Source organism: Sciurus carolinensis, chromosome 5, assembly GCF_902686445.1.
Source record: "Sciurus carolinensis chromosome 5, mSciCar1.2, whole genome shotgun sequence".
Lineage (NCBI taxonomy): Eukaryota > Metazoa > Chordata > Mammalia > Rodentia > Sciuridae > Sciurus > Sciurus carolinensis.
The window spans coordinates 33,764,792-34,053,149 of record NC_062217.1 but is presented as its reverse complement, the minus strand read 5'-3'; the positions used below and the strand labels follow the sequence as shown (position 1 = coordinate 34,053,149).

The following is a 288,358-nucleotide window of genomic DNA, read 5'->3' as shown; positions in this document are numbered from 1 at the left end:
GCCTGAATTTCTGTTTTCCGTGTAATCTTATCTGTTGGTGATACAGCCAGTTGAATTTTTTATTTGATTCATTGTGTCTTTTCTTTACAGAAATTCTGATTACTTTCTTCTCAGAGTATCTATCTTCTTATTGAAATGGCCTTTCACCTCCTTTGCTTGCTCTCAGAAGTCATTTCTTAGGTCTTCTTTAAGCTTATTAAACATTTTAATAATTAATTTTTACAGTCTTTCTCTGGAATTTCATCCCTGCCATATCTGAGAGTTCCATTGTTGGGGGAATGTAAATATTGGGGAAGACTTGTTTGCTTTTTTCTCATGTTTTCTGAGGTCTTGAGGTCTTACACTGGAGTATCTGTTGAGATGTATTCCTCTCCCTCTTTTAAGAGTGTGTGCTTTGGTGTATAGTTCTCACTCATGATAAGTCCAGGGTTCCTGGTACCTTTTAACTTCAGCCAACAGGCTCAGTGTTATTTGAACCATCAACGCCTCTCAGTTTGCCACTGCACAACAGCAGATATAATTCACCCTGTGCACAGCCACTTTAAGATGACTCCCTGCCTCAGGTCTTTGATTACCAGTTCAGAAACCTGAAGCATGCACACCAGCTTGCTGAGCTGCTTCTGTTTCAGTTAAGATCGGACTGCCTCTCTGTTCCATAAGTTCTCCTGGGCCAAACTGTTTCCACAGTGTTTTTCTCTTTCTCTGCTGGTATCACCCCTCCCATCTGTGTGAGCCAATACTGCCAGCACTGCTAGCATGGCTCCAATGGATTATTTCTTGTCTTATGTTCAAATTTCCTAAAGTTGTTTGTCTCTATAATTTTCTTACTGTTGGATATTGAACTTCAGTGAATTTTCGTGCTACTAACCTTGCCAAGAAGCAATGCTCCAGCTGCTTGTGTGCCAAGCCACTGAGCAACTGGAAAATTCACCCTTCCCCTAATCTGCCACCTATTCCTCCACAATTTTTAAAAAATAACCATTTAATTGTTCTGGATCTGGTATAAGGACAGATAGCAAATAAACAAACTTCTAAGAAAGAAAAATCTATTTGAAAGTATGTAAGAAAGGGAAGAGTCAATCCATTTTAACTACAATCATTTCCTCCCATAAACCTCCTATAACAATGAGGCTGAGATTCCATGTGAAGATGCTGTAACCAAACACAGCAATCTCCATCCTTCACACTCAGTCAGGATTTCCAAGTAGGAACAGGACTGTCATATTTTTCATTTTGCTCAAGTTACCTCTTGTCCCAAATAGTGTGTTGAGAGTTAAGGGCTCTCTTCCTGAATCCATCTCCCATGTGTGAAATTGTGGTGCATCATAAAGAGAAAACCGGGACTGGGATTCCCATTGTCTCAATTTGGGATGTCCTGGTTCTGTATCATAAGAGGCAGCCAAGAGGACCTCTAGCGGCTGCTTGTCTTCACATTGAGTATGTGACTCCTGGAGTAGGGCTGTCACTCAGAGAAGCCTGGAATTGTCCACACAATCAGGCCCAGAGTCATGCTAGAAATGTTGCCTTGGAAAACTAGGTCATAAAACAGATAAATTACAATCTTTTCCCAAGGTAAATAACTTCATTTGCAATAGATCATGGAGTTTCCACCTAGGAGCACTATGAAAACAGTGGAGGTAGCAGTAAAAGAGGAGATCGGTGGATTTAAAGAAAATACGTCTTAGGCTACGGATGGGATAATTTGCCGGAGAGAATAGTAAACACAAGAGCAGCCTCACTGCTTCCATCTCCAGAGGATGAATGCTGGTGTCTTCCCAGAGCAGAAAGGATGAAAAGGAGAAAATCCAACTCCCTCAAGCCTTTTTAAGGACCATAATCCCATCCAGGAGGGCTCTACTTCCAAGAAGTAATCCCCTCTAAAAGACTTCTCCTCTTAATACGATCACATTGGTCTTAAGACTCAACAATTTTAGGGGACTCACAGACCATACCACAGAGAATTTTTAAATAAAATATTTTTATTTTATTTTATTACCTAAATTTTTCCATTCTAAAAATATAATTTGACCATCCTGAAATGCAGAAAGTTAGATTGACAAAAGGTCTCTGGCAACGTTTATTTTTATTTAAGTGCAAATTTATTTCTCATCTTTTAATAAAACATAGAAAATATTTAATAAAAACCAGCAGAAACAATCAATGGATAATTTGAAAAAACTATGTAAAATGCAAATGCTTTTTGATGAAACTGCAAGGTTAATATAAAAATTTGTAGTAGAATGGTAAATTAAAATGAATTTTTTTCATTTTTAAAATATTTTAAAAGTGCATTATAATAGAGGGGTGAACCATATAGGTATGTAATATAATTTGTTCCATTTCAGTCCCTGATACTTGCCCTTTCCGTCCACTATTATTCCTCTCCTGGTCTTCTTTCTACATATTTTTTGTTTTTTATTAATTGGTGCTATATACAGATATACATAAAGGAGGAATTCACTGTGCTTGGTTTATAAATGTGTATCATAATATGGTCAAATTCATTCTGTGCTTCCTCCCTTTTCCCATACCCATTCCCTCCTCCTCATTTCCTTTCCTCTATTCCACCAATATTCCTTCTGTTTTCAAGGGATTTCCCCCCTCCCCATTTTTTTCTTATATTGCTGTAGCTTCCTTCTGCATATGAGAAAGAACATTCAACCCTTGTCTGAATCTGGCTAATGTGACTTAGCATGATGCTTCCCAGTTTCATCCTGTTATGGTTTGGTTGTATCCCCCAAAAGTTCACATGTGACACAATGCAGGAAGGTTCAGAGGAGAAATGATTGCATTGTAAGAGTCTTAATCCAATCAGTGAACTGATCCCTGATGGGATTAATTGAAGTGGTAGGGTGTGACTGCAGGAGATAGGAATTGGGGCATGGCTATGGGGTGTATATTTTGTATCTGGAGAATGGAGTCTGTCTCTCTCTCTCTCTCTCTCTCTCTCTCTCTCTCTCTCTCCTTCCTGATGATGTGAGCTGCTTCCCTCTGACACACTCTTCTGACATGATGTTCTGCCTCACCTGGAGCCCAGAGAAATGGAGCCAGCCTTCCATAGAAGACTATGATCTCTGAAACAGTGAGTCCTCAAATAAACCTTTCCTCCTCTAAATTGTGCTGGTCAGATCATTTAGTCACAGCAGTAAAAAAGCTGACATCCATTTACCAGCAAAGGACATAATTTCACTCTTCTTTATTACCCAGTAAAACTCCATTATGTATACATATCACATTTTCTTTATCCAGCACCTGGGCTGGTTCCATCAGTTGGCTATTTTAAATTGCACTGCTACAAACATTGATGTGCCCGTATCACTATAGTATACTGATTTTAGATCTTTTTGATAAATACCAAAGAATGAGATAACTGGGTCATATGGTGGCCTTTATAGGGATCTCCATACTGCTTTCTAAAGTTGTCATGCTAATCTGCAGCCCCACCAATAATGCATGAGCATCTTTTCCTCACAACTTCATGACTTCTTTATTACTATTTATACTATTGATGATTACTAACTGGAACAAGATGAAATCTTAATGTAATTTTGTTTTGCATTTCCCTGATTGCTAGGCATGTTGAACATTTTTTTCATATATTTGTTGGCCATTTTTGTTTCTTATTTTCAGAAAAGTCTATTTAATTGTTGTGCCCATTTATTGACTAGATTGCTTTTTTATTTTCTTTATTTTGAGAGGTTAAGTTTGTTAAAATTCTTTTTATATTTTGGATATTAATCTCCCATCAAAGGAGTAATTGACAAAGATCTTCTCCCATTCTGGAGGTTTCCTCTTCACACTCTTAATTATTTGCAAGCAAAAACTTAATTCTTGCTAAGCAGAAACTTTTTAATTTGACGCTATCCCACTTATTGATTCTTGGTTTTGTTGTATGTGCCTTAGGGGTTCTCATTAAGGAAAAATGTGCCTGAGTCAATGTGTAGGAGTGTTGAGCCTATGTTTTATTCTAACAGTTGCAAAGACTCTGGTCTCATTTCTAGGTCTTTCCTCCACTTCAGTTGCCTTTTATGCAGGATGAAATACTGGAATCTAGTTTCATTCTTCTACATAAGGATATCCAGTTTTCCTATCACCATTTGTTAACAAGGCTATCTTTTCTCCAACATATGTCAAGTTCTCTTAAACAATTGGTAACAATTGTTTGAATTTTTCCATTTATGAACTATTATAGGTATTAACCCAATCAAATTAATTCGATTTAATCAGATATGTGAAACACTAAGGTATGAATCTTGAATTTGAAAAAGAACCATAATACCTAGAGCAAAAATGCCCATTAGTCAGTTTTCTATCACTATAATGAAATATCTGTGATAATTCATTTATAAAGAGAGAAGGTTCACAGTTTTTGGAGGTTCCCGTCTAAAAGTGGGTGGACCGATTGTTTTGGACATCTTGTAGGCATGCCATATGCCAATAGCAGGGAGTACATGACAGGTCAAACTGCTTACCTCATGGCTAGGAAAAGAAAAAAAGTCAGGTCCCACAATAATCTTCAAGAACATGTCTCTAATGGTTGAAGGACCTCCCATAGGGAGGGATCCTCCTCCAAAAAGTTCAGAGCACTTTTTGGTGTCACTGTCCTAAGGGACCAGTGTTTAAATACCTGCACCTTTAGGGAACATAACTGCCATGGAAAAACTATTTTTCTGCAGCAGGGGGTTTACATGTGCATGATCATAAAGGATGCAATTAAATGATCTGTATACTCTATCATTCACATAATAAATAAAGGTCTGTTTATTTGACTCATCTTCATTATCAGAGCCTGTTTGTTCCTTTAATATAATTTTTTTGGCAATGATTTTAACTGTAAGCATGAAAGTTGAGGCAGCAGAGTATCTGCCTGGCTCAGCTATGAGCCTCACTCCAGAGTCTGATGGAAAGAATTTGTCCAGTGCTGGGTTGATCACACTGGTGATCTCTTCAAATTATGCACATGTAAAGCTCCTGCTGCAGAAGAGACCTAAACCAGATGAGGAGTAATATTCATCCAGCATATGGGAACCAACATGTGATGGCCTTGATCGGATTCTCAAGCCTTGTGACCTGCCTGAAATGCATGTGGGTGATTGATACTTTTTGGAAACTTGGGCGCATACACTGTTGCCCCTGCTTCTACTTTCAATGGTTTCCGGACGCCAATTCTCTATTATGGGACCTCAGGACCAACATGGCAATGTATGCAGCAAATCCAGAACCACGGCTTCCCACCCCAAGTGGAGGAGCAAGACGTCGGCACTCTGCCTGTGCCTTGTGCTCAGGAAGGCAGCATGAAACGTCCCTCAGCGGTATGTGACTCCACTAGTATCAATGTGTAGATGCCACTCTGTAGCTGTTCACTGCAGGTTTAGCTTAAGTTAAGGAATCTGGGGGGACCATTTAACTTAATTACGGCTAGTTTTGAAATGTCTTTATAACAGTAGGGTTGGCACAGATGCAGAAATATGGAAGACTAGAAGATGGGGTCACACTTATCTGTGTTCCTATGGAAACTGTTTAAATATTTGTTTTATATGGATTTTTATTCACTTTTCAAACAAGCTACTAAAGAGTGCCCTCTTAGCTGCCCAGCAAGCATTTGTAGCTTGCACAATGGCAAAATGGGCCAGAAGCTTAATGTTGTGACCTGTTTTGAAAATAAAATATCTTGAAATAATTTTTTTTAAAAAACTATTTTCCAAAGTAATTGAAACACTTTATACTTTTTTATTATTAAATTCTCATCTGAATGATAGACTCTGACAGCATAGGTTAGAAATAATTACTCAAGAAACCTGACGACATCTTGTTTGTTTGTTTTATAGGTGCGACAAATAAGAACACAAAGGAAAAATTATCATTTGAGTGAAATCATTTCCACTGATTTTTTTTCTTATATGATTAAAGAAGTGGAGGAGAAAAATACATGACACAGAACATTGTGGAAATGTTTTCATAGGGGTGTAAATTTAAGGAAATCCCTCTCAGGAAATTGTAAGGTTATTGTTATTGTTATTAAATTATAAAAATCAGTGATGAGGTCACTTTTATAGAATCTGAGAAGAAATCACTAAAGCACTTTCCAGAAGGAGTGGTGTTGGTCAAGAAACATATGAAACAGTTCTTATGACTACTGATTTTTCATAAAGGCATAGGAATATATTAAAACTTATGGAAATGCAATAAACTAAAATTTAGGAGAATATGAGAATAATTAAGAAAGATTATATTATTTAGCCTAGACACCTTAATAATTAAAGAAGCAATGATCATGAGAATCATGCATTGTTGTCATGAGAGATCTTCCAGGAAAGACATTGTGAAGCTGTGAAGTTAGAATTAGCCTACGTGAGAAATCAGCAATTAACACCTTACAAGCCATGCTCAGGGCAGGGCATGGGACATGGGGTTAGGATTCTATGATTATAACAAGAAAGAAGAATGAATTAACAGTAGCAATATATTTAAACAGATAAATAGCTGCTAAAATTATAAAAATAGAATAAATTATAAAAAGTAACAGGCAAACAAAAACACAGTATCATAATAATAAGGAAACGGAAAGAACATTTTTACCAATAGGAATCCAGAATGCAAAAAAGACTCCTTGAGATCACTGTTATTTTTAATCTTTACATAGAAATAAGTCACAAATCCAATCTATATATGATCACTAATTAATGAAACTTACTGTCTTTTTTTCTATTCCCCAAGGCAATCTAAGTTCATTGTAGAACTTTTAAAAATTCATAGACATGCAAAAAGAATGAAGGTCAAATGGCTTTAAGTTTATAACATTAAGTTATAGTAACTGTATTTATTTCCTACTACTATTATTAAAAAGATAACAGTGGCTTTAGAGAATGCAGATTTATTCTTCTGTCATTCTGGAGGTTAAGCATCTTAAATCAGCTTTACTGGGTCAAACTCAAGGTGCCAGTAGGGCTGGGTCCTTGTGCAAGCTCTGGTGAGAGAATCCACTTCCTTACTTTCTTCAGTAGCTGGAGGATACCTATATTCCTTGGCTATTGTCTGTTCCCCATCTTCAAAGCACATCAATCCAATCTCTGTTTCTGCCAATACACAGCCTTCTTCTTTGACGCCAACCGTTTGTGTATTCTTCTTACAAGGATTCTTGTGATTATATGGACCCATTTGGATAATCTAGGATAATGTGCCATCTCAAAATTCTTCATTTGATTACAGATGTGAAGTCTCTTTTCCTGAGTAAGGTAAGATTCATAGGTTCCAAGGATCAGAACATGGTCATACTGAGGCGCCATTTTTCTGCAAAACACTGTGATAATAATACTCTTTATTTCCCCCTATACTGATGTATCAGGAATGATGAATGCCAGAAAGCATTATCTGATTTAACAAAGCACCACTAAGAATTTTTACTATCCAAGAAAATGACTCATGTTTACATGGTCAATACCGATTTATATTTCTGAAATATGTGGGGAGATAATGGTTAACAGCCAAGGGGTTTGGAAAGTCATTTCAGTCTAGAAAGTTTGCTTCATCTGTCATTTTTAAATTTCTTACCACCACCACCCCAGTGGAAATTACTCCAAGATTCTTTTAATGAATTCACTGTAATTAATTGGAGGGTGAATACATTTTTTCTATCTTTGTGAGTATTTTACAGAGAAAGTGGGAATGTTTACATTTGGGATCATTTGTCAAATGGTAATTTATTCAAAATGTCTCAATTTCCAAATAGATTTGTTCTGACATTTACAATTTAAAAATCATTTCCTTTAAGAACAATGTTAGAACAAAAAAAGCAACAACAGGATCTGTACTGCATCAACAGATCTGCAACAATAGATCTGTGCATCTTCTTTGTTCTCATATGATTAAATTAGCTTGCTTAAGTAGTGGATAAATCTCAATCTAGTCTGTATATGTCTTCCCTCCCCCAGTACAAATAGAAACAATGTTCAGGGATTGTATATCCTCATAAGCCTAAACACCTAGTACTATGTTTCAAGTACAGAACACAAACTACATCTGTGATCTGATCAGTCAAATAAATTGAATTCTTGATTTAGTTTTCTTTCATTTCTGCTAGAGTTTGGATCCTGAATGTCCCACAAAGGCCCCTGTGTCGGAGGTTTGGTCCCCATTCCTTGGCGCCACTGGGAGGTGATGGAAACCGTAGGAGATGGGGCCTAAGGGAAGAAGTTAGATCATTCCGTTGTGCCCTTAGAAGGAATTTTGAGACTCTGGCTCCCTCTTCTATCTCTGCTTCCTGGCTGCTGTGAAGGGTACAGGATTCCTCTGCCACATGCTCCCACACCATGAGTACCAAGCAGCCATAAGTCCAAAGCCACAGGGCCAAGTGACTGTGAAGAGAAACCTCTGAAACCATGAGCCAAAATCAACCATGTCCTTCATTATGTTGATTTTTTTTTTTTTCAGTTGTTGTTTCACAACAACAGAAAGTTGACTAACAGAGGACACAAGTGTAATGAAGGCATGGCTCTTATCTAGTTTGTTCACCATTATGAGGCTAGTGCTCGAAGAGTGCCTGGTACAAGTTTACCTACTCAATAAATATTTATAGAAGAAATTTGTAGTCATCAACAGATATACTTCTGAGGGTCTTCTGTGAATAATTGCTAATAATGTTCATTTTCTTTCTTGCGGTATCATAATTGTACAAATGGTTTTCCTAATTCCCACAAAAAACACTGTATTTAAATGGTGTATTGCCTATGTGTTTCTTTCATTTTGGCTTACAGAGCACAGTTACTTCCCAGAAATAAACACATTTCTTTCGGCTGTGCATTCCATATTTAGTCTGACCACAGTATTTCAAGACTTCACTGTTTAATTTCTTTTCATGAAGCAATAAGCTATTTTCTTGATTCATTACCAATAATGTGACTGATTTTTTTGTTTGAGATCACTAGGTGATCAACAGTTACTTAAAATGTTAAAACTGGAACTTAAAACATTGATTTGCTTGAATCTTTCGGGGCAGTGTGCTACGAGACCAATGCCTGCAGATGTAACTTTTAGTGTCTCCTACTTGAGGAGATGGGATTCCATCCAAGTTTGTGGAAAATATATGCCCTACCATGAAATGTTAATTGATAGTTTGGTTTTAGCCACATTAGTAATTTGTTCTTGAAGAGCCTGAGAATGGAGAAGCATGAAGATTTCCTAGACTCAGAGACAAAGACCCAATCTTGTGACTTGGAATAGAATGGAATTATTAAAAGAAAGGAAACAATGCTTCTGAAATTGCGTTACTTAAAAAAGTCTTACTTTTCAAGACTTCCAAAAATTAAAATCCACTAATGTATTCACTTGTTTTGATCTTTTTTACTCACATTTAAATTAATGAAATTGAGACTCCAAAAATTTCTTTTACATCTGCATTAATTTCTACACAGATGCCCCTATGCTACATTAATATTCTGATTTGTCCTACAACAAAGTTTATTTACATGTTTCTCTCATAGAACATCTATACATTGCAGATCAAGAAGCTGGAAGTAGTAGGTACCCTACATTAATGGCAGATAGTGACTTATTTTATTATTTCCATTAAGAAAGTGAAGGGCATTTTTGACAAAGGCATTTACTCATTCTTTTTTTTTTTTTTTTTTTTTTTTGCATTGCTGGGAATTGAATTCAGGGACTCAAACATATTAGGCAAGCGCTTTACCACTAAGCCACATCCCCAGTCCTTGTCAGACATGTAATATCTCAATCTAAAGTTTTGATCTTCATGACCACACAAGTCATCAGGAAGGTGCTTTGGAGAGACCTTCTCTCCACTCCTCAAGTCACACACTAGTGGAATTATCGGCATCTTACTAAATTCCCCGAAGAAAATTGGGAACTCTCAGTACTTCATTGCATATCTTTCCAATACTGGCGTAGCATCCAGCACCCTCTCCTGTGTTTCCACTATACACTGTGCCAGTTGCAGTTCATCAATAACAAAATATATATTCACACCACACTGTTTCAGGCATTCTTGTCCCTGTTCTTGCTTTTCCTTTTGTCAGTTGACTGCTCATACGTCACTGTCCAAGCCCCTTTCTTTTGGGTTTTAGGTCCTTCCAGCTTCCTCTTCCTTGTATCCCATGGCAAACTGCACAGAGGTTCACCATAGCAACTGTCCTGTTGATGACCATTATGTGCTTGTATGTCCATCCACATGGCAAAACCGATACAGCTACCTCAGGGTGACATCTTTACCTCACCCTCCTTGACAGCCTTCAGAATCGGGCTTATGTACTCCATTGTTATTTATAGGTTTTCTTTGACTTTATTCTGTTTGGGATTTTCTTGGTTCCTTGAAGCTGTAGGTTTATTTTTGTCAAATTATTTTGGGAAATATTTGACATTTTTTTTTCTGTAATTGAACCTGAAGCCCCACCTTTTCTTCTTCCAATACTCTCATGACACAATGTGACATATTTTGGTATAGTGTCACACATCTCTTGAGATGCTCTGTCTTTCAGATTGGATAATTTTTATTTCTCTGTCTGCAAGTTTACTGATTCTTGTCTCTGCCCCTTGTGTTCTGAGTTATCCATTGACCTTTTTAAATTTCACTTATTATATCTGTCAGTCCTAAAATTTCATATTCTATTTTTTCATCTTCTATTTCTTTGCTGACAGTTTCTATTTTTTCTCATTTATTTCTTTAAAAAATATTATTATTGTGATTATTAACACATTAATTGCACCAATAAAAATTTAGCAATATCAAAAATATATTCACATTGCATATCAAGAAGCTAGAAGTAGCCAGGCATGGTGGCACATGCCTGTAATCCCAGCAGTTCAGGAGGCTGAGGCAGGAGAATCAAGAGTTCAAAGCCAGCCTCAGCATGAGGAGAGCTAAGCAACTCAGTGAGACCCTGTCTCTAAATAAAATACAAAATAGGGCTGGGATGTGGCTCAGTAGTTGAGTGCCCTGAGTACTGGGGGAAAAAGAAAAAGAAGAAGAAGAAGAAGAAGAAGAAGAAGAAGAAGAAGAAGAAGAAGAAGAAGCTGCTAGAATTAGTACCCTAAGATTAATGACAGATAGTGAATTTTGTTATTGTTTCCATCTGGGTGGGCTAAAAGTTGAGCCAGGTAAAGGGTAGGGAATGAGGCAGTTCCCATTACAACCTCAGGAGGGTGGTATTTCCACACATAAATATATCATGCATTGATCATATTCATCCACTTGTTTTTCTACCTTTTCCACACACCTTACCTTCCCCTCACACCCTTCCCTGTCCCTAGCAACCACTCTTTTACTTTAAGGTTCTCTCTCTCTCTCTCTCTCTCTCTCTAAAATTTCCATATATGAGAAAGAACATGTAATACCTAGCTGCCTGTATTTTACTTAACATGATATCCTCCAGTTCCATTTTCTTGCCAATGACAGCCTTTCACTCTTTGTGACTGCATAATACTCTATTGTGTTCAAATATCATAATTTCTCACTTGTTTCAAGTGTCTTCCTAATTGCCCATTGAAGCACTTTATGAAGGCTGGCTTATGATCATTGTCAGATAATTCCAAAATCTTTGTCACTTCAGTGTTGAAGTCTGTTGTCTTTTGTTCATTCAAGTTGAGATTTTCCTGGTTCTTAGTATAACAAATAACGTCTGATTTGAGCCTGCAATTTTGAAGATCATATTGTGAGACCAGAATCTATTTAAGCCTTTGTTTAGCTGATTTTGTTAGTTAGTTAGTTTGTTTGTTTTGACAGTGCTCTGGCAGGAGAAGTTGGAAGGTAGGATTGACAGGTGGAGTAGAAAAGCAGATTCTCGCAAATCAAAACCACCCTAAGATTCCATCTCACCCCAATTAGAATGGCGATTATCAAGAATACAAGCAACAACAGGTGTTGGCAAGGATGTGGGGAGAAAGGTACACTCATACATTGCTGGTGGGGCTGCAAATTAGTGCAGCCACTCTGGAAAGCAGTATGGAGACTCCTTAGAAAACTTGGAATGGAACCACCATTTGACCCAGCTATCCCACTCCTTGGCCTATACCCAAAGGATTTAAAATCAGCATATTACAGAGATACAGCCACATCAATGTTCATAGCTGCTCAGTTCACAATAGCCAGATTGTGGAATCAACCTAGATGTCCTTCAATTGATGAATGGATAAAGAAACTGTGGTATATATATACAATGGAATATTACTCTGCCATAAAGAATGATAAAATTATGGCATTTGCAGGCAAATGGATGAAACTGGAGAATATCATGCTAAGTGAGATAAGCCAGTCTCAAAAAACCAAAGCACGAATGATATCGCTAATAAGTGGATGATGACACATAATGGGGGGTGGGAGGGGTTAGTGTTAGGGTTATAGTTAGGGTTAGGGAGGGGGGCAAGAATGGAAGAAGGAAGGACTGTATAGAGGGAAAAGAGGGGTGGGAGGGGTGGGGGGGAAGGGAAAAAATAACAATGAATCAAACAACATTACCCTATGTAAATTTATGATTACACAAATGGTATGCCTTTACGCCATGTACAAACAGAGAAACAACATGTATCCCATTTGTTTACAATAAAAAAAAAAAAAAGAAAGAAAAGCAGATTCTCCCTCGCAACCTTATAGACATCATGAGAGAGGGGCTTCTGGCTTCCTTGTTTTTCCACCAGGCCTTCTTTACTGGCTGAAAGACACAGAAGTGTCTTATTACTGCTCTCCAGGAGGTCTCCACCAACACTGGCCTCAAGCCTCATACCTATGGGCACTGTTGAAAGTCCTCACTGACTCTTCACCTCTACCACCATCCCTGTGGGGAATGCAAGGGGCTCCTGGTAACCTCAGGTCAGGTGTGAAAGTCCAGGCTCCCTAGGTGGTGTCTGCTGACCCTGCACAGTGGCTGGTGGGAGGACTCACTTCCACACAGCAAGGCTCTAGCCTCAGACTTCTTTAGTCCCACCATGCTGGGAAGAGATGGGCCTTGTTACAGCCTCGGAGGTTAGAAGTTGAGTCTCCCTGCTCAGGCTGGGCTGATATTGTGGCTGCAGTGTTTTATTCAAGGGTAAATATTTGAAATAGAGAGTTATTGCCTAAAAACATTATATGTTGCTAGATTGCTCTTTTCATGGCCCTTTATTTGGAGATAACAGACATTTATGGGTCCTTTTTTGACAGTACCCATTGGTCTTTCTGGGTTGCTGGCTTCTTCGGCACCAAATCTGTGTAGTATAGGACAGAAAAAGTAAACCCAAGGAGCCTACTGCTGGGTTATCCCACAGGTCCTGGTGTCTCTGGCCAATTTTCCTCTCCAAATTTTGTTTTCATTTGTTGATTTAAATATAACTTCTATGGTTTTTAGTTGTTTTCATGGAAAAAATAAAATATGTCTTCTTCAAGTTTCTAGAAATAGGTCTTCCTGATAAGAGTTTACAGGTAAAACACAATATTTTCAATGCTACTAAAATTTTGAATGGATATATATTAAAAATATTTGTATTGTTATATTTTCATTTCTTTATGCATTTGTAATGGACAGTAACACAGTTTTTAAAAATTATGGGACATTTACAAGACTTCCCCTTAAATAAGAGTATTTTGCAGAGTGTTGGTATACAAGGTCATTTCTATGATCCCATATACTCATGCAAAGTGAAGACTGTCTTTTTTACTTCAATATAATTTACCTGAAATCAAATTCATGAATCCATGTTAACTTTTACAGAATTCTCATTTGAACAATTTGAAACAATTGGAATTTTTTTCACAGAAAACTACTGATACTTGGCTTAACCAATTCATAAGTCAATGTATGACTCTGGTAGGATTTTTTAAATAACTCCTTCTAATGTTGAAGATTTACTTCTCAAGTGTCCCATGTTTTATTTTGAATAGTTTTACAAAATCTTTCACATAGAAACAGTTACTTAGATGACAAAAGCTCATGATTGTCTGGTACAAATCAATTCAGATGACTTTCATCACATGTCATTTCATGACATGTTTTAGACCAAGTAGAAATCCTAAACATTAATTGTTGAAGATAATCTTTAGACTGACTATTTTCTGATGAAGGTATTTTATCAGTTTATAACAAAACTAAAATGTCAATTAAAATGATTTTAAGGCCATACTTTCCTTCTTTTCTTGTCTACGTTATGCAAACTAGTTTTATTGTCAATGTGTGACTTAAAGGCCCAGGTTGAAGGTCTCATCACAGGCGAATTTATGATACTAATGAGTTCCTCTCATAAATTCAAGTTATAATGTTTTCAAGTTTCTTTAGTATATATTAAATAATTATTTTAAAATGTCAAAAATGTTAGGGCTTAGAAGTTAGATGGGTAGCTTGACAGTGATTTTATTTTTAGATACAAGAATAGGTAGAAAAAATATTGAGTATGACAACTTTATCTTCCCACAAAAAGTAATGGGAGGTACATTGGAAGAACAGACTTAAGTACAGAGGAGTGAGTGCCCTGTTCAGGAGAAGAGTGGGTTATAACACGAAAAGTGAAAGTAAAAAGGATGGAATGGAATCAGTGAGTAAAATAAAATTAAGTTTCTCATTGACTAATGAATAATAGCATTTATGAGTTGAGTCTTTGATTAATCAAATTGGTTCAAGTTTTAATATGTGAAGTGAATGAAGAAAGAGAAGACAGGGTAGGAAGACGGATGATGGACAGATGTAAGAAAGAGAAGAATCAAGGATGGAAGCAATAAAGGAGACAGGGAAGGGAAGGGAAGTAGTTCACCCTCTTTATTTTAGATAAATGATTAGCTGGGATGCTTTTTCAATCTTTCACCTGTGTCAGAAACACTGGAAGGTTTGTTAAGCAAAGACAATGAATTTCACTTAAAGAATTTCTGATTCAGTAGGCCTGAGGTGGGTTCCAGAATTTTCCTTTCTAGTAAATCCCCAGATGATGCTGTTGCTGTTGGTCCTGAGACTCTTGGTACCACTGGCTTAGAATTGCAGTAAATCGATGGCAGAAATGCACTAGAAATCCACTGTGCTGGCTATTAATGTTCTACTTATTTTTTTTATGTCAGTATCTCTAAGCACACTAAAGTCCACACTCAACCAAAAATCATTCTGAGGTTTGATCCTTGTTTGTATGAACTATGTTTGAGGTATTTATTAAATATTATTGAAAATCTATTTTTCTTATTTTAGGAATTTTAATGGTTTCTTCCTGTATCCCAATGGACTGTCTTGCCATGTGAACCCCATTTGGGCACAAAGCTCTATGTTAAGGCACACCCTTTTTATTTTATTCATCTTGGTCATTGCTACACAGCAATCAACATCGATTTTAAAGCAGAAAATATTCACAACCAGATGATCACTTTAAGAGATAAAATATGTAAGAATAATTATTAATATTTATTGAGGACATTTTGTGCACTGGAGACTATTTCAAGCATTCATTCATTCACTCATTCATTCATTTTTTAAAAATTTTTGTAGTTATAGATGGACTGTATGCCTTTATTTTATTTGTTTATTTTCATGTGGTGCTAAAGATGAAACCCAAGGCCTCACAAGTGCTAGGCAAGCGCTCTGCCACTGAACTACAGCCCCAGCACTTCATTGGTTGTTAATCCATTAAGTTCTCTTGGGAATGCAATGAGGTTACTACAGATGCACTTTTTAGATGGGGAAACCAAGTCCCACAAAGGTAAGTAAATTTCCAAAAATCATCATTTAATAAGAAGAATCCCAATTCAAATGCAAGCACACCTTGTTTAGCATCCTAGTACTCAACAGCCTCTTTAATTTTCTGTTAAATGATACGTAATATTTTCTTTGGATTATCATGTTTTAGAATCATTAGATGATAATGTGATTGAGACTGAAATTATTTCTTTTTTTTTTTTTTTTTTTTTTTACGGTGCTGGGGATTGAACCCAGGGCCTTGTGCTTGCAAGGCAAGCACTCTACCAACTGAGCTATATCCCCAACCCAAGACTCAAATTATTTCTTAACAATAAAAAGACACATTTAATACTCGTGACAATCTTCTGAAAATGATCCCATTTTAATCCCTTTTGTAGATGAGGAAAGAGGCATAGGGAAGTTCAAGGAATTGCTCCAGGTCACAGCCCTCACAGGGGACAGAGCAGGGATTTAAACCCAGGCTCTGGGGTCCAGGCTCCCAACTGCTACATTGTTACTAACAATAAAAATAGCATAACTCCAGCTTATTTAATGTTATACCATAAACATTAGGAATAATTTGAACATAGTAATTTTACAAGATATCCAACATTCCTAATCTTCAAAATTGTGTACTATGAACTCTTGGGATATTATATTCCTCCACTTTTGATATTTACAATATATCTACATTTCATGGATTAACTGTACAAAACTGGTAACAGTTTTCAGTTAATTGGAGAAAATACATGGAACAATTCATTTTCATTCGAATTCTGTGTTAACATGGAATTTTGGCATTTCATGCTAATTTCATCTGAAAGCACATTTTTAAAGGAATGCATAGGAATTTTAGACCTAATACAGAACAAGCTTTGTCATGTTTTAGTCACATGATTTGATGAGAAACTTATGGATGTGGAAATGACAATATTATCTGCCTTTTTAAGGAAAGATGACTTTCAGATCTAAGTGGCCAATGGTTACTTTCTCTTAAGCTTGCATAGCTCGATTACAACCCATCTACTAAGAACCCCTAAAGATTTCCTAACAGTAGAATGAAACAGACAGTATTATCCTATATATATGTATGATTACCTGAATGGCATGAATATACATTGTGTACAACCATAGAAATGAAAAGTTGTAACCCATTTGTGTACAATGAATCAAAATGTGTCTGTAAAAATAAAAATCATTTTAATAAAAATAACAAAAAAAGATTTCCTAACACCCACTTCATTCCCTGGGTACTAGGAGGATTATCTGGTGAGCTCAATCTTCAGCTTGGTCTTGGATTGGTTGTTCCCTAGTTCCCAGAAATCTTTTTACTGTATCTGTGCAAACTTTGGTCAAAATCATAATTCTTATCATTTAGTCCATTTGTCTCAAGTCAGATTATGAAATGGCCAGTGTTAAAGAAGTTAGCATACTCAAGAATATCTTCCAATATATGACAAGAAAGTTATAGAGACATAAGACTTTTTCCTGTTGAACTTCCTTGAAAGGCTTTATAAAAATCATTTCTCTAAAGCAAGAGCTTGAAGTTAATCTTCAGATGATTTAATTGCTCTTTTTGCTTTATCTCATAATAAACAAATTAACATTTGCTTCACAGCAATAAGATTTATTTATAAACCCACATGCTTGCAACATTTACTATGAATGATTTATCTATTGTCTAATTGCAAAATATTTACATCACACAAAATATTCATTATATGCATATAAAAGAGTAATATTGATTGACACTGAAATGTAGGCATTTGCTAGACATGTATTTTGTGAATTTGGCTCTGGTAAGATAAAATGGATGCTGAAGATTTGGTTAAAAATACCATCTTGTCTGTTTGGGTACTATTAAAAAAATACCATATCCTAGATGGCTTATAAACAACAGAAATTCACTCCTTACAGGTCTGGACCATGAGAAGCCCAAGATCATTATGCCAGCAGGTTAGGTATCTAGGAAGGATCTGCTTCTCAGCTCATACTAAGGCATCCTTCTATTCTAGTCTCTCATGATAGAAGCAGAAGAGAGAACTGTCTGTGATCTCTTTTGTAAGGATGCTAATACTATTGGGAGGGCTCCATGCTCATTTCCAAAGTCCCCATCTTCTAATATTATCAAATTGGGGTGAGAGTTTCAACATACACATTATGGAGGACAAAAACATTCACTCTATGGCATTCCTTCTGAATTTAAATTTAGAATTGTATTTCACTCATGTATTCAAAGATGAAAATAGTATTAAAAGATAAGACGCAAAACTCTCCTTCCCATCCATGACTCATGGGTCTGGTTTCTCTGTTACCCCAGTTAGTATACACAAAATGACTTCTCTTAATTCTTATGTTATTGCAAAGTTTATCACTGTGGTCTTTCAGAGTTTCTTTATGCACTTTTTTTTTTTTTTTTTTTTTTTACTTTTATGAGGCATCAAGGACTTGTGTATGCTAGGAAAACACTTTCACACTGAACCATATCCCCAGCTCCTCTTTATGCAAACTTTCAAAATATACTTACTTTCTCATTTTTTGCTCTTTACTAATAATTCTTCCTATGCATTTTGTTCATTTCTTTTCTTGTTTAAAAAATACTTTTTATTTGCTCTAATTAATTATACATGGCATTAGAATGCACTTTGATACATCATATATAAATAGAGTGTAATTTCTCATTCTGGTTGTACATGATGTAGAATCCCACGGGTCGTATAGTTATGTACATAGGGTAATAATGTCTGATTCATTCTAGTGTCCTTCCTATTCTCATAGCCCTTTCCCTCCCATCAATCCTCTCTACCTAAAGTAACTCTATTTTTCCTTAGCACACCAATCCCCTTACTGTGAATTAGCATCCATGTATCAGAGAAAACATTCAGCCTTTGGTTTTTTGGAATAGGTTTTATTTCTCTTTGCATGATATTCTCCAGTTTACCAGCAAATGCCATAATTTCATTCTTCTTTAAGGCTAATATTCCGCCATATATACATACCACATTACTTTATCCATTCATTTGTTGCAGAACACCTAGGTTTGTTCCATAGTTTAGCTATTGTGAGTTGAGCTGCTAAATACATTGATGTGGCTGCAACACTGTAGTATGCTGATTTTAAATCCTTTGGGTATAAACCAAGAAGTGGGATAGCTGGGTCAAACGGTGGGTCCATTCCAAGTTTTCTGAGGAATCTCCATGCCGCTTTCCATAATGGTTGCACCAATTTGCATTGCTACCAGCAATGTATGCGTGTTCCTTTATCTCCACATCCCTGCGAACATTGTTTGTATTTTTGATAATTGCCATTCTGACTTGGGTGAGATGAAATCTTTAGTTTTGATTTTCATTACTCTGATTGCTAAAGATGTTGAACATTTTTTCATATATTTGTTGATCAATTGTACTTCTACTTCTGTGAAGTGTCTGTTAATTTCCTTAGCCCATTTATTGATTGTGTTATTTGTTTTTTGGTGTTGAAATTTTCAAGTTCTTTATATATCCTGGAAATTAATGCTCTATTTGAGGTGCATGTGATAAAGATTTTCTCTCCTCTGTAGATTCTCTCTTCATTTTGTTGATTGTTTCCTTGCTAAGAAGCAGCTTTTTAGTTTGGACACATCCCATTCATTGATTCTTGATTTTACTTCTTGTGCTTTAGAAGTCTTCTTAAGGAAGTCTGATCCTAAGCTGACATGGTGAAGATTTGGGTCTACTTTTTCTTCTATATGCGCAGGGTCTCTGGTCTACTGCCTAAGTCTTTGATCCACTTTGAGTTGAGTTTTGTGCAGGGTGAGAGATGGGAATTTAATTTCATTTTTTTACATGTGGATATCCAATTCTCCCAGCACCATTTATTGATTAGGTTATCTTTTCTACAGTCAATGTTTTTGACACTTTTGACTAGTATGAGGTAACTGTATTTATGTGGGTTTGTCTCAGTGTCTTCTATGCTATACCATTGGTCTACATGTCTGTTTTGGTGCCAATACCATGCTATTTTTGTTACTATGGCTCTGTAGTACAGTTTTAGGTCTGGTATTGTGATACCTCCTGCTTTACTCTTCTTGCTAAGGATTTCTTTGGCTATTTTGGGTCTCTTATTTTTCCAAATTTCATGATTTCTTTTTCTAGTTCTCTGAAGAATACCATTGGGATTTTAATTGGAATTGCATTAAATCTGTATAGCACTTTTGGTAGTATGGCTATTTTGACAATATTAATTCTGCCTATCCAGGAGCATGGGAGGTCTTTCCATCTTCTAAGGTCTTCTTCAATTTCTTAATGTCCTGTAGTTTTAATTGTAGAGGTCTTTCATCTCTTTTGTTAGATTGATTTCCAAGTATTTTTTTAGATTATTGTGAATGGGATAGTTTTCCTAATTTCTCTTTTTTAATAGATTCATCACTGATATATAGGAACATGTTTGATTTATGGACCTTGATTTTATAACCTACCACTTTGCTGAATTCATGTATGAGTTCTAGAAATTTTCTGAAGGAATTTTTTGGATCTTCTAAATATAGAATCATGTCATTATCAAATAGTGATTGTTTGAGTTCTTCTTTTCTTATTCGTATCCCTTTAATTTCATTCTCCTCTCTAATTGCTCTGGCTAGAGTATCAAGGAAGATGTTGAATAGAAGCTGAATCTTGTTCCAGATTTTAGAGGGAATGCTTCCAATTTTTCTCCATTAAGAATGATGTTGGCCTTGGGCTTTGCATATATACCTTTTACAATGTTGAGGTATGTTCCTACTATCCCTAGTTTTTCTAGTGTTTTGAAAATGAAGGGGTGCTGTATTTTGTCAAATGCTTTTTCCGCATCTATTGAGATGATCATATGATTCTTGTTTTTAAGTCTATTGCTTGATGAATTACATTTATTGATTTCCTTATGTTGAACCAACCTTGCATCCCTGGGATGAACCCTAGTTGATTGTGGTGCACTATCTTTTTAATATTTTTTGCATGTGATATGCCAGATTTTTTTTTCTAGTGGAACTTGATTTTATTGTTTTTTAATATGGATTTTTAAGTTTAGTTTGCTAGTATACTCTTTATAAAAAAGTAACTTTTATTGGTTTTTCAAGGGTTCTATCCTTCTTGGAAAGTTTGGACAGTGACAATATGCTTTTGCCAGATTATGGAGAATTTTTGTGTCTCTGCTCATCAGGGATATTGGTCTGAAGTTTTCTTTCTTTAATATATTTTCCCTTGTGTTAATATTTCAAGTGGGATATTTTCTTCCATTATATATTCTATTCAGATTCCATTTTGTATATGAATGCCATTCATTTCCGCAGGCCAATGTCATACCTTACTAATAAATGAAATTGTTTTTTAAGCTACTCCCTTGAATGTTTCTTATACAATAATTGCATTCTGTTCAGGCTAACGTGTCTTGTCTTTTCACTACTTTCTCTTCTGGTTTGGATCTGAAGTAGTCCCCAAAGGCCATACACTAAAGCCTTGGTTGCCACAGTTGGAAGAGGTAAGTCACTGGAGACCTGCCTTTGAAGAACTTATTTTGTTTCTTTCCCCTTCCTTCCCCACCCTTCCCATGTCTCTTTCTGTATCTGTCTCTCTGCTTTCTGAACACCATGAGGTAAGCAGCCATACCCTCCACACCATGCTGTTCTGTCTCACTGCAGGCACAACGATGGAGCCAAGAGACCATGGACTGAATCTCTGGAATTGTAAGGCAACATAAACCTTTTCCTCCTTTAGGTGGCTTTTCTCAGGTATTTTGTAACAGTATGGGGAATATGACTAACACACATTTTATATTTAATTTTTTATCCTGTCAACTTGCATTGCTATTAGTAGCAGACAAGAATTAATGGGGATTCTGATCTTTTTGCTTATTTGAATTGTAGATTCTTCTAGTGTTTATCTAGAAATCATAACTCTGGATTTGGGGGTAAATTTGGTGCATTTTATCATGTTTGAGCATTATTTTATTTCTCCTTTTTATCAAGAATGGATATTGAAATTTTTCAAGTACTTTTTACTCTATAGATCTATTAGTATGGTAAATTAGGTTTCTTAATATTAATATTTAACCATCCATACATTACTAGAAAAAAATTTCATGTTGTGGATTAAATTTTGTCCCCTTAAAAGACCTTTGTTGATGTCCTAACCTTCAGAACCTCTAAAGGTGATGACCTTGTTTGATTATTGCACATGTAATTTGTCAAGTTGATATGAAGTACTGTAGTAGAAAGGTGGGTCCTTAATCCAGGGCCCTTTAATAAGAACTGGTTGTCCTTATTAAAGGATGAAATTTGAGCACAGATATTCACAAATGGAGAAAGTCCTGTGACCATGATGAAATAAGGCTTTTTTAAATTAAGACTGTCACAAATTGCCTCAGAAGCTAGGAAAGAGGTATATAACAAGTTACCCCTGAAACCCTCAGCAGGAACTCTTCATACTCTTTTATTTCAAACTTATAATCTCTAGAAATGCAAGACAATAACTTTATATTGTTTAACCACCTAGTCAATGATACTTTGTTACAGCAGCACAAGGAAACTAATACACAATATTTGATGGTTATATGAATAAAATTCTACTTGGATTATATTATCTGATACTTATCCAGAAGATTTCCTCAATACATTTTTTGTTAGCAAACTTTCTGTCACTGTGACAAAATACCTGACATAAACAGTATAAAGGAAGAAAGATATATTTTGACTCAAAGTTTCAGAGGTTTTGGGTTATGGTTACTTGGCCCCATTGCTTTGGGCCTTTGGTGAGGCATTGCAACAGGAAACATGGTGGAGCAAAACTTTTTACCTCACGGCAACAAAGAAGCAAAGGGAGAGAGAAAAAGAGAGAGAGAAAAAGAGAGGGAGATCCAAGATGGCGGACTAGAGGGAGGCTGCATTCCTTGTCGCTCCATAACTCCAGTTTCAGGCAGAGGATATCTGTTTCTTGGTGAGATAGTTTTTGCTCCTTATCGATCCCCTGCTGTTTACCCCATTCGTCTGCTGTGACCCACCTGCAGTCTGCCAGCGTATCGATGCATTTTTTGCGTGCAGATTGCTTTGTCAGGCACCTATCATCCGTCATTTGCCCGCCTCTTGCCTGTCCATCACCTGCCTTACACCTATCCATCACCCAACACACAAGGTTCACCTCCCGATCATCCGACAACAGTGCAAACTGATCGCCGACCGCCAGTGGAGCACCAGCTGCCTGCTGTTGCCTGGAAGTTCACTGTTACAGTACCCGCAGGTTTGATTACACATGGCTGACACCATTTTGAGACAACAACCAGATCCTGTAGGACCCCTGGCCGGACTAACTGAGCCCCGTCTCCAGGATCCCTCAGCCCGACTGATCACTCCCTGACTCCAGGGCCCTCACATTGACTGACTGCTCCCTGCCGCCAGGACCCCCTCACCAACTGACTGCATCCTATCACTGGGACCCCAGACTGACTGATTGCACCTGGCCTCCAGGAACCCACAACCACACCAAACACACCGGATCTCCAGGACCCCTGCCTGCCAAACGCACCTGCCTCCAGGACCTCCAGCCAACCACATCCACACCTCAAGCTGCAGCTCTCCATTTGCCAACATATTTGGAAGCCAGAGTGGCCATCTTGGGTAATCCTGGAAGCCAGAGCTCTGATCTTTAGGTGGGGCAATCCCATCCTAAGACACCTGCTGGAGACTTGAAGCTCATTGTCAGTTACCTCTCATGCATCAGGCTACTGAACACTGGGAGGTTTCATTACTATATGACTGTTATACTGCAGATTTTCTTTTTTCTCCTTATTCAAAAATTTTAAGTTTTTATTTCTTTACTTTTCTTCCTCTCTTTTCCTTTTGTTTACCTGTTCCCTCAGAGTCTCTTTCTCCCTTTTTTGCATACTAACATCCAATTTCTTTTGATTACACTCTCACCCTTTCTATTATCTAGAACTTCTGTATAATCTTTTCTTATCCCATTAACAGCTACATCCTACAGCCCTGTGAATCCTCTTTGTCCTCCATTAGAAACTGCAGACCTTATTGCAAATCTGTTTGTTTTACTGAAGTTAATATTTTAACTCATTCTGGTTATTATGACAATTTTGTTATTGTCCTCATAGGGGCTATTTGGTCTAGGATTGCATAGTATCTGAATTGGGCACTGCTAATATTGATCTCCCCTTAAAGAAAGGGTTTTGGAAACCTATAGGGCCACTATAAGCCTTTAGGGGGAAATCTGCGATACCCCAGATCTGCACTCCTCGAGGGGAAGATACATAAACAACATGAAAAAACAAGGGAAGAAAATGATCCAAACACATCTAGATTCTATATTAATAGAAGAATAAAATGACAGTATGGTAGAAGAAATGTCAGAAAAGGACTTCAGATTATACATGATTAAGATGACTCGCAAAGCAAAGAATGAGATAAGAGAGCAAATGCAGGCAATTAATGATAATACCAATAAGCTGAAAGAGCAACTGCAGGAAGCAAAAGATCATTTCAACAAAGAGATAGAGATTCTCAAAAAAACCAAATGGAAATCCTTGAAATGAAGGAAACAATAAACCAAATAAAAAACTCAATGGAAAGCATCACCAAAAGACTAGACCACTTAGAAGACAGAACCTCAGAAAATGAAGACAAAATATTTAATCTTGAAAATAAAGTTGCCCAAACAGAGAAGATGGTAAGAAATCATGAACAGAATCTCCAAGAACTATGGGACATCATGAAAAGACTAAATTTAAGAATTATTAGGATTGAGGAAGGCACAGAGATACAAACCAAAGGAATGAACAACCTATTCAATGAAATAATATCAGAAAATTTCCCAAACCTGAAGAATGAAATGGAAACTCAAATACAAGAGGCTTACAGAACATCAAATGCACAAAATCACAACAGATCCACAGCAAGGCACATTATAATGAAAATGCCTAACATTCAAAATAAAGATAGGATTTTGAAGGCCGCGAGAGAAAGCATCAGATTTCATATAGGGGGAGACCAACACGGATAGCAGCCAACTTCTCAGTTCAGACTCTAAAAGCTAGAAGGGCCTGGAACAATGTATTTCAAGCTCTGAAAGAACATGGTTGCCAACCAAGAATCCTATACCCAGCAAAACTAACCTTCAAATTTGAAGATGAAATAAAATCCTTCCATGATAAACAAAAGTTAAAAGAATTTACAAATAGAAAGCCTGTGCAACAGAATGTTCTCAACAAAATATTCCAGGAGGAGAAAATGAAAAACAACAATGAAGGTCAGTAAAGGGAGGAGCTACCTTAGAGAAAAACCACTCAAAGGAGAAACCAAGCCAAATTAAAAAACAAAAATAAGCCCAAATGACTGGGAATACAAATCATATCTCAATAATAACCCTGAATGTTAATGGCCTAAACTCATCAATCAAAAGACATAGACTGGCAGAATGGATTAAAAAGAAAGACCCAACAATATGCTGCCTGCAAGAGACTCCTCTCATAGAAAAAGACATCCACAGACTAAAGGTGAAAGGATGAGAAAAAACCTACCACGCACATGGGCTCAGTAAAAAAGCGGGGGTTTCCATCCTTATATCAGATAAAGGGGACTTCAAGCCAAAGTTAGTCAGAAGGGATAAAGAAGGACATTTCATACTGCTTAAGGGAGCCATAAATCAGGAAGACATAATGATAGTAAATATTTATGCCCCAAACAATGGTGCATCCCTCTACATCAAATAAATCCTTCTCAATTTCAGGATTTACATAGACCACAACACAATAATTCTGGGTGACTTTAACACATCGCTGTCACCACTAGATAGATCTTCCAAACAAAAACCAACCAAAGAAACCATAGAACTCAATAACACAATCAATAACCTAGACTTAATAGACATATATAGAATATTCCATCCCTCAATGAACGGATTCGTTTTCTTCTCAGCAGCACATGGAACCTTCTCAAAAAGAGACTATATGTTATGCCACAAAGCAGCCCTTAGGAAATGCAAAAAAATAGAGATACTGCCTTGTGTTCTATCAGATCATAAGAAACTGAGAGTAGAAATCAATGACAAAATAAAAAACAGAAATTACTCCAACACCTGGAGACTAAATAATATGCTATTGAATGAAACATGGAAAACAGAAAACATCAGGGAGGAGATAAAAAATTCTTAGAGGTCAATGAGAACAATGATACAACATATCAAAATCTCTGGGACACTATGAAAGTGGTACTAAGAGGAAAATTCATTGCATGGAGTGCATTCCAGAAAAGAATGAAAAGTCAGCAACTAAATGTCCTAACATTACAGCTCAAAGCCCTAGAAAAAGAAGAACAGAATAACTGCAAAAGTCATAGAAGACAGGAAATAATTAAAATCAGAGCCGAAATCAATGAAATTGAAACAAAAGAAACAATTAAAAAAATTGACAAAACAAAAAGTTGATTCTTTGAAAAAGTAAACAAAATAGACAAACCCTTAGCCACACTAACAAAGAGAAGGAGAGAGAGAACTCAAATTACTAAAATTCGTGATGAAAAAGGAAATAATCACAATAGACACCACTGAGATACAGAACATAATGAGAAGTTACTTTGAAAATCTGTATTCCAACAAAATAGAAACTACCAAAGACATTGACAAATTTCTAGAGACATATGCTCCTCCCAAACTGATCCAGGAGGACATACACAATTTAAACATATCAATATCTAGCAATGAAATAGAAGAAGCCATTAAAAACCTACCATCCAAGAAAAGCCCAGGACCAGACAGATTCTTAGCCGAGTTCTATAAGACCTTCAAAGAAGAACCCATTCCAATACTTCTCAAAGTATTCCAGGAAATAGAAAAGGAGGGTACCCATCCAAACCCATTCTATGAAGCTAATATCACCCTCATACCCAAACCAGGAAAAGACACATCAAGGAAAGAAAATTTTAGACCAATATCCTTGATGAATATAGATGCAAAGATCCTTAACAAAATATTGGCAAATCGTATCCAAAAACATATTAAGAGAATCGTGCACCACGATCAAGTGGAGTTCATTCCTGGAATGCAAGGATGGTTTAACATCCGTAAATCAATAAACGTAATCCATCATGTGAATAGACTTAAGGATAAGAATCATATGGTTATTTCAATTGACGCAGAAAAAGCATTTGACAAAATACAACACCCCTTCATGCTCAAAACACTAGAAAAAATAGGGATAGTAGGAACATACCTGAACATTTAAAAGCTATCTATGCTAAGCCCATGGCCAGCATCATTCTTAATGGAGAAAAACTGAAACCATTCTCTTTAAAAATGGGAACAAGTCAGGGATGTCCTCTTTCACCACTTCTATTCAACATTGTCCTCGAAACTCTAGCCAGAGCAATTAGGCGGACTAAATAAATTAAAGGGATACGAATAGGAAAAGAGGAACTTAAGCTGTCACTATTTGCTGATGACATGATTCTATATTTAGAGGATCCAAAAAACTCCTCCAGAAAACTTCTAGACCTCATCAATGATTTCAGCAAAATAGCAGGCTATAAAATCAACACGCATAAATCTAAAGCATTTTTATACGCAAGCAATGAAACATTGAAAGGGAAATGAGGAAAATAACTCCATTTGCAATAGCCTCAAAAAAAAAAAATACTTGGGAATCAATCTCACAAAAGAGGTGAAAGACCTCTACAATGAGAACTACAAAACATTGAAGAAAGAAATTGAGGAAGACCCTAGAAGATGGAAAGATTTTCCATGTTCTTGGATAGGCAGAATTAATATTGTCAAAATGGCCTTACTACCAAAAGTGCTATACAGATTCAATGCAATTCCAATTAAAATCCCAATGATGTACCTTACAGAAATAGAGCAAGCAATTATGAAATTCATCTGGAAGAATAAGAAACCCAGAATAGCTAAAGCAGTTCTTAGCAGGGAGAATGAAACAGGGGGTATCGCAATACCAGCACTTCAAGTATACTACAAAGCAATAGTAACAAAAATGGCATGGTTTGGGCACCAAAATAGACAGGTAGATCAATGGTACAGAATAGAGGACATGGACACAAACCCAAATAAATACAATTTTCTCATACTACACAAAGGTGCCAAAAATATGCAAAGAAGAAAAGATAGCCTCTTCAACAAATGGTGCTGGGAAAACTGGAAATCCATTTGCAACAGAATGAAACTAAACCCCTTTCTCTCACCCTGCACAAAAACCAACTCACAATGAATCACGGACCTTAAAAGCAGACCAGAGACCCTGCATCTTATAGAAGAAAAAGTAGGTCCAAATCTTCAACTTGTTGACTTCGGATCAGACTTCCTTAACAGGGCTCTCATAGCACAAGAAATAAAAGCAAGAATCAATAACTGGAATAGATTCAAACTAAAAAGTTTTCTCTCAGCAAAGGAAACTATCAGCAATGTGAGGAGAGAGCCTACAGAGTGGGAGAATATCTTTGCCACTCATACTTCAGATAGAGCACTAATTTCCAGAATATATAAAGAACTCAAAAAAACTCTACACCAAGAATAAAAATAACCCAATCAACAAATGGGCTAAGGATATGAACAGACACTTCACAGAAGATCTACAAGCAATCAACAAACATATGAAAAAATGTTCACCATCTTTAGTAATAAGAGAAATGCAAATCAAAACTACCCTAAGATTTCATCTCACCCCAATTAGAATGGCGATTATCAAGAATACAAGCAACAATAGGTGTTGGAGAGTATGTGGGGGAAAAGGTACACTCATACATTGCTGGTGGGGCTGCAAATTAGTGCAGCCACTCTGCAAAGCAGTGTGGAGATTCCTCAGAAACTTGGAATCGACCCACCATTTGACCCAGCTATCCCACTCCTTGGCCTATACCCAAAGGACTTAAAATCAGCATACTACAGAGATACAGCATACTACATCAATGTTCATAGCTGCTCAGTTCACAATAGCCAGATTGTGGAACCAACCTAGATGTCCTTCAATTGATGAATGGATAAAGAAACTGTGGTATATAGATACAATGGAATATTACTGAGCTATAAAGAATGATAAAATTATGGCATTTTCAGGCAAATGGATGAAATTGGAGAATATCATGCTAAGTGAGATAAGCCAGTCTCAAAAACCAAAGGATGAATGATCTCACTGGTAAGCAGATGATGACACATAATGGGGGGTGGGAGGGGGGCAAGAATGGAGGAAGGAGGTACTGTATAAAGGGAAAAGAGGGGTGGGAGGGGTGGGGTACTGTATAAAGGGAAAAGAGGGGTGGGAGGGGTGGGGGGGGAGGAAAAAATAACAGAATGACTCAGACATCATTACCCCATGTAAATTTATGACTATGCAAATGGTATGCTGTTACTCCATGTACAAACAGAAACAACATGTATCCCATTTGTTTACAATAAAAATAAATAAAAAAAAAAGTGAGAGGGAGGAATGGGCCAGGGACAAGGTATACCCTTCCAGGACACACCCCCAGCGACTTACTTCCTTCAACTAGGCCCCACTTCCTACTTTACACCTTCTCCCAGTAGTGCCACCAACCGGGGACCAAGCCTTCAATACATGAGACTTCAGGGGACCTTCCAGATCTAAAGTATAACATCTTGCACATACTTAAGGTATAACTAGTTCTATTTGTTTTTTATTTTATAATACTCATTATACCCTGGGATGTAGAGTCATATGCTATCTTTTCAGTTCTTCCACCACCGGACCAACAGTGTTTTCTCCAGAACAGTTTCTGGGTGTCTTCTGTGAGTTATTGTATATTACATAATATATTCATCTCCTAGATTTGCTAAAAATTGAGCATTTTTTTATAGTTACTTTTTAAAAATAATACCTGACAAAAAGAAAATTGCTATTTTATTCAGTCATTTTTATATAGGTAATAGTGGCCCAAACTTTTAAGCTTTTGAAAGAATTATTTCTCTTATAAAAAAGAAAGAAACTCTTTCAAATCTCCAAATAAGCCATGTAATTACACTAGTGGACCATGCAGCATGAAAGTTAAAAATGTAGACTCTACTGCCAAATTGCATTGGCTCACGTCATATCTCTACCATTTGTGACCTCTGAGACTTTGAACAAGTAACTAAAACTTTCTAAACACCAGTTTCACTCTCTGACAAATGGGTATGATCATAATACTTCTTTCATCTGGCGATAATGAGGAAAAAAATTAAATAAGGTGGGTGAGGGCTTAGAATATTGATTTTAATAATCATCATCATTATTTCTGTTCTATATTACTATTTCTTGAGCTGACATGCTGCTGAAACTCATCATGCTTCTCCGGTTACAAGAGAAGATTGGTGTCTGACGTGTCCTGGGCACATCACTGAAATTTTTAAGGCTCCTTCTTGATCTGGACAATGGAGTCAGATGACTGATGGGAGGGCTCAATCAGAAAATGTACGTAAGAAAGTGACTTTGGTAGCTTGCCAATAGTAAGGGCTCCATAATTTTTTTTTTATAGTGATGATGCAATGAAGTTTTTCATGTTGACTACCTATGGAAAACTTACATAACTGCCAAATTTTACTCATTTTTCAAAATTCAACTTAAATAGCTCCGGCCATGTTAAGCCTACTCCTACAGAGGTACAAGTTGTCTCCATATTTCAGCTGTATCTATGTTACAGCATACGGAGTCGTCCTTGGGTTTCCTGAGGCTGTCTTTTCCACCAAAAAGTTGAGTTGCTTGTGGAATAGGACTAAGCTTCCTGAGTTAATTTCTGGAGCAATCTGGAAGGATAGAAGCCAGGCAAGTATAACATAGAAAGGCTTTATATTCAATGTTATTTGTAAACTTGTTTTTCAACTTAAGGATATGCAAACTGAAAAGAAAATGTGTTTGCTCTCAAGCCCAGAGAATCTGTTTAAAGGTTCAAATAGATAAAATTAAATAGTCTCTAGGATTTATGCTACATCTTTTATGATCATGGCAAAGTATACCATAATGCAGTGGGTTAATCTATTTCCTTGAAAGGTGTAGACAGATAGTAAATGTAACAGATCAAGGATTCCTCATACAACATTTTTAGTGACTTTCCAGGTTTAGATAGCAAATTGATGGCCACGTTTCCACAACACAGTCTGGGCTACTTATCTTGAGTAAAACAGTCAAACGGGGGAAAATTTTATCTGAAGCAGTGTTGCTCAAATTTAGCTCCACGAAATCATCATACAAAGAACAGGTGGTCTTTGAAGATTAACAGCACACATTTTTGCATTAATGGTCATACAAAGACTTGCCATAATACAACTGTTTTAACTTTGTTTAATTTAGTATTTTCCAGATTTATATCACGTGAAACATGTTTTCCTTGCATAATTCATAACATTCCGTAGGTCTAGGATTCTAGGGAAATGACTTGGGAAAACATTCTAAAATGGAGTTAATTGACCTATGAGCATTGCAACTTTCACCACAATTGCAAGCAGGGTCTAACCCCTTCAACTATTTTTCTATTTTAAAAAAGAATTCAGAGATTCAATAAACAACTCTTCAATCTGCAATATAAAATAAACTATGAAATAAGTACATAATTAGCGGATGAACTTATATACATACTTGCATATAAAAGCTACACCCATGTGTACAAATATATGCACACACACACACATAGCTTCAGAAAGCACACATTATAACACTATTTCTTATTTTTCTTCATCACTTCATCCTGTTAGAGGAATGTCTAACAGGACATTTTGAGATTACATCTTGTCCTTTTGAGATTATTCTTTTTGTAGATAGCAGTGTAGTAAAAACTTCCTACAGCCAGAAATTGCAACTCTAAAACTTACTAGTTCTATGATCTCTGACTCGTTGCTTAATATTGAGGTGCCTGAGGAAGCTAATCTAATATAATAGCGCTTATCACAATGATGATGAGAGAATTGAAAAATATTGCAAATACAAGTTTACATGGGATGTAACAAGTACAGGAGTTTACTATGCTAGGCACAGTGATGTACACCTGACATCCAAGCAATTCAAGAGTTTGAGTCAGGAGGATCACAAGTTCAAGACCAGCCTCCACAATTTAATGAGACCCTTAGCAGCTGATCAAGACCCTGTCCCAAAATAAAAAATTAAAAGGACTAGGGATGTGGCTTAGTAGTAAAGTACCCCTTGGTTCAATCACCAGTACCAAAAGGGGGAGTGGGTGCTGTCATTATATTCTCTGTTTGTCACAGGCTTCTATATTGTTTGTAGTCATCATCTTGTATACCATCCATGCCAAGAGAAGCCCTTCATTCTTACTAGAATTTTTACTTGTAGAAAAGTTTCAAACTTTCCTTAGAATCACTTATGTAATTTCTGTTATGTACCAGTCATCAATCGGGATGCATGCTATGGTGAGTAAGAATGCCCTCAATAGAATGTCCAGCAGAGGATATAGGAGAGTGGACAGATTATTAAAATCTTCATCAAATATGTATACAGCTTTTGCTAGCCACATTCTTAATTAGGTACTGGAAAAAAGCAATGTCTTTCTAGGGGTTTCAGTCTCTTTCATTTGCAAATTATTGTTTGTCACCACAACTTATTACCTAGGAATATCCTTCTATTTCTATGAAGTTGAAGTACATTTACAGATTACCCTTAACTTTGGAGAAAAAGTAAAATTTTCAGGTCAAGTCATGTCTTATCCCTTCTGCAGGAATTGTCACTTTGCTTGCTGTAACTTGAGGTAGCAGAACGGGGTCTTATTATTTACCCATCTTAGGCCCAACCACGTAGCAAGGGACATTATTGGCACAAGGGGTTTTCAGTAGTATAGTTTACATTTCGTCCTCATGAACTCCTTTCTGTGTCTGAGTAACAGCAAACCAGGCTATTTATACAGCCTTAAGATCAACTCATCTTATAAATCTCCTTTATTTCCTTTCCCTAGTAGCAGGTTGCATTATTCTGCTTTCCATTTCAATTTTTTACCCCAAATAGGATAGGGCTAAACCTAGAATTCTTTTCATTAACTCACTCAAAACATTAATGTAAAAACAGATTGAAAATTACCTTTAGATCTACTGGAATGAGGCAGACTTTCTTTAAGGGAAAAAAAAAAAAAAATGCCCAAGAGTAAGCAGAAATAGTGCAAAGGAAGTATGCTGACCATGATTTCCACAATTCCAGAGCAAACTTCCAAATGTAATCTATGTCTTATTTCTTCTTTGGTGCTTCATGGGAAATTAAATTTTAAAACTGAGGCAGAGAAACACATTTCTGCTGCTGTTGTTATAGGAGATATTAATTTTTCTACCAGAAAAACAAGACAGCAACTATAGTAGAGTTGGTATTACCACACTCAGGGAAGTGAAAACTGCCATTACAGAGGAGTAACACGAATGTTCCCCCATGGGCCGAGGGCATGTTTCTAGGGAAAAACATAAGGCTGGGAGTGGCTAAAAATTTTAGGCTGCAAAGTTATAAGGTATGGGCAAGATCATGAGTAAGTATGAAGCAGAGGTACTACAGGAGGGATCTAGACATCATGCCAAATATTGAACAGGAGCACTAAAGAACTGTCTGTTTATCTCTAACTCTTATGATGGATTCATTTGTAGGTTCATTAGCAAGGGAATAGGTTCATTAGCAAGGGAAAACCCACAAAAAGTCCTTTTTTTGTGGTGCTGCTGGGAATTGAACCCCAGACCTTGTGCATGCTAGGCAGGCACTCTACCAACTGAGCTATATCCTCAGTCCTCAGTGAAAGTCTTAATAGTGAATATGAAATTGTGCATCAGGGCAGAAACTGTGGCAAGAAAAAAAAAAGAGTCAAAACGCAGGTTTGGGAACCATCTGCTTGATGATGATAAATGAAGCATGTTATTTTCCCAAGAGGAAAAATATTTGAGGGCTAAACATTTAGAAACTACACAAGGCATCAAGAAAGAAAGGACAAATAAACAAATATAATTCTGAAGGACCGGAATTATATTCTTAAAATCATCTTTAAGTCTCTGTTATTAATTTAAAAGGTACACAAATGACTTATATTCTTTTCCTCTTTTTTAATGTGTATATTTTTTGCCTGTCATATAATTCTTCCCCAATATATGCCCATCAGTTAGAGTCTTGTCTAGTACAACAGAATGGAATAAAATAATTTCCTAGAAAAAGCTCGTTATTTTATTGTTTAATAAACCTGGGTGGAAAAATCTCATGAAATGTGCAGAACAAAATAAAATTTACTTAGTATTACTTTATGTAGAATTATGCTTTCACTTTAGAGTTAATTAGCTTTTATGATTGGAAAGAGACTTGAATTAAATATGTCTTTCAGAGTTTTTCACAAAGCTATACACTCTGGAAGGCCTCTGTGATCTATTATTCTGCATAGTATACAGGAAAAGCTCATTTGCTTCTATGCTAATTTAGCAGTGTAAAGTATAAGCTGGAGGATTAAAAAAGGCTCAAGTGAGTGCATACCCCAGGGCTTCCGTTAAGTGTGCATTAGTGCACAATAAATCTCTGCCATTTAAATGTTCTGATGTTTTTATTCAAAGTAAATACTTCTCTGTATATCTTAAGTTATAAAGCTTACTTATGGTGATGTAGATGATCTCAAGACAATTATGTTGATCATACTACTGCTGTGCATGTTGCTTTTGAATAGCCATTTAGAGACTAGAGATCAGACAAGGCCCATTGCTTTATGTGACAAGAACTAGACCATTATCCTACAATTTTTTTTCTCCTTTCCTATTTACTTTGTCTAGAATTATTACTCATACCAAACCATCCCTCTCTCTTTTGAATGCAAATGTGATTTTGTTGCTATTAAAATATATAAAGAAGCATTCATAGGCATATTTATCTTGGCTAACAATCCAGATCTATAAAATATAGTGGCAGATACTTCTGAAAATTTGCAGAGTAGATGATATAATCTACTGAATAGAGCAGTTAAATGAGGATGAGTCTATTACTTGCTCAGAAAGCTGCTTTATAACAGAATATTTATTTAAGCTCTAGGTTCCTCTTTTTTTGGAAAATGAGGCTTTTCTTTTTATTCATCTCAGAATTTCAGCAAATACATTAAGTGAAAAAATAATCATTATTCTTAAAATAGGGAAGGAGAAATGATCTTGAGTGTATTCATTTCACAAATCTTGTGTATATTCTTTGCACAGCACTCCCTAATACGCCCAGTGGAGAAACAAAGTTGAGTAAATGAGTCCTGTTATTAGACTTATAATCTAAACTGGAAATCAGTTTGGGGTAACAGAGAGAGAAATAGCATAGTTTCAGATAAATTTGGATTATACTTGTTTTTCTTGTATTTTACTTTTTAATTTATTTTATTTTATTATTCTTTTTAGATATACATGACAGTAGAATGTATTTTGTTATATATTATACATACATGGAATATAATTTATTCTAATAAGGATCCTATTCTTGTGGTTGTACCTGATGCAGAGTAACCCTGGTCATGTATTCAAGTATAAGGCTAGAAAAGTTTGTTCAATTAATTCTACTGTCCCTCCTGTTCCCCTCCCCACTCCCTTCCTTTCACTTCCCTTTGTCTAATCCAATGAATTTCTGTTCTTTCCCTCCCTACCCTCCCTTGTTGTGGGTTAGCATCCACATATCAGAGACCATTCTGCCTTTGGTTTTTTTTAGGACTGGCTTATTTCACTTAGCATGATAGTCTCTAGTCCATCCATTTACCACCAAATGTCATAATTTCATTCTTCTGTATGTCTGAGTAATATTCCATTACATATGTACCAAATTTTCCTTATCCATTTATTTGTTGAAGAACAGCTAGGTTGGTTTCATAGCTTGACTAATGTGTATTGAGTTGCTGTAAACAGCTGTGTAACTGTAGTATGCTAATTTTAAGTCCTTTACAGACAGCCTACAGAATGGGAGACAATCTTTACCACCTGCACCTTAGGTAGAGCATTAATCTCCAAGATGTACAAAGAATTCAAAAAACTTAACACCAAAAAAAAAAAAAAACAATTAACAAAATAAATAAATGGGCTCAGGAACTGAACAGACACTTCAGAGAAGAAGAAATACAAATGTTCAACAAATACATGAAAAAATGTTCAACATCTCTAGCAATTAGAGAAATGAGAATTAAAACTACACTGAGATTCCACCTCAACCTAGTCAGAATGTCAATTATAAAGAATAAAAGTAACAGTAAATGTTGGTGAGGATGTGAGGGAAAAGCTTCACTCATACATTGCTGATGAGACTGCAAATTGGTGCCTCCATTCTGTAAAGCAGTATGGAGAGTCCTCAGACAACTTGGAATGGAACCACCATTTGACCCAGTTTTGCTATGTTTTAAAGACCCCCTCCCATTGCAACACTAGTTTGTCCTGATTTCGGATGATAAACCTAATGGCCACCTTAATATTTCTATGGCAATGAGAAATTGCTCTTATAGCTCTTTCATCTCACCAGTAAATTTTTCTCCTGATTATCATCTGGAGAAAAGTCCCCAACCCTGGATGTACCTTGAGCATTTTTTTTCCAGTGGTGGAGATTTAACCCAGAGGTGCTATATCATTGACCTACAACCCCAGCCCCATTTTGTTTTTGTTTTCTGTTTTGAGATAAGGTCTTGTTAAGTGGATGAGGCTGATTGTCTGGAACTTGTGATCTTCCTGTCTCAGTCTCTGGGGTTGCTGGGATTATAGGTGTGTACCACCGAGCCTCCCTAGCTGTATTCAGCTTTTGTGATAGGTTCCAGCGACTGAAATTCCAGGTTGTAGGTGAAGTCTTGTCAGGAGTGATTTTTTCTTCTTTTCTTCCTCCTTTTTCTTCTTGTTCAAACTGTAAGTGATTCTAAAGTGCAATCCTGACTGAGATCCATTCTTCTGTATAGGCAGCCAAGAGGAATGGATAAGCAGAGAAGGTTTGACATTAGAAAATCTGCATCGAGCACTGAGAGGTTCCACTAGGCTGCTCTGAGGCCTCAGGCTGTGTCCTGAAGTCTTGGAGCCTGAGTCGTCTGAATTGTCTGTGAAATGGCAATGGGGTATCTTTTCCTTCAGGGCTATTCTTAGCTTTGAAGTAGATAATACATCTGTGGTATGTGCATCATGTGCAAAATAGTGAACATCAGTGAATCCCACTGAGTCATTCCAGTTAGAAATGTGGTCTTCCTTGGGGAAGAAGTAAGACTGCTGAAGTGAGAGAGAGTAATTCACAGGTCCCTAAATCTGTAATAAATGTCTTTTAGTAACATGACTTTCCTTGATATTCTAGAACTGGAAAGTAAGTTTGCATAAATCTGACTGCCTGAATTATTTAGGAAGACAGAAGAGAGGGAGGTTTATTTATTTTTTTCCCATAAACAAAGACCCATGAGATCATCATTACTTCTCAACAAATTATTAAGCATGTTTATGCAATTAGATATTAACCCAGATTTTATAACTAAAAATTAGTGTATCTTTGAGACATTTAACACTCCTCTGTTTCTTGGTTTCCTCATCAAAGTTACCGAGAGTCATTTTTTTCTTCTTAGAGCTATATTTAAATTTTTCTATGTACTCGTAGCTATTAACCTCAGGGAGAAAATTAGAACACATGATGCTCGCAGACAAGAAACAAAACTAAGATAACTTAAATAGTTCTATTAACAGGTCAAATAATAACAACAGTAATAATAGAAATACACCATGGAAGGAATAACAACAAAGATGATCATAAAACAAACAATAAACAAATCCACATTTACTTGCTTTGGATGGATTTCCTGTTTCAACTACTAGATTTAAGCTACCATCACTCATTTCAACATTTTGTGGTGTCTTTTGGGAAGTGCTTTATGGCCTATACTAACCTTGCCTCTAGAGTATTAAACGAATCACTCACATTACCATATAGAAACTGTATTTGCTGTTACCCAATGTAGACATTTCTTATTCACCAAAATTCAACCTGCCTAGCTTTTATGTGTTTCCTGCTTTCCTGATTAACTTCTCCTTATTTAAGGTATTCACAAACAAGGAACATTTGAGGAAGTGAAACAATGTGAGATCATTCATTTGATCACTCATCCAGAATGATTCATTTTAGGATATTAACAGACTTCCTTATTTAATTTTATCTTGTTTTACCTTGTACCTACTGATATTGTGCCCGGAGATATTATAGAGGGTGCTGAAAGGGAAATACGGAAAACGAGAGAAACCATTAAATGTAAAATAGGAGATCAGATGGAAAGCAAAACAATGACTCTTCTAAAAAGGCTTAGAGCATCTAAACAGGAAGGCCAGCCGCGCTCAGACAAAAGGCCACTCAGAGAAAACGAGAAAATGATGTGATACTCTGCATTCTGCTTTATTGCAGTTACTAAGCTGTTAAGGACGGCGTCAATATGACAGGTGAAATGCCATTCCTAAGTATCACAGCTGCCATTTGCTCTTGGCTCATAAAATAGACTAATATTTGGTTTGTACATGATAAACATCCATCCCCTTTCCTTGTGTCGGATATTGAGTCTCATAGAAACCATTAGTAACAGTATTAACAAAAAATTGGAAACCTTATTGAAATGAACACTAAAGTTTTTAGAGCCTACATTAAATGTAACCAAATGGTATGGATCAAAATACAAAAGAAATTGAATGAGAAGGCCAGGCTTTCTTAAGAATCCTAAAAGTGGATCTCAGGGCTTATTTTCTTAGAGGAGATAGAGAGCTGCAAAGCATGCAGACAAGAATAAAAGTTACTGAGAAGAAGATATTTTATTTTTATGGATTTTCAAAAGGAGGACAGGACGAAGGAAAAGAGTGGGGATTGTTTGAGAAGAAGTTGGAGATCATGGACAGGATTGTTGTAGACAAGAGGGCTTCCATTGCAAAGAGTAACTATTCCTCAAAGACTAATTAAATCAAACTATGATGCTGTCTCACCAAGGTGACCAGGAGCATGATGGCAATCAATCCAGTCATTATTCCCCAACCATACCTCTTCCGTTTTGAGCTCAACTCCCTGCCATCACTGATCAAGGTAGATTTTCTAGTTCACTTTGAAGCAATTAATACCCACATCCTCTTTTATAGTACTTTTTATTTCCCCAGTTTAACATCCCCATTTAACTAATAACTAGACTGTCTTTGAGACAACGTAAGCTAATCATGCATCCCACAGCCAAAAAGTAGTAGAAGTGATGTTATGACTCATTTTTGAATTAACTTCTTTTTTGGTGAAAATTTTATTGTGAATTTATTCATGTTATAACAACACTTTGTACCGCCATGAATTTATGCAATTTTAAGGTCCTAATTTACAATAGGGCTGATATCTTAATGGAATTTAGTGTTCTCATACTCCTATTGTGATACCTTTGTCCTTTGACCTATCAGGATTCATTATGTTTTTAAGTGATGAGACCCCAACTCAAACTGGTTTAACAGAACACAAGTCAGTCAACTAAAGGGAAATGGGCTGAATCACCTAAAGAAGAAGAGCAAATGGGGAGCTATTCTCAGGCTCAACTAGTTTCTGAAACTCAATTTCTGTCTCTACACGTCTCTATCCCTCTCCAACTCTTCTCTTTATGCTGTCCTGGTTTCTGTTGTGAATATGGAGACCATTTAGTCTACTGACGAGTTCATTATTTTTTCCACAAAGTAAGAAAGGTTCCTATCTATAGCTCTAAGCTACTGAAGACGGGGAGAGTTTTACTTTTTGTCACATATTAATTTCAAGGAATAATTTGCCCACTCTGGGTAGGGCCCATTCCTTGATCCAATCACTAAACTCCGGAGTCACATACTTTGCTCTGTTTTGACAGTGTTGGGTTTAAGGGAAGTTTCTAGAACTTGGGAAAGGAAAGAATGACTTTCATTGTAAAAACAACGACGACAAAAACAATATACTGAGAAGGCTGAGATGCAGAATTGTTGACCTCAGCCCTTAAATTTTCACTGAATTACTAGATCTGAAAAAAGAATTTGCTTTAAAAAAGTACTATTGGATATGACTTTGGAAGTCCAGCAATGCTCTTGTTTTTCCCTGGCATGATGCAAGATACAGCAATAATCTATGAAATACAGTAAAAGAAACTTTGAATATCATTCTGCTCTGGGGGGGGAAAAACTATTTTGCTAAAACTCTGCTAAGTGAGAAATCTTTGGCATCACTAGAAAACATTTAGTTAATTGTAATTAGCACAAGAATGGGAATTAATGGAGAAAGGTATGCCTTTCCACAAGAAGTAGTTTGATTAATGATTGTATTAACCATTTTTCCTTCTCCTCACCCTATTCACTCTATAATTCTCAATGTACTTTTTATCCTTTTTTCTCCATCTGGATACTTTTTCTTTCTGTTTATCAAGTCTTTATCTCTCGTCTTCTTCCTCCTAAGACATGTAAATTAGTTTAAGATCTCAAGTGCTTTTTCCTGGCTAAGAAATGGCAATTCCTGCCATTAAAGCTGACATAACCTGGCACGGTGGCGCACTCCTGTAATTCCAGCGGCTCAGGAAGCTGAGGCAGGAGGACAGTGAGCTCAAAACCAGCCTCAGCAATTTAGCGAGTCCCTCAGCAACCCAATAAGACCCTGTCTCTAAACAAAACACCAGTGGGCTGGGGATGTAGCTCAGTGGTTAAGCACCCCAGATTAAGTTCCAGGTACCAAGGCAGAGTGGAGGGGGGGGGGGGAAGCTAACAAAATGAACTTTCATTGAAATGTAACTTTAGTTTCTAAGATAAATCTTTATAATTACTTGACTTTTTAAAGGGGAAAATGTATGTTGTAGGACTTAGAAGAATTGTGACTTGTTCTATTTTTATTGTTTTAATGTTTCTCAGGTTGAAAAGGTCTAATTTAAAAGAAGAAGGAGCAAAATTATTTTGGAAAACAGTAACAGTCTAACCCTAGGGAGAGAAAGCTAGTGTTTTCTTAAATTGAATTGAACAGAAATTACCAGATGTCTTCTTTAGGGTAGCCTCAGGCACTTATCAAGAATCAGCAAACTGATAGAAAAATCAGATCACCTTTGGTCTAAATAGGAAGCAAATGATGTACTAAGAAAAAAGTAATTTTGTAAATAAGCACATTAGCATTACCAAATTGTTTGCTAGTTCATGTTTGCATGTTCATCTCGTAAAGCAACATGTTTCTCTTAAATCATTTCTAAAAGTCATTTAATGTTGGGGGACAGGGAGGGAAGGAGTGATGTGCAATTATCCCAATGAGCCTGCCACACTGCTTTCCTCTTCTTGTTCTTATTTAAATAACCCCTTGCTAGCAACATGGTCATGCAAATCCACCTAGGCTGGAGAATGGCTCTCCCTAGACTTTCTTTTTTATTAATTACATGTTTTCATTTAGGATTTCACACCAGCAACTTATCTCTTAGCATGTTTGTCATTACTTTTGTTCATTTGTGCCCTTGCATTCAAACTTCACCAGTTTCTTTTTTTTTCTCCCCATTTCAGAGCATTGCCATCTATGCCTATAAGTTTTATGATACCGCCCCGGACCAATTATTTCTCTTCAATCCCTCCCTCGTTAAGCCTAGAGGTGAAGTTAAGTATCTTAATGCTTTTTCTAGCTGATAAACTATTTTAATTTAATAATTTTTATCATCATGTGTGTGTGTGTTTGTGTGTGTATGTGTGTGTGTTGGAATGGAAGGAAATGCTATGTGTGGACATAAAGGTAAAAACATAAATTTTCCCCACAGCACCATCTATAGGCCCTGTAGGTCTATCCTCATGTCAGGCTATTCCACTGCTTTATTTCAGTATTACTTATCCGTAAGAATATTTTTGTTTCATCTGCAAAAATTAATAAGTAATTGACTTTAGTATTAATGACATGAATTGAAAATCTCTAATTAGAAAACAGAGACCTGTTACTCAATAACTACTTGACAACAGAGCCAGATATACAAAAATGTGTATATATCAGATTTTGTCCCTTTATAAATAATGTCAAAGAATTTTAAATTATATTATTTAGTTATAGAATCAGAGTATCTTTAATTCTTAAAGCTGAGTTCATTTGCTCTTGACTATTTTTCGTTTTTCTGCGTTTCAGGGAGTAATTTACACCACACAATAACATAGTGACCTCTCCTTTCCTGGTGTTACCTTCCATTTACAGCACAGTTCTTCACTAGTTTCCACTTGTAAGAACGTATTAACATTTATTGTGAAATCTTAAAGATTTTCATATCGGTATTACACAATATGACTCAGTAACTTTCCACTAGAAATTATTTTGCCAAACTAATGTATGCATATGTATATCATTGCCAAAGAACTTCTCAAGCATTGCAATCCAAATGGGGAAAAGACAATTAAAAGTACTATATAGGGTATTTTAATGCATCTTTGTGGTATTTATTTTCATATTTTAGTTTTATCTATGAACAGCTCAGAGCTGAGAAAGGAAGTTTGAGGTTAAACTGGGAAGAGGCACTGAAAGTCATTAAAACAGATGAAAGTGATTCTGGAATTTGGTACGGAGCACAAGTCACATGCCCTGTGCAAAGTCATTAATAACAGAGCAATTGCACCACACAGCTGGTACACGAGATACTAATGTCACATTTACATACGATTGTTCTAATTGGAGATGCCGAAGTACATTGCCCTGAGTCCTCCTGGTTAACAATTTAACCTCATCTTTTCTACCTGCTATCTATAAACTAATGAAGTAAATGTGCTTTCCAGAAGAGACATAGGTTCTGTGAAATGGATGCCCACTAACTTTCCTTTATTTCAAGCTTTATATACTTGAGCTCTATATAAACCACTGTTATATTTAATCATCCACTCTCTTTCTTTATGTAATTTATTAAAGAGATGCTTCCAAAATTGTAGTTCCTTGAATAAAAACCTTATATTTCCTTTTTTTTCATGGAAGTTACCCCATCAAACAACTAAGCTTGTTCTTATATGTAGATATTTTATTTTAAAAACTTTTGAAGGAATTCTACTATGCACAACAAATAATTCTGAAATAAAATTTGGTTTAGCAAAAAATTCAAGGGCTTAAGTAAGATGAAAATTATTTCAATGTGAGATAGGATATATTTGATAAGAATGACTCACTTTCATTATCAAAATTTTGTGAATTATCATGCATAATGCTCTTGCTTTTAAGATACAGATGAGAAATTTGAGGTTTTATAAATTTAGTAAACATGCTTAGATCACAAAAGTTTATAAGACCACACATGGCACAAACTCGATTTTATCCATGCTATATGACATTTTAAAACAAGGCTTTGGTATCCTTACAAATATATATTTGCAGATATTGGCATAACAGATATCGGCATTCATTAAAAATATCAATTATTTTCTTGAAATTTCACAGGTGTGGTATCTCACTTTTGTAATAGCGAGTTAGGAGGCTGAGGTAGGAGGAATGCAAGTTGGAGGATAGCCTCATCAACTTAGCAAGGCCCTAACCTAACCAACATGACAAGCCCCTATCTCAAAAAAAAAAAAAAAAAAGAAAATTTAAAAGGGCTGTGAATGTAGCTCAGTTGTTAAGCATCCCTGAGTTCAGGACCAATAAAGAAAAAAAATCAACCATTTTATTGAAATTCATAACATTTTCACTAGAAAAGTAATCATAAGCTCCCACTGTGAATTTGTGGAAAACATTAAATCCTCCTAGAGGAGGACTCAACCTCTCTTTTTAGAGAAGACCTACTCTTGGTTATTGACACACATGTTCCACCCCCTTTCAAACTGAATCAGCAAAATGCTGTCTTTTAATAAACACAACCAAATTTATATTTTCTTGTAAAAGAAAAGATGCTATAAAAGAAGCAAACAAAAACCCAATATAACATTTCTCTTTCTTGAGAAACCGAAGTGTTATATTATATTCCACTGCATCAGAAATTTGCGTTCTGGCAACAAGTGCTTTGCTGCTGGCAACAGGCTGTGACAAGTGGCAGAGGCCATTTTTACAACAGCCAACTTGAGTTTAACTCAAGAGACATCACATCAGAAAGCAAAACCACGGACCTGGAACCACCATTACAAGGTAAAAGAATAATAAAAATGCATCGACTCAGTAAAAGATAAGAGTACATTTTTGTCTATTATATTTTTTAAAAGGTTTTGGGAATTAGACTTATTAGCAGCAGTAAAGTAGTCTAAAAAATAAAAAGAATAGTTTTTTCTGCTCCCTTCTTTGCCTTTCCCTTTCTGTCCTTCTCCTTCCTTCTCTTTGTTTTTTTCTCTTACCCTATTTTTCATAAACGGCAACTAATAGCTACTATATTTTCTTCAAAATTACTCTTAAGACTGAGTACTATCAGAATAACTTAAACTCTCACCGAAAAGTAGCTATATTGGCATTTAATATTTCTTTTAGGACACTTATATGTAAAATATGACACAATTAAATCTTTTTCTTGTTTCAATTTCTATCCTTAAACCCCTCTCCCATTCAGAGGATCTAAGTAGCTTTTTCTATTAGTGTGGTGTGGTCTCAATGCACGGCCTAAAATTCATGCACTGGAAATTAAATCCTCAATGAAATAATGTTTGTAAGTGGGGTCTTTTGAGCAGTGTTTAGGTCAGGAGGTCTCTTCCCAGGAATGGATCTATGCTAACATAAAAGGGCTTGTGAGCACAGGTTCTCTCTCTTCTGCTCTTTTGCCATATGAGGACGTGACAGTGCTTCCCGTTAGAGGACACAGAATTCAAGGCACCATCTTAGAAAGCAGAGAGGCCAGTACCTAATCTGTAGGCACCTTGATATTCAAATTCCTATTCTCCAGAAATCAACTTCTACTCTTTATAGAATAGATTAACCGGTCTCAAGTATTTTGTTATAGCACCACAAAACTGAGAACTAAGACAGTTGGGAATGGAAGTTTTCTTAATAGCCTTATTTAGATTTTCTTAAATGAAAGTAAAACACAAACATATTACCAAGCTGAATACCAGGATTGTCTTGAAGGTGGATCTTTGATCCCTTTGAGCCACTGTGAACTTTTTGAGAAATATTTGTGTCCTTTTTATAAGTAAAGATGATTAAACTTCCAATGTTTTTCTCCATTTAGAGATCATTGGTGCTCACCTAAAAACTGTAGCATTTAGACTTAAAAATTATGTTCTGTATGTTTCTTTCAAAAGTTTTTCAAGCATGTTTCTTTCATTGAAAAAGAAGGAATAAATTTATTATATGTATTAAACCCTTATTGTGTGCTTTTAAAATATCTTCACATTTAATACTCATAAAGACAATAGGAAGCAAATACCATTATTATGTCCATTTGCCAAATGAAGAATCTAAGTCACAAAATAGTTAAGTTACTCTTGCCCAAGTCCACTTTTTTTTATAAAGGAAAATAAAAGATTTGAACCATGTTATTCTGACTCTAGAGGTCATACGCACAGACACCATACAACATCAAGGACTTGAAAAAAAAATGGAAAAAAAAAAGTCCTTCAAATGGCAAAGAACTTACCAAAGATAAGACACTGAGTTTCTTATTTCTTAGGACAAATGCATATCTATGTGCTGAAATCTCAAAGTTATCTTTTAAGACTTAATGAAGAATTCAAAGCTGACCCTACTACATAACTTTCTCTGGTTCAACATTGTTGCATCCACCTTGGGAACAGAATTTTCCACAGTAGCCTGGTGGAATACACGATCCAGGACCAAATTATTTTTGCAGCCATGAGTCTTTGAATTTGCTCTTCTTTCTGCTTAAATTCACTGATAAATTACAAACCTCTACTTTGTTGTGCACTGATACATTGCAAGGATTCAACTGAAAACCAACTTTAACTTTCTTGAATAGACTACATTTTTTTTTTTTTTTTTTTTTGTGGTGCTGGATATTTGAACCCAGGGCCTTGTGCTGGAGAGGCAAGCACTCTACCAACTGAGCTATATCCCCAGCCCCTAGACTACATTTTTATTAACATTTTAGGAAACACCTTCACCTTGTGTGAAAAATCAGAATACAAATATATTTCAGATCACATATATTCAGTTTAAATACATTTCAATTTAATTGAAAAAATAAAACAACCTGGAAGGGACCATAATCAATTTGCAGTGATTATTTTATATTTATTTACAAAGATTCCTCTACCAATCCTAGCAAAGATATACTTTATATTCCCCATTTTAAAAATGAATGAAGTAAGGTAGAAAGATTAAGAATTATGTCCAAAGTCCTTCTACCAACAAGTTGCATACCTTGAATTCGAAATGGGTCTCTAAAGAATCAATGCCCTTACTGTACTGTATTGTGAGTATGGTACTGTACTCTACTGTCCATTTCACCTACTTTAAAAGATATTTTATCAGGTGATGCATTTTTAATCAATGAACTGGAAAGACTGATCACTCAGTATTTACTGGCATCTGAGTGGTAGATCTTTTACAACTTCTCTTGAATTTCCACAAAATTCATGACAGAAAAAAGAGAGAGAGAGATTTCATGAAAATGTTAATATCATGAAGGTGTAACTGTTGCTGTCTCACCTTAGTGTGAAAGGATTGTGACTGAGGTCAAACACGACGCAAGATGAATTGTAAAGTAAAGCTAATGTTACTCCAGTGCGTTGCTTTAGGAATTGGGCAAACCTACTCTCCTGTGATCTGTCCAAAGCTCTTTTGACCATCTCTGTTGTCTTCTCCCTTAAAAAAAAAAAAAATACATTGTCCCCATTCATATACATCTAATACCCAGTAAAAAAAGTGTCTCTTGCATATTCATTATTTTTGTTTTAGGGGATAGACAAATACCTTCCCCTGGTGCTTTAATGGTACCTGCTCTCATTCTAGGTCTGTTTTAGCATGATCAGTACTTATTGAATAAGCCTCTGCTGGCCCTAAGGTGTTTTGAGGTAGTCGAATACCTCCCTCTGCTCCTTAGATGGTACTTACTTTCATTCCAGATCTAGGAAGACACAGAAGACTCTAGGATGTAAAAAAGCAGGAGTTCATGGAATGTAATTGTTAATAAAAGTGAATTAATTGTATGTTGTGAAATGTCTCCAAGTTGGAATGGAGAAGTACTGAGATAAGAAGTCTGTACTGGAATAGAAGTCTTTCATATACCATAAAGGATGGATTGCCAGACTGGAGTGGAATGGTAAATAATTATTCCAACAAGGAACATTTATTAAGCATGAGCATGTACTCATCGTGGTTGCAAATGGATCAGTTCATTTCAATCTCACCATAATGACTGTACCCATCTAGACATCTGAAACTGATGGGTTGCCCAACCCCAGCCTTTCGACTGTAGTGATTAGTAATTAATACACGCCTAAAAAAAGAGAGAATGAAACAAATGGTACTTTGGGGTTAATTCAGAAGAGTGGAGGTGTCAGTGGAACACAAGGCAATTCACATCGAAGCATTAGCAAGAGAATTTGGTTTATAATAAAGGTGCAACATCACCAATCAGTGGGGAAAGAAGAATTAATTCTTTATTTTCCATTTACAATAAATGGTGCTGGATACCTATTCGATGAAAGAGAGATTTTCACCAAATAAGACTTGTTTAAGCAATAAGTTTATTGACATTGGAACGACTGACTTGTTTCCGTAGCTTCCTACCTGGTCTCCTTGCATCTGCCATTGCTTTCTCAGTCCATCCTCAGTGTAACAGCTAGAATGATCATTTAAAACATAAGTCACCTAAGGTTACTCCTACACCTGAACACTGCTCTCGGATATAATCCCCATGGCCAGCTCCCTCATCTTCACCTTTGCTCATATATATCCAGATTGAAGAAAGCTAACTTGAAACTTGTTAAAATTGTAACCCAGTGTCATCGTATTTCTCACCAGAACTTCTAATCCTCATGCTGTTTCTTTCATCACCATAGAATAGTGTGCAAAATTTCTTTATTTGATATATGTGTTGTCATTTGTCTTCCCCAAAGTATAAATCCTGCAAGGGTGATATCTTACCTCTCTGGTTCACATATGTTTACTAGGGGCCTAGCACAATGCTTTTGCACCTACAATAGACCCCATAAATATGTGTTGAATGAATATTGAAGCTTGGATTTCAAACACAGGTGACTTGATTCCAGGGCCCATGAAATTAATGACCAAGCAATTCCTTGCAAAAATGAAACCATTTTTAGGAAACTTGGAGAAAAAACAAAAATGGGAGGGAAAAAGACTTTAAGAACATTAAAGTACTAAATCAATCATTCAGCAAAAATGTGATAGTTCAATATGTGTAAGAATCAAAATTTTTAAAAATAAGTAATATCACCTCCAAATTTAATGATCCATAAAATTGAAAAATAACTTCCATAAATATAGAAAAGCATTAAAAGTCACCCTTTATGGTAATATGAACCGTGGTATTGAAATGGAAAGTTTTTTTTTTTTTCAAATAGCAAATCAGCAAAAATAAAAAGAGAAGAGGGAAAAGAAGATTAAATATACTTCATGTGTTGATGAGAGTTCCATAGAACAAGCCCTTTTATATGTCCTGAACTTTAAAATATCCCCTCATCTTAATGCATGGCTCTAATTGTAGGAATATATTCTGAAAATATAATTGGATGTACAGACAAAAATGTGTGTTCAATGGTTTTTGAGAACATCTTCTAATAGGGATCAAAGTATAAAAGTGGTCTTCCTTTTCAAAACTTGGGAAATAGTGCAAAATATTTCACAAAATTTTATAGTGATCAATTAAAATGTAGCATTTTTGGTGAAAATATTGGTGACTTAGAAAATAAGATTTTTTGAAAACAAGTATGTAGAAAGCTGTGTTTATAACATAGTTGAGCAAACAGATTGGTTCAAAGCCTTGTTACAACTGATGGTGTAGCAAGGGACGCCAAGCTCTGGAGGAGAAACCACTGTCTGGAAGGTGAGCCAACACTATGGTGCCTTAGTGAGGGCCCTTGAGTGAGACCCTGTTCAGAATGAGAAATAATCTTGAGTCTGATGTAGAAGACAGGTACAAAATCTTCAGAGAAAATGTTGACATGTATTTCAGTTTTGCCCAAGATTGACAAAGACCACATAAAAAGTTGATACTGGTACATATCCAGAATTAATCTTCCCAAATCTATTTCTCTGTGAATTTGCCTCTTTCCCCCGCTTTTTAGAAGAAAAAAACTTCACGTTACATATCAGCTCATCAATGGAATCATAATTTTTAGGAGTAAATTGAAAGTTGAGTTCCTAAAATAATGTGATCTATTTCCCTACAAAATTTTAGCTATGAAAAAGGCATTCCAGAGAATTGTTTTATTTCTATCATTCTTTAGTACAATATTTGTTTCTTGATAATTTCAAAATGAGAGTATATCCTACTTTTTTTAAAATTAAGGTTAAAAAAACCTGAATTCCAGATAAGCATATAACACTTTATAGTCAATTTCTTTGATTTCAATGAATTGCAATTTAAGTGGTGCGCAGGTTTGTGAAATGATGACAACTCTATCCTTAAATTGCTATAACTAAACAAACTTCTCTTTGGATTGCTAACGACTGTAGAAGATATAGTTCACTGGATATTTTTGATGGACTTCAAATAATTTTTCTTGTAATTGCTGATTGTTTTGTGTGTGACATGAGATTGGCAATCAATAATCACATGAAGCTGTTGAAAAGGAGGTCAGTGGTCAATTGAAATTCTTTTTCCCCTGAGAATACAGCATGCTCAGTGGCTAATATGTATAATGCTGTCTCAATGTTCTTTTCTATTTTGTATTTATTATAGACTCACAGGCACTGTTTTTATGGGAAAAAATAACAAATTAGAGGAAATTGATAAAATAGCTCTTACTGACATCCTGATAGACATGGTATTTACTCTAAAGAACAAATCCCAAGTGAGACAGAAGAAACGTTTGGTACAGATGCTAAGGCTATAGAGTCAAGTTCGTCACCTCTGTGAACAGTGTGTAAGTGTTGTGAATGATCCACTTTTCTTTGAATGTATTTTTAAGTGTATTATAAAGATCTACACTCATCACAGTATGTAGGATTCTATCTACTGAGGATTATTTTTAATGATGCACACTTAAACACAATATGTAGAATTTAGTTTTCAGATGAAACATTATATCAATCAATGTTAGCTTCACTTTTTGTTTTTTAGACACTAATCATCCAGAAAACAGGTTGTCTCACAAGGAAATACAAAATACAGTTACATTGCATAAAATAAATTTCCATATATATTGTTTCCCTTCCCTTGTTAGAAAGTGGACTTGAATTTATTATAAAGTTCATTACCATGTCTATGGATAGATATGTTTTGCACAGTTTATAAAACCACCTTTTAAAGCCAAGAAAAGACAAGGACTGTTTAAAGATGTTAATGTATTTCTTTCTTTTTTTTTTTTTTTTTGTGGTAAAGATTAAAGAGAGATGCAGAGAAGGAAAGCAATCCTTTTGTTATTCTCTCTGGAGAGGCATTATAGAAACAACAGGTTTGCCTCACTGTATGCAGTGCAAAACTTATCTCCTAAAATTCAGCGTGGATGCTACCATTTTACGAATTGACTTAAATCTTTTTCTGGACCTTGGGGTTGTGACCAAGGAAGCCTCCATGGTGAGTGACAAACAGCACTGCAGTTACAAGTAAGTTATTCCCAACTTTCCCAGTGCATGTATTTTTCCTTTTCGCACTTTGACCTTATTCTCCTATGTGAACACCAAAGAGATTGACCAAGAGGTAACCTTTATTTCAATATCAGCACGGTGATTTGAGTATCACACACACACACACACACACACACACACACACACTCGCGCACGTCACCTGCAGACACCCAACCCCGCGCTCCCAGGCTGGCCCACGTCTTGCATTTTAATATTTGGAAACTTGCTGATTTCCTATGCCTGTTAGGAAGACCGAGCTGATCGGGGGTGGGTGGAACACTGTGGCTCATCATTTATTCATTGCGACTGTCTCGATTGTTGACACTAGTGGCAAGCCGCATCCCTGCTCTTGCAGGGGAAGTCTGACACCTTCAGGACGAGAGAGGGGGTGCCAGGAGCCCACAGCAGCGCGAGTGGGAGAAGCTTTGAGAGTTGAGGGGGCTTACTTTTTCCTTGTCGGGCAACCGGTCGCACGGGTGTTTGTTTACTAGGGTGGGAGAAGGAATTTCAAGAGCTAGGTTCTGGCGCAAACCAAAGTCTTAAACATCCCTGCAGAGCTCGCCCCGAAGCCTGGAGGTGTGTCTGGCTTGCATCCCGGACCACGGGGTAGGTTATCGCCACCGACTTGGCAGGAAGACCGCTGGCTTGGGTTGAGCTTCCCTGCCCACTGGCTGACCTCAAGCGGCTGGCCCAGAGAAGGGGACGCCATTCAGGGGCAGCGGAGCCGGGGGTCGAGCGTCGGCCACTGTCCGCGTGCTGGTCCCTACACCTCCACGCCAGCCGTGCGTGGGACGCTCATCTTCCCGGGCTGTCCCTTCCGAGTACGGTCGGTGCGGACCGACCCGTAGACCTGCAGCCGCTGGGAGCCGAGGGCGGGGTCCTGACTGTGAGCTCACCCGCTGTCAGCCGTGGGAACTCCAACTTTATCTGGAGGAATCGGTGGGGCAGGGGTGAGCGAGGTCCTCCTCCCTTGGCGCACATCTCCCGCTCCTGGCCCGCCCCTCCCCCGCCTCCCCTGGTTTTGCTCTCTGAGCATCCTCACTCCGCCCAGTTCGGTGCCAGCTGCGTGGGCTCCAGCTTCGTGCGTTTTCCTTGGAATGCTCCAAAACTCGGCAGCGACTAAGGAAATCCCGTCGCAATTTACCGGGCGTGCTCTCACCGGCCACAGCACCCGTGCCGCCCGTCACCGGATCGGATCACTTCGGCCCCCAGATTGCAACTTTGCAGGTAAAGAGGGTGTCGCCTCTGCGCTCCATTTGACTGGAGCTGCACCTCACCTTCTTTTTGGGATCTCGTTTAAGTTTCTCAGCTGCCTGGGAAGCGGGCTCCCTCCGGGGAGGCGGACATCCTGGGGGGTTACGAGTTCAAAAGACTCAGCCTGCTCGGTTTCTTTTCAAGGCTCGGGAAAAGATTTGTGACGCTTTCTGTGGTTGATCCGGGCTCAGTGGGAGTTTGGGGGTGCTTCTCGGTCTCTCACCGCAACGGCTTTAAAGTAGGGGAGAGGGCAAGGAGTGAACCCCTGGTGTGACTTATATGGTAAACAAAGGAGCTGCAGCCACGCCGCGGTGCTGGGGAATGTGGTTGTTTTTAGCCTTTTATGCATTTGGGGAAAATGGAGATCGTGATGGCCCCTAGGCACATATAAAGTGAGCCCTTGGCTCTCTGGCACCAAACTGGGGGAAGGAAGGAAGGAAAGTGATCAATCTCCTGTCGATCGATTATACTCTGCGTCATTTTCATTCTCTGTCAAGAAACAGAAGCACTTTTATCCGTGTTGCTGGACCCAGTCTTAGTGATTCCTAGTTCGCCTGGCAACCGAGGCTCCAATTAAACCAATGACCCTGTTTGCTACTTGAGTAGATGCTTGGATTGGGGCACAACTTGTTGTTCCAGCTGTGAACTCAGCTGCCTTTTGTGACTAGAGACAAGAGGATACTGGAAAGGCTTGGAGGGTGTGGGAGACCTAGGAAGAGGCGGCTCTGATCTCGTCTGCCTGTATTCACTATGGTGTATCCACTGTGGTGTATCCCTGTTCACATGGTTTCCTAGGGAGGCCCTTCCCAGTTAAATTCCACTGCTATAAAATGCAGCAAGTTACTTAAAGAGTAAGCACCAAGCTGAAGGAGTGGGAGGAGATAGAATCAAGCTTTAGTTGTTTTATTAAAAAGAAATTTAGAATAGACTTGTAAAACTAAATAAAGAAGAAAGAAGAAGAAGAAGAAGAAAACCCTCCCAGGGCTCATATAATTATATAATTTCTGGCTTTCCTATCACAGTAACTACAATACAAAGCATTTCACAAATTTTATAAGTTAAAAAAAAACAAAAAAGGGTTACTGGGAGATTTTTAGAAAGTAAAACTGAGTTAGACCATGAGAGCCAGAGTGGGTGGATATGTTAAACCATTCAAATCTTCATTACTGTTATGGTTTGCTACTTAAAGTTATATTTGTAATGCTTACTTCTATTCACCCAGACAGTAGACCAGGAAACATCACCCCCCTTATATAAGAGAAAAAAGTAATAAGACATAAGGATAACTATGTCATTCAGAATTAGAATCAGAATTCGGTATAACATTGTTAATGAAACATTTTAAAAACCATATGAAATAATACAGCCATTCATACAGATCAGTCTATCAGTGCAAGTTTTATTAAAGTGTTTTTGTGAATTTCTTGGATTAATAAAGGCTAGTACAGGTGAAAAGAAAGAAATCACTTGCATTGTTTATGAATAAATGTTCAGCTGCCTTTCCATAGAGCTTTGATCTGAGCTCAAGTACTCAGCTATGCGAGGTTGTAGAGTGAAGAGCAGATTTATATCAAGAAAGGCACAAGAAGAAACACTAACAGATTGATGAGGTTGATACTTAAGAGCTGCTTACTATTCACAGAGTGAAAAAATATATTGTTGGATAAATCATTACTAAAGATTTGCAACTGCAAATTTAGATAAGTTCTTTCTCTTCAGGAAGAACTTAAACTGAACATTCACCAAAGCATAAAGTACCTAAGCTGAACAGACACAAGAAATGTCTCTGGTAAAATCTGTCAAACATTGACAATGTTTCTGAAAATCTCTGATCTTAAAAAATGAGAAAAATTTCAAGTTCCTTGCTTATAGTCATTCTCAAATATGTGAGATTAAATAGATTTCTACAACTTACAAGGTTTAAATTTTTCTAATTTTTTGTTGTTGTTGTTGTACTTATTTCCAGAAGGTCAAGATCAAAACACACAGAATACTATGTAAGACAAAATTAAAGTTCTATATGAATTTTTTATGGTCATTTGAGTTATTAAAATAGTAAGAGACCAAATAACTTTCCACAGAAGATAACCTTAATCAATTCATACTTCACATAAATAGGAAATAATAGAATTAGAGGAAAATTGAAGGTCTTGTTTAATATGTATATATCAAACATGTTCATGCCCATGGAGAGTTACAGCCATCTAAAGGACTAAAAAGTTCTCTGGTCCAACATCCTCATTCAGGAAACTGAAGCTAAGTAAATTTTTAAAATGACAACTTATGTTTGATAAACTATTACATCATTTCAACCTAAAATGAATCTGGAAATTAGGTAACCTGTCTTTCAATATTTGAATGATTATGTCTATCAAGATTTTCATGAACTGGATTATATTAGAGACTTCACTATTTGGCATTATTAGCCTTAAAAACAATTGCTGTCCCTGAACTGCAGATGAAAGAAATAATGCAAGTTCATTATTTTTCTTCTTATTTTATCATAAAAATATCTGATCTTCTAGCTAAATACTATCAATATACCCTAATAAAAAGTATAATTCAGTGTCTGCTGAAGAATAATAATTCACTTTAAGACAGACTGATTTTAACCCCACTGTATTACAAAAACACTTAGAAAACCCAGTTTTGGAAGTATTCTATTATATTTTTATACCTGCATGTTTAATTGCCAAAAAAAAAATGTATGTCAGTTTAGTTAATGAGCATATTTGGCAAATAAAAACTGAACTAATCTTATTTTTCTAATTAATGTTTTATTGGGGCAAAAATAAAGATACATACACATCTGTTCAATAGTAAATACTAGAAATAATAGTGCTTAAAGAAATAAGAAATTTTGTAAATAAAGGTAGATATATGAGAAATACTAAATAGTAGTTAGGACCATAACCTATGGGCTGAACATTTTCTTATGAAAATGTGACCATTTCAGTTTTGAAACAAGCCAGATGAAAGGAAAGCTTAATAAATTATTACATTTCCTTTTTCCAAAATTATCACTGCCAAATATTATATGAACTCAAATTCTAATATATGTCTTGACTTCCTAAATTGTATTGGCTGAGCTAAATTGAACCTGGTAGTATTGGCTTCTTTAATACTCATGAAAAAACCAAAACCTTGCCTACTCACCTAGTTTGTGCCCTACCCTCAGTAACTTTAACTGGGCATTTGTTTCCATTTAATTATAATAAAGAATTATTTTACAATTAGGTTTGTGTGAGTATGTTTTCTATTTCTAATCCATCCAAACACACTGAGAGCTCAATATTTTAAGAGATTTGAGGATATTTTGACCAGTGATGTCTGTTTTTTCAGAGCGCACAAATATAGACCTGATCTCTGAGAACATTAGTACAACCAGAAAAATAAGTTCATGATATAAAGATATATTTAGGAAAAGAAGCCATTCATTTGGAACACTAAAAGTTAGAGACACATTTATTGAAAACATATTAATTTAAACTTTCTTGTTCCATGAACTATTCAGCAAAGGACAGTAATCTATTTAAACTTTTAAAAAATCTCAATGATGCTTGTGAAAGTTTAGTTTAAGTAGGTCAAGAAATAAAGATAATGGTTGGAATAGTTGATCTACCATAATAATTAAACTTTAAATGACACCCCATTAATATTAGTTATGTTTTGTCTCCCATTTTTGAAATACTGCATGTCACAGACTAATGGCTTCTTGAGAAACAACAGATGACGCATGGGCACAGTTTTACACTAAAATTAGAAATGTTAATTCAAACATTAATTTAAAAATATGCCCTGAATAGCTTTATCTAGCATGCCGCATTCTTTTTTGAGAAATGGCAAGTGCAAAGAAATGAATGATACATGCTAATTAAATTCTACCTGCGGTTTGTTGCTACAGTTTTGAAATATGTTGAAAAGTATCTTCTTTAAACCAATAACACGAAGTGTTGGAATTTACTTAAGATAGGAAACAGGAACAAGTATGTAAAAAAAAGGAAAGGAAAAAGAAGGGAGGGAGCCAATATTTTTGGGTATAAAATGTATGCCAGACATTATGTTAGACACTTGTTATCCTCACATCTACTTTGAATCTGAAGTATTATTATAACAACCCAAGAAAGATGAAATTTGCAAAATTCACAAAGCTGCTTTGTGATAAATCTGGGACTCGAATCTATGTCTACTTGATTCTAAAACCAACACTTTTTTTTACTCAATCCTTATGGTTTCTAAATTGAAATTAATGATCTTCTTACAAAATTCATAAACTAATTATATTCTTTCAACTATTTATTGCTTTTATTTTTCAAACTGTAACATTGGGACATAACCATTCCCTTCATGGGGATAGAATATGAAACAAGAGTCTGTTAACTAAAGTTTCATCACCTTGAAGTAGAGCAGAAGGTAAGCTAATTACTTCAAGCAGATTGTTCTCAAAATCATTTCTTTCTTTTTAAAAAGCACCCCTGCTTGGTGCTGGAGATTAAATCCAATGTTTTGTGCATTGCAAGCACATGGTCTACTATTACTACTGAGCTCCATCCCCAGGTCCTTATTTTCCTTTCTTATTCTTGAATATAAATGTAACACTAGAAGAAAAGGCAAAAAAAAAGATTTATTTTCATGAATAAAATTGAAGGTTATAAATTTTTCTTTAAATAATCATAAGATTATAGTTACTGAATAAAAATTTCCCTTCAAACTTTTAGAGCATCTGCAGACTATAAATAAAATGGTGTATTTAAAAAGTCATGTTAATACATGTCAGGTTTATATCACATCTTATCAATGTTGTATAAAATTTCAAGACATGTGTTTTGTCTTAATTTTATTTAAAGTTTGATTGTCCAACCGATTTAATGTCCCTTGGTATTTAATGAGAGGAGTTCTTATTCATATACCCCAGGAGATATCTATCAGAAAGTGACAAATTCTAATAAATGTGTTATGGTATATTTTAAACATGCATTTGAGACTGGTGTGATTATGTCCAAAATCAGTTGGAATTGAATTGAAGGCATAGTGAATGTCTTTGAATGTATGTAATACCGGCACAAAATGGTATCCGTTCAGCAGACAATTACTGAATATTAGTGAATGAATGATTGAATGACTAGATGAATGACACATGGGTAACCTCTTCATTTTTGCTGCTTTGCCTGGCACAACCCTCTTTCTAGAATAACTTGTGCCCTTTGGCTTCCTGTCACAAAATTCTCCATGTACTAAGGCCTAGTTAGAGCCAAAAGCCAATATTACTTCTCTTTGAAAGTTTCCTCCAGATGTCTCAAGTATAAATACAAGCAAAGCCCTTGTTATATTCTGCCTTGCAGGTGGGTAAAGGTCTGTCTTCAGAGCTAGACAGTAAACATCTTTAAGAAGCCAAGAGGATGTTCAAAAATGTGTGAGTTTGTAACCAAATTAGATCGCCATGAATATCATGCTTCTGAAATTAAGCATAACTAAATTATTTCATAATTTCATAATAGCACACTTGGCTGATTTTTAGCATATTTATTTATGTAATGAAGCTGGTTATAATAATGATATTGCACTTACGTGGTATAGTGAATACTGCATTATTTCTTATGCTATAAACTAATTTTCCCACAATTATTCAATAAGCACAACTTCCAGTTTGCTAGTTGTCCAGTCAGCTACAAAGATCATTGCCATAGGATTTATATAACCAATAATTAATGTGCTTTCATTTAAGTGGTGCTATGCCAGAATTCTTAAGGGAGACTTTCTGTTGCATTATACTGTAAAATGAGAGGTTAGAATTGAAAGAGGACAGATACAAGTATTCCGGAAGACTGTGTGCTGAACTAAAGAAAGCCATAGACTTCTTTGGAGTGATTATATTTAGCAAATTAACTTTGAGTTCATGTCACAGACTTGAAAGAACATGATGTCCCATTGTAGGTGGCATGGTTTTATTTATTTATTTATTTATTGTCTTTTTATTCCATATCATGCAGTGTGAGGTTTATGAAATATGTTCCGATGCTCTGCTGCATTTATGATGGTGGTGGAAATAACATGTGAGCTAGAGTCTTGTTCCTACCAGAATGATAATTCATGGCACATTGCATTGTACTTTTCATTTTCACAGAATTAGAATAACTACCGCCCAATATATGCTCATTGAATGAATGAGTAGAATAAATGAATGGAAGGATGATTGAATGGGTCTGTTCTCAGCTGCTGTGCTGAATCCTTTTTTTTTTTTCTTTTTTAACACGTTTGTCTTTTAAGTAACTGGTCACACACCAATATTAAACCCTGAAAACAAAACGGAGGGATGAAAGGATAGGCACAGTGTATATTAACTGAAGAACAGAGAACACAGCATTCTTTACATACAGTCATCTTCATGAGCAACATTTCATATAAAGATAGCTTTTAATGTTAAGGTAGCTTTCATACTATGGTAAAGTGAAGCTGCACGCCCTGAAGATAACTTTGAAAGACACACTTTAAATGAATTTTCTTTTCTAGTAGCTGTAGTTTGTATGTTTGAATCATTTTAAATTTTAACTACTGCCATAAACACACATACAAACATACACACACACGTATATATATGTATGTATATGCATACACATAGATATACACATATATGTGTGTGTATATGTTTAGAAGTGTATATTATAATAATAGTAAATAGAAGGTAAAAAAAAAAAAAAGAGCGAAAGACTATTCCTGAGTGTGATATACAATAGACATATTTGCCAGTCTATCAGTGTTCCTACAGAATGATTGGATGTGTAATGAATGACTTGGAAGTTCATCGATTCAAAAGTATATTTCTAATCAGGTCTCACATATCTTGCTACATGACTTTCTAGATAGATTGCATGTGTGTGTGCACATATACACACACACTTTTCTTAGGACTTTAATATGTGAAAATTACTCTGCTAGATGCTAAGGATACAGAGAGGAATCAATTTTCCATTTTTTAAATATTTCAAGCAAAGAATGATCATTTTAGAAGAACAGATTTTCCATTTTTTAATGTATTTCAAGAAAAAGATGATTATTACCATCTTTTCATATTCCAGTATCCCATATTATCTTACAAATATTTCACTATTTTATTTTCTCCTTGTATTTTCTTATGAAAATGAAGAATGTATTAAATAACACCAATTATATTAAATTAGTAGTCTATACCTGAGATTTAAAACAACCAACAAACATAAAACAGATTAGGTTGAAAAAAATCCAGATGCATCCTCTTTGCCACAAATCACTGTTTTTTGGTTTTTTTTAAGAATAGGACTTAAGTTTTCTAACTGTAAATCCATGTTAAATTTAAATAGCATTATTGACACTATTAAAATTATGCTTCCCCTTTATACATCGTTATTACTAAACTACTATTCAGTGGCTATGTATTTTAGAAGGTAAGTTGTTCAAAGTCCTGAAGAATTTACAGTGCTATACTCACATTACCGCAAACCCTTTGGAAACAATGAAACAAGTCTAAGAGAGGAGCTGGTTGTAGAGTTAGGAATGTAATAACCTGGCTCTCCACCATGCTGCCCCTTTGCTGGAGAAGGAAGGACTGGCTCTAGAGATTCTTGGAAGGCTGAGATCCATTTCAGACTCAGATAGTTCTCAAGTCCTCTGTAAGTGTTTTCCTGTGGACTGCTGTGTCTACTGCTGAAAGTATACCATAAACCTGTGTGTATGCCATCTTTTTCATAATTTTAGATCTTGGAAACAAGAAAAGGACCAGCCTAGCTACATTAATCTTGTTTTTAAATGTTACTTGGGACCTATACTCCTAAGACTACCCACTCTTTGCAAGAACTTTTTACTTTCCCAGAGTCCTCATGGGAAATAACCATAGTACCAAGCTCTAAACCTCTGACAGCTTCTAAAATTAAGGAGAAAGAACATTTAATGATGTGTCCCCCTGTCTGTGCTGTGTAAAATGAAAATGTTGGCAGAGGGGAAAGACTTATTTGCTTATCTGGTTTATTTTAACCTCACAGCTTAACATTTTGATTTGTAGTGTGTTAGCTAGTTTGGAGCACTGAACTGCACATTTTCATTTAGCACTCCAGCACGTTCTTGGAACAAAGTGCAGCAGCAAATGATTCTGCCCTTTCATGAATAAAAGAAACTTTAATGAAAAAACATTTCATTATAAAGGTACTTACGATAAATATTTTCCCATCATGTAAAAACATCAACAGTTTCAACTTGAAGAATAAGAATTGCTTTGCATTCTGTCATACTTTGCAATGAAGCACTAAAACCAGAACCTAAAGCATAACTTAATAAAATACTTAAGTACTTTCTTACTAGTTTTCACATTGCTGAAACTGAAATATTGCATACAATTACATTTTTAAAAGTGTCTCTCTGTAGCTTAATCAATTGCAATAATTACTGGTAACACAAAATACAGAAGACCTATTTTATACTTACGCCTCTGATTTTAAAAAATGTGGATATTTACAAATATACAACCCAAAGGAGAAAATGTAAACAAACTGAGTGTTTGAAATGAACCATTTGTGAATAACCTAGATGTATTTGAAACAGGCACATGATTTATTTCATTTTATTTAAAGTGTTTTGAAAGACAAGCTACTTTCTTATAATGCTGCTAGTCTTGAGAGTCAAAATAAGATCTTCCCATCTTTAATATATAAAAGGATTATGTGTCAAATGTTGGAAGTGTTTAATGAAATTTTCTAACTACTCATAAAATGCATTGGAATTCAGTTTATTTTAGAAATGTTCCAGGGTGTAACAGAATTTATTTTGATAATTTTAATTATAATTAAACAGACATCTAAGTAAATCAGAAACAGTGGTTGCTCACAGAATTTTATATGCTCTTTGGTTCATTTGCATTCAATAATATCTAGTGCTTACATTCCATCACTCCTTTACCTACAGATGGGAGTTTTCAATTCTCTAATTAGTCCTGGGACCAAGCTGCTCCCTCATTGACTGGAGGCTTATGACAATGGAGTGACCCTATATAAATCCACATTCCCTTCTGCCTTAACCATAGCAGAATAATTCCATATATGAGAGGTAGGATGAACATTCATCTTTAGGAACCTTTATAAAATTGTGGTAAGATCATGTTTTCATGGTGAAATGTAATTACAAATTCTATTGAATCATGACTTCTGATGAGATTCCTTTATTAGTTTCTTTTGTTTCCTTTTGATTGGGCATAGAAATTTCTTCCTCATCTGTTTAAGAAAACTTCCTTTGAAGAGGAGCTTAAACAGAGAATTTTAAGGAAGGAAATTTCAGATTGTTGCATTGTACCTTGGTGTATAGAGAAGGGCACTTGATCTGTTGTGGTTAAGAAAAATGATCCATTGTTCCTCCTGCTCTATTATGAAGGGCAAATCATTACATGGTTGATGCTGGGGTTTGGGGGCTATTTTGTGTTTTATACTAAAATGAGTGTTTCCTATAATCCTAAGGAAAAATACTAAAAATATTCACCATATTGATATTCACATTCATATTCAAATATTCATATTAATCATATGAATATTTTTCATATATCTTGCCTAAAATAACAAATTATATGACATATTATATAGTTAATAGTCTATTGTAAAAACAGTTTTAAAAACAGCATAAGATTTTAACTTTAATTCATACAATCAATACTTTATTTTCCTAAAACTTAACATTTTGAATGTTTATGAATTATTTAAAATATAAACATAAGATCTATCAATACATATTTATCTGTATTTTTAATGAGCTATTTTTTATTTCCTATCCTAGAGTAATTTAAAATAAATTGAATGGATTTTGTATTTATCTTTTATAAAAATAAAATTTCTATATCATGGCACACACATTTGGGAGAGGAACTGAAGCCTGATGGACTTAATTTTAAAAAACTATTAGTATTTTTTATTTTCTACCTTAGTTTTTTCTTAATTTTTATAATTATATATACCACATATGCTTTTTTGAGATGCTTTCTATTCTTTCTAGGCCTTTCTGAGGGGTTAAAATTTCTCTTTACCATACCTTTCAATGTATGTTGGTAATCAATTTTCTGAGTTTTTGCTGATACATATTTTTAAATCACTTTTAAAATCACATAAATTGGTTAGAATATTGTAGGTCAGAAGTTCATTTTCTTTCCATACTTTCAGTATGCCATTCAATTGACTTTTGACTTCCATTGTTTCTGTTGAGAAGTCTGTAGAGATCTAATTGTTGCTCTTTGAAGATAATGTGTTCTTTAGTTATAGTTTTTATGTTTTCTATTAGTCTTTTACATTCAGCAGTTGTACAGTAATGTACCTAGATTGTATCCTTCATATTTTTCCTCTTTAACATTCGGAGAATTTTAAAATATTGCTTGATAGTATCCATCAGTTTTAGAATATTCTGCAATATCATGTCTTTAGATATAGTTTTGTACATTCCTTTCTTATCCCATAAAATCTCCAATTATCCGTACTTAGATCTTTAGACTCATGTCATATTATTGGTATCCTTTAATTCTTCTTTTAATGTATTTTCTATCCATTATTGCTCTCTGTACTGTAATCTAGATATTTTATAGCCCTATCTTCCCATTTATGAACTCTTTTTTTTCCTCTGTCCAATCTTCTGTTAAACTAATTTTTTGAGTCACTAATTTCAGTTTGGTATTTTTCACTTACAGTTTTTCTACTTGATTTCTTTTCTTATAGTTTATATCCTTTGTAAATTTTTCCATTTTCTCCTCTGTTTTAATATTCTTGAATTATCACATTTAGTTTAAAGACAGTTTAACAGGATTATGTGTTGGTTTGTTTTTCTTATTTTCTTACATTGCTTCTTTCTTTTTCAGTTAAATATTTTTTTAAAAAAAAAACATGTATAAAAATTAATAGCCACTTTGTCATCCTCCCTAAAGAGAATATGCCTTATCCTCTGGGAGGCAGATAGAGTAACAGTAAATCATCTTAATCCAGTCACAAATGGAGATGATAAGAGCCTGAGTTTTAGACTTTTCAAGGCTCTATGTACTCCTGACTGTACCCTGTTTCTATATTCTAGGACTCAAGAAGTCTGAAGCTTTTTCTACTTAATAAAGCCTTTTGTTCCCTGCAAGTTTGTGTTAGTAGCCATTTGCAAAGCAATTACCTCAAATAGTATATATAAAGAGAAAGCTTTATTTTGGCTTATGTTTTTCAACAGTTTCAAACCATGATCAGTTGGGCCTGGTGTTTTGGGCAAGTCAGCAATGACCTGGGAACACATGGCAGAGTAAAACTGCATATCTCATGGCTGGGAAGTGGAAGAGAAAGGAAAAGAGCAAGTTCCTATAATCCCCTCCAGTGGCAAACACCCAGTAATTGAAGACCTCCGGTAGACCCCACCTCTTAAGGTTCCATCACCTCCCAGTAGCACCACAGGCTGTGTGGACCACACCTCTAACAAAAGGGACTTCAGATCTAAACTATCACAAGATTCTAGAATAATGAATTTCATCTCTTTTGTTTTATTGTGAGACTGCTGAATACTCTGATCTAATTTTTGGCAGTTTTCTGATAAGTGACTTACTTCTTTCCTTGCAAAGCTTATGATTTTAAACCTAAGTGAAGACCTGCTCAGGTTGCACTCTCTTCCCTCTCTCTTGTTCCTCACACTGACATGGGAACTTTGTGTTTGCCTTGGCAAAAACCTTGAGGGAAATTACAGCTTTTCCAAAGTTATTTCATCTCTGTAGTTACTTCATATATAGGATATTGACTCCTCAAGTTCAAGTTAATTCTGCAACTCTTCTCTAGACAGAAGTGTGTTTCTTTTTGTGTTTGTTTCTATTTACCCAGCTTTTCTAATTGTTTTCAGAAGGAATGTCATTCTATCGTAGTCAAAAGTATTAACCCTTCTTTTGTATTTTTTACTTTAATGTAGAAATGGTTAATCAACATGTTTAAAAGAAATAACTTATATTCAAATGGTTTGATATAAATACATTCTTGTATCCATAGAGATGAATATAGCACCAAGAGTTTGGAAATTATTTACCTGTATTTTTATTATTGCCACAGAAGTGACATTGTTCTTGAAAAGGTATCAATCCTCAGTCATCAGAAACTAAACAATCATTTTGAAGCAGTTTTATATAAAATAAAATTCTAAATGTGACTGTTGATATGGCACAAATCACTTATAAGTCCCAATTAATAGCTCTTTCTTATAATGGTGAGTAACAAATACACTCACCATTAACAGAACAAAAAGTAGAAGCAAAAGTAGGGCAGTAGCAATTTGACCTCTTTGTCATTGAAGTGATATTTTTATAGACTTATGGTTTTCTGAGTAATCTCCATTTCTCCCATATGAAGTGCATTACATAAAGATGGGGAAGTTCTATAGTTCACTACTCTTTGTGGTTCAGTTATAACTGGTATTAATGATATTGCTTCAGGCTCCATAGAATGTATTGCATTAAGGAGTCTCTGCAGTAGGGTACAATACTGCATTAGACCGGATCACATTGTAATTCAGGTTACATCCAAACCTGCAATGACACATATGCTCTGATTTTACCAATAGTATTATGGCAGCGTAATAATTAATTATGTTTCTCAGATTTCTGTTTTTGTGGTAAGATAGTCAAGGAAAACATCTTAAAAGAGGGAAGATATATTTTGGCTCATGGTTTTAGAGGTTTTAGTCCACAGTCACTGGGCTCCCTTGTTTCTGGGCATGGTGGAGAGTGCATGGCAGAGCAAAGCTGCTCACTTCATGGTGACTGGAAGCAAAGAGAGAGAGAGGAAGAGCTGGGACAAAATAAACCTTTCAAAGCTACATCCCCAGAGACCTACTGTCCCCACCTCCTAAAGTTTCCTCACCTCCCAGTACACCACCACCCAGAGAACAACCCTTTAGCACATTGCATTTGGTGGAAATTCTAGATCCAAAATATATTCCAACCTGGGTCCAAATGCTCATGTGCATTTCACAGTGAAAAAAAAAAATGCGTTCAGTCCATCTCTAAGAGTTCCCATGACTTTAACAGTTTTCAGAATTGATCAGAATTCCATGCCTGAAGTCTCCTTTGATAGACTTAAGTGAAGGCAAACTCTTAACTATAAGTCCCTGTGAAACTTAAAAATCAAGCTGCATACTCCCAAAATACAAAGGCATAGGGTAAATATTCCTATTGCAAAGATGAGGAATACAAGAAAACAGGGAAGGATCCAAGGAATGTAAGACCAAAACCAGCAAGACAAATATTAATACTATAGCTCGTGACTGGCATCCAGGTCATGTGGTGGTAGAACGAACCTAAATGCTTGAACATCCCTGTCCTTATGACCTTGCCTGTCCAAACTATTTGGCCGCTCTCTTTAAATGGCTCTGCTTACTGCCTACAGTTTTCCTCAGTGGATATTCCATGTTCCTGCCATTCATAACTTCCTGGGATCTCCATTGCAGCTTAAGTTTCACTACACAGCCTCACGCATCACTTTCAGGGACAGCCAGTGATTCCAGCCCTGCAACATTTTGCCTGGCCTTCCAGGCTTTCCTTTGAAATCTGGGTGGAAGCCTTCATGATTGTACGACTGTTGCATTCTGCATACCTGGACAACCAGTATTGTGTGGATGAAGCCAAGGTGCAATTGGGCCCCCTTGGACCATGCCTGCAGCAACTTCTGAGTGCCTGAATGACTGAACACAGAGAAATAAATCTCTGGTGTTAGCTTCCTAGCTTCCCTATGTGAGCAGAGGGCCTGGTACTCTCTTCTCAAAACAAAGTTTTTCAAGTGAATGTACGCTTTTACTCCCTCGGGCCTGTAATGATGGATAAGTTCTGACCAATGTCTGAGGTGCCCTCAAGTCATCTTTTCTATTGTCAGAATGCAAAGCACTTGGTTTATTTTTAGTAGAGTCAGTCCCTTCAGTAACCACACTTTCTTTGGACCCAACTTTACATCAGGGACTTCTTTTCTGGTCAAAGTACAAGTTTGTTTGTTTATTTTAATATGGAAAGCAATTTGTTTTACATAATTGCAACAATAAAAGCTGCCAACATAATCTCAAACTAAAGGACTTTGAAGCCTCTTTTACTCAATTAAGCAAAAATCAATCAACCAAAAAACAAAGCAAAAACAAACACAACTGAAACAATTCTCCAGAAACTCTAAGAACCAAGGTCTTGCATCTCTACAGGATTCACTCATGGTAATGCTACACTTCTCCTACTGTCATACCCCTGTTATTTGCGTATTATGAGGTATTTTGCATTTGGGAAGAATAACTATGTCATGTGATATTTGTAAAGTGGCATTTTAAACAAAGCAAAACTTAACCATAAAAGTACAATTTTTTTTTTACTTTTTTTTTTTTTTTTTTTTTTGCGGTGCTGGGGATTGAACCCAGGGCCTTATGCATATTAGGCAAGCACTCTACCATCTGAGCTATATCCCCAGCCCAAAGTGTGAGTTTTTAAAAATACTTCCACTCTGTTTTTCGCTCCTGATTCTTACTGTATAAATCTGACTGAAAGCAGCCAGCCATTTCCATATCACTGCCTGATTGTTGTAGTGCCTTGAAATTTCCCCCACCAGATTAATTAGCCCAACAAATTTAAATTTAAATCCTTACACAAACTCTCACAACTTGGACACAATGTTGATAAGCTCTTTGCTACAATGTTACAGGAATGACCTCTACTTTAAATTTTAATAGGGTTCTCATTTTTACCTGAAAACTTACAAGCACAGTCTGTATTCCTATCTGCATTCTGATCTGCTAAATATACACTGAAATCATTCATTAAACTCTGCTTATGACATTCTAGGGCTTATCTAATACAAAATCTTCAAGTCTTTCTAATCTTTCCCTATAAATCATTTTCCAAGGCTTCTTGAACCACACGGTCAAGTATAGTCATAATTTCTTTCCTTCTGTTGCCAATTTATTTTCTGTTAGTCAGTTTTTCATTGCTGTGATAAAATACCTGATAAAAACATCTTAAAGTAGTAAAGATCTATTTTTGTTTATGATTTCGGTCAGTGGTCACTTGGCTCCATTGTTTCTCTGGGGTGGGTGTGGGTGAGCACAGCTACTCACTTTATGGTAGCCAAGAAACAGAGAGAGGAAGGGGCCAGGGACAAAATAAACCCATCAAAGCTTGTTCCGAGTGACCTTGTTCCTTCAACGAGGCCCTACCTCCTACAGTTTCCACCACATCCCAGAGTATCTTCAACTGGTGAACTGAGCTTCAACACATGAGCCTTTGGGGAATATTCCAGGCACAAACCATAACAATAATGCATGTGCTATGTGTTTTCATCTGATCCAAATCAGTCATTGTTTACCCTGAGATATGTGGATTGTCTTCAGTTTATTTTCAATCTATACTGTCATTTTAATCCCTGGAAAAGGGATACAGGAGTGGGTGAGTGGAATATTGTCTGCTAATATAGACTTCACCATGATTGTATCTCAATACTTCATGGATTCAGCTCCACCCTGACAAAGTTAAAGTTAAGTTGTCAGTGCTAAATAAGCTGGGACTGTCTACACTTTCCCCACAATCCCTTCTAGTTTAAGATCAGCTTTAGGTGTGATAAGGCCCTGGTAGATGACCTAAGTGAAGGATCATTTACATTTGTTCAGGAAACTGAAGAGTCAGATCTAATTCTAATCTCAGTGTTGGCTGATCATATTCCAGAGAGAGATTCATATATATATTTTTTTTACCTGTCCTCAGTTCAAAATCTTGGGTCATGATTGTGACTGTGGTCCTTAACATTATATCTACCACCATGAGGAGAAGTCTGTTGCATAGTCAACAACAAATATACCAGCTCTGAAATTGAGGATAACACAAGCAAAAATCAGGTATCCTTTCCAGCAGAATATCTTGGCTTCCAGCCCTGGGATTCATGCAAATTGTTGTGTTTACCAAGAACTTGTTCCCAATTTTGAGTATTCAATGTTGTGAATGAACCAGATGTTCCAGAGTTTCACGTCTATTGGAGCAATATGGACTACCTGGAATCCATAGTGATCCAGGATCTTACTTCACCCTGGTCCAATCAAGGATATGGGCCTCTAAGACTGCATATGCACCCTTCTTTCCAAGGATGGTCATAGATTTCATCTGACTCTGGGAAATCAGTTCAGCAATGGACTCTGGTGGGACCTCAGTCAGTCTCCTGGCACATCTGAAGGGAGATAGCCAAAAGTGTTGGAGATCAATCTAGAGAGGGGATACCATCTGCACCCATGATAGGCCTGGAGGGTCTCTCAACATGTTGAGGGTCTCTCAACTCCAGCCCCAAAGGATCATCTCATTTTTACACTACAAATGTTTTAAAAAGGGAAGTTATTTTAGTTCTTAATTCTTCTTGACTTGATTCCACATCTTCTATTTTCCTCCCATACCTTATAGATTTTCTAGAAATCATGATGTCACCTTTCTATTGTCCATATTAATGTGCAAGATACCTTCTGGTCTGCTGGCAGGGTTTATTGTTTATTGGTTAATGACTTCAGAAACTTGTTAATAAACTTCTAACTAGATCTGTCTTTCCCCAGGTGGTAGGAAGGTGTGTGTGTGTGTGTGTGTGTGTGTGTGTGTGTGTAGTGTTGAAGGGGCTACCAAGCTCAAACTCTGGTCTTCTCAGTGTAGACCTCAAGCCTGTTCATCTCCATCTGCCTTGTTTTTTCCTCCACTAAGATTGTGAGCTGTTTCAGGTATCAAGAATGGTTATTGACAAAGGAATAAGTCAAGAAACTGAATGCTTTTCCTCTTCATGTATTCATATCTAAAGTGTATAGCATAAACACTTTTTTTTTTGGTGGTGATAATGGGAATTGAACCCAGGGTCTCAGACATACTAGGCAACTCCTATACTGTTTTGTTTAAACAAATGTCAATTCAAGGCATAATTCTATGACTACATAATTGCAAACCCTAAGGACTTAAATCCTCTTTAAACTGTTAAGTAATGGAGACTTTAGCCCTACTTTATTCAACTTTCATGGCTACTTTGTGAAGAGATACGTACCTAATATAACATCTTCTTTGCAAACCTTCTACTCTTTTATTTTGTGATACTATGTTGGAGCTTAACATTAGATTGCAATTCCCCAAATACATGATTATCATGCTAAGTAGCTAGCTGGTTTTAAATGATTCTGGGACTACAACTGCTAAGAGTATGGGATATTTAAAGAGTTCTGATAGTGGCCTTAACTAGGTTTTCTAATTTTGTTCTAAAAATATTGGCAAAATAACCAGAGTTAATATTTAAAGAGTGATTAGTCTCTAATAATCCCTATGTTGAATGGTGTCTTACATTACATTATTAGATTCATGACACCTACCATCATCCTTAATTTGCAGGTGAGGAAACTCAAGGTCTAGAATGATTATTCCTCAGATCACATAACTGATATGTGATACAGGTATGCTTTAAACCCAAACCCAGCAAATTCCAAAGCAAGATTTTAACCATTATACTGTAAGATTGAAATCTGAGGCAGGTTCAATGTGAAGGACTGAGCAGCCTCTTCATTAGTCTTTGAAGGTATGACACAACATTTCCAAATATTTTAAGACCTTATAACACTTACTGAAGTATTAACTTCTGGGAGAGACTGGATTTAAAACCAGTTTTTCAATATCTAGGAAAATAGTGTCTTTATTCCTTCCTTTTATTTTCTTATTCTTACTTATCAATGTCTATTTTCAAGAACTGCTATCATCTGAATATATTTCTTGAGCTCCTGCCAAAATATTGAAGTTTTAACACCCAAAGTGATGGTATTAGGAAGTGGAGTCTTTGTGAAGTCATTATGTTATGAAGGAGGAGATTTATGAATGAGATTAATTCCTTATAAAAGAGGCTCTAGATAGTAGCCTTGCTCCTTCATCCATACGTGAGGGAAGAGAAAGATGGTACCATCTAAGAAATTCAAAACTGACCTTCAGAAGGCACAGAATTTGCTGGCCTTGATCTAAGCCTGAAGAACCTCTCAGTCCCCAGAACTATGACTAAGAAATTTCTGTTGTGTGTAAGACTTCTAGTTTCTGGTATTTCATCATAGCATCCCAAATGGACTAAGATAGGAAGAATCACCAAATAATTCTTTTCCTCTTTTCAGATACATTTCAAACATGATTATTCCAAGGTCTACTTCTCTACTTCTCAATTTATATTTTGGTTAACCACCATCCTTAGCCGCTTAAAACCATTAATCTGTTTTCCATCTGTACATATACATATTTTTCATTTTAAGAATGTCAAATAATGAAACCACATAATATGTAACCTTTCAAAGTTGGTTTCTCTCACTAAGCATAGTATCCTTGAGATTCATTGAAGTACACATTATGTTATGTGTATCAGTAGTTCATTTCTTTATATTGATGAGTATCATGAACTACACTTTGTTTAACCATTCACCCACTGAAGAACATCTGGTTTGTTTCCAGGTTTTTTCTCTTATCAATAAAGTTGTTATGACCATTTGTGTACAGACTTCTGTGGGAAAGTAAGACTGCCTGTCTGGAGTATAAATTCCAAATCATATGGAGTTTTGTAATAATCTGGAAAATTATTTTCCAGAGCAGCACTACCATTTCACATTCTCACTAGCAATGTTCAGTTTTTCCATCTCCTTATGAGTGTTTAATGTCACTATTGTTTTTTTTCTTTCAGCCATTCTTCTAGTAGTGATATTTCATTGTGGTATTAATTTGCATTTTTCAGTGGCAAATGATGTTAAATAACTCTTCATATGCTTGTTTGCCATCTTACACCTTCTTTAGTTAAATATATTTCTTTCATTCACACATTCTTTTCTTTCTTCCTTTCTTTCTTTCTTTCTGCTGATTTTTGAGGATTCTATGTCATTTGCATGCTAGTTATTCACCAGACATGTGATTGACAAATATTTTCTGCCAAGTGTGTGGCTTCCCGTTTCATCTTCTTATCAAGGTCATTTAGGGAGAAGTTTTAATGGTTATAAAATCCAACTTATCAATTATTTTCTCTTATGCTGCCTTTATTTTAAAAAATAAGAAAGAAATAAGGTGCAGAGAAAACAAGGGATTTTCCAAATTTCAGTAAAGAAAACCAGTTTTTGCCTTGATCATTTGCTTCTGGTTACAGCATTCTACAGATGAGTATCAGCTTTTCACGAGCTGCTCTTCCTGGGCTATTCTTAGTTCTAATGACATACAAGTTTAGCATAAAAAATGTTTTCTGTCATATTTTTGATTCAATGCATAGTTGCTTACTGTGATTTTCTGCAAATCATCTGCTATTATACACAATTAAGCACGGTTTTAACTGTGTTTTACTTTATTCTGCATCATCTCAAAAATGTAATGTATCACCTCAAACCACTGGTATAAAATTTTTGCATTTTTTTTTTGTAATTTAAATTAAGGAGACTGTCTTGAATCCAATATTCAAAATGGATTAGTTACTTGAAACAGCAAAGTAATTCCACAACAATGTCACTGCATTTGTGCAGAAGGAAATAGATTTCCAGATCACCATTGGCTCTGCATCCAACAATATTTATGTGGTGATTTGAGTGCAGTGAATTTCAGTGATCTTCAATCACAGAATTAAACTTTAGACAAAAGAAAGGAAGGCCAATTTTTGGAAACTAAAAATACTGGATATGTTGCAAACTTGAAAATAGAAAAGTAAATTTATAGTTCACTACAGTTGGGAAGTGGAAGTTAAGATAAGAATAGAACATCAGTTAAAATTTATGAATATTATTTAACTAGTAATATTCTAAGATAATAATTTGGATGACATGAAAGTGCCTATGCTTGGTTTCTTTTGCCCACAAAACTTTTAACTTTATGTGATTCAACCTAATAATAAAGTCATTATCAACATTAGCAGGGAGAGTTATAGAAGGAGGGACTAGGTTGTACAAGTGAACTAGGTCTTTAGGATTGCGGCACAACTTCAAAAGAAAAGTGTCTAAGGAATCATACTAAAGCAAGTTTCTTTCCAGTATTATCATTAGGATTATTAGTTTTCATATATCAATTGGATTTCTATTCATAGCTATTCAAATATTTTAAAATGAACAGTTCTGAACTCTTTTGTAAACATTGGCACTAAAGATTTCCTGTTTTTAATTACCATCCTCATTTCCGGTATTGCCCAAGACCCATCGACTGAAACAGCTAGAAATGTTTTTTTTCCTGTAGGACAAGATACCTGACAACAGTAACGATGAAGAAGCAAGATTAAATAATTGATGTGGTTTCTCCTGGAATCAACCTTTATTTTATTCAATTTGATTTATCCTCCTAGAGTTTGCACTGATGTAACCTGTCAACAAAGTTGCTGAGGAAACCATAAACAGAAAGAAAGAAAGAAAAAAAAGAAAGAAAGAAAGAAAGAGTAAAGAAAAGGCATATTATTTTCTGCTTACAGAATTTCTGCTTAAAGTTTTTGTGTGAAAATTAATTGTTGGTGATCTTCATAATAAAAATATATTTCAGAATCAAATGGAATTGTATTTTATAGTTAATTACACTGAAAGGATGATATATTCTGGTTGATGCAATATTGTGGTTAGTAGCATTTGAGAAACATAATGTTATGATTCTATGCTTTTGTAATGATGGTCAATTGAAGCGTGCTAAATCACCCCATTTTGTGGGGAGGAAGTGACGAGAAGATATGACATTACAAAGACTCCAGTTTTAAACTTTACATTCATTAGCTGGCGAGCCTTGTATAAATTACATAATTTCTCTAATTCTCAGAATTTTCCTCCATAAAATGAGAATAAAAATATGTAACAGTGCATTTGATAAGATTTATCAAGTAATGGTGTATAATAATGTCTCACTACATGACAGAATCATATCTAATGATTTATTGATTGAAACTTAGGAAAATTAGCTTAGAGGCCACAGGCTGTTTCTGAGTTGAGTTACTACAGCTTCTTCCTTGAAATCATGTTCACTGTACTATTCTGAGATACAGGTTAACCATGGATATTCCTGTATTAGAGAATAAGTGGAGTTGGGAGTACAGCAGAGTGGTACAGCATACGTTTTGCATGCATAAGAACCTGCATTTGATCCCCAGCACACACACACAATAGTAATGCCTGTCACCCTGACCATAATATATGAGATTCAAAGAAAGACAGATGCAGTCAGAATTCTATTTTGCAAGCCAAAAATTCCTGTTCTTTCTATAGTCCTTCCTCCATGTTTTGCAGCAGAGCAGGCACTCCTTGAACGGGGGAGAACACAGGAAAAGCAGATGCATGAGACGCTAGAAGGGGATGTGTATAGTTATAGCATGTTGAAGCATCTCATTCATGGAAATTTCTGGGGATTCATGCTTCTTAGTGCTCATTTATAGTAAAAATAATACCAGAACTAGTAGTGGTTAATATATATTGGACACATTCTACATACTATATGCTATTAATCATTTGTGCATATTAACTTATTTAATTCTCAGACTATCCTTATGAGATAGATTCTGTTCTCAGTACATGGTGATGAAGAGCACAGCTACCAGGGTTTCCATCTCAGCTTTGTCTCCTGCTAACTGTGTCACTTTAGACAGATTATTCAATTCCTTGAAGACTCTGTTCTTCCGTAAATGGAACGTATTCTTAATAATTATCATCATAGGCAAGGGCACTGAGACTTAAGGAAGCCTTAAGGCCTCACAGAAAAGCAAGTATATTCAAATCTAAACTATGAATCTGGGTATCCCAGGTTCCCAGGTATGTATGCTCTTTACTTTCCCTTAATGTTTTTTTTTTTTTTTTTGTCTATAAGAATAAGGATGTGTTTAAAATTTAGTATATAGAGAAATGAATAGCATGTATATACTGGTTTATATATAGGATATGTTATGGTTCAGAAAGTGCCGATCTTTGTTACCAATGCTCCGGATAGAATTCAGGTCCTTATCTATGCTGTACAGGTATTCTACATCCTCATCCCTTTGGTTTGGCTCTTAAATTGTCCCCACAGGCTCATTTGTTAAAGTCTTGGGCCCTAACTGATGACCCTATTGAGAAATGGTGGAATCTTTAGGAGATCAGGCCTCCTGGAAAGAAATTAGATTAGTGGGGTGTGCCCTTGCAGAGAATATTGGGATCCTAGTTCCTTCCTCTCTCTCTTTACTTCTAGGCTGCTATGAGGAGAACTGGTTTTACTACACCATGTGCTCCTGTTATGATGTTTGGTCTTGCCACATGTCCAAAGCAATGGAGCCAAGCAACCATGGACTGAAACTTCTAAAATCATTAGCCAGAACAAATCTTTTCTTCTTTTAATATGTTTTTATCTGGTATTTTGTTGCAGTAATGGAAAGGTAAACAGAAGGTTGGGATCGGAAGTGAGGTCATTGTTGTGACTACCAGCTGATGTGGTTCAGAACACTTGGGAACTAGTTTGTGGAAAGAGTTTAGAAATTTGAAATATGGTCTAAAATGCCTAGAATCTTATATGCAGAGCTGAATGGAGAATTCTTGTGAGAGCACAGAAAACCAGAAATCTGATAGAAATGCAGACAGTAAAGGCTGTGCTCATGAGGTTTCAGATGGAATGAGGACTCTCTTAGGAATTAGCATAGAAACCATTCCTGTTACATTCTGGCAAATCACACCCTGAGACTCTGTGTGAGGCTGAATTTAAAGGTAATGGGATAATTTATCTGGTGGAGGAAATTTCAAGGCAGCATAAAATTCAGGTGGTGGCATGGGTATTGTTGACTCCTTGTATTCAGATTTAAAGGAAGAATCAGGAGCAAAAAGAAAAAAAATGCACTTTTGCCAGAAAAGAAGTGTATCTAAAGTTGCAGACAAGGAGAATGTGGGGGATAAAAAGATAATCATTAAAAAGAGCCCAAGGACTTTTCACCAGGACAATAGGAAAGATACCTTGAGGGCATCTCAGCAATTGGCCAGACCCCACCCCCACCCCCATCCCTAGTTCAATGGTGTAAGCCTGTAAACTCATTTGACAGAATTTGCTTTGAGAAGAGAGCCCCAGGGAATCCTGCTCACAACAAGGATTTATTTTCCCATGTTTATCCATCCAAGTATTTAGAGGCCACAGTGCAGCTGTGGTCCAAGTGGGACCAGTTAATGCTTGAGCCAGTAGCAGATCTTGGCTCATCCCCATGATATTGTACTTATAGGCATGCAGAATTAAAAGATGTGGAGGGTTCCTGTGTGATTTCAAAGGAATCCTGGGAGACAGAGCAGTGTACAGCAATATCAGAGTCACTGCAAGAAGCAGCCCCTAACAGTGCAATGTATGAAGTTGTGAAAACGAAGCTGAAGATGCAAGGCAGAAGTCAGGAAATTAGAGATACTAGAAACATGAAAGACCTGCTGGGGGGATCTGCAGGCAGAGAAGAGCTAGCCCAAGACAGTGGCAATGGGTACTTCAGACAGCAAAATCAGAGGGCTAGAGCTGCCCAAGTCTTTTGGAGCTCACATCATGTGCCTCAGATGCTATATGTGCAGCTACAGGTTTTAGTGAATGTCTTGCTGGATTTTGGTCTTGCTTTGGTCCTATCCCTCCTTTTTGTCCCTGCTTTTGGAATGGGAGTGTTTACCCCATACCAGTCCCATAATTGTATGTTGGAAGTATTTGACATGTTTTTTTTTTTTTTTTTTTTAATTTTTTATTTTACAGTGACTCACAGCTAAGAGTTTATCTCAGTATCAGAGGAGATTTTGGACTTGGGAGTTTTGAACAATGTTGAAACTTAAAATTTTATGGAGACTTTTAGAATTGGACTAATGCATTTTGCATTGTGAAATGGACATGAGCCTTTGGCAGCCCAGAGTGGGATGTTATGATTTCCACCTTAAATGTCCCCAAAAGGCTCATGTGTTGAAGATGTGGTCTCCAGCTGATGCCACTCTTGGAAGATGGTGGAAACTTAGGAAGTGGAGCCGTTCCTTCTGTTAAGAAGGAAGATAGTTCGTTGGGGGTGTGCCCTTGTAGGGGTTAAAGGGAACCCTGTCCCTCTGTTCTCTCTTCTTCCCAGTTACTATGAGGTAAACAAATTTTATTCCACTGTCCACTCCCCACCATATGTTTCACCTCACCCCAGGCTCAAAGTAATGAGGCCAACTGACCACTGATTAAAACTTTTGAAAGTATAAGCCAAAATAAAGTTTTTGATTTTTAAAGTTATTTTGCCACAATAACAGAAGGGAGGAATAAAGAATAAACCACTGAAGTTACTTTAATCTACTGAATATATTTCAGTACTTACTAGTTCCAGTCAATATTTATCTGGACTGTGTAACCCAAGATCACTTAGGAAAAACATATCCAAGGTGCAACTTTAACTCAGCTTCTATAATTTTGAATTTTAGCATTTTTTTAAAGATCTAGAACCAAGATCTGTGGTCTTAAACTTTATAGTGCTGTAGGTTTGGGGTTATGCCCTACAGTTTTGGTTCAGTGGGTCTGGGGGAAAACATTGCAAATTTGCATTCCTAATGAGTTCCCAGGTGATGTTGATGCTGCTATTGCTGAGTCATTGGTTCAAATCAATGGCTCTTCATCTCAACATGTAGCATTCCTATCTGGTCATATAGAAATTGAACTATGTGGTCAGAGAGGATTGGTGCACATAATACATTCATAAACATAATGTAAAAATTTGGACAAAATTAAGCATCAGAAGATATTTGTACTTACCCTCATAATACCACTGCTCATATACAAATTGGTTTCCTGGGAGTTGTGCATAGGATTATGTTAGACATCTGAGTGTCATCTGTCTTGCCTGTTGATTCTAAAAATAAGCTTGAGAGTAGTGGGGCTGCAGAACATTTGAATTAGTTTCCACTTTTTTTGTATATCCATTTATACCTTTTTTCTTGGCACTATGAGGCCATAGCATTCAGTGAATTCTGCTGCAGTCACAGTCTATATACATCTATGTTTACTTCCATTTCTACCAGTTTCTTAGGTGTCATCAATTGCTAGCAAGAGTTTGAGGAAAATATGAGATAGTGTATAATAGAATAAGATACCCAGGGTATTTGCACAGCATTACAAAGATGCATGAACAAGAAAATGCATGTAACAAGGTACTGGACAAGAGCAGAGGTGAAGTACTTTTCCCATAACAGAGAAAAACATACCTAAACCTCCAATACTAGGGAGAGGGAAGGTGTAGATGAGAACAGAGGACAGTGATAGGTCATTTTACAGTGAACGAGAAGGCAACGTTGATTCCCTAGAAGGAGAAAGGATAATTCTTTTAGAAGGCATAAAATGAAAATTTTAAGTTTATAAGAGCCACTGTAGAAAATGGAAAGGTCAGCCAACTGAAGCAAGCAAAAGCGACTGTGAACATTAAGAAGATAACTGTCACTAGAAAACAGATTTCCCAGTGGCAAACGTTTCATGCATTATTTTTTGTTTCATTTCGCTTTGTTTTCTTCCATTGGTGATACTCAGGATTAAAAAGAAAGAAAAGATATAGTAGGATTTATCCAGGTCAGATCCAGGTATAGTGGAGAAGCAAGAGTGTACCTCTAGTTCCTGTGATTACCCAAAGATACGGTATCAAAGGGAGGACTCAGAAACAGAAAAGGTAATACAAGAAATATGGCAAAAACTCCATTCTTGTGGGTCTAGAGAATTTAATTTGAAACCGATGGGGAAAGTTTTTTATTTCCAGGCTATAAGTATTTATAGTTTAGAATTTTTAAGAAAATAATTACTTTGAAATGGCTTGATCATTTTGTGATAATTTGTTTATATGTAAACACAAAGATAATGAGTTGACTTTTGAATTTTAATGTATTAAGTGGCATTTTTCCTTAAATAAAAACATAAAATAGTCTGAATCAACTGAAAGTATATCTGACTTACAGTATTCATAAAAAGTCCACATATTTTAGTATAGAAAACAATAACAATTTGGTAGAATAGGTAAGAATAACAAGTTAAATATTTTATCAATATCATGATTAGAATCTTGAAAATCAGGTAGTATGTAAAATATATGTATATATTAACATATATATATTTATAATTTTATTTTTAAGTCAACTATTTGCCAGTACTTATGCAATACCTAGGGCAACTGGAAGGTTGGTGTGGACTCATATTGTAGCATCAGTGATAATACTGTTTCTATAAAATCTATGTGAAACTGGATTTCTGAAAAGTAGCCCCTCAACTAGAAGCATGAAATAGATTAGCTTTTTCATTAACTATGTCTCAGCTTCCCAATGCCCATCTCTTTTACTGCTGGGAAGTGGCAATGTAACTTTAAAGTCACATTCACTTATTCATGTAGTGTAGTTCTGAGTGCCAAGACGTGGTCATGTTCATTTTCCAATGACAATTTCATATTCTATTTTGTGAAAGTTCTCCATTTGTTCAAAAGAGCATTTCTGGGAGTTTTGACTATTAGGTAAATATGATTTTTAAAAATGTTTCCTTGATACTTTATGTTATGTATAAATGGATGCAAATATTGTTTAAGTCCAAATTAAAAGTTCAGCAGTGAAACTTTCTCTTTTTGTTAAGTAGTTTGAATTTTAAAAAAGTTGAAGAACATGATTAATATTTAAAATTAGTGGCATATATTTTACCTAAATGTACTAAGTTTATGAGCACAATGCAAATAGAGCATGAAGATAAATTGCATTGCCGTAAATAAATATATGAAATATCATGATTTATGAGCTCAGTTACAGAAAGTAAGTTTAATCTATAGGGAATGGTACTTTAAAGATAAAGACATAAAGTCACAGGACTCTCTTCCTAGCTAAAATACAAAGAAAATAAAAACAAATTTAAAATTATAACCTCAATCTCTATTCAAATTGGAAAAGAGCTAAGACCCCAGAAATCTAAATGAGGAATTCGTGGGAAGCCATGGAGATGGAATAGGATGACATTGAGAAAAGTCACAACCTCCACAGACCTAAGAAAGACCCATAGCGAGGCCCAAAGTCCTGGGATTTCAAAGTCTCTCTTAAATCCTTCCGTGAACCAGGTTTGCAGGTACACCTGCAGGTGGCAGCTGATGTCTAGACCCAGAGGCAAGACTAAATAAAGAACCACTCACAGGAAGCACTGTCTCTTCAGCAGAGAAGGAAGAGAGAATCTTTTCCACTTGAAAATCCCTCAGTTGCCCATCATCTTTGATTGGAAAGTGCATTAACAGAAAAAAACCCTCTCTCCTAACAGTATGTCCAGATGATTGAGAAGACAGTTCTGGTATTTTTTTCTGTCAGGTGAATAACGTGTAAGTAACTTGTATAAGCAAAATGCAACTCCTCAATGATGAGTTTTTAAAAAAAAGAACTAGTATAGGAGGTCTATGAATATATAACAAGAAAATAATGCAGAGCAAAGCAAGAAAATAAGAGATGAAGAATGCATACCAGAAATGTGAAGTCAAGAGCAGAATAAATTGACATCTCATCACGAATGAAGAATTCCCTCTCTCCCTCTCCCCATCTCCACTCTTTCTCTCTCAGCAAAAGTACAAACCAGTATTGAAAAGGCTGCAGACAGCGGTGAGGCCAGTGGGCAGGGGCAGCGGGGCGTGGTGGGGGGAGGGGATGATTCGCTGGCAGAGGTCAGGGAAGAAAGAAGGAAGCCAATGGAAAGCAGGGAAGGAAGAAATCAAAGAAAATAGGAACAGACATAGCTGAAAACACAGTAGTGGATATAGTAGGGGGGAAAATCTAAAATGGAAATGATTCCAAATCAATTTTTAAAAGGCTTAAATGTAAAACAACAAATATAGATACATACTCTAGCTTTGTATCCACCAGAATTCACGTGATGTCTCCTTTTCATCCTCTTACTTTAAACTGGTGTATTTACAGTTTAAAGTGCATATTTTTGTAAGCAGCATATGGTTTGGCCTCATTTTTTTCTCCAATCTGAAAAGCTCTCTTTCTTCATTGGGGTACTGACACATTTTTAAGTTTCTGCAAGTTTTATTATAATGTGTGTTATTGCTTAGGTGCAAATGGTCATTTTGCTATTTGATTCCTGTTTGCATCACAGGTTCTTTGTCCCCTTTCTCCTTTTTCTCTTGTCTTCTTTTAGATGAATGGATCTTTTTTAGTAATCCTGTTTTCTCTGATTTGTTGACCAAAGCACAATAACAGTTTTGTATTGTAAAGTTTTATTTTAATTGACAAATGATAACCACTTACGTCTATGGTGTGCAGTGTGATATTATACTGCATGTGTATCTTGTGGAATGACCAAATTATCAACTCACGTACTGGTCATTTCTTTGTTGTGAGAATGTTTACAGTCTATACTTTGAGCAATCTTGAAATACATAATATATTATTAACTATAACTATAGTCACCTTGCTGTGCAATAGATCAGCAACACTTTTTTCCTCCTTCCTGGAAATCTGTCCCCTTTGACTACTATCTCCCTTTCCCTGATCCATACTACTCTCCCCATCCCTGCCCCAGCCTCTGGTAACTACCAGACTATTCTCTACATCTATGAACTCAGTTTCACAGAGTCCACATATAAATGAGATCATTTTGTATTTGTCCTTCCCTGCCTTGTTTAATCTGCTTAGACATTACATTAATCCATGATGTCACAAGTGACAAAATGTATTCCTTTTTAATGCTGTGTAGTATTCCACTGTGCATAGATACTACTCCACCACACTTGCTTTATCCCATTTCCTTCCGTGGACATTTAGGTTGTTTCTGTATTTTGACTTGTGAATAGTGTTGTGATGAATATGGAAGTGCACAGATATGTTTTTGGCATGCTGATTTCAAGTCTTTCTGCATGTATATCCAGATATGGATTGCTGGATCACATTGAACCCTATTTTAATTCTTTGAAGAAGCTTCATGCTGTACTAATGGAATACTAATTTATATTACCACCAACAGTGTACAAGCTTTCCATTTTCTCCACATTCTCATGAGTATTTGTTATCTTTCACTCTTTGGTAATAGCCATTCTAACAGTTAATACCCATTCTTTAACATTCTAATAGGTGTGAGGTGATACTTTATGGTTTTAATATGTATTTCCCTGGTTTAAGGTTGTTGGGCATTTTTTAATATGCTTGTCAGCCATTTCTATGTCTGCTTTTGAGGAATGTCTATTCAGGTCCTTTGCCCTTTTTTTTAATAGAGTTATTTGTTTTCTTGCTGTTAAACATTGGTCTGGGCAATGATTTCTTGGATATGACCCCAAAAGCACAGCAACAAAAGCAAAAGTATACGAATCTTGAATTTCATCCAACTAAAAATACTTCTGCACAGCAAAGAAAATAATGTGAAAATCCACAGATTCAGAGGAAATAGTTACAAATCTTACATCGAATAAAAGGCAAATATTCAAAATATATTAAAAAACTCAAACTATCATTTCTTTGTTGTTTTTAACAATTAAATTGTTTCTTTTAAATGATCTTATACTTTAAATGCTACAGTGTATAGCATATATCTTTAAGTTATTGCAGTCTACCTTCAAATGATACTGCACTATTTTATATTTTAAAAATATTTTGTATGGTTATGTTTTATAACTATTTTGCTTCCTTTTCCCCTCCTAGCCTTACAATATTTTACACACAAATGTACATATTTTTATACAAATATACATATTTGTATATCTGTATACATATTTGTGTACAAATATGTATTTTGTGTGTAAAATATGTTATTTTCCTATGCATATGACAATATACTTTTTATTATTTTACATGAGCAAACAATTATCTTTAAAATAATGATAGGAAAACTGCACGTATTTGTTCGTGTACTTAACCATTCCTGGTTTTTTTTTTTTTTTTGATAATTCCTTCCCATAAACCAACATTTCCATTTGTTGTCATTTCCTTCTGTCTGAAAGACTTCCTTTAATATGTCTTGAGTTGTGACATCCTGGAGATATATTTTTTCCAGTTTTTGTATATCTGAAATATGTTTATTTTATTGCTTTAAAAATTAAATATGATTTGCCAACCTTAAAGTTCACAGTTTTCAGGTATATAATTTAGTAGTTTTTAGTATATTCATCTTCTTATGACTGAATAATAGTCTGCCCTATATGTATTCTTTATAGATATATATTTATCATATATATCCATTATATGTATGATTAAGGAGATATATATGTGTGTATGAAATACAAAATTTGCTTTTCCATTCATTTGTTGATGAACTTCAGTTACTTCCAGCTTTTGGAAGCTGGAAGCTTTCATTTTCCCAAGTGGTTGAGACATTTTACATTCCTATCAGTAACACAAAAATGTTCCTCTGTTTCCATTTTTTCCATCTTTTATTTTATTTATATATGACAGTAAAAATCTTTTGACATAACTATACAAGCATGGAATGTATCTTACTCTAATTAAAACCCCATTCTTCTCAATGTGCATTTTGATGGAATTCACTTTGGTGTATTCTATATGTACAGAGATGTCAGATTCATTCCACTTCTCTCCTTTTCCTATCCTCCCTCCCTTCTCTTCATTCCCCTTTGTCTAATTTGCTGAACTTCTATTCTGATGTCCCCTCCCTCTTATTGTGGATTAGCTTCCATGTGTCAGTAAACACACCATTCCTTTGGTTTCTTGAGATTGGCTTATTTCACTTAGCACAATAGTCTCCAGATCCATCCATTTACTGGCAAATGTCATGAAGTCATTCTTCTTAATGGCTGTATAATGCTCCATTGTGTATATATATCCACATTTTCTTTATCCATTCATCAGCTGAAGGGCACCTGGATTGGATCCACAGTTTAGCTATTGTGAATTGAGCTACTGTAAACATTGATGTGGCTGCAAAAAGTCATTGTGGTCTCCATCTTTACCAACACTTGCTGTTTTTTTGTGGGGTTTATTTTTGTTTTTGTTTTAATTTTAGCTATCTCAGTGGGAGAAAAGTGATATCTCATTGTAGTTTTAACCCACATTTCCCTAATGATTAATAATATGGAACATTTTTCAGGTGTTCATTGACCGTGTATCTTCTTTAAACAAATATCTATTTATATCATTTTTACTTTAAAAAAAATCTGATTATGGACCTCTTATTTTTATGTCTGACAATTATCTATATATTCTGAATATAACATATCACTAAATATATGATTTATGCATTTTCACTTTTGCGTTCTGTTTTTATGATATCCAATTTATCTATTTTTTGTTTGGTTACTTGTGATTTAGTGTCATGTATGAGAAGTCACTACATAATCCAAAGTATTGAGACTTCATATTTTAAAAAAGCATTTAAAAACATTCAACAAACTGGAAAGCAAAAGGACTTTCTCATTCTTGCAAAGGACAGCTAAGAAAACCCACAGCTAACATACTTACCTGAAAAATATCGAACAGTTTCTTTCTAAGATGAGAACCAGACTCCTTTTTTGCCCCTTCTACTTAACAATGCATTTGAGGTTTTGTTCGGGTAAATTAAGTAAGAAATAGAAATGAACAGCATCCATGTGGGAAAGGAAGAAGTAAAACTATCTCTATTGGTATAATCTTATGAACAGAAAACATGAAGGACTGTGTAAAAATTATAATGAATGAATCAATGAATGAGGAGTCCTTTTGCTTTCCAGTTTGTTGAATGTTTTTAACAGGAAACAGTGTTCAATTTTGTGAAATGCCTTTTTTTAAATTCATTGAGACCATGTGGTTTTTTTCCATTAGCTTTTTTTTTTCCCAATGAAAAATCTCTTATCTTTGCTTCTCTATGCATATGTGTCTTTTTGAAGAGGAGTTTCACTTGCCCCTTTGTCTATGGTTTTAAACAATTTGACTCTCACCTGCCTTCATCTAATTTTCTTGATGTTTCCTGTGCTTAGGATTTATTAAACTTTTTGATTTTATCAAAGTTGGAAATGAAACCTTCCCCCTTTTTTTTTTTAAATATCTTTAACCTTCTCCAATACAAAGCCTCTAATTAAACATGTATTAGGTGATTGGATGTGTCCATAACTCATAGCTCATTAATATTTTTTTGGTTGTTGTTGTCCAAATTAGTTATACATGACAGCAGAATGCATTTCGACTCATTGCACACAAATGGAGCAAGACTTTTAATTTCTCTGGTTATACACAATGCAGAATCACACCCTTCATGTAATCTTACATGTACATAGGGTAATAATGTCCATTTCATTCCACCATCTTTCCGTCCCCATAGCCCTCCCCTCCTCTCACTCCCCTCTGTCAAATCTTAAGTTCCTCCATTCTTTCCTTGCCCCCAACTATTATGGATCAGCATCCACATAGCAGAAAAAATATCCAGCTATTGGCTTGTGGGGATTGGCTTATTTCATCTGAGCATGATATTCTGCACCTCTATCCATTTACCTGCAAATGCCATAATTTCCTTTTTCTTTAAGGCTGAGTAATATTCCATTGTGTAAATATACCAGTTTATCCATTCATTTATTGAAGGGCATCTAGGTTGGTTCCAAAGTTTAGCAATTGTGAATTGAGCTGCTGTAAACGTTGATGTGACTGCATTACTGTGATATGTTGATTTTCAAGTCCTTTGGGTATATACCAAGTGAAATAGCTTGGTCAAATGATGGGTCCATTCCAAGTTTTCTAAGGAATCTCCATACCGCTTTCCAAAGTGTTTGCACCAGTTTGCAGTCCCATCAGCAAAGTACGAGTGTTTCTTTTCCCCGACATCCTCACCAACACTTATTGTTGCTACTATTGTTGATAATTGCCATTCTGACTGGGATGAGATGAAATCTTAGAATAGTTTTGATTTGCAGTTCTCCAATTGCTAGAGATGTTGAACATTTTTTCATATATTTGTTGAACATTTATGTTTCTTCTTCTGTGAAGTGTCTATTCATTTCCTCAGCCCATTTATTGATTGGGTTATTTGGTTGTTTTTTTTGTTTTTGTTTTTTTGGTGTTAAAAGTTTTTTGAGATCTCTATATATCCTGGAGATTAGTGCTGTAATGTGCATGTGTAAAGATTTTCTCCCATTCTGTAGACTCATCACGTTACTGATTGTTTCCTTTACTGAGAAGAAGCTTTTTAGTTTGAATTCATCCCACTTATTGATTCTTGATTTTATTTCTTATACTTTAGGAGTTTTGTCATTAAGGTTTTTTTATTTTATTTTTCAAAAATCTGAGTTTTCTCTTTGGGTAGTTTCTATTACTGTCTTTGGGTGCACTCATTTTTTAACATTAACCAATCTGCTATTGATCCCATCCAATTGTATTTTGTTCTCACACACTGTAATTATTTTCCCCCAAATTTTGTCCTCATCCTTTTAAAATTCTTCCAGGTTTCTGTTTAATGCATTTTTCTATTCTGGATATATAGTTATAATTAAAATTGCAATTTTGTGTGGTTTTTTTTCCTAATTCTAATATCTTTGTGAATTCTTGGCCAAGTGTAGACGCATTACATTTTTTCCCTCATCATGAGTTGTATTTTCCCTGGTATTTATGTCCTGATCATCTTCTATTCGATGGTAGACATTATAAATGTTACTCTTTTGGGTCCTAGACATATTTTTGTTGCTATCAATAATCTTGAATTTCATTCTATGACACACATAATTTACTTAGAAATATCTGGATCCCTGGGTCTTGACTTTAATATTTGTTTGGCAGAATAAAGCAGCACTTAGTCAAGGGATAATTATTTCCTAATACCAAAGCAAGACTTTCTGTATAGTCTTCCTTAATCCCCACGAGTTATTAGCATTTTCCATTCTGGAGGGTGGGAACAGACTCTGACTCTGGGGCTGGGAGTGAGGAACTCTGCTCCTCTAATCCTCTCAGATCATCCTGTCTCAAGCATCAGCAAACTCCTTATACATATGTGCTGATGACTGTCCTACTGAATAATCGTGATGCATCCTCTGCAACTCTCTGGATTTTTTCCCTTTTGCACCTGTGTGGGGGATTCCTTCCATATCCAGTGTGGGTGAGGGAAAGGGTTTCTGTTGGAGGCAGTTGCCAGTTGTAGATTGATCACTAAGAAATTTATTTAACTAAATTAACACAGGAACCAATTATGTTTTTAAATCTAAAGGGTAGTGACAGATTGAGCCACACCAAGATCTGACCTCTAACAACATGGAGAAGCCCACCTTCCCTTTATTTATAGTCATATAGGTAAAAGGGACTGGGAGGAGCTTCTTCTGTGAGGATCATAAAGAGGTGGAGTTAGGGAAGCTACTTGCTTTAGCAAGTCATCCCAGTAGAATTAGCATCTCCTCGGGCAGTGAGCCACTCTGCACAGGTCAGATACCCAAGGCTCTCTGAAACCGTCTCTCATGACCGCCAGTTCCTGGGAGTCAGACTTCTGTGTCCCATGGCTCAACCAAGTCTGGTTCTGAGAGTCATGGGTGCCTTCCCACACAGCTGTCTCCCCCTTGGTACCCTATCCTGTGGACTCTAGCTTCCTGGTTCTCCCCAGAAGCTCAGTTCTGACTCCTTGTCTGAGAGATGCTGCCAGACTCTACCTGGGATTCCCCATTTATTAAGGGCTGATCCTTACCTTTCGTTCCACTAGATGTCCAAAGGGATCCTAGTTGAGCTATGAATTGGGTCAGCACATAATCGCATCTGGAACATATAACCCATCTTGAACATTCTGTGTCTTTACCCTCTTTCGATGTTATTTCCCCCTTGAATCTTGTTTCTGCATTTTGGAGTATATGGAAAATTATTTTGATTTTTTTTTTTTTTAGCACATAAATCCTTGATTCAATTTTGTTTAAATAAAACTCAGGGCCTCAGGGACTTTATTATGAAGGAATAAGCATTTTGGTAATGCTTTCCATTACAATAAGATGTTTAAAAGATCCATTGCCAAAAGGAAAAAAGAAAAAATACAGAATAAGGATATAAAATTTAGAAAGGTAACAAGTGAGGTAAAGAGCTTTCTTTCTGTTAACTAAGTTAAAGAATCTAAGCTCTTTATCACGTGTTTCAATTACTGTAATTTGAATATTTTCTTAGGTCACAAAAGACTTACTCCCAATCTTCCCAGGACTGAGAAACTGTTAGTCTTCTTCCCTGCTCTGTATACCGCCAGCACGATTCCATCAGTCTGAATTAGAGAAAAGGTAGGACTAAAATATTAATATCTTTACCAAGACTTCTTGTTATTTATCTGTACTTAAACTTGGGTCAATGTGTTACCTGGTAACAGAAACAAATTATATATTTTATAAAACATAAGTCAACTCTCTTTTCAAAAGAAAAATTCACATGTTACTGTCTGGGGAGCCTTACTTCTATGATACGTGAACTTCCCCTCCTGGACGGCTGTTGCAGACAGTTCTTTGTTATACAGGAGAGACAGTAACTAACGAGGGCCTTCAGAGTCTCCTTTACTGTGCCAGAGGAAGGTAGCAGGGTTGGTAAGAAAAAGAAACTGAACTGCAAGGCTCAAGTGAAACTGTGGCTGGTCCCACAATGTGCCTCTGGCAAATCTGATCCTTCAGATTTCTGATTTGGAACACAGTGATTGGACTTCATTCTCTTATATCCACCAGTCTTTGGGTGTGCCCCAACTCAACAGGTCTGGGCCTTGGGTAAAGTAGTTCCATGCCACTGAGACAAACCCTAAAGGAAGCTGGAAGGTATTTCCTGTCCACGTTCCCAACAGTTGAAGCATCAAAGCCCTCACTGGAAAGGTTCTGGGAGGTATATCACAGTCCACCTAGACCCCCAGTTACAATTAAAATATGTGCCAAGGAGTTAATTGTTAATGCTACTCTTCTTTTTTCTCCATTAGCCTTCCTACTAGGTATCATTTCTCCCACTCCCAAAGATTCAAAAATCATATACCAATGTGCTTTAATCTGCTCATGTTTTCATTTTCTTTTCAATTTCATGACCCTTTAAAGGGTTATGGCCTTTTGTCATTTCAGTGAACCATTGAACTTTAAGACTATAATTTGAAAGTCTAGCTTTGAATGCGTAGAACATTATTTCTTTCATAGTTACGTTCCTTATTTCTTTGAGTTATATAGAAAGAGCTGAATCTTAGTGAAGTTCTTCTAAATAAGTCATAAGAGAACAAAGGAGACGTACGTGAGAAGAACAAGGCCATTTAGCACCTGTCAGATGGAAAGAGATCTGCGACCAAAACAGTGTCAAAAAATCTTTTGAAAATAAGTCTAAAACGTATTTTAAATCAATGATTCACAAACCTAAATTTATATAATTTAATTGAAGATCTCATAGTAAGACTTTAGTGGGTTTTATCAGCCTTTGATGAATCACCTTAGGCTAGGCAACTTTCTCCCCCATGTATAAAAAGTTTGCCACTTATTGCAAGAACTAAATTAACACAAATGAAAGCAAGAGAAAAAAAAAAATGTGGTCATGGCTCATCTGGAAGGATGGAGAGATTTCTAAATGTCTGTTGGTTTCTCCTTGCATGAAGCAATGCAATAGGCCTCTATTGGGCTACCCCAGGTGAACCGTGTCCCTGTTTGCACTACAGTGGGTCCAGGGTATAGCCTTTCCACAATAGGCCTGGTGGTGGGTGATAAGGAAGAGAAACTCACCTGTCTTGCCCTCAGAGAAGGTTTAATGCTTTACATCAGTGATAATTTCTCTTTTAAAAAATACCGAAAGGTGTAATTACCATCTGGTATAATAAGTCAGGGTTCTCAATTTTCAATTAATTTAAAAGACACTGTTAACATTTTTATAATTATAATTGTGATGATGATGATTTTGTTAGCAGAGTATGAACAAGAAGTATGGCACTTTTAAAGATCCATGTTTTAGGGTACTGTTAACTTTGTATTATTTAGCTTCTAATCTAAATGCCCAAATGAAATATTTGAATAAAAATCTAAAGCTTTTCCTTGTAAATAAGTTATGAGCACCGATGCAGTCAGGAAAGCCTTTGAGGCTTAGGAAGAATTATTCTGGCTCTGTGTGAGTGTGTGACTGTGGAGGGTGGGGGAGGGAGAGAAGAAGATGTGTGTGTCTTGCTTATGCAGTTCACATCAGTGTGGCAAACAGGAAAGAACAGAAATCGACATATAGGATTTCCCTTATTTTCAGGAAGCATATGAGTTTATAAGATGTCCCAGAAATCATTTTTCTCTCCAGTGGCTTAAGCAATTTTCAACAGGTTTCTTTATGGACATTATTGTAGTTATTTCATGAGAAAGTTATCTGGGGACAGAGATTTAAAATCCCAGGCCTCTTGAGGAATAGAGTCATTAGCTGTCATATGGGGATACTTCAGGGTCACAGAAGCTAACAGATGGAGCAGTATGAGGCGAGGAGACCTGAACAGGAGTCTATATTTAGACATGGCACTGATAGAATGTACCCTCTCCTCCCTTTCCTGGATTGCTCAGGGAAAACTGGAAAGAACAACTATAATTATTATTCTGATTTGAGCCTAAATTAATCCTCTTTTCACTCCTAAATACTTTAGGTATATTAACTTGAAGGTTTGGTAGAGACAGGGGAAGAATTTTTTCTGATGCCGTTAAATTTGAACGGCTCCCACAAACCCATATGCTGAAGGTTTGGTCCCCAGCCTGTAACATGGGAGGTGGTAGAACATTTAGGATATGGGTCCCATTGGGGAAGTTAACTCACTGGGGTCACAGCCTTGAAGGGAATATTGGACCCCAGCTCCTCTCTCTTTGCCTCCCATGAGGGAAGCAATTTTCTCCACCACGTGTTTCTGCCATGATGTTACTGTTTCACCACAGGCCCAACAGTGGGGTCAACCACTTATGGCTTGAAAGTTCTGAGGCTGTGAACCAAAATACACTTTTTCTCTTTAGGAGTTGTTTATCTCAGGTATTTTGTCATAGTGACAGAAACCTGACTAACACAATACACTACTGTTACTGCAGTTGCTGAGAAAGTTGCTTACTGTTTGAATTCTCAATGTCCAGCATACATGGCTGAAATTGTATGTTAGAGCTTTTCTACTATGGATAAGTTTTTAATGAAACAGGAAGGCCTCCTGGGAAATAATAATGACAAAATAGATTTTACCTGTTTCTTTTATCTTTAACTAAACAAAGTAATTGTCATGTACCATATAAGAAGTTGTCTTTTGATTTGTAACAAAACTAACATTAACAATGGAGACTGTACTGTGTAAAACATTCCTATTGTCAACAGCTCAGTGTATCCAACTTAATGTCATGGTAAAAAGCGTGCTGTTTAACTCTATGTTGAGATATTCTTAATTGTTTGGTATTCAGATATACAAACAATTTTCTGTGGTTGATTCCTCTGATAACTTCTCCAGAATCTTTCTATATTTTGTACTTAGGAGATATCTGTTAGACTTATAGTGAACTCACAAAGTTTAATAAAGGCATCATTTTACAACAAACTTCCATTTCCCAAGTTTATGCTATGAAATTCTTCTTTCTGTAGCTTTGTTTTATTCTTATTCTATCCATGTCTTAGTGTCATCTCTGATTCTTCCCAATTTGTTTTATCACCTTGATCTCAAGAAAAATGTGTACCCTCTTCCCCTGGAAATATGACGGTGCTTGTTTTAGTTAGTTATTTCACTGCTGTGACTGAGTGATCTGACTAGCACAACTGTAGAGGAGAAAGAGTTTATTTGAGAACTCATAGTTTCAGAGGTCTTAGTCCATAGAAGGCTCCATTCCTTTGGGGCCCAAGATGAGGCAGAACATCATGGTGGAAGAGTGTAGCAGAGGGAAGCAGGTCCCATCATCAGGAAGCAGAGAGAGAGAGACTCCACTCTTCAGATACAAAATACATACCCCAAAGCCACACCCCAATTCCAATCTCCTACAGTCACACCCTACCACTTCAGTTAGTCCCCTCAGGGATTAATTTACTGAATGGAGTAAGACTCTTACACCCCAATCATTTCTCCTCTGAACCTTCCTGCATAGTCTCACATGTGAGCCTTTGGGGGACACCTCACATCCAAACCATAACAGTGCTTAAACAGTGGAGTTTCTCACAAGTGAGGACATGAAGAAGACCTCTACCCATAAGGACCAACTGAATGATTTCATTTGTTTCCTATAAGCAGAAAAAATCATGGGTATATATTTAAAAAGACAGAGATTACTAATTAAAGATTCTCCAGTGATGGATTTATGGACTGGAGAGAAAGTGTTTATATTATGTGGTAACAACAGAGATACATTTTCTTATTTTTTAAGTAGACTTATAATTTTTCCTTTGTGAAATAAGATTTTTTTTATGACTTGGTTGCATTACCAAATTCATTACCCTTAAGTTATATGCAACCCATCAGTAATACTTAATACCATAGAACAGAAAGTAATAATCAGTAGCATTCATTGCCTCATATAGTAAAATCATATAAAACATTTTCAGTAGAACTGTTAGAAACCTGAATTCTTTAATATGAAGAATAATCTGAGGAGGTTTGATAAGAAGATCAGTATGTTACTTTCCAGATCTAAAATTCTGTTATTTATTTATTTTTATCTATGACATATAAAAAATCAACCATTATTAAGAATTGCATGTAATTAATTTCTCATTTATAACTTGCTTATATAGTTCTTAGTTGTTAAGATACTTTTGAAGAAATATCTGAAACATCTTCTGTGTATCTTCATATGTGAAATCACTTGAACACTTGGATATGTTACTCTCAAACCTGTTTCCTCATCTCTAAAACGGGTATACTTCCTCTTTTAATTAATGAAAAGATTCATGTAGGTGAAAAGACTGAAATAATAAAGCATGATTTAGAAATTTGAATTATGTATGCATCTTCTATTCAGAGTATTCAAAGCACCATTACAAACACATAAAATGAAATACAAAGATATGTAAAAATGCATTCTTTTTTAAAAATGTTTTTAGACATTGATGGACACAATACTCAATTTTCTTTATTTTTATGTGGTGCTGAGGATGGAACCCTGGGCCTCACATATGCTAGGCAAGTGCTCTACCACTGAACCCCAGCCCATAAAAATGCTTTCTAACCTGAGAAATACAATATAAGCTTTTGCAGTTAAAACTGGCTCTATGAAAGTAATGCCCCTTGATAAATCAGTCAAGAGTTCTCTTCCCCCCCCCTTTTCTTTTCCTGCCCACTTTCCTAGTTCATTTCAACTTGGATTGAAAAGCAAAACGGTGCAGGAGGAAGATATGTGGAGTCTGGAGCCAGACTGCCTTCATTCAGCTCCCAGGTCCAACACTCTCAAGGTGCATGACTTTAGGGAAGTAACTCAATCTCTCTGTGCTTCTGTTTCCTCATCTGTACAGTGCTTGAAATGCTGTTACCTCTTTTGTGAGAATAAAATGAGATAATATGTAAAGCACATGCCAGAGTGTCTAGAACAAACTAAGAGTCCATTACTGTGGACCTTCTCTGCCTGAGTTATCCTCCTTTTGATCTCCTCAGGACTCTCCCTTTTAAGATCCTGATGAACCTTTCTCCCCCTTGCACATGGACCTTCATAGTTGTCTTTCAAGTTCCTTGTCTCTATTTCTTATCAACAGATATAAATTTCATAAAATCAATGACCATATCTGACTTATTCACTTTTACTGTAGTCATCTTAATATTTTACTGTCTGATACCTATTAACTACCCAATAGTACTTATTGAATGGATAAATCAAGAATCATTTACTTCCAATAATATGGCAGAGAATTTTTCCTATATACAGAATCTCTGTACTTCTTTCCCTATTGACAGAAATCTACTCATACGTAGGAAAAAAATAGTCTCTCTCTCTCTCTCTTATATGCTTCTATAATGTAAATCTACCTGAGTCCCAAAGACCTTTATAAAATGTGGTTATAGAGGACTACTCACTTGCTTGGCTCATTCTGGGCTCCAGAACTGATGACAATTTTCTGGTGGAATCCAACTTATGTGATTCTCAAGGGGGTTCTCTAGGTTTTTTTTTTTTATTTATAGAAACAAATTGAGAATTGCTATGTTCATATTATAGAAAATGAATTTCATTCATTTGTTATGTTGTTAACAAGCACATTTGCATAAAATCAAAATTGTAATATGCACTTTTAAAAATTTTAATTTCTTTTAGCAAGAAATTTGAGGGAAGCCTCTGATAAATGTAAGAGAAGACAATATTTCTAATGAAGTCTTGACTTTGCTATTAGCAATCTATTTAATCATTTATTTATCCACTTGTATAGTCCATGTAATTCCACTTTGGAATGATTTCAATACTTAAATCTCCATCTGCTTTTGTAAATATCTCCAGTGCACATCTTGATGCAAGCATTTATTTGACAAAACAGGGCAGGTAGCAGGAATATAGGGACCCACAAAGCAGTCCCTCCTATCCCTGAAGAATATGTTGAGGTACAATGGAACAGGAATATAGAAAATCAGTGAGTACAGCAGAAATTTTAAATGATCAGGAAAACCATGAGAAGTATGCTCAGAGAAATGTAAGGACTATGAGAATTTGAGGCAGATTCCAGAGCCCACAACTGCCATAACCAGAGCGTAGAGAGGCACGTAATTCTCCTAAGACTCAGTGATGCTTAAGTTGAAACTTGAGTTTCATCAGAGATAACCAAGTGGACCAAGTTGAGTTGGAGGTAATCAAATTGGGGAAAGATATTCCTAATAGAAGATATAACAATTATATTCTTAGAGCCCATGATACTGAACAAAAGTGTACAATGCTGCAGTTGCTGGTTCTCTTTCTATAAATTGCTGATTTTCTTTTTTCCCAGATTCTCTTTCCTTCTTCTGTGTCTACTTCATACACTGTGTGCATACTGTATTGACTTCATGAACACTGTGAGCACTTTCTTCCTCTAAACTTTGTCACAATGTTGAGATTTTAATCTTTTATCTTTGTTAAGGAAAGAACAATTTTCAGAGTCCAACATGAAGACCAGAACAACCCCATTGCACAAAAGTTGTCAGTTCTTGAAGATCTCGTCCGACTGTGAGAGTTCACAATTCAGAAGCACATGTGACACTAGACGAGATCTCACAGCCTGTGCCTTGTGTGCATGTTCCTGGAATTGTACTCACCACTATATAAATACTTACTTAGGAAGGAAAATGTTCTATCTTTAACTTTATTCACAAATTGTCTAATGTATATTAAATCTCAATCATACTATTTGAATAAATACTACTTTATCAAATGCCAATTTAATGGCAAATATTAATTGATTTCAGAATGCCAGGATACCCCATAATTTTGATGTTTTATGATTTGGGGTAGGGAAGTTTTTTTCATCATTATCAATATCATTGAGGATCCTTCACTTCCCTTTAAAGAATCTAACACCAACTTTACATCTTTTGTCTCATATCTTGATGAATAGAGAATCTCCCTTGGTCCATGAACCTTAAAAAATAATGGAAGTTGTGGGGAAGGAAAGAGATGATTTAAATAATCTTGGAGGAAACCATTTTGTCTAGATATTATAAAGTAAAGAACTATACACAAACACTGTGATCTGATTGTAAATTATTTGACACAGGTATGTGGTCTAGTAATTCTGGAACTCTTTACATGTTTGTACATGTACAATAAGTTAATATGGTGTAGATAATGAGAAATGAATTGCTTGTTTGTTTGGCACCAGGGATTGAATTCAGCACTGTTTAACCACTGAGTCACATTCCCAACTCTTTTTCCTTTTTTTTTTTTTTTTTAAATTTTGAGACAAGATCTCACTAAATTGCTAGAGCCTCTCTAACTTGCTGAGGTGGGCCTTGAACTTGTGATCCTCCTGCCTCAGTCTCCTGAGGATTGCACGTGTCCATCACTATGCCTGACAGAAATAATTTTATTATCCATAAAAAGTGTTCCAAATAAGCAAAGGAGAATGCTAGAAATAACCTGTGGTGCTGAATTGGTGATTGAAGTATCAGAATGATTTCCTCTGTGTGTGTATGAGTGTGCACACATAGATGCAAAAATTAATGTGTTTGTGAATATCAGTTGGTGCCCGTGTACATATTTCTTAGTCTGTCCACTGAGAGGGCCTCAAGTGACTCCCAGTGGCATAAAGGACATCTAGCATGCCAATATTAATTTCTAATTTCAGTACTTCAATAAAAAAAACTGGGTCTCCTTTGAAAATGTTTTGCTTCTAGGGTTGAGCAGAGAAAATATAAGAGGATCCTGTAGCATCTTGAAGTGCAAGAAACTAAGGAAGTACTAAGATATACTCAAGTAAAAAGAATGAGAACACGTGAAAAGAACACAGCTGTCAACCTGAAAAAGCCAAAGATGGCCAAAGAAGAAGCAGTTTCAACAGCCCAAAAAAGAGCAATAGTATTACACTTGTAACTTCAAAAACAAAATAAATCTCCATCAACTCATAATGAAATAAATAGATGACATGTCGATAAATGGAGGTAGAAGGAGACAAATTTTTCTTAAGGTAGAATTCCAAGTAATGAATGTAGAAGAAATGGGGAAAATAGAAAATTACGAACAGAGTGCCACAGCAATAATTGCTACAGAAAAGACCCTATGATAGATACTGAAATCAGTGGGTAAAACATGAAGAAGAGAAAGGGTGTTTGAATTGCCTCAAAGTTTCTCCCCAAAATATTAATTCTCACAATGGTCTGACAGATATCAACAAACTTTAATAATCCCCCCCTTCAAGCAGGTGAAGCTTAGTTCCCCTCATTATGAGAATGAACTGGATTTATTGACTTGCTTCCAGAAAATAAAAGATTATAGGGAAACCTGATAGGTGTGGCCTTAACTAAGGTTCAAAATCAATATCACCGGTAACACTCCATACTGCTAATGTGCAGTGATACAGTGGACTGGCCACAGCATCCTTTCCCCAAAGCCATAGTTTCAATTGTGAAAAAAATCACACAAACTAAATTGAAGGACCATCCATAAAATAACTGAGTAGTGATCTGCAAAAATATTGAAGTCAGCCAGGCAAGGAAAGATAGAGAAAATATCTGAGATTGACAGGACAACTAAATGCAATGACTAAATGCAATGTGGTATCCTGGGATGGACACTGGAAGAGAATAAGAACTTAGATTAAATACGTACATACATACATGCATATACACAATACATACATATAAGGTGAGAGACTAGTCAGATTTGAGTTCAGGTAACAGATTAGTCAGGTGTTTTTAATAGGTTTAATTAAAGTACTTACAATAATTTTAATGTGCTATAGAATTATCTTTACTGATTTGTATGTGATTCCTAAACTTCCCTCTACCCAAATTATTTTTTTTAATATATATGCCATTTTCAAGATCCTATCCCTTTGTTGTTTTTATATTTCAAAATGATCTTATATTTCCCCCCACCAATATGTTTTCCATCCTTCAAAATGCAGCTCAGGCATTACGTAAGTAAAGCTTCTCCAATATCCATAAATCTTTTGCATTTTAGCATTTATTAGCCTACATTTTGATATTTTATTTACCTCACCATATAAAAAGTATGAACTTCCTAAAAGGAAAAGCTGTATCTTTATATTTTTAATACATGAATGGCCTAAAATATGAGTTCAATATATTGCAAATGGATGAATAAGGAATAAATGAATAATCATTCCATTTTAATTAGCAGCCTTGGTTATTACATTCAATTATGTGCTATTTGAACTAAAAGATTCATGTCTTGCTTCTTTCTTCTGTTGTTTTTCATTTTCTCCCTCCCTTTGTTTTTCTTTTTTTTTTTTTTTTGTTTCTTACTAGTACTCATAACAGATTTTCATTTTATGTATGTAAGTGATCACAAACCCAGCTTAAATAGGTAATTTAACACTGCATAGTTATGGTTCTCAACTATAGATCAAGTACATGGGAGAAGAAGAATGAAGGATGATATAGCAGAGCAATCATGATATTTTCACTTACTTTTGCTATTTTGTTAGCATTTTTACATTATCTTTTAGTGTTGCTTACAGAGATCCTCTGCCAGAATACAGAGATGCACAATTCTTAAAATATTTGGTACTATGATATTATGTTCCCCATATAGGAAAAATAATTTTAGAAAAGTTTTATGAATTACATTTCACAGTAACAATCAAATATTTTGCATTTAGGCCATATTGCTTTATGTAGGGTAAAAATAAGAAGACTGAAGTCATGCTTAGGTACATGTTCTTCCAAATATTTCCCATAAAAAGAAAGATGACAAAATGTTTGATCACTTGAGGTATTGTGAAATTAGTAGTTTATTCCTATATGTATGATTTACTATTACATATTCTCTATTCTTAAGTATTGAAAATATTGATTTTCTTCAAAATGTTTCACTGATATTTTGCTTAGAAAAGTCATCATTAAATGGAAGGGAAATGTTTTTATGAGACTGAAAATGTTTTTTATGAGTATGAACAGAAATTTATACTGTGATAAAATTCATGTTAATTTACATTTCAAAGTCTATAATATTAATATTGTATCTTATTTTTATAGTTTACAGTGGCTCATATGATAGTCATTATTTTTATTTAGTGTTCCATTCTATTCATTATATTCATATATTAGGTGATTGTGTACATTTCTATATACATGAAAGATTTTATCCTAGTAGCTTCTATAGCTATTTACATATATATACTGCATTTTTGAAAATATCTTTAGAATTAGTAATTCATTTATATCTCTCTTAGTTTAATGCAGTGTCATACTTTCTCAATATTACAAAGTCAAAGCTGAAAGAGCAAAATACTAAATTCATTATTTGGTACTGATTATTGAAAATTGATCCTCTTGTAAACTATAAGCCTAAGAAATAATCTCTCTTAAATAACCTAGAAATTAATTTTATGAAATTAATGCCTACATTGAAAACAAAACTCTTAGATATATATCATGGAATATGTATATCAATTTATGTTTCTCTTAATTTAAAGGAATGGAAGCTAAATTTAAACAATTAAAATGTTTGCAAATTAATTCATGAGCTTGCATCTGGAAATGCAGCAAAATGTGATCAAAATGAGTGGAGTTACTATCGATCAAGTAACCTTTGTATACCAATCCACTTGGTGTACTGCATATCACATTTGAATAGCAACAAGCCTGCATGTGGACATCATTATCTACCTGGACAGATGGAGAGATGAAGCCTCCAAGAAAATGGATAACCTGACTTGAATTGGCAGAATACTTCAAAAACCTAATGTTTTTGGTTCCAAAACCAACATATCTTATAGAACCAATTTAGAAGCAGGGAGTGGTAAAACTCTAGCCTATTATCCTTACAAATAGTGTAAAATCACCTGAGGATCCTCAAGTCAAAACATTATGGGTTCAATTTCATTATTGGATTCAATGTGATTATAGCAAATTTAAGGGTTATTCACCTCCTGAATGTCCCAAACTACAAAAGAAAAATGATAAGGAATAACACTAAATAAACTTTTATTTTGTGGCTTTTGGGTGTCAGGTACCATGGTCCATTTAATGCATATTATCTTGATTCTTTAACATACATTTTTTGAGATAGTATTATTCTATTTTGCACATAAGAACATGTAAGTATTCTTAAGTACCTCTCCCAGACCCCGAGGATGGAAGGTGTCAAATTTGGGGTTGAAATCAGGTCTTCTTGACTACACATCTCATGTTCTTAAAAAAAATGCAAAATTAATTTGATGAAAGAAGAGGCAGCAGAAGGCACCGAAAAGAGAAAGGAATTATCAACCAGAAAAATAAGAATATCCATGAGGAATTCAACCAAGGGCAAGTTAAGCTGCGCAGACATTGCTACATGCCAAGGGTACAACACTGATTAGGGATTTATAGTAAAGTATGTTTCCATTTACCAAGATTAACAGTGGAGAAAATGATCTAAAATAATCTACACTATATTTCTAATATAATAGTTTATTTCTAATACAATTATATATAATATATAGAAAATATGGAAATTTCATAATAATGACTATTTTTACTTCTGAACACTTAGATTATTGGTTATAGAGGTTTACAATTAGAATATATTGAACTTTTTTCAAGTAAGTAAATCAATTTTTTTTTTAAATTAGAACTTTATAGTTATACATAGTAATTGGGTTCATCCCAACAAACATAGATGCATGGAAATCCATTTTGGTTCATGACTCCTTTCTTCCCTCCCCCCTTTTTTTGCCCATTCCACTCTCCCATTCTCCTTCCTCTACTAGACTTCCTTTCACTCATCTATTTATTTATATTCGATTGGTTCTTGCAACCCATGTGTAAAGGTGAAGTTCCAGGTGGTATATGTGCACATAACAAGACTTAAAGAATTCATTCTCCTTTGCCTCCTCTTACCCATCCCTCCATTCTGCATCTCAATCACCTCCTTCTACATTATTGATTATCCCTTTATCTCTATGTCCCTTTTCTCCCCCTTTCCTTTGTTTTACTCTAGCTTCCACATATGAGAGAAAATATTCAACCTTTAAGTTTCTGAGTGTGGCTTAATTTGTTTATCATAATATTCTCCATTTCTACCCATTAACTGGCAAATTCCCTAATTTCATTCTTTTTTTATGGCTGAGTACAACTTCATTGTGTGTATATGCACACACACATACACACACATATATATCACTTTCATCTGTTGATGGGCACTTTGGTTGATTCCATAATTTGGCTATTGTGAATTGTGCTGCTATAACCATTGAGATGACTGTATTGTTGTAGTATGCTGACTTAAGGTCTTTGGGGAAAATATCAAGAAGTGGGACAGCTGGGTCATATGGTGTTTTCATCCCTAGTAAGAGTATCAAATATTTAAAGTTTGTTCTGATGTCAGAGATTGTGTAGGCAAAATATCCAATTAATAGATTTTTAAAAACTTTTTATCTAAATGTTCACTAAATGCATGCTGAAAGTCTATAAAACTTAGTATTATAATACTTTGGGATTCTAATTTTGAAAGAAAAATGGATAATTTCACAATTAAAGTATCAATCATTAGTTTTTCCAGAGAAATAAGTAATTTTTTTAACAATTTTAATAAATTAGGAACTGTTTTACAAAATTAATTACATGAGGTAACGTAGAATCATATTGAATGTAACCCCTTGTCCCAGGAGAAGCAGCAACAGAGCAGTAACCAGGCAAGATGCAGTATAAGGGTGGTGAGCCTGGGCTGCAGCCTTGAAGAGTCCGTCATGCCTATGCCAGCCTGAGGCACAGGAGCCAAGGTGCAGGAACTTGTCACCCTGTGCAGCATGACCTGGGCTAACAAGAGGTGAGAAGATGGAAGCAGGGCAGACCCAGACGGAGATTGCAGGACAAACTAACAGTGCTGATACTTTCCAACACCTGATTAGAATAACTTTGGACCGATCTGATTAGTATTTTCCCAAAAACTGATTAGCATCAATTTTGACCAAAAGTGTTGACCCAATAGCTATATTAACCCTAGACTAGCACATTCAAAGAGCATCCTGCTATGAGGTCCTCTCTCACCATGTGAATTCTCTCTCTTCTTTTTTTGAGGGTTGGGGACCAGGGATTGAACTCAGGAGCACTCAACCACTAAGTTACATGCCCAGCCCTATTCTGTGTTTTATTTAGAGACATTAGAAACAGGGTCTCACCGAATTGCTTAGTGCCTCGCTTTTGCCGAGAATGGCTTTGAACTCGCGATCCTCCTGCTTCAGCCCCCTGAGCTGCTGGCATCACAGGGGTGCACCACCACGCCTGGCTATTTCTATTCTTCAGACTTAAATATACCCTACTCTTTTCATGCTTTCCTTCTGTTATCCATGAAATTTACTTTTTGGATTTGCAAGACAAAACCCCAAAAAGAAATTGGCAATGAGCTTCTGGGTCTACTGCAAGGGCATAGGCTGCCATTAAGAGCTGCAACATGCCACTCAGTAATAGTGACAAAGAATATATTTGCCTGCTGCGACTCTTGGAGCAGATGTCCCCTACCTTGATGAATTGCAACCACTAAAATGGATTTTCTTAACTTCAAAGACATGCAACTTACCCAGAACCCACCTGCCAGCAGAAGCAGAGAAATTCTGGTTTCAATTTCTATTAGAATTAGAGTACATTTGGGTGGTTTAATTCTTCTATTTTCATTAAGGCAAATGAGTTTTAAGAAGCAGAGAAAAATGACTGAAGTCTAAGAGCTGTTTGTAATGGAGCCAGAGTTGGAAAGAATGATCCTACTATTTAGACCATAGCACATTCTCATTCCTTAAATCAATACTTTAAATTAGTTTATGTCAGCTTCTGAAATAACAGAACTTTGACTTACACAGAAAATTAGTTTCATTTAGTTAGTGTAAATGAATATTTGTTGGAAAACAAATTATGCTACTTATGTGAATAATCCTATCATATCTGCTTAACACCCAAAGACACAAAACTCTTGAATTAAAAAGAATATACTATTGTGCTTGCTGATACAAACTATTTTACATGTTGTGTTAACTATCTCAGTGCCTATTTACTAAAGAGACAGACATTTGGGTTGAATATTTAAGAATCATAATACAACTTTATGTCACTTAAAATGATGCCACTGTCATAAGACTGATGATTGTAGAGAATAACACAATTTCTCTGGATATTAAATCCATCATGAATTTTTAGAATAATCAAATAACCTGTGACAGACACTGCTTTGCCAAGCAAAATTCATCTCTAATTTTTTTTTAATTGTTAGAGTACTTACATGTGTTGGGGGTATTTAGGTAATAACTGAATGTGCATAATGAAACTTTGTAAAGAGTATTCTTTCTGAGCATTCTGATTTTTAAAAAATTGCTTTTGATTTGCATAATTTGTGTTTGACTTCAGAAAATTCAGGGAATATAAAAAAATGAGTAAAAGATTAAAAGTTCATGACAAAAAGAAGGAGGGATTACTTTTATATTTATATTTTCTTCTGTGTTAACCATATAGTGTTTTTAGGATGTTAAATTTTCAGTCTGAACTGCCATTCAGTAAAGAGAGTACAAGTGTCATACAGCACAGTTCCATTGAGTTTTAACCTCTTGGGTTTAATTTAACATCAGGAGTGAAATCCACACTTCATTTTATTTATCATTGTTGTATCTCACATGAGCAAAGGGTTAAACCCTGCTATCTGTTCTTAGTTGCATTCAATAGTGAGTTGAACAAGATTACTTGAGGGACTGTGACTAGGTGTTGCAGTGGGGACAAATTAGGAACCAATACACAGCTGATTCAGTCACTGGAAAATTGGAGAACATAATAATGAGAAACTGAACAGCCATTTGACTGCAAAGTAAATGGCTAAATGTGTAATGCAGGGTAAGAAAGAAAAAATTGACATCAGATAGGGAACACATTTACAAAGACAATGTGACCTTTGTCAAGTTAGTTCAACTCTGTATCCATGCCATGAGACACTGATAATAGTAATTACTCCAGGGAATTCTCCTGAGGATTAGTTGAGTTCATATGTGTAAAACTCAGAATAGCGACTGCCACAGAGTAAGTATTCAGTACTCTTCCAAGTGATGAAATCTTGCCTGCTCCCACTCACTCTGTCCCACCTGGGACTTAAAGCATCTCTTTGTTCATTGTCTCAACACACTATATGCTACCTAGCCATAGGTCATTTAGTAGCTGTCTTGGTTATTCGATCAACTACCATGGTATTCTTGTAAGGCTTATATTCAGGTAGTCCTTTTTTAACTTAATAATGTCCCCAAATTGCAGGAGTACTGATGCTGGAAATTCTAAAATTTCAAGGAAGTCTTGAAGTGCTTCATTTAAATAAAAAGGTATGGAAAGTTCATCATAAGGAAAGGAAAATAAATCATATGCTGAGGTTTCTAAGATCCAGAGCAAGACTGAAACATGAAACAATATAGGTAAGGTTCAGCTCTCTTTGTGGTTTCAGGCATAAACTGGGGGGGTGCCTCATATGGGGGACTACAGTAATTGCTTTCTCCTCTGAGTCACTAGGAAGCATCACACAAATCTATCCTGGAGAACTTGCCATCTGGTACTGACCATTAGCTGTCAACTATGCTCCTTTCCAGCTTGGCAATATCCTCCCGAGGTCAGAAATTCATGCTGATTATTATTTTAACAGCTTTATTTGAGGTGTAATTGACATTAAAATTCATCCATTGGGATTGTGTTTTATGTGTCTGTATGTCCTCAGTCCACAAAAATATCTGAATACAACACAGATAAGCATCACTAAACTGTTTTTGAGTAATTTATAATAAATAAGATTATTTGTGTGAATTTGTATAATTATACCTCAATAAGAACATTCTTTCTAAATTCAGCTTATTTCTAACATATATATATATATATGTTATCTAAACTAAGATGTATATTTAGTTTTAAATTTAAATTGAAAGTTACTTTTAACTGACACATTAAAACATAAATATTGTACATGTTTGTGGAGAACCATGCAATGTTTTGGTACATGTATTCATTGTACAGTGACAAAATTAGGTTAAATGTGTCTACTTCTTCAAAGATTTTATTTCCATATGGTGAATATGTGCAAAATTTTTCTTTTAGCTTTTTGAGATACATAGTATATGGTTGTTATTGATAGTCACCCTCCCGTGGAGTAGTACACCAGAACTTCTTACTCCTGTGTGACTATAACTTAGTACCCATTGGTCACTCCTCCCTCCGCTGCTCTCCCCAGTCTCTGGTAACCCCCATTCTGCTCTTAACTTACAAGAGATCAGCATTTTATATCCCAGAGATAAGTGACAGTATCAGTAATGTCTTTTCTGCACTTGGCTTATTTCACTTAGCACAATAATCTCCTGTTCTAGCTATGTCGTAAATGACAGTATTATTTTGCTTTTAATAGTAAATGAAATACTTTTTTTAGAAGTGAAAATAATTAATCTCATAATACGATAAATGATTAGATTGAGGACCCAAACAAGAGAAAATTCTATGATGTTCAAAATTTAATTTCTATCTCATTATTATAAAATGCATTAGAAACTCTTCCTCATAGTTGTACCTACCTGAAAAATTGCTGTACTTTGGAAACAGTTTCACTGAAAACCTCAGTAATATTTAACAATGAGAAATCAGTCCATGATCAAGAGATCCTAATTAGAATAAGACATAACTCATGCTTGTTTAAATATGTCAAAATATACTCTACTATCATGTATTACTAAAAAGAACAAACAACATTTTTAAAAAGAGCAGTTTAGAAAGCTAGCATGTTTATAAATTCAGTAAAAAAAATATAGACCTTGGTAGAAACAAGGAAATCATTTAGTATAGTTTTAAGGGAAGGAGAAGAGAGGTAAAGTTAGTGATGTGTTCATGGTCACAACACTTTTTTCTTTCCTTCTTTATTTTTATTTTATTTTTTTTGGCAAAGACAACAAAAAAGCAGAAACTATTAGAAACTGAGAAAGTCACACCTATCATTAAAAAATATTCGATTTGGTCACCCTCTGATTCTTGAATTCTCTCTACTGCATTCCCTTTAAGTTGTCTCTTCTTTGCTTGAAAACTGGGAACAACAGAAAATTTATGCCTCTGAGATAGACTGTTTAATCTTTGGACAAGATTTACTATTAAAACATCACCATTTTGTTGAGATGAGAGCTTTGTCTTTATAACTTCTACCTATTCATCTTGTTTCTAGCTTTTGGGCTCACTGAAAACAGTCTAACATGAGACTCCCTCTAAATATTAAAGATAACTGTCTTGTAACAAAACAAACTTTCATTTTGTGATTCAAGAGCATTTACATTTTTAGGAAAATGAATTGTGTTCTGATTATCCAAATTAAATATGGAAAACAAAAATAAATCAGAGCTTACCCCTAGGTAACCTTTCTTAATTGTTAGTGTAGTCACCTCCTTCTTAATGTGGGCTTTTCCATTGTTGCAGACACATTTTTATTGTGTTTAACATTTTGCCTGTGATTACCACTTATCATGCCATGATTAATTTTCCATGACAGTAAAATGCAATATGTATTATTTTAATACTTGAACATTTTTTATTAAATAAACACTTAGCACTTCGTTGAACTGACAATTATTGGCTTTTAAGTTTCTATTTTTTCCCAACAGTAAATAACAGAGTTTTATTTATCTTAGTGCATACATTGCCTGCCTTGTAAAATATAACTTTAGAGTAGCTTCCTGGAAAAGGTATTTCTAGGGTAAATGACTTGAACCTTTCAAAATACTGATGCACATATTTCGAATTCCTTTTTAGTTTCAACTACCACCAACAATTTACAAGAGGTGTATTTTCACTGCACTATCTGACATTGGGTATTCTTTTGTCTGTAACCTAAATACATTCAGCATGGAATATCTTTTATTTTATTGGTATATTTCTCAGATTTTAGAGATCAGTGAAATTGAATGCTTTTTCTTTTTTTAATTTTTTAATTTGTTCTAATTAGTTATATATGACAGAATGCATTTATGCATTTTGATAAATCATACATAAATGAAGTATGATTTCTTATTTTTCTGATTATACATCTTGAAGGATCACATCAGTCATGCAGTTATATATGTATGTGAGGTAATAATGTCTGTTTCACTCTACTGTCCTTCTTACCCCCATAGTCTTTCCCTTCCCTTCATTCCCCTCTACCTAATCTATAAAGTAACTCTCTTCTTCCCTAGTGCATCCACCCCTTATTGTGAATTAGCATCTGCATATCAGAGAAAACATTCACCTTTGGTTTTTTGGGTTTGGCTTATTTCCCTTAGCATGATATTCTCCAACTCCATCCATTTTTCAAATAATATTTTCTACTCATACATTTTTTTTTAATCTGAGGAAACTGTTCATTTTACTGTGTCCTAGTGGTTTGTCTTTTCTACCTAGTAAACTTCCCTGTCATATTTATCTTGAAGAATTCCCTAGTTATTTTGCATTTTGATTTTGTGAATTGTTTAATGCAGTTCTAAAATTTTTAAATGGTATGGTATGCATATCATGAATATTCCTACGATCTTTCCCCATTGATTTTACTTAGAAAACTCATCTTTCTTAAAAGGATAGATGAATATTTGTATTTTCCTATCATTTTATTTGTTTCAATATTTAAATTTGAAATCCATATAAAATCCATTCTCATGGTGCTATCAATTAATCTTTTCCAAAGCTTAAAAACCAATTGACTCAACATTATCTTTTATTTTTTTATTTTCGAACTCTGACTTGTCCTCTTCCTTCTCAATGTGCTCCTCTGCAATGTGAGCTCAAGTTCTTCTGGTTCTGTCTCTGCCACTGCCTGTATCTCACACAGACGCATGCCACCATCCTTACTACCCCGCCACCAGCAACAACAGCAAAATAGCAGCAGCACTTAAGCCATAGTGTACCTTTTCATATTTCTGCAATAATGTCATTGGGTACTATTTTTTTTCCATAGAAGGATCACATATTTATAAAAAAAATTATATGTGTATCCTAATTTAAGCATTTTGTACCATTAAAAGTTTAGTTTAGTTTTGTTTTTCTGTTTTGGACAAAAGACCATTGAAACTATGACCATTTACACAATCTCTCTCTCTCTCTCTCTCTCTCTCTCTCTCTCTCTCTCTCTCTCTCTCTCTCTCTCTCTTCCTCTGTGCGCACACATGCATGCACACACACGAACACACACACACACACACACACACACACACACACGCAGAAACTTGAGGTCAGGTATGGACCACAGAATCTGATTGTGGCAGTTCATGTGAAATACATTTTGTGGTTGAATGAATCATTATTTTATCTTCAATCTTGTAAAGTACTTTCTTTCCAAATGTGTACCACCAACGTTTCTTCTTAAAGTTGTTTTCTTTATAACAAATTATACTTTCATTGTCAAGCAGACAAGTAGTGACATGTTCAACCAAATGAAATGACTTCTGGTGTACTAATAGTAATCCATATACATACATTCTGGGTTTTAAGTGTTACATATGCTTTCTGAAAAACTTCAAATTCTACAAAATTGTAGAAAATAACAGAGAATGCGGAAAAGAAGGATTAAGTTATGATGACATAAAACACATTCACACTCTGAGCACAAATAAAAACTTTAAATGATAAACTCATAAGATATATGTGTGAATATTGTACTAACATGAACTTTGTAAGTTTTGCATTTCAAATTTTAGGAGAGCATGTTTCTACATTCCTGTGGACTCTTGGTGGTACTTGGTTTATTGGCAGATGGTCTCTGAGCTTCAGTTTTTCATAATTTCTAATCAATCAGCAATGTGAATCATCTTTAAAATTAGAAATCAGATTATGTCCTACTTCCATTAAAAGCATTTTTGTAACTTATTATCTTTGAAATTCCAAAATCCTTGCCCTGAATCCTCTGGCTACTGTGAAGTTCTGCAGACTCATCTACTCCTCTCTTTCTCCTTCTTGCTCTATACAACCCAACAAGGCTGAGTTATATAATGCATAATGTTCCTCCTGCCTCATGGTTTTCTCACTTTCTGGCACCTTTAACATAATGGTTCTCTGCAGTTTTTACATAGATAGCAGTTTGTCATCTCTCATGCCTCAAAGATGCTACCCAATCAACCCCACTTAATGTAGCTCTCCATCTCTTCCCTTTCTCTTGTGTTTCTCCCTGCTTCACCAGTTGCTTCAATTAAAGCCCTTAACAACATGTATAATTATTTTCTTTGCTATATTTTGTGGTCCCTTCCAATGGGTCATGAATTCTGTGAATGCAAGAAGTTTTGCTCTCATTCAGTGTGATATTGCCAATGCTTACTGTGCAAATCTTGACCTGTAGATGTTCAATAAACATTTCATTCATTCAACAAATATTTATTCAGCTTTTGTTATGCATGCTTATCTAAGCATCATGCCTATGCTGGTGAGAAAAATAGACAAAAATCTCTTGACTGTTTAAATGAAAGAAAACTCTCCTGTCATATCTTTATCTATCCTTTCCATATAATGTTCTTTTAATTTCAAATACAATCTTTGAGTGAAAAATTGTCTGAGACCATATGCATAAGACTAATTCTTTCCTCCAGTTAAATAGTTTTAATAAGATGTAAAATTTTAGCTTCAAGGTTCTAAGGTTTTTTTTTTTTTTTTTTCAATTTTCAAAGCAATACCCAAATATATCTCCGCCTCTGGTTTGCTAAGAAGGAGGATGCAGGGGGGGCGGGGAGAAAAAAAATAACAGAATGAATCAAAAACTATTACCCTAGGTAAATGTATGATTACTCAAATAGTATGCCTCTACTTCATGTACAAACAGAGAAACAAGATGTATCCCATTTGTTTACAATAAAAATGAATTAAAAAAAAAAGAAATGCTGCATAAGCAATAACTTAGCTTTCCAAAATAAATATGCTGGGCATAAAAAAAAAAAAGGAGGATGCTGTTAATCTAACTTTCATACTTTCTTTGTTTTGGATTCCATAAAATATCACCATTCAATTTTCTAATACAGCAAAGCTAAATTCATTAAAACTCACCAGGGTATAGGTGAACACCACCCAACTGAGTTTTATAAGACCCATGAAGGAGTAGTCAGTTTAAGGTATTTATAAAGATTTCTGGTCTGGACTTGGGTGGTTTGAGGTGGATCTTTCAGGGTGAGAAAATGATTGGCATTAGGAAATATTTGTGAGGTAATAGTTTAGGATTGGTGCATTTAATAAGAAGAGTCTTGTAAGTAAATTTGTTCAGTAAGAGAGCTATTTGCCCAGGTAAGAAAAATGTTGTCTCAGATAAACCTATGCAGGAATTTATTGATGTGAACAGTGAAGCAGTGAAATTATTTATTGGTTTACAATCTTACTTTTCCATAGGCAGAATTTTATATAAAAACAAATGTTGACAGAGTTGTTTCTAAGAAGACAAGTGGTTGCAGTTTTCTTTTTATTTTTTCATTTTAGTTATACATGACAGTAGAATGTATTTTGGCAGTATATAGATACACAAAATATAACATTCTATTTAGTTTTCCACTCTTACGTTCCTACATGCTGTGGAGTTATCCTGGTCGTGTATATAGATACAAAGCTAAGAAAGTTCTGACCAATTCCTTCTACTGTCTTTCCTATTTCCCTCCCCACTCCTTTCCCTTCATTTCCCTTTGTCTAATCCAGTGGACCTCTATTCTTCCCCTCTCTACCTTTCCTTGCTGTGTGTTAGCATCCACATATCAAAGAGAACTTTTGGGCTTTGGTTTTTTTGTGATTGGCTTATATCACTTAGCACGATATTCTCCAGTTCCATCTATTTACTGGCAAATGCCATAATTTCATTCTTCTTTATGGTTGAGTAATATTCCGTTGTGTATGTATACACAGAATACTCCAGTCAGAATGGCAGTTATAAAGAATACAAGTATCAATAAATGTTGGCAAGGGTGTGGGAAAAAGGTACTTTGACACATTGTTTGTGGGACTACAAATGTGTGCAACCACTCTGGAAAGCAGTTTTCCTTAGAAAACTTGGAATGGAACCACCATTTGACCCAGTTATCCCACTCCTTGGTCTATACCCAAAGGACTTAAAAACAGCATCCTACAGAGATGCAGCTCAACTCACAATAGCTAAGCTATAGAACGAACCTAGCTGTCCTTCAATAGATGATTGGATAAAGAAAATGTGGTTGCAGTTTTTACAGTTACCGAGCAGGTGGAATACAGCCCTGGAGGCGGGGGCAGGGAGAGGTTAGGCTACAAGGCTGACTGCTCCAGAAATATTCAGAATCAAATTGGTAAGAAAACAGGTTTTTTTTTTTTAATTGTAAACAAATGGGGTACAACTTTTTTCTCTGTACATGAAGTAGAGGCATACCATTTGTGTAATCATACATTTACATAGAGTAATGTGTTTGATTCATTCTGTTATTTTTTCCTTCCCCCCACGCCCCCACCCCTCTTTTCCCTCTATACAGTCCCTCCTTCTTCCATTCTCATCTCCCTCCCACCCCCCATTATGTATCATCATCCACTTATCAGCAAGATCATTCGTCCTTCGGTTTTTTGAGATTGGCTTATCTCACTTAGCATGATATTCTCCAATTTCATCCATTTGTCTGCAAATGCCATAATTTTATTATTCTTTATGGCTAAGTAATATTCCATTATATATATGTATATATATATATACCACAGTTTCTTTATCCATTCATCAATTGAGGGGGAAAACAGCTTTTATTCAAAGCCAGCTTTGAAGGAAAATGGAAGAAACACTGTTGGAAAAGTTTCATCTTTGAAATCTCTGAAGGCAAGCAAGGCTTTTAAAGGAAAAGAGGCAGGGAAGAAGACGCAGTCAAGTGATACCGAAGGCAGAAAATTGCATATGCACAGTTCATCAGCCTGAGCTTCCCAGGCCTGAGGAGGGGCTAACTGCTCTCAACTGCCCTGGCCCTGCCAGGGTGGGGTGATGCAGTCCTTCTCAGCATGAGGAGTTTGTCCCTAATTCAGATGGGGGACCCCAAATTCGGTTTATTTCCTTAGGGGATACCTCCCATCCCCTTTTATAATTTTTCTTTCTAAAAGGGATTTGCTCTTATATAACCTACATGGCAGGATATATAAGCAATCCAAGGTCTTCCATTTTTTTTTATAATTGTGAAGGTTACTGGTCATTACTACTAAAAATACTTCCTATACTCCACTATCTCATTTTCATTTTCTATGATTGCTGTTTTGCACATGCTGGCTCCAGTGTTTCTAATCTCTCTTTCGGTTAACTTTTATCTTTCACAGATGGGGAGGGTTTCAAGACCAGATCACTGATTTATTCTACTGTTGCTCTATCAGTATCTCAGATTTTTGCTGAATTTTTGTTCCTGAGTTTTCCCTCTATTCTCTTATGTAAATTCTGTAGAGATTAATACATACATGCACATTAGTCTCTTGTTATTTGGTACATTAATTCTACTTCTTCTATTATAAAATGTTCAAACTGTTTCCCCAGGGTGCCTTGTTTTTCCCTTTGTGTTCACCCTCACCTAGAAGGATCAGCAAATGACTAAAATCTATACCTTGCTGAAGCATTTAGGCAGTGGAGCTGAGAAGCAAGTTCCAGAATCATGAGCTATACTTGTGTTAATTTATGCATCAGAATTGCAATTCCTCACTTAGCAGACAAAAGGTTGTTGGTAAAGATGTACAGAGAAGAAAACAGGTTAAAAAAAAAAAAGAAAGCATTTTTCATGGGCTATTTCCTAGTTTCATAGCTACTGAACTGCTAAACCAATTTTAGATAAGTGGTTAAAAAAACTTGACATTTTAATTTAATTTCTTTATTCAAATGGCAGTGGAATACGTCTCAAAGTATAGTCATTAATTTAATGATTCATCAATAAACTTTGGACACTGATGCAAAACTTTATAAGTCAGTGTCCTCCATGCAGACCAGTAAGGAATGTTCCTAATCCAAGAAATCCACAGAGTTTATGAAAAGATTCATTAAAAAGAGCCATGTAACCTGCCTTGAAGGAAGAGAAGAAAAATTCTCAGAGCCTGTGATACTTCTTCAATAAGGTTTTACTTTTTTTTTTTTTTTTTTTTTTTTTTTTTTGGGAATTGCTAGGGGCTCAAGGAAAGGAAAAGCATCCCATTTGGAAAGAATGGTGTGGGAAAAGGCATGAATGTATAGCAGTCAAGTCGTCTGGTATTCTTGTCAATCTAAACTAAGATTTGCCAGGGGTAATCTTGGAAACTAGACGTAAGGGACTGGTATTCCTTAAGAAATTAGTTTTCTGGTGAACGTTTATCAGTCTCTTAGGGACTATAGTAAGAAAGTGATTCAACCAGATTTACATTTTAGAGTGATTAGGAATGTGATATTGTGGAGTAAAAATAGAAAGGATGCAAGACTAACATCAGTGAGATTCTTTGAATGGATATTATTTCAGCCAATATAAAAGATGAATGGGAGATAAAGTAATTGACATTGTAGAGAGGAAATGCTGTTGAATAGTTGAAATATGGCCAGGGAGACATAAGAAATTGCAGAGACATGTTTAAGCAGCTTTAAGATGGCGGCTGGCGCTGAGCCAAGAGGTGGCGCATAATTAGCATTAATACAGCGGATCTCTTATGACCTTTTGCCTAATTAGTTAATGTCTCCTTTGTGCTGGTGGTCAACAGATGTTCCTCATTCTTTCTTGATTGGTACAGTGGGACATGCTTCAATTGTGCTAATCCTAAGCTGACTGGCTACCTTAGGTATATAAGACATTCTCTTCACCTGGGCAGGGGTCGCAGATCACAGATCACAGAATGCCTAAGAACGCGCCTCTAGCACACACCTCCAAGAAGCGACCCACCTTTAAGAAGCAGTAGACCTCTGAAAGTGTAGCCTCTCTGAAAGCGTAGCACCTCTAAAATTAAGCAAAGCCTCTCTTCCTCTATAAACTAGTGAACAAGCAAGCAAGCAAGGAAGTAGCCCAGATAAAGATAATAAAAGTAGTTCATTCCCAGTCCACCTCTGATAAATTCCTGTGGGATTGTTGCTGCGGGTGGCAACAAGAAATGATTCTTAATATGACTGATTTGAGTTTACATTTAAATGGCCACATATGAGTGATGGGACAGCACTGATGCAGAACTTGAGAGACAGGTGTGGTCTGACAACATAGATTTTATAGCATATTTTAAAGAATATGTGTGGGTTTCATGTAGCATTTAAAAAAAAAAAAACATTATGAATAGGAATAAGGGGAGTGATAGATGGAGTAAAGAGCCACACACAGAATCCTGGTAAGACCAAGGTTCAGCGATAGCTGGAAGAAAGGGAATCCATGTGAACTACTAAGGGAAGGTCCTATAGAGGCAGCAGGTGAGACATTTAGGCAGTTTGACCTGGAACCCAGAACAAGGCAAGTTCCAACCAGAGAACATAATTACTAGAGGTTCCTGAAAACTCGGGTATTACAGGGCCCAAAAAGTACAAAATGTATCTGGCAATTTGCAGGATGCAATTAAGGAAAAATATCATTTGTGATTAGGATAAATACCATATTAGAGAGAGTAAATGAGTTCATTGGAAATCAGCCTAAGATTCATAAAGAAAATCAGAGATAATAATGAGGGAAATGCTAAAGATAATTAAAATTAAAATATATGTGAGGATTAAGGGCATTTTGACTGGTGGGGAAGGAGTCATGCTGCTGAATTTTCAAGTATGAAAACAGAAGAATAATGCAAAGGTTTAGGAAGGCAGGAATGAAGGAAGATTTGGAACTGCAGGACTAGCAAAGAATGAACAATTTTCTTTGAAACTGCAGGGAAAAGAGAGAGATTGATACATGCATCCTAACTGTCAGGGGGGACATCCGAACTTGGAATGCCACATATATTTTCTAAAATGTGTTTTCTAAATCCCAGAAGATTAAAAAAAACAACCTTTTTGTTTTTCCTATGACATCCTCCTCAATATGTGTATTAAAAATTGGCGATGATTAGTGTTTAAAGATTTGTCTCTGTTGAACTTGAAGGGGCTTCCATTTTTACAGTAAGTTTGATCTCCATTTTTTCTCTGTGAAATTCTAGGATGTCATAATATTTTAGTCAGCCAAGTGTTTTTGTTGTTATTTCTACTTCAAATCAGACTCCAGAAAAAGTATAAATGAAATTTAATCTGTGAGTAATAGTACCCTAAAAACAAAGTCTTTATTTGTCGCCCTATTATGAGTTCACACCTGTGAATGTTTCTTTTGATGAACTATGGAAGAAAGGAAAGAAAAAATGATGAGAAAGTTCATTTTACTATTAACAATGTATAACAAAAAGAGGACATTTCTATATATTTTCCTGGAGTTCTTCAGAACTCAAATTCACTGTTCTTCCCACTGCACAAGTAAGCTGGTTCTTTAGAGAATGTGCCTTCAGATCTCCAAACATATCTGGGCTTTTTATTTCCTTGTATAACTTTCTGTTAGATAATTGTGGTTTTTCTGCATAGTGACAATTCTTAGAATTTATCTTGGGATCAGTGTCAAATTGTAGCTCTCACCACATTTTTTCAAATAAATCCCTTAACTATGTAGGGAAAATAAATGTCAGAATATAGAAAAAGTCTCATCTCAGGATCTGAGTTTCCCCTATCCCCATCATTTCCTGTCTGTTTTCTGTGTCTTTGCAACAACCTGATGAATTGTTTCATTCCTGGTTTTATAAAAGGTCAATGAAATGAAAAGATTATTTAAATTCTATAATCTTAGGGGGAAATCTTTTTTCACTCCAGAAAATTCTTTCTGAACATGTGGGACAAGGAGCAGGCTTTTATTCCAACGTTTTAGGTCAAGGTGTTCTTCACACTCAGTACCAGGTTCTTTTTAGACTTCCCATCCTCGAGCAACCCTCTAGCTGCTGATAAGTGTGTCAGCTCAGGAACTCCAGCACTTATCAGCACCTTCCACTTGCTAGTGCATTCAGAGAGCAATTTTAAAATGCTTAAAATGTCGAACTTTTTTTTGTCCTTCTATTAGTATCCCGACATCTCAAGTAATCAAGAAGGACAAGTCTATGTAATGAAAAATTGTACAATTTCCTTATTCTTGTAGGTTTTAGCCATAAGTATCTCCCCTCTCTCTCTCCTCTCTCCTTTCACTCCTCTCTCTGTTTTAATATTCTGTTGTAAATATTTGAATGTTATTTATTTAATATATGTGGATTTGAAATATATTTCAGATCCATCCAGTCTAAGTTCTTACTTTCTTTCCAAATCAAAGAGTTGTCAGAGGTCACTTGAGTTAATAAAAGACCTCTCTCAGCACTCACTTTTGATTCTCACCCCTATTCTATTCTATCCACTTTATGGATGGAGGGACAGGTTATTCAATATGATGTCTCACGCCCACCTCTTAAATACCATGTCGACAGGAATGTCTTTCAGTGTGATACCACTCTTTTAAAAATGTACTTGGTAGCTCACATTTATGAGAATTATCTGGATTAAATGAAATGGATTTTAAAGAAGTCTAATTTATCCCTCTCTCTCCCCAAGTACCTGCTGTTCTATCCCACAGTTCTTTATTATCATTGACATCTTGTATTTTGAAACTGAGAGGTAAAATGTTGTTACCCTAATTCATTGTTCAGTAGCATCATTAACAAAAATTAAGTAAACAAAATAAAATGTGTTTTTTCCATTCCCTAGACTGCCCCCTGATCTTGATAAAATTGACATGATGTATGTGTCTGTATGGTGGGGGGTGGGAATGTGCATACATGTTCATTTTAACCTGTATGTTAGGGTAAATACATTCAAACACTTTGTCAATCGAGTAAGAAATCTTGAATTCAGCCTTAAAAGAAAATTCCATGTATTTTTCCAAGAGTCATGGGTAAGGGCAGTGAGATAGTAGAGAATGTACCCACTGCTGAAATACAACATAAATGTCAGTTATCATTATCATGAACCATTCGACTGTAGTCCTGGCAAAACTACAGTGTGAAGGTCTTGGCGTCGATCCTACTTGCTCTACTGATGCAACATGGGGTTGGGAAAGAGGTTCTGGGAAATGAATCACCATTGATGTTCTAAGGCAGATATTTTAATGGCATCGCTGATGCATAAGTGGGGCAGTCAGGGTTAGATCATTAAAATGACGTAGTGTCATGACAACATTGATTCATTAATTTTAGCTACACTGAAAGATGGTTAAATTCTCATTCTTATATAATATATACATTACTACTGTTACACCAGAATGAGTAAAAGCATCCTTAAATACTGAAATCATAACCAGGCTTCACCTGGTAATTTGTGCATTTAAAATTAGTATATTTTGAACATCTGCTTTTGGCTTAGTTTCTGAAGGGACCTTAAAAATTGCTAAATCTAACCTGCCAGAGAGGAACAAATTATGAAACAATGATCTTGTATATTGGTTCCTCTTTCTAGATATTTGAGAAATCATGATGAATGATCTAGATGTCAAAAAGTGAAAATTAACTAATTATCAAAATCACTAACAAATTAAGATAAAATAAAACAATTCATAATTTTCTAAACTGAAAATATTACTGCAAATATAATCATAGTTGTTAATACAATGTATATTTAATCTATAGTTAAAGACTATTCAAATCAGGTAAACTTATGAAATGATTAGTTCTATAAAGCATTAATATGAATATGCTTATTTAGGTAATTAAACTAACTCACTCATTTTATTTTTACATGGTAACTATGTATAAATAGATAGGTATGTTAAATTTAAATAACACAAAACTACAAAAGAGTTCAAATAACAAGTGTGAAAGGAAGAACTAACTTTAATAAACTATAACTTTATATACAGTTTTATGTAAGTTCTTATTTGTTAAATGCACATAAGTTTTTTATTGCAGTTAATATATATTTTTTGTAAATTTATACCACTAGGATGACACTAAATATAGCTTCCACTATTATTTTGTCTTAAGATAAATTTTAATTTATTTAAAATAATTTCCTTATATTGAAATATATCTTTGCTATAATTTCCAAATAATAATAAATTTTATAATAAATACATTCCAGCTTTGGGGTTTATTGTTCATCATATAAAGGTGAGAGAATTTTTTAAAGCAGCATTTTCATAATATATTCTTTCTCTATTTAATCCTTTTCTTTGGTAATGGAATTGCATTAACTCATCAAGGATTATTAATATCATCAGTACACATTCTTTTTCCCTCAATAAATTAACTTACAAACAGCAAATATAAAATTTTGTTCATTAGACTCAATATAAAATTTTATTGCTATTAATATTGTTGATTTGCATTAATTTTGATGTTAATACTTACTAACATTTAGAACATATGGCAAATGAAAATATTTTGCCAACAAACTGATATTCCATAATTATAGTAGAATCTTCATGATTAGCAAAATTGACAGTGAATGATATACTTGAATATCCCTGATCTGATTTGAGGAACTCATGATTTCTGATTTTCAAAGTGTTTTGTTAAAAACTGTTTATATTCATGATGAAGTTGGTAAATAGTTTTCAAAGCTGTCCAGTGGCAGTATTTGCTGAATGTCACTTGTAGAATAATTTTTAAAATGACTTGCCCAATACCACCTCTTTTTATTTCTCTTAGATCAGGACTTTGTAACTTGTATTTCAGTTAGCTGAATAACTATTAAGTCTATGTCCATTGTTTAAAGGAAATAAAACCTTCCCTCATTAGTTCATAATAGTATTGTCATTGATATCCTGGGGTTGAGAAAGAAATCGGATGCATGACCACTTAAAAAGCATACTAACACTAACCCTTGTGTTTTTTGTATGTGCTTTCAGAGATAAAGAAATAGCATGGCATGAAACATGGCTCAGTTCTATTACAAAAGAAATGTTAATGCCCCCTACAGAGATCGCATCCCTCTGAGGATAGTCCGAGCAGAATCTGAACTCTCGCCATCAGAGAAAGCCTACTTGAATGCCGTGGAAAAGGGAGACTATGCCAGTGTCAAGAAGTCCCTAGAGGAAGCTGAAATATATTTTAAAATCAATATTAATTGCATCGATCCTCTCGGAAGGACTGCTCTTCTCATTGCAATTGAGAACGAGAACCTGGAGCTTATCGAGCTACTCTTAAGCTTCAATGTCTACGTTGGAGATGCTCTGTTACATGCTATCCGGAAAGAGGTCGTTGGAGCTGTTGAGCTGCTACTGAACCACAAAAAGCCAAGTGGAGAAAAGCAGGTACGTGTGCACATGCGGTTGTTAATTTATTTTGCCAGTGGCAAATTTCTTTAGATGTTCAAATTCCCTGCAAATCATAAAAACAAATAAGCATCAAAATCAAAACTATTATAACAGAAAAATACTGTTAAGTATACCCTGTGTTTCTGACACCTCTCACCTCCCCTTGCGCTTCCTGCCCTGACAAATCAGATGTAATGGTGAAAACCAAAGAAAAAGCAACCTGTGTAGGCTTCTCATAAATTGCAAACAACTCAATGGAACGTACAGCATGTTATGTTACTGGTGACGGGATGTGTAGGTGTGGGTGTTTTTTCCTCTGGTTTCTAACATTCTACACCATCAAACAAAATTGTTTATCTTCCTACTTAACATCCTTGCTTATTCTAAGCTTCTGCATCTTAATGCAAATGTGAATTACACCATCTAATTTGGATATTGTCCTTTAACACACTCTAGTGGAGTCTTTTAAAAAGTGGAAATTTAAAGAAACAAAAATGATTACTCGATAGCAAATGAACTCCGTAGGCTTATAGCAAATTACTAGTGGCAAAACTGTAGCTATAGCTTATTACTGTTAAGAAAATGAATTGAAGTAGCATACCGTTATACATGTCATTTTTTAAATTTCTATCTCCCTGTTTTTTACCACTTGAGAAGTAGAGAAATCATAGATAGGAATGAATTAGGAGTCTGTTGTTGTCTATCTAGATCCTTCCCTTTCTCATGTCCTGTCTCTGAAAGGTCTGTTTTATTGTGTTTCCCTTCACACTGACACTTCACTTTCCTTCATTAAGGCTAATGGACTAATTGCAAAGACTTGCAGATACCGTGGTGACTTAAAATCTGTCTTATAAAGAAAAATCTTATAAAACGTGCTATTCCAAACCTAGCAATTTCTGCCCTGTTGGATAATACACAAATCTCTTGTCTCTACAAATGATATATTAGGAAGTGTGACATTCTTTTAAAGCAAGCTCTGCTATGGCTACCCTCTTATCTGTGCTTTCCTGGAGGACTTTTATCAGAGTCTTTGCCATTATTAGGGTGAAAACCTGTGACTGAGTGTCTCTCTTTCTTCTCAGAAGCCTGTGTTCCATGGTCCATAATTCTGTCTCTTCCCCTTCTACCCTTTCCCCTTACCTAAAGCAAAGGCTTTTTAAACTACACTGCACAGTTACAGCCCCTCTCTGCTTGTTCCTTTGTCCACATTTTATTGTTTGTTTCATCGGTAGCTTCTTGTGTTATCTTCTTATCATATTTGTAAAATTTATTTATAGGAAAGTCTATTTTTCTGATCCACTCTCAAATGTGAACCAACCTATATTGGAATAGACACGTAATAGTAATATCTAAAGACATATTTCATGTTACATCCCAGAGTTTCACCACTAAGGAGGTCCTGGACCCTAGATGGAAATAAGCAGGAGTTTATTTTTATCTGTGTAAACTAGAGTGCCCCATCTTAGACACCTTGTGATTTTGAAATTTCTTCCACAATCATGTACCTAAAGCATTTGCATCTTTTTCCTTTGGTGCTGGGTATTGAATCCAGGACCTTGTGTATGCTAAGAAAGAGTTCTACCACTGAGCTATATCCTAACTTAAGCATTGCATTTTCTAATAGCAACATATTATTTGTACACCCTCTTGTTTATGCTCATGTTGGCACCTGTAAGACAGATGTTGAGGCTGTGGTAGAGATCTTTTTAGATTGAAGGAAGTCTGTAGAACAAAATTGCCATTGAATTTGTCATTTCATGTGTTACTAAAGAACCTTCTTAGTTCTATTTTCTAAAGAACTTTGGCTCTTTAGACATTGACATTTGTGCTGACCAGAGTAATTTGGTGTCTGGAGAAGATATCTGCTATTATGAGAGTGTTTGTTGGAAGATGTTCAATTTCTAAGCTAAACCCTAGTCTCACAAGTAGGTCCTGGCTCCTTTGAGACACTTGATCTGGACCCTGATTATTAATAAAAGACAGTAAAGGTTTGCAATCTGCCAGGAGTCTGAAGTATCCCAGACCATGTGTTTCTGGAAGATCTCTCCTGTATCAGTTTGCTGGCCAAGAATTCCTTTGCTATTTGTACATTCTAGAATTCCTCTTTACCGAAGGCACTGAGAATAAACAGTAATTGTATCTTTTTTTGTTAACTTCATAATTTTGAAAGAGCAATTCCAATCTACCTCATAGTATCTGGTATACTGTGCCGTACAATAAATATGAGGTTTTATCAATATGAAATATACTTAGACTATCACACAAAAGACGTCCATAGGGCTGGGATAGTTTGCTAGAGCTTGATGATGTATCTGTGATTTTCATAGGTAATACCTGTTATAACAAGGCCACCATCTTCTGGAATGACAGTTTCTATAAATCAAGGTGTTATAGATAGCAGTATGGTCCTGATAGAACTCTTTTCTCTCATAAACTGTATTTTTTAGATAATTTTTGTGATTGTTGAAAGCATTTTGTATATGGTTATAATTCACCTACCTTCCGGATATGTAGGTATCTGTCCTCATAGACTCTGAAATACATTGTAATTTTATTGTCCTCATTAAAGTCAGGCCTTAAAGCATGAAAATAATAGTAGCAGACTAAATAAAGTAAATGTAATGTTATAAAATGAGGTCAAGTGAGAGACTCTAGTAGAAACATCATACAAATCTGATTATTACAATGCTTACTAAGACCCTGAAACACAAGTGTGTACTAGAAATACTTTCCCTTCTTACAAACCTGCCACGTTTCTTTCTCTGGAAGAAGATGTGGTGTTCAAAGGCATGCTCAAAGTGTTCCTATCCACCAAGGAACCACTTTCGGATGCTTTTTCTGCCAGGCCTTGTGTTGGGTGCTAAGGTCATGCCATTCCTGTTCTACAGAGTCTTAATTCTACTTAGGAAGAAACACAGGAAAACAAAACTTGGCACTGTGAATAGAGGTGGTCACAATGGAAAAGAGGAAAAAATAATTCTCTAATAATTATGAGGTGAAATTGATTGGAGTGGGTCAATATACCATGCTGCTGGGTGGAGGGCATGAGAGAACAGGAGAGGGACTCACAGGAAAAGGGAAAGAATGTTCATGGATCTATACCTTGGAAAATTTAACACTATCAACTGAGATGAAGAACATGAGAAAAGGGTTGTGGGACCAGACTGGAAATATTTAGTTTTTGACTTATTGTCAATGATGTCCTGGAGTTAGTTAGGAATGAAAGAAGTAAGAATGTGGGTCCTGGATTGGCAGTGAACTCAGTGGAGTAAATAAAACCACCTCTCTTCCTGTTGTCCTGACACTGATTTTCTCTTCTTTCCCTTAAACATGTGATTTTTAGTATATCAAATGACTTTCTCAATGCAGCATTTAATGAAAAGAGTTAAGTGTTACTAGATAGAGGGACATAGATCTTTAAGTATTTCCTTCTACTTTTGATATTGGTATTTTCCTTCTACTTTTAATATAGACTTTCATAAAGAAGGGTATTGAGTTCCTAAGGATTTTTAAAAATTTATTGTAAAAAATGAGAAGGGCAATACTTTGTTCATTTCTTTCATACAATGTACAACACGAAGAAATTAGTTCTTTGCATTAAGCAGAAAGACGGAACATTATGTATCCTTACTGAGACAAATTCTCTGTTAAATTATTACACTGGTATGCTCTAAACCTTTTTTTAACCTTCTCTTACCTTCTTTCTATAGAGAGAATAATGGAAAGTGACTTCCTGGCCTCTTTTTCAGTTAATTGATTGGTTACTTGACTTTTAATTATTTGTAGCAGACCTTTCTCTTCAATGTCTTCTAAGGCCAGATTCAATTTTAGTTTCAGGTGCTTCAGTAAATGTTTCTCAGAGGCAGAAGTTGTTTTTCCATTCTTTATTGACACCAGTGGCTCTAAATCATTAGCATACTCACTGGGCAGGCCTGCTCATGGACAGATTGCTGCACCCCACCTGCATTCTCTGACACAGCAAGTTTGGAATGAGGTCCCAGGATTTGTATTTCTGACAAGTTCCCAGGTGATGTGAATGCTGCAGATGACATTTTGAGAAATAGTGACTTAGAGGATGTTGAAAGTTACAGAATACCTACAACTATCTATCTGATGTTAGGTGTGTTCAATTCTACTATACTAACCTGGTTTAATTCGTCTAAATACTAACTATTAAGTTTGGTTTAATATGTGAGTGTTTCTTGTTTTCAGTAGTAACTTTATTATTCTCCCTCCTTTGGGTAAAAGACCTTACACAATATTATTTATTAGTTCAAAGTTAAGATCCTGGAGCATTTGCACCAAAAAACATTTTATTTTAAAGCTCTGCTATGAAGACTATAGGATTTATACACAGAAGGCATCTTGGAGATCACTCATTCAATCCAATCACTTTATTGCACAAAACTGAGTAAGAACAGGGGACTCACTAGTGCTTGGGATTTGATTTGACTAAAAGGACTATGAATCCTGAGCTAGCACCCAATCTTAGGAAAGTCAAAATGATCAGGATGATGGTGATGATGACAGCTACAATAATGTCAGATAATGTTCAGTACATTTGCCACTTTTCCAGTGGCTATGGTAAGAATTTGACCTTTATTACTTTTTCATTTGATCTCACCTCCATTCATATATGGGAAAATGAAGTACAGAAAGGCTTGAGTAACAATTTCCAGATCACAAAGCCAGGAAGCATCACCACCGGAACTCCGGAATCCCTGGAGACAGCCACCATGCTGGCCTGGCTCTAGCCACTGCACCCCTTTGAATGGGAGTCATTGAAATCATTAGTTAATTATCCTAATTCAGGATATGGATATGACAAATTTAAAAGGATTTTAGTTCTGCATATTTTGTGTCTCTATCCTGAATATTTTAATGCCATTTATAATTTGGTTGCTTAATAAATACTAATTATGGCCCTACAAACTCCTCGCCTTAGCAATGCACTAAGGAAAAACAGATGTCAGAAGATGTGACGTGCTGGAAAAGAGCAAAGAGAGGATTGATAGAAATGATTGCTTCTAGCCCTCATCACCACTTACAAATTGCAGAGAAGTCTCTGAATCTTTCTGAGCCCTGGTTTTCTTGGCTGTTTAAATAAAGAACATAGCCAATCTTATCTGCTTCTCAAAAGCTTAATGATGTTCACATTTTTTTAATTTTTAATTTTTTTGATTCATTGTAGACAAATGGGGTACCACTTTTCATTTCTCTGGTTGTACACGAAGTAGAGTCACACTGTGTAATCATACATGTACATAGGGTAAAGATGTTTGTCTCATTCCATTATCTTTCCATTCCCCCGCCCCCTCCCCATCCCTCACATCCCTCTACACAATCCATCCTTCCTCCATTCTTCTCTTCCTCCGTCCCCCACTCCTGTTATGTATCATCATCCACTTATCAGAGAAAACATTAGCCTTTGGTTTTGGGGGATTGGTTTATCTCACTTAGCATGATATTCTCCAACTCCATCCATTTACCTGCAAATGCCATAATTTTATTCTTTATGACTGAGTAATATTCCATTGTGTATATGTACCACAGTTTCTTTATCCATTCATCTATTAAAAGGCATCTAGATTGGTCCCACAGTCTAGCTATTGTAAATTGAGCTTCTATAAACATTGATGTAATGTGATAAACATTACTGTAGGATGCTGATTTTAAATCCTTTGGGTATAGGCCAAGGAGTGGGATAGCTGAGTTCAATTGTGGTTCCATTCCAAGTTTTCTAAGGATTCTCCATACTGCTTTCCAGAGTGGTGGCACCAATTTACAAACCTACCAGCAATGTATGAGTGTACCTTTTCCCCCCATCCTGGACAACACCTATTGTTGTTTGTATTCTTGATAATCGCCATTCTCATTAGGGTAATCTAATTAGGGTAATCTAATCTTAGGGTAGTTTTGATTTGCATTTCTCTTCACATTTTTAAAAAGTGTTTTTATAAGATAACAAGTAAATACCAACATAATAGTATTAGCATTCTTACTGTATTATGCCTTTATCTCTGTCTCCCTATTGACAAACTTATATACTAATAACACCAAACTTGCGGAAAAGATGAACTTAAACATGACAATGTACCCTTTAGAATACAGGACTCATTTGTTCATTTGAAAAATATAATCATTGTAAACAAAGACCCAGTGCAGGGAAAGCAATGAAGATTTATGCTAGTTCATTATTTTCCTTTCATTTTAGTTTATACGGGGAACCTTCTCTTTTTTTTTTATAGTTTTGGCAGATTTTCAAATACAATGTTGTAACTTTTGAAACATGATATATTAGGAAATCAGAAAATCAGCATATGAAATAGAAGATTGACATTACTGTGTTAATGGAAATATACATTCAACCAAAAATAGATACTGCTAAATAGAAATAGACACTTTCAGTTAATATGGATCTAATAAATATATCCCTGGTTATTAGGTATAGAAATATATTTTACACAAATCTAATTGTGTTCAAATTGACTCCATTTACTTTGAGTTTCAAAAATCAAATATTCTGAAACAGTTTACTCTTAAATCTTTCATCATTGGGTTTTGTTCATTAGGCTTTGGCAAAAGTAATTTGCCTTCTATAGTTCCATTAAATTTATATAATGATTACTAAATCACATGTATACTGTGTTGTCCTTTTAAGTGCTGGTCCTTACAACCCTGTGTCCTCTACAGCATGAAAGCATTTTTACTTTCCTTTAAGATTAACCTGGTTGAGGTTTCTCCCTTCCATTTGTTTTCATTACATTCCTGTCTTAGGTAAAAGCTTGAATATTAACAGTAAATAGGCCTAAATATCAGTAACTGTAAGTCAGGTACAGTGAAAATTCAGATAGGGTAAAAGAGTGAGAGAAAGAGAGAAAAAAGAATCATAGTAAAGCAGTAAAGGGATTCATCTTTACCCCCAAAATGCTTATCCCATTTTGAGAAACAGTCAGATACATTTTTGAGACACCACATTCTTTATATTTTGATGCCATTTATCAATAAAAAAGTTGTTTACAACATTTTCTTAATCTACCATTAACAATGAAACGGCTAAAAATTGTCTCCAAATTTGATCTCTAGAATTTAAAATAGTCAATATAAACAGATACTGCGAAAGACTAAAAAATAAATTGCGTCTTATTATTCCACAGCAGGGAATTTAAAAGCTGCTACCACACAGAGCATAGATTGTGTGTAGTCAGCTGGCAAATGACAATCATGAGAGATCTGAATAATTCTATCCCTAATGAAAGAATTTTTAGAAGATGTACTGTGCTACGCTATTAATATGATAAAGTGGTTTAAGCTAACTGATTATTCTGACTCATAAAATAATACACCATTTAGCCTTCTTAGTCACGTTGAACACCAGCAAATTATAGATAATCCCTCTGAAACATGTTCTTTCACTCTTTCCTCTCAGCATAACACTTACTACTAAAGTTAAAAGCAAATGTGCACAACCCACAAGAGTGAAGGGCTCTGAGCCCCTTCTGAAAACTCAAGTGAACTATAAAACAAAACAGGAGCACCTTCCAGCAAATGCAACAAATCTCTAAGTCTTTAGGTATTTCTGAATTATGCAGGTCCCTTGGGATAGAGGAAGTGAGAAATAGTGAAGAGGATTTAGAGAGAGGAAGATTTAGAACTAAGTCCTGTCTTATAATCTCAGGCCAATCATTGAGTCATTTGAACCTTGACTTTCTCCTAAATAAGAAGGGAACTACAGTTCCTGCCCATCATGTGGTTATGAAGATTCAATAGTTAACATATATTTTACTAACATTGAAATAGCCCAGAAAATGTAACCCCCCCAACTGGATGCCATTTGAAAACTATTATATTCTTACACCAAAGCACTTCTTTATATATTATATTTAATTTGACTAAAAATGCATATGCCCATTGAAGAGGCTAAATATTCTTCAAAGCAAATGTGCTGTGAAGTGTGAATGTTGGTATGCAAAGCAAGTTCATATTAAAACAGGAAAGAATAAAACTAATCTTTCAAATGAGGGCTTTGGTGAAAAGCTTTTGGGGGTTCACTTTTACTAGGTCTCTCCAAGCCATTAAAAATATTTTGATTACACCTACAAACAATAACATATGTTTCAGTGAGCAATACATTAATTGAATTTCTTCATTAATTATGATACTCTGAAAAAAAATTGGTCATTTAGGAATATTAGTGAGTCATTTAATAATTGTAATTAAATGACTACATGTGGTGTTAATATAATTGGGAACTGTAAAAATACGTGTTATGAATGGAATGTCTTGTAACTGCTGTAAGCCCGTCTTTTCCTTTCAATCTGCTTTGTTCATGTATTCTCTGATTAAAGAAAAAAATGCCATTTTATTGCCTTTAATATCAGAAACACGGGCAAAGAGGGATTTAGTGAGTGTAGAATTTTAAATATTCTTTTCAAGAACCAGGTTTTAAAAAGAATGTTCTTATTTTCATCATCATAATTTATGCTTTGTAAGTGTGTTTTCTGGATCAATTAATTTCTAGATATGTCAGCTTTCCAAATCACAGTCATTTGAATTGTTTAATAGAAACGCTCAACAATAATCCCAAACCATGAGCTTTGAACATGTGAGAGCTGAGTTACAGAGTATGGCACACTGAGAGCACTCTGAAACCCTCCCAGAAAGGGTGGTTTTTGGAGAGTCAGATAAATTGATCGTTGCAGATTGGTCAACTGGATGCATAGTCTCTTTAAATAAGGTGGCCCTTCTCATGTGCAACCAAGTGCAACATGCCTTCTTGATCTCTGGAATCTATAAAGGGAGGTATACAGTTTGGTTTGGGGATTTAAGCTTAATCATTAAACAACACTAGTATCACTGTATACAAGTTTGAATTCATAACATCATGATGAGTAAGGTGTAAATTAGAAATAACTCTGTATTTATTGATATGAATATGAATATTCTACATATTTCTTACTCTCTAAAATATCAGTGAATGTTCATTTGGTATTATATGGACTAATTTTCTCAAAACACAATACACCATTTCAAAAATTAAACAAACATAGGTGAATTGTAAATATTTATTACATTTTATCATATCATCATAGCTTGAGGGATGATAAAATTATTAATAGTAATCGTGTAATCACAGCATCTTAGACACTCTTCTGAGACCACTGAACATTGTTATCTCATTTAAATCTCATAACCACCTTTGTTATAAGTTCTTTCATTATTGCCATTTTAGAAAAAGAAACTAACTTGCCTGAAGTCACCTTCAGTAACTAAGTAGAGTTGTTCATCCCTCAGTGTCTGCAAGGGATGGGTTCCAGGATCCTTTTAGATACTAAAATCTGTGGAAGCTTAAGTAAGTCCCTTATAGACAATGGGGAAATATTTGCATATAACCTATGCACATCCTCCTATATACATTGAGTCATCTCTAGACTACTTATAATACATACTGTGGTTTGCAACCGAAATGTCTCCCAAAGGCCAAGTATATGTTAAAGGCTTGGTGTTTAGCCTGTAGCACTATTGGAGGTAGTAGAAACTTCAGGAGGTGGAACCAAGTGAGAGGTCTTCCAGCTGTGGGAGGTGTGTCCCTCCTTTGCCTCTCTTTCTATTTCCTGCTGTGTGATGGACAACTCGCTCCAACATGTGTGATCATCATGATGTGCTGCCTCACCACAGGCCCAAAGTAACTAGGTCAAAGGATTACAGTGTGAAAGCTCCAAAACTGAACCAAAATAAACCTTTTCTCTTTATAAATTGATTTTCTTAGATATCTGTTACAGTGATAGAAAGCTGAGTGACCCAACACCTAATGCCACGTAAATGTTAAGTAAACAGTGGGCATATTATCTTGTTGGGGAAATAACAAGGAAAAAATCTGTACACATTCAGTACAGAGGCACTGTATTTTCAAATGTTTTCAGTCTATGGTGTTTGCATCACTGGATCCAGAGAGCCCCCAAAATTTCATTCTGCTCTCCAGCTCTAGTGTAGACACTACTGAGTTGCAGAGATCATTCTTTCTCACTCTCCTTGCAGTCTTAGAGTCTTTATTCAAGTTGTCTGAGCAGTCATTACTAGCTAACGGGGCTTAAACAAACCAGGAAAAACTGTGTATTCAGGAGTAGAGAGCACAAGAAACTTTTTTGTTTTTACTTTTTTGAAAAACTGGTATGCATTTTCACATTTATTTAATTGATTTCTTCCTCTTATATTGAACTGTTATAAATAAGAAATTTTAGGTTTCAATTGATGAGATCACTTGCCTAAAAAAGATTTGAGAGTTTCACTGTTTTCTTTTACTCTTCCCTTGCCAGAGTGCCTGGTTACTTGGTCCAGCAATCTTAGTCCTTCAGAACCTGCCATGACCTAAGAATAAAGTTTGGTTCTGGAGCAACATAGTCCTGTCCAGGCCTTTGACTGCAAGAAGCGTTCTGAAATTCCTTCAGCCAGAAGCTCCTGACAAACCTTAAGTGCACTAAAATTATTGATTTAATAAAACTGGTTATCCATTTTCCTCCCTTCTTCCTAGATTGTTGTAGGAAGAGATTGGCAGTAATAAGGGAGACACTGCTGGCACAATGAGAAATTGCTGGGAAGAGGGAGGTGAGAACAGCACATTAACAAGAGTGTGGGAGATTAATGTCAAGCAATGCACACGTCACTGTGATCCAGTGGTGGGCCTGACACGGCACCGCGAGGGACTCTGGCAGGAGCTCATTTCTGAACTGAAACCTCTTGGCTGAGACTGCAGAGACAGACCCTGCCTGCCATGCTGGAGGAAGTTATTTTGCAGACAACACAAAACTTTTTCTACATTTACCTATGAGATAGATTATGAAACACTAATTGAGTTCAACGGCCCTCTTCTTTGCTATCATCTTTGCTATCATCATATTCTATACAACTTTTCATACCTCATTTATCACTTTCTATCACTCTCTCCTACTTTGTGAAGATCATAATTACCAACACACACACACACACACACACACACACACACACACCTGTGTATGTGTCTTACTGCAGTATGAATCTATACTGGCATAGACTTGATTTATAGTAAAACTTTAATAACTCCTTTCCTCTTTCTAATCTCCCTCAAAATAGAACTTCAATAATGCATTTTCTTCCCCCAATATCCACTTAAAATTTATTTGTTGGAATGGTCCTTCCAAGCCTACCTACTTTTTGGTAATAGACATAGTTATCTCAGTTTGAAGTTTCCTCTTTTCTCTTGATATATCAACTCTGTGTGTGAGTGTGTGGGTGAGTGTGTGTGAGTGTGTGTGTATGTGTGTGTGTGTGTGTACAGACTGGAGAGAAGGGACTGAGGAGATGGGTACAGGGGCCTGGTGAGTGTGGGGCATGGAGCTCCATCTGCTGTTGGAGCCTGCAGAAGGCAGGGGTCTGTTAAAGCCCCAGTGGCTGATGTGAAGTGACTGGGCGGGCAGTGATCTCTCACCTCCCAGAGGAGCAGAGGTCACTCAGTCCAACTTCACTTGTCAACCAAGAAATCCTCCTCACACCATACACCCCTCTTTCCACTGAGAGACAGTCCTGGAGTGGACGAGAGACCTCTAAAGGAGAAGTCCAAGAGTTGTGAACTCAGGACTCTCTCCTCTGCTATGCTAGGTACCTGTAAAAATGTCAACTTTAACATCCTATTACCTGTATATCAAGAAGCACTTTCTCTTCCATAAATGTTGATTTGCTTTCCTTCCACTTATACTGGATGGAATTCTGATATGTAGCATGGATTTAATAAATATTAACTAAATTTAATAAACCAGACTAATATGACTATAGTAGTACTTGCTGATGTCTAGCATTGCAATTTTTACATCCTAGGTAAAAGGAATTTGGCCAATCAACATTTACTTTTTCCTTATATTTGCCTTCTTTCTGTGTGTGTGTGTGTCTGTGTGCACATATCATATATCTTCATATCATATCACACATATCATATTCATAATTAAAATAGAAAAATGAAGCTGCTTTTCTTAAAATCATAATTTGTGATTTTGGAAGATATCTGAAAGTTAATCTACTGGAATCACACATGCAGTATTTATTATTTCTATTAAGTATTTTTTTTTATTATTGTACACAAATGGGATACATGTTGTTTCTCTATTTGTACATGGCGTAAAGGCATACAATTTGTGTAATCATAAATTTACATAGGGTAATGTTTGATTCATTCTGTTATTTTTTTCCCTTCCCCCCACCCCTCCCACCCCTCTTTTCCCTCTATACAGTCCTTCCTTCCTCCATTCTTGCCCCCCTCCCTAAACCTAACTCTAACCCTAACACTAACTCTTCCCACCCCCCATTATGTGTCATCATCCACTTATTAGCGATATCATTCTTCCTTTGGATTTTTGAGATTGGCTTATCTCACTTAGCATGATATTCTCCAGTTTCATCCATTTGCCTGCAAATGCCATAATTTTATCGTTCTTTATGGCTGAGTAATATTCCATTGTATATATATACCACATTTTCTTTATCCATTCATCAATTGAAGGACATCTAGGTTGGTTCCACAATCTGGCTATTGTGAACTGACCAGCTATGAACATTGATGTGGCTGTATCTCTGTAATATGCTGATTTTAAATCCTTTGGGTATAGGCCAAGGAGTGGGATAGCTGGGTCAAATGGTGGTTCCATTCCAAGTTTTCTAAGGAGTCTCCATACTGCTTTCCAGAGTGGCTGCACTAATTTGCAGCCCCACCAGCAATGTATGAGTGTACCTTTCTCCCCACATCCTCGCTAACACCTGTTGTTGCTTGTATTCTTGATAATCGCCATTCTAATTGGGGTGAGATGGAATCTTAGGGTGGTTTTGATTTGCATTTCTCTTATTACTAGAGATGTTGAACATTTTTCCATATGTTTGTTGATTGCTTGTAGATCTTCTTCTGTGAAGTGTCTGTTCATTTCCTTAGCCCATTTGTCGATTGGATTACTTGCATTCTTGGTGTAGAGTTTTTTGAGTTCTTTATAGATTCTGGAGATTAGTGCTCTATCTGAAGTATGATTGGCAAAGATTTTCTCCCACTCTGTAGGCTCTTTCTTCGCATTGCTGATAGTTTCCTTTGCTGAGAGAAAGCTTTTTAGTTTGAATCTATCCCAGTTATTAATTCTTGCTTTTATTTCTTGTGCTATGGGAGTCCTGTTGAGGAAGTCTGGTCCTAAGCCGACATATTGAAGCTCTGGACCTACTTTTTCTTCTATAAGATGCAAGGTCTCTGGTCTGATTCCGAGATCCTTAATCCATTTTGAGTTTAGTTTCGTGCATGGTGAGAGATATGGGTTTAGTTTCATTCTGTTGCATATGGATTTCCAATTCTCCCAGCACCATTTGTTGAAGAGGCTATCTTTTCTCCATTGCATATTTTTGGCCCCTTTGTCTAGTATGAGAAAATTGTATTTATTTGGGTTTGTGTCCGTGTCCTCTATTCTGTACCATTGATCCACCTTTCTATTTTGGTACCAATACCATGCCGTTTTTGTTACTATTGCTTTGTAGTAGAGTTGAAGATCTGGTATTGCGATACCCCCTGCTTCACTCTTTCTGCCAAGGATTGCTTTAGCTATTCTGGGTTTTTTATTCTTCCAGATGAATTTCATAATTTCTTGCTATTTCTGTAAGGTACATCATTGGGATTTTAATTGGAATTGCATTGAATCTGTATAGCACTTTTGGTAGTATGGCCATTTTGACAATATTAATTCTTCCTATCCAAGAACATGGGAGATCTTTCCATCTTCTGAGATTTTCTTTAATTTCTTTCTTTAGTGTTCTGTAGTTCTCATTGTAGAGGTCTTTCACCTCTTTTGTGAGATTGATTCCCAAGTATTTTAGTTTTTGGGGGGCTATTGTGAATGGGGTAGTTTTCCTAATTTCTCTTTCTGAAGATTCATCGCTTATGTATAGAAATGCCTTAGATTTATGTGCATTGATTTTATATCCCGCTACTTTACTGAATTCACTTATGAGATCTAACAGTTTTCTGGTGGAATTTCCTGGTTCCTCTAAGTATACAATCATATCATCAGCAAATAGGGATAGTTTGAGTTCTTCTTTTCCTATTCGTATCCCTTTAATTTCTTTGGTCTGTCTAATTGCTCTGGCTAGAGTTTCAAGGACGATATTGAATAGAAGTGGTGAAGAGGGCATCCCTGCCTATTTCCAGTTTTTAGAGGGAATGCTTTCAGTTCTTCACCATTTAGAATAATATTAGCCATGGGCTTAGCGTAGATGGCCTTTACAATGTTAAGGAATGTTCCCACTATCCCTATTTTTTCTAGTGTTTTGAGCATGAAGGGATGCTGTATTTTATCAAATGCTTTTTCTGCATCTATCGAAATAATCATGTGATTCTTGACTTTAAGTCTATTGATATGGTGAATGACATTTATTGATTTCCTGATGTTGAACCAACCTTGCATCCCTGGAATGAAACCCACTTGATTATGGTGCACTATCTTTTTAATATGTTTTTGTATGCGATTTGCTAAAATTTTGTTGAGAATTTTTGCGGTGATGTTCATTAAGGATATTGGTCTGAAATTTTCTTTCCTCGATGTGTCTCTGTCTGGTTTAGGTATCGGGGTAATATTGGCTTCATAGAATGAGTTTGGGAGGGTTCCCTCCTCTTCTATTTTATGGAATACTTTGAGAAGTATTGGAATGAGCTCTTCTTTAAAAGTTTTGCAGAACTCGGCTGAGAACCCATCTGGTCCTGGACTTTTCTTTGTTGGTATGCTTTCTTCTATTTCATTACTTGAAATTGGTCTATTTAAATTGTGTATGTCCTCCTCGTTCAGTTTAGGCAATTCATATGTCTCTAGAAACCTGTTGATGTCTTCGAAATTTTCTATTTTGTTGGAGTATAGATTTTCAAAATAGCTTCTAATTATGTTTTGTATTTCAGTCGTGTCTGTTGTGATATTTCCTTGTTCATTCCGAATTTTAGTGATTTGGGTTTTCTCTCGTCTTCTCTTTGTTAGTGTGGCTAAAGGTTTATCAATTTTGTTTATTTTTTCGAAGAACCAACTATTTATTTTGTCAATTTTTTGTATTGTTTCAATTTCATTGATTTCAGCTCTAAGTTTAACTATTTCCTGTCTTCTACTACTTTTGGTGTTGGTCTGTTCTTCTTTTTATAGGGCTTTGAGCTGTAGTGTTAGGGCATTTACTTTTTGAGTTTTACTTCTTTTATTAAATGTGCTCCATGAAATAAATCTTCCTCTAAGTACTGCTTTCATAGTGTCCCAGAGATTTTGATATGATGTTTCTTTGTTCTCGTTTACCTCTAAGAATTTTTTAATTTCCTTCCTAATATCTTCTGTTATCCATTCATCATATAATAGCATATTGTTTAATCTCCAGGTGTTGGAGTAGTTTCTGTTTTTTACTCTTTCATTTATTTCTACCTTCAATCCATTATGATCTGATAGAATACAAGGTAGTGTTTCTATCTTCTTGTATTTGCTGACATTAGCTTTGTGGCATAATATATGGTCTATTTTAGAGAAGGATCTATGTGCTGCTGAGAAGAAAGTGTATTCGCTCTTGGTTGGATGGTATATTCTATAAATGTCTGTTAAGTCTAAAATATTGATTGTGTTATTGAGATCTATGGTTTCTTTGTTCAATTTTTATTTGGAAGATCTGTCCAGTGGTGAGAGAGGTGTGTTAAAATCACCTAGTATTATTGTGTTATGGTCTATTTAGTTTCTAAAATTGAGAAGGATTTGTTTAATATACATGGATGAGCCACTGTTTGGGGCATAGATGTTTATGATTGTTATATCTTGCTGATTTATGCTTCCCTTAAGCAGTATGAAATGTCCTTCTTTATCCCTTCTGACTAACATTGGCTTGAAGTCCACATTATCTGAAATGAGGATGGATACTCCAGCTTTTTTGCTGAGTCCATGTGCATGGTATGTTTTTCCCCATCCTTTCACCTTTAGTCTATGGGTATCTCTTTCTATGAGGTGAGTCTCTTGCAGGCAACATATTGTTGGATCTTTCTTTTTAATCCAATCCGCCAGTCTATGTCTTTTGATTGATGAATTCAGGCCATTAACATTCAGGGTTATTATTGAGATATGATTTGTATTCCCGGTCATTTGGTTCATATTTAAAATTTTATTTATTTATTTATTTATTTTTTGACACATCTTGGTTCCTCCTTTATTTGACAGTTCCTTTAGGATAATTCCTCCCTTTGCTGATTTGCTTCTTTGTTTTTTATTTCTTCCTCATGAAATATTTTGCCGAGAATGTTCTGTAATGCTGGCTTTCTTTTTGTAAATTCTTTTAGCTTTTGTTTATCATGGAAAGATTTTATTTCATCGTCAAATTTGAAGGTAAGTTTTGCTGGGTATAAGATTCTTGGTTGGCATCCATTTTCTTTCAGAGCTTGAAAAATGTTGTTCCAGGCCCTTCTAGCTTTTAGGGTCTGGATTGAGAAATCTGCTGATATCCGTATTGGTTTCCCCCTGAATGTAATTTGGTTCTTTTCTCTCACAGCCTTTAAAATTCTGTCTTTATTTTGTATGTTAGGTATTTTCATTATAATGTGCCTTGGTGTGGGTCTGTTGTAGTTTTGTGTATTTGGAGTCCTATAAGCCTCTTGAACTTGATTTTCCATTTCATTCTTCAGATTTGGGAAATTTTCTGATATTATTTCATTGAATAGATTGTTCATTCCTTTGGTTTGTTTCTCTAAGCCTTCCTCAATCCCAATAATTCTCAAATTTGGCTTTTTCATGATATCCCATAGTTCTTGCAGATTCTGTTCATGATTTTTACCATCTTCTCTGTTTGTTCAACTTTGTTTTCGAGGTTAAATATTTTGTCTTCAATATCTGAAGTTCTGTCTTCCAGGTGTTCTATCCTATTGGTTATGCTTTCTATGGAGTTCTTAATTTGGTTTATTGTTTCCTTCATTTCAAGGATTTCTGTTTGGTTTTTTTTCAATATCTCTAACTCTTTATTGAAATGATCTTTTGCTTCCTGAATTTGCTCTGTTAACTGTCGATTGGTGTGATCATTCAATGCCTGCATTTGCTCTTTTATCTCATCATTCAATGCCTGCATTTGCTCTTTCATCTCATCGTTTGCTTCCCTAATCATTTTAATTATGTACATTCTGAACTCCCTTTCTGTCATTTCTTCTGCCATGCTGTCGTTGGATTTCATTGATGTAACATCTAGATTTGTTTGGGGCATTTTCTTCCCTTGTTTTCTCATATTGTTCAGGAATCAGTGGGTCATTAAGATATTGCAGATTTCCTCTATCGACTTATAATGTCCCTGAAGATTGCTAGTATATCCCCTCTTATCCTTCAGTAGCCTGAAATCTTGGAGGAAGTTGATAATGCGGAGCTCCACGAAGAAGCTGCCTCTCTAGGGTGGTGATCCTCAGGTGTCGTATGTTCCCTGCTAGTGGTCAGAGGTGTCTACACTTGTTGACCAATGGTCATCCAAAGGGGAACTAGGCTGCGGGCTGAGGCAAGGCCTATTTGTGCCTGTGTTTCTGGTTTAACCGTTCCTGTGAGAAAACCTCTCCCGGCAGGGAAGACTCACTTGGTGGGAACGTCTCGCTGGTCAGTTCCCCTCCTAGAGGTTCCCCTCAATCTACAACTACCCCCTGGGCTGGGCTGTCTTCCTCTGCAACATTCCCAGGGGCCTGGACCTACCTCCTGGGCCTGGGAGCCTCACCCTCCGCAGGCGAGTCTCCTTAGGCTGCCTCTCCCAGATAACCTGCCGCAGTCCTGGAAACTTCGCTCCGCCCCTAGGCGTGTCTCTGTGTGACTCTTCCAGCAAGAAGCCACCTAGCTCCTGGGACCCTACTCTGCACCTAATCGCCTGGCTATGCGGCCCCTCCTCTGAGCCGCCACCTGGATCCCCGTACAATATCTCCGATACCCAGAGACCCGCCACACACCTCCTCCACCGGACAGCCGCCCGGTTTCGGACGCAGTCACTAGGAGTCCAAGCAACTCACTTCACATCTCCTCCTCCCGCCAACCTCCTGTAGCCGTAGGCAGTCACTCCAAGCCCAAGTGACCCGCCCTGTTCCTCCTCCTCCTCCTCGGGGTAGCCCCCCGGGTGTTCAGGGGCGGTGGCTCCGAGATCAAGTGACCCACCGCACTCCTCCTCCAGGCAGGCCACTGGTGTTCAGGAGCGTTCGCTTTGAGTGCAATCAACTCACCACTCGCCTCCTCCTCTGGCAACCGCCTGTGGCTCTGATGCAGTCACTCCTAGACCAAGCGACCCGCCGTGCTTCTCCTCTTCCTCCGGGCAACCCCCTGGTCTTCAGAAGCGATTACTCTGAGTCTAAACAGTTCACCACGCAGCTCCTCCTCAGGCAGCCGCCCGGAGCCCCAGTGGTTGCTCTGAGTCCAAGCGCTGTGCTGAGCCGCCTCCTCTACGATGATCCTAGTTGTCCGTGTTTACCGCTCCAGCGGGGGGAGGGGCGTCTCGCCGAGCAACTCCACTTCACAAATTCCCTGCGTTCCGGGCTACCGCCCCATCCAGGACGCCTCCCCAACGGGAGAGACTCACCTGTCGGCTTTGAGTTGGTCCCAAGTCTCTCACTATCTCCTTTTTTGAATCCTGCGTCCTGGAGCAATGTGAAATGCAGCCGCCCTCTAGGCCGCCATCTTGAAACTCTCTATTAAGTATTTTTGATGTAAAATCACTATCTTTCCCTCTTTACCTTCACCAAACCTAAGTAGCAAGGAGAACTTAATATGGGGTAAGAAATAGGAAAGTGAGAAAAATGGTTTGGGTGAGTGTTATGGTTTGGATCCTGTGTGTTCTCTGAAGGCTGATAGGTTAAAAGTTGGGTCCCCAGATGATGGCACTACTGGGACTGGTAGCTTCTTTAAGAGGCCTGATTGAAGGGAGTTAGTTAATAAAGGTGTACTCTTGAAGGCATCTGAGGACCTTGGTTTGCCCCCCGCCCACCCCCCTTTCCTCCTTTGCCTCCTGGCTGCCATGAGATTGAGCAGTTTTGCTCCCCCTTGTGCCCCTACCCAGATGTACTATCTCAGCACAGGAGCAAAGTGATAAGGCTAAAACTGAAAGCTTTAAACTATGAGCCAAAGTAAAACTTTCCTCTTTTTAAGTTGATCTTTTCAAGTATTTTGTCACAGTTACAGAAAGCTGACAAAAACAGTGAGTAAAGTTTCAATAAAGGAGTCATGTATTTCTTTGTTTATTTCTCTTTATTCTTTTATCTTTAAAACTATTTTGGCTACCCACCATGACTGTATTAGCCAATTTTCAATCACTGACAAAATATCCATGATAAAAATATATAAGGTGGAAAAGTTTATACTGTCTCACAGTTTTAGAAGTTTTGGGCCATGTTCAGTTGACTCCAATGCTTCAGGGCCTATGACTAGATAGCACATCTTGGTAAAACCTTGTGGCAGAGGAAACTGCACCACAAGCTGGCAACCAAGCCTTTAACACATGGGTCCTTTGGGGACACTTATCTAAAACATAGCTATGACCAAAATATTGCTAAAATATGATTACAAAGAAATTCTTATTTCAATAAATCTAATCCAGCTATCAATTACAGTTTCAAGATAAATTGTATTTAAAGTGCATCCTCATTCTGTTTTCTATACAATATTGATTTTCTAATTCTATTTGTGAGAGTAGGGGATAGTATCTAATGCCTAAGAAATAGCCATAGTAAATTATGCATGACACAGATACTAAAGAATTCAATATCCATAGAACAATAGAGATAAGTACCATTGTATTTCTGTGAAGGTGGTAAAAACGTATTTAAGAAACCATTCAGTGGTTTGGGGGCCAGAGTAATATATTGGCATATTCTCTGAATTTCCAGCATAGAATGACATAATATACACTACTCCCTAAATGGAAACACTGAAATACTTTGGCTATGCACACATACAACTATTAGTTCTCTCTATCCATGAAACACTTAAATGTTAAACATTTGTATTTGATGAATTAAATATATTTTTAATGTTACTAATTTATATTTTTATTACATTACTCTAGAGTATCAGGGTCCATTAATCCTTTACCATCTAGGGTGCTTTTGATTCTTCTGTTCTGGCTTTAAATGATCAAACTTAAGGACATGTGCATCAAATATATTCCATTTGATGACTTTTACACTAAATTTAATTCCTGACTTGGAGGTTATGCATTAAATCATGCGTTCTGGAAGCACCTGTTTGGTTGCCTTTTTCCTTTTAATGCACAAGTTCTTCTAAATCCCATGCCAGACTACCTGATTCTCTCAACCAATAAGCAAAGAGTCAGTGTCTGGTTTTGAAATTTGGGAGAGCTTAAGGGCTTTTGATCTCACCCTCATGCTCCTACAGACTTCCAGAGCCACCAGTCTTCACAGGCAGAAAAGGAAGCTAAGAGAATTTGAGGAAATTCACCAAAGATGACCAAGCATGTTTGTTCTTGAGCAAAGTTTAAAATTTAGTTTTTGTCTACAAATAGAAATATTTATCACATTTATCCTTTAATGTCAACCTAAAATCTTTTGAGGAATAAGAAAAAAGTGTCAATATAAATACCATTTTAAGGTTTGGCTTCCCATTCCATGCGTCATGGTGGAAAAGGAAAGTGAAGGAACACTAATATAAAGAAAAATGATGAGAAACGACCTCATAGAAAAAAAACAGGTCCCTTAGGGATATTTTATAGGGTACATTTTCAGAAGAGACACAGCATCGAAATTCAGCATTGTCAGGATAAGTGCACCAACTCTGTGCACCTAAGTCACTCTTACTAGTGGAGGTAAAAAAGATCAAGTTTGTTTTGACTATACTTAGGGAAAAGACTGCCATCTGGTGAATATTGGAGGCCTTTAAAAATACATGTATAAATTTTGAACCTCAGTCAGGAACTTAAAAGTAATAGTCATGTACTTTAAATTTTTTCTTTTGTTTTTTTGGTAGATTACAGTGTTTTTTACTGTGCAACAGTAGAAGAATTTTGTTAAAAGCACCAAAATATCACAAGTGTTTATGAAATTTGTCCTTTTGTACCTGTTTTATTACCTGGTACAAATGCATGATTTATAAGTCACCTACTCATATTAAACTTTACCCATCAAAAGCAACAAAAGTTTATAAATCATCATGATTTCCCTATTTTAAATCTAATCATCTAGTAACATCACTAACAATTATATTTTAGGGTTAACATGATGCTGATAGAGTCCGCTCACAAAGGAACAAATCTAATTGAAAAAGCAAAAATCAGTGTTTTGTATGGGTACATTTTTTCCCCCATTAAGATAGATGTTAAGATGTGTCTTCACTTGTTGCTCCAAGGACCTGGAAATTGCAAGAGTTCTTCATTCTTGAATCTAGTGATTTGAGTTCACTTCTAAACATACTCAAAGGAGGAGGGAAAATAACTCTTCTTTCCACATCGATGTGCATTTTTCAAAATCAAATGAAAAATCCCTGTATTTTCTTTGAGAAGGAAGTAAAGCCATCTTCCCATCTGGAGGAAAAATGGTGCTATTTCATCACTTATCCCTTGCTGAGAAGTCCCTGCAGCATGATGCTGGGGTCACCATGGGTCTTACTATGGGTCTTTTCTCATTAGCTTCACATTGGAAGTTCCTAGAATTTTCCCAAGCATGAGTTCAGCTATTTCTGTGTAATCTCAGAGAAGAGCTGTTGAAAAACAACTTATTTGGGTACCACTCTTTAATTTCACATCTACCTTTTTATTTTCATAGCACTCTTAATTTTGCATCTATACATTTAACTTTGAAGACTGAATTTTTGTAGTCTCACTTTTCCTGGTATGCGTATTAATCAATACATCATGTGATGTTGATAGATCATATCGCTATCCTCACTTACTTTGTTAATTTTTCTTAAAGGATGATTTTTCCCATTTGTTTCCTCTTGTAATTAGTAATACATAAACATAGAAGAACATCAGTTTTAGCTGATGATGTTGCATTTGGCCATTTTTTAGTCCATTGTGCTCTGATGATGTTTGTAGGCTCAGTTTCTTCACAGACTTGTGAATACCTGCACCAATTTGTTCATTAGGCGTCAGTTTCACTCTTAGTTCTTTTTTTCTGTTTTATTCCACCAGTCACATAATTCTATGTACATTCTAAATACTAAGTAGCAGTTTCTGAGATGGGCAGGCAGATGGATGAATATTGCAGATTAAAAAAACTCATCATCTTTCATGAAAATAAAGTCAGGCAAAGAACAATCTGACAAGATAAAGTCAAACATCAAAGATCTTATGAGTTTTAGTCAAGGCACAATTCTGATTTAGATCATTTTCAGAATGAAAAGATTAATACTTTTGTTAAGATATTATCTAGGAATACATTGTCTTTACAATGTGGCCTCTACTTCATCACAACAGATAGGATTCCAGGTGGAGTAGAGCATCCTGAGGCTCCTTCCTCACTCAACAAAGTCAAAGCCCCCTTATGGAGCATGCGGCCTTCTTCCCAGAGACCCCCCACACACACACACTCACACACACAAAACACACTCACACACACAAAACACACTCACAATTTTCAATTTAAAATATAGATACATATATGCTGAAAGAATATCTTCAGACATAGATTTTAGAGTATATTCTTTTCTTTTAAAAAAGAAAAGAAATTTAAAAATTTCTTTTTAAAAAAGAAATTTTTGATATTTTAAAAGTCTTTTGGCAACATGATATATGACTTTTATTGTAGGAAAAGTCAAGGCTGTCCCAAGGAACCACAACAAAACTCAATGGATGAGAAGGAGATCAGAAAATATACAGGCAGTTTAAGCATAAATATAAAGTAAGAGTTGTTTCATTGAAATTCTTTAATTATATTATTAGAGCAGTCAATGAGAGGGACATGGAATTTAGAAATTTTATATCCACACACTAGTCCAGTTCTTTTATTTTTTTTGGTAGGGGAGTTACTAGGAATTGAACTCAGAGGCACTTGACCACTGAGTCACATCCCCAGCCCTATTTGTATTTTATTTAGAGAGAGGGTCTCACTGAGTTGCTTAGCACCTTGCTTTTGCTGAGGTTGGCTTTGAACTCCAGATCCTCCTGCCTCAGCCTCCTGAGCAGCTGGGAAGACAAGCGTGAACCACTGTACCCAGGACCAGTCCAGTTCTTTTAGCACTCATAAAGTCAACCTGAAATTTTACTTAATATTCTTACATTTAATTTTCCACTAATTTTTATTAGTGCATTATAGTTATACATAATATTGGGGTTCATTTTGACACAAGAGTACAAACATAAAATCTAATTTGCTCCACTTCAGTCCCTAATTACTTTCCCTTGCTCTCCCTCCACTCCATTCCCCTTCCTCTACTCTACTGATCTTCCTTCTATTTATTTCTAGTTTGTTTTAAATTAGTGCTTTATAGATACATAGAAAGGTGAAGGTCACTGTGGTGTATTCATGTATGTGCATAGCACAGTTTGGTCAGTTTCATTACACTGTTCCTCTCTTCTCTTGTCCCTCCTTCCTTTCCCTTGATTTGGTCCCTCTGCTCCACCGGACTCCCTTTCAATTTCATGGGATCCTCTTTTTACTTTTACCTTTATTTTGGTCTACTTTCACAAATGAAAAAAAATAGTTAACTCTTAACTTGCTGAGTCTGGCTTTTTTCACTTAGAATGATGTCCTCCATTCTTAATAGAAAAAAAAAAACACAATTGCAATAATTTCTATATCTTCATTTTTAATATTGTGAATGTGAAACTTTACTCCTCATTACGTTTGTAGATCACTGTAACACATCCAAGCATTTCCATCCTGTCCAGGTCTCAGGATCCTGTGAATAGATGGGTGGTGTTTCTATCTTTAAAAGTTAGTGAATGAAGTTCTTAAGACCAGGCAGCTAGCTAGTGGATGCCCAAGATCACCTGACTCCTCAGCTTTGTCTCCCCAATGCCTTTTAAAGTGACCAATCCAACCATACATCCATCGTTAACCAATTCGTGCTGGCCAGACATTCAGACTTCCTACTCTGCATGTGTATTTCTGCCAATTTTGCTCCTTCCCACTCAGGGACCATTTGTTTCCATCCTAGCATTCTGGACCTGCACATTTTAGGGCAAAATATCAGTGTAATGTTGCTGCATCTCTCACTGCCCAAAGGGTCCACATGAAGATTTTCATTGTCTTCTCTGATTAATAGATGCTATGTTGGACAAAGTTCTGAAAGAGACTTTTCCACAAACAGCACAGACTTCTGAGAAATTTAAGAAATAGAAAAATCATGCAACAGCACATTGCCACATTAGAGTGGTGAGGCCTCATTTTCTAGATATACTTCCACATTTTGACTGTTCTTCAATCAAGGTGGGTTATGAGGGTTGATGTCATTATTCCCTACTTCCAATCACCCATGCACCATCCAAATTAAGGTGCAATCCAGTGCTCTGTTTTCCACAGTCTTAAATCTTTGGCCATTTAAAAATTACAGGGAAGCTGATAACATTCATTTAAATTTAACATGCAGGAATGAGTTCAGAGCCAGCCTCAGCAAAAGCGAGGCACTAAGCAATTCAGTGAGACCCTCTTCTCTAAACAAAATACAAAATAGGACTGGAGATGTGGCTCAGTAGTGGTTGAGTGCCTGCCCGTGAGGTCAATTCCCAGTACCCAAAAAAAGAAAAAATAAAAGGTATATTTTAACTCCATGGAGCTTTAATTGAATCCTCAAATCACAGGACTTGACATAGTTATAACAAATGTAATTTATTAATGTAAATCTATATTAATTTCATATACAGTACACTTTAAGCAAACATAGTGAAGAAAAATATAGAATGGAAAATAGCAAAGATTTATTTGGGTGTGATTTTCTGACCTCTGATCTATCTCTGTAACAATTCAAAGTATCTATTCCTTCATATATTTAAAATAAAATCATAAAATGAAAAATATCCAGAATAAAAGGATTTACCATCCATATTACAAAATTAATCAAGATAAGTCTATTTAGCACTAAATAATAAATCAGCACAATTCAATAAGAAAAGTATACAATCGTCTATATTTAATACTCCATCAATATAGAGAAAACATCAATATAGAGAAAAGAGTACCTTTACTTACATTTAAACTAAATCCTTATTTACAGTCACTCTTTCATATAAAATGAAGAAGATACTTTATACTCTGAAACTATAGGTGGTGATTAAGTAAATTACCATATAATTAGAATATTGTGCAACCCTCACAGTGATGTTTAAAATCCTTAAATCTATTAGGGGATAAAAGCATATATTCCATATGGATTAAAGAGATAATATTGTAATCAATTTAAAACATAACGCGAACACTAAATCTCTTTCAAGAGCTAGGGATTTGCACAGGGACAGGATTTTGTAAAGTAAGCAGTTCTCTAGCCTATATGAAACCCTCTGGCCAAGCTTTTAAGGCTGGGTTGTTCTCACAGGCCAATGCCCTATTTTAATGAATCAGTGCCTGGGTTGCCCTTAGCAAACATGAGACAAAAAAGAAAAAAGCCTATAGATTTGATTTTCAAGATGAAAGTGAAACACTTATTTATAATAAAAATACAGAAATCAAAACATGGAAAATATTTAATTGATTATAATCAATAAAATGATTAAGTATAAGATAAAATGATTATGTTTAAGATGTATTTAAAAAATAAACTTTAATATTTAAGGCGCATCCTATTCTAATCTTTCATTAATATTTTATGAACTAATATAACTTGGCCATATGAAACAGAAAGGGAGACAATATAAGAAAGGAAAAATATGCTCATCTCACTCAAAAATGTAAATTCAAAAATCATAAACAAAATAGTAGTAAAAACTATTGCAGTTCATTACCTTAATAACTAAAGGAGAGAGAAACACATGATTATCACTAGAGGCAAAAAGTGAAAAAAATATTGGTAGAATTTATATCCACCCATGATAGACAAAACAAGATCATCAAATCTTAGCAAAACAAGAATGGAACAAAAGATTTTTTTAACTTGATTAAGAGAATCTCACAAAGAACCCCATAGCTTATGTCATTCTGAATAGTGGAATCTTACAAACATTCATGTTAATATCAGAAACAAAGTAAAGTTACTCTTCTATGCAATGCTTCACTTTGACTTGAACATCAAAAAAGTAAAAATAAAAGACCAGCAGTCAGAAAGATACAAAAAGCCTATTAAGATAGATTGTCTAAACCAGGAGCAATGACGCATGCTTGTTATCCCAGTGGCTGTGGAAGCTGAGGCAGGAGGATTGCAAGTTCATAGCCAGCCTCAGCAATTAAGTAAGGCACTAAGCAACTTAGCAAGAACCCATCTCTAAATTTAAAAAAAAAAAAAAAAAAACAGTATATATGGGGGTGTGAGTGTGGCTCAGTGCTTAGGTGTCCCTGCGTTTGATCCCTACTACTGAAGAAAAAAAAAAAAACAGATAATTTGTGTACATGAACACAAACTATAGTCTACTGGTAAACTATTAAAATTAGTAAGAAAGTGTATGAATATCATGGAATAGAATGTCAACATAGAAAACAAAAATGCATTTCAGACACTAGTCAAATTTGGTCTACATAAAACACTAACGTCCTCAAATTTTAATATAAAATTATATGTGAATATATTATTTCACAAATATATATAATATATACTGTGAAAAGGAGAGCATTTTTTACATTGATGGTGACAAAAATACAAATTGTCTAAGACATATGTAACACAGTATTATGAAAGAGTTTCAAAAGGAAAACTAAAATTTTATAGAACATTCCTTCAGTTCTAAGTGAAACCTGAATCTCCCTTAGGCATCTGTCATAGCACTGGCCACGTTCCTGATTGGTTCTTCCAACTCATTATTTTTTCTTTCTTTTTAATCTCCAGCCTAATTATAATATTCTCATTGCTTCAAAATTTAGCCTCAGATTGAAAGTCCTACTCCTCATCAATGGTCTTATCCAGATTTCCTGGTTCTTTACATGGATAATCCTAGAATAATTCTGACGTCTCTTAATTTACTTTCCTACATGCAAATACCACCTCTAATTCCAACGTACCTTAGCCACTTCCATGTCCACATTCCAGACTGACATTATTAACTATAGTATCTCCAAGGTCATGAATTTTTTCCTGTTCCCTATATCTATCACCTGTATTCCAAACTTTTCTTGGGCCCTCACCTCTTGTGATGCCACTTCCTTTATTTAAATCTTTTCAGATTTCTTTTCTTTCCATCATTGTGGCCTTTTATCTGAACACATTTCCCCTTACTCCTTACTATAGTTTGGATCAGGAATGCCCTCCAAAGCCCTATGTGTTGAAGGCTTGTTCACTAGTCCATGGGGCTCCTGGGAGGTGTGGGACATTTAAGAGGTAGGATCTCGTGGGAGATCCTAAGTCATTGGTGGGACCCTGGTTTCTTCTTTCTTTCACTTCCTGGCCGTGAGGGGAACAGGTCTCCACCACTTCCTAGCCATGAGGGGAACAGGTCTCCACCATGATATGGTACCATAGACCCAAGCAAGGAAGTCAATTGATCATGGACTAAAGTCTCCAAAACTATGATCCCAAATAAACCTTTCCTCTTTTTAAGTTGATTGTCTCTGGTATTTGTTACAGTAATGGGCAGCTCGCACACTCCTTCTGTAATATTACCTGGTAAAATTCCATTTCTGGTTTAATCCAGTCTCTTTCTACTCTGTCCTATTTTGGCTGCCCAGGTAGCCAAAGAGAGCAGAAGAAAAGCATATAGTCACTTGAACTAATTTCACTCTAAAAAGCATGATTATTATCTTCAAGTAGGCAAAGCATAGTACCCATAAATCCTACTGCATTTCCTAGGTATATAACACTACCACTTACCTGTAGGATTAGCTCATTTTTCTCTCTTTCCTCAAATACCCAACAGGTCCACAACTTTTCTCCCCTCCTCTTTTTTAGGTGATGTCCCTTATCTTCTATTCTACTAAGAAAACAGAATCAATCATGACAGAACATCCTCATACTTCCACCACCGTAGCTGCAGCCTACCTAGTATGTGTCTCAGTAGTCCAAGATTTCTCCCTCTCCAGGCTTTTCTCCACTCCAGTGTCTATTTTCTCAATACCCTTTACAGGTCCTTCCTCGTCTTCTCAAACTCTAAATTTTGAAATGTCAGGGAGTTCAAATTTCTAACTACTATTTTCTATCTATACTCACTTCTCACTTGCTAAATGACATTCAGGCTTATGGCTTTAAATACTATTTGTATGCTGATGACTGTCAAATATAGAGCTCCAGATTTCTAAATCTATGTCAAATTTAACATACAAAAACTAAATCCCCATTTTTATTGGGTCACAAAATCTCTTTTCTGAGCGTGTTCTCGGGAAGTTGCAGCTCCATCTGTCCAGTCCAGGATGTTCCATAATTCTTGACCTCTCTTTGTGGTGTTACATTTCACATACCATATTCAATCCATTAGCAAATTCTTTTAACTTTCCCTTCATAATATATCCAGTATTGTACCACTTATCCTATTCTCCACTGCAGTTTCTCTCAATCACCTGAAACTCTTGCATTGAATATTGCAATACTCCTGCTACCTACACCTGTTCCCTTCAGTTTATTCTTGACATAATAGTGTTACCCATCTGCTTACAATGTTCCCATGCCTTTACATCTCACAAGGAGTAAGAACTGCAATTCTTATAATGGATGGAATTGCATCTGCTGCCCCTCACCTGCTACATTTTTATTTTTACTTTCAACTTCTACCATTCACACATTGGATTTTGATCAAATTGGCCAAAACCATAAGCATGCTTATCCCTCAGGATCATTGCACCTGCTATACCTACTTCAAGAATTCTCAGCCCTTAGAAATTAGCTTAGCTGAACTCCTCCCATTCTTCAACTTTCTATTTAAATTTCCCTATATTAGTAAGACTTGCTGTCAAATTGAGGATTGCAAGTCCTCCTGTCAAGCAATCTTTCCTAATCTCTGCTACTCTGCTTATTCTGACTTCACTGTAATTTCCTTTATGACCTTGATTGTTTGACATTCACTCATTAATTCATTCACTTTTTCAACTCATGTCATTTTTTTTATCCTTCCTCTCCTTCTGGAATTTAAGTGGAAGGAAGGCAAGTCTTTTGTTCATTGTGTGCATTGTTGTATTCCCAAAATTTTAAAGAATGACTGGCATATAATAGGTGCTGCAGGATTATCAGATGATAGCAAGAATAAAAATTATCACATACAGACTATAATGAGCACAAAGAGAACACCTAGTGTAATGCAGAGAACACATACTTGAAGAATGAGCACTCTGGGCTAAAGTTTGATCCCTGGAAAGGAATGGTGTTAAAGGATTAATAGGAGAAGGGACACCATTGAGACGGAGACAAAGCTACCAGGAAGAATGATAATGAGGATCATGGTGATGGTTATAATAATCCTAATAGATTGATCTTACCAAATATTATATACCAAAAGTTTTCTTTCCAAATTCACTTTTAGTACTTAGAAGAATCCTAAGAAATAAAGATTATAGTCATCTCCATTTTTCAGAAATTTGAAGTTTGGTGTGTCAGGAGAGAGGACTTAGATAGCATTCCCAAAGCTACAAGTAACTAATGGGACAAATAGTGTCTGTGCCTATACACTATTGTCCAGACAAAATACCAGTTAGTTTAAAAAAAAAGACAGTGATAAACATGTCAAATGAAATGAAAAGTAGATCACTGGCCAGAAAATTGGAAAATTCATAATTTGTTTGAAATTGCCTTTTAACTTGACCCATTAGCCATATTGTAAACAAACATTTCACTTAGGTATCATTCTCCTTCCATGTATTTATATGTTACATATATATGTGTATATATATATATATTCATACATATATGAGTATATATATTTTTTAAATTAATGAAGTTTGTGAACCAGACAATCTGAATGTTGGAGGTAACAATTCTCATATTACTATAGTCAACCTAGTTCAAGTCAGCAGGGATTTAAAGACGCTGCATTTGGTGTCTCCTTGGGAGTTGAAATTTATTTTTCCAGTTCTTTAATCCAAGATGCAACTAAAATTCAATAATTATTATTCAGGATGTATCTATAGCTATTCATAATAAAGAAGCACATGGCATTTCAGAAGACACACAGCTTGCATTTTCAGTAAAAAAAGCACACATTCCAAATCTTGACATCTACACTTACAAAACTGGCCTGTCAGGAAATTATTGTTCTACCTTTCAGATGAATCAAACACTATAATTGGGACCGTGTTTATGTGAGGAGAAACAAATGAATCTGGCAAAACTGAACAAGACAGTTTTCTGCTCTTTCTCCAAACAATCCCAGGATTGTCACATAACACCAGCAACTCCCTGTTATTTAGTGATTTATAGAGTACAACATGCTTTCACATTTAATCTTTACCACAACCCTGTGGGAATTAACTTGGAGAAGTCTTTGATGTGGCTTTTCCAATTCTTGTTCCACAATGAAAAGTATCTGAAAAAAAAATATGTCTACATTTGAAAACAGGAAAATAGAAATGTGGAGACATTAACTGGCTTTGTCATTTTCACAGAGCTGACTGTGGTGGAGGCAGACTGTGATGCAGAGCCTCTTTTTTTTTTTTTTTTAATTTGTTGAAGCAGAGTCTCTTACTCCTGGTACCTGAGCTGTTCTCAGATTGTCCTGGCTGCCTTGGCTGGAAGACAGTCTATTGAAGAATGTAGACTCTGGAGTTAGGATTTCTGGGTCCCATGGACGAATATTTAACTTTTCTAAGGTCCGTCATTCTCACTTATATGAAGAATATGATGCATACCTCCAAAATCCATTTTGAGGATTGACTAAACTGAGGCACCAGCTCCTAGAATAGTGCATAGCACATGATGTTTTTACATCTCAGCTGTTGACTCCATTGTCAACATCAGACTCGCAGCCTGTTTGCAGGTATAAAATCAATGAAGTTGAAATAGTTTCTTCCTTGTCCTTTTTCATTTGATTCAAGGATGTATCTTATTTCTAAACTAAGTCTGTCTTCTATGTTGTTGTGGAGTTATATTTATTATGTGCTTCATATACTTTTTCAAATCAGTAATTATTTCTATACCAAATTTTTAATTCAAAGTAGACTTTAAATAGGGTTACAATAAAAAGATAAAGCCAATGCAATTTAAAATGGATGTGGACTTCACAAAAACTAAAATTGGACATTATCATTGTCATTAGTATTCAAATTAGAAGCATCCCCACCCAATGTTTGGGTAAAATTAAAAGTATTTCATAATATAATGAAAGCCCTTAATGGAGAGAAAGGAATCAGGAATTGTGCAGTGTGCTCTCACTTTCCTTACTATTCTCACAAACTTTTTTTTTTCTGAAAATAGATGTTCTCTCTCTTCTGTGGATACATAGTAAGAATTTTCCTTCCCACCACCTCCATTAATGGCAAAACAGGCAGCTTAACAGCTCAACTCTGCCAAAAGGCACCGTAGGAACTACAATATCTGAATGGGGCTCCAGATGTTGGGCATCATTGAATAAGTGGGAGGGAAAAAGGACAAAGCAACAAGAGAATTGTGAGGAGTGAGATCGATGCTGAAGTGAATGGGACTTAGGATGTACACTGAGATGTGGTGCCAAGTACATTTGGATATACGGTGTCAACCTGCTTACAGAGGTATTCGTTCACCAAAAAAAGTAGTGAAGTTTTGATCAAAGAATACCAAGGAAAGCATCTGAGGTAAAATAGGTTATCAATCAATGTTTAATGAACCTAAAATAAGAAGCCTTTATATAAATAATTATGCTACAACTCTGCAGCATGACAAAATGAGACCTCAGAGTATCCTTCCTTAATGATACAGACAGTATTCTTTCTACTTCAGATACTTCATGGAAACATAATATTTCATACAGGTTTTGTTCAAATCTTCCTCTTTTTAAAAGCATGTAGGTGATGTCCAATTTCTATCATGACAAACAATGATGGTATTTATGGTTCTCTTTTAGTATCCATGAGGAATCAGTTCCAAGACCCATGTGGATACAAAATCCATGCATGCTCAAGTCCCTTTTATAAAGGCATAGTGTTTGCAGATTAACTACACACATCCTTCCGTATAATTTAAATAATCTCTAGATTACTTGTAATTCCTTATATGACATAAATGTTACGTAAATAATCACACTGAATTGTTTGGGGAATAATTTCAAGAAAAAAACAACCTGAACATATTCAACGCTGAGACTTTTTTTTTTTCCAAATGGTTTCCATATGTGTTTGATTGTATCTGTGGATGTAGAACCTGGGTATAAGGGCCATCTGTGTAAGGAACTATTCTCCCTGTGTCTGCTTTTATTTAGAAAGGGTTCCCAGAAGTGAGACCGTGGATCTCAGGATTCATATAAGTACTCATATACTCATATACTCTCCAAGAAGACTATAACATCAAATTTTCTCTAACGTTTAGTGAGTGAAAGCACCTATTTCCATAACTCTTCAAATCTGGCAATATAATGGCAAACAACTGAATTTCTTTAGTTTTCCTTTCCTTCACTGTGAATGAAAAAGATCATTGGTTTTGTACTTCTGACCCTTGGATTTTCTTCTGTGAAATACCTGTTTATAATTGTCCAGTTATCCATTAGGTTGCTTATAGTTTTCTTTTAGATTGATAGGTTCTCTTTGTGCAATATAATCATTATGTTTCATATGTTGCAAATATTTTTACTGTTGTTTGTTAGATTATTTTTGGAGTTGCACATGTTATCTTTGGCCATTTTCCTCAAGAATGGTGTTATGATATGTACTTTTCCATTCTATTTCAAATCTATCTTTAAGAGTTCCCCCAAACCTGGGGCTACACTATTCTTTTCTAAAATTGTGTTACTGTTTGTTTTTAACATTTAATTACTCCATCTCAAATGTACTATCATGAAGTGAAAGAGAGAGAGACCTAATTTTGTTTGGGTGGAAAATTGTCTCAGTACCATTTAATAAATGAACTGCTTTTCCAATTGAATAGCTATTCCACTTTTTCATAGATAATCAGAAGAAGAAGTATTATTCTGATTAAAATTTTATTCAGGTGATTCATATTTCTTGCTATGTTTTGGATCATACTCTTTTCATAATTTTAAACATTTTTGGATATAGGCTTCCATATTAATATAGTAACTCCATTAAGTTCTTGATAAAAATGAACAAAAATATTCTAACTAAATGGTATTAAGTTAACATATATTTAAAGAAAACTGACATAACTATGATATTAAGTCTTCCTTTCTAGGAACATAACATTTTCCTCATTTCTGGATTTTATTTTATGATCAGGATAGGGCTTTAGTTTTTCTTCTAATAGGTTTTATTTTTTTGTTAATCTATTCATAACTTATAAACTGTCACTGTTAATAATGTGCACTTTTTAAAATTATATATGCTATCAGTTTCAGTTATAACTTCTATTGTTAATGGAGAGAAAGGTATGGATTTTGTGTATACATGTGGTATTAAAACTTACTAATAATTCTAAATTAGACTCTCCTTAGTTTTTCAAAGTGTTTGACTTATTTCTTTCAAACAGAATCAGGTTTTTCTTAATTATTTTTTAATATTTTTATTAATGCATTTTAGCTATACATAATACTGTGGTTCACTTTGACATAATCATGCATGCATGGGTTATAATTTGCTCTGCTTTAGTCTCCTGTACTTCCCATTTCCCTCGCATTCTCCCTCGCTGGTTCCTCCTCCTCTATTCTTCTGGTCTTCCGTTTATTTATAGTTTTCTTTTAATTGGTTCTCTATAGATAAAGGTGAAATTCACAATGACATTTTCATATATGGAATAGCATAATTTGGTCAATTTCATTCCACAGTTCCTAGTTTTTCCCATCCCTACTCCCTCCTCCTTAATCCATTTTTAATCTACCTTCTATTTCCATGGTCTCACCCATTCCCTCTCTTCCCCTTTTTTTGCTCTGGCTTCTACATATGAGACTTTCTGAGTCTGATTTATCTCATTTTGTATTATGTTCCCCAGTTCCATACATTTACCAGCAAATGACACAATTTCATTCTTCTTTGTGTTTGAGTAATACTCCATTGTATATACATCCCATATTTTCCTTATCCATTCATCTGTTGATGGCCACCAGACCTGGTACCATAACTTGGTTCTGTGAATTGCACTGCTTTATAAACACTGGTGTGCCTATATCACTATGGTATGCTGATTTTAGTTCTCTAGGATAAATACCAAGGAGTGAGTTAGCTGGTTCATACAGTGGTTCCATTCCTAGTCTCTTGAGAAATCTCATACTGCTTTCCAAAGTAGTTGTGCCAAAAATGTATGTAGGTTTTTCTCCACATACTTGCCAGCATTTATTACTTGTATTCTCGATGATTGACATTCTAACTGGAATGAGATGAAATCTCAGTGTAATTTTGATTTGCGTTTCCCTGATTGGTAAGGATGTTTAACATTTTTTCATATATTGATTGACAATTTGTATCTCTCCTTTTGAGAAGTGTTTGCTTAACTCTTTTGCCTATCTATTGATTGGGGGGTTGTTTTTATGGCATTAAACTTTTTGAGTTATTTATGTATTCTGTACATTAATCCCCTGTCAGAGGAGTAGCTAGCAAAGATCTTCCATTCTGTAGACTCTCTTCCTGGGCTTGTTTCCTTTGCTATACAGAATCTTTTAATGTGGTACTATCCCACTTTATTGATTCTGTTTTATTTCTTGTTTTCTTTTTTTTGTTGTTGTTTTTTTAAGGAAGTCTCTGCCTGCTTCAATATATCAGAGTATTGAGCCTCTTTTCTTCTAGCAGTTGCAAAGTTTCTGGTCTAATTTTTTATAATTTATTTTGTTTTGACACATAATAATTATGCACATATAGAGAGTGAAGTGTGATTTTTTTTCTGTTCATGTATGCACTGTTTATAATCAAATAAGCATAGTTAGCCTATCCATCACCTCAAACATTTATCATTTCTTTCCATTGAAAACATTCAAAAGCCTCTTTTCTACTTACTGTGCAATATACAGTAAAATGTTACTAGCTGTATTCACACTACTGTGCAACAGAACACCAAAACGTACTCATCCTAATCGACTTCACATCAGGTGATCAGTCTCACCCATCTCCCATCTCTCCCTCCCCTCCACTTTACTCAGCCTCTGATAACCACTATTCTACTTGGTACTTCTATGACATCAGGTTTTTAGAGTCCACAAATGTGTGAGATCATATGGCATTTGTCTTAATGTGTCTGGATTATTTTACTTAACATCATGTCTTCCAGGTTAATCCATGTTGCTGCGAAGAACAGGATTTCATCCCTTTTTTCAGGCTGATTTTTTAAATATTTCTAATATTAATGTGAAATGTTTTCACTCTTTATTATGAGTTTTGCTATTGGTTTTTAGTAAATAATCCTTATCATATTTAGGGAAAAAAAGTGGTGGATTTCATTAAATACCTTTTCATGTACAATATTATCACATTTAAAAATATATGTTGTAATGAATTATAGTTAAGTATATCATAATAATTAAAAGAAAGCACATTTCTCAATAAATGCTGACAGAGGGATCACTTTTAACACTGTGGTTTATTCTTTTCAGACAATACTGATTTCAGTATGTTAGTGATTAGTGATCTTCATTTTAGAGAATTTTAAATGTCATTTTTTTATCCTGTTTACTTAGAAGAGAATTTTTTTATTAGTATCCAGATTTTAGTTACTTACTGGTTCATTAAAAATAGAAAAGTAAAGGAGAACACTCATAGAATTATAAACTAATAAATAAATCATTAACCTGTGATGTTTATTATTACACTAATGTAAATAGGCCAGGTGTCTCAAATTGAAAGACAAAAGCCCATATACCCACTAAATTACTAAAAATTTATGTTGTACATAAGATATTAAGTAAAATTGAAAGATATTTTGTTTCCTTATCCTCCAACCTTGAACCATACCCACAAATTCCTAGGTTTAACTGAAATCATTAAAACTGAATTCCAAAGTATTTTTAGATATTCTTTTTCATCATGCTCTTCTGCTCTCAGTAGCCTCACTTATCATCTATATTCATGGAACCCCAGCAAAACATATATGAACATTCTAGTCATTGACATTGCAAGATTTATTGCTTGACATTTTTTTCTCCCTATTTCTCCTCCTATCTAGAAGTGATTCACATAATATTTGTTTATAATACCTTCTGGAATATTTGCTCCTATAGAATATGTGGGGGATGTATCTTCTGAATTCTAGCAGAATTAGGAGAATGATAGGTTGGCTGGATGTAGAATTCCTGAACCCTATTTTTTTACTGACATCTATCTATAGATGCAATTACACAGTCTTGCAGATTTTTTATTTGTGCTTTTTAGATATACATGACAGTAGAGTGTATTTTGACATATTGTACATACATAGAACATAACTTATCCTAATTAGAATCCCATTCTTGCTGTTGTATACAATGTGGAGTTGCACTGGTCATGTATTCACGTATGAACATAGGAAAGTTATAGGGGCAGATACGATGTTTGATATCAGTTCCATTTCTGTTGTTACTTAGTCTATATCTCTGGTGATTTAAGCATATTCTTATTCCTTTCTTACCTTGAAAATTTGGGGTTTCAGCAGGATATGTTTAATTGCATGTTATTGTTATCATTATTTTAATCAAAAACATGGTGAGATCTCTACAGACAGATATATTGCTTTATAATAGAAACTTGCTTTTCATGCCTAAATTTTTTCCTTTTGTCCTTCTGCTTTCCATTTCTCCTTAAAATGATTTTATTTACACAATAAGTCTTCTGGATCTTTGCCTGAATGAAGTAAACCTGTTGGGGGGCGGAGGCACTTGATAATCTAGAATATTTGTAATCATGGAATGTTCTCTTTCAACAAAGAGAAATATATTATTCTTAAAAATTCAAATATGAAGCTTCCTTTTCTTTCTAGAAGGTCTTTGTAATTTTCCACTTGCTGCTCGTAAAAATCAACTATCTGGGTTAATGCTTTCTAGTTAAAAATCTCATCTGCATCTTCTAGTTGCAATTTAATAAGATTTAAAGAGCTTATTAACTTGGAGATATGATATGTAAATACCAAACATGAGAAATAGTACATATTTATTTTTACTAACTTCTAAATAGAATATAATTCCTTTCCAAAAACTCCAAAAACTCCACTGTGATGGCAGTGCATATATTTTACCTTAGTCAGTAGAGGAAATAATAAGTATTTTCCTATCAACTGATATTTTATTATATGTTGGTCATACTTCAAAATTAGTCAAATTTCCTTCCAGTATATGTTTTTATTGAACACATTAATAGATAAGTATATATGTGACTACATCATGTGTGCTTTTAAATGCACCTAAATATGTTTAAATATATGTCCTTGATAATGTTTTGCTTAGAAATAGTATTCTTTCTGAATTAGGGTCCAAGAGCTGCTTCAGATTTCCAAAGGAGTGCACAACACACAAATATTTAAGAACCCCGGAATTAGAACCCTATGTATGTAATGGTGACCAATTCCTTTTAAGCTGCTTTTTATAATTATTTTCTGGATCAAGTTTTCACCAGATGTCAGATCAAACTATTAGTGAATTTAAGGTTGCACCTACTAAGAAATAGCAGACAACACAAAAATCTTTGCTGTTATAGACCAATTGAGAGCCTACTGGTAAATCTTTAACCCTATGCTGATATCAGGGATATTCTTTTCTGCATAAGTAAAAATTTGCAGGTTGTTTTGTATTTTGAGACAGGTATTTAGTCCTAAAATAGTACAGTTGTTTCTTAAAATAAGAGTGTAACCTAACTTATTCCTCTATCCATTCATTCATTCATCCATTCACTTACTGATTTATTCATTCATATAATAGACACTAGTTTTTTGTGCAAGCAGTTCATGTTTCAATGTCTGTTGATTTTTTAATATTTGTGCAAGTATGGATTTTTTAAGATTCTAAATTACTGCTGTTAAATGAATTTTAAAACACAACTTCAGTTGAAAATGTCTCATGTTGGATTGAATTAGGCAAACATCTGCATCTATGAGAGATAAATCTGATTATTTATAATTGAGGTCTTAAAAATGTGCTCTTGATACATCAGATTAAAAAAATTAAAGCTAAAAGCAAAGTAAAACTGCAAAATTTAACAGTTTTTTTTACTGAAGTAATTGAAAACTTTTGTGTTTAACATAGTTTCTATTATTGTGCTATCAGCTGGGTTATAAAAAATATTTGACTTATAAAAAGTTCATGTTACAAGGAATATTATTTTGCATATAACAAAGATTTTAAGAGTCTTTCATATAAAATATAGCTAATGAAGAAAATAGCCAGGCTAGAATATGAAATATTTTTCTTAATACCTTGAATATACCAAATAGTTCCAAATTATGGGAATAAACTTACTTTTATCATTATGATATATTTTGATAAATACTGAATTTATTAAAATAAATACCTTCAAATTGGATAAATGTCATTCCAGAATGAATTTTGCTTCTAAAATTTCATTTTTTCAGTTTTAATAGTTTAAACATGTATATTATAACAAAAACTGCTATATTTTAATAAAATAGCATACCCTAGATTTTAAAATTGGTAACTCAGATTGGTGCTAAATTACTTCTAGGTGAAGCATTTATGTGACTTTTGAGAGTAGCAATCAGTTCATGAGTTAATGGACTCCTCATGTATGTCGATTTTTAATGATATGTGACATTACATTGATTCATGTAGCAATGTAAGTAATGTTATGGCAAAGTTGAAAAATGTTGAGTAAATATTAATTCATGAAGTACAGACAGAATCAAAGGCATAACAACCTTGCAGTTATTCAATATAAAAAACAGAGGCATGTATTGGATTTTAGGGTTCCTTTTAAATTTTTCTTATTTTAGCTGTAGATAGCTAGATGGAATGTGTAATTCAACAGCTTGAATTTTTAAAAAATTGTTGGGGTGTGTTATTTATTAATAATGTATGTATTTTCATACATGTGTGTTTGCCTAGGTATAATTATTCTACATCCATAGATTCTATTTCAGCTAAAGTCAGTCAAGCATAGTGTGATTTTCACCTACAAAGTTATGCTCCTGCTAATTGCATCTGTCCTTAATTATGACAAATGGAAAATTTGAAAATTAAATTTTACTACTCTCAGTTTCAAACTAAATTTGAAATTTTTTTAAAAATGTGTTTTTATTAAAACCATTTTTAGGTAATAGTTACTGAGTACCAACCATGACTTCAGTATTTGACATGTTATAAAAATCCTCTTCATGTGTAGCAACAGAGAAACAAAAGGAAAGAGAAAGAGTTTCATATTGAAGATGCTGAATGAAGTGAAGGACAGGGAGTGAGACAGAGTCGACCGGTTTGAAAATAAAGCATGAGAAAAGGGCAAAAGGCAATTCCCCAGATTTCCCAAATGATTTTGAGATTAAATATCTTGTACTTTAAGACCTCTACATTTCTGAGTTTTTAATGCATAGTAAAGTTGATAACCCTCTTGTAAATGTCTCCATTGCAGTTGCTAAGTGAATGGTTCTCTCTGAGTCACTGTTTCGCTGTCTGCTCCCTGCCTTCAATATCACACGTTCTCCATGGCTGAAGGTTGTTGGAGAGGGCAGTAAAACCTTTCCTGGGTAATGTCAATAAAATCTTCTCTAGGATGTCAGTAAAAAGTGCCACTTTCAGTAAACTGTATCCCATAAATTTCTACAATTATTACCTGTTAATGAGGGTTTTTTTTTTTAAAGATGTATGAAAATGGGCAGGACATAGCAATGCATTCCTGTAAATCCCAGAGACTTGGAAACCTGAGGCAGGAGGATCACAAGTTTGAGGTCAGCCTCAGCAATTCAGCAAGACTCTGAACAATTCAAATGAGCAATTGTCTCAAAATCAAAAATAGAAAGGGCTGGAGATGTGATTCAGTGGTTCAACACCCCTGGGTTCAATCCCTGGTATCAAAAGAAAAAAAAAAAAAGATTAAGGAGATGGAAATGCAACTACCCTTTATACATTGTATGAATGTACTGAATTATCACACTGTGCAACCCCCTTTTTTATAGCGCTGAAGATTGAACTCAGAACCCTATGTCTACTAGGCAAGTACTCTATACTGAGTTACGTCCACACCCCACAATAACCTGAAATTTATATAATTAAAATAAAAATAATTAAAACTTTTTTTAAAAAAGTTTTATCAATCATTACTCATAGCAGCTAAAAGAATGGAGAAGGGTGAGCCATGGGCCCTAACTAGATTTATAACCCTGTGAAAGTCTCTCTTCAGTGGTACAACTTCAAATGTGTCGTTATCAGCTCCTGCAGTGGAACATCTTTGAACTTTTGAGTTTCATTTGTGTTTACCTTTCTCTCCCAGAAAAAACAAACAAACAAATGTGCATTAGGGAAGTTGAAATCTGAACTCAAAGAAATTCCTGGGCATTTGGACAAGACCTTCTTTTTCCTCAAACATCTTTACTATGATTCACTGTGCCTTATCCTTCTACCTGTTGTCTCTGTCTCTCTGTCACCCTCTCTGTATCTGTCTCTGTCTCTCTCTATGATCTGTTTATTACATGGCAATCACAGCTTTTCCTTTACCATTGCTTCAATTCTTGTTCAAAATATAATAGTTAACAGAATCTTTTCCTGTTTACAACCAATATTTAATTTATCCTTCAAAATATGCTAGAGTAACATTAAAATTATATTATTATATGTTAATAGTAATGCATTTTGCTGCATGTTATACTTTAATAACAAGTATAAAATTAATAATTAAGGCAATGAATCACAATATATTTTCTAAAATAAAGGATGAATCCAAATTCAATGATAAAAAGGAAAAGGGCACATTTTTATATGCAGAAAAATGAAATGTAATTGCCTTAGTGCATTTTGTGTTGCTGTAACAAAACACCTGAGGATGGGTATGTGTAAAAAAAGGTTCATTTGGCTCACAATTCTAGGGACAGAGAAATTTAAAATCATGACTCTAGAATCTACTCTGGGGTGCATCAGGCTGCATCAACTCATGGTAGACAAGTGGAAGTGAAGACAGGCCCAGGCAGAAAGGGCACATGTGAGTGAGGCAAAGGGGCTGTTTTCTAACAACTCCATTTCATGGTACCTGTCTAGCCCTGCAAGGCATGATTCACTCCCATGAGACCTAGTCCAGTCTCAAGAAAACTAACCTAGAGGAACATTAATTCACTCATGGATATTGTGTGCTTGTGACCTAATCACCTCCCACTAGGCCCTAACTCTTAAAGGTCCCATCCCCTCTCAAGACAGCCTGGACCAAGGCTCCAGCACATGACCTTTCAGGGGACAAACCGTAGGCAAAACATAGCAGTGAGGATTGCAGAAGTGATGGCCTGGTAAGGACACCCTGACTTCCCAGACACCATTAGTGACTGATGCAGGCCTGTGGTCAGCACGCAATAACAGACCATTTCTAAGTGACTTTATACTCTCATTATTGTTTTAAAGGAATGGAGAGAAGCCAAGTCAATCTTCTGTGACCTGGATAAACACTAATGTTTGCCTACTCAACTCCACCAGAGTCCCAGCAAAACCTCCTGTGGAGTAGAGATAAAGCTAACTGTTCCCGATACACAGTCACCCATGTCCAGCTGGGTTCTGGTCAGTTACTGGTAAAGACAACATATAATGTTGAATTTAGACCATATTTCTAAAATAATTAAAATGTATAATATTGGAAATAGTTATCTATTGACCACTACATTATATTTATGTTATGGACCTATAAAATAATTCCATTCAAAAATTATTTTCAAAATGGAAGTTCCATATAAAAGATAAAATTAAAGGTAGTCATGTCTTAAAATATTAAACTCACCATGATTTATAAAGTACTAAAACTCACAAACAAAATACTTATTCTTGGCATATCCCTCTTTTTAAACCATTATGTAGCTGTGTCTCTAATACTACAACAATGACACTTTTCTGAAAAATGTGTTTTTCAAGATGGTCATATTATGCTTCTTTTCTTCATAAAATTTCCTGCAATATACTGCAAAGCTATATTTCATGCTTAATAAATTTAAAATTGTTGACAGTAAAAGAAAAATACAAACCTAGAATGAAATTATACTGAATCTTGAATACTCTTTCAAATTATATCGGTCTGTCATTTAAATATGTCTATCATTGAAACTTACTTTAAATTGTTTTGTCTTCCCTAAATGTCTACTACAAAAAAAAAAAAAAAAAAACACTTAATCCTTGTTTAATTAAAGATCTCCTGCAGTTCAGTTTTGGTTAATGGGATTTTTCTCCTTGTAACGAATGTATAATGAAATTTCAATTCATATTATCTTTAAAATGAAAGATAAATACTTAATAAGGAGTAAGTGTGTGTTGATCCCATGCATAAATGTAATGTATCCCAACAGGCATTCTCATTCTTCTAGTATTAATAAACATTTTTAAAATAGTGATTTTTAGTATTGTCCTTGTCGACAGATTGCATATATCTTAAAATAACTTTTAAAAGATTATTCCATCCCTTCAATCTTTACATAATGTTTCTTATAAAACAAATGGGTATTTTAAATGGATCGGTAAATTAAAAACATTTTTAATTACTCACATGTAAAAATTCCACCTCTACTTGAAAGTGGTGTAATGGAAACTTCTTTATAATTGTTCTTTTTCTTGGCATGGTTGTTATTCTGCTCATATTTCTGTGCTCCCCTTCATATTTCATATGTTTTAATGTGACACATCTTCATTTTTTCTGCTTTGCTGAACTTGTCTTTATGTAGCATTTATTGTCATAGATGACTCTGTGACTGTGCCAACCAGGATAAATATTAAATCCAAAATAGTACAGCAAGAGTACCGTGCAATATACGGTTTTGCATGTCAGACAGGTGGACCTAGGTTCAAATCACATGTCTTCACTTACTTCCCAAGGAACACTATTTACAAAACATGAATAATAAAAGGTGAGGGTTAAAGTACCTAAAAGATCCTTAGTAAAGAGTGGATGTTATTATTTTTATCAGCCCATTCCTAGAATATAGCCAAAAGGCAATCATACATAAACCCATTAGTGATTCAGTGAGAGTTCACATTGGTGACCAAATTCCTTGTTTGTTTATTTCCAATAAAAAATGTTAGCAATGGAGATTTCTCATCTGGAAATCACTCCCCAAAGAGAGAGATGCAAAGACAAAGCCCAGGGCTAGTCCATTTATTTACGCCCAGCCACCCTTAATTGCCAGACTGGTGTTCAAAGAGCAGAGGTGAAGAGAGTAAGGACAATCAAAGGATGGAAGCAAACGTCACTGAGAAATTACAAGAGGAGGATCTTGTTTTAAACTATTTTTTTTCCAGGGTATTTCTTGATTATTTAGGAAATCAACATCTCTGGGAAAGAAAATAAGTTGGGAGCAAGAGTCTTTTCTCAAGTTAAAAGTTTCCATAGCGGCCAACATTAAGGTTTCATAAAGGGTTAGAATTCAGATTATATAAAGAATGATGTGCTGGTATATTGGAAAGTTATTTTTTTTTTCCCTCTACTTCTTTCTTGTCTTTTGAAAAAAAAAAAAAAAACGGGGGGGCGGAATAAAAGAAAAATCTAGGCAGAAGATTTATGAACCTTGTTCAACATCGTTCTGGTAGCTGTTTGAAATTCACAGGCTTGAACAAATGAATAAATATTCATCATCCCTGCTTCCTTCTTTTTCCAGGTGCCTCCCATACTTCTTGATAAGCAGTTCTCTGAATTCACTCCGGACATCACACCAATCATTTTGGCAGCCCATACGAATAATTATGAGATAATAAAACTTTTGGTCCAGAAGGGCGTTTCGGTGCCCCGACCCCATGAGGTCCGCTGTAACTGTGTGGAATGCGTCTCCAGTTCGGACGTGGACAGCCTCCGTCACTCACGTTCCAGACTCAACATCTACAAGGCCTTGGCCAGCCCCTCGCTCATTGCACTGTCAAGCGAGGATCCTTTTCTCACAGCCTTTCAGTTAAGCTGGGAGCTTCAGGAACTGAGCAAGGTGGAAAATGAATTCAAGTCCGAGTACGAGGAGCTGTCAAGACAGTGCAAACAATTTGCTAAGGACCTCCTGGATCAGACAAGAAGTTCCAGAGAACTGGAAATCATTCTTAATTACCGAGATGACAATAGTCTGATTGAAGAACAAAGCGGAAATGATCTTGCAAGACTAAAATTGGCTATTAAGTACCGTCAGAAAGAGGTGAGTGTTGCCAGACTCTGTCCATCAAAATGCCAGAGTCTATTCACAGTGAAGCAAAGTGCTCCTCCCCATTTAGTTTTGGGTATTAAACTATCTTTTGTTCACTTGTGAAGGGATGACATTTATTGTTTGCCAGACTAACAATTATCTTCACATTGAAGTGTGTTAATAAGAGGTTTAATAAACGGTAATGGTTTGGGGCATCTGTGTTAAAATATACACTTGTAATAAAATGGGAAACTAATGAATTTCAGAATCTCCAGATTGTGAGTTCTTCCTTGGCCATTTATAACTTTATAGGGACACATATAACACTCTTTGAGTTTTATTATTTACTTAATAGACTTCATCTTTGTAATATTTTATATATGGATATACTTCAAATTTTTTCCTCTCAGGTCCATAGGAACTGTAAGATATGTAGATTATATTAAGACTCTTAGAAATTTATGAGGTATTGATAAAACACAGTATTAGAAATAATTAAGAAAGGAAAAACCTTTAATCCAACAGCAGATGAAACTACTGAAACTTCTCTCATGTCTTAGTTTCTTGATTTGTCAGGAATAAGAAGTCAAAGAGAGCTTGTGTTGTAGCTCAGCGGTAGAGCGCTTGCCTCAAACGTGTGAGGCACTGGGTTCGATCCTCAGCACCACATAAAAATAAATAAAAAAAAAAGTATTGTGTCCATCTACAACTAAAAGTGTTTTTTTAAAAGTTAAAGAACTGTATCGGTATCTTAATTTTCCCATGAAATTTACATAAACTTGAAATATTCAACAAAATCCTCAGACATATTACATTTTCCATGAAGCATTATTGTTCTGTTTCCACCACAATTTGTGTGTGAATTCTCAGACAATTTATTTGTCTTCCAAAAATATTGGTTTTCTACTCATTTTTGAATGACAGTAATATCTATTTCATAACAATAGCCAGGAAAGCTATATAAGATGAAAAGAGAGAGAGAAAGGAAGAGACTTCTGTTTAAAAACGTACTCAATTTCTTTTGAACTTGGACTTGACTATTTCATGTATTCCTGTCTGCTTTGTCTATTACTCTTTACTGAATACTTGAGGATCAGGAAAACTTAATTTGCTTCCTTGAGTTATTCTTAGTTTTTTCACTGGTTGAGCTAATCCAACTGAAAAGAGTTGAAATAAATATTCCCTGAATAATGAAGGCCACAGATTCCTCATGTGTACATTGCTTCTGACTCTCAAATCAGAAATGTTAATTTGAGTCCATGCCAATAATCTTTTCTGAGGTTCTTGTGTTTAGTACTCAAGGACTTAATATTCTAAAGGAGTTAAAAGAACTTTAGAATGCAACTGTAAGACAACCCGGCTCAGTGGAGCACACCTGTAATCCCAGGGTCTCAGGAGGCTGAGGCAGGAGGATTGTTAGTTCAAAGCCAGCCTCAGCAAAATTGAAGCACCAAGCAACTCAGTGAGACCCTATCTCTAAATAAAATACAAAATAGGGCTGAGGGGTGTGGCTCAGTGGTTGAGTGCCCCTGAGTTCAATCCATGGAACCCTCCCCACCACAAAAAAAAAAAAAAAAAAAAAAAATGCAACCGAAAGACAGATTGATGAAAACTTCACATGATTAAAGATTTTGAAAGTATTAAATGTGAAAGTGAAAAATCATTGCATGCATTAGCAGTTGATAGCTAAAGGTAAGAAGTTGATGAGGTCTCCAAATTTATCTGGATCTTCTTAGAGACCTATTATTAACTCAGAATTAGGATTTTCTTTCTTTCTTTTTCATTGGAGAAGGAGACTTCGGGATTAATATTATTATTAAAAAGATCCCTTATTATATATATGTTCAGTGTTGACATTATCCTGTCCATAATAAGCAGAGTAAAATTCTCAGTATGTTCAGTCCACAAAGTAAAGAACCTGGCAGTGGTCAGCTTTGCTTACATATCGCACCTCTGTCCTCTCCACAGCGATTGAGTTCAGCTTTATTTCTTGCACATACTCATGTTGGTCTTCCCATCATAACTGACTCAACCTTGTCTTTGGCAACTGTGACTTTTGTGAAGTCCCAGGAACAAAATTGTCCTAAGCTCCAGTGCCATTGATGGCATGTAATCATTTTAAGTTGCCAAATTCTTATTTAAAATGATGTCCAAGACTGAAGTTTTAATATGAATGTCTTGAGTGTTCATTTCTATTTACATACCTGCAAACCATTTTCATGTACTCTAGTCATTTATTAATTTCTTTACTAACTCTTTTCAATGTATATTTCACAGAACACATTCTAGGCAGTGAAAGAGGCATCTGGTACTGCACATAACATGTTCCTGCTCTTGTAGCATTTATAGACAATTTGGAGAGACAGTAAAAGTTTGAATACATATTATTCTCTGTTTTGTTTCTGATCCATTAGAAATGCTCAGCCCATTTTTTCATTTGCCAAAGTTCTTCTGTAACTCGACTTCAAAGACTATTGAACAAAAAATCACAAATTGAGTCCCTAGTCAAGAGCAAAGAAAACTAATATATTTGATCATTTCTAACACTTTCTTTAAGATGCTTGTGCCTTTTTACTAATATGGAGCTATGATTTTGGAGAGTGATAGAACCTAGTAATACAACAAGATGAAAGACAGCTAAAAACATATAAAATGTAACAAGAAAATAAGAATTAGTACTATCTTTTAAAAGACTCAATTTTAAATAACATCACATTTATATTTTCTTCTTTCATCTTTTGAGGTTTCAATGAAGAATTTTTTTTAAAAACTATTCTTATTGTTGTTTGGGTATATTCTACATTCAGTATCAAAGAGCATATTTCCCTTGGGCTGACAGTTTTCCCAAAGCAAAGTAACATTGTATGATTGATAGCATTATAAAAATATCAGGAATCCGATTCTACTTTCATATATATTCTTTGACATCATAAGTTCTATTTCATAAAATATTTTTCTAAATTGTTCAAAAAGTATTGATTTCAAACTATTTGATGGAAGGTTTTTCTAGTAAGATAATGTGTCTTAAATAAAACTGTACTTTAGCATAGATGTCTTATACTTTTTACTGCAAGTTTTCCTTGGTGTGGGCTAAACAAGTTTGAGGTCTGCCTTTGGTCTGTCTTTCATGCTGTGGAATGCCTCCTCATGAACCTCCACATTGACTAAGTCCTGCTCATTCTTTAAGCTCCTCTCACATCCCACCTCACCCAAGGAACATTCTGTGAAACAAACCCTACCACACACTCCCTGGGATGAGCTCCTTCTTGCACACACTACACATATTCTTTTTTTATGTGTCCTTATAGCTATACATGACAGTAGAGTATAATTTGACATATTTATAAAAATATGGAGTACATCTTATTCTAATCAGAATCCCAGGCTTGTGGTTATACATGATAAAGAGATTCATATATGTATATAGGAAAATTGCATCAGAATCAATCCACTGTCTCCTATTTCCTATTCTCCCTCCTTTCCCTCCATTCCCCTTTGTCTAATCAATCAAACCTCTATCCCCTTCCCCTCGTGTGTTAGCATCCACATATCAGATAGAATATTTAATCTTTGGATTTTGGGGACTGGCTTATTTCACTTAGTCTGATAGTGTACAGATCCATCCATTTTCTGGCAAATGTCATATAATCATTCTTTTTACGGCTGAGTAATATTCCATTGTGTATATATACCACATTTTCTTTATCCATTCATCTGTTGAAGTGCACCTAGGTTTGTTCCATAGCTTAGCTATTGTGAAATGAGATGCTATAGACATTGATGTGGCTATGTCACTGTTCTATGCTGATTTTAAGTCCTTTGGGTATATACCCAGGAATGGGATATAATTGGGTCAACTGGTGTTTCCATTCCAAGTTTTCTGAGGACTCTCCATTCTGTTTTCCAGAGTGTTTGCACCAATTTGCAGTCCTACCAACAATGTACGAGTGTACACTTTCCCAAATCCTTGCCAACATATATTGTTATTTTTATTCTTGATTGTTGCCATTCTGACTGGAGTGAGATGAAATCTCAGTGTAGTTTTAATTTGCCTTTCTCTGATTGCCAGAGATGTTGAACACTTTTTCATATATTTGTTGACCTTCTTCAGTGAAGTGTCTGTTCAGTTTCTTTGCCCATTTATTAACTAGGTCATTTGTTTCACATTAACTACGTTATTTGTTTCACATCTCCTTTTCTAGGCTGTATCAGGAACACTCCTCTGTCTTGTTCACCAGTCATACTGAAGCACCTGCCAGGTAGAAGGTGCTGAGTCATGAATATGCCTGGGTGAAGTTGCAAAATCTCTCAATTCTGGAAAGTTCCCTAAATGTTTTCTTTTTAATCCGATTAAGTTGTAGTATTTAGATTAACCTCCTAGTAGTCTTCCCATGAATTGAAATATTAAAACAAGTCATGTTGTCAGGATTTGATTGCAAACTTGTTCTAGTTCTTTTCTAATATAATTCAGAAATGAAAGTTGGCATTATTTGCACATCATAGATATTTTTGCATTTTCATTTTGTGTAATTTTTGTAAGCAGCAGGCATAGAATGAAGAATTTGATTGTTTCTATTAGTTCTAGAATAAAGATGTCAGAGTTACATTAATCTTATTTTGATAAAACAAACATTCTTATAGTAATTCAAATCAATATTTGTTGGGGACTCAGTTAACTTCTAATATGGTTTGTTATACCCAAACTACCAAATGAACATATGCTATGTGAACTATATGTTTTTGTTTTGTTTTGTTTTGTTTTTGTTGTGAGGAATCTGAGTTACAGAGTATAAAATACTATTCAGTGTTACTCTGTTAAATATTGGGACCAGGATTCAAATATACTTCTTAAATATAAACATTTTCACTTATTTAAAATTTGTGTGTGTGTATGTGTGTGGGGGGGTGTGTGTGTGTGTGAAGCAATAATCCTTTTAATCCCATTCTGAAATGGGACAGGAAAAATCTGACCAGAACTGGTCAGTGCCTTTAATAGAAGTGAATAGTGTCGAAGGAAGCTGGGGAAACCCAGAATTAGGCACTTACGAACTTAGAACTGCTTCTCCTGTTTAGGTAAAGGTGAGAGACATAGCTGAAGACATGACTTAGACAAAAAACTCACCTATGCTCTCTGGCATGATTTTTGTAAACGCAGAATTTGTGGCAGTTCACATTATTTCCACTCTGTCATTCCTCTTGCCTAATGCTTCTGAGATCACTGAAATGATGCATTCCTTATATTACTTTTACAGCAAAGATCTTACCTAGTTTCAGTTATATATGGTTGATGAGATTGTGAAATAACTAACCCACAGGCAATGTAGCCTAGCTTTTGAATAATAGCCGAAAGCAGTGAAATACATTCATTTTGTGTGAAAGCATTTCAATTCACTGTCTTTATAGCTTCCCGAATTCAGGTACAATCACTTCTATGTAGTAAATAGCATGCATACAGATTTTCAGTTTACTTTTCCCTTTCATAAATATTTGTCAGCAGCTTTGCAGCATTAACTTTAAACTTTGGTACTAATATGGATTTTGTCTTATAAATTAATAGATCATTGGAGAAGAAAGGGAGAACTCAACATTTCCCCTTCTCGAACCTTTCTTATGTGTTTATTCAGTCTTGATAAACTAAAAGAGAAAATGAATGAGTAAATGGGAAGAGACCGTGTCCATCAGATTCCTTCCAAAGCATGGTGAACTGAATTGATTCCAACATTCCATAATTACAGTTCTCTAAAACTCCTTTACAGAGTTCAAGATTTAAGGTTTTTCATTTCCCAAGTTATTCAAAAATCTATAACATTAAATGAAGAAATAAGACTGTTGTCAAAGGAAACACAAGGGTCTAAGGAATCAGAAGCACTAACACTCCTGGGGGTTGTGATATCAGCACAGCCTTAGGTGTTGATGGAGCAGCTGAATGATTATTATGGAGCAGAAACAAAGGAAATTGTGTTTTTCTAGAACTGCCTCAAGCTGGACTCTTCTGTATTTTCTAGCTTTCCTTCTGTTATTTAATAAACTTGGTTCTGGTAAGTATATCATGCCAAAACTGTTTTAAATTCAAAAACGTATTTTAAAAACCATAATGGCATTTAATAAACTGCTACTTATAATCCAAACTTGATATAGTAGGAACTTCGTACTGAAAACAAACCCAAAAATGAAAAGTGCCACTCACTCATTATCTACCCAAAACCAACATCGCTAAGATCTCTTGTTCTTTGGATAGTAGTCCAGGGAAAATAACAACTCTATGTACACATTTTTTTATTTTAAAACTACCTCAAGGATATACCACGACCCATCCCCACCCCTCCAAATTATATTAACAGAGAAATCAATGACAAGGTCGCTCCCTGGCTGTTGCCACATTACCTGGTGTGTGTTGCTGAACGATGACTCTCTGCTCCTAACTTTGCATTGGCTACAAATTAGAATAACTGGTAGACATTAGTGTTCTTAGAAAAACTTAGTTTTTATTTTTCTTCTTTTTAACTCTTGCTCAAGTCTAAATTTCACATCAGAGTGTGAATAATTTGGGAGAAAATTATCCCATGCTATGAACATTCTATCTTATAGACATCACATAATTTGTATAGAATGGTAGTGAATAGAGCAATTATTGGAAGAAAAATGAAAAAGTAGTTAATATAGTGTTCTCCATATCTGAGATCTTACTTCTGAAATACCTTTGAGTCATTTATGGAAGTCAGTACTGACTTTCCTTTGATTTGGTTTTACTTATTTAACATACACTTAGCCATTTGCATGAGATTTGATATTATTTACCAAGTTCTTCTTCTTTTTTTTTTTTTTTTTGCCTCCTCCATGTTTTAAGCTATTTTGATGTCTCTCAAAAACATCAGGTTTCCACATGTCTCTGCTCACTCATTGCCTCACCTGAGATTTTCCATATTGCCCTATGACTGCCCAGATCCAGATTCCCTCCTGTCTACCTGAGGCACATCCTGCTCCCATCTCAGGATTACAAGAGTTTTCATTACTTTATTCCCTCTGTCTGCAAAACAAGGCCCCTGAGTCTGGTAGAAATTATTTAAAAGTGTGGAGTAGATCCTGGAAATGGAATGATAACCCAGCAGGAAGTGACTGAGGGTTCCTTTCAGTTACATGGGAGAGAAAGACTCATGCATTAATATTTCTCTTGTCAGGTGATAGGAGCCCAAGAACATGGAGAAAGAGAAGATTTATCCCTAGTACAAATACTATAGCCATATCTTCTTCCAAATAAATTTCTGATCAACTGAGAGTATAAGAACTCTTAGAATAATTTTGTTTTAATGTTATCAAGTAACCCCTTTTTTACATAGTTGAAATGAAATATTGCTTTAAAAGTGTATGGTCTGTGGGTTGGATATAGTTCTTTTTTCCTCTCCTAAACAAAAATGTACTGTGGGACAAATTTTGTGTTTCTGTTTTCTCACCTCTAAAATGGGTTGTCTTGCAAAGATCATAATGAAAGTTCAAAGCTTTACCATACTTCCTGGCATATTTGCCAAGAAAGAGTAGCTGTTTATTATTATTCATTATTATAATTTTAATTATCACTGTTTTTTTCTATCACTTTACAGACCCCCAATGTAAAAGACTAAGCACATGCAGTATATGTAAGTCATCACATAAACTAATCAGTGAGAAAGTTTGGCTTCATCATTTAGTATATTAATATTTGTGATGAATATTAATCTGTCCTTGTGCATTGCATTACCACTTTGAATATCAAAAAGTTTATCCCTTTATAGTCTATTAGTATAATCAGCATCCTGAACTGTGAGGGTCTCTCAGTCACGTCCTTCGTAGATGAGAAAAGGGTTAACTGCTGGACAATGTTGGCTACAAATCAATCAATTACCCATAAACTTATCTAATCAATAAACACACAAGAGCCAATACTCCTTTTACACGAGAGGGGGCATGATGGGTCTGGCCATACCATCTCTGCCCTCTAACAACCTGGAGTAACCTAATTCTCTTTTATTTATAACACACAGATAAAGGGGCCCAAGACCAGGAGGGGCTTCTTCTGTAATGAACAGGCTAAGTTGTGGTGAGGGGAGCCATTTTGTTAGGGGGGGTCTATCACAGAAACAGATAGGGAACCACTAACACAGCACCACATAACTCCCACTCCCTACCCCCCTCACCTCCACTTCCACCCCAGCAATCTGGGACAGACCTCCGTATCTGCCAGTTCCGGGAAGTCAGACCTCTGTGTCATGAGGCTCAACCTAGTCTGACTCTGCTAGGTAAGAATGGCTTCCCACACTGAACCACTATATAAAGATATATATATTGTCCCCAAAAAACTTAATGCATAAGTTTTTTCCCAGGTTCTAAGGTTACCCACTCCCTATCTCCTTCCACTTACAGGTTTTGAAAGCAACTTGCATTGTGAGCTACACACTTGATTTTAACTTGCCCTTTTGATTTGCATTTTTGAATATATTTTAGGCATTGATTACTTATGCCCTTTGAACCTGACTGATCCAACTCAGAGTCAGGAGTCATTATCATATGCAACACTTACAGAAATGAGAATTTATTTTAATGCATGAATAATACATTGAATAATACGAATAATCCTAAAGCCTATGAAAGGGATAACAAATAACATTCTCCTAGTTTAAGGTTCTCTTCTGCTTTTCTTCAAAATTGGTCTCCTGATCAATTGTTGAGACTTTCTTTTCCCCGTGTGTGTGCACACACCTGCTCTTGCTAGGCAAAGTTAACATGGATCAGATTCCCTAATGCTTCCCCTCAACCCCTTCCTAAGGACCAAACATTTCAGTGTCTGCCACCTTATAATGGAGAAAGCAATGCCTGTTCAGAATTTGTCATCCTACTGACAAAACTATGACAGGTCATTAGGCATTTAATTTAACACTAGGTTTTTAGAGCTTGGAATTCAATTCCCGTGGGTTTCTTTACAGCTAATTAAATGTCATGTAACCACTTCCTCCTAATTCTTATCTGAATATGATTGCTTTTTTTTTTCTTCTACAGCTAAATTTTGAATTGTATATATCCAAACCATTGTAAAAATTTTACCCTTTTTAACAACACTGATTAGGAAGTGACAACTTTTGTCTTATACAACATAAAATAGCAAATCTTAGGTTTAAATTAGCATAGCTTATATTTCATATTGCTTTAAATAATTGCAAAAAGAATTACAATTTAATTCCAAAGAGGTATGTACATTCTTCTATTCACCAGACACAAATTTGTAGGAGCAACTCTTTTCAACTAGTTTTATTTGTCACAGACATAAAACAAAAACATTAGTCTAATATCTTTGAAAAACTTCATTGTATTCTGCATACCTTCTCATGGTCCTTAAATGAATTGCTTTTCTGCATAAACTGGTACTTCAGACCCCACGATGATTGATAAGCAAGGGCTAGCAGCAAGATCAACTGGTTTCCATTATTCAGATAGGATCATTTAGTTTGTCAGTGATGAAGAACAATTTCTTTTGTTTCTTTTGCACAAACATTCACATTTACATTTCAGTGTTATTTTCTCTGTGGTCATTATTTAGTGACCCATTTTTTCCTTGTCATTCATCACTACACAAAATTAAAAGCTGCCAGTTTTTGCAGTAATGGACTTAATAGATTATCCCATCCCACTCCACATTCCCTGAGAAAGTAAAAAAATCCAATAGGTCGTCCTTTAGAAATTTGTGAAATGGAAACATAGTTCTCAGGAAACTTTTGGTAATTTTTGAAGTAGAAACGCCCACTTGGTTTTCCTCATAAGTTATACATAGGGAAGAGAACTTTTTAACTTATCACTCATCCTCATTTTCCTTTGACCATGTTACGTCAAATTTTCTAAATAGAGATCACTTGACTTACGTTTGAATTCTTAGAAACAGAAACCTATAGAACTCTCTACGGTTGATAATACCTGTGCTATAATTGGAAGATTCACAATTCTAAAGCTGGATTTTGAAGCTGTGTTTAGAGATGGTTTGTAGATAGTGTAGAACCAGAGCAATAATCACACAGGATTATGTTTTTATTCTTTGTTTACACTCTTTTCCCTTGTTTCTTCAGTATTATGGAGCTTCTGTGGCATATCCTCAACAGCAACAGAAAGAGTCAAGTACGGCCTTCCTCTGACTGTGCCTTGGCCTGCTCATTGGCAGCTCCCTGCATGCTTGTAAAAGCCTGCTTTTCCTTGTATACTGCACCAATTCTGTGTTAAAGGATGCACAGGCTACCGCTGTTGCTCTCCACAGCATTGTCTAAGCTGTGATTTTTCCAGGCACCTCCAGGACGTGTAGCCTCAGAGCTTCTTTCATTCCCTTTTCCAGATTCTCCTCTTCAACTCCTGGGGTGAAGTTGGATACCTTGTTGGCAGCTGCTAAGACAACAACCACAGGAGGAAGCTGGGAGAGGATCAGGGGCTCTGACCAGGAGCTGCCTTGCAGCCACAGAGTTGCTCCCTCTCTTTAAGTGCAATTCCACAAATGCTTACAAAATGTCTTTTTTTTTGGGGGGGGGGGGGGCGGGGGTCAAAGTCTAAGGACAGCAAAAAGAAAGGACAGGAAGCCCTAGGCTAAGTCTGGATTTCTTCCAGAAGTTTCTCAGAACCAGGGATTGTATTCTTGTGTAGAATTTACATAAAGTGTCCTAGAGCTACCCTCTTGAAACCCAGAAAAATCATTCCTAATTTGTCTGAGACTTTTATGGGAGGTTTCCTGGAAAAGAAAGTGTCTGTACTGAGTTTCAGTGGAAAATTAGGAGTCATCGAGGGAAAGATGTCAGAGAAGGGATTGTGGGAAAGAAACGCTACATGCTGAGTCATGTAGGGCAAAGGAGTGAAACCTGGAGGCCACCTTCACGATCCTCTGTTCTGTCTTCATCCCCACTCTGTGGCCTCTCTGTCAGCTTCTCCCTCTGCCAGGTACGTGCAGATGGATCCTTTATTGGGTCTCAATTCAATTATGGTCTTCTCATTGGAGGATTGCAGAACACCCACTCTGGTATCCTCTTCCCATGTCCTTCGTACCCAAGAGTTCCCTGTTACATCACGATTTTATTATCTTCACAGCCGTTATCACAATCCAAAATGATTCTTTTGTGTTTAATTATCTGTTTTCCTCTACACATACCTAAGAGTCTTCTCACCTGTTTATTAGTGCAATTCCAAAGCCTGCAATAGTGCTTCCTAGGACATGGTAGGTACTTGTAAATTAGAGTGGAGCAGAAGCTGAGATGAGAGAAAAAGACAAAGAAAAGATTGTAAAGATGCACAATCCTGAAAAACTGGGTTGTGTTAATCACTGTGATATTTAATCACATTTGAATATATAAATTCATATTTTCTTCATAATTTTCTCAAACTCTGATTGTCCCAAGAGAAATTCATTATCTTTGTCTTTAGAAAGAGAAATCCAAGAGTCATCTATGATCATTTTATATCTGTCACCTTGTTGGGGTAGATGAGATATCTGCAAATTGAAAAATGCCATCTAATTATTGTCTTAAATCAGATTGCCTTGGCTACTATTCTAACCAATAGCATATAGCAGAAGTGACTATCTAAGAAATGTCCATACTGCTTTCCAGAGTGTCTGCACCAATTTGCAACCTGACCAGCAATGTATGAGTGTATTTTTCCCCCCACATCCTCACCAACACCTATTGTTGCTTGTATTCTCACTGGGGTGAGATGGAATCTTAGGGTAGTTTTGATTTTCATTTCTCTTATTACTAGAGATGTTGAACATTTTTTCATAAATCTGTTAATTGCTTATAGATCTTCTTCTGTGAGGTGTCTGCTCATTTCCTTAGCCCATTTGTTGATTGGGTTATTTGTATTCTTGGCATAAAGTTTTTTGAGTTCTTTATATATAAATTCTGGAGATTAGTGCTCTATCTGAAGTGTGTGTCTCTGGGTCATGTCAGAAGCAGCTTCACAGCTTCTACCTCGGCTTTCTGGGAGTCCTGAGCTGCCATGTAAGAGGTCTAGTTGTGCTGAAGCCACCATGCTGGGGAAGCAGTGATCTTACCAGTAATATGACTAAACCCAGTTCTGTAGCCTGTTCGTCCCCTGGCAAGACTTGTAAAGAAGCTGTCTTGTATACTTTCCAACACACCCCATGTCACTCACTGTGATATTCACTGACTGGATGATGCTCGGGGGACCTCTCATGATGCCATCTAGAATAGGAAAACCAACCAATTATGCCCTGCTCAAATTTCTGGCCAAAAAAAAAAATTGTGAAACATCACAATTTATTGTTTCAAGTCACTAAATTGTGGAATGTAAATAATTGGGCCCTTGTCAATCATCAAGCCTATCTCATTGTCAGTTGTATTTCCTAAATACTTCCCAAATCATTTCCCTCTTGTTCAGCCTTCTTTTTCCTGCACTCTTTGAAGGAGTCTTGGACTAGTTTGCATCACCGAGTCTCCTTGGTTCCAGGGCTCCAATCTCATTCCACCTGACTTCACACTCCACTCCATAATATCTAATACATAAATATCTACTAACTTAAAATCCTTCTATGAAACTGTAATAAACATTATTATGTTATATTTTGTGGGAAAAGATACATAATATTAAATGGAACACCTTTACCATTTTTTTATTTTTTACAGACTGCATTTTGATTTGGGGTACATCATTTCATTTCTATGGTTGTGCACGATGTAGGTTCATACCATTCATGTAATCATACATGTACATAGGGTAATGATGTCTGTCTCATTCCACCACTTTTCATACCCCCTTCCTCTCATTTCCCTCTAGGTGATTTAAAGTTCCTCCATTCTTCTCTCACCCCCCACCTCCCACCCCCATTATATATCATCATCCACTTATCAGGGAAAACATTCAGCCTTTGGTTTTGGGGGATTGGCTTATTTCACTTAGCATAATAGTCTCCAATTCCATCCATTTATCTGCAAATGCCATAATATTATTATTCTTCATGGCTGAATAATATTTCATCATGTATATATACCACAGTTTCTTTATTGATTCATCTGTTGAGCACTTATCTACAAAATTTGTAAAGAACTTACAAAACTTTACACCAAAAATACAAAGAACCCAATCAATAAATGGGCCAAGGAACTGGACAGACACTTTACAGAAGAAGACATACGGGTGATTATTAAACATATGAAAAAGTGTTCAACATCTCTAGTAATTAGAGAAATGCAAATTAAAACAACTCTAAGATTTCATCTTACTCCAATTAGAATGGCTATTATCAAGAACACAAACAATAATAGATATTGACATGGATGTGGGGAAAGGCATACTTTTACATTGCTGGTGGAGTTGCAAATTGGTGCAGTCACTCTGGAAAGCAGTGTGGAGAATCCTCAGAAAACTTGGAATGGACCCACCTTTTGACCCAGTTATCCCACTCCTTGGTTTATACCCAAAAGACTTAAAATTAGCATACTACAGTAACACAGCCACATCAATGTTTATAGCAACTCAATTCACAATAGCTAGATTGTGGAACAAACCTTTACCATTTATAAGTGGACAATTTGATGGCATGTAAGAGGCAATTAAGTACATTCACATGTTGTGATACTACCAACACCATCTGACTCTAGAACGTGTTCATCCCCGCTAACAAAAACTACTGATTTCTCTACCCTTCCCCTCAGATGCTGTTAGCCATCATTCTGCTTTCTATCTCTGAATTTAACTACTCTAGGACCATCATGGAAGTGCAATATTATAGTATTTGTCTTTTCATCACTGGCTTGTCTTACTTGGTGCAATGTCTTCAAAGTTAATTCATGTAGCATGTGTCAAAATTTCATTCCTTTTTAAGACTGAAAAAATTACATACATATGATTAATGTAATAAAATTATATATATATATATACATATATATACGCACACACACACACACACACATATATATGATTGATTTATCAATGATTCCATTAGTGAACATTTGGGTGATCTCCATCTCTTGGTTATTATGAATAACCTTTATGATTTTTTAATTCCTGACTTTGTTCTCTACCCCTTACTTAAAGTGTTCTATAAATTTGTAACCCTAGATAATTAACAAGATATATCATATGTGCTCCTTGACTGTCTATCCTCATCTCTTCCACCTGACTTATATTTTATGGTCGGCAATTCTAGAATGTTCTAATTCCTCTTCCATGCTGAGCTTTGCCTTTTCTCTGTGCATATTCTCATTGTTTTACTATCTTGAAATGCAGCCTTTACCTCTGGCTAGATCCTCCTGTTTCTTTAATATATTAAGACACGGTCTTCAAAAGATCTCACCTTTCTGTTCTCAGGCTAGTTTGGCTCTCCCTCTCTTATTTCTGGATAAAGAACATTTATCATATTTTATTATAATTAATTGTTTTTGGTCACTCCTCTTCATGAGACTGCGAGCTTCTTGAAGCCAAGAACTGATTTTTATACTGCTATATTTAGCCACTACAGTGCCACTGACACATGGTATGAGCTCAACAAATATTTGTGGAATTAATGTTACTTTTTTTTCCTCCAGTCACACAATCTATTTTTATAACGCCTCCATGGCAGGCCTTCTAAGGGATTCTATGTGTTCAGAATGACTTGCCCATTGCTGAGGAGGAAATAACAAAGCTTTGTGGATGATTTTTATAGAGTGATCCTTGTATATATAAGACTAGTAATATATAGGGGAAGACACAAGAAACAGTGGATAGTCCATTGAGGGTGGGGATATTTAGGCAGACAAAAAAAAAAGTACAATCATTTCGTATAAGTTTTCTTTACTGAAAGAATTAGGTAATTATTAGATATAAATTTAAAGAAAATGCTTTTCATAATATTGATTGATTTCTAGTTTTATTCCTTACACAGTTAGGCTTTTTTTTTCTGTTCAGACAAATGTTTCTGAATTTATTACTAATGTGGCATTGGTAATGTGATTACACTTTAGGCGCCAGGAAACTGTTTTACCTACTAAAATGTAATGGGTATTGTTGTAGTGAACCATTTTAACTTTGCTGTTCCTACATACTTCCTCATGGTTTTTCCTTTTTTGGGTTTATCAATGTTTTCTCATTTCTTCATGGCCTACTGATTGCAGATTGTCTGGCTGGCCCTTCTACTCTAGAGGCAGAGGTTTGATTTTTGTGGTTTCTTCTGTTAGGGAAAATATAATCAATATCCCAAGGCACAAAAGCAACACTGGCCTTTGAGATAAGGCCAGTCATGCAGCTTCTGTGTGCTGACCATTTGGATTGAGTGTTTTAGAATATTGGCTAACTACCATGTGGGGTGTAACAATGAGTGAATATTCAAGAAAATCTTTCTCCAGGGACATTGGGGAGTGAAAGGTCTAAAATGGGTGCTAAAACTATTCCAAATACCTGAGTTTTAAATGTCAACTTTTTCTTGCTTATCCTGTAATGAGTCTGGAGGAAAATCATCTGGTTGAAAATGTAACACCCAGAATGGACTCGAGTTAGCCTCTGTGGTCTAGTTGTAAATTTAGTCTTTTGATATCTATCGATATCTATTTTTGCCTACCTGAAGTTATGGCAGAAATCTATTCGTTTCATTATTTTGAAGTCTCTCACTACAGGCTCTCAACTGTATTTGCTTGTGTCAATACAGCTGGTTCTTTTGTTTAATATTTATGTACTTATTCTGATAAATTTTGTATTAGCCCAATAACTGCTCCAGGTCAAATATGGGAAAATTAAAAATTATCTAGACCCTAAAGAATCATTTATGAAAATAATGAATGAAGCTTAATGCCTGATACTGTGGCATTTATTTCACATGTTGGAGTCTTTATTCTTCTTATTCATTTGGGTCCCAGAAAAATCAAGTTCGCCTAACACGTGACTCCTGAATGTGAGTGCTTAAAAGTGAATCTGTGTTTGCATACAGATAGGTACAATGCCATGTAACGGAAGTGTCAAGTCTTTCGAAAATTAAAATGTGATTCATCTAAATAATGTCCAATTAGTTCTGTAGTATTACAGAAAGTCTACAGCATTTTTTGTTCATTAAACCAAGCACTTAATTTCATTAAAAATTATCAACATGGGAATAAATAGGAGACATGCTGCTAACACCTAGAAAATAATATAATTACAAACAAAATATGTGACTTTTTTCAAAGTTAAAAAAGGTATTATGTGTTTTTAACACATACAAAAGAAACTATGTGACATATATATGTAAGTTTTAAAGCATATTATTAAAGCAATCTTCCACTTCAAAAAACCCACCTCTGAAAGTAAACAAAACAACCACAACAACAACAAAAATCCTACATTTAAAAAAATAGACCTAATCTGCATTTTTTAGAGATCTGTTGTGTTTTCAAGATACAGAACTTGCCACCCTTTGATGTCTTTACCTGGAAACCTCAATAGCCCAGCAGATATCTCCCTGTGTCATAGGCTTTTTGAGGGTCAATTCTTGACTACTTTGTTTGTTCCTTCATTTGTTGATTATGTAAATTTTTTCATTGCAGTAAAATACACAAAAAAAGTACCATCTTAAACACTTGAACATCTTGACACGTACAGTTCAGTAGTGCTAGTTACTTCCATAGTGTTGAGCAACCATCACTACCACGCATTTCCAGAACTCTTAAGCCTTGCAAAACTGAAACTCTGTCTCCATGAAACACCAACTCCCCATTTCACCCTCCCTCCAGGGCCTGGCCACCACCACTGTACTTTCTGTCTTGATTTTGACTATTCTAAGTATCTCAGATAAGTGGAATTATACAGTTTATGCCTTTTACGATTGGCTTATTTCACATACTTAATGCCTTCAAGGTTCACCTATGTTGAAGCATGTGTCAGAATGGCCTTCCTTTTTAAGGCTGAATAATATTTCACACCATGTGTATATACTGCACTTTGCTTATCCATTCATCCCCTGAAACCACTTTGGTGGTTTGCTTTCACATTCCAGCTATTGTAAATGTTTTGAGGAACTGCCACACTGTTTTTTGTTTATTTGTTTGTTTGTTGGGGGGGGGTACCTGGGACTGAACACAGGAGCACTCCACCACTGAGCCACATCCCCAAACCTATTTTGTATTTTATTTAGAAACAGGATCTCACTGAGTTGCTCATCACCTCACTTTTGCGGAGGCTGGCTTTGAACCTTCAATCCTCCTGCCTCAGCCTCCCAAGCCATCGGGATTACAGGTGTGTGCCACTACACCCAGCTTTGTTTTTAGCAGTGACTGTGATATTTTAAATTCCCACCACCTGTACACAAGGGTTCTAATATTTCCACGTCCTCTCTGACCCTTGTTATTGTTTTTTTTATAACAGCCATCATAATGATTGCATCTCATTTTAGTTTTGATTGACATTTTCCTAATGACTAGTGATGTTGAGCATCTTTGCATGTGTTTGGTGGTTTTTTATACTCAAATTCTTTTTCTATTTTGGAATCAGGTTGTTCAGAGACCATTTTACTTTTGAATTTTAGGAATTTATATGTTGTGGATATCAATGCCTTATCAGATATATAGTTTACAAATATTTGATCTCATTATAGACTTTTTAATGTTAACTCTGTCTCTTGATACACACTTTAAAATTTTTTTCCTGAAGTTCAATTTCTATTTTTCTTCTGTTGTCTATGTCTTAGCTTTATATTAAAAAATCATTGAAAAATTGAATGTTGTTAATATTTTGCTCTTTTTTATAAAACTTTTGCTGTTTTAGATCTTATGCTTAGGTTTTAATCCATTTAGAGTTAATTTTTGTATGTGGTAAAACCACAACTACATTCTTCTCTGTGCAGATCTCCAGTTTTCCCAGCACCATTTGGTGAAAAAACTTTCTTTTTCTTATTGAATGATCTTGGAACTTTTATTAGAAATAATTTGATTACATATGCAAAGGCTCATTTCTGAGTTATTATATTCCATTGGTCATTATGTCTGTTATTATGCCAGCACTGCTATGTTTTGATTCCTATAGTTTTGTAAAAAGTTTTGAGGAGATCAGAAAGCATGAGATCTCTGACTTTGTTCCTCTTTTTCAAGATTGTCTCGGCTATTGTCGTCCATTGAGATTCCATGCAATTTTAAGATAGATGCTTTCTTGTGTGAAAAATTTGGGGATTTTGATAGAGTTTCCATTGAATCTGTAGATCATTTTGGGTAATACCAACATTTTAACACCACTAAATCTTCCATTCCAGGAATACAGCATATCTTTCCATTTATGCATGTCTTCACTAATTTCATTCAGTAGTGCTTTGTAGTTTTCATTTGTACAAGTTTTTGCTCTTTGAACACATTAATTCCTTAACTTAAAGAAGTAGAAAGAATGGGGAAATGTTGACCGATGGGTACTAATTATAGTGAAATAGTAGTATGAAATACTGGTGTGATATTTCACAGGAGGGTGACAATAGATAACATTTATGTACTATACTTTTCCAAGAGCTAGAAGAAAGGATTTTGCAAGTTTTACCCTACATAAATGATAAGTGTTTGAAAAATTACATATGTTTAGCCTGCCTTAAACATTACACAATGTATACATGTATTGAAATATCACATGGTACCTCATTAATATATACAGTTACATCTTTATGTATCTGTTAAAAATAAATTTAATTTTCAAAAACTATATGGCTCTGAGGCCTGAGAATCAGCTAATGAAGGTAAAAGAAAAATCTGAGAAATTAACAGCCCTAATAATAATAATAATAATAATACCCATCTAGTAAAGTTGTTGGAAAGATAATAAACAATATCTAAACCATAAGGGATATAGCAGGAGTAGAGTAAACAGAATATTTTATTAGAACCTTTTAAATATTTTCATATTCCCCTTCTGAAATTGTTACATCAACAAAATTAATCCCTAATCTTCTACTGTAATATCTGCATAAGTGCTAATATGATACTAATCATTCTTGAAGTAGGTTCTTTTTCTGAAGAGTCATGAATTAAAATAGCCTTCAATTTGCATTGCTCTTACATTGGGAAATTGAAATATTAAATGAGAACATAAAGTTTATTCAAATACAATTAATTGGAAAAATCTTCTCACTCTTTATAAACAATTCAGTTCAAAGATTAAGTTTAGCAAGCTTCAAACACTTAGTTTCATTGACAAAGGTAAAATTATAGAGTTTTCAATGTTCTGTCAAGTCTACCTATCTGATTGACAAGCCATTCTAGAACTCTTTGTGATGCTCATGGATACCCAGTTGGTCTGGCAGCAACTCCTTTGTAATACTCTCATAAAAATAACATAGAATAAACCCTAAGATTCCCTCTTTGGAAACCTCAGATTTTAACAATAACATTGAAATATATGATTTAGATGCCACTTTACAGCATGCCCTAAGGAAATGTTGCTTAAGAGTCTGTCATGGTAAAGATTTTTAAAAATTTAAAAATACAATAAATAAATAAACAAATAAGTCTGAATTTATTATAACATTTGCTAACCTATTCTTTTAGGACTCCAAAGGATGTTAAGGTTTGGATCTTAATTGTCCCACAAAGGTGCATAGGCTAAAGACTTGCTTGCTAGTCTGCAGTGCTGTTGGGAGACAATGGAACATTTAAGAGATGGAGACTAATGGAAGGTAGTTAGGTCATCGTGGGCCCGTGAGAGAGGTGTTGGGACCCTAGCCCTTCCCATCTCTCTCTATGTTACCTGGCTTCCATGAGGTGAGCAACTTCCCCGCCTCATGCTCCCACCATGACGTTCTGCCTCTCAACAGGCACAAAAAGCAGCAGTCAATAGACAATACACAGAAACCTCCGACACCATGACCCAAAATGAACCTCGTGACACTTAAATTGTTTATTTTGGGGTTATTTTGTCACAGATATGGAAAAGTGGCTAATATGGTAGTGGAGAGACCTTGGGAGAAACTACAGATTTTTTTTTTTCAATCTTCATTAGCAGTAAAGAAATTATATTTTCTATATAATCAGTAATGGAAAATGGAAAGGACAGACTGTCAATGAGAAGGTCCTTCTTCCTTTTGTAATTGAGTAGAACTATTCATAGCATGTCTCTTGTAAAGCTTTGTGTTTATTCTGTGAGGTGAGGAAGAGGCAGTTCTTTGTTTGGGATGTGTCTCCTGTTGGTCCTTGTTTCAAATTCTTCCAAGTACTCATAATAAATATTTTGCCAGGCAGTGGCAAACATTTTTACAATACATCTGCTTTATAAATCATGAACAAACCCATGTGTTGAAAGATTAGACTCCACCAATTGTTGAGTTGCATAAATTTACTGAGCTGTATCTCTGCATATTATTAAATATGCATCCCTAAAGAATTAAAAATGAAATATATTCAAGATGTGTCCAAGTAAAACTCTCATTAGCAATATGGGGAACATGTTCAAATGAAAAATAAATCCACTTCTGAGTAAAATTTACCTGACTTTACAAGTCCAAAGGATTGGTTTTATGTGTTTCTGTCATTTTCTGAGGCATTGTGATAGAAATACATACTTCTAAAACTCTTAAATGCTTATTATTCCTGCCTTTTAATTTATAAACTTTATACCACTTAGCTAAGATTTCTTATAAAATTTCTAATGTGAAAATAAAATAGGATTTTGAATCAATTCACATTAAATAATTCAGAAAACTAGTGTCAACGTAGAAAATATAGTTAGGAAGGGAGAAAGAAAAGAAAATTTTCAAAAAGAAAATTGTTGCTCTGCTGGGCAAGGTGGCACACGCCTGTAATCCCAGCAGCTCAGGAGACTGAGTCAGGAGGATCATGATTCAAGACCAGCCTCAGCAAAAGGAAGGTGCTAAGCAACTCAGTGAGACCCTGTCTCTAAAGAAAATACAAAATAGGGCTGGGGATGTGGCTCAGTAACTGAGTGCCCGAGTTCAATCCCTGGTACCAAAAAATTAAATAAACAAATAAAAATAAGAAAAGAAAGAAAATTGTTGCTCAATAAATTAAAATTATGTTGTGTACAGAGCTATGTTCCTTCTGCATGGTCATGAGAGAACCAGCTTTCTTGCATTTTCTGTTTCACAGGCTTCAGACTCCTTAGTTCATGGCCCTCTTTCTCCATCCTTAAAGCTTCTGTTAATAGCAGGTTGAGGCCTCAGCAGCAGCACGGTGGCCTCCACTCCTGCACCCCTCTTCCTTCCTCTCAGCACCTTCTGACGACATTGGGATTATCCCAATAACCCAGAATAATCTCCCTGTTTTACAGTTAGATGATTAGCAGGCTTCACTCTCACTTGCCATGTAACATAACATATCCCCACAATTTAGAATTAGAATGTAGTTACCTTTGGGGAGGAAGGCATTATTCTAACACAACACCCTTAGTTTTTCACAATCTACACTGAGTCTGTTGTTCAGTTTCCTATAAAATATATGTGAAAATGTAAGCTTTACCAAATAATAGTCTGAGTTGTGCCTTTCATTCACAGCCTTTCTTAACTATCATCCCATTCACTTCTGGCCTCCATAATTTCTGATGAACAGTAAGCAATAATTTTAATTGCTGTACCCCTGCAGATAATGTACCATTTTCTCAGGCTGCTTTTAAGATTTTCTCTTTAACTTTTATTGGTTCTCATAAATTTGACTGCTATGTGTTCTGGCATAGTTCTCTTCATTTTTATTCTGTTTGAGATTTTTCTCAACTTCTTCAATCTGTGAAATTATATCGTTCACTGATTTGGGAAGATTCTAAGTCATTATCTATTTAAATATTGTTTTCTGACATGTTATTTCTCTTATTCTTTCAAGACTACACTTTTTAATATATCTTTTAATATTAAATTCATTATGTAAATATTTTTTAAAAATGATTTAATAAGAAATAACAAATATGCCTTTTAATATTGTTTCATAGATACTTGAGTTTGTATAATTTATTTCAGTATTTTTTCTCCTTTCTTCGGATTGGATAATTCTACTGATTTGTCATCAAGTTGACTTACTCCTTCTGCTGTCATCAAACATATGTAGGAATATTTATAAATGTTTGATATTTTGCTTTTCAGCTATAAACTATTAGGTTATTTTATGTAGTTTTTAATTCTCTGCTTTGAGTTTCTTTTATTATGATCCTATTTTTGTTTACCTTCTTGAGCATAGGTAATCACTGCTTTAAAATTCACATCTGCAAAATTTGTCATCTGTGCCATTTGGAGGTCAGCCTTCATTGATTATGTTCTCTTCTGAGAATAGAACCCATTTCCCTGATTCTTTCTATAGGGAGAAAGTTTTGCATTATATACTGGATATGGTAAAAGTTCTACTGTGAAGACTGTAGGTTCTGTTGCAATCATCTAAAGTGTTTTCTTCTTTCAATTTAGGATACAATTTGCTCAAAAATCTCATTCTAGTTCCTCCTCAATCCCTCTTTAGCTAGAGCCTTTACGTTTTGCCTTCACACACATGCCATAAGGCACTACACAGAATTTAGGGATCTCGTCTCTTCAGAGAATTCTCTACACTTTCCAGCAGCTTGGGTTGCCCCAAATACTGTCCTGTATTTTTGTTAACCAGTTACTCAGAATTTTAGAATTTTCACTCAGTACTGTCTTTTACACTAAGGTGGTAATTTGTCCTCAGGCTAAGAGCAATATATAAATAACCAACAATTAAATAAAATCTGTCCTGGTCTTTTCTTTCAAGTTTCTACTCTTTTCCAGAATTGGGGGATGTTTTATTCATTTTCAGAATAATAGGGTAGTTTTTCATTTTACTGTGTCTAAAGTTGTAGTTGTTTTTCCTAGGGGTTGGGATGGTCCATTTGTTATGGTCCCAGGACTTCCATAACAGATATCATAGACAAGGAAACCTAAACAATGCAAATCAAGTTTTTCACAAATCTAGAGGCCAGAAATCTGAGATCAAGGTCATGACAGGGTTGTTTTTTTCTGAAATTTCTCTGTTTAGTTTAGAGGTGTATGTCTCCCCCAATGGCTTTCACATGATCTTTTCTCTCTGCTTTATCTTACTTGCTTCTGTGACAGCCCTATCTCCAACTTCAATCACATTCTGAGATTACAGGGGTTTGGTGCTGACACATTGCAGCCTATAGTGGCCCATAAGGAAATTTCTCAGTCTTATCAAAATTAACAAAAAAAATTAGACATGATAAACTTTCCTTTGAATTCTAATTTGATCTCAGACACTTGCCAGATCTAAAGTGTCAGAACACATCTGGAACCTGGCAGATGGTAAAGACACTTATTCAGTATAAGGCCGAGGCCCCCATTATTAATATTCGTGTCAGTATGTCAGATAAACCTATCTCCATCTTTGTTCCTATAAACCGTCCATACGTGACATATTGACTACAATGTTAATTTCCTAAATGAAGTCTATACATCTTCCTAAATAAAGTCTGTACTCAGTGAATATTGGCATCACCAACATGGGAGCCTACCTTGAGGATTTTATAGCCATTATGCCAAATATCCAGTAACCAACTTATATTGAATCTGTCTTCATAATAGCTCTTGGGTCTGTCTCTAACTCTAAAGTGAGGCACAAGTCATGTACGTGTGGTTTTCTACCTTAAATTTTTTAGCGGCTCTCAGTTTCACTTTGACTATAGCCAAAGTTCTGGCAGTGCCCAGCAGGTTTGTATACATAGGTCTTACAATTTTATTAACTATATAACATACTGATGAGTTATGTGTTGTTTTATTTTGTTTTGTTTTATGGCTTAGGTCCTTTGATTAGAATGCAAACTACCTGAAGACAGGTTTTTGGTTTTTCTCTTTTGTTTATTGCCAGATCTAAAGTGTCAGAACACATCTGGAACCTGGCAGATGGTAAATACATATTTGTCAAATTAATCAAAATGATCATACTATAGTTTTCTCATTGTCCTTTAACTGAAAGGAACATATTGGGAAACAATGGCTCAGAACAGTAACACCAAGAAGAGATAGGCGATCAACCGTTCTTTTTCCAAGAGTACTAATCACGTTTAGAAACCCTTCAAGTGTTTGTGATTATTTATGTCAGTGACACTGTTTGTGTTTTGTTATTGCAGGTGACATGTCAAATTTGAACGACTTCAACGTATTTTAATATAGGATATTATTAAGGAATTAATAGCACTTAAAGTGTGGATTTAAATACTGAGTTTCTACAACAAATAATTTAGTTCTACTTGTGCCCTGTTCTGTTTTAGTAGTTTTAATTCCTCAACTGTTCACTTTTTGTAAAAAATTCCAGTCTAAACTGTCTGAAATTTCTAAATCAAGGTAATTTATTCATGACAAGTACATTATTAATAATTTTTGAAAATTGTCTTTGAATCTATTTTTCTCTGTCGTATGGCTCCCTGAAAAACGTTTTGAATATGCAATATTGCCATTGAAATAAGCTGTTGTCTCCAGGATGGCTCTCTTCAGTTTCCATGAGGCTGCTCTCACACGCAGGTGTAATGGCACCATCTCTATGTCTCCAGATCAGAGTGTGTGTGTGAGTGTGCATGCCCCCTACATAGGTGTTTCACCACCTCCCCACCACACTTCTCAATCTTTATCAACCTAGAAAGAACACTTACAAAACTCAGATGTACCCAAGAGAAGCAGCTATGAGGAAAATAAACCCACAAAGGACAATTTAAAAATAAAAATGTTTTTTCCAGCTTCCTAGTTTAAAAATACCATGTTTGTTGAGACTTGTAATGATTAAAAATAGCTCTTAAGTAGAGAGATTGTGTTTTTTTAAGATCTGTTTATCTGACATTTTCTGTCAAAAATATTTAAGAATCAACCTTCATATTTCCTCAGCAATGTCGCATGAGTCCTCAGAGCAACCCCTGCCCCCAGTCTTAACCACTTCCTGAAGACACTATGTAGTTTCAGAGATGAACTTTGTTTCAAAGATTTCTGAAAAAGAAATAACTCAACATTTTGAGGTTTTCCTGTCCCGACCCGCGGGACATCAACGCGGACGGCAAACCTAAGAGAGAAGGAATGAAGGGACAAGAGACGCAGGGAGAGACAGCAAGACAGGAATTCTGATCAAGCTGCAAATTTTTATTGTTCTCACGGGTATTTATGCTGAGGGAATGAGGGGTATGACGAGGTGCAGCCTGGTTGGTTGTATTCTTCTGCTGGGTTCCTGATAGGGTGCAAATTCGCGCTGGCGGGAAGGTGAAGTTCGCGCCGGCGGGAAAGTGTAGTCCCGGAAGAGAAGCCGTGGGCGCCATAGGCGCCATACTGTCAGAATTATCAGCCAGGAGGGGGGGGAGGGGCGCTGCTGCTTATTGTAAAGGTCAGAATGTTCTCAGAATGAGAACTTCTTGGTCCCTGACATTTCCCCCTTTCTTATATAAAATTATTGACCATTTTTCGATAGCCATATTTTAAGGGGGTGATAGAGGTTATGTGGCGAGACGGGGGCACAGCTTGCCTGAACAGGTATAGGGCTGGAGTGACAATCCCTCGGGAACTGCGCCTGTCTTAGGTTGTCTGTGGCAGAGCAACATCCTTACCCGTCATTGGATAATGAGGCTCTGGCCCTCATTTCCTGTCTTAGGTTGGTATGAGCTCTCACGAATCTTACCCGTCATTGGCTGTCCAGTTCAGCTCACAGGGGTGATGGTCTTTTAAGATCACCATCACGATCCATCATCTCCAGTCGATGGTAATGAACCTGAATAGGTTTCGCCTGTATAGCCTCAATTTGAGCTTTAAGAAAAGCCATGATCTTGTTGAATATCAAAGGACCTATAGATACAATAAGCAGCAAGCAAAGGAGGGGACCTAGGAAGGGAAGGAGATAGGGAAGGAGTCCACTGAATCCAGTCCATAGTGGATTATCAGCCTGTGCTCTTCGGCGTTTTTCTAAGTCTTCCTGCAGCTGTTTGATCTTGTCCTTAACAATTCCTGACTTGTTGGCATAGAAACAGCATTTTTCCTGCAAAGCCAGACAAATGCCTCCCTGTTCGGCAGTTAGAAGGTCTAAACCTCTCCTATTTTGTAGGACCACTTCTGCTAAGGAATCCACCTGATCTTGAAGATCTTGTATGGTACTTGAGAGTATCTGTACATCAGAAATCAATTGTCTGGATAATTTTGTATATTGAGTAGGAGAGACCCCCAAACCAGCAGTACCTGAGGCCACTGCTGTAGTTATTCCAAGTCCTGCAAGTAAAGGGATAAAGGTGACAGCACGTTTAGCTCGTCCTGCAATGTGATCAATTGTTGGTATAGGAACAGGCTCATCTCCTGGAATAATATCTATGTCTGGGAGCAAGGCAGCTAAGACACATAGTCCAGTCCAGTTGGCTGGCAGTTGAGTGAAAGCCTTATTACCTCCACAGACAAATACGGTGCCATTAGGGGGGCACAATGGCTGTAAAAATTTGAATGTCTCAGAGCAATCACTAAATGTCATAATCCCTACATTTAAATCCCAGGTATTATTATAGCCAGGTGAGAAAAAGCAAGTAGTATTGGAAAATGTGAATGGCTGTACCAAAAATGGTGGAGTCGGTAGACAATTTTTACTGGTTAAATTGGACCATGGTGTATTAGGATAGGTTACATTTCCAGCAATTTTTCTAGTACGGGTAGCAGCTGAGTCATTTCTATAATCAATTGGAATAGCTAATGGAGCGGGATATCCTAACTGCAAGCAAAGCCAACAATCTGCAGTCAAGGGAGAATTAGACCGATTAAGCAAGGCATAAGTGGCTTCAAGAATATCGTAAGTGGCAGGGTCTATCTCAGAAGGTCTGTGTTTAGGTAATGCTAGTGGGTGATATAAGAGACTAGGATGCAGTTCCTCGTACATCCGTTGAATTTTCTCATAGACTTGTTTGGCTCTATTAGAATCTTGGGGGCCTCCTCCATCAGATACATGTAGGGGGGCTATAGTAGACCAACAAACTGTTTGCCCTACTAAGTCTGCAGGACATGATGCAACACTTAATTTTCCAGGGGTATTAGACCAATCCCCTCCAGTTGATCCTGTATGGGACCTTAACAAGGTGGTAGTAAAATAGATTTTACCCCCTGAGGAACAGGTTTGAGCGGAGGAGTAACAAGAACTATGGAAGGAAGTGTGAAAGGTTGTGCAAGAACAGGGTGCAGGTTTGCCATTAACTGGGGGAATAATTTGTGGTTTTGTGATACAAGACCACTGAGTATGCGTTTCCCAAACTGCGATGTGACTGCCACAATCTATCTCTTGGCGTTGTTTCGGGAGATTACCAACGTATGATGGCTTGTGATTTGCCTCATCAGTACTCAATATAAATCCTCCCTCACACTTACATGGTTTGTTTCTGAGCTCCAGTAAATACTCACGAGCCGCAGCAGGGTCCTCAAGTCCTGCATGGCTGTGGGAGAGCAGTGAACAGGCAGCCATTATCCAGAGAAGCAATGGTGTGCAGTCACAGGGTCTGTCATTCAGGGGATTTTTCGCATAGATTGTTGGCTGCATCTATAAGAGAGGAAGATTCATCCTCAGGGGGAAGGTTTCCGTCACTGGGTTGTGGTAAATCATTGACCTGTTTGACCAGGCGTTCTGGTAACCATCTTGGGGCTGCTTGTTCTTGATCTAAAATACAAGCTGAGCCTCGTCCCCAAATGAGGACGGGATCTGGACCTTTCCATTTATTTGTTAAAGGATCGCGCCACATAACAGATGGGCGAGCAGAATTAGAAGAGGGATGCCAATGTCTGTCTGCGGTCGAATGTCTTTCATTGTCTAGGGTAAGAAAGTTAAGAGCAAATAATGCATGATTAAGGCGATCCCTGGGAGTGGTAAATGCAAGGGAAGAGGCCTTAAGGCGGGTAAGCCAGGTTTTTAAGGTGAGGTGTGCACGTTCCACAATGCCTTGACCTTGAGGGTTATATGGAATTCCAGTAGTATGAGAGATTTGAAGAGTGGCACAAAACTGTTTGAACTTGGTACTGGTATATGCAGGGCCATTATCTGTCTTAATATGTGCTGGCTTTCCCATTATGGAAAAGGCTGAGACAAGATGAGAAATGACATCCTTGGTAGCTTCTCCGCAATGCGGTGATGCAAAAATAAAGCCACTAAAGGTATCTATGGAAACATGTATGTACTTTGTTTTCCCAAATTCAGGAAAATGAGTAACATCCATCTGCCAAATCTGATTGGGCAGTAATCCTCGAGGGTTAACACCCAGATGTTGAATAGGAAGGGAGACAACGCAAGCAGGACACGCTTTTACAATTTCCCTTGCTTGTTGCCTGGTAATTTTACAGAGTAACCGAAGGCTCTGAGAATTTAAGTGGTGAAGTTTGTGTAAATCTGTGGCCTCTTGGATGGATCCAATAAGAACTGGGAAAAGGGACCGAGTGGCTGCATCAGTCTGAGCATTACCCCATGATAGGGGACCAGGAAGATCAGAATGTGCTCTAATGTGTCCTAAGAAAAATGGATGTTTTCTAGCCTGAATTAGTTGTTGAAGCTGGTTAAACAAAAAGGCTGCGTTGGAGGAAGCCTTAATGGCGGGTGAAATCTCCAATAGGGGCACAGAATGGGCAATGTAAGCACTGTCTGTATAAATATTAATAGGTTTATCAAAAAATGTCATAAAGACTTGTGTTATAGCAAACAATTCTACAAGCTGTGCTGATGGATAAGCAGTGTCAAAGGTGGTAGGCTGATTATCAACAACAAAGGCTGCACGGCCATTGCTGGAGCCATCTGTAAAAACAGTAAGGGCTTGTGGAATAGGAGCCTTCCGAGTAACCCGAGGAAAAATAAATGGATGTAACTGAGCAAAATGCAAAAGGGGGTCATTGGGAAGGTGGTTATCAATTATTCCCAAAAAGCCTGATAGAGCAATACCCCATTCATCCCTCGTCTGTAGCAAAAATTGGGTTTGATCCTTAGTGTATGGAATCAGAATGTTATCAGGGTCTTTGCCAAAATGTTGTCGAGAAAGCAAGCGACCTTTAATAATGATAGAAGCTACCTGAGCAGGATAGACAGCAATAACTTTAGAGGATGTGGCGGGCAAATGAACCCAGAGCAAGGGGCAACCCTTATTTTTAAAATGTGGATCCCGCTGCCAGAATAGTCCCGTGGGTGTATGAGGGGTGTGTAATATAACCAAAACCAAAGGAAGGTTATAAGATATTTGTGTAACAAATTGTTGAGCGATGGCTTCTGTGACTTGAATTAATGCTTGCCGTGCCTCGGGAGTAAGCTCTCGAGGAGAAGAAGGGTCAGAATCTCCCCTTAAAATATCATTAAGAGGCAAAAGCACATAGGTGGGTAGTTTTAAATATGGTCTTAGCCATTGGATATCCCCTAGTAGTTTTTGGAAATCGTTAAGAGTGTGGAGATGGTCCACACGCAATTGTATATTAGGGATTTGAATTTGATTAGTTTGAAGTTTGAGGCCCAAGTAGGTGTAGGGGTCCTGTGTTTGAACCTTATCAGGGGCTATCTGAAGTCCCAAGGCAGTAAGGGCTTTATAGAGATCCAAATAACAATTGTTAAGATCATAGGTATTAGGTGCAGCAATTAACAAATCATCCATATAATGTAATATATAAACTTGTGGCCACTGCTTTCTCACAGGGTCTACTGCTTGAGCAACATATTTTTGGCAAAGACTAGGGCTGTTAGCCATACCCTGGGGAAGGACCTTCCATTGAAATCTTTGCATAGGGCCCTGAAAATTGATGCGGGGGAGACTGAAAGCAAAATAGGGTCTGTCATCAGGATGTAAAGGAATAGTAAAAAAGCAATCTTTTAAGTCAATGACCATTTTATAATAGTCCCTAGGAATAGCTACTGGTGTAGGGATGCCTGGCTGTAATGCCCCCATGGGGCGCATAACCTTATTGATAGCGCGCAAATCCTGTAAAAGGCGCCATTTGCCTGATTTCTTCTTAATAACAAAAATAGGAGTATTCCAGGGTGAGGTTGAGGGTTCCACATGGCCGACTGTCAACTGTTCCTGTACTAACATGGAGGCAGCCTCTAATTTTTCTTGGGTAAGGGACCACTGATCCACCCACACAGGAGTTTGAGTTTCCCAAATAATTTTGTCTGCATGGGGTACAGGAGGGTCAGGGACCGACACTAAAAATCCACATACCCAAGTCCAAATTTGTCTGTTTTTTGTATGGGCTGTACAGGCTCAACCTGTCCTTGTCCTAGCCTCCCAAGGCCTGTACCAGGGATAAAGCCCATACGAAGCATTTGATGAGTGACTAAAGAGTCGGGACTAGCAAGAATAACTTTCATTTGGCTTAGAATGTCTCGTCCCCAAAGGTTGACAGGGAGATCAGGAACAACGAAAGGGGTAACGGTTCCTTTATTCCCTGTGTTATCTTTTGTGTCAGTCCAATTAAGCACCCTGGAGCTAACTAAGGGGTTTCTTGACTGCCCTATTCCTTTAAGGTCAGTTAGTGATGAGGTGAGGGGCCATTCTGATGGCCAATATTTTTGAGAAATAACTGTGGCGTCCGCACCAGTATCTAGGATCCCTTGGAATTTCTTTCCTTCAATAAATAAGGTAAGAGTGGGTCTTTTGTGGGAGATAGGTTGGACCCAATACACATCAGAGGAACCTAAAGAGGCTGTGTTTCCTGGTGAATTTCCTGAATTGAGGGGAAGGAGTATTAATTGTGCAATTTTTGTTCCTGCAGGGATGGCAGCTACTCCATTAACAGCTGTGGCCAGTATTTTAATTTCTCCAGTGTAATCATCATCAATGATGCCAGGGAAGACCTGAACACCTTGTAAGGTGGTAGGAGCTCTCCCAAGAATAAGAGCACACATATGAGGTGGAGGGGGGCCTACAACCCCAGTGGGTATTATTTGAGATCCTTGCATAGAGTCTAATATTGTATCGGTGGAGGCACAGAGGTCCAATCCTGCGCTGCCTGGGGTAGCACGTTGGAGGGAGGTGATTGTGGAGAAGGACAGGGAGCCTGGATTGGGTTGGGAGTCTGAGAGGGAACAAACCTTATTGCCCCTGGGTTTGCTCTGGGGGTGGTCGGGGCCAGGGGCTGGCCCCGAGAGGAGTTTCCCGAGAAGTTAGAGGGAATAGGCTGTCCAAGGGCATTGGTCTTGGATCTACACTCCTTGGCCCAGTGGCGACCTTTACCACATTTAGGGCAAAGGGTGAGCGGAGGTGGTTTAGTCCTTGTTTGAGGAGATATGGGTCCTTGACCTAGTTTCCCTGTTGGGCAGTCTCGCGCAAAATGGCCAGGTTGTTTGCAAGTAAAGCAAGTACGTGGGCCAGGGTGGTGAAGGGCCTTGGTGAAGGCGGCACCAATGGCGAGACCCATGGCATGGGCTGTTCCTACCCCGGCACACAGCCTAATGAAGTCAGAAAGGTCCCCTTTATCTTTGTGGGGCCGAAGAACATCTTGACATATTGGGTTGGCATTTTCAAAGGCAAGATATTTTACAAAGGAGCTCTCGTTTTCACTTGGTCCAAGTAAGCGCTCCGCAGTTAGATTAAGCCGGGCAAGAAAGTCACTGTAAGGCTCGTCAGGACCCTGACGAATTTTTGCTAGGGAGGTGGTGGCCGAGCCCTTTTGAGGGAGCCGTCTCCAAGCATGCAAACCAGCAGTTTGAACCTGTGCTAGGAGCCCAGTAGGAAAGCGTGCCTGTTTAGGGCTAGTATCAAATGGCGCATTACCCACTAGTTTAACATAGGTCCAGGATTTAGAGGAAGCCTTGGTTGAATTTTTTTGGGCAGTTTCCCGACAGTATTCCCTAAAGTCTGCGTTCCACAACAGGAAGTCACCCGCACTGAGGGTGGCTCGGGCCAAAAATTTCCAATCATTAGGGGTGAGCCACTGTGTACTATGGTTCTCTAGCAAGGCCAGTGTATAAGGTGCAGTGGGGCCATACTGTGTACAAGCCTTTTTAAGTCTTTCAAGAAAGCGGAGGCTCAGCCTTTTATAAGAACCAAGGGCTCCACTCTGTCCAGAGGTGGGCTCCTCCTCATCCCCTGATTCCTGGTCCTCCTCTTGTTCCCTCTCTGGTTCTACCTCTTGTTCCTCCCCTGATTCCTCTTCCTGACTTCCTTTTAAATTCTCTGCTTCAGTTTGTGCGGGCTGATCTGCTTGACTGCGAGTGACTGGAAAGGCAAGAACAGGCTGACCACGTGGCTTCACCTTACGAGTATTGAGGGGTCTTGGGCCAGTTTGTGTTAACTCCGTGCCCAAGGTCAGTGAGCGAAGCTCGGCATCAAGGGCTTTTAGTTCTTTTAAAAGTTGGATTTGTTCCCACCTATGTTGGAGAGACTCGCGTAAAGGGGTTAGATTAGGCAAGGGAAGTGGGGAAAAAATGTCTGGGGGGGCAGTAGGTCCCTGAAGGGCCGGAGCACGAAAGGCAGGGGGTGTATAAGTGGGAAGTGGATTTTTAAGAGGTGGCAGGTCTGGAGAATGGTGTTGAGCCGCTGCCCCCTCCAGGGTAGCCTCCTCCTCTGGGGTCACGTCATCATAGGGATTTAAAACCGGATAAATCTTAGGGGGACTTTTAGGGGACTTTTTTGGTAAGGTGGTGTCTGGGAGGTTCCCGGGGTCTGGGAGGGTCCCAGGGTCCTGAGAAGGCTGAGTAGGGGGCATTTGAATACTAACCGAAGGGCATGCCGATGGGGGGCGAGAGGTGGATTGCATTGCCTGCTTCCCAATCTTTACAAGTTTTAAAGTACCACTGTCAAAGGGTGAGCTTTTAAGAATCTCATTAATTAAATTCCAATAAGAAAAGGCAGTGACAGGCACCTTTTGAGGACCAAAAGTCTCATAATAATCTTTGAGGCAGTCTCCTACTCTGAGCCACCTTTTACCATCAATTGACCCCTCGAGGGGAAACCAAGGACACAAATCCTCTATGTATGAAAAGAATGATCTTAAATCCTTTTTCTTAACACGCGCTCCCCGAGTCTTGAGGGCCTCCTCGAGACCCGTCAGAAACAAATCATGTGACGAAACTGCTTGTCCCATGGTGCGTCACTCACCTTGCGCTGGCCTCACTCTCCTCCTGGATCTGACTCCCAGTCGCATCTACCGAGGCGATCCCGAATCCCGCTTGGCCAAGTCTTCCCCAGAGCGCAGCGTTCGCTTCTCAAACAAAGGCTCGAGCCAACCACGTTGGGCGCCAACTGTCCCGACCCGCGGGACATCAACGCGGACGGCAAACCTAAGAGAGAAGGAATGAAGGGACAAGAGACGCAGGGAGAGACAGCAAGACAGGAATTCTGATCAAGCTGCAAATTTTTATTGTTCTCACGGGTATTTATGCTGAGGGAATGAGGGGTATGACGAGGTGCAGCCTGGTTGGTTGTATTCTTCTGCTGGGTTCCTGATAGGGTGCAAATTCGCGCTGGCGGGAAGGTGAAGTTCGCGCCGGCGGGAAAGTGTAGTCCCGGAAGAGAAGCCGTGGGCGCCATAGGCGCCATACTGTCAGAATTATCAGCCAGGAGGGGGGGGAGGGGCGCTGTTGCTTATTGTAAAGGTCAGAATGTTCTCAGAATGAGAACTTCTTGGTCCCTGACATTTTCCTATACAGAACTTGGCAAGAAACTCAAAACCAGTGATCTTTTCAGGAGCTATCATAAATATATAAAATAGACATGTTAATTCTAATAAGTAGTTTAAAGATTAATTCATTTGTAATGTTATAACTCAAAGTTATATTTACAAGTATTTTAAATTAATAATAAGAGGCTTTTCTATAAATTTTTGTTAATAAGATAGAAATGTACAAGAAGACCATTCCTTACTTCAAGACATTCAACTACTTAAATTTTTTTCTAGTTATTTTTCTCTTTTCTCAAGAGGTTATCTGATCTTCAATGAAGTAGTTCAACTTCCTATTTGCTATCTCATGTACTTTGTACTTAGAATCTTTTGAGATCTCAAAGGGTGAATTGTGCCCCAAGCATTAGCCCATCCAAGAAACTTTCAGGGATCGAAGCAATCAGAAAGTATTCTCTTCTAGGGGGAAGAAATATATGTTTTTTACAATATTTATTCTCTTCCTTTAATGTGCAGATAGAAAAAAAGAAAGTTTCATCTTCCTCTGAGGCTGTAAAAAATACATGCAAACACCCAGAAACAATATAATTAATTCTAGCAAAGTTTTATCAAGCCCACAGGCTCTTAAGAAGGACATGAAGAAGTCTGTTTGTAAAGAAGGAAGGAAACTTTAGGCACACCTTGGCTTCTGAGATAAGTCAACCACTGAGGCACATTCCATGGCTTCTCTGAGTTACTTGGCTGTACCTGTCATAGGTTGGTAAGAATTCCTTGCCAGCAATTTAAATCCCCATGCACAGTTACAGAAAAGGAGAGATGTTTGATTTTTGGTATATGTCAGTTTACATGATGACCAAGATCACATTTCAACTGGCCATTTCTCAAGTTTCTTCTTTGACAAAACAGTCTATGATGTCAGGGTCCAAGGCATAATAACTTCTTACGAAGTCAGATGCAATGTCTAGAGAAAGCAACACATTTTTTAACTTAGTGAGCTCACTTTTCTCACCACAGATTTGCAACGAAATGTAGAAGGATTTGCAAATTGCTTTCAGCAATGTCCATTGCAGGTATGCACATTATGATAGATGGAATAAAAGAAAGAAACTAATAATGTTTTTTGCACCTGGTACTGTGATAAGCACTTCATAGTTATCTCATTTTATTATTAAAAAAATTAAAAGGCAGTTCTTTTTAAAATATGCATTTCAAAGACAGGTTATTCTGGCTCTAGAATCTGTACTCTTCATATGATATCTCATTGTTTTCTCTGTGAAACTGAAGGTTTTTAAATTAATTGACTGCCATTCACCCCAAGTTAAGATGAGATACTTTGTTCAGTTCCTTATAGGTCTGTATATTGGCATAGATGAGGTGCATATCTAGCATACAAACAGCATGTTACTAATGGCTTTGCCAATGTCAGGTATTACATACTTCACCTACCAGCTATCTGCAGATGAGATACCAGAAGTGGATACATCTGGAAGTTAAGCCCAGACAAGTGCTTCCAGCTCTATTTAGACCAAGAGATACTTGCAAATTCTTCAAGACACTTTGCACATTTTTAGAGAAGTAAGAATCTCATTGCTTTCATTCATTTATTCATTCACACATACCCTGATTTACTTATCCTTTACTGAATGAATATTTGTGCCTCTGTAAGGGCAAGGCATTCTTAGGTATTGGTAATACAGAGGTGAATATAACAAAGTTTCTGACCTGTGTATCTTGCAGCCCAGTAAGAGGGACGAAATAAAAAGTAATTGTATTATGAAGACAAATGTAGAAGTTATAAAACAATACCAGAAGGGATCGGAACTAATCTAGATGTTCCAGGAAGACTAACTGATAAAATGGGAGATAAAGAGGAAAAGGAGCAGTGAGGGGGTCACAGAAAGAATTGACATAATGGGAACTGCCATGAGGAGTGACCCCATGGTGGACAAGGCCAGTGTGGCTGAAGGCAGAGACTAATAGGGCCAGTGCTGAGGAGCGAACCCTCAAGAGTGGTAGGTAGGCAGGGCCAGATCAGGCCATGTCCTCCTTAAAAATTCCAGTTTTCATGCGAAAAGTTGCACAAACTTTTAAAAGACTTTAGGTAGGGAGGGTACACTTTGAAATTTCTGTTTGAAAGCCAGCAATTTAAACCCCCATGCTCAGTTATAGAAGAGGTGCTGCTGTGTTTAGAACACAGTAGGACCAATATCAAGTATGTCCAACAAGAAATGACAGAAGCTTGAGTTACAGAAATCTAAGATGTAGGAAAAGTCATATAATTCAATTATTGTTTGAATGTAAGGAGTGAAGAAAGGGGATGCACAGAGGGACACTTCCAGCGGAGAAGTTGAAAGTGAAATGAGGAATGCACAGACTCCTGTTTAATATGGCCACTACTTACTCACCAGGTGCATGGTCTTTTCTTCCTCTGCACACTTCTCATTTAGCAGGAAAATTTGCCTCAACAATCCTTAGAATCAATAAGTAATTCCTGTATTTGACCTTCTAGAATTATTTTTCCCTGCATAGAAATTTTGAGAAAAGCACTTAAGTATTTTTGAGGGGTTGAGGGGGTTGTAAGTGGTCTCTCTCTTTTCCTTTTTCTCTGATATTTGTTTAGACCACTACAGCTGATATGACATAAAATTACTTTTTCCTTAGTTTAGAGAAATGAGCATTTCCACTGACTGTCCTCCGGGTCTTGCTTGGTGTTTTGTAAGGGGAAATGAAAAAATGTCTTGACCTGGAAGACAAGTAGTGGAAATACTCATTCCTCTTGGAAGGACTTTTTTCCTTATTTGGCTCATGAGAGATGGTCTACAACAATCTCAGGGACTCCTAACATCAGGAGAAAGAAAGGAAAAGCCCTGTTGAATAAGCAGCTGGTACTTTGGAACTGAATATTTAGTTTTTATTTCCGGCAGTCTTTAGAACTTGATTAAAGCAGCATTATTTATTTTATGCCTTTTATTATCTTCATAAAATAATTCAAGATGGTACATGGTCATGTGAGTGGTATTGCTGTTTTCCAAAAGTTGTAATGACTAAGTTGAGATCATAGCTCTACAACTGTGACTTCATTTTAGGATTGACTTCAATCCCAAACTCCTGTCTCTCACCCCAGAGTCCTTATGAGCATTCCATCTGCTACTATTTCTACCTCTGTGTCCTTGGAAAGCCCACTTCACCTCTGTGGACCTCAATTTCTTGGTTATAAAATGAAGAGATGAGGTTGATGATTTTTGTTGTACCTTCCACCTCTAACTTTCTGCAAAAGACAAATCTTAGTAGATCTAAGACTGTCCATGTAAAAATGTGTGTTTTCTTTAACTTTTCCTATTATGTATATCTTCAATGTTGAAAATAAACCTCATTTACTTCTTTCTCTTTTGATAAATAGAGGCAAATAAATAATAAGCAAGATATTTGCAATTTTGATATCCCAGGCATTTGATATGCAGGCCATATGTTTGCCACCACTCCCCCACCATCCATTCCAGCCTTACATCCATCTCCACACCTGCGAGCCCCCTTCAGCAGAATCTCTCAGGTCAGCCCCCTAATGAAACACTCCAAAATTGAAACTGAACAGCTCTTCTATTCTCTTTAAGATAATCTTAGTAAGGAGGAAAGTAATCTGATTTCCTGTTCAAAAATATTACATACACGATTTTTCATACCCCCTCCCTCTCATTTCCTACTACATAATCTAAAGTTCCTCCATTCTTCTCTCACCCCCCACCACCATTATATATCATCATCCACTTATCAGGGAAAACATTTGGCCTTTGGTATTTTGGGACTGACTTATTTCAGTTAGCATGATATTCTCCAATTCCATCCATTTACTTGCAAATGCCATAAATAAATAATTTTTTAAAATATTGTATACAAAGATGTCATCAACTGATAGACTAAGCCACCCCAGGGCCATTTACATTTCAACATAGGAACTGTTAACACCACTGAGAGCTTATTGGCTAAGTGATGATTAAAAATGCATGGGAGCAGGTCTCATTGTCCAGGCAAGATTGTCTCCAAAGTACATCTAATAACAGAAGTCTGAACTGGATGCCTTGTTTCTGAAATCTTATAGCCCCCATTATTTAATCTCCACTCAGCATTCTAAGGAGAGGGCACTATAGAGGAGAGAGAGGAGTGCAAATCCCCTACTACCCTGCATTGGGAGATGACTGGAAGAAATGTGGAGATCATTAGACACAGTGGACTACCTGCCTGTCAATCTTTGGAGGGAAAAACCGCCAGTAAATAGGTATAATCACACTCTTTTAGAAGAGAAGAGAACCTTTATTAATAGCCTCTGAAACAAACAAACAAAAATTGATGTTCTCTGCATTCAGTCCTCTCTGATGCTCTTAGAGAGTTCTTTGAAAATTTCAAGTGACTTGGAAAACACTTGGACTGTTTTGTAAAATACAGTCACTGGTAGCATGAGGCAATTCTCCCTTTGAAATGCCATTTTTCCAAGTTGAGGTATGTTGTAAGTGTAAAATAGACATCAGATTTCAAAGGCTTGGTACCAAAAGAAGAGAGAGAAGAAGAAGGAGAAGGAGAAGGAGGAGAAGGAGGAGGAGGAGGAGGAGGAGGAGGAGGAGGAGAGGAGGAGGAGGAGAGGAGGAGGAGGAGGGAACAAAAACAAATACCTCAACAACAAATGTTTATATTGTACACATCTTAAAGTTAGATTTTTTTAATGTTGGATTAAAGAAGATCTATTATTAAATTGACTATACCTGGTTCTTTTTTCCTTTGGAAATGTATTTGGAAATTTAAAATTGCACATACAGTACATATCTTACCTCTTCAGACAACATTGCCCTATAATGAGGAAATTAAATGTCTATAGTTTATTGGATAAGGTAAGCAAGACATGTTTATAAGTTGAAACAAATGTAAAGAAATACAGGAAGTTACTCATCTTAAATCTCCTCAAAAATTACCAGTTTCTTCCTGAAGTAGGTTTGTTACATGTGACAAAAATATTCATATCTTAAATTGTAGATAAATATAATCAAAATAGATCTTTAATTTATTGACCTTTGTGTCACTTATTTACTTTTTTCTGGGGACCTGACCTACTTCTCAGAGGGAGAAATTTTTTAAAAATTACATGTTACAAAATTTAGAAATCTTTAAAAACAGGGATTTGTTTATTTCCTAACAAACTAATCAATTACTTCAAATTGAATAAAGTTAGGATTTGACTACGCTGGCAACATTTGTATTGTACTTAATAGTTCTCTAAGAGCTATTACAGCATATACTATAAACCCTTTAAAATCTGCTGTTTATTTTATACTTGCATAAAGGTCCTGTTTGAAATAATTCCATGGTCATTCATTACTATGATATTAAAGTAATCAGAATAACATTATATTTGTAAATTTGCACAAGACAAAGGAGAGGAAGTTTACAAAATGGACAGCAATAATGAACTTCTAGAAGAAAAACAAATCTTTTAACAGAAGACAGGTTGTGCATTTTATCTGAGACAAGTCAATGTGACCTTTTAGAACAATTATTAGGTAAATTTTATATTGACAATGGGAGATTTCATATTATAGTCATTTTATAAAAATAATTTTTAAATAAAATCTCATTTTAGAGCACAAAACCAACTTTTGCCTGTTATAAGTGAAAATATCTAAACTACATATTTATATCTTTATGTAGATCATTGAATTGTACCTTTTGGTAAAGTACCTTCATGTGAAAGTAATATTCTATCTTTCTCTTAAAAGTTATTTGCCTTCATTTACTTTGTTCCTTTTGCTAATCGAAAAATCTATAGATAAAAGATAAAGACCTATGAAAAGGTCAGTCCTCAGCTGGTTTCTAACCAAAGGGGTAAACAGACTTTTTGACAAGTAGATACTTTGCATTTCTAAACCAAGTCTTTATGATGTGAAAGCCAATAATTTCTGTACCAAAATCAATAATTTTCATACTAAAGCTATGGAATTGATCCTGCTATATCTGAAAAGCAAGAATGAGAAAATTTCACGATATACTATACTTGTTCTATGTGCTTGAAGTAGTGACACCCTCTCAAAACCAGAAAGATGTCAATAAACAGATCTTTCTAAAATAAAGACCAGTAGTCAATAATAAAAGTGTGCATTTTGGCTTACTTTACATCTATTAAAATGGTCTCAGCCATCACTTATTTTGTTCAGTCATGTTTGAGCCAGGGATCTGTGATCTATCTCACCAGGAAAATAATCCAATAGTCTAGGAAACATTAGAAATCAGTAATTAAATCTGGATCAGAATGAAGACAAGTTGTTCCTTTTTCATATATCATGGTCTTATTTATTTACTGACAGAATAATTTTCTTCCTAGTGCTTCAGATACAGTAGTAAAGCTGGTTAAAATATATGTATGTTTATGTATATATAAACATAATGTACCATATGTTTTGATTTACTTTAGAAAGAATATCTTATCACTTGCACTTGTCTTTTGTCTTGAGTCCTTTGTTTATACTCAACCTTTTCTATGTATAATGAACAGCAGTATTAAAGTAATATAATTGCCTAGCTGTAATTTTGATAGAAGTTTATCTTTATATCACTGCCATTCATATAATTATTTATTGATTTTAAAATATATTTCTCAAAGATCTTTGTATCAGAAACTCTTGAAGGAATTATAGATACATAGATAATATCAAACTGGTATGAAGATATGCAGAGATAAATATTTACATAGTTAACTACAATGTCATGATCAATGCCCATATTGAGAAAATCATCACTGTAAACAAGGATTCATGAATATTTTCTCAGCACAAGAGCGGGTCAGAGAAAAAGAAGAGAGCAGAGTCTAGACAGTTGAGTGGGGTTGGGGGGCAGGAAGGGTCTAGGGCAAAGAATCACTGGATCTTGGAATATATGTGTGGAAGGAGAAAAGAATAATGATGGAATTAATTTCTCATCCTATAGTAATTTCACATACTAAATTTTTCCTTCATTATTTCATTTGTAATTCTGTAATTATAATTGGCTATGCATAACCTTGTTGTTAATTCCATACTCTCTACAATGACAGGGCTATGGATATTTTGTGCTCATTTAATAGTCTTGCAATGTGATTGACAGAATCTTATTATGTTTCTGAATTTTCTTCAAATCTGGGTATCTGTCAGAAATCTGATTGCTGATAAGATTAGGTACCAAAAGTTAACCACCTTTTAGATAACAAGTGAAGCTTCAAATCCTCAACTCAAAAATTATTCTCAATCTTTAAACATCAGTTATTGGTCAGCTTTTGTGGCCAGTACTGCATGACATTGTTAGGAAGTAGCTCGACTGAGACTCCTGCCAGTGATTTTCTGCCTCCACACACCCTGGACTGGAAAATTCTGTCTTGAACTTAGCTCCAGTTACAGGTGAACATTTCATTCCTGGGAAGATGAACTTGTACAGACATGGTAGAAGATTATTGTGGTAAAAACAAAATAACAAGAATATGTCAACCCAAGGAAATATGTCATAAAGGATCCCCTGGCCCTTGGCTACATGAGAAACCCCTCTTTAACCTGCTAAGATGGTGAGAATTGCTTCGATGCCATTTACTTATTTTGAAAAAGAAAAGAGAAGTTTCTTTGCCACTCTTTGAGGTTTTAACTCTTTCACATTCAACTAACTGAATAACTTTCAACTAACTGAATAAATGATTTACTCAAAATTGGGACTTAATTTAAATAATATATATTTTATAGACCATTACTCACTGTTCTTAAAGTCTAGGAGGAAGTATGAACATACTCCCTTGCAGAAAGCAGGCTGTGCCTAACCCTGAGTTACTCATTTTATGAAGGAGTAGTTTGCTATGAGTTACTCCATTCTGACTACAAGTCATGAGGTGAAATGATTCTACCCTTGGTTTGTACAAGTAAACAACCACCATCTGCCTGGCACAACCAGAGGCACAAAGTGATAAATAAATTAATCATGCTAAAAAATTCATCACCTGTGAACTTACTGATTTCATCAGAATCACTTGACTGTATGGGTGTATCAACCCTACATCAGAAAAATCAAGCTCATGAGCTTATCAAACGTGCCAGCACACCGAATGAAGCAACACCCTCATTGAGACCCATAAAAGGAGGAGCACCCCAAGACTGGACGTGGCAGCAGCACCCTGACCTTGGCACCTAATCACTCATCACAAGCCTTGCCCAGGAAAATCACCACAGTGACAAACCTGCAGTTTTGTCCTTCTGGGCTTTAGCACAACACAGTTTCTCCTGCCCAAGATGACCATGCACAGCCCACTCTGAGCTCGCTCTTCAAGTTGACACTTGAAACTTACTACACTCTAAAACTGCCTTCTGTCAGAACTCTGGCTTGTGATAAGTTTTGCACTCTGACAGCTCTAAACCCTGAAGGAGTTCTACTGGTTCCTAATGTTCATTGGTTAGGAACCTGTAGTGACTCTGCATTGATCTACTTTCTGTCTTTGCTCAGTTCAGCTTCCTGAACATCTGTGGCTGCCTTAAACCTTTCTTAACCTTATTGTAAGATATATATCTGTATATCTGAATATATATATTATTGTGTAAAGTGTAATTTATGACTTGACTTATAGATGTTAGTCATTAAGACTGGAATAAAAGAGGAATCTCCATATAGCTTTCCAGAGTGGTTGCACCCATTTGCAGTCCCAAAAGCAATGTATGAGTGTACTTTTGTCCCCACATCCTTGCCAACATTTATTGTTACTTTTATTCTTGACAATTGCTATTCTGACTGGAGTGAGATGAAATCTCACTATAGTTTTAATTTGCATTTCTCTAATTGCTAGTGATGTTGAACATTTTTTTTTCATGTATTTGTTGACCAATCATATTTCTTCTTCTATGAACCACTCTGAAAAGCAGTATGGAGATTTCTCAAAAAATGTGGAATGGAAACACTATTTGACCCAGTTAACCCACTCCTTGGAATATACCCAAAGGACTTAAAATCAGCATACACTAGTGATGCAACCACATCAATGTTTATAGCAACTGAATTCACAATAGTTAAGCTATGGAATCAACCTAGGTGCCCTTCAACAGATGAATGGATAAAGACTACGTGGTATGTATACACAATGGAATACTACTCAACCATAAAGGAGAATGAAATTATGGCATTTGCAGGTAAATGGATGGAACTGGAGACTATTGTGCTATGTGAAATAAGTCAATTCCAAAGGCCAAATGTTCTCTCTGATATACACAATAGGTAGGAGGGAGGGAGGAGGGGAGGTTCATCCGATTGGACAGTGGGGCATGGGGGAAATGGAGAGGAGGTGGAAATGGGAAAGACAGTAGAATGAATTGGACATAACTTTCCTATGCTCATATATGAATACACGACCAGTGTAACTCCACATCATGTAACAATGAAAAAATGGGAAGTTATACTCCATGTATGTATGATATGTCAAAATATACTCTACTGTCATGTATAACTAAAAAGGACAAATAAAAAAATTTTAAAAGATTGAAATCAAAAAAAGAACTGTGATTACCTGGTCTGTGACTATCATGTGACAAACCGGGATTCCATGAATTATAGCTGCTGGAAGTGGCAGAACTTGTAAATTTATTTTTATTCAATAAATTCTACATTATGCTAAGACACAAATATATTTGCTCTATGTTGATGGCATAGCTCACTCATGAAATCCTTATTGTAACTTTTGAATTGCTTTAGGATCAGGGTCTGTGGTATCTACAGAAGTTCCTACAATAGGTATCATGGTCTACTGAATTTAGTAAAAGGAAAAAAGTTCATAGTGTCTTGGGCTTTCAACAATGTTTTGGGTAAAGTAAAATTATACTGACAGAAATGTAAGTAAATATTTTGACTACATTTCTCATACCTATGATATACCAAAAACTCACATTATAAATGTTTGAAGGTGGTTAAATAGTTACTTGCGGTTAGCAATAATATGTCTGGATGATATGAAGCAGATAGGTTCTGCTTGCTATCAAATGGACTTTCCACCACCAGAGAGGAATTTAGTAAGAAATTCTTGAGCATTTGCAAACCTCCTCAAAGCTTTCAGTTATTTCGACTGAAAGTCTAGGTACATTAAAAGGGGCAGGGGAGTGGAGAGACATTCATATAATTATGATTACTTGTAATACTGCTAAGATCATTCATTTTACTATCAGGCATAGTAATTATCTGTTTGTTCTAATAAATATAATTTCTATATGATACAGAGGGGTGCTGACATGGTAGGTGAGGATATGATAGCTCATTGTTCATCCTCTCCGTTCAATATAGATCAAGACATCAAACAAAAATCAAAGGTAGGATGATAGGAATAGCCCAAGGGAGAAGAGTAGTGGTTCCTTTTGCCACAGGTCCTAACTTTCTGACATTCACTCTGTTTTATAAATTTCTTGTATGCAAATGAAAGGTTACAATGAATCAACTGAAATTTTGTATGAATTCTTTCATCTCATAATTGTGATATTACTAGCTAATATAAGTATCTCTAGAGGGATAGTTTTAGTTTCACTTCCAAGAAAGTAGAAAGCAATTTTGAGTATCCCAGGTATCAGGACTGCATCCTTTGGCCTGCTTTCCATATGACCTCCTGAAACATACTGTGGAGTCACAGGGGTAGGATAAGAGTTGCAATGGAAAGTGGTATTGGTAAAGGAAACTATACAAATTGAACTCTTTCAATACACTGGGCTTATTTTCGAATTTACCCGGGGCTTTGTAATTAGATTTTATATACATAAATAACTCTTAAGCACTCTGCTCATGCCTTGTGATATTTAAAGATGACTATTGAAAGCCCTTTAGAGACAGTCTCAAATTTACAATCACATAGTATTACAGAAGCTTATAATTTGGTGAAATGAATTTGGGGGATACATTTACTTTTTGGAAGAGAGAGTTATTTTTAACTTGAAAGTTTCAAGTCAAAAAACACAAGCTGATTTAATTTATCTATATGTTCTGTAGTACACATTACATTCATAATAACAAAAGAAAACTAAATTTTAACCTATATTTAAAGTGTTTCAATTTTATGTGAGCAGTAATCATTACACATTCTTTCTGTAAAGACTAAGGTTTAAAAATAATCACAGTTCTTATATATAATTTTTTGACATTAATGTTTTCTTACACAAAATTCCAATATTAGTATTTTGTTCTCAATGTTTGGACATCATCAATAGCATCATATGCAAGGAGGCAATTTGTTTAATACTGGTTTATCTTTTTAAATTATATTTTCCATTAGACACACATAGTTCTATTTACACAAAACAGCAAGCTAGAGAAAATAATTTCATTAGCATCTTCTTTCAGAACAATATCAAGAGGATTAAAGGGTACGATGGAGTCCACATTTGCCATTTCTAGAACTTGCTAATTTGTCATCAATTCTTGTAGAATTTAAACACATTTCCCTGAATGCATTTCCTTGGTGTATTAGTCAGCTTTTCCTTGCAGGAGAAAAATGCCTAAGGAAATTAACTTAAAAGGAAGAAAGTTTCATTCTGGTTCATGATATCAGATGTTTCAATTCATGGTTGATTCCACTGTTTCTGGACCTGTGCTGAGGCAGACCATAGTTCGAGTGCGTGGTAGAGGAAACCTACTCACATCAGGGCAGTCAGGAAGCAAAGAGACAGAATATCCTCTTCAAAGGCATGTCCCAGCAACCTGACTTCCTGCCACCAGGCCCCACCTCTTAAAGGTTCCACCACCTCCCAATAGTACCACAGGCTGCTGACCAAACCTTTAGCATGAGTTTTGAGAGAATACTTACAACCCTTTAGCATAAGCTTTTAGAGAATACTTACTTATTTTTTATAAAGAGAATAAAAACGGCATGAAAACACTGTTTTTATTCTCTTTATAAAGACACATTTGTAAGAAAAGCTTGGTTTTTATTAATATCTGTGCACTGACTTCTCACCTGAATTGAAGCAGTCTAGTTACCCTACACTCAAGCAGGAGTTGATCTAGGAAGACGCCTGGACTACTTCATGTTATGTTAAAGAAAGGAAAAATCATCTAAATGTGTATTTTCTGGAAATAGGTATAAGAATATAAAACATCCTTCTACTTGTTTTTAATGTTACTGACCTCAACCAGACTTTTCTTTGGAACTGGCATGAGCCATTAGGACCTTCAAGATCCCATAAACTTCTGCTATGCTCAGCAGCTGATTCAACTGAGTAAGCATTCATTTATGTCTCAGTGCCAGGCAGTGGTGCTAGGGATCAAATGATGAAAAACAGCAGACTTTTCACAAGTAGTTCACTATAATCCATGATTAAAATTCAGGAGACACAGAGGACAGAGGTAATTGTATATGTGTGTTCAATGTACAAAATAAGCATTGAAAAAAAGAACAATTGAATCTGAGTTGAATTAGAATTAGAAGCTGAGTTGAAAGTTGAGTTGAAGAATTAGAAGAATTAGAAGCCGAGTTGAAAGATAGCTAGGAATTCAACATGAGTAAAGAGAACATGAGGATTCCAAGGAAAACTATCAACATATTCAAACCTACCCTGCTAAGAAAGGCCCCTCCGGCCTGGCTAGAGCACTCTGAATGTTTTGCACCTCTGAAGTATAAATACAAAAGTCAGCAGGAAAGTAAGATGGTCGCAAAAAAAAACCTCAGGGCTTTGAATGCCTTGTGTAATCTTAGTCTCTACCTCAGAAAGAGATGAAATACAATTAGTTTTTCAAAAGACTCACCTTCTCAACAGTACAATGTGTAGATTAGAAAGAGAAGAATTTAGAAGCTAATAGACTTGAGAAGAAAATAGACTAATTTTCTTGGCTTACATCTGAAATACTGTCTTGTGTTATATTATGATGATATCTCAGGATAATTGGAACTAAGGAGTGGTATTGAAGTGAAATAAGTAGGTGAAAACAGGAGAAAAGAAGAGGCTGGTTTGATACAATTTGTAACAAACTGAAGGTAGATTATCCTTAAGGTACCTGTGGTCCCATCAACATAGGGACAGACTTATTTTTTAACAGCTTTCTTGAAGTAAATTGGGCATTTGACAAGTAGTTGCAATTTGTGAGCACATATACCTGTGAAAACATCACATAATTGAAATAGTGAACATATCAATCACTCCTACAAGTTTCCTTTTACCCTTTTGTAATCCCTCTCTGAATACCCACCACTGTTCAAACAACTATTGATTTAATTTCTCATATTTTTGTTTGCATTTTCTAATGTTCATATTATTAGGATTATACAATATGTGCTCTTTTCTGAGAGTCAACCATGTGTGTGTATATCAGCACAATAGTTCCTTTCTTTATGTGGCTCAGTAATCATCATTATATGGACATACCATTTTTACTCACCCATTCATGAGTCAATGAGCACATCAGTTGTTCTAGTTTGGGGCTATTACAAATAAAACTATTCTGACATCTGCACACAGGTCTTTGTATGGACATATGCTTTCTTTTCTTTTGAATATATGCACAGGGCTAACTGCTGCATCATTAGCAGGAATATATTTAATTATTAAAAAGAAACCCTGAATACTGCTTTTCGAAGTGCTTGACTATTTATACTTTGATAGGCAGTGTACGAAAGTTCCAAATTCCCTAAATTCCCACCAACACATTATGGTTAGTGTTTAATAACATGGGTGTTTAAGGATATAGAGCTGTACTTTTAATTTGAATTTTCTTAACGTCTAATGATGTTGAGCATCTTTTAACATGTTTTTTGTCTCTACATATCTTTTCATCATGTCTGAAAAAATCTAGGGACCATTGGTGTTTTTGTCTTTTAATTTGGTTGTTACTTTCTTGTTATTGTGTTTGGATAGTTGAATAATATAACAAAGGGAAGTTTAGTTTCGCAGTATGATTTTTTCTCATAACAAGAAATCTCTAAATCTTAATTTAGCCCATGAGAATATAGAAAAAGTTTATATTTCATCTGGATAAATGTATTGCCAGTAATCAATATAATGCTTAGGGATGGATAAGCAAAATCATCCAAATAAATTATGAATTTATTGAGTTTTATGTCTCTGTGTGACTTTCACATGGTAATTTTTCAATAGAAAAAAAATCCTGCTGATTTAACTTTAAGAATATTATCAAACCAGGCAAAACTATATGGCCAAAGTTTATCTTATGTTGATGAATCCTACTACATGTGACTAAGGTCAAATGTCATTAAAATGCATATTCACATTTTCCCCTTCATCCTGGGTGTTCGTTATTAAGGATAGAGCACTGGACCAGGCTAAGGTGTCTGCCTCTCGTTTCTCTGGCCACCAACATTTGATTTCATCTTGTTCCATTGCATGAAAGGCCTATCTTCCCCAGATGACAAGGAATTAGTTGCTTAATTCCTTTCTTGTCCTAAACTTGCCCTTGCTTGCTTTATACCAGTTCAGATATGCAAGTCTCCAGAGAGCCCTTAGGAAGTTTTAATTGTAGTAGCAGACTGATATGGGAGACTTATTTTTTTTTTCCAGAGAATCTTAAAATGAATCATTTAGATAGCTGACTACCCATGTGTAGTCTCTTTGTTTCACAAGTTTATTGATACTTGACTCGTCTTTGTTCCTTCATAAGTCCTTGTAACAGAGTAAGAAAACTGAAAATAGTATAGAACCAGGAGGGGGAAGAAAATTAACATGGAGGGGAATACAGGAATCTTGGCCACAATCCTCCACTGCAATATTTCCTCAGTTCACTAAGAAAATGGATATGAGCTAACACTCATCTCTAACAAAGTGTTTATAAAAGAGATTTATAGGAATTTGAAAATTATTTACATATTTGGAATATAGTTCGACTATGGAAAATAGCACTTTATATATAAACTTGGGCAACTGCTATAATCTGTAATTATGAGTATTATCATTTGAACTGTGTCCTCCAAAAAGATATGCCAACATCCCAACGCCTAGCACAGAAGAGTGTGACCTCATTTGGAAATAAGATCACTGCACATGAAATTAGTGAAGATGAAGTCATGGTGAAGTAGGATGGGCCCTTGCTCCAATCCAGTTGGAGTCCTTTTATGGAGAGAGGAGATGGTGTGAACTGAGGTACACAGGGAGAACACCACACGAGGACGGAGACAGAACTCGGAATAATCAGCTTCCAGGCAAGGAATGACAGGAATTGACAGCCACTCACCAGACAGAGGAAAAGGCAAGGAGGACTCCTACGCAGGGTCTGAGAGGGAGGGTGGCACTGCCAACAAATTTATTTTAGACTTTGAGTATCCAGAGTCATGAGAGAAAAATTGTATGTTGCTCTAAGCTACCAACTTCATGGTTCTCTGTATGGCAGCCTTTAGGAAACTAATACAATGGGCAGGTACATTTTAATAAAATCTCAGACATCCTATGTTGATACAGCTTATAAATAAAAATTTCCACATTCAAAGGATAGTGCATTACCTCAAGACAGAAAATCATCAATGCATTGCAAATAAGTTGACACTCGAATTCTTTGAGTTTCAGCTGTAGTTCCTTGGAGAATTCCTACTGATGGTTTCAGTAACTAATTTCTTAATATACAGTGGTTTATTTATTGTTTTCAGATCATCCTCCACTCACGCTTCACAGTCCCTCCTTATGCATAGGGATATGTGTTTACTCAGGAAACTCTCAAGAAGGCCACAGGGACCAGGATGTGAACAAGCAACCCTTGAACTCATGAAAAGTGGAAATCCTGACTTTGATGATGAGGAAGAGGAAATGGTACATTCTTCATTTTTAGAAACATAATCTTGGTTGTTAAAAAAGAAGGAAAGAAGAAAGCATAGTATTCAATTATCCTTGTTAGAAACTGATTATCTAGATTAAAGGTAGATAAGAGGCGCTGGAGAGGAGCCAGCCAGGAGAGAGAAATCCATAGATATTTGATTGATAGGCCCTGGTAATGATCAGACAAGATAGAATAAAACCCACACAGAAGACTAATTTCCTTTCAGCAGATACTTTAGTTCTGATTCTTCCCTGTTTTGTGAAAGTGATGTCAAAGACTGGCAGAGCTATGAAGAACTGATCTTCCGATCCTTCTTACACTGTTTGGCTTGCTTCCACAGTTGTCATACAAGTTGGAGCAGATGGAGGAAGCAGGGGATCAGTTACTGTGTGGGCTCTGATGGGTTCAAAACACACAACTCTTCCTCTGTCTATTGCAAGTGAGTTAATTTCAATATGCCCTCAATGAACAGATAATTAACAACTATTATAATTAATGATAATCATAATAATTATTTTGTCCAGGAAAATTGTTCTTCGAGAGAGTACGTGAAGATATTTTTTGTCAGTGATGCAGAAAGGATATTTGTGGAGGATAAAAATATCAGAGAGCATAAAAGAAAATTATCTTATTCTTGAGCTTAAAACTGGAGTTAAAAAATCATCTATTTGTAGGATCTAACACATTTGAAACAAATATAATCCTTCATATAAATTACTAATATATGTAAATTAGCAGGAGGGTGGCAGAAGTTTCTTCTCTGATATCATTTCTTGATTGTGGAAAGAGAGCATATAATGCACCTTCTGTTTTACAAAGTCTAATACAATTTAATATTCTCAGAAACAATAAGTATGAATATTATATGAAAATGGATAAGAAAAAGAGGGATAATCATAAACTTTTATCTCATAAGAACACCTAATGTTCATGCCCGTGTGTCTTGCTTTTCCTTTCTGGATTCTTGCCCTCATAGAAGATAGTAAAGTGGAATTCAATCTCAGAAGGAGTCTCTCCAGAAGACTTCAATAAAGAGTAGAATGTCCTTTTTGAGCGTGCTTCTCCTCCATACAAACAATGTTGGTGGCTCATCAGAGACTGGGGAATCAGCCTGCTGGGGGATGGCCAGGATCTGAACCACACCATCCTTTCTGATTTCCATCTACTGTTCTCATCAATTGTTCACCTACCAGAATGGATTATCAAATGGCAGTTCCTTCAAGACTGTATAATTTTCTGCCTCCACACTTCTGTTCATTTTTAAGAAAGTATCTAGGTGGAAACCTAGAAATACTTGGCTTTTTTTTTTTTTTTTTTACCTGTTTTCCATAACAGCTTGAAAACACTCTTAATGTATACCTTTGGAAGGGCACTATGAAAAGATGTGGAATTTATGCCAACTTTTGCCCTTCCCAACCTTGGAAAGTGTGTGCATGATCTATTGACTCAACTTTCTGACCTTCTAATTGGGTTTTGTGTACTTGTCAAGTTCAACAGTCTAATACATTCTATTTCGAGTCTATTACCGCCTCCATTTCTTTCTTTTTTCTTATTTTTTGCCTCTGTTATTTTCAACTTCCTGTTACTCCTCAGCCCAGATCAATTACTCGGCTAATTTTTAACTTAGTCCCAGGAATGATTTAAGATTAATCCTGCCCCTGTCTCATTAACACTATTAGATGGAATTTAGTTATCATCTTCTTTCCTGGTGATGTAGACATTAGACATAGTATACTAGTCTAGAATACTAGCAATGTGTTAAGCTATTCCTTGAGCTCTAACCTGGAAAAATCAATTTGTTATGCATGCTCAAGAAAAATCAATAGGTGTTTTGATGAGTGTGTAGATGATTCTTTGAACTCTATAATGACAGAGGACTCGTTGAATAAGACAGTCTGTACAAGGCAGAATCTAAAGTTTATCAATTAGTCTTCTTGATTATTCTCAAATCGTTTAGCCAAGATATTCTTATGTCTGATTAAAACTTTATTAAACTTTTATCTTTTAATAAAGCTCATGAAAACTCAAGTAGCCACCTACTTACTGTATTGATATCCCCTTACGTTTGAGTTATTATCTTCTGAATGTAATTTCCTTGTAGAAAAAAAATAAGCTAATTATTCATTTTGTGACATTATACTAATTAAAATTAAATTATTCAAAATGTAAAAATAGTCACCTTTTTTCACCTATGGTGAATTAGTTCTAGGACCCCCCCCCCCCAAGGATAATGAAATCTGTGAACACTCAAGATACTTATATAAAATGTTACAGTAATTTTATACAACTTACATATATCCTGTTTATACAAAATGATTTTTACTTATAATATCTACTACAATGTAAATGCTATGTAAATTGTTTCTTCAATTTGTGAATTGATGAGATTGTAGCAACTGCTGCTTATGTTAAGAGAATTTACTTAACATGTCTTTTATTAAGACACACTGTGCTAAATTCTAACACAGTTAACATTTTTCCCATGGGGAATGAAAAAATAAGAAGATGGTAGACTGTGATTTGTTTATGAAAAGAGGATTGGAAAGCCTGGGAAAAAATAAAGAGAACTCATAAAAGAAACAGACCTTGTTACTCTAGATCACTTTGACAGTACTCCACAAACTTAACAATAAGATCTCTATTTTGACTTTTAAATGCCTGGCTTTGGCCGGAAAAAACAACAAAAAATAAACAAATTAAAAAAAGGGCAAGTAGGGTCTGAAGAAGAGCTATTCTTTGGATTATAAATTTTAACTTTACTATCTATGGAAATTAAAACCCAAATAAATTACTCATAAGGTAATGAAGAGTGGCTTCCATACCCTAGTTTTGAGGAAATAGTTTTATTTTCTTTTATCTTTATATACTTAACCTGTGATCACGAACTCAATTCAATTTACCCATGGCTTTGCCCACCATGTTGACCGATAAGGAGGCACACAAGACAGACGAAGGGACACAGTTGCATAGAAGCCAATTCCTCTGATCCATATGACCAGACACCTACCTCAGTTCTTCACCTGCTCTGTCTGGCATCCTATTTCTTATGGTTTGTCCTTTTTGTTTATCAGGGATTGTTGGCTTTCATATCATCAAGAAATAGAAAGGACAAAGTCTCGCTTAAAGGAGATCCACATGACAAAGAACTGAAGAAGAAAAAGGGGAACCTGGGGCAGGAACTCTGAAATGAGCAAGCATGTAGTTTTCTTGTAGAGAGATTCTAACTCGTGATGCCAACAGAACTTTCTTGAGTCCTGTACCAGAGATTTAAATTTCTACTACAAATGAAACTACTAATAGGCATTCCCTGAAAGCACTTTCCCGCCAGTGCAGGCTACAGATCTCCCTCCACATCTTGTCTCGAATTTCCTTCTTTTCTCATTTCCTCTATACAAACATGACTATTGGTAAACATTCTGGGTCATTCCATTTGAATGAGAAAACTTCCTCTTAATTCACATATCCAAAGTTACATATCAAGTAAGTGATGAGATGTTTAAATATCTGGCCCACAATTTTTCAATTTTTTTTTTCTGAATACTGTGTTGGTCCCAATGAGAAGGGTAGTATGAAAAAAAAAATATTCTGGACCAGGTATTTAAAAATAACATCATTAGTGGGTATGTAATCTTGGATAAATCTCTTGATTATAAACCCTTCTGTCCTTATCCTTAAAATAAAGTAACATCCATGTTACATTTCAATCATGTTACCAGGATAAAATGATGTCATATTTGTGAAATGTTTTGGGCATGGTCATTGATTATATTTAGAGATTGTTTCCACCAAATTCAGCTGTGATAATTTACACTTTGCTGATTAACATTCCTCATGGATATTCTTCTTGCTTATGAGACCCAAATGAAAGTATATTTATTTTCAAGTGATACATGTTTATTATAAAAATGTTAGAATGTCATGCATTCAAATGAAGATCAAATGTAATGTCATAACCAAAAAAATAATAACTAATTGAATAGTGACCTTTACATTTTAATTTTATATAGCATGTGTCAATATTCTTATTTGTATATGTGTATTTCTTTCAGCCACTTTTGTGTCACTCGTTAATATATTCTATGTATATTCCTATTTCCCAGTTCCATTTCACTTCCTCAGGTGTGAATTTCATCATTTGATATTGGTTATGTCTCATTAAACATGTAGCACTATGCCTTGGGTAGAAGAAATAATAAATGAGCTTTATTCATAAAACAAATTAAAGCACTTTGTCTAAATATAAAATTAAGTTAAGGTGCTTCGTCTGAACATACTTAAGACAGAACTTTCTTCCTCAAAGATTACTCTGTGTTCTTACAGATGAATTGAAGCCATAATATATAACACTGATTTCTTTTTCTTTTTCCTTTCTTCCTTTCCGTTTTAGTTCGTTGCCCAGCCCAACTGCCAACAGCTCCTTGCATCTCGCTGGTACGATGAGTTCCCAGGCTGGAGAAGAAGACACTGGGCAGTGAAGATGGTGACATGTTTCATAATAGGACTTCTTTTTCCCGTCTTCTCTGTGTGCTACCTGATAGCTCCTAAAAGCCCACTTGGACTGTTCATCAGAAAGCCATTTATCAAGTTTATCTGCCACACAGCCTCCTATTTGACTTTTTTGTTCCTGCTGCTGCTTGCCTCTCAGCACATCGACAGGTCAGACTTGAACAGGCAAGGTCCACCACCAACCATCGTCGAGTGGATGATATTACCGTGGGTCCTGGGTAAATGTGTTACTATAGAAAATATAATACAAACATGTTACTGCCATGGAATTTTGTTGCTCAGAAAATAATATTCATTAGTATTTGGCACATAGGCATGTTTAAGATAGGTTCTGACCATGGTAGCTCCAAGACTTAACCCCCAAAACTAAAGAAATAATTTGCAAGCTGTGGTGGACCTGCTCCCAAATGAAAGGTAACCGTAAGCTTTAACATTCCAGATTTTAATGACTTCATACCCCACAAATTGATTCTCTGGATTTGCTTGTTTGTTTGTTTGTCTTTTAAATCTTTCAACGTTTCTCATTGACCATATACAATCATTTTGATTTTCTTGATAGATACACCTTCTAAAAGATAAGTATAAGCCACCCTGAAGAATTAGTGGTTCTATACATAAAGAACAGCAAACATTTTATAAAATCAGTCTATTTAAGTTCATCTTTGAAATGTCTATTTTCAGTCAGAATAATAGAAAATGAAACTACAAAACATGTTCCAACTTTCTGTGTTCTCATCATAGAAAGAAAATTATTTTAGATCCTCTTCAAATCATAGTACAGTAGAACTTCTTATTTAATGAAAACTTTGTCTTCCTTTCTCCTTGTTATTGTAGCCATGGTTAAAATTTACATTTTAATTGTTCTTTTCTCTATCCTATTGTGGTTTGCTGAGAAACACTTTCTCAAGTTAGCTCATCAGTTTTAACTTTTCTGGTATCCCTTTCATCTCATTAGAAAACATATGACAAATTTTATGATTTGTACTCTCAGAAGATCAGTTTGGGTTACCTTTAGAGTTTCTGAGAAATCTCTAAACTGAGGAAAATACAGGAAAAGAGTAGACATGTCTGAACCTGAAATACATCCACTTTTCAATTTGAAAGATTATAGATACTCTAATGGCAATAAGAAAAGCTCACAATGACAAGATTTGATGTTTTACATAATACTAATATTAGGAAAACTACAAGTGAACTGCAAAGTAGGTTCTAATTAATATGGAGTATGTAAAGTGTGATCTTTCTTTAACTAGATGGAAAGGTTAGATCATCTCTATGTATCCCTTTGAATAAAATAGTTATGAAATTGCATTTAATATTAAAGATACACTGCTTTGCCTGTTGCCACCTAAATTAAGTATCTCACATGAGAAATATATTTCTTAGGTGTTTTCTTCATGGAAAATTTCTTTGGAGCAATTTCTACAGAAAAGTTTAGGAGGTTATATTTCCTATTATGGAAAATCCAGGGTTTGGGGTGATGTGCATTGAATGTATGCATATCCTAATGTCCCAAAAGGAATACAGAACATTTCTATTAGAAAAATATTATAGATGCAATACAGCATAAGCCAATGTAGCATTTCTAGTCTTAGTTCAATCAATGAAATTGTATTAAGTTCTGTCTTCACAGTAAATGCAGTACAGGATGATTGTAATGTGAAAGAAAACAACAAAAACAAGCAAAAAAAAAAAAAGTCCTTAGCTTTATAAGGCTTAAATTTTACTAGAGGAAGTGAGTAATAAATACATTCATGATTGTAATGACAGGAAATGATAAATAATGTTAAAAATAGGAGTTTCAATTTTTTTTTTTTTCTGGGGATTGAACCCGGGGCTTTGTGCATGAGAAGCAAGCACTCTACCAACTGAGCCACATCCCCAGCCCACGTTCTGAACTTTGTATAATTTCAATCTGTACAATTAAAAGTCATTGACAATTTTTTTAAAAAATATCATTGGCTGCCTCCTAAATGCAAAATTTGTAACAGAATATTCCTTGAAAATTGGCTGAAAGAAAGCATATCTAAACCACAGCTCCATGATTAAATAAGACATAGATCTAATTGTAAGAATTTTAGTTGCAGCAGAATAATATCTGCTAAAGACAGGTTTTTCTCAAGATATTCTGACTGCAGGGAGCTGAATTATCTGAGAATTTTTCAGAAGAAAAGTTATTTCCTAGAATTAGAAAAATATACATGTGAATGATTATCTTGCTTACACAACAGGTTATGAGAAAAAGCGTGTTTATGTATCAAGTAGATTTGTCAAAATAGTTGTATTGTTCAGCAAGTCTGGGGAATGTTGAGTGCCTCATAACCAAGACTTGAGTTCTAAGTGCTTTAATAGACCCATGACTATAAGGGTTATGCTTATGTGATTGGGTTATTATGGGAAAATATGCACCAGGCTCTACCACTAAGAAACCATTAAATCATGGACAGTCACAGACTCTTGGGATTTTCAATGTCTTCATAAGAATAATGAAAGATTTAGAGTGGATGACATCCACTCTAAATTCCACTAATTCAAAGTTCCACTAATTCTTATCATTTTGTCTGTTGAGCTCCCATTAATAAAGAAAGAAAATTGGTCTTTATTGGGACAGGGAGTGCAAAAGACATTGGGTTAGAAATGAATTAATCCTCTATATTTTCTTACTCAGTCCTTCTTTCAGATAATATAAATGGTCACAGGTTTCAATTACTTAACAGAACATTTCATAGTTCAGCCACTGTAAGGTTCTAGATTTATGATCACAAGACTGAATGACTTCTAGAAACTGACCCCACTGTGCTTATTTTCACAAGGAGAGCTTGGAACCTGGTTGATGGGTTTTCCTCACATATTTTTGAACTGGTTTAATTTTTCAACTTGTGCCACCTCTGTGAACCATTTCGTGTAAAGTAATAATTTTTTTTTGGTACTAAATTTACTTTTCCTCAATTTCAGAGGCTGTTTCCCAGACCTATGATATCTTATTTTAAGAAAAATGTGTATCTTTAGGCCTCCATTTTCTTTATCCAACAAAAAGACTTTTTTTTTTTACTCGCTTTACATTTGTATGTCATTAAGTTTTCACTTTTTTGAACAGAAAAGTTCTCTAATTTTAAAGTCTACCCATTACAATTATTTTTTTCTTTCAAGAAATATGATTTGCTGAGGGGATTTCTGCTATTTTATACACTTTGCTGTTTCACCCATAAGAACTGTTCTCAGCCTTGTGAATCTAGATATCTTGCTATTTAGTACAATGGTAGAATAATGTTTCTATGTTATTTTAACCTCTATTATTGATGTTCAATATTGGGCTGCTGAAACTGTGATCTACTGAGTAATATAGCTTTATATAAGCCCTTAATGTATACAAGGTTATATTTTTAGCATATAATGTGAGGGATGTGAGAGGCATAGAATATTCATATGAGAAATTCCTTTTTACAAAAATCTACATGCAAACTAGATAAAGCATGTTATATGTACAATGTGTGCTACAAGAATTCATCTGAATTATAGTTGCAGTTTTATCACAGGTGGGGGTTGTTTATTTCTGGGGATAATATGGAATGAGATATGACAAAGAAAATACATTTGGATCTTAGTTTTCAGGCCTTCCCAAAACCCATTTTGAATTTTTCCTCAGAATTCATTGTAACTAAATTTTAAAAAACAAATTTGTGTCAGAACTTATTTTCTTACACCAAAAAGTGTGTATTTGTATAAATTTTCCACCTGTAAACTTAAGTAATTAACTTAGAAAAAATTATGAAATTGATTATATCCTTCCTAAAAGAACTTTAATGGAGTGGTCACACTAATAAAGCAGAAATGTTTCTTTCCCCACAAGAAAACAGAATAGCCACCAAAGTGCACATTGACTTTAAAGCATGCCACAACTAAACAATATGTAAATCTGTGCGTATTGAACATAGTGACAGAAAAGATCAACTGAGGGAAAGACAGAAGAGATCTAAGCTCTGTTAAAATAGCTTCTATCAAATTTTAGGCATAAAGTAAGAAGTGCTCATAATTCTCAGATTATCCATCTTGTCTCTAATACATACATATCTAGCAATTTCTCTTTAGCAACATTGGCTTCTCATTTCCATGCTGTATTTTATGTTTTGTGTTTTAAAAGGTTGATATTAATAAGTCTGAAAAGTTCAACAAGGTCTGCCAAATGAAGATGTGGAATGAAAAATGATGATCAAATTCTCATTTAGACATTCATAGGGAGGGAAAAAAAATCCTGTACATTATCCCCTTCTTGTGACCATTTTTATTTTTACTGGTGCTGGGATGTAAACCCAGGACCTCACACATGCTGAATCTGTGTTCCATTGCTGAGTCACACACCTAGGCACCTGTATGTTCATCTTCTGTGCAATAGTCATGAATATGGTGTGGCTTTAAGGATTCATATTTTCATCCCCACCCTTGAATCACCAAGCCCCTTCTAGAGCTGAAAAGATACTTCTTTAATGATAACAAACTAGCCTATAACTTATTCTTTCTCTCCGACTTAGCATAGGGCTCAAACAATCTCAGGAAACTGGATGCAGAAACGTGTAGTCTAAAACACAGCTGTCGAACATCTAGTTTTTAATTTAAAAGGAGTATTTTCATTTTCAAAGGAATCAGATAGCCATTGCAGAATGAGAGATAATTCTTACATCCCTATTTAACTGTGGGAGAAAATATTTATTTTAAGGTTATCTTGATGGGGTTCTCAACACTAACACAGAAAAATCTCACACAATATATCATTTATAAATCTTTATTTCTGTGGATCTATTAGTACTCACTAAGTGCCTTCTTTATTGGAGAGAAAGTTAATTATTTTAGATTGTGGCAATGCAATACCAATCTAATACAAGGAATCTGAAATCTATAGACCCTCAGAAAATGTTTGGCAGCATGGTTCAGAGGGTTCAAGGAAGAAGAGAAAAGATAGAACAAGAGGATCAAAAACCAGAAAAAGCAGGGTCAAAGTGAAAGAGGAGAGGAACACTTAGATTGGTTTTCATTAGTTTAAAATAACAATAGGCGTTTCAGTGATAGTGGTAATAATAGCAGAATCGATTTTTCCCTCCTCCACCTTACAGTGTGTTACATCCACATATCAGAGACAACATTTGGCCTTTGATTTTTGGGGATTAGTTTATTTTGCCTAGCATAAGAGTCTCCAGTTCCATCCATTTACTGGCAAATGCCACAATTTTATTCTTCTTTATGACTGAGTAATATTTCATTGGGTATATATATATATATACCACATTTTCTTTATCCATTCATCTATTGGAGTGCCCCTAAAAGTTTAGGCAGAAGGCTGAATGATTTAAATTCATGTTCTGTGAACTTTACAGTAACTCTACTCCATTTAACCATGATAAATAATAATAATAATTAAAATAATATATCATTTCGCAGAGAGAAAGCAGGCTTTGAGAAGCTAGATCCCTTGTGCAGCATTAAACACCTAGCAAGTGGGAGATGCTAGATTCAAACCCAGAGTTAGAGTTTTTGTCCTCTAGGAAACACTGACCCAGAAATGGTAGAGAAAAAATTATAGGACCTCAAACTGCCCAGGAACCTAAATCTCTATATTTACCCTTCTCTGCCTCTGTTTTCCCACCCTAGATCTTTACACAGATGAAATTTGACAGTCTATAAATTTATTAAAGGTGTAACACGCTAACATGCACATCTGATATAATTTAACATTGAATATCATATTTGTCAACACCAAACTTATCACAACCACCACCTTCATATCCCCACTGGGTCATTACTACGCCCTCTCTGGTCTAAAACACAGTGTGTATGACTAATATAGAAAGGAACAAGCTACACCAAGTAAGAAGGAAGGAAGTCCTCTGATATGACTTTGAGGTGTTTCCTTTTTGGTTCCCATGTTTCAGTTGCTGAGACTTAGGTTTGAATTTCCTTGCTTCCAATGTTATTAATGTTTTAGTGTTGTATTAATGTATGTATGTGTGTGTGTGTAAGGGAAAATGTAAAGAGATAAATACATATTGTACATATTTGTCTTTAAAATATTCAGAAGTAATCTTCACAGCAAAAAATTAGCATTCACTCATTTGAAAATGTATATTAAACAGCTGCTGTTACTCATTGAAAAGGCGACTTCAGCAAAAACATGGAGAAATGTTTGTCCATTATTTTCCCATTGACACAAGTATCCTACCACTTGGTTTTCTTGGAAAATTTTTAATTAAACAGAAATCCTATAAACAGAATGCTACCACAGTGATACGAATTTCCCATTTGATTTTTAAATAACTATATTTAGGTCAGAAGCTATCAGATACTCCAGAATGCTCAAGTTCTACATTCTAATCATGATCTAAAACTAACATAGCATCCTTTCTTAGAAAACTTTGAAAATATGTATTTCCTGAATTGTGTATCCCTACATTTTTTCTCTAATGCTAAAATAATTGTGTTAAAGCCATACTGGTTCAAAGGTTTTTAAATGTCGTCAAACTAAGAATATTTAAGCATTCGCTGCCCCCATCAAATTGGTGGTTCTTTAAGTATGGTCTGCTGACCAAAATCATAATCACTGTGGATTCTTACAAGAAATTAAGGTTTTAAATGATCATCATGGTTGGCTGATTCAGAAATTGCAGAGGTACTTAAACATTCAAGATGGAGAAATGATTCTGGAAGTCAAGTTTTATGCAAATTTCATACTCATGAAATAGTTTTACTAAGAAGTCCCAACTTATTAGAATCTAAACCTCAAACCACTCTCCTCAGTTAACCTCCTCCAACCACTCTCCTCAGTTAACCTCTAATCTAATATCTTTTCCCTGTTCTTTAATGATATCACAATTAGATAACAGTTTCCTGATACTGAGTTATTAAAAAGCAGACCCAGTTTAGTTCAAATCAGTTTAAAGATTTTCTCTTTGAAGCAAATCCAGACCCATTGCTTAAAGGACCTGGGTTGTCCATCTTTCCTCATTCTCCAACACTGGGAAGGAAGGAGGGATGCAGGGGTTTTCTCAGTTTGAATGGTTTTAGTGAAGAGGGATAACAGGAGAAGTCAAACATCTACATGACTTAAATGGTACTGGGGTCACAGATATTTCTTGAGTGCCCCTCACCTCTGGAAATTACCAAGTAGCCTGAGTGACAGACTTTGACATGCTGACTCTCCTGAGTTGGATGAAGGACCTGTAAAGAGTCCTATCTTGCCTCCACACTGCATGATTCTCAGAATCAGATTCAAACTCTGACATCTTTCAGTTCCTCAACTCCTATGAGGAGAAATCAGTTCTATTGCAGTCCTGTGGCCCTAACACATTGCTCTGGGTTACTGGAGACATGGCTCACACTCAGCCTACTCTTCTAACATGCACTGACTCAGATAACAAGGAACCTTGCCACATCAAATGGCAAGAGGTTCAACTGTTCTGCAGCTGAACCCCACTATTCCGCAATCTTCCCTTATGATCTAGATCCAGGAAGAGATAAGCAAGCCCGTTGCCCAAGTAGACACTCCAGAAAGAAATAAGACACCATTTTCTCCTCAAAATCTGTAGACTTGTGGGATTTTCTTGGAGTCTCCTTTGCTTGAGTAGTATTAATAGTATTGGTGAGTAGCCACCTCCTTTTCTCTCTGATATTTATTCCCTCATAGTGCAAAAACTGCACTCTCCTGACCTCATGGCTCTCTGACTATCCACCTTCCTACTTCTTCCTCTGCAGAGACCCTGAGGATAAAGGTGGATGGTTGCTCATAGATATGCTCCCAGAGTCTCTAGTAATCTCAGATGGAAAAGCTTGGCTATCATTATCTGTAAACTGTCCTCAGAAAGTGGTTAGTGAGTCCCTTGTCTTCATTTTTGTATAGGCTTTAAACGTGATGCTGAGACCACAGGAGCTGCCCCTTAACTAAATGCTGGTAAGATTTTGGGTGGTTAGGTGAGTGTTGGTACTACATATGATGTGAGTCTCTGCCAAGTAAGAAAACTTACAGAATTGAGATTTCTTCTCGAGCAGAAGCAGGATTCTGACTAGAGACAACTGTTTTATTCCCTGATTTAAGAAACAAAACACAGCAAAATTCTAGCAAGGGGGAATTCTTCGTGTTTTTTTTTTTGTTTGTTTGTTTCTTTTTTTGTTTTTTTAATCTTCATTGATTTGATGCCTCAGCATGGAACTCAGTTTTCTATAAAGAGATTTCAAGGTCAGATCCCTGACTGCTTTGGGGTTTGAATAACAGGCCCTTTGGAGTTGGCCATGGGTGGGAAGGTGACTTGCTCTTTGAGATGGCTGTTTACTATTTGTTTAAGTACCAACAGTAAGGGACGTAAAACAAGAGACCTGTTTGCAGAATTACACATCTTTCACTTGAAATTGGGGCTGTTAAATGTGGCATCTGTGAACTGCCTATTCCTCTCATCCTTTAGCCAGCTTCACAGGACAGGAAAAAATAGAACATTCAAACTGCCCTCAGTGAAAATGTTATGAGAAAGGTACAAAAAAACAAACAAAAACAAAAACAAAAAACAAAAAACAAAAAAAACAGTAAAAGCTTCCAGGCATCCACAAATATTTTTTAAAAGAAAGTCCTCTGACTCATTTGCACTACGATCTTTCCTTCCTTGGTCCCCGCGGTCTTAACATCAATCTATGTAATTAGGACTCCACCACAACGCTGAGAAATCATGTCATCTGCTTATAAACAGCAAAGTGCAATTTTGAAATGTTCCCATTGTGGGAACAGGACACACATTTTGTGACAGCAGCTCCCTCAAGTTTTGTTCTCTTTAGGCTTTTTAGTTGCCATGAATAGTTTACTTATCTGGATGCCTTTATTGGTTAGTTAATAGCACCATCTATTTTTCTAATGGCTTATTTCTTCCAAAATGTTGTACCACCAGAAGAAATGAAACTTTGCATTTCGTTAACATGCTCATAGCCGACAGAAATCAATACCCATCAGACAGGTATAGTATTCACTCTATGAGCTGGTACTCTATGATGGTGCTTAAAACTAAAGATTACAAACCATTACTCAACAAGCACTGAGTGACAGTCTTATCTATAGCTCAAGTTCAGAAAAAGTGATGGAGTGAGTTCCCAATTTCTTCAAGATCTGTTTTTCTTAGTTTCGTGCCTTTTAAAGATCAGAAGTGAGGTAAGACTTTGGGTGGTCAGGAAAATCATATTTAATGCTGCCTCCTTGAACCACAGGAAAAAAAAAACTCTAATATATCGGAATTAAATTGTGTTTCTTGTTAGTTTCCTTAGGAAATCCTAGAGATGATCCAATATAAATGTTCAATTGAAATGCCATTTCCTAGAACCCACCTCATGGAATCACAGTCTTCTCAGTTATTTGGAATTCTCAAGTTAAAATATATTTTATGCTGATACCATAACTGCTTTGTTATAATTCCTTCCCAGTGCCTCTCCTTTGTCCTCTACAGCAATTAGTCGTAGTACATTTTTCCTCTAAAGAATGATTTACAAAATATTTGAAGTTAGTTATTTTGGTGTGGTAAGTCACGTGTGAATTTACAATTTGGTAGAAGCAGGTAGAGTGATAACACAATATATTTGTAAAAGGCATTTACCATAAATGCTCTGACTGTTTAGTAGATACTTTTAAAGATATATTTTATTTATAATACATACAAATATGGAAACAACTGAATCATAAATGCATCAGTATGAAATGAATGTTAGAGATTACCTAGAGAGGTTTCCACTCATTGCCAGAATTTCTTTGAGATAAAAGTGATGGAAGATATTCTAGGATCTAGATTGAAATCTTTACCTTTATTGCAGCTTTAGAGCAACCTCTAATCTCCAAGAAACTTTTTTTTTTTTTAATTTTGGGTCAGAAGTAAAAATGTCCAACTTCTGCTTTCTGGGGCAGACAAGAGCAGATCTGTCTTCTTGTACAGGACAGTTTTTTAATCTCTCATGGAAGCTATTATCATGACCAATTTTAATAAAATTCTGAACTTTATATAAACAGGAAGAGGCAATGCCTGGCAATTTATTCAACTGGGGTAGAAACCTATTTCCTGGAAGTCATATAATCCAAACTTCTCTTTGAAGAGAGATAACGAGACCTAGAGAGATTAGACTGCTAGGCCAAGGTTATAAAGTTGATTGCTACTTCAGTTGACCCTGGCACCTCCCTCGCCTGATACAGCCAGTTCTTATCACTGTGCCCTTCTACTAAAAATTAACTAGAAATGCATTCATCCAGTCAACGACCACACATACACACCTTCTAATCTATATGATTTAGCAGAATTTCATGCAAGACAAAATAAACAAGCTGTTCTCTAACACTTCAAGAATAGGAAAATGTACAAGTATAGTATGTTAGGCAATTCATATTCAATTATGGTTTCTCTGGGCCTTAGTTTTCTTGTGTAAAATGTGGGTGTCAGCTGAATTCTAAGACTATTCCCAGAAGAGAAGGAAAAGGCCTTTCAGATATAGGAGAGGGGAGTGTTTGCTTGTGTGCCAAGTAATTTTTCTCATTGAATAAAATAAATTTGGTTTCCCACTAGTCCTAAAATCCAGAGCATGAATCATGTTCCATTCTAATGTACTCCTTCCTTTGATATAAAGGTGGAGAATATTATCACCCTCATAATTGTTTCTCTACCCTAGCTGAACTCTCATGAGAGATTTATTTATGAAAGGAGCCTCAAGGGAAGAACTAGGGTGTAAATGCCCAATCTAGAACCAAGCAGTGATCTATAGCAGACTTTAAAATAGAACACTAGTTCACCCGAAATCAATTCTCATCTGAGTTATAAATTCAAATGTATCTAAAATTTAAATATTGCATTTCCCTAATGGTTAAAGATGTTGAGCATTTTATCATATATTTATTGGACATTTATACTTCTTTTGAGAACTGTCTATTCATCTAATTTGCCCTTTTTATTGATTGGGTTACTTGCTCTTATGTGTTAATTTTTAAATTCAGTATATATTCTGGATATTTACTCTTTGTCAAATGAATAGCCAGCAAAGATTTTTTTCCTATTCTCTCATGGTCTCTTCACGCTACTGATGGCTTCCTTGACTGTGAAGTAACTTTTTAAGTTGATGTGATTCCTTTTGCTATTAGAGAAATTTGCCAATTCTTGCTATTATTTCCTGAACTATTGGAGTCCTGTGTAGAAAATTGTTGCCTGTATCAGTATCTTGAAGTGTTTTCTTGATGCTTTCTTGTAGGAGTTTCAAAGTTTCTCATCTTACATTAAGGTGTTTGATCTATTTTGAGTTGGTTTTCATATAAAGGTGAGAGATAAGGGTCTAGTTTCAATCTTCTACAGATGAATGTCTAGTTTTCCCAGCATTATTTGTTGAAGAGGTTGCCTTTTCTCCAAAGTATGTTTTTGGCTTCTTTGTGGAAAATCAAATGGCCTTTTATGTGTGAATTTAGTCCTGAATCTTCTTTTCTATTCCATTGGTCTATGTGTTTGTTTTCATCCCAATACTATGTTGTTTTTATTACAATGGTTCTATAGTACATTTCAAAATCAGATATTGTGATGCCTTCAACATTATTGTTTTTGCTCAGGATTGCTTTGGCTATTTGGGAACTTTTGTGCTTCTATATTTTTCAAACATGTAGAAAATGTAAAACATAAGTATAGTAACATATATTACATATAATCAGCATATTATAATATTTATTATTTTTGTTTATTTTTATCTATCCTAATATTCATTTATCAGTATCAGGCTCATAATTTTTACTGCATTCATTCAAATTAAGTTATAGCACTATTTTGGCAGCTGTGCATGTGCAAAGATATAAAATATTGACACATACTGTCATGTAACCACCACCACAAGGGTCAGTAAACTATGACCCCGCAAGGTGTATCTGGCCCCATTGCAGTTTCTCTAGTTTCACTGGAACACAGGCATGGCCATTCATTATTTGCAAAGCCTGAATTATTTATTCCCACACCCTTTATAGAATAAATGAGAATGCTGGTAGTTGTGTATTTTCAATTGAAAAATTTCCTTTCTATTCATATTTTGCTCCAAGTTTTTGTCATGAATGGATGGAGGTTAATTTTGTCAAGTGCTTGTCAAATGTACTTCTGTAGCACTTAATACCTGAAAATGCACATTTGTCTTCTCTTAAGGGTCATTGCAGGAGTTTGGGGTGAGAATGTCAGTTGCTGAGTTGAGTTTGCCTCTTGTTTGGCTGCAGTCAGAGTCAGGTGCCATAACACTTCTGCCTTCAGGGAGAGGGCCATTCTCAGTGTCCCTGCTCCACCCACAACTTTTGACCTTCCTTGCACACCTGTGCCTCCAAGGGTAGTCTCCACACACAGACTTTTGCGCCTCCTCGATGGTTGTCAGCTCCTGCTTGCTGTCTGGTGTTAGCCTGCTCATGGATGGGAAGAGGTAGACTAAGGCAGTCCTCTATGCATTGGGAATGGAGATTCTCAGTGATGCATACCCTGCTTTTCATAGCCGCCAAATGTTTGAGGGCATGTACAGGACAGGGTTTTCTGCCCTTTCCCCAGTGATAGGAAACCTCAAAAGTTATTGGTGTAAACCTGAGACACAGCAGTTTCTTGTCTCTTGTCTTTGCATAGGGCTAAAGTACTTTGCTCTTCAAGAGAGTTATTATGTCTGGTGAGAGCTGTGTGCCTTTTCCACAGAGGCAGCCTCTTTGTCCTTCCAGGCTTGGCTATAATCTTTCTCTTGAGCAGTGGGTGGGCAATGGAAGGAAACTCCTTGCATCTCTCTCCCCAGGGTTCTGTTCTCTCCTGTGAGCCAGCACCCAGCCTTTAGAAGTTAGTTTGAAATCTGCTGCATTCTTCTGACTCTCCTGTATGGTGCCTCTGTACCTAGCTCCTCTACTCTCTGAGCTAAAGGTTCATATCATGGTTCTTTTGGTATGAATGTGCTTTTCTTTGAAATTTATGCCCTGTGATTTCTTCTCTCTCTTATGAATATATGAAAAGTTATGATTTTCATAGATAATGATTTGCTTATTTAATCTTTGCTTTTAACATAGGAGCAATACTCCTACCTTTCTGTATTTTCAGCAGTTAGCAAATTTTATATTAAACATTTTACATTCCAGATTATTATTCTTAAAGATATCTCATTGTTTGCTGAGAGTAACATATTTAAAATACCATATTTATCTTTTAATATTTCCTGATTTTAGATATTTTGACTTTTCTGTCATTATTGGGCTGCAAAGATAGCATTATATATTTTAATAAGGTTATGGAGATAAAATGATAATCTACATTGATATTTTATAAGCACTTCATAGAAAATGAAGCATTGTAAAATAAAATACATTATGTATACAGTATATTTATATTAAAGTGTAACCATAATAAAGGAAAGAGATTTATATTTTCATCAGACTGTTCTTTGAAGCTATTGCTAGATATATTTTGACAAATTATCATGAACATTATTATCTTCCTTTCTCTGAGACCAAAATCAGAGCTCTAAAGGCACTAAATGCATAAAAATGCCAAAAGGATACCTTGATTGTTTAAAACCAATTATGTTTTTTAGATGTACTTTTTTTTAAATTTTGAAGTCATTTTGGCTCAGGAGAAGACTATATCTCAAGGTATTTGCTTACAATAAAATGTTATGACATCTTCCAATAAGAAAAGTATATAGTTACAGTGGAATTACAGTTCAATTAAAACCGTACTTTTATGGATTTGTCAAATAAATAAAAGAAAGTGAAACTGACCTAACTGCATTTGATAGAATTAGTGTCCTGAAAGTCTTTGTCTGGGACTCAAATGTAAAAATAGATGTTATATCTCATGTAACTACCTGGTCTTTTGCAGCTTCACAGTCTATAATTACTAAATTGCATGTCTCTTTCTTCAGTGATTTGATTGAAAAGCATACTTACAATGAACCTTTCTATAATTGCAGGTTTTATATGGGGAGAAATCAAACAGATGTGGGATGGTGGACTTCAAGATTACATCCATGATTGGTGGAATCTAATGGATTTTGTGATGAACTCCTTATATTTAGCAACAATCTCCTTGAAAATTGTTGCATTTGTAAAGGTAACTGTTATTTACATTGTTGGTAAAGTTCAAGTTCTCATGACTAATGATATGCCTTCCACTGCTTTTGATTTTGTTAATAAAGGTGCCGAGGTTTCTATGTGATATGAATCAGCCTATGATTGTATTAATAGAGTTAAAATGCATAGATAATACATAATCTGTAATCACAAAACAAGTCTTAAAAAGCACTTAGAAATTATCATCCAGTTTTCTTGCATTTAACTAAAATAATGCCTCACAATTACACATAGTAGCTACGCTAGTTCCAATTCTTTCCACTTCTAAGGAAATACTACATGAAATACTATTTAATTTTTTTAAACTAAATCTATTTTTATCAGTTATAACTAATAGATAAAACTTCGTAGACAGATCAAAATATTACTCTTTCAAAGCATTGAAATTATTATTTCAGTTTAAACGAATAGAGTTTGATATAATTAGAGCAGAATATAATTCCTTTCTTCTCTTTCCATTCAACATGACAGTGTGCGGAGTCACATACCCGTTACTCCCCCAGATTTTGTACATCAATCTTATCGCCAACCACATAATTTACATAAAACATTTTTGTTCTGCGATAACAATTGGAATTATTTTGTGCTTGGAGGGACTTTTTTCATACCAAAGCATTATCTTCTCCCCCTTCCTGTCTTTTATTTTGCCTCTTTCCTTTCTCCTCCTTTAAAAAAATAATTTATTTCAAAATGATTAGTGAATTGATGTTCAAAAAACAACAAAGAGCTTCTAATTGGGTACTACATGAATAATGCATGCAATTTAATGTTGTGAACTAGAAAATACTAACATGTAAGTGAACTCTTATTCATTTAGTTGGAGTCTTAAAATAGTGGCCTGAGTCTTTGTACCATATTCAGATCTGTTGGGATCGAAATGCTTAAAGTAAGAAAAATCATAATTTTCAGCCTTTGGTCACTTCAAGTGTTACCTCATCAAAATACTAAAAAATACTAAGAAAAATAAATGTCTATCAATTTTATGGAGAGAAAGCTATTTTAAGAATAGGGACATATTTTGGTAATTTTACCTGTGTGCACTGATGCTAATGACCTTGAGCAGTTTATTAAGACAGTAGAAGGTAGTTTCTTATCTAAAGGAAATTTTATACATATGTAGGAGATTACTGGTCTCTTTTTAAGTGCGTACTTGTTCAATCCTCCTTCCTCTACAATGATCCTTAGATGTATCTGCAAAGTCATTTTAGACCTCCTTCTACTAAAAATTAATGTATATGGGGTTTTATTCTGGTTCTCCTGGTTATCACAATATTCTGGGACTATATGACAGTAGCAATTCTTTCCAAGTTCCAGGTACATAAGAATCACCAGGAGGGCTCACTGAAACACAGACTCCGTTTCTTCCTCCCCATATTTAAAATTAGGAATATTAAGACAAGAGTCAAATTTGCATTTCTAACAAATTTTCAGCAATAGTACCCATGTAGATAATCTAAGAAAGCATTTCATTGAACTTTTTGTTCTTTTATTTTAATTTTAAATTTTAATTTACATATAATAATTGTACATATTTAGGAGACAGTGAATTATTTCAACATATGCATACAATATTTATAGAGTAAATCAGGACAATTATTACTTCTATCTCTTTATCATGCATGTTTGGAGACTTCAAGCTCCTCTCTTCCAGTTCTCCACAAATATATATTTTTGTAAACTGTGGACACTTACTGTGGTGTAGAACACCAGAACTTATTTCTCCTATCAAACTCTATTTTGGTTATTATCCCACATCCCTATATCCCCCTACTTCCTACCTTTCCAAGCCTCTCATAATCCTCATTCTACTCTCTTCTACTTTCACTTTCACTTTTTCAACTTTCATATAAGAGTTAAAACATATAATACTTGTCTTTCGGTGTCTGGTTTATTTCACTTAGTATAATATCCTCCAGTTCCATCAAGGTTGCTACAAATGATAAGATTTCATTCATTTTTATGGCTAAGTAATATGCTGTTGTGCATTTACATTGCATTTTATGTATCCATTCATTCGTTGATGGATGCCTCAATTAATTTCATGTGTTTTCTATTGTTAATAGTGTTGCAATAAACATGGGAGTATGCGTATTTCTTTGATATTTTGATTTCATTTCCTTTGAATATATACCCAGAAGTGACCTGACTGGATCATATGGTAGATTTATTTTTAGTTTTTTGAGGGACCACCACAGTATTCTTCATGATGACTATATTAACTACATCCCCACCAGCAGTGTATAAGAGTTCTATTTTGTCTGTATTCTCACCACCAATTTTTTTTTTTTTTTTTGCTTTGTTGATAGTAACAGTTCTGACTGGGGTGAAATAATATCTCATTTGGTTTTGACTTGCATTTCCCTGATAATTAGTAATGTAGAGTATTTTTATGTGCTGTTGTTCATTTGCATTTCTTCTTTTGGTAAATGTCTACTCAGATCATATATCCAGTCTAAAAATTGGATGACTCTTTCGAGTTTAAGGTAGACACCTTGAAGAGCATTATATTATATGATCTCATTTAATAGCTCAAAGAAATGTAGGGTTGAGTCCAAAAGGAACCCATACATTTCTTTCAGAGAATATTTAAACTAAATATATAATATTCACATAGTGTTTACATATAGTGTATATATTTTATTATTTATGAGAACTCTGGTATGTTGTATGAACATGAACAGATACAAACGGTACTTGTGGATTTTTTGCCTCAAGACTTTAAGATATGGGATTTCAATTTACTTAAAATGTCATAAATTCCGCAGAGATCAAATGTATTTTACTATAAAAACTACTACAGGGGAGCTTTATATTTGGAATAAACCCACTCACCCCAAGTGATGAAGAAGGAAAGGTAGCAGAAAAATGTTTACGGGGTAGGATCCAGCAATTACCATAGGTGGAGATGACCTAAGGAGAATGAAAACTTCAGGACATGCTTTAGTCATAGAAGTTCAGCAATGGTTGCAAATATGAATCATGAGGTGTTCTTTGAATGATTTGTACAATGTGTGTGTGTTTGAGTCATGTGGGTATACTTAATGGCATGCACTTCGGAATCACATTTCTTGGACTCGTTCCTTTACTCCATCACTTACTATTTGGGGGACCTTGGATTTGTTTCTTCACCTCTCTTCATCTCATCTATAAAATAAGGAAAATAATAGTTTCAACCTTAGACTTTCAGTAGGAGATGTAAATAAATTGATAAGTACCTGTTACCAGGTAAGCACTAATTGTCAGCTTCTTTTTCTTTTACTCCTGTCTTCCTCATATAGTGAGAGTCCATGAGATAACAATTTACTTTAATTCATTTTAGTTTAAAAAGACTTTGAACTCCTGATTCATACTTGCCTTTATCATGTCTAACAGTTGATTTAACCAATAAGCTTTAATTGGCACTCACTGAGAAATCAGCTTTTGATTTGATTGCTGAGAATGTAAGAATTCCTTAGATATAGGATCTGCCTTTGAGTAGCTCACAGTCAGGTGGGTGAAGGACAAAAGTATATAAATAGCCTCTTTTAATATAATGAAGTCTAGAACAGGGGTAATGATAGCATCAAAAAAGGAATGAAACTTTACTGTAAAGCAGTGTTGGAAGTGTAATGGAATGGAAATATATAAAGGACAGAGAAAGTGAACATCTGTCATACTCATGAACATGCAAGAGCACTGGACAGAGAAAAGGCACAATGTGCATGATTCAAAATAAGTAAAGCAGAGTCCTACATGAGGGAAGATCTTGGAAATGGGGACAGGGAAAGGATGGAAGGTACTATCTACATTGTGATATGAAGTTTAAACTCTACCCTACAGAGGGTGAAAATCCATTAATGATATTCAAACAAAAATTATTCAAATAATGATGAATGCCTGAAATAGAGCAGTAGACCTAGGGTAACTAATAGAAAGTTGGATTTGAGAAAAATATAAGAGGTAAGATCATCAAGATAGGTGATTTATTAATTATGAAGTATGAGGTTGATGAAATCATCTTAATATTGCTCCCTAGTAAATAAAAGACTCACCTATTGTGCTTTAGACAAGATTAGTGAAGAGTCTCAGCTAGGACCTCTGCTGGCATTGTACTGGTTCAACCTGATATCCGAGGGTACATAAATAGGAAAAAAATAAAATCCAATAGCAGGTCTTTTTGGAATCAAACACACACACACACCAAAAAAAAAAAAAAAAAAAAACAAAAAAAAAAAAGTGTCATCCTACAAAGAGAAAACCCTTTCTGTAATTGGGATGTTCAGATGGAGAATCTTTTAGAGTAGGCCTGGCCATAGTGTCCATATGTATTTAATTGGTCCACTGTTTTAGTCTTCTCAAGCTGTCTTCATAAATTTCATACATCGTGTGTTTGAAAAAACAGAAATTTCTTTCCTACAGTTCTGGAGGCTGGAAGTCTAAGAGATAAAGGTGCAAGCATGACTGGTTTCTGCTGAGGGCTCTCTACCTGTGTTATAAATACTCGCCTTCTCCTTGTGTCCTCATATAGCAGGAAGAGAGAAACAGAAAGACAGATCATTCAAGGTATTCAAAGTCTCTTCCTATGAAGACACTAGTCCCATCGTGAGTGCCACACTTTTATGACCTTGTCTAAAACTAATTACATCCAAAAGGTACCATCTCAAAATACCATCACACAGCAAGAACACAACAATTCGGTTGAGGAGAAGCAGTTCATGGCAATCAATCTTCTGTAATTCATCCACTTTGTGTGTGGCGGGGGGGGGGTCTATGATGCACACAAAATATCCTATATTAGTCAGTTTCCATTGCTATAACTAATACCTGAGATAAATTAATAGATAAAGAGAAAAGGTTTATTTTGACTCACAATTTTGAAGGTTTCAGTTAATTATCAATTGACCTGTTGCCTTGAGCTTGTGGTAAGGTGGTGCATTATTACAGAAGCTTAAGGAACAGCAAAACCACTCCCCTCATGGCTAGGAAAGAGAGAGAGAAAGAGAAGGCAGGGTGTGTCCCACAATCCTTTACTAGGGTAGGTTCCTAATGATGTATGTTCTCTCAGTAGGCTCTACAGCTAAAGACTTCACAACCTTTCAATACTGCCACAGACCGGGGACCAAGTCTTTAACACATAGACCTTTTGGGGACCCTCAAGAATCACAGTACAGCATATCCTGCTAACCAAGATCATGGTTAAGTTTGGATTCTGAAACTATAGTTGACATGACTACTGCTTATATCATTTCTTACTCATGTTATTTGGAACAAGTTACTTAATCTGTGCTTCAAAGTTCTTTTCTGTAAAACAATAATAATAATCAGTCCCCAAAGGATATTTTGTAAAGATTAAATCAATAAATTCCATGCCATAGGAAAGAACCTAATATAAGTATCCAGTAGTAGCTTTTAATTTGCATATGCAGTGCAACAGCATCATAATGTGCAAAGACACAGCACAAAAATATATGACTTCAACATGCTCCTCCTTACATGCAGTGTTTGTGGTGCTTCCTTTAGTACTTTGATGTCTTCGCATTTTACAGCTCACAGACTGGATTTTTTTTCTTAAATATACTTCTAATTCTCAAGAGGAAAATTTGTCAATCATTTCCTGTTCTCACTGTATATGAAATGTTAATCAGTAGTTTGTTGATGCCTGAGGGCACAATTTTTTAATGTTCCTTCAGCTTCATTAGGGCTAGTTTATTCCTAAATAATATCCATCCCATTTTCCACATAGAACTTGTCACTTAAATATTTACTTTCAGTCCTTTGATAAGAATGATTAAATTTCTATATAGTTTTACTGTACAATTTAAACATTTTCAAAAATAAGAATTATGAATAAAAATATTAAACAGGATGGATTTTTAGTAGCATCATTCTTCTAAACATTTCTAAGGGTATATTTTAATAATTCTTCCTATTATCAGATAGAATGGGACAAATATTGTTTCCGTTCATGAATGATGTAACAAGGCTACTCCTCAAAGCATTGGGATTTCTAAAATGTTATTTCATTCTGTGGAAGAGAGCTAAAGGTATTTAAATCCCAGTTGTTTAATCTAGAATTATCTACTAGAAGAGAAAGTCCTTTGACTTCCGATTGCCTTTCATTGCTGAATTATCTATAGGAAAGGAAAAGTTTTCACCTTGTAAAACACACAGTAAAACTAATATGTCTTCTATTTAATCTTATAAGACAAATGGATTAGCTTTTTATTACTATAACAAATACTAGGGAAAATCAACTCATGAAAAGTAAAGGTTTATTTTAGCTCACAGTTTTGGAGATGTCAGTTCATATCTATTGGTGCTATTGTAATATATCATGGCAGGGAGTACATGGAGGAGCAAACTCTTTACTTCATACCTGGAAAAGAAAGCAAAGTAGAAGAGACCAGGTTCTCACAGTCTCCTTCAAGGGCATGCCTCCCAGTGACCTGAAATCTCCTATTAACCCCCCATTCTAATGATTCTACCACCTCCCAATAACGCCAGGCTGGAGACAAGGGCCCTTAGGAGACATTTTAGATCCAAACTATAAATATTTTTTATAAATATTTTATAATATATCCATTAAATTTTATTCATTTTGATTGATTGCTTGGTTTTCATCAGTATGCTTCAGATGTTATAAGAGAATATGAAGATGAAGCAACGTATGTTCTCATATTCAAGGAACTCATTGTCCATTATTGTGATTCATTACATTTTCTTCTACTGATACTTCTGCCAAGGTCTTCATGACTTGGCTTTAACTGCATCTCAGGCTCATCTTATGTTCCTAAACCCTCTGCATTCCAGGTATAACAAGCTACTCTCGTTTATACAAGGAAACACCATATCTTGGTGTATATGTATGATTCTTCTGCCTCGAGTGCTTTTGGAGCTTCTTACATATAAAACACTCTACTAGATGTCTAGCATGTTAAAATGCATTAGATGAAGCTCCCTGCAGGAAAAAGTGGCCAGTAACCCAAGGCTACACATCCTATTACATAGATCTACAAAAGGAGCAGTCCTCTTAAAAAGGAATCTGTATAGAAAGGAAGGCATGTGGCACAGTCACATTATGTTCGGAGTAGAATGACAAAACAAATACTTGAAAGAAAGAGGAAAACAGGACTTGATGTTTCTAGAAATGCTGGCAATGCTTGAATAGCTCTTAATTTTTCCCTCCGGAGTATTCTACAATATGGGGCTACCACTTTTGGTCCCTGATGATCCCAGTGTCCACTCATCTCTGGGAGAAAGCACTGATCAGAGGGAGGAAAAATTATCATTATTTGATGAATGTCGGTCTTCTTCACTACATTCTAAGGTTGTGGTATGGGCTGTATCTCCCTTCGTCACCACTGAAAACCCTGACGATGGTGCTTGATGCAGAATAGGCTTGCAGCTACGTCTGCTGAATGAATAACTGCTGAGCAATCGAAATGATTAGAATTTAAAATCATTCTGTACAAAGGGCCCAGCAGTCATGAAAAGGCATTTTGTTAAAAATATGTGTCTCATTTGGAGACTCACCAGGACTAACGTTTTGAACTGGGGATTGGGAACCTAACTAGGGACAGTGGTAAGTCAATTTTAAAAGGAAGTCAGAACACAAATTCCAGAAGATTTCTGTGACATGTTCAGAAGTCAAAATGTCATCCCAAAGACAATTCAGTCATTGAAGAATATTAAGCAATATATGATATGGTCTTATTTTCTCGTTTGGAGGAAATAAATGATTGAAGAGATGAAGTTTAAGGCAGGAAGAATCATTGGGAAACTATCATAATAATAACTGAGAGAGAAAAAAAGAACTGCTTGAAGTGAGGGTATGAAGAAGAGAAGAATATGTATAAGGTTTGGATATAGATGCTGGAATTTTGGAAGGGCAGATTTAAGGATGAGCAGCAAATTCTGAATTGGGCAATTTCCTCCTATTCATTAAGATCAGCAGAAAGTTTGAAGAAAAGGTGATAAGTTCCTTTTATAGTCTGTGAGTTTTGGGATACCTCTGATATGTATACAAGCAGAAAAGCCAACCAGACAGTAGAATATAAACGAGGTGAGCAGTCAGAGTTAGAGGTGTGACGTTGAGGGTCGTGACTAAAAGATGAATCATGAAGCCAGCATGGTGGCCCATCCGTGCAATCTCAGGTACTAGGGAGTCTGAGGCAGGAGAATCACTTGAGCCCAAGAGTTTGAGACCAGCCTGGGCTGATGAGACCCTTTCTAAAAAAGATAGAGCTGGAGATTTGAAATCAAATCAATAAAAACACCCAGGGAGAGTCAGTGGAATGAGATGAAAAGCAAACTCAACTGTTCAATTTAAGATAGAGGAACTTACCAATGATACCAATAAGACAGCACAGAGCTGAAAATGCGAAGATGAAAAATGAGTGTAAATTTTATTTAAAGAAAAACGTCTAAAATAATTGAATAAAAGAAAAATTATAAATTCCAAGTTAATATTTTAATTCCCAATTGTAAAGATGGAGAAATAAATTTAATGACTAAAGAATTATAATTATTCCCTACAAATTAAAAGAACATCATGGTTTATAAGAATTTTTGAATTTCATAAAACAAAGACTATATTTAAAAGCCTGAAAAAATGTAAATGTGAATGACAAGAGACAAATTTAAAACAAAGCTTAATAGAACAAAAATCAAGAAGTAATTGTTCAATGTTTATATCTCGACTTATCCCTAACAGCTTCTGGATCAGAGAACAGACGAATTATTTGCTTACATTGTAATCTTATCATCAGTTCCGCACATTCCAGTTCACCCTTGGGGACAGTGAGAGCCAGCTGCACCCTGTGTGTACCAGAGATTTGTACCACCAGAGAGGAAATAAGAAATTATGAATCTCAGAATTTATATGATGCAGCTGAGCCAGCCACCGATCTTTCCTCCAGAGAAGGAGAGAGAAAGACCTTAACTTTGTTAAGTAAATAAATTCTTTCTGGGGAGATGAAGGTCCCTAGGTTTATTATCCTGAGAATGTAAGCAGATGGCACCAGAGGAGATATTTCTAAGTCTCTCAGGAGGTCTCTGTCTTTAACTTTCAAAGGTTGTTTGCCATTCAAACATCATTTAACTCAGATACCAGGATGTTTTGCTTAGAAAGCTTTGGCTGTGTATAACATGAACATATTCATGTGGCATTGTTTCCCAACACTTACCAGAAGTGCTAGATTCTGTATCCAACTTGGATAATTATACTGGGGCAAATCTAACTTCTTACTATTTGTTAAGATTTACTCTTGTGATTTTTTTGAGTCCCAGCTGAGATAATTCACTAAGAAGGGCTCTATGCCCAGTAGATCAATGGAAGAGCCGAACTTTATCACAATGTGATGATGGATTATACATCTGACTGACGAGCTGGTGTGAAATCTAGGGCATGGCCCGTCTCCACTGGATTTGGAGGATTCTGAAACTCTTGAAAACATAGAAACTATATTCATTCCTAGTTTCAGAAGTCCCAGAAATAATCACTTTCTCTTCTCCACTCCTGAACACTTTGTGATGATCATTAGAGAATTTTTATGATAATCAGTTGTACATGTCTGCATCACTGATCTGTAAATACTTGATAGGAGAAAATGTGCATGAAGCACATTGCATTAAATGTTGTGAGAAGTTTGAATCAAAATGCACTCTGTAAAAATAAAATAATAATAAAAAAGGAAGTTCAAAGAAAATGATCACATCCTTAAGAATACTTCCTGTTTCATATTTTGTTTGGGTTGAGATATAGTCCTAAGTTATATAAAGAGGTTTTTTAAAAAGGAATGAGCCATTGACATAGTGGGAATAGATCTCTCTTTAAATGTTTAAGTCTTTCAGGAGAGAAGTGAAGAAAGAAAGGAGAATGTGATCTCAGTCTTTGAATGAAAAGATAGCATGCATCATTTAGAAGGGAACTAAGAGGAAAGAATTAGTAGTGTTTGGGACCCTGAGCTTGCACCTGAATGTTTGTTGGATGGATAAGATGAACATCTTAACTGTTTTTTCTGCGTCTGCAATCATTAGTTATTTTATGCTGAAACCATGCATGGGGATGTTCAAGAACAGTTATCAGGATTTAAAAATAGAAAAGAATTTTCTTCTAGTGCAAACTTAATTGTTTTAAATTGTCAGTCCAGCAAAAGCCTGAGAATTGAATAATATCAAGAGCTTGAGATATGTCCCCTGCCCCCAAGGGAGATTAAAAAATACTATTAGATTCAAGGTGAATTAATTGATTAATAAATGTCAAGGCCTTTCAAGTTGATTTGCTATGAAAATATTCTGATGGGACTTATATAGAAATAGAACTTTCATTTTTTTTCTTATACTGTTTTAGTGATGTTTATGAAGAAACAAATTTAATTTTTGTTCAGTTTTAATACAGATTTCCTTATAGAGCTTCATACCTCAATATTTCAAAAGCACATTTGGCTCTTTTAAAGGATACAAATTTATCTCAATATAAATTTTGTTGGGCTGTTTCTGTGGTTTAATATCTAAGATCATTCGAAACTGACATCTTAATCAATTACCTTATATTTTTAGAAAATTTTCTGATCAAATTTTAAATTGGCAAGTATTTTTCTCAAATCACAGAATTCCCTATATATTAAATATTTTTAAAATGGCAATTCAATTAACCACCAATAGAATTTCAACTTAGATGGTACTTCCATTCAGGATATTCCATGCACAAAGCACTGATATTTATGTCTTTATTGAACATTACTATTTCCAGAACAACAAAGGACTACTACACTCATTCATATGTAATTTTTAATCCTACATGCATTCCTCTAGAATTAGCAAGTGTTTCATATATTACAAGGTCATTGATTATTTTGTTCAAAGTTTAACAGTTTTTCTTAATAATGTAGTTTGCTATCTTGATATTGCTACTTTTCCCAATATAAAATCTGAATTTCCCCTACCTAACATTTTTCTTCTCTTTCTTTCTTTCTTTTTGAAGTTCCATGGGAAAATTCAAAGACAGATGTTGTAATTCATGTAGTGACAACAATCACAAATGACAAGGACAGACCAAGAAGGCACTTTGGTTAAAGTTTATAAATTAAAAAACTGTTATTTTTGTGTCAATTAGTATTGTTACCACAGTCGTAGAGAACATCAGCTTCCAGACAATAAGCTGATGTTCTTAGGTACTGGGTCACCTAAAAAAGCATCTCAGGTCTGAACCTGACATATTTGTAAGCGTGTGCTTGTTTTACCTCTCCTTTGTTTCTCTGTTTTTTTTCCAGTACAGTGCTCTTAACCCACGAGAATCATGGGACATGTGGCATCCCACTCTGGTAGCTGAGGCTTTATTTGCTATTGCCAACATCTTCAGTTCCCTGCGCCTGATCTCACTTTTTACTGCAAATTCTCACCTGGGACCTCTACAAATATCTCTGGGAAGAATGCTCCTGGACATTTTGAAGTTTCTATTCATATACTGCCTTGTACTGCTAGCATTCGCAAATGGCTTAAATCAGTTATACTTCTATTATGAAGAAACAAAAGGGTTAAGCTGCAAAGGCATCCGATGTGAAAAGCAGAATAATGCATTTTCAACGTAAGTTGGAAAGCTCTTTCTACTGGTAACATTGGACAGGATTTAGAGTGTTGGAAAAACCCATGACAAACTATTACAAAGGAAATGGAGAATTAAGATTATACATAAGGCAGAAAACAGAATTAACATGGCTTTGAATATAGAAATGAATCCTTCTGACATTAAAAACATATATATATATATATATATATATATATATATATATATATATACACATACACCTGGTACATTTATTTTAAGATTTAGAAAATCATCTCTTCTTTTAAATGACCTCATATAAAGAAAAGTTATACTGCTTTAAAATGTGGAATAAATAAGGAAACCTATGTATCATCGAGAGATTACAAGTTCATTAAATGTAGAATATATGTAAAATGATCATAATAGAAAATCCAAGTATTTAAATGTTTCCTCATGTGTTTTCCAAGTACTGAAGTCCTTTCACATACCTCTTTTGTCTTCTGGTTCCCTACACAAAAGTTTTAGCATCTAAAAATAATCAAAAGTGGAAAACCAAGATAAACCTAACCATTATTATTCACATGCCAAATTCACTGTACCCTTACACTAAAGGAAGCAATTGCCAACATCTGCTGTCAGCCTCCAGCAATTTTCACAATCAGGTTTGCTGACAGCATAGGCTCCTGAGCACAGTGACTCTCCACAGCCTTCACAGAGTATCCCTCTGCTTGTTTGTGCCATTTCCTTCCCACTGGAATAAAAAGATGGTTAATTATCAGATCGAGAAGCCAGATGCTTTTCAGTGCACAACACTCACATGTGAACATGGTTATTTTGAAGATGACTCTAAAAGTCTGACCTTATTCATGACCATCACATGATTTTATCTACTGTAAGAGAAAGCAACCATTTCTTCACTGAGAGGAAATCAGGAAATCAATGGTTTCACATAAACTAAACCACTTCTAGCTATAATGCTCTCATTGGTTTAATCCCACATCTGTTTCATTTTTGATCCTGATATATAAAACTCCATTTTAATTAACAAACATCTGTTTTCTTTGCACATAAAATTTTAATCTCAACCTTAGCTACTTCAGCCCCTTTTAGAAAGAGATTTGATGCAAACCAGGAATCACAAAGAAAGCACAAAATCATCCAGACTTCCTCTTGTCCTTTCATCCCTTGCTCCCAGACTCTATGCTTTTGCTCTTAAGCAGCAGTTCCTCCCCAGGTGGCTCACTCAGCACTGCTGTCCTCCCCTTCCTGCTCTTTTCTGACTCTGTGCTGGATGGATGAAAGGAAACCTCTTGCAGTAACATCCTTATTCCTTATAACCCTGGATGGCATCTCGGTTTCCAAATTTGAACTTACCTTTCTTCCTTCATTTGTGGACCTTGACTTGCTAACTTGTCCAGAACAACTAGGGCTAGAGGTTTACAATGATCAGAATCCCTCCACCCCTATCTTCATCAATGAGAATGATGCCCCTAACCTTTCTGGATACACCTTTGGCTGGCTGGTCTCCTGGATTTTTCATGGAGACTCCTTTTGCCTGTTCCCACTTTCACAACTCTTTGTTACTTTGTACTACAGACCCCAAACCAAATTATTTTCCAAGACCACCCCATTTATATCTGTTGCCATATCCTTCTGGTCCCATTATTTGTCTACCAGAAAGAATTCCCATACAACACCTACAACTGTGTTACCTGCCCTGTTCTCTTTACTTCAGAGAAATGATCTAGTTTCAAGAGCAAGTCCTTCTCAACTATTTGCTTCCTCTGCAAACAACAAGGATAAATCTAGCACTATCCTGATGTATAATTCCCTAAAAATCCCAGGAAGCACCTTGCTCTTATTATTGATTTTTTGATAAATAACTGCATATTACAAAGTACTTATAATATCAATGTAAGCAGGTTGTGGTTAGACAAGGTTGATGCAAATATCTAATATAAATAGTAGTACAAAAATAAGTTCTTTGGGTTGTTCAGATTATATATCACTTTAGTTTATGTATACCAATAGTTTCTTCCATTATCATGAAAAACAGTAGATAAATTGTCATTTATCTAGCAGTCATTCCTGACTCCCTTGTGTCATCCAAGGGAATCCTATGAAAATATCTTCTTTTCCCCCTTCTCATTCTTCATTCAATGTGATTTGGCTTCTATCTCTTTCACTCTTCTAAAACCACTCTAGAACATATCTTCTCTCTTTTTTAAAAATTTTTTTCTATGTATGTAGACACAATACCTTTATTCTATTTCTTTATTTTGATGTGGTGCTGGGGATTGAACCTAGTGCCTCACATGTACTAGACTAGCACTTTATCACTGAGTTACAACCCCAGCACCTCTAGAACCTATCTTCTAAAGTCTTCTTATCACCATCGCTGATAGACATCAATCTCAGTGGGTCTCCTTAATTTGTCCCTATTTAACATTTCCATTTATTTGAAATCTTGTCCTCCTTGAATTTTATATTAACAATTTTTCCACTTTAACTTTTACTTATCTTTTTTTTCACTTTGCTCCAATAACTATATTTCAATTACTGTCTTTGAATAGTAATCTTCTTTAGGATATTAACCTCAGACACTTTTATTAGTATCCCCGTGAAAACTCATCTATGCTTCTGTATTTGGCCCAATGTGTCTAAGAGATGACTTCCATATTCATATTCCCATGTTCTTCGGTATTTTCGAAGGTCTACTGGATACCCTCCCATACATGTCTCCTGAAGAAAACTAAACTCCAACAGAGACAACTTACCAGTCTCTCCCAATTGGTTCTTCTTCCTCTCCAACTCCCTTAGTGTTACCACATTCCACCAAGAAACTGAAATGAAAAACTTGTGTTTTATACTAGATCTGTTCTTCCTTTAGGCTTTCCACATGTGGAAAGTGATTAAATGATCACTCTGCTCTTTGGAGTCTTGGCACTATCTTCCCTTGCTCTCTGCTCATGCCCAAGCCCAAGTCCCTCTGCCACCAGCTTCTGTTTTTTCTCATATATCTTCCATCCTGCTTCCTGAATGGTCTTTCTAAACCAAAACCAGAGGCTCCCCTATTCAGCGCATCAAAATGGTTTCCCAGTCCTTACTGCATTCAGCCACATCTTTTAACACAGCATAGCAGGTCCTTCAGTGATCTGCCCCTTGTCTCCTTTTCTGGCCTGACCTTTCTCAGTTCCCAAATAACAGCTTCCTCTTCAACATTGCCTAATAGTTTATAAATCCCCCAGTACATCATATTATTTCCTCATCCCACAAATGCTCTTGTATTGCTCTTCCCCTTGGAAAATTTTTATTCTTTTGTTCAAATTTTAGATCAGATATACCCTTCCCAGGATGCCTTTCCTGATCTCCTTCTGGCTGTGAGCCCCTAGTGGACACAGACTGTGGTCTGTATCTTCTGTGTCTCTCTGTGCATGTTCCCCCCAGCAAATGGATCCTTCCTCCCCCTCCTTCAATGTTTCTAGGTAGTTTCTCATTAACATGGGGAAAGCTAAAAGTCACTAAAAGACAAACTGTTTAGTCACTAAAATTATGCTACATACAATGTTAAGCTAATCTTTCCTATTAAAAGAAAGACCTAGACTTTGTGACAGATATTATCACATTAAGGAGTCAAAGTCTTAATAGTTGGAATTGGTCAATTGGGGTCATACTTGACTTGTCGCAGTATCACATTTTTTTGTAGAAATAACATAAAATATTCAGATAGGTCTTGTATTAATTTATATTTATTCATCATTTTTAGTCTCATGGGAAAGAGGAAAGCCTCGGCTGTGGAATACATTAACTTTTTACTTGTTCTCTTTCTCTGGTTGTAAATATTTAACCAGGGAACAAGCAAATGTTGAAAAGTAGCAGTTGAGAAATATCTTCAAAGGGCAACAGATAAAATTTTATCTTTAGGAAAGCAGGATTGCAACCCATACAAAAACTAGTCTAGGACTTAGTCTTCGACCAGATTTTGTGCTGTGTCACTTAATGATGTTGTGGCACTGTCTTGGGAAATTGCAGTCCTTCTCGCCCCGCAGAACAAGGAAAATATTAGTCATATAAAGGCATTCTGAGATGTGATGCAACTAATGACTCTTAAATTTATGGGCAAGTTGGTCTCAATAGGTTTGAGAATCACTAATGATCAAAACATTTCTGGAAGTAATGACTTTGAAATGTTAATCTAGATTTATTTTTTTAATTCCTCTAATAAAAGAAATAGACATTTAGAAATACCTTAACACAAAGGTCTTAATTCATCTGAAAAGTAAATGTGTTCTTCTGAGGTGAAACTATTCTATAAATCTCACCAGTGACTCATTATACTGAAAGAAGGAAAATAAAAAGAAAGAATAAAATTTATAGTTAATAACAAAATGTAATTTTGTTTTGAGTTTCCCATTTTTAAATTCTAGTTGTAATATGTCAATAAATATTTTACTTAAAGGGGTTACTGATGTTCCCTGATAACTAGTAGTTCTTAGAAGCAAAAGAGTGCTATTCACCCATAAGAATCCATTTTATTCCTAATAATTGCTTTTTTTAGAAAAGTTGTAAAAGCAACTCTTATGAATTTATGTGTAAATACATAACAAAATTTATTACATAATTTCTGCTGTTTACCTTGTAACTTTTCCTAAACTGTTATTCATACAGGGAAAAAGCAGTTGAATTATATTTTTTTATATATACAGTTAAAATTCATACTATTTGGAAGGAAAGAATACGACTATTTCACATTCAGTCCAAAGGATGCCTGAAAGTTACTAAATAGAAAAAACTCATGATGTTGGGACAAATACACTTTTTCCCAAGAAATTTTCAAAAAATAAATTTGAATGGCCTTTGTCTAGGACCTATGAATAAGATTTAACTATCCCCAATATTATTAGAAACTGATATCTGAGTTGTCTTTAAAGAAGATATCATTATCTCCTTATAAACAGTGTACAACATTTCTCAGTAGGACTAAAGTTGATCACTTGCTGCTTTATAATAATCTGTTGTATTTAATAACTCTAGAAAAATTAAGTTTCAAATTATATTCCATGCTTTTATAATTATATCAAAATGAACCCTAATATTAGCATAACTAAACTAAAAAATGCACAAAGAACAAAAATAAATGAATTTTAAAAATTAAGTCTCATCTCCTAAATTAATTACTCAATTAAAATGTAAAATTGATTACTTTTTTAAAACAACAATAAATTTGGTGGGAAAAGCTACTTAAAGGCCAATTCAGGCATATTTTGTTAGATTCTCTAACTTACATGGACCTGATATTCATGCTTTTTTTTTTTTTTTGTCACAAGAATCATACACAGAATCATAACCCTTTGCTCTTCTGAGAAAGCTTTGATTTAGCAAGGGAGGAAGTTTGAGAAAGACCTACTAGCTTCAGGAAGAGCAGGAGTTGACACAGAGCCAGGCAGGCTAAGGAATTTTTACACTGTGCATCAGTGTAATATGATTCAGCTCCACCTCAGTATTTAATTATCGCTTACTTTATTCATCCTCAAGTCCCTACCTCTTAATTTGTACAGTCTGGAACTTTCCTATCCAATAACTCTGACTTCATCATAAGCTCACTATTATCTCAGCCCCTTTTGTCAACTACCTCATTATCTTGGTATTTCTAAGGTAAACTTTCCTAGACAGGAAATCTGATTATTTTCACCTTAGTTCAGTCTATAAGCCACTGGCCTCATATAAATTGTCCTTCCTTGGGTCTCTCAACCCTGGCTGACCTAATCACATGAGGCCCTGGATAAGAAGCTCCAGAGACTCATATAAAGACTACCATGGCATTGAAGGGTATATGTGGAACTTTACCCTTGGCTAGGAGCCACCAGAACACAGAATTGGGCTTGGTCCCACAACGTGATGCCCATCTAATGCAAACCTCCCTAAGACTGAAATCGTCCCTCCTTTGTCACCATGTCTGGTATGAGAAGGTTTTTGGTTCTGTTTTCACAATATAATTTTAAAATAGTCTTTTGAAAATCATTTTCAATGAGTATAAAAGGGCCGCTATCTTTTTGTTGTAGTATGCTAATGTAACATAATAATCCCATTGAAACAAACGATTTTCTATTTGGGTTCAGATATTCCTCAAATTATTCCATTTTTCAAAATAAGAAAACTTTCCTCTCAATAAAATCACCAGAGTTTATTCTTTGGCTGGAATAAATAATAATGCACCTGTGTACAATTTTATGGATCTTTAATGGTGATACTGTTTTTAATTCTCCTACAACTAAGAGCAAAGTCTGGCTAAAAAAAAAAAAAACTTTTTTCAAAGTTTAAACTTTAAAAATAGATCATTTGTTCACTATTCCTCAGTAGCCTAGGACAGGGGCTGACAAACTTTCTATGAAAATAGATATTTCAAAGATATTTCAACATATTTTCATAAACTTTCTAGATAATAAATATTTCAGGCTTTGTGAGCCAAATTTTCTCTGCAACTACCTACTTCTGCCATTTCAGTTAACACAAAATGAACCATAGACAATACATAAAGGAATGAGAGTGATTATATTTCATAAAATTTTACTTACAAATATTAAAATGTGACCATTATATAATTTTCATATGTGCAAGTAAAAACCATTCTTAATCCACTTGTCATGCAAAAACAGTATCTGGCTCTTTTTTGGACCCCATTGCCCTAGGAAACTAAACATAGCTTTAAACACACTAGGAGAATTAAGTGCATCATTTGGGCTATCTTGGTTTAAACAAGTTTTTTTACTTTTAGTCAGTTTAATTTTAAAATTGCCTTAATGGATTATTTTGCTATGGATAAGTATTTGAAATTAATCCAATATACATAATAATACCAAGTTCTATTGCTATACCTTATTTTTTAATGGTTCAAATACAGTTTTGATGTTATTTTATCTTTATTCCAGGTTATTTGAGACACTTCAGTCCTTGTTTTGGTCAATATTTGGGCTCATCAATTTATATGTGACCAATGTCAAAGCACAGCATGAATTTACTGAGTTTGTTGGTGCCACCATGTTTGGGACATACAATGTCATCTCTCTGGTTGTCCTTCTCAACATGTTAATAGCTATGATGAATAATTCTTACCAACTTATTGCCGTAAGTTGACTGACTTCATTTTAATTCACTGTATCTACAATGTGTTTTTCCTAGCTATACTACGTTTAATTATCATAGGGACAAAATCTATAATTGACTGATGATGGATGAATGATCTTGCTGATAAGCGGATGATGCATATAATGGGGGGGTGGGAGGGGTTAGCGTTAGGGTTAGGGTTAGGTTTAGGGTTAGGGTTAAGGAGGGCGGCAAGAATGGAGGAAGGAAGGACTGTATAGAGGGAAAAGAGGGGTGGGAGGGGTGGGGGGAAGGAAAAAAAAAACAATGAATCAAACAACATTACCCTGTGTAAATTTGTGATTACACAAATGGTATGCCTTGGCTCCATGTACAAACAGAGAAACAACATGTATCCCATTTGTTTACAATTAAAAAAAAAGATTAATATTTTGGATTTATATTGTACCTTTCATTTAAAGGCACAAAAATCCTCTATAAACATTAACTCATTAACTCTTAGACATTCTACATGTGTCCAAAATGCTTACATGGTTTCCATTATATTATTTGACAATACTGTTTTTTTCTGTTTCTTTTAAAAACACTTCTCTATTATTTTTATGACATCTGAAACCATAAAGTTATGAATTACCTACCTACAATGTTTAAGATGTTTAGAAATACATGTTTAGAAAGATACTTATTTGAACCATACATTATAATATAAAGCTCAGAGAAATACAGGTAGTGCATGGATAGGGGTGTGTGTGGGTGTGTTCCTGTATCTTGTTAAGCTTCTCAACACCAGGGACAATATCATACAATTTTGTATTTATCAGAATTAGTAAATCAATTAATAGTGTAGATATTAGTAAGACGCTATGCCTCAAGCGTAAAGATCTTTAAGTTTACAGATATTCAGACCTCTACAATTAAATCAAAATTATATAAATACAATCTATCTGTTAAATGAAAAAAAGAAAGAAGAATGACACCATAATGTCAAATTTCTGAACAGTATTATACAACATATAGTCATATAGTTACCTAGTTTTATCATATTACACATGATTATACACATAACTATCTTTCTGGGCAATCATTAGCTCTGGTGAATACTAGTTGAGGAATGACTTGTAACAAGCAACTCATCTCTATGCAATGCCTATTAGGTTTTGCACTGTCTTTATCCATTTATCTTGTCATCTTGATATAAGCAAACTCATACCAGCTTGACAAGACACAAAAGACAGCCCAGAGAAGAATCTGATGAGGGGAAAAGCCACAGACTTTCACTTCCTTAAGCTTAGATTAAACAATCTAGATGCAATCTTGAATTTGTAGGCAAACCTACAATGTGTGTTTACTTGAAACTCTGGAATCCAGACAACTTAGTTTAATTTATTTACTCATTAACTTAACAAGTTCTGTTTGAGTCCATACTCTTTTTCCAGGTACTGTGCTAGAATCTAGAAATGCTGTAATGAATGGGAAGGATAAAGCCCTTTATCCACTTGAACTTAATGATCTATGTCCATGATGAATAGCTATAGTCACAAAACAAACTCATACAAAAATTAAATGTATTTCTGAAGTCTTTCATATTTATACCTTAGAGAAGTAGCATTTTATAAGCACAATTATAGGTTGTCCACTATTCTGTAAATAACTATAATTATATTGTATCTTTGAATCCATGGTCAAAGTTCTGAAGTGTCATTATGAATTTTTTGTCAAGCAGCACTGCAAATTTTACTGAAACTGTCCTCATGGTTTCCTACAAGACACCTGTCACTGATTTTTTAAAATCTGCATAAAATAGAATGTATTATTTTTATTTTATATTTCATAGACTAAAGTATTCACAATGTGTGCTAATTAATTATTAATAATACATAAGAATTTGAAGGTAAATATCTGAATTTGTGGATTACATAGAGGGCTTCACTTAAGCATCTTACAATCTGAAAATTTTGCCAATAGTGACCATATATTTCATAAGTTCTGTTTTCCTCCTGTCAACACATTTCCAAAATGTAGGTTCTATTTCCCAGTACAACAACAAAAACAAATTAGCAAACCTCTAATTATCAAGCTAGATAGAGAGGAGCTGCCAATAGTTTGGATCCTGTAAAACATTAAATATTCCAATTTCATCAAGTAGAGAACACTATTCAAGAGTAGTATGACATGTTTTTATTGCTTTTCTGTGGTGATTATTTTTCTAGGTAACCTTATTACAGAGATGAAAATCATTTTTAAATCTATTTTTATTTAGCCCAAATGCAAAGGCTATCCTGAGAAGAGCAGACCCCAAGAACCTAAGACAGGTGTACCTCCCCACATTCTCTATGTGAAAGCTCCTTGGGGCAAGGGCACATCAAGCACTTGACTCACCTGTCCCAAAATAGCAGACTGTACTCTGAAGACTTTCTCTTTTTCTCCTGCTACCACTAATTCAGGGCCATAGGATAAAGCATGTAGAAGGAGAACCATTTAACCAGGGCAAGGCAGAAGCAATTATGCAGGTCACAAGTAAAGCCTTCTTCCCCCTCATGAACTTATTCATCAATCACATATTTATTGTGCACCAAGTATGAGCCAGACATGTGCTTGATTTTGGCACACAAAGAATTTAAAAATTCTCTTCTCTCAAGAAATCATTAATGTTGTGGACAAAATATAAAATAAACAGCCTCAATACTGAAAAGAGAAATTTGAGAATGTTAGGAAAGTGCAGAAGGCTTGGGTTGGAGATAGGAGGCTGCTGAAGATTGATGGGACTCAGGGCAGGATTCCCAGGAGATTTTTAAAGTTGCATCAGAGTTGAAGGTGAGTAGGGGAAGGTGGGTTTAGTTATCACCAGCTTAGAACTTCCCAGCTCCAGATTTTCCAAGCATTATAGACTAAATTAGAGACTCTCCCAGAATCTCAAACCATGAAGGATTGTTAGTGGTAGCAATAACAGAACATGATAATGTAAGGACAACCTTTCATGTATGGTTTCCTGAGCACTGATGAATTTTAGGAGCTACTCCTAACCAACGCGTTATCTATGTCACTGCCTTTTGTTCCGCCGGGGGCCAGTTCTGCTACATCTCCTTCTCTGCGACTGCAGCAAACAATACACACTTCTCTTCAGGCGGAATCTATGTGTTCCAAAGAAAGGGTGAAGGGAGAAATATAGCAGGAGAGGAAGTGGGGAGGGGAGGGAAACTGCAGCTTCTGCATTTCTGTCAACCAACTAATCTGTGCAGTCCATTGCCCAGCAACATGAAGTCTCCCATCTTCTAGGTATGGTGGATTAGTGACAAAGCCCAAGCAGTCCGGGGTCTGGAGTAAAACTCTTGTTGTGCCGAGTGGAGACACATATTTTATATGCATTCATGAACACACAGAAATGTAGGCTTATTAGAATGACGCATACATAGTCTGGAACTATTCTTCTATTCTAAAACCTGGGTTGTGTTTTATAAGATTAATTTGTTACAATGAGCTATTTTGAATTCTTAACTTGCATTTATGCCTGGTTTCTACCACCTCCTACTTCCCAGATTCTCTGCTTTAATCAGATTTATGGCTAATTTAGGAAGAGACTGGGTGCCCTATATCTAATTGCCACAAATGTTCCAGAGTCTTCTCAGGAGGTTAATCAAGTGAAGTGAGTACTAAAAGATGAGAGGGAGTGAAGAGTCAGGCTGTGGGCAACCACCAGCCAGACATTTGGCCGAGGTAATGTCAGGTTCACAGGTTTAGTGCTATGTCAGAGAGTCTCTTCTACGTTTGTTAGAGGAACTTCTCTGTGAATTGATGTCTGTTGCCTGAAAGTGGACAAGAGCTATTCACAAGGGAGCCTATCCAGTGGAACTTTTCCTGGCAGCATCAAAGGCTGAGCTATGAGCATCTGAGAAGGTAACCTTCACCTCAGCAGAGATGCACGGCCTTGGGTAAGACATAAAGTGCCAATTCTGTCTAGAATCAAATGCAAATCTACAGTGCAGGAGATGCACTATCATCTTCAAGTCATAACTCATCACTCCAGTCCCTTCAGTATGTAGCGATTGTAGATGTCTGTTTCACTAAGGAGGAAGGATGAACAGTGACATAAGAGCTGTGACTCCTTACAGGGTAAGCCAGTGTCTGAGATGTTTAGACTATTGTCTCTGGGAGTTGGCAGTGTTTTTCTAAATGATTTAACTAATGCTCCAAGAACCACTCAAAGCCAGATTCTCTCACCTTATTCATGATGAGAACTGACAGCAGTTGTCATGTTCTCCTGTTCAGGACCATGCAGATATAGAATGGAAATTTGCTAGAACAAAGCTTTGGATGAGTTACTTTGAAGAAGGAGGTACTCTGCCTACTCCTTTCAATGTCATCCCAAGCCCCAAGTCTCTCTGGTACCTGATCAAATGGATATGGACACACCTATGCAAGAAAAAGATGAGAAGAAAGCCAGAAAGTTTTGGAACAATAGGGGTAAGAACACAGCATGTTAGTATTACTCTTTTTTTAACTGTGTATGTGAATATAGTTGTGTATTCTTCATTGAATATTGTCAGTTCTTGTCACCTTTTTGTTCTAAATGATTGCATGTCACGAACATTAATTGCACATGCACCATTTCTAAGACATTGAGTAAGCGGGACTTTTTCACAAGTTCATTTCCTACATCTAAGGCAATTTTTTTCTATTTGCATAGGATCCATTTCCTTCACACGAGACTCATCAATGCTGCTAGTAAAAGTTTGGCAAATCAGTACATTCTCTCCTAGTACCTTGATTTCTAGCAAGAATGATGCTTTATCATGTTTGTTTCTCCCTCTGGATTATAAGCTCCATGAGGGAAATTTTTCTGTTTTGGTTACCTCATATTCCTAGTGTCTAATATAAACTTCCACATAGAATATGATAAAAATGCTCTTGATAAAATGCCCAATGAAGTGACTGAATGCATATGATCACTTAAATATGCTCTGCCAACTGCCAGTTATGATATCAAAATATGTTTATGCTCATCATGTTGCTTCTACTCCTTATCATATTAGATGCCAAGAAGCTGTATTTTAAAAAATAGGTTAAAACTGCTCAGAGTCATGCTCTTGGTGTACTGGAAGACTATATTTCCTTTGGCAATCTCTTTCATATTGGAAAGCAAGAGTTTAAGCAATTTCAGTAGAAAATACGTAGACTTAGATGTTTGTTCCAATTAAGCCATTGACATGAGACAAGTAATTCTTCATTTCTTTCTCACTATTTCCTAATATTCAAAGTTCTTATAATACTATTGGGGGGGGGAGCATGATAATTAAACATTAGTTAATTTGACCGTCTCAGAGAAATTGCTTTGGAAATATTTTGTAATGCCTTTATATTAGAACCACCAAGCAATATTAGATATGTAATCAACAATAAAAAATGTTAATTTGTTTCTAGTTTTATTTCACAAAACTGATGACTGCTAGTCATGCTCTAAGCGATTCTTCTCATTCTTTAGTTTATCACTCATCAGGCCTTGTTAATAACTCCAAATGGGACTGTCTCCTGCTGAGAGTGGCGTGAACTTGCCTGTCATCTCAGTAACAATTCTAATTCTAAAGCGAGAGGTCAGCAAGCCAGCAGTTCAAAAAGAGATGAGGTTATGAGAGGCAGTTGCATTCTCTCCTATAAACTGTTACCCATTCATCTTTTCAAATAAGGTAAACATATTTGATCTGAGAAACCAAAGTCAGATATGATGAAGGTTTAGCCTACAAATCTCACACTAATTTATGGGTTTTACTGCTGACCTGAGAAAGGAGTGAATTTATTTTGCTCTAAATGTTTGTCTATTCAAATAAGTTAAATTCAAATTAATTAAAAATAGTTGAAGAATAAATGTACAGAATAAGCCTTATTAGGTTTAATAGGCTGTTATGGTATATAACTGGGATAGAAATTGGAGAGTGAAGGAAGCACAGAGACGTTGCTTCCATCTTGACAGTGTCAGTTCTAATGTGGGAGATGCAGAAGTGAAGACATATGACTGTAATATACAGCATATGATATATTTAACATTTTGATGCTATGAGAAGCATGTGGGAAATAATTAGTATTGTCCTTGAGGTAAGCAGGAAAAGGTTTCAGGGAAACCAAACTCCAGTATACACCTTTCCAGATCAAAATATACTTGTCCTTTGCCCAATTTATTCTTAAATTCCTAAGTATGTTTTAAATCAATCCCTGAAAAAATATAGTGATCAATGCTATCTAAACATACTACTTTTCACAAGAGCATTGGGATTTAAAAATATATAAATAAAATAAAGCTGACTCACCAAAGATATTTGTCTTTCATATCATAGTTTTAAGGAACAACAGAGGGAATTTTGGGTTTTAAGAAACTTGTAACAGAATACCAGGCCCTAGCCAGGCATGGTGACAAATGCCTGTAATCTCAGCTACTCAAGAGACAGAGGCAGAATAATCACTAGTTGTAGAACAGCCTAGACAACTTAGTGAGATCCTGTCTCAAATATGAAAACTAAAAAAGGACTGGAAATGTAGCTCAGTGGCACATTACTCCTGGGTTCAATCCCAAGTAATACACAAACATGCACAAAGACACCAGGCCCTCCTTGAATGCTTTAGGAGATCCATCTGCCCTGCCTACAGAAAGAATGGAGAACCATTCCAGGAAGTAACTTCCAACCCTCTCCCAAGCCTTTTATTGTTGACTGGTCTTTAGGAACATGTTGCCATCATTTCTTAGATGCAAAGAGGAGCCTGCAGTTCAATTGGCCTTTCTATTAAAGGAATGATTCACACATTTCAGAGGGAGAGAATAAGTGGCATAAGTTATAAAGAGCTTTCTTTTCTATATATTACTGTTCTCGAAACAAATTTCTTTTGATGTCTTTATTTCTAAATTTGATTCTTTTGCTCTGATCTAAGGCACAACAAGATAATCCAAAGTTAATTGCAACTGCAAACCATTTCTTTCTTCCTTTGCCATGTACATTTTACTAACCTTTGACATTGGATGTTTCAATGCCTTGGAAATTTATGCCAAACTAAATAAATATTCTGAATCACGTCTCCCTCTCCATGTTCTTCCCACCCTCAGTTCTGCCTCTTTTCCTCCAGGCCAGGGCCTAGGTCATTGAACAGCATCCTAAGCAAACCCAATACTGTCTAAATTTACTTTACTCTGGATTGCATTTTCAGCATGAGAAGGACATCATATTTGGGTTTACATGTGCTTTGTTGAGTTTTAGATATTTGTTTTGTATCGAAGTAAATATTATATATTATTTACAAAGAAGGTCTTCCTTACAAAAAATGGAATTAATATAATAAGAAGGTTATAATAATAATATAGGAGTTAAATGGGAAAACAATGTCAAAAAGTAATTAATTTTGCTGTAAGCTAATTAAAATTCCATTAATCCTCCTTATAATGCATTGTGTAGACATATGAAGGCAAAACAAATACACATATTAATTAATTAAAGGTGACACAGAAGTACTGATGACAGTCATTTTGTAAAACCACAATATGGCTTAGAACATAACATTACTCTCCAAAGGGAACTTAGCTATTATTTAATTCCACTATTTCATTTAATAGAGTACTTGTTTACCTGATTTCTCAGGGTCCCACAGGGACGAAGGTGGGGACAAAACCCTTGGCCAGTCTGGTGTGTTTTCCATTGCCCTTTCTCTTTCCCTAAAAAAATCTAATGAATGTGCAACTGTACTTTCCCTGTTGTAATTTTTCTCGTCAGTTTCTGCAAATCCTGTCATTGTGTTCAGCTGCTTCTTAGATTCTTACATCCCAAAGCCCTGGGCTTGCAGGCTGGCTTACTTTCTGCACTCTTTCACCACACCAACTTGCTTATATTTATGCCACATTTTTGAAAGAGAAAATTGAAGTTCAACTGGAGGTTATTACATTCTTCAAGGCATTCTCTGTAACCTTCCCATTTGTGGTTCACTTACTGATTCTTGTCACCTAGCAGCTGCCTGAATGTCACACTGCTGGCCATTACATTTAAATCCGCAAGAAGAGCTTGAAACTAGAGACCTTCAGGGTTACTACATTGGCCACTCTCCAGAAGCCCATTATTGGTGATCCTATCTTGCTATTATTTATGGTTTCCTATAATACTGATGCAACAAGTCCTGAAAACTTTTACATATACAAACACATATAAAAGTTGCATATGTGTGTGTATACATATATATATAAATATATATATATATATATATATATATATATATATATAACTTTAATTTATGTTATATGAATGTATGACTTTAGACTGGACTTCCTTAGGGCCATTACCAGTCCTGGTAAATTAATTGTTCATTTGACTGCTTTATGCAGGAAAGCACAAGTGAGGCAAAAATGCTTTATAATTGAGAAAAACATTTATGAAAGTAAGAAACTGCATAGCAATATAGCTTGCTTCTGGAAAATCATGAAAATCCACCAAAGGGGCAGCCTAGTGAGAGTACAATAGTTAAAAAAAAAAAAAATACTTTGTCACGTGATTTTTTTGATATTTCCTCTTATCAATTTTCTGCTTAAAACCCTTTGTAGTACTAAAACACTAATTCTTAAACTAGAATCATTCAGAATCTCCATTCTGACAAGCACTTCCATCTTGAAACTTTAATTAAAATTCCTATTAAAGAATGCATTAGGATCTATCTCAGCTTTTTAAGCTCAAAACCAACCTCTGTGCTTGTTGCTCAAGAGGTCCACATCCATTTAATTAATGTACAAAGATGCTAATGCGATATTTCCCCAAAGCATTTAATTAATATGAAACATTTTTTAATGCCACAGATCAGAAACCTAAATGGAATGCTCAACTTAATAGGTCAACATGCTAACCCAAAACCATTCTAGGTCTTTAGATAAAATCTTAAGAAAATGATTTTTAAATTCCTCAGTTTTATGTTTTCTACTTTCCAGTTTTTTTCTCAAGTGCATAGTAAGCAGAACATGAATCATTGTCTTGGGTCACTAAGCATCACTCAGCCCTGGGATAGAGATGAGATACTTGAACCTAGCTGGCTGTCACAGAAATGTGCTCAATTAAGTCAGTGCAGGGGAATAAGAAATTGTGAAAGCATTCACATCACCTATCATCCCTAAAGAAAGAATACTAATAGTATGTGCCTCTCAGACTTCATTTTTAGTGATAATTTGTCAAGTATAGCTCCTTAGTCTTATGTCTCTCAGTAGGCCTAACTACAGATCTTACAGATATGACAGTATTCATCCATGTGTAACTTTTTGTCCCTGAGTTACTGCGATAAAATTTGTGGCAGAGCCCTTTGATTTAACTTTCTTTTCCAAATGGGGATGTATGAAAATTAATTGCTCCCTATTATTGGTATTTCAAGAGTGAGGTCTGAATATTTGGTTCGATAATACAACATTCAGGCATTGTGCATCATTTATTTTTACTTGCTTGAAAACTGTGTTTATAAAGAACAATATGCAGCTCCATCTCTAAAGGAGTACAATGCAAGTTTGGGGAAAGGGTTCCCATCCTGAAATGGCCCTTTGCTTTTTACTTTGCTTTAACAAGAAAGAACACAGCAGGCTGAATCCTTTAAGGAATTCACTGAGCAAAGCAAAGACTAAAAGGCATAATTCATGGTCTGAAAATCAGTGATAGACAAAAACAGTGGAAATGAGAGAAAATGACACTGAAAATTGACCGCAGGGAACCAGCTCTGTGCAGAGAGCCTGACAACCCACACAGTGGGACCTGGAGAGAAATGGAGCTAAGAAGTCAAAAAATGTCACAGCTGATTCCCCAGAGCCCTCTCTTTCCTAGCTGCAAATGCTCCCAGTGTTAAAGCAACCTGACACTTGTATTGAAAGCCAGAGTTTCCTCCCAGCAGCAGAGGCTTCTCACTACTTGATCTTCTCCTTTACCATTAGTTCTCTGATCCAAATGCCATTGTCTTGTCCTAACAAATCAGGAGGAACCTGTAATCTGTGGTTTATGCTAACATGACACCCAGGTATGCCCTCAGCACTCTCCTGAAAGGCGTTCTCACAAGGAACATTCTGTACCCAGTCTAATGACTTCTGATATAATTTACAAAGAGAAGTAACAACTTCAGTGCACTTCTTCCAAATTATTTTTCCTAGACACAGTGCTACAGAAAGAATTGTGGTTGACTTTTCCTGTCTTAAACACAACTGACATTCCATGCAATTAAAATAAAAAAAGCTACAAAAGGCAACTCCCAACATGACAATGGCTTGAAAGAAAATTAATTACCCCTTACCTACGTAAATATTTTTAATGAAATGTCCCTTATTGCGTTGTTTTTATAAATACAAATTGGCTAATTTTCCTGTTCTTGATCTTTCCAGTGATAATCATGATATACTGTTTTCCCTTAAGAAAATAAAATCCTTTAAAACACCAGTGATCTTTACCCAACAAAATGTTGCAAATATCCCAAATATCATTAATGATAGTTCTATTATATAGTAGTTAATGACAGCATTAACTTTCAATAGTTATTTTTATCTCTCCTTCTGGAGATAGCCCGTGTTTTCCCTTGAATTTATATTCTTTGCTTTACCCAAAAGGCCTCTCTCTCTTGAAATTGCCCCCGTACAGCCTTGAATATGTACCTTTCCTAAAAACAATCTGTGCCTTTTTTATATTTAAAACAATAATTTATTTGAACAAAGTATTTTGTTTTTTGTTTTTACATAATAAATTTTATTTTCTTGTTATAGAAAAAAAAAAGAATTCACATTCCTGATTCACTACTATCAGAGTGGTGTTTAAAGACAGTCTGTCTCTCTCTTTCTCTCTCTTTGCTATGTATGTGTAATATGTCAAAATATACCCTACTGCCATGTATATCTAAAAACAATGAATTTTTAAAAAGTGCATCGATACCCAGGTAGAATGTGAAAGATAAGGATACCATCTGCCTATGCCTTTGAAAAGAAAAAGAAAGAATATACATGTTATGCATTGAATTTTGTACCCCTGTCCCACCCCCCCACCACCAAAATAGGTTAAAATCCTAATCCCTACCATATCAGAATGTGAACTTACTAGGAAATGGGTCCATTACAGAGGTAACCAGTTAAGTTGAGCTGAGGTCATGCTGGAATAGGGTCCTTGAAAGAACATGTCCATGAGAAAGTACAATTATGAGAAGACCATGCAAAGATGGAGGCAGACACCGGAGTGACACTGCTACAAGCCAAAGACTGCCAAGGATTCATGTCCTCTGTGGAAACTAAAAAGCTTCTTTCCTATCTCATGCTACTCTCAGATGATCAGCTTTCATCACATGTCACTTGATTAATCAAAAGTCTCAGGTGCCTATTAACCACTGAATTCTCTGTGCCAGCTAAGATTTTACATCAAAAAAAAAAAAAATTCATGTTAACTTCCCAGCACAGTCTAATCATATTCCTGATAGCAGAGAACATTGTACCCATACCTCTGAAAGTCCCATAACATGTCTTAACAAGTCTCTCACTCTCTAGCTCCAAACCCATTCCAGCCTTCCAGAACACTTGTGTCTCTACCTGTCAAAGACCTATGAGTCCCTCATGTCCAATTCAAAACCCCATTCCTGTGAAAGCTGTTGCTGAATCTAATTCTTTCCCTAGCAAAACATCACCTCTTCCTTCCCTGTGGTCAAATAACACTTACATTTCTCACCATGCTGAATGCTATATTTTGCCTTCATGTGTAGTCCTTCATGTTCTTGGCATTCCATATTAGAAACTGCAAATCATTTAAGTGCATCTTATTTAAGCCATTTAAGTGTGTTATATTCATCTCAGGTTTCTTGCATAGGAAGATGTGATCACTTAAGTGTATCTTAAATTGGCTCTGCAAGCTAAGATTGATGATATAAAAACAAAGGAAAACTCACAGAGGTCATGGAAGGATGTTCATATTTTCAGATGTTCATATTTTCCCCCAAAAGATGCCCTTCTGGATTTGTGTTACATCTATCTAAGTTTAGTGGAATCCACTGACTGTATTACTTAAATGCAAATTTTCTATTTCTGAACTTCTTTACTGGAAGAAGTAAAGAAGGTTTTCATGCCAAGGCCGAAGGTTTCCAACTGTTTAACTGAAGGAAATGCTTTCCACAAATATGAAGTGCCATGAAAATCCCACAAAGAGAGACAATTACATTTAAATTATATTATTTTACTTTCTCAGAGATAATACTGATATTTGTCAGACTATACAGTTTTGTTATTTAAGAATATTTTGAACACTTTTAGAATATTCTTAAATACTCCAATCAGTATTGTTAATTGGAAAGTAAAAGCATAGAGGATGGAAACTCGCCTTAGTGATAAATGCCTTACCTCTCTTATTTAGCCATTGGAATTACCCCTTGAGTTTATCTTCACCTTGCAACCTCAGAAATAACTTCCATGTTCAGGCCTAGTCAGCTTCAGACACAGATATAAGCCCTAAGTCCGTGTTCCTAATATCACACCCCACAACCTCTCAGAAAGTAAGAAAGCAGGCATAGGTAAGCTCATGGTGCTAATTAGAGCAAGGAAATTGAAAAATAAGGAATCTGTGAGATGTATAGTTTAGTGTTTACCAATTGATGAGTAGATTACATTTGTCTTTTTTTTTTTTTTTTTGATATTGAGAAGATGGTTAATTTCATTCAGTCCTATTTTCCTAGCTAGGATGTTGAAGTTCAGTTGGCTGACATTATCCCACAAGACCAGAAATACTTTCTTAACATTACCATGTAGATGTAGAAATTAACCAAATTGCAAAAGTGAATACCTATATTACCTTAGCCTTAAGTATGGACTATGAAAATTAAGTCCTGAAGGTTATCATGGCAAACTTTTTCTATGTTGTACTGTCTTTCTAGAAAACTATTTTTATTTTTAAAATTTTTACAAAAAAAAAAACCTAGAATTATTATTTAAACTTCTATGTTAGTCTTCTTATATTTAAATTACATTTTTAACTTTGGATATGAGGAAAGTTCTAGTGAAGAAAAGACAGTGCCCATTTTAATACTAAAAAGTGTCATTATAATTTTTACTATTACTCATAATTCTTCAATTTTCTTATCCTTTAGATTTGTGCTAAAGAAATTTCAAGTTCAGACATGACTTCAAACTGCACTTTGCTGAAAATTTCTTATTGAATTTTAAAGGGATTCTAATGCAGAATAGTGAAATGGTTTAGGACACAAAAATACAGCAAGTGAACTGACTAAATTCTTTTTATATTGATTTAAGAGTTTCTACTTAAATCATGGAGACTAGTATAATGATCTTAATGAGAGGGTTAAAGAAATGGTGTACCACTCTAGTCTTTTTGTTCACGCTGAGTACATTCAGGGGGATGTGGAAGGCTAATGTTTCCTTCTTCAAGTGCTTTTTGTCTTGAATTTCAGCTGAGCTGTGTCTCAACAAGAGTCAGATACCTCCATCTGGTGGCCCAGCCATAAAGTTCCCATATTCTTTTTTGAGATATTCTAATTTTGTATCAAGTTTCAAATTTCTTAGTTTTTAAATTATTGCCTCCATCATATTGAAAATGCATTTTCATGCAGAATACATGATTTTTAACATAATTAGTGACCTATAAGAAGCTAAGCATTGTCTCATCAGCTCCTAATCATGAACACAAATCCCTTCTTATGATCAGTGAATGTAGTATTTTCCCCCATGTCTCTGAAGGGAAAAAAATAGTTTCTTTTATACTGTTTGGTTTTTTAAAATAGTTTTCACAGTGGTGCCTGTGCACCTCTTTCCAACATTTTATTTCATCATTTTATAATTAAGTGTTTAGTAAGGAACAAGATCAAAAGCCTAATTTAAAACCCAAATATGCTATTCCTATTGCTCATCACAACTAATCAAATTAATATTTTTATTACAGAACTGGTTCTATTTTAGATTATATTATCCAGTTTTTTTCCATGAAGAATCAAAACTACTACTTATATAATATATATAAAATGGGATTTGATAGATAGCTTTTCCTAATGTCTTTAGAACTCTTGTGGAAACGTCTAATATAAAACTCAAGAGAAGATTTACAACACGTTTACTCAGTCACTAAACATCTGTGTATATATTCTGTACTACAAAATCACTCTTCTCAGCTAATCCACCTATAGCACCCCCAAAAAACTTTTTGTTCTTTTCTAAATTATTGGGATTCATGCTAATTTTTTTAAATGATAACTAAATTAATGGTATGTTTGCACAGAGTTCTTATTTAATTGTTATATCAAGTCCAATCATCTCACTAAAACAGGAATCCCTTCTCAATTGGCATAATTGAAATCGTTTGGGGGAGTTTGTTGTCCTATCAGGTTTCTCATTGTATGTTGCATGCCATGAATGGCTTCTTAATCTTTCTATGTATTTAGGAAAACTTCCTCTTTTTACTGGATGTGCCCCTTCTCTGTGTCAGCATCATTTCAAGTGGTTTGGGTGTGTATCAACCAAAATTAGCTAACCCTAGATCTTATATTAGAGCCACCTTTCCATCATTGTTAGCTTATACTATTTCAAATGTTCTACAGATTATATTCTTATACTTTATTATTTTGGTCCACTTTTTAAATTCATGTGAAGCACTCTATAGCCACTGTCTAGTAAAACTCCTACTTTGAGGGATAAAGGACAATAAAAACATTCTTGATTTTAAAAAACAGTGAATTGCTTTTCAAAACGGTGATGTCAATATATTTATCAATATAACCAAAATGGAAATATCCTTTTCCTTTTCAGAGGCGAGCTGCTGATAACTTGAGAAGACATCACCAATATCAAGTAAGTTATCCTTCTATTGTATTGTGAAATTTGCATTAAAATAAAATACAGCCACTGTAAGGAATCCCACGAAAACCACGCCGGACACGGGAAATCATGTAAGGAAGTTTATTAAGCAAATAGAGTGTCTCCCTGCAGGGTAAGAGAGAAAATGAGAGGAAAAGAAAGGGAATGAGAAAGGGCACCGCCAAGAAAGAGTGTGAAAAGTGAGGAGGATAGAGAAAGTGAGTAGGAGAGAGAGAAGCATGAGAGAAAAGATGGCGGGTACCTACCGTGAAGCATTTGAATTCCACCAGGCTAACAGGGGACCAATAACAGAGAAGAATACTTGCAAGCTGACTGATGAACCAATAGCTGGCTAGGATGTTCACAGATTGACAAGTGGTTGGGAGGCGGGGAAAATGGCTGCACCAGAAAGGGCAGGGAGCAGCTTTGTACATTACAGCCACCCCTACTTCAGACCTGACTAAGGAGAAAAATCCTATTTATGCATTTAATATTAATACTATTGTTCTAAAATGCCTCAGGAAGTTATGAGGAACCTGGTGAAGCGATATGTCGCAGCCATGATTAGAGATGCTAAAACTGAAGAAGGTCTGACAGAAGAGAACTTTAAGGTAATTATTTTCATCTTCATCCCTATGAGAGGCACTCTGAAGAATATGGAACCAGACAGGACATTTCAAATCAGAGCTAGAAACTCAGCCATGGTTCTAGAAGGTTTGGGTGCCTTTCCCTTTATAAATTTAATCTTGTTGAATGTCTTAAAAAGAAAACAGCAAGTGATGAAATTTCTTCTCAAAATAAATTGTTTTGAAACAAACTTAACCCAAAATGTCAAGGGGACTTAGTTGGAGGCAGAGAAAATCCTAGAGCTTCGTGGCACTCTGACTCATTGATCCCAGCAATGCTCTACTGAGTGAGCTTTAGTGTTTGATAGTTCATCCTGATTTCTATATCTGAAAAATTTGATAAGTAACTTGCTAACAACAAAATCTTCTGGGTGTTCTGCAGTAGTTTCTTAGCAGGGAATTTAAGGTTTGAGTTTATAAGATAACTTAGCTTTTCTGCTTGAGATTTTTCTTCTTAATTCTGTCAGAGGAACGACGTAGATATATGAAATAGGATATTCTCAAGATTAATATTGTTATTCTGCATGAGTGTTCAGAGATTTTGGAAGAATGTTTTATGGTCATTAAGACTTACAAACAAAAAGAATTAAGGAAAAAGGTATGGGAGATCTTTATAGAGAAAGCAGCTATTTTGACAAAGAGAATAAAAATAAGCAGCCAGGTAGGTAATAAGATAGATAAATTGCAAATCGATTGTAAATTAACAAAGATCCAAAATGTTCTTTGCAGCTAAAACACTCAAATTATGAAGTTAAATGCTTCATGTTGCTTTGGGAGACAGGTCAGAGGGAAGAAAGCAACTGTAAGGTTAAGACTGAGAATTCGGTTTCCCCCAAAAGATATGAAAAACTGATGAACCCAGGAAATGCACCATGTGAAGCAACTTACAGAATTCAGAGACTGATGCAGAAGTTTAGTACCTTACCAACGTACTACATCACTGGAAGTAACTCCCAACACTTAGAAGGGCAGACTCCACTTTATTTCCTTTCAGATATTCTTTTGATGGAAAAATCTTCAAAATTACAAAATGCAGCCCTGATAGAGTGTAAAGGAGACTTAACAGCAAAGGAATAATTTGGAGAGGAACACTTTGGAGAGGAAGTATTTGAAACCACAGTTCCAAAGAAAACCCACACACTGGGCTACACAGTGGTGCTAAATACAACTCCTCCCATTCTTTTTACATCATCCTTAGAAAGTTTCAGGGTGACCAGAAAACTCCAGTAGGGAAATGAGTAGACATCAAAATGACACCAAATGCCAGGGAGAGAATTGGGACTTCTAAATAGAACCAGAGTAGAACAGAATCCTAATTCTTAGAAAGGAGTGGAAACTTTTCAGACCTACATATGAAATTAGAAAATGCTGTTTCCTAATGTTTAAGTCACAACCTAATGCACCATTTTAAATTTCATTTAGGAACTAAAGCAAGACATTTCTAGTTTCCGCTTCGAAGTTCTGGGATTACTCAGAGGAAGCAAGCTTTCTACAATACAATCTGCAAATGCCACGAAGGAGTCTTCCAATTCAGCAGACTCAGACGAAAAGAGTGATAATGAAGGTAATAGCAAGGACAAGAAAAAGAATTTCAGCCTTTTTGATTTAACCACACTGATTCATCCAAGGTCAGCAGCAATTGCCTCCGAAAGACATAACATAAGCAATGGCTCTGCCCTGGTGGTTCAGGAGCCACCGAGGGAGAAGCAGAGAAAAGTGAATTTTGTGGCTGATATCAAAAACTTCGGGTTATTTCATAGACGATCAAAACAAAACGCTGCTGAGCAAAATGCAAACCAAATCTTCTCTGTTTCAGAAGAAGTTGCTCGTCAACAGGCCGCAGGACCACTTGAGAGAAATATTCAACTGGAATCCCGAGGATTAGCTACACGGGGTGACCTGAGCATTCCCGGTCTCAGTGAACAGTGTGTATTAGTAGACCATAGAGAAAGGAACACGGACACATTGGGTTTACAGGTAGGCAAGAGAGTGTGTTCTTTCAAGTCAGAGAAGGTGGTGGTGGAGGACACTGTTCCTATAATCCCAAAGGAGAAGCATGCGAAGGAAGAGGACTCGAGTATAGACTATGATTTAAGCCTCACAGACACAGTCACCCATGAAGATTATGTGACAACAAGATTGTGATACTGGAAGGAGGAAGTGTTTACCATACATATATATTTTTTACCCATAGTGCTCTGAGTGGGGGAAAATGTTTAAAATAAAATTAGCAAAAGCTAACTTACACTTTATAGCATTTATCAACTGTGGCATATTAACCTGTAACTTGTTGAAATAAGGCAAAGGCAATCAAGAACCCTTCTGTTTTGTAGCCTGCTTTTGCTTCCACAATTTGTTTTACAATTGTTTTTGTTAATAAATAAATGCACCTTGTATTCTTGTACTGTGGCAATAACCCACAGAAAATTTTTAGCTACCTTTTTCAATTAAAACAAATGCAATTTCTTTCATGTGGTAGTTGACTCCTATAATAGATATTTTTATATGCAAAAAAATGTAGCTGAAATATTAGAGCTTTTCATATTGGGCGGGGGCGGGGGGTTCTCTAGAAATAATTCCTCACAAGAACTTTTCATTCAGGCCTACAGTTTGGTTTTAAAACACAATTATTACCAAATTATTTCTTAAGAATGTGTAAATAATTATAGTACACAATTAAAGCAAGCTAATCTTTCATGGTGTCATATTGAACCCTCTCTTAAAATGAAAGTCAGGTGTGTACTTAAGTTCTAGGTTGTTAGAGTGTCTCCCTTCCATCAGTAAATGTTTGTCTTAGTAATTTTTGATGATTTATGATTTTAATGACTTTTTTCATAATAAAACTTACATCTTCAATTCAAAAAGATTTGCCTGTTTCACCGCTTATGAGTATAAACAAACCTTTGCTAATAACTGAATTTCGAAGCTGTGGCAAAAATAAAAAATTAGAATGACTTAAGCACATAAACAACGCTACATGATTGAATACTTACAATATTGAGATGAAAAGGAATTCATGCTAATGGTATACATCTATACAAAGTAAAATTCTAATATTTTTAATCACACAATATTATTGTTAACTCAAACAAAATCCTTGTAGTTTCCTCTTCTTTCCCTCAGTGACTGGCATATATTTCTTCAAAAAATAAAATTGTTCAGAAATCATTATTAATTTCATCAGTAAATATAAATATGATATATAGTTTTCCCTGTAGGGACATTTTTAATTTTTTGTTTCTTCTATTATTTGCAAGACAGTTTAGCTTGTATTATACCTTCATTCACTGAATTATTAAAAGGAAATTGTTCAGACCTGATGTGAAATGGTACTGACAACTTCTTAAAGTTTTCATTATACTACTTGTTTCTATATAAGTCCCCATGGAAATTTTTCTCACTGCATGCGCTTAGCATTTATTTTAGATCAAAAGGAAAATATTGAGTTTATTTTACTTCAAAAAGCTCCTCTACAGACTACAGGAATTGTATAATTAAGCAAAAATGGTATATTATGAATTCAGTTTCTTATTATTATACATCAAAAATGAGGATTAATAACAATAACAATGCCAACCACTATTCTATGCATATATATACATACATATATATGCTATGAGCATATATAAACATATGTTCTATGCACATATATAAACAGTTTTCATATATATATAAATATACACATATATGTATGTATATGTGTATATATGTATTGCTCTTAGGTACTTTCTATAACCAAGTGTTAACCTGGTAAGTTCACACTCTTAGTGATGGAACTGCTATGTGTCCTGTGATATCCTTCAGGATCATGACCTTAACCACTTCATGGTACTGCCTCTCAGAACATTAAAGAACAAGAAAAAAAACGTACACATATAGAGATTACTATTGGTGATTTTGAAGTCTTATATTTCAGAGAGAATGAGCTTAGTAAGTGCCATAAATGTCTCTCTTCTTATAAAGAGGTTTGCACAAAATTAAAGATGTGCTGTGTCCAAACCTTTAGACCCAATTGCATCATATGGGATCTCAGATATTGGCTTCAATATTTGATATTAAATGTAAATTTTCAGAAAAGCTAAAGACACCAAGCTCCTGCTCATACTCAAAATCTCCTTTCATCCTGGGGATTTATGAAGGGGCTGGATAGGTTTAAAGAAACACGGGTCTTGAATGCATGTGTTCCTTCAAGAACATGTTTATTTTAAGAATATTAGAATACCAAGTAACCCCAGCTGCTAATAAAATACCAAAAATTTTCTAAGTCAAACATTCAATAGTAGAGGAATTTTAGGCTTATCCTTAATATTTGAGATATTTTCAGTGGTTCCTTTTGTTTGTGTGTGTGCATATGTATGCACATGCATGGGTGTTTTTAAAGTAAAGATCCTATATATCGTTATTAAACATACTTTATCAGAAATTAATTTCAAATCCCCTTTGTCCTTCAAACAACACCAACAATAATAAAGTAAAGAAAAATTTTTCTCCAGTAGCTTATTTATATCTTGGTTTGGGGTGCTGACATTCAACCAGTGAATATGGTAATAGAGGTATTTTTGTGTCATAGGTAACACCTTGTTTTCTACTGTCCCAGAAATTATGATTTTTACAACCCTCAGACGTCATTGACAGATGCTTTTAGAACACAAGGTATTGGATATTGATAGCACCAGATGCCCCAGAACTAAATAATCTTCTAAATATGTGGTGGTATTACATAACATTAATGAAGATAAACAGTAAGGATAAACTAAGAAAGTAAAAAACTGTAGTGGGATTGCAAGCAAAGGGAAGCATTTCTTTAGGACTTTAAATGAGTGATTTAGGATTTCTATTTCTATTCATATTCCTATACATAGAAATCCCTAATAATGAAGAGAAATTTAAAATCACCTTCCATGTGTTAAAGTCACATATCTCACATTTAATTCCCTTTTTACTTAAAAAAAAAACTTTTAAAATTATTTTTATTATTTGCCTGAGGTTAGTGGAATATCCTGAAAATTTGGCTAAGTTTTAATATACCCAAAGTTAAATTCACAACACTTCCATTATTACAAGTATGTTTTGGAAGCTCCATTTACCAGAAAGTATATTATGAAGATGTGACTCATTATTTGTGATAAATGATTTTCTGAAAATTTCTCTGTAAATAAGTGTAGATTAACTTCAGTAGGGAAACAGGCTATGAAAGAAGAAAGAAAGAAAGAAAGAAAGAAAGAAAGAAAGAAAGAAAGAAAGAAAGAAAGAAAGAAAGAAAGAAAGAAAATGAAAAATCAGTGACCAAATATTTTATTCAATGATAACTGTTTTTCCAAAGTGATAATCATCCTCAAATTGTTTCATAACTTGCATATTTGTTTATCAAATTTCTTGTTAGGATTTTTATTTCCTAGCTGGAAATTAAAGTAGTGCAAAAAAGTATCCTTGCTGCCTTGCCTTGAAATGGATAGCAACTTGACATACCTCAGCGATCAAACACAATGCAAATCATAAAATTTTACAAATGACTTTTGAGGAGTAATGAAAAAAACAAAAATAGTCAATGTGGTAAAGGTATCATGCTATTCTCAAAGAAGCAAAGACAGTTATCCAGGAAATGTGGAGGGAACGTAGGTAACAACAGCATAACAATGTGTTCTTCCTTCATGCAACAGTCCTTAATAATTCTGGGATTTATTTGAGTGAATGAGTGTCCAGTCTTATGACTCTTTATTGAGGAGCAAGCATCAAGTGCTGAAATCAGTTCTTTCTTAACCCTTAAGCTTTGGGGTTGCAAAGTTGCTTTGGGGTATGCAGAAGTTTCTGCAGTATGAACAACTGCCTTCTATGCTCAGCATCCTTAAAAAAATCAGCCTGGTAAAAACCATTCATGTGTACCTGTAAATATGTTTACAATGACTCAAATTTCAAAAAAAAACCTGAATATATTTCTGAAAATTATTTCTTCATTTTTTTTTCTTTTCGTAGATTCTCTAAAATTGAGACATACAAGTGAACACAGAATTTACAAATGTAATATCTGTGGAAGTACCCTAATTCATTTTCAGAAATATTATTCTAATGATTTTACAACATAACCATTTTGTTCATGTAGTATTGTCATATTTGTTAGTTTAAATTTTTGGACCACATTAAATAAATACTCCATAGATTCAGAATCTAAAGCTAAGGAGGTTTATAGCAAATATTCAAACTTACTCGGCCACTCAAAGGTTAAGTTGGAGCTTAAGCAAATAAAAACTCCCTATCCAGCTATTTGAATGCAACATTGGGTAATATATGCTTTGAGTAATGAATTTTTATTTGGAAGAAATTTTGCCCTTTCCTTAAGTAGAAGATACTTAAAGTTGTCCAGATTTTTCATAATTAAAAATCAGAATTAATATTATTTTACTTTTTTTCCTGCCAAGTTGTGCTAACAAATTTTTTAAAACTGGTTTCTTACTTTTTCTAAAAATATCCTGCTCATTTTACTTCAAATGTAGATCTTATAATAATTCTAAATGTATACCGTTAGTAATCAAATGCATTAAATAATATTAAGGCTTCTTAACTGAAAAATGATAGAAGTGGACAATGAAAAGCTGAACCAAGGGAGACTAGCCACATGTCACTAGGCTGACTATGAAGCTGTCTCTGCAAGTGAAATTCACTGGTACTGAACCATCAGATTCCTCTAGAGCCATGCTGTGCATCCAGGACACGATCTCTATGTGGCTACTGAGCCCTTCGCATGGGGCTAGTCAAAATTATTATGTACTGTAAGCTTCAAAAACAGAGTTTCAGAGACTCAACACGAAAATGATGTAAACTAATTCATATTTTGCTTTATTCACATATTGAAATTATAGTATTTGGGGTGAACTGAGTTAAGATCTATTGAGATAAGTCTACATTTCTTTTTACTCTTTTCAATGTGACTACTTCAAAATTGAAAAATACATATATGGTTTTTATTTACAAGTTGCACTACTCTTGAACAGTGCTGCTCTGGAACATTTGTTTTTGTTCCACTCAATTCATGGATTTTCATCATTTACATAGGTTAAACTTAAGTATTTTAACCACTCAAAAAAATGTGATATGGCTTTACTAAAATTTTCAGAGTCTCCTTGATTATCAATTTCCTAAAGGAACCACTGCTAACAGAAGTCTAGTTTATCATGTTTCCCTTTGTCTTTGCAAATCTACTATCACATAAACATATATGCATATGTACAAATATATAGGTTATGGTTTTGTTATTGTTTTTATTAAGAATTGAATCATACTCTATCTAGAACTTAATAACTTAATTTTCATCAAACAGTGGATCATGGAAAAATTTTCCAAGTTATTTAATATAGTGGAGCCATTCAAATTCATTCAAAAAAATTCCCTCTTTAGCTATGTTACCTCCTGAAATATATTCACATACTCTTTCCTATTTTAACACCACTGTGAAAGAGTGTCTTCTTAGTGAACACACAACATTTTTCAGTGATGAGAAGTACTTAATAGACAAAAAAGTGATTCTGAAAAGAGAGATATCCTCTGCTTACAATCTTTTAATTCTCTCTTTCCACTTTCTCTGGGATCAAGTGTCAGTTCCATAGGAAGGCTTCTTGCCCCAGTTGATGACACAGCATCATTTCTCACAGACATTTTTAAATAAGCACAGTAAACCTCCACCATTTTGAACTTCTTTGAGCTATTTAATATTTAAAATGCTCTTTTCCCCAACATTTGCAACTACGGATCCTCCAGCCTTGAACAAGAATCGTGCCAAATTTTTATTATTTGAAATGATTTTCTTTAATTCAGAATTTTAATTAATTTCAAATGACTTATTTTTATGGTTTCCTTTAGGTCTAATTTGGTTTCATGATTTTTTTTTTCTTGAAGATAATCTGAGCCTGCCAATAATGAGACTGATTTCCCACTCTGGACATAAGACCTGATTTTCTTTGGCATGTTTTCAGGGAACCAGTGTGTTTTGAGAGATTTAGTTCACTCCGAGGAAATAACTTGCTGTGCCAATTCATCAGTCTGAATACCAAATGCCCTGTGGAGTGAGGGAAGGTAGGAAGCTTGTGTGAAGTATACACAAGGATGATTCCCCATTTTTTAGGCCTCAGTGAGTGGTATTTGAAATTTCTGAATGAAAATGTTACATCTATCTCTACAATATGGGACTATGGTAAATCACCTTTCTAAAGTCTGAAGTACCCATTGGGAATGTGGACGTGCAGGAGAAATAAAGTACCATAAAAATTCATTGAATAGTTTGGAACCACTTTCTTCTTTAAATTAAACCTACAAAATATTTTTTGAGATAATTGTAGACTCACATGCTGTGGAAATAAAGGACACAGAAATATGTCTCCTACCACTTACCTGTTTTCCCTCAACTGAAACATCTTTAAAAACTGTAGTACAAGATCACAGGACATTGATATGGATATAATCCACTTATCTTACTCAGCTTTCCACAGTTTTATCTACATTTGCGGGGAGGGCCTGTGTGGATGTTAAGTTCTATACAATTTTGTCAAATGTACGGACTGTGTTTCCACAATCACAATTAAGATACAGAAAATTTTATATCACCACAAGAATCCCGATATTGTCCTTTTATAATCACACCCATCCCCTATTGCCTACACCTCCCTCCATTTCTAATCACTAATTTATTCTCCATTTGTGTAATTTTGCCATATCAAAACAAAATATTTGTCAATATTACACAAGTGAAATCATGTAGCATGTAGTCATTAGAGATTAATGAATTTGAGCAACAAGAAATCTCCAGCGATACATCCAAGTCATTCCATATATCAGTAGTTTGCTCCTTTTTTTTGTTGAGTCTGATTCCATAGTGTGGCACTAGTACAGTTTGCTTAACTCTTTCCCATTGAAGGATATCAAGAATGTTTCCAGGTTTTTGCTATTACAAACGAAGGTGCTATGAACATGCATGTACAAGTTACTATGTGAAGGTTAAGTTTGATTTCTCTGGGATGAATGTCTGGGACTGCACCTGCTGACTAGTATAGTAGTTGAATGCTTAGGTTTTTGTTCATGTATTGGAATACTTCACCTTGTAAGAAACAACCAGCATGTGATCCAGTGTGCTATTCTGTTTCCTACACTCACCAGCAACTTATTAAATGATTCAGTTTCTCTACATTTTTCTAGCATTTATTGTTATCACCAATTTTCATTTTATTCATTCTGATAGGTATATAATTTTTGTGGCTTTAATTTGCATTTCCCTGTTGGATAATTACATAATTGCTATCCAAATACCATGGTGATGAAATGTCAGTTCATATCATTTATGTAATTTTTAATGAGACAGTTGTTAATTTCATTTTTAATGTTGATTTTTATGAGTTCTCCTTTTATCTAAATTGGATATAAAATTTATCTGGTTCTCCTTATATCTAGTTATGGGATATATAATTTATCTAGTTCTCCTTATATGTAATTATTGGACATATAATTTACAAACATTTTCTTACAGTCTGTAACTTGTCTTTTCACTCTACAATCAGTATTTTATAAAAAGCAAAATTTTGAAATTTTGATTAAGTTCAATTTTTCCATCTTACTATATGTGGAGATTCTGGGAACTCTGCCTGGGCCTAGATCATAACTATTTCCTCCTAAAAGTTTTATACATTTATATATTACATTTAATCATATTCAGTTTCCTCTTTATTTTCTTCTATGCACTTTAACATACAAACAGGTTTATAGGAGAAAGTTGTCTTAAAGAACAGAGTCACACACATACACATAGAAGAAATAATGAGGAAGTTGATAGGCAAACATGCAGGTAGTTGTGGAACTTGGATGACAAGATGAAAGATAGATCATTTTTTGAGATAAATATTGACCCAACTACAACTTATACTGATTTTTTCTCAAATTTGAAAAAAAAAAAAAATTAGGTGATTTTTCAACTCCATTCTGCTTTCTCCTGATGGAGAAGCAGTAAAGATAAGAAAAACTGCTCTCATGAGACTGGGAGCCAGAAAAACAAAAATAAATAAATAAATTTCAAATGTAACTGTTTTGATTTGTCTAAAATATACCCAAAACCCATATGCTAAAGGGTTGGGTGGCAGCCCTTAGGGCTATTGGGAGCTCATGGAATCTTTAGATGGTGGGTGGGACCTAGTGGAAGGAAGTTAGGTCATTGGGGGGTGCCCTTGATGGGGATATTGGAAACCTGGCCCTTTCTCTCTCTTTGTTTGCTGGCCTCCAGAAGTGAGCAGCTTTCCTCTACCATGTACTCCTGCTATGATGTCCTGCTTTCCTACAAGCCCAAAGAGAATGCAGCCAACTTACTGTGGACCAAAACCTCTGAAACTATGAAACAAAATAAATCTTTTCTTCTTTTAAGTAGATATTCTCAGTATTTTGATACAGTAAGAAAGCTGACTAACATAACTTTTGTCTTTATGAAATTTGATTGCTATTTGGAAAAAGTCTGGGTACTAAAATATGATAGGACCCCCATCCTTGTATTTTCAAGAAACATCATTGAATCTGAAACTGGTATGTAGGTACCATTGAAACCACCAATCACTTGTTTAAAATGCTTCTCTCTGGTTTTGGCAGTATGTAGTCACAACAAAAGAAAGAAAAATTTGATTTAAAAAGTACAGCAATGAAATTTGTTAATCAAACTACAATAATGAGATTACAATTGTATGAGAATATATTTGAATCAATCAACAAAACGATTTAGTGCCCAACAAAAAGTATTACCATCTAATGATACTGAGGCATAAAATTCCATGTCAATCAAAATCACTTCTGAGGCTTTTATTAGAAAGGAAAATGATCTCTGTTGTTCAAAAAAATTAACTAGAATTTTGGTCAAGTCTTTATGAGACATCATTTCACAATATTTTGATTCTCTGATAGAAATATGGCAATTACTTAATCAATGGAAACAACTGGAATTCTCTAAAAATAAAGTGGCCACTTTTTACAAAGAACAATATTAGAATTTGTATCTCAATTTACAAGATGATCTGATTCTCTTATTTTTCTTTCACTTTATATCATTTACCATTTTTCGCTCAAATGATATTTAACTTTGTGATACACAGTGAGGGTAGAAAGATGAATACATTCCAGAAGAGCTCACCAGTTCAAGTCTGGAAAATCTCCTTACATGTTCCATCAAAAGTGATTAGAAGAATAATATGTTCTTCATGTAGTGGAGACTTAGAGTTTGCAGACTGCACTTTTTTTCCTTGTTATCCACCAATCCATGTAACAAGAGACTATTTTGTTAAATGAGGTGTGTATTTCATTTTGCTTGAGATGTGTAATAAATATAGAAAAGGCACCAATGTTCAGCTCATGCTTAAAATAACTAATGGATTTTATATTGACCAATTAGCACCTTTCCATTTTTACTCTGAAACCTGGTAAATTGCTTTTTGCAACAATCATTCTTTCATTCACAAACATTGATTAAGCATTCATTTAGTGAAGGCATGGTAATCCACGCTCAGAATAAAATAATAAAACCATAAGTCATTGAATTAAAAAGAGGTTAATCTTCTGGAAATAACAACTAAATATGAAATTCCAGGAGGGGCATCTAGTCCCAGACTGGGTTCAGAGAACAAGGGTTATCTATGGCATATCCTAAAGATGACTGATAGTTATTCAGGAATTGATCTTTACCCTGGGCATAATTAAATATCATCAAAGAATTTCGTGTATGAGTTAGTTAAGGTAAAATTCACTGGAAGAAGAGAATGAAGGAGACATAGGAATAATTATCACTTTTGGACTATAAAATTAGAAAGAAAAACACATCATTATGTTCTAAAGGAGTGTTATTAGAGGGGGCCATGGGGGAATTCTACTCAAGGGTTTTTAATAACTTGAACACCCGTCAGCAGATAACAAATGGGAATGAAATTTCCTAAAGCAAGACAAGTCAATAAAATTCTATTTAGTTTTACATCTTATATTTTAAAACTGTATGTTTTGTATTTAATTATAAGGAACTCTCTGGCCATTCTTAATCATCCAAAGAATAATTATTTGTTTTTATCACTTTATTGAGGTATACCTTACCATACAATTCTCTCACTTAATGTAGATAACTCAACGCTATTATAATATATTTAGAAGTACCTACAAGTATCACATCAATTTTACAATCTTTCACTGTCTTGGAAAGAAACCTTGTACCCTTTAGCTGTCCTGTCCTCCCCTTCTAGCCCCTCCATTCCTAAGAAGTTGGCTGATTTCCTTTCCGTCTCTATAGCTCTCCTATCATGGACTTTATGTGATGGTTTGTGACTGGTCCCTTTCACTGAGCAGTCTTTTCCAGGTTCATCCAAGGGATAACATGCATCAGTACTTCATTCCTTTTTATAGCCATAACTGTTCATTGCACGGATTTATCACATTGTGTTTATCTGTTTGTCTGTTAATGAGCATTCAAGTTATTCATGCGTTTTTTCTATTATGAGTAATACTGCTATAAACATCTGTGCACAATGCTGTAAGTGAATATATGTTTTAACTTCTCTTGGGTGAATACTTGGGAGGGTATTACTGGGTCATATAGTAACCAGGTTTAATGATTTGAGGAAATGCAGTACTATTTTCCACTTTGGCTGTTTTATTTTAAATTCCTATCAGCAGTGTATGAGAATTCTGACTTTCCCACGTGCTCACCAATACTTATGTGGTGTTTTTACTCTAACCCTCCTAGTGAGAAAAAGTAATACCTAGTGTGTTTTTGATAACTAATGATGTCAAACCTATTTTCATTAGCTTATAGGCCACCTATATAATTTCCTTGAAGAAATATCTTTTTGGATATTAAGTCCAATCTTAATTGGGATATTTGTCTTTTTTTTTTTTTTTGGTACCAGAAATTGAATGCAGGGGCACTCAACCACTGAGCCACATCCCTAGCCCCTTTTCATATTTTATTAGAGGCAGGGTCTGCCTGAATTGCTTAGGGCCCTGCTAGTTTGCTAATACTGGTTTTGAACTTGCAATCTTCCTGCCTCACTCTCTCAAGCCACTTGGACTATAGGGGTGGGCCCACTACACCCAGCTGGATTATTTGTCTTTTATTACTGAGTTTTGAGAGTTGTTTATACATTACAGATACAAGTCCCTTATTAGATATATGACTTGCAAATATTTCTTTATGGTGTCCTATGAAACACACAGGTTATGAAGTCTCATTTACCCATTTTTCTTTTATTGTTTATGCTTTTGGTGTCATATCTAAGAATCCTTGCCAAGTCATTAATAATTACGTACCCGATGTTTTCTTGCGGAAAAGTTTTATACTTTTGTAGTTTCAGCTCTTATGTTAAGGTATCTTACCTGTGCTGAGTTCATATTTGAATATCTTATGAGGGAAGAGTCAAACTTCATCCCTGAGCATGAGACCATACAGTTGACTCAGCACCATTTGTTAAAAAGACTATTTTCCTATTGAATGGTGTTGGTATCCTTGTCAAAATTCAGCTGACCCTGTCAAAAGGTAAAAAACTTCAGTTAGGGAGGAGGAATAACTTCAAAATATGTATTATGTAATATGATAACTAGAATGAATAACAACATATGTTACACCCGAAAATTGCTAAGAGATTAGATTTTAAGTCTTCTCACCATAAAAAAAAGGAAACCATGAGAAGTGAGGTTAAGCATACACTAATTAGTTTGATTTAGCCATTCCACAATGAATACATATTTCAAAACATCCTGTGGTATGTCACAAATATGAAGTTTCACCAATTAAAATAAATATTAATTATAATGATAAAAGAGAAAAGACCAGTGCACTATAGGTATATGAATGTATGACTTTATTTCTGTACCCTTAATTGCATTTAATTGATCCATGTGTCCATTCCTGTGATCTCGCCACATTGTCTCGATGACCATTGCTTTCTTGTGGATTTGGTATCAAGATATGTGCATTCCCTTACTTCATTGCTTTCAGGATTGTTTGGACTATTCTGGGCCTCTTGCATTCCATATAAATTTTAGAATCAACTTTTCAATTACTGTAATGAAATTAACTGAGATTTGAATAAGAATTTAATTACATCTATAGGTCATTCTGGAAAATATTGTTATTTTAAGAGTGTCATATCTTCTGACCTTTGGACATGTGATGTTTTCTCATTTATTTAGATCTTTAATTTTATTGTTTGGATGCTGTTGTGAATGAAATAATTATCTTTGAGGATCTAAAAGTCAGAAATAATTGATATACAAATACATACAAAGAAATTCATCAATGTTACAATTACATTAATTAAAAATTGGATAAAGTAAAATTTATATCACCTCTTACCTTAGAAATTTTTGCTAACTAATGATGAAATATCTGAAGATTCAACCTCTTTTATTGATAAGGTCATTTAACTACTCTTATTGTTTTGATGATGATATGTATATACATATACATTATGTCAAGGATAAAATAAATTCTGTATTTAAGTGTAGAATTTGCATTTTTGTTCAGATTTCTACTTAGCAGTTTTATCTTAATTATCACATGTAGTACTTATACAAATTTTATCAATTTAAATTGCTGTGCCATTACATGGGTTAATAATAAATTTGTACTTCACTCAAATCTAGCTACCCATCTCATGCTGTATGTGAACACAATCTTCATGTACCCTTTTAAGGAGGAACTGTCAAGATATCAACATGTACTGATTTTTATGTGTGGCTAAGCTGTAGCTTATTGAGGTCATATACATTAAGTAACCAGAATAGTATAGCGCAAATAACTGTCAAATTATAATTTTACTGATCAATGAGGAGAGAGTAAGGGATAAGGAAATAGATTAAAAAACTACTTTTTTTTATATTTGCAATTTTACTGTACATAGTAATGGGCTTTTTACTATTATTAAAAGTACTCCTGTGGCTAATTTCTGAATTTCACCAGCTTTTAGAATCAATATATTTCATTAATCTTAATATATAGGACAGGAAAAAGAATAAATCTTGCCACTTTGGAGTTTTAGTGCTAAAATTACTTTTTTAGTAAAGGTCATAATCAGAATAATTGTTTATGCTTGGTAAAAAAAAAAAGGCAAAGATAGAGTGGGCTGTATGAGAAAACCAGGTTCATGATTTCTGAAGATGAAGATTACACTATGGGTTAGAGAAAGATAAAGGAACACAGTAACAAACACAACTTCATCTCCATAACTATTAAGGAAAGAAGAATTAGGAATGATACTCCTGACAGTATCTTACTCATAGGCTTTTTTCTGTCCCTATCAATAATCATTTAGAGAAAAAAATGTTTTGAAGAATAATATAGTTTAGTCACAGATACAAATATATTATGAATATATATGAATATGTGATCTATATCTATATAGATATATATACACAGACCTACATACATTATGTATAATTTAGTGCCAGATAGATTATATGTAATTTAGTGCCATAAATATATAGCACATATATATAGTGTGTGTATATATTTTTATATATATAGTGATATATATAAATATATGTATATATATATAAATATATGCATATATATATATATATATATATGGCACTAAATTGAGAGGGAATTTGGTTGTAATTCTATTTAATAAGTGAAAATAGCTAAACCTATTCCCAGAAAAAACTTGTTAGCCAGAATCTTCTGACCCTTGGACTTAGGAGCAAGAAGTTCAGTTTTGAGCTTTATGTTAACATCTTTACTAGCTCACTTGGAAAATGGAAAAATATCAACTTAATACTCTGGATCAACAAGCTCACATATCAATATGATTAAAAAATGGAAAAGTAAATTAAAAGCATTTTTTCCAGTGTAAGGAGCTATGGGTGCATGATTTTTTACCACATTACATGAGGATACCAGTAAGGAATCCCCCAAATTAAGAATTAAGTGTACACAGGTTTCTTCTCATACTACTTGGATCAAATAAAAATGTAAATCATGTTAAAAAGCAGAATGAGCCACAGACTCAACCTGATCTAGTGTATTGATGTGGCTAAACCAAGAAAGTGCCTGTCAGATAGAGAGACAACCAGATTCTGGAAAAATGGAAAGAAAAGGAAAAGGAAAGGGAGTATTAGGCCAGTTTTGGCATTTCCATTCACAAGCTGCCCTGAAGTACAGTTTTTGGCAAGTGGACTTCAGTCACTCAGATCCTACATGTACAACTGACCCAGTTTTAGAGATAAATAAATGAAGTTATGTTTCCTCAATGCTTCTGATACCAGGCCTCAAAACTGATTTATAGTGCCAGTGATGTCCCCTATTACAGTTTTATTCATGAAATAAATGTTTGAACAAATAATGTTGAGTCATGTAATCTGATTTATGTGATGGCTATACCCATGGAAACCAGAAGTAGCTACCTTAATTGCAGATATCAAGCTTCTGAACATATCTAAGGAGTCTATGGAGATATGGAGTCAGGTGACAGATGCTGACAAAGTTAGATTTCAGAGTCTGCGCACAAAGAGTCAGATACTGAGTGAAGGCTCCTTAGCCAAAGTGAGATGAACTTGGGAGACCTTCCAGGAAACACCCAGCTGGTCATTCCAAGGGCCACACCTGTGTGCATCACTAGGTGCTAGTCTAACATCCACAGGAACTACCTGTGATTGCCAATTCTCATTTTCATGTTATATTGCCCCTGTCTCAGTTACTAAACACACAGAAAAAAATTAAAAGGATCACAAATACTATCCATTTAGATTTAGATCAGATTCTGAAATTTATAGAAGAAAAAACGTTTATGTTTATAAAACATGTGCATAGTTTTAAAGACCAACTCGAGCAGGTGGTTGAGAGTAATGGCAAAGTCCAGAAGGATACTTAGGTCTTTAGCCTGAGTAAAACAGAATGACAGAAAGCAACCAAACTAAGCTGCCAAAGGGAGAGAGAGGAGAGTGGAAAGTAGGGAGAAGAAAGAAAAGTGTTTCAGGAGAAAATGGCTTATGCTGATAATAGCTTCAATGGGTGAAATAAAATAGAGATAGAAATTCTCTGGAAAACAACAGAGAAGGTCAGAGTAGGTAGGAGAGAGTCAGTTAACATGAGATTCATGGGAATAAGAGCAATACTCAAAAAGGCACATTGAAACCTAAAAACATTTGGCTTGTAATTTCCTGCTCTCAAGTGTGATGGGCTGACAAATCTGGCTCCATGAGAATGTTGTAGGCCAAACTATAAGGAAAATGACTAAACAGACTCCATTTTCTCTGAGACACCATGTTATGTAGGAAATAAGTTTCTCCCATGGTAACACCCCACCTCTGTACCCACCATCAGTTACTTAGCATGACGTGTTTAGCAATATAAAATGACAATTCTTATGTAATGAAAAATTGGTCTCTTTTGATTCCTATTGCTCCTAAACAATGTACCATGTGAACAGTGATTGTGTGGATGTTAGTAACTATTCTTTAGTTTGTACCTAGGTAAGGGTCATTTTGACCCACTTCCCCCTCTATTGATGATCTCATGATATTCATTTGTAATTTCAAATAATAGCAACAGACACTTATGATTGATGTGATTTTTGGTATAAGAACCCCTACAACCCTATGGTCGGGGTTGTTCTCCCAATAGACATTTTGGGAGGCATTGTGTGAGACAGTTAGCTGGTCAGCTTAATAAAGACTCTCAAATTTGGACTTCTCAGTGGTGATTAGTCTGTTCTTAAGTTGCACCCCATAACACAAGACGTGTAGAATAGGGAAAAGGAACGAAATCATAAGATAGGACTCTTGAGGGAGATGGTGTCCTCAAGACAGGACCAAACTTTCAGGTATGAAAAGTCATTGGAGGGGCGATCCAAGATGGCGGCCTAGAGGGAGACTGCACCCCCTGTCGCTCCAGAACCCAGGAGTTAAGAAGGGGAGGCATTGAGAGACTCGGACTGAAATAGAGCCACAGGTGAGTCTGCCCATTGGGTAAAGCGCGACCCAGGTGGCAGGCCCAGATAGAGGTGGCTTATTGGAGCCGGGCAGGGCAGCTAGAGTCATCCACAGGCAGCCCTGCGCACTCCGGCGGTGGGCCCCTCCCACACAGCCAGCTTCTCCAGGTTCTCGGAACGGAACTGGCCCGCTAGTGAGAGCCTTTCTGACCAGAACAAGCTCCGAGTCCCGGTGCCAGCGCATCGCAGTGTACTCCGGCACGCAAGCAGATTCAGGGACCAGATAGGGCAGCCAGAGACTTCCCCAAGAAGTCTGGCCCCTGCGGTGGGAGGTGCCATTCAAGGCTAGTTTCTCGGACCTGACCGCCCAGTGAGAGACTTTCTACATAGAACCAGCCAGAAGCCCCCGAACCAACGGAGAGCCTCGATCCGCAAGCAGCCTCTGGGATCAGGGCAGGGCAGCCAGAGACCTCTTCAGGCGGCTCTGCCCACTCCGGCTGCAGGCTCTCTTCACGGGGCAATCCAAGATGGCGGCCTAGAGGGGGACTGCACCCCCAGTTGCTCCAGAACCCAGGAGTTAAGAAGGGGAGGCATTGAGAGACTCGGACTGAAATAGAGCCACGGGTGAGTCTGCCCACTGGGTAAAGCTCGGCCCGGGTGGCAGACCCAGATAGAGGTGGCTTATTGGAGCCGGGCAGGGCAGCTAGAGTCTTCCCAAGGTGGCCTTCCACACTCCAGCAGTGGGCTCCTCCCACACGGCCAGCTGCACGGTGCAGGCCCACAGTGAGAGCATTTCCGCACAGAGCCAGTTCCAAATCGTGGAACCAGTAGGGGGCTAGGGGCAGTTTTCTTCGGATGCACTGCTTTATCAGATTCCTCCAAGACATCAGGCTACTGAAGACTGGGAGGTGATACACTGGAAATCTACCAGGACACTATAAGCCAATAGCGGAAAACTGCAATATCTCAGGGTCCCACTGACAACTGACCAATATGAGAAAACAAGGGAAGAAAATGTCCCAAACAAACCTAGATACTACATCAATAAAACCCAATGACAGCACAGCAGAAGAAATGTCAGAAAGGGAGTTCAGAATGTACGTAATTAAAACGATCAGGGAAGCTAATGAGGAGATGAAAGAGCAAATGCAGGCATTGAAGGAGGAGATGAAAGAGCAAATGCAGGCATTACATGATCGCACCAATCAACAGTTAAAAGACCAAATACGGGAAGCAAGAGATCATTTCAATAAAGAGTTAGAGATACTGAAAAAAAAAACAAACTGAAATACTTGAAATGAAGGAAACAATAAACCAAGTTAAAAACTCCATAGAAAGCATAACCAATAGGATAGAACACCTGGAAGACAGAACCTCAGACATTGAAGACAAATTATTTAATCTTGAAAGCAAAGTTGGCCAAACAGAAAAGATGGTAAGAAATCATGAACAGAATCTACAAGAATTATGGGATATCATGAAAAGGCCAAATTTAAGAATTATTGGGATTGAGGAAGGCTTAGAGAAACAAACCAAAGGAATGAACAATCTATTCAATGAAATAATAACAGAAAATTTCCCAAATCTGAAGAATGAAATGGAAAACCAAGTACAAGAGGCTTATAGAACTCCAAACATACAAAATTACAACAGACCCACACCAAGGCACATTATTATGAAAATACCTAACATACAAAATAAAGACAGAATTTTAAAGGTCGCGAGAGAAAAGAATCAAATTACATTCAGAGGGAAACCAATAAGAATATCAGCAGATTTTTCAATCCAGACCCTAAAAGCCAGAAGGGCCTGGAACAACATATACCAAGCCCTGAAAGAAAATGGATGCCAACCAAGAATCTTATACCCAGCAAAACTTACCTTCAAATTTGACGATGAAATAAGATCCTTCCATGATAAACAAAAGCTAAAGGAATTTACAAAAAGAAAGCCAGCATTACAGAACATTCTCAGCAAAATATTCCATGAGGAAGAGATGAAAAACAACGATGCAAATCAGCAACAAGAGGAACTAGCCTAAAGGAATAGCCAAATAAAGGAGAAACCAAATCATGTCAAAAACAAATATGAGTCAATTGACTGGGAATACAAATCATATCACAATAATAACCCTGAATGTTAATGGCCTGAATTCATCAATCAAAAGACACAGACTGGCAGATTGGATTAAAAAGAAAAATCCAACAATATGCTGCCTGCAAGAGACTCATCTCATAGAAAGAGACACCCATAGACTAAAGGTGAAAGGATGGGGAAAAACATACCATGCACACGGACACAGCAAAAAAGCTGGAGTATCCATCCTCATTTCAGATAATGTGGAATTCAAACCAAAACTAGTCAGAAGGGATAAAGAAGGACATTACATGCTGCTTAAGGGAAGCATAAATCAGCAAGACATAACAATCATAAATATCTATGCCCCGAACATTGGCTCATCCACGTACGTCAAACAAATCCTTCTCAATTCCAGAAATCAAATAGAACAAAACACAATAATACTAGGCGACTTTAACACACCTCTCTCACCACTGGATAGATCGTCCAAACAAAAATTGAATAAAGAAACTATAGATCTCAACAACACAATCAGCAATTTAGACTTAACAGACATATATAGAATATACCATCCAACAAAGAACGAATACACTTTCTTCTCAGCAGCACATGGATCCTTCTCTAAAATAGACCATATTTTATGCCACAAAGCTACTGTTAGCAAATACAAGAAGATAGAGATACTACCTTGTACTCTATCAGATCATAATGGATTGAAATTAGAAATAAATGACAGAATAAAAAACAGAAACTTCTCCAATACCTGGAGACTAAATAATACACTATTATATGATGAATGGATAACAGAAGACATCAGGAGGGAAATAAAAAAATTCTTAGAAGTAAACGAGAACAAAGACACATCATATCAAAATCTCTGGGACACTATGAAAGCAGTACTTAGAGGAAGATTTATTTCATGGGGTGCATTCAAAAAAAGAAGTAGAAATCAACAAATAAACGACTTAACACTACAGCTCAAAGCACTAGAAAAAGAAGAGCAGACCAATACCAAAAGTAGTAGAAGACAGGAAATAGTTAAAATCAGAGCCGAAATCAACGAAATCGAAACAAAAGAAACAATCAGAAAAATTAACAAAATAAATAGTTGGTTCTTTGAAAAAATAAATAAAATTGATAAACCCTTAGCCACACTAACAAAGAGAAAGAGGGAGAAAACTCAATTTACTAAAATTCGGAATGAACAAGGAAACATCACAACAGACACGAGTGAAATACAAAACATAATTAGAAGCTATTTCGAAAATCTATACTCCAACAAAACAGAAAACCTGGAAGACATCAACAAATTTCTAGAGACATATGAACTACCTAAACTGAACGAGGAGGACATACACAATTTAAATAAACCAATTTCAAGCAATGAAATAGAAGAGGTCATCAAAAGCCTACCAACAAAGAAAAGTCCAGGACCAGATGGGTTCTCAGCCGAGTTCTACAAAACCTTTAAAGAAGAGCTCATTCCAATACTCCTCAAACTATTCCATGAAATAGAAGAGGAGGGAACCCTACCAAACTCGTTCTATGAAGCCAATATCACCCTGATACCTAAACCAGACAGAGACACATCGAGGAAAGAAAATTTCAGACCAATATCCTTAATGAACATCGACGCAAAAATTCTCAACAAAATTTTAGCAAATCGCATACAAATATATATTAAAAAGATAGTGCACCACGATCAAGTGGGTTTTATCCCAGGGATGCAAGGTTGGTTCAACATTCGGAAATCAATAAATGTCATTCACCATATCAACAGACTTAAAGTTAAGAATCACATGATTATTTCAATAGATGCAGAAAAAGCATTTGATAAAATACAGCATCCCTTCATGCTCACAACACTAGAAAAAATTGGGGTAGTGGGAACATTCCTAAACATTATAAAGGCAATCTACGCTAAGCCCATGGCTAATATCATTCTAAATGGTGAAAAACTGAAAGCGTTCCCCCTAAAAACTGGAACAAGGCAGGGATGCCCTCTTTCACCGCTTCTATTCAACATCGTCCTTGAGACTCTAGCCAGAGCAATCAGACAAACCAAAGAAATTAAAGGGATACGAATAGGAAAAGAAGAACTCAAACTATCCCTGTTCGCTGATGACATGATTATATATTTAGAGGAACCTGGAAATTCCACCAGAAAACTTTTAGAACTCATAAGTGAATTCAGTAAAGTAGCAGGTTACAAGATCAATGCTCATAAATCCAATGCATTTTTATACATAAGTGATGAGAAATTAGGAAAACTACCCCATTCACAATAGCATCGAAAAAAATAAAATACTTGGGAATCAATCTCACAAAAGAGGTGAAAGACCTCTACAATGAGAACTACAGAACACTAAAGAAAGAAATTCAAGAAAACCTTAGAAGATGGAAAGATCTCCCGTGTTCCTGGATAGGCAGAATTAATATCGTCAAAATGGCTATACTACCTAAAGTGCTATACAGATTCAATGCAATTCCAATTAAAATCCCAATGATGTACCTTGCAGAAATAGAGCAAGCAATTATGAAATTCATCTGGAAGAATAAAAGACCTAGAATAGCTAAAGCAATCCTCAGTAGCAAGAGCGAAGCAGGGGGTATTGCAATACCAGATCTTCAACTCTACTACAAAGCAATAGTAACAAAAACGGCATGGTATTGGTACCAAAATAGACAGGTAGATCAATGGTACAGAATAGAGGACATGGACACAAACCCAAATAAATACAATTTTCTCATACTAGACAAAGCGTCCAAAAATATGCAATGGAGAAAAGATAGCCTCTTCAACAAATGGTGCTGGGAAAACTGGAAAACCATATGCAACAGAATGAAATTAAACCCCTATCTCTCACCCTACACAAAACTCAACTCAAAATGGAATAAGGACCTCAGAATCAGACCAGAGACCCTGCATCTTATAGAAGAAAAAGTAGGTCCAAATCTTCAACTTGTTGGCTTAGGATCACACTTCCTTAACAGGACTCCCATAGCACAAGAAATAAAAGCAAGAATCAACAACTGGGATAGATTCAAACTAAAAAGCTTTCTCTCAGCAAAGGAAACTATCAGAAATGTGAAGAGAGAGCCTACAGAGTGGGAGAATATCTTTGCCAACCATACCTCAGATAGAGCGCTAATTTCCAGAATCTATAAAGAACTCAAAAAACTCTACACGAAGAATACAAATAATCCAATCAACAAATGGGCTAAGGAAATGAACAGACACTTCACAGAAGAAGATGTACAAGTAATCACCAGATATATGAAAAAATGTTCAACATCCCTAGTAATAAGGGAAATGCAAATCAAAACTACCCTAAGATTTCATCTCACCCCAATTAGAATGGCGATTATCAAGAACACAAGCAACAATAGGTGTTGGCGAGGATGTGGTGAAAAAGGAACACTCCTGCATTGCTGGTGGGGTTGCAAATTAGTGCAGCCACTCTGGAAAGCAGTGTGGAGATTCCTCAGAAAGCTTGGAATGGAAACACCATTTGACCCAGCTATCCCACTCCTTGGCCTATACTCAAAGGACTTAAAATCAGCATACTACAGAGATAAAGCCACATCAATGTTCATTGCTGCTCAACTCACCATAGCCAGATTGTGGAACCAACCTAGATGCCCTTCAGTTGATGAATGGATAAAGAAACTGTGGCATATATATACAATGGAATATTACTCCGCAATGAAGAATGATAAAATTATGGCATTTGTAGGCAAATGGACGAAATTGGAGAATATCATGCTAAGTGAGATAAGCCAATCTCAAAAAACTAAAGAACGAATGATCTCGCTGATAAGCGGATGAGGACATATAATGGGGGGTGGGAGGGGTTAGCGTTAGGGTTAGGGTTAGATTTAGGGTTAGGGATAAGGAGGGTGGTAAGAATGAAGGAAAGAAGGACTGTATAGAGGGAAAAGAGGGGTGGGAGGGGTGGGGGGAAGGGGAAAAAAATCATTACCCTATGTAAACATTAAAAATAAATAAATAAACAACAACAAAAAAAAGAAAAGTCATTGGAAATTATTTTCAAAGTAAAGGTGGAATCTTTTAAAACTCATTTCTTTACCATAATATAAGTAACAAAATAATTGTTCCAGAGTTCAAAATGGAAGTCTTTGGGGAAGAAATCACAGGAGAGAATAGATTACTAGGAAAATACATTAAGGATAGTTAAGAACATAACAAGGATGTAAGCTGAGGTGATTCTGGTGTGTCGAAAGCTTCCCTAAAATAATTGCTTTTCCATGTTTCTGGTGAATTGGAGGAGGGTGTGGAAGCATCATTTAGATCACTGTCCTGCCTGGGGAAAAACAAAAACAAAAACAAAAAACAACCTCATTCTTGATTAATTGTTTCTGAAGGAATACTAGCTCAGGTGAGCAGGCATGAAATAGGTTTCCTTAGAAGTTGTGATTCTAACCACACAGAGTCCTAAATAGCAGTAAATTTGTTCTTTTGTTGAATGAAAACAACAACTGAAAGAATTGTCAAGTCATATCTTGAGAATCATTACTGAAGACTAGGAAAGAAAATACAGGTTTGTCAAGATAATGACATAAGGTTATTCAAAAGGGGATAACAGATCTGATAATTCAGTTTAGGGGTAGAGTGCTTGCCTTGCATGCATGAAGTCCTATGTTCAATTCCCAGCACTGCAAAAATAAAAGAAGAAAAAAGAAGGGGACTAGGGGGTGAAATAATGCATTCAGTCAATTTTTATAGGAAGTCAAACAAATTCTAACTCTTATTTCCTATGATAATTTTCAAAAACAAATCAATGAACTATAAAATTTTCCCTAGCCAGATATTTGTTTACTTATTGCTTCTCTGTGCATTCTCTGCATCGTTCTCTCTAAAATACTATTCCACAAGGGTAAGGACCTTACTTATCTTGTTCACTGTTATATTCCCAGTGTTTGAGCTGTCAAGAAATGTATAATAAGTACTTGTGAA

At 35.7% G+C, this 288,358-nt stretch overlaps 1 protein-coding gene across 6 annotated transcripts; it reads left to right on the top strand.

Moving 5' to 3' along the window:
* The first annotated feature begins 51,255 nt into the window (after positions 1–51,255).
* Trpc4 (transient receptor potential cation channel subfamily C member 4) lies at positions 51,256–266,152 on the top strand. Of its 6 annotated transcripts, XM_047553090.1 has the most exons (12): positions 51,350–51,446; positions 116,679–117,083; positions 160,928–161,446; positions 215,077–215,413; positions 229,149–229,288; positions 240,561–240,874; positions 247,765–247,960; positions 252,206–252,400; positions 262,704–262,745; positions 263,273–263,362; positions 264,800–264,941; positions 265,197–266,152. In XM_047553090.1, the coding sequence occupies exons 2-12, from the start codon at positions 116,706–116,708 to the stop codon at positions 265,520–265,522; spliced, it is 2,679 nt and encodes an 892-aa protein (XP_047409046.1). In that variant the 5' UTR covers positions 51,350–51,446; positions 116,679–116,705; the 3' UTR covers positions 265,523–266,152. The 6 variants fall into 6 exon arrangements, with proteins under 6 accessions (XP_047409047.1, XP_047409046.1, XP_047409044.1 ...); XM_047553088.1 differs by having other exon boundaries at positions 264,800–266,152; XM_047553091.1 differs by lacking the exon at positions 116,679–117,083 and having other exon boundaries at positions 51,256–51,446; positions 264,800–266,152.
* Positions 266,153–288,358: the final 22,206 nt, after the last annotated feature.

Bases quoted from the DNA above. Each gene is read 5' to 3' on its own strand.
- Trpc4 (XM_047553088.1), top strand. From the start codon at position 116,706: ATGGCTCAGTTCTATTACAAAAGAAATGTTAATGCCCCCTACAGAGAT. The intron at 215,414-229,148 runs GTAAATGTGTTA...CTATAATTGCAG, and splicing joins GATATTACCGTGGGTCCTGG to GTTTTATATGGGGAGAAATC. The intron at 262,746-263,272 runs GTAAGTTATCCT...AAAATGCCTCAG, and splicing joins GAAGACATCACCAATATCAA to GAAGTTATGAGGAACCTGGT.